This window comes from Archocentrus centrarchus, chromosome 21, assembly GCF_007364275.1.
Source record: "Archocentrus centrarchus isolate MPI-CPG fArcCen1 chromosome 21, fArcCen1, whole genome shotgun sequence".
Classification (NCBI taxonomy): Eukaryota; Metazoa; Chordata; class Actinopteri; order Cichliformes; family Cichlidae; genus Archocentrus; species Archocentrus centrarchus.
The window spans coordinates 34,933,880-35,195,969 of NC_044366.1; the positions used below are offsets into that span (position 1 = coordinate 34,933,880).

Consider the following 262,090-nt stretch of genomic DNA (forward strand, 5'->3'; position numbering starts at 1 on the left):
GTGGACACCCTGTAATGTAATAACAGTTGCTGCTTCTTTAAACAGTGACTGCATGCTGTCTGTTGCCATGTATAGATCCAGTGTGAGCTTGTCCTGGAGAAAGAGTTTTCATTTTCAAAACCATTCTTAAAGACGCTGATGCTCAAATCCCTTCAAATGTTATTCATGAATCTTCAAAGAGTCTTGAGATTTAAGGAAGGTGATCTAGGTTTAAGTTAATGCAGCAGTTCTCTTTTTTTCAGGGCATGCTGATTTTCTTTACAATTTATTTTAAAATCAGGATTATTCCATTTAATTTTTCAGTTAGGTGGCTGTAGCTCAGGAGGTAGCACTTAGGCAAAGAAAAAAGTGCTTGTGTGAATGGGTGAATGAAGACATGTTGTATAAAACACTTTGAGTGCTCAAGTCGAGTAGAAAAGTGCCATATACGAACTAGTCCAGTTATCTTCACTCCATATTTATCCCCTGTTCTTCCACACCTTACCCGACTGGCTCAGTCCCCCCGCAGTTCAAACCTTTAGTTTATTGGGTCTGTCCTAAATGGTAGATCCTGAAATGGTCACAGACTCTTATGTAAACATTTTCAACCTTACGGCATTGAAAATTGTGTTTACGCCTCGATACTAAAAATGGCACAGATAAAAAGTTTCCCCTTTCGTAACAACTGGGCTGATTTTCTTTTAATAACTCTGGAGTTGGGGCTGTGGCTGCTTTGATCAACAGTTAGTTCACACAGCAGCCATCAGCTCAGCCTCACCTACACTGACCAAGGACACTAAACTGCACCTCTAGGCTGTATGTGTGCTGTGGGTGCTTCAAAGCTACACAAATAGCTCACACTATGACCTTTTCCAATAAAAACAAGGCATAATGTTTCTTGACTTTACTGAAACTTCTCATAAGTAATTATCCATAAGTAAATAAAATTTCAAAAAACTTCAAAAAAGTGTAAACCTATTGTGAATGCTAGTATTAATGTCTCAGTTTACTATAAAGTTCAAATACTTTGACGGGAATGTAGAAAGAGCGCTGTCACCATATTTGGAAATGAATCATTCGCTCATCTTCATTTCTCGATGTCGAAGTGTGTTATGCTTGTTTTAACAGCTTATTTTGAGTTAAAGCTGACATTAAAATGTTTTAATCCAGGGAGGATCGTGAGAGCCTTTTCACCGACAACAGGAGGTAAGGGCAGGAACAGCTGGTGATGCATATATAAGGGGTAGACTGTCCAGTTTCACAGCCACTCTTCCGGCCTTCACTGTTTTTGAGGCCGTGTCCTTCAAAGGACCCAGCCCCTGAATTTGGACACAGCTCATGTGCGCTATCACACCAGTCTGCAACTGACTGCACTTTCTTAATGCCAGACGGTGGCACTGTGGTTGACAAAACCTCTATAAACTCTCATACTGAGAGCAGGACAGTGCCTTTTTTAATGGAATAATCTGACAAATAATATATGAGCTACAGCCTGTCCAAGATGTTTGTGTTTCAGTCTTCTGTATTTTCTGTTGATTAACGCTAACTGGGATATATGTGCGTCTGTGTGTTGTATCTGTACAGTTTATGGATACAGTTTGTTAAAAAAGTCAGCTGTTCTTTGACCAAATCAGGAAAACAAGTTTGGTAAATTTTGGCTTGGTAGTTTTTGTGTGTGTGTGTGTGTGTGTGTGTGTGTGTGTGCATGGGCACTCAGCTTGTTGGAGGAATAAGGTCTGACTCAGTTTCACATATTGTACAGTGGGTGGTGGGTTTAATTCGTGTTTTGACTCCAGGTGCAACTTAGGGAATGAGCTACTGTAATAGTTTTTTTTTTTCTTCTTTCTTTCTTTATCAGTCAGTGAATTAATTGTTTTAATCTTAAATTACCTACCATAAGAACAATAAGCATTTTATAGTAACCTGGATTTTTTAGTCATCACCACTTAATGTCTTTCAGGGAAACCAACAGTTAACACGTGGGCCACAAATGAGGGCTATAACTTTGCTTGAATAATGTCAGGTTTTGCCTGATAGCAGTTTGCCCTTTCTTAATGGGAATGCGGCTCGAAACTTTGATTTATCAAGGTGATTGTTTCTTCCGTAGAGCTGTAAGGCATCAATGTTCCCTTGACTTGTTCAAGTAAAAATCCCACAGATGACTTTAATTGTACGGCGGCTCAATGATGAATGCTTGCCAATCCAAACACTGGTTTATGACTGTGTACGGGAGGGTGAGGAGGATTGCAGTGTGTTCAGCACACACTGGATCCTTAGCCATGTATGTACAAACACACACACACACACACACACACACACACACACACACACACACACACACACACACACACACACACACACACACACACACACACACACACACACACACACACACACAGACAGACAGACATTGGCTGATGCTGCCTGTCGCTGGCTCGCTGAGTGTTTACAGTGCCATAAGAGGGGGATCCTGGGAGGCAGCTATTTTTAGCTCTGGTTTCATCATTCTTCCATCTCTGCTCTGTGTGCAGCTGCAGACTGGTGCTGCATTCTAATGAAGAGATGAGCGGATGGCAGTAAAACACCCTCTGTTTGCTTCACACATGCAGAGAAAGAGCTCTCACAATTCAGTGGAAAAACTGATATCAATTTCAGATCTACACCAATACATTTAGTGTCATAGCATTTATTTCTCACAAGTTTTACATTTATCCAGTGTGATTTTTGTTTGCTTCATTATTTGTTAGCACAGAAGGGTTATTAAATGGACTCCCATGTGGAGAAAATGTTACATTTTCATGAGAGGCAAACTGGAGCACACATTTTTAGCCTCAGTCTGCAGTGTAGTAACATTAGTAGGGAATGTTAACCAGCTGTACTCTGCACTCATGAAGCCTGCAACTGTTTCCTTCCTGGGTTGCCACAACAGACTCACCCCTTCACTTTTCAAACCATACAAGCCTAACACCCCATACATACTCCTGCTCTCACCATTTACAATATGATGTGAATGAAACAAACGCATGAAACAAATGAAAACACCACTGTGACGGTGAGGTACCACTGAGAACTGCAGGTGGATTTCATGTAACATAGAGCAGTAGCTTTGAAACTCTAAGACTGTGCATGTTGAGGACATCAAGGTTATGCCCTTGTTATTGGTGATTTATGTATTTTAAACTGTACTAACCATTACGTGTTGAATTATGTATTAATTGGAATATATAAAAGGCTTACTCGAGTGATGAGGAGCCTTGAAAGTGCAACTCGTGCTAATTTACAGATCTCCAGAACAGTCTGGTCTCAGTATGAAGTCTGTTTAGGGGGATTTATGCCACTGAAGAAATGTTCATGTTAAAGTTTGTGAACCTAAAGCTAAAAATATGGAAGCTTGTTTGTGCCATAGGAAAAGAAAATTGCCATCCATAGCTCAAAAATTTGAGTGAGGAGATCTCAAAATTTTGAGTTATGGATAACTTTTTTCAGTGGTGGAAAAAAGCTTCTGTAAAAATGGATAGAAAATATCTGCAAATAAAAATGTTTCACATACTATTTAACAGCTTACTTCATCATCTCTCTGCATGTTAGCTGTTATTGGACTGGAATGCTAACAACACAAGACTGGGTGAAAGTAACCAATACAAAGTTCTTAATAAAAGAGAAACACGCACATCCAAAAACTTAACCTGGGTGCTGGATCCAGGCAAAACTCAACAAAAAACAAAATGCCCTTCTTCAGACTTAAGCCTGAAGAAGGGCATTCTCAAGGAGCTTTTTGGTGTGTGGACCTCCTCCTTTTTCACCAATACAAAGTTCACCATCAGACTTGGTTTTCACCGAAGCCCCCTAAGGCTTCTTATGGTAAATGAACTAGTTCTTATATAGAGCTTTTCTACTCAGTCTTAGCCTCAAACAGCTTATACAGCATGTTTACATTTACCCATGCACACCCATTCATACAAGCACTTCCACGATTAACTAAGCTAAGTGCTTTTATTATCTAAAATTCACACTCCAGTGGTTGCGTCGGAGAGCAACTTGGGATTAAGTATCTTGCCCAAGGATACATTGGCATGCAGCCTGGAGTAGCCAGGAAATGAACCACTGGCCTTCTGATCAGTAGGTGACCTGCTCTACCTCCTGAGCTACAGCCACTCCTGAGGAGATGAGGGGCAGTCCTCAGGAAAGGAGGTTCATATATTATTGGTGCATATATTTTTGGAAATTAGTGTTCTGCAGGGCAATTCTCATGGATACAAAACAGCAAAAAAAAAAAATCTCATAATGGAATCAGAGTTTCCCAAAGCAAGGTCTATTGATAGCCCATTCTATGTGGAAAATGGACTTATCTGGGATGAACTAGTATGTTTTCCTTTCTTCAGCCTTTCATCTCAGACCCCTGTTTGCCTCATGGTTTTATGTAACTCTGCTCTGTGCTTCTCTTAAACATCATCAGATGCAGTTTGCACGGTAGTTACTGAATCTATTTGTGGAAATATAAACTGAATTTTGCTCCTAAGCAGCAACCTGTGGTTTGTTTAGAGAGCTTGGCTGCGTCACAGTAATTGAGATCCCAGAGAGAACATTTTGAGCTGATGAGGCACTAGAAGAGGCAGAGAAATGACTGACTCACAGTTGAAGGTGAAAACTAACAGTACACTGTATCTTTGACACAAGCTTAAGATTTCTAAGAAAAATTCTCTCAACTCTCTTGATGTCTCTGGGCTCAGCAGATGTGTCTATTAACTAATTCAGGACAATATTGTGTTTTTTTAAAAATAGTTTTCTACTTGCCATTAAGGTTGTCTCTCTTGTTTTAAATTTGTAGTACACACAGCCAACCTATTTAAATGACTCAAGACTGACCTTCCTTGCATTGGAAATCAGAAATAAATACATGATTATTACCTGTCACATTAATAATATTGAATTATGAATTTTTTAGTGGTGAAATATAGCAGAGGAAACAAGCATTCCACATTTATATAGCCCAATACAGCAACTTACAAATATGGTTCACGAGGTTTACAGCATATGACATCCTCTGCCCTTGAACTCATGGGGAGAGATTTGCAACCTGAATTTTGAAAAGTGGTACATTAAAAACAATACAAAACAACAACAATAAAACACAGAATACATCAAATGTTTGAACTGTAAAAATGTACAATTTTAAGAAAAATATTAGCTCATGTTCAGTTTGAATGGTGTCCCATTCTTGTCTCATATAGGACTTTACCTGCTCAACAGTCCTGGCCCATCTTTGTCATATTTTTCTTTTCATGATGCACCAAATGTTTTCAGTTGGTGAAACATCTGGACTGCAGGGAAGGCCAATTCAGTGCCTGGGCTCTTTCACTGCGAAAGCATCCTGTTGTAATAGTGGCACTATGTGGTTTAGCACAGTCTTGCTGAAATGTGCAACTTCCATGAAAAAGAAGTTGGGCTATAGAGCATATGTTGCTCTAAAACCTCATGGTGTCTTTCCACATATGCAAGTTGCCAATTCTAATAGGCACTGATACCATCAGAGATGCAGGCTTGTGAACTGAGCACTCCTAACAAGCACTGATGGTCCCTCTCCTCATTAGTTCAGAGGATGTGGCATCTGTTTTTTTCAAAAAAGAAGTTCCAGGACAAGGGTCAGCAGGTATGTGCCTGTCTCTCCACCTGCACCTGCCAATGCTGTGTTTATACGCCACTCTGCATTTAATCATTAGTTATTATTAATCTCTGGCTCTCTTTCACAGCTCTCTTTCACAGGTTGAGCCTGTGTAGGCTACCCCAGTGACTGTCCCTGAACCGGCTAGCCCAGAGACTTTGTTTGCCATTCCTGTGCTGGCTAAGGCTCCAAGTATCCTGAGTCCTCTGAGTATCCTAATCCTGAGCAACCAGAGTTGGCTAGCCCTGAGCAACCTGTGCAGCCCCGGTGGGCCCTATACAGCCCCGGTGCCATAAGTATCCAGAGGGCACTGCGCAGTCCCACCAGCCAGAGCCTGTGGGTCCCAAATTGCCTGAGCCTGAGGGTCAACCTCCCAAGGCACTCCACTTTCTTCACAGCCAGTGTCCTCCTCCTAAGCCCCCGGAGGGTCTCTGTGTCCTCCATTGCCAAACCCCTGCGAAGCCTCCAGAGAGATCCCGTCTGTCAAGCCTCCAGAGGGGTCCAACCTTCTTCATAGGTGTCGAGCTCCTCTACAGCCTCCAGATGGGCTCCATCTGCTGCATCCATGCTGCTGGCCTCCTGTTTGACCTTCAGAGAGGTCCTTCTCCCTGCTCCAGCTCCAGGCCAGCCAGAACAATTTAGTGCAAGTCCAAGATATGACATTTAAGCATATTAATATAATGAAATATTAAATACCAAGTAAAAAGTAATGTTTTAAGTATGTCCTATGAAATGTAAATGTATAAACTGAAATACAAAATTGAAAAAGACAAAAAAGGTACTACAGCACAGTATCAAATATTAAGTAAAATAAACTGTACAAGTGTAAAGTGTAAGAGATGCAAAAAAGGTTTGCATGTACAGTATCACAGAGCCATGGTTCAGTGGCTGAGAGTGCCCGAGTCCCACACGCATGAATGGGAGCCTTAATAATTCTCAACTTGTTTGATGTGTAGGTGCTCACCACAAACTCTTTTCAGAAAATGTCAGGGAACTTGAGTGTTATTAGTTTCTAAAAATAAAATGGCCATTCTTTGTGTTCATATGGTGTGACCCCTCCTTCTTTGCCTCATTGTTTAGCTTCTCTCTGTATCATATACTGATCTTCTCACAGGAGATTTAGGTGTTTTTTTTTTCAGTGTGTTTTTCTCCATATTACCTGTTGATGTCTGTCTTTATTTTGGATTTACGTGAACAACATGGCAGTTATGACCCAAAATGCACTTTTCCTTCATGTAATCCCATCAGCAGTTTCCATCCACCGTTTGCTCTTCTCGTTTTGTGGAGTGCAACTAGTGTTCACTAGTGTTCTGTGTTCATAATTCCATCAATTTCTCAAACACCATTGGTTGAAAAAAACGTGTTGTATAAGTGCTTTGAGTGCTCTGACTGAGTAGAAAAGCGCTATATAAGAACTAGTTCATTTACCATTACCATTTACTAATTTGAACCAAATTTGGATTTGTCACTCTATAAAACCTGTTACCACTAATTTTTCAGTCCAGTTCTTGTTAAGTTGGCATATCTCAGCTTTTTCTCCCTGCTTCCCTTCCTTAAGAATGGCTTCTTGACAGCCATCCTTCCAGTAAGAATATTTATAATGAGGCTTCAGAGAACAGTAGATGGATCAGCTGAAGGGCCGGATGCTTCTCTCAGGTCCTGCGTCAGGTATTTGTTGGATTTTTAAGGACACGTCTTCCAGATGCTGTTTATCTGTTGCTGGTAGTTTTTTTACACCTGTCACTTCTTCTTTCATCCTCCACTTGTCCAGTTTCCTCAAATGTTTTAAGGATGCACTGCACACCATGCTAAGTTTGCCAAGTGTTTGACTAACAACTCTTAACCCTTGTTTATGTTTGTCATATTGTGTCAGCTTTGGTATTTTTGTAGACTGAACTGAATAATTGAGAATCAATGATGTGTTTTTGCAATATGCAGCCAGTAACAAAGTGCCTAAAGATACAATTTAAAATAGGTTCTTTGCTAAGTTTTCTGTTCTCTGGAGACACAACTCTGGCTCATCCCCTGAGTTAGGTGGCTTTTTTATGCTTGAATGATTGATAGGTCATTGTTAAGCGGCTTAAGAAATAAAACCCCCCAAAAAAAAGCATTCCCTTGAAAATGGTCAGGTACAAAGACTGGGCTGAAAATGAATGAAAAATCAGCCAATATCCAAAGAAAGACCTCCAGGTCAAGTTACCGTCAGATGACTGATTGTTGTGATTTGGCACTATATAAATAAAATAGAACTGAATTGCATTATTGGCCTGGTTCCACTGGCAGCCATACTTGCCAGAACACTGCCTCCACCACGTTTGGCAGATGATGTGGTATGCTTCTAGTCAGGAGCTGTTCCTCTTGAGTGTAACCAGTGGTTTGCACCTTGTTACAAAGTATTTACATTCATGAAAGCATTTCTTAACTGTTGATCTTGACATTGATACACAACCTCCTGGAATACTCTTTACTTGGTTAGCTGTTGTGAAGTTATTTTTCTTAACCATGGAAATAATTCTGTCTTGATTTCTATGGTCTCTCATGCCTTTTGGTGTTATAGAGCTGACCAGTGCATTTATTCTTTTTAAATGTACCAGATTGTTGATTTGGCCATTCCTACTGGTTTTCACCATCTCTCTTTTTTTTCAGCCTAATGATGGCCTCCACACAGTAACGTTTCTTTGGGCCTCATATTTAATATTACAGTGAAAAGCTATGAATACAAATACAAAACTCTGAATTAATTTCAAATTATATGTCTGCTTCATTTCTCATGAAATACAGTAACAAGGGAACAAGCCTGACCTTGCCATAAAACCTGCTTATCAGGCAGTTGTCCAATTATTTTTTCAGCCTCTGAAAATGGAGGTCTGTGTAACAACAATGCAATTTCATTATAGTTAATGCAACATTTTCATTAAACCCCTTGAATCAAAGCTCAAAGTCTAAACTTAAATCACACATTGATTGATTTAAAATCCACTGTTTTCTTTGTCCAACATTATGGACCTAAATGTATGCAACTTTGAAATAAATTTAAATTACCCTTTAAAGGTGCTGAACACCGACAGGTCTCTGGCAGCCAAGGCATCGAATCGGGTATAAGATGCATGGACCCATATTGGGTTGTTGCATGCCAAATTCTGGTAATTCTGTCAAATGATGACAACTGGGTAAATTGGCCTTACCTAACAGGTACAACAAGACCAGCAGTAGTGTAAGCATGGTACCAATCATGCACAGTTTGCACACACCAACACAATCCAGATAGGAGATTTTTAATTAGGCAACATTAGTGGAAACGTCTGGGTAGACTGTCTCTTTGCAGAATTTGATCATGTTATAAATGTGAAATATCATGATTTGATTAAACTGCCAGTTTAGATAGAACTTGTTCTCCCTAGAGTTCCTGTTCCTGTAATGGATAATTCTTGCATCCTTTTTGTCATGGTGAAGAGAGGACTTAAGATGCAGAGTGTAAGTGACACTTCCAAGGACTTTATTTATTGGCAAATGGTGGGCAGGTTTCCCCTGGGATGCTCCAACATGAAACAGGATGTCTCTCAAAAGCCGATCCTTGACCTAACTCCTCTTCTGCTCACTCACTCTCTGGCTCACACTCCAGCTTTCCAGGCTCTGGGGAGAAAAAGTAGACAGAGGATCAATAGATGATCACTGGGAAGAAACTACTAAACACGAGAGAGCTGTTTGTCAACTGACTGGGGGTAAGTAACAATCCGGCATCGAGTGTAGGGCCTCCTCCACTTAAATGGGCTGGCTGATGACCAAATTGCCAGCAGCTGCGGAACTGGTCGGGTGACAGGCAACTGTGGATGGGAGAGGGTCCACCTCTAAAACACAAGGACAATAGAAAAGACCAGAATAACAGGCCCAGAGAGAGCAGGGCCAGCGGGATCCATGACACTATTACTTTTGAGTTTACAGTATTTCTGCTGTCAGGACAAAAACTCTATATGGTAATATAGAGCAATGTAATACGAATGATAAAGAATAGACATATGGAGACCTGATAAGTTTATCTTGTTGATTTCATAACTCCATCTCAACAGTGAACTGTTTGGTAGCACTTCATAATACAGCCTGTGCCTTATGTTGTAATTTCTCAACATTTAAAATTTTACTTTTCTAAAGGGTTTAATTTTCAGTGCCTAAAAACAGTTAATGGTTCCTCCTGATTGTTGTAGCTATAGTAGAACAAATGTAAGTTTTAAAGGAAAGAAGACATGTACCTTTGGGGCTAGTGAATGTCTCGCCTTTCTTACATTTTATTGATACAGTATTATTATGGGTATAGGCTATAATATGCAATACCCCAGCTTCCTCTTAATATATTAGAATTACACATTTCTGGGATCTGTTGTTTGGAGCTAGCTCCCGAATGGAGGAACTTTGGCATGCCTCCTCATTTTTAAAGGCCAACGCTGAAGACATATGCTTCAGACCTGAAAAAGCTCTGGCCTAAAAGGTAAAATACAAAAATGGTTGATTTTTTCTAAGTAACTACAATACAAGAAAGGGAGAACAGTGCTTGTGTATTTTTTAATATGTATTTGAAATGTACAATGGATGCTCTAGAATCTACCTCTAAATTCTGGGTAAGTACAGTGGAGGATAGGTTATTCTATAATACATCACACACTACCAACAGTAATGTGTAATTATATTGTAAGAAGGGGAGTTTGGACTACTCTGTAAAACCACCTCTGATGTCGTGACAGCCCTAGTTGTGATGAGCTTTGTTAAGCTATCTGTTGAGCTCAAAGGATGTTGCAGACAGGTTCTACTTTATGCCATTATATATCTTATATATGTGGGGCACTGCATGTAAAATTGATTTACTGGGTGTAATGATGTGGTCTGTCAAGGCAAACCAAAGAGAAGCCTGGTGAGTTTAATGTCTACAGGGAGATGGCTGCGCTGTGTTTTAGGGCTCATCTGTTCAGGTGCTTCCCTACACTGAAGTCTTCAGATTCTGTCAGCAAAATGTTAATGAAAGATCAACAGAGATTCTCCACACTTCAGAGGCTCATTTAAATTTCATTTGCGACAGAAGACACAGAGCCACTATTCAGCACTAATCTCTCTCTCTTTTTCACATATGCAGCTGGGTTACATGAGGGAGATGAATGGTCAGATCCAGCACTCAGTATGGGCATTAGACTGTGTGTAGGTCTGTTTGCCTGCAGGGAAATGACAGCTTGATGGCTGTCTCAGTAATGGATGAGAAATCACAGAGAAGCAGCACCATTGTCTGGTAAATTGTAGCTCACTATTCCAGTATGCAAAGATAATGGATGATGGTGTCAAGCAGTTCTTACCAGTTAGGCCAATTAATGCTTACACATTAAATGTCACATGTTGTTGAACTGTCCTTGATCCAAGGCAGATTCTCTTTTCCTGAAGCAGGAATATTTTCCCATTTTACAGGTTATGTCTGTAAAAAATATGAGAATGAGCTGTTCAAGGTTTAACCTCGTCCTCTCAGCTTAAGGTGGCCTGCAGATTAAAGAGTAGCACTTAATCCTACCAAGCAACTTAGATGCTGCAAGGTACAACAGGATGTAAATAATTAAAAAAGTAATTTCCCCAGCTGGCATTCCTGTTCTCTCAGATAGATTCTGTCACACTGCAAGAGATTAGTCCCGCTTTTGCTGCCAAAGCAGCCCTGACCCATCAAGGCATGGACTACACCAGACCCCTGAAGGTGTGCTGTGGTATCTGCACCAAGATGTTAGCAACAGATCCTTTAAGTCCTGTAAGTTGTGAGGTGGGGCATCCATGGATTGGACTTGTTTGCCCAGCACATCCCACAGAGGCTCCATTGGATTGAGATCTGGGGAAATTGGAGGCCAAGTCAACACCTCAAACTCGTTGCTGTGCTCCTCAAAGCATTCCTGAACCATTTTTGCTTTGTGGCAGGGAGCATTATCCTGCTGAAAGAGGCTACAGCGATCATAGAAATGGTGTGTATGGTGTACAGACCATGTACACCGTGCCCACACTCAGCTGTCCATGTGATAGATGTGTAAAAGAAAATGTGATTCATCAGACTGTTGCTCCATGGTCCAGTTCTGATGCTCACATGCACATTGTGTCATATGCAGGCTGTATGGCAGGCAGAGTCTGGACCCAAGTGCAAGACCTGTGAGACAGGAATGACCTCAGAAAGGCAGCTTTAATGCAGGAATCCAATGCAAACACGAATGCAGTGCAGGAGCAGGGAACCAGGAAACTAGAAGACATGGAGCAAGCTAAGGGAGGACATGACAAAGAACTGAGGAACACTGAGAGCCTAAATACACATATAAGGTAAATAAGGAGAGAGGACATAGCTGGGGGAAACAAGACACAGGTAAACAGAACCTAACAATTGATAGAAAGGGACAAAAAACCCACAAACACAATGCACAGGAGACAAGAGTCTACAAAAATAAAACACGGGACACACATGCAGAATGCAGGAGGGCAGGAAAACAACTTCAGGGAATCACTTGTAACTATATCATCTATCACCTATAATTACAAATTACAAAAGGAAGCAGAACCCAGACTGGGAATCAAATCATGGAGAAAACAGCTAGAATATAAAACTCAACTTCGCTCCCCACTTGCATCATTGAGCCATAACCCTGTGACTGGTTCACAACTCTTCCTTCATTGGACCACTTTTGATAGATACTGGAGTGGTCTGCAGTGGTCAATATCAATAGCTGCAGTTTTGGAGCACACCTAATTCAAATGGCTGAATTACCTCCTCAGTATGCAGTCAAGTTTTCCAGAGCAGAATGACTTCTATATTTGACTCAGGTGTGTTGGATCAGGGACACATCTAAAACCTGCAGGACACCAGAGGTCTGGATTTGAGGATCCCTGCCTTATAACATTATGATTGATCGTCATTTTCTGCATGGCACATATAAACTGTCATTGCACAAGTTTGAATCTCTTAGTACTTAACCTTTTAATATCCACGATGTCACCAGTGATGTGGTTCAGATTAGCTTTACAGCTATCCCTTTAAATAGAACTTGTACCTATTTGGCATAGTTAAATGGAAATCTTACAACATATCATTTGATTTGAAAGGTAACACTTTCTAGTTTCTGATACTATGTTGTTTCACATGTGACTAAAATCCAGCTCACAGTTACTGCATGGCTCATTTGATTTTTACTCTGTGACTGTGCATAACCTGCAGTTGTCATTTTTCATTAAAAGTTTGTAAATGTTTTTTGATCCACATATATTGCAGATCCTTAAGTGTGTTCTTACTAATGAAGAAAGAACTCAAGCATCTCATCATGAAGGATTTTCCACCAACTGGTAACCCAAATGTTGTTATTGTTCCTATCTGTAAAACATTAGTAAATGATTCATCAAGCCTGGATCAAACAGAAATAATGTCTAACTTTATGATTGCTCCAGTATTGTAGAACAATGCAATATATGAGCCACAGTGACAGAAATACTATATGTCTAAAAATAACAGCGTCTCCTCTGAACTGAGCCAGATGGTTGTAACACAGAGCATTCACTTGAGCAAATAACAGCACTTCCTGTCTGCGTGTGAACACAAGCCGCACTGGCGTAATGACAGTTAAACACCAGAAGGTGTGTGCATGTGGGTGCGTGCTTTTGAACATAACAGGGAAATCAAATGTTTTTTAATGTATGTCACACACCAGGCCTTTTATTATTATCAATCCTTTATTTATACAGGAAAATCTCTTGAGACTCATTGTCTCATTTACAAGAGAGACCTGTTACATTTATCAACACCAAAAAATGATTCAACTTCCACATCATCTACCCTCCTCAACAACAAAACAGTACCTTAGCTATATTTATAACTCTTGGCCTCAATTGTCTTCTCTTTATAGCATTTCATCAAGGATTTTAGACAGCAACAGTAAACAAGCTCCCAGATGTTTAAAAAGTGCCATATTAGTTCAAAGGAAATGCTGTGAAACTAGCTAGAGCATGGCCAGCAGGAAATGGAGGATCTTAATTAAAAACTGCTGAGACACAGCGATCCTAGAAGAAAACTTGGCAGCCACTGACAAGTCTTGCCATTCCTATGGCGTGTAGGTAGTGGCACACTATGGTGTGCCGAACTCCGCTGAGAAAAAAACCAAACAATAAATAATAATAGGAAGCCAATTATTGCCTCTACAGGGAGGCCAAAATGTCTCCAATCTTCCTTGCTGTCTGCTGATCTTGGATGGATGACAGCCGTCTCCTGATGGTGCTCCCCTCCAACAGCAATAACAGTTTCAGGTGTGTTGGGTACAACCCCATAGATTACACTTCCAAAGCATTGTGCCATAGTTAATAATTGATTCTGATTTATTTTTCCCTTCCTTTTCCCACCATATAAAGCCAGGTTCAGAATACATGATACTACCATAAAGTAACCTGATGCAAAGTGTTAAAAAATAAGCCAAGAGCACAGCAGCTTACTGTATTATTCCATACACGGTGTCATAAGTCATAAGCATAACTCACAATGTCCTGAGAAAGTTTCACATAGTACTTTACACAAGATGTCCATGAAATCAACCAGTAGGAGTTGAATGCACTCTTCTGTACACAACATGGCCGGAGGTACTACATCAGAATTCCTTGAAAGTCATATCTCATGAACACAATGAGGTGTTTTTTTTCATTCAGATTCAAGGAAAAGCTCATTGGACTTTTGAGCCCAAATGTCAAAGGTCAAGTCAATTGTGACTGTACACAACAAATTTTAGGACTCCACACTTTGGACCCTCAGCATTAGTGCTTTACATGCTTGTGACACTATAAGCAAATTTACCATCTTAATTTTATGTTCAACAGGTTTCTTTTAACTGTTTAATGCAATTCCATGTTCATGTGACATATTATTAATACGGAGAATGCTAAAATGTTACACTTCCACTGCAGTCAGTGAAACTCACGACACCAGTGATGAGAACAGATCCGGTTCACAAACATTCAGCTACATCAGTCTTCTATGTGTTATTTTTTTTTTTTTAAACAAAAATGAGTCATAAGTGCCTTTTCTTTTTTCAATCAGACTGCTGGTGTACCGTACATGAAATGACATTATAATTGGCATGTATTTTATTTTGTCAGTGCCAGTTAGTGGTTGCTTAGTAACTTAATCTCTTACATAGTCTGCTGAAGTCTATAGATATTATCAAAGCCATATTACAGAAAATTGGTGCTAGGTAGAAAAACTGAAGACATGCAATCCCAGATTTTGTTTTTCTGTGACCTACAGCTTTGTCATACATACACACTAGTGAATGTTTACGTATTTCAAAATCAGTGATAAAAATGCTTTTTTGGTTTTCTGTGCTATACTAAAAATGCATTAACCAGAGACTCCAAACCTGTGGTACATAATTTTTTTACAGAATTTTTTGCATTCATATACCCCTACTAATCATTATAAATCAATAAAGAAGGGTTGGGCATTGTTATTGATGGCTGGATCAAGAAAATATTTCCAATCGAGAGCCTTTTTTTAAAAAAAACAAACAAACATTGGCTACACTGTGCCAGTCTCCAGGGTATGAAAGACGTCAGTATTTTGTGCATTTTTTTTGTTGCTAATCTTGGAGAGCTAGGCATTAGACAGGAGACTGTCCTGGTTTTAGCTGTTTTTGTGACACTGAGCATTCTCAGAGTTATCGCACAGTATAAATGAAACAGGAGGAATTTCTATTACTTGAATTCCTCGCACTGGCATTTCAGACTTACTCAAAATCTATTTGATCTGTCTTACCACCAGAAGACAAGCAGGGAGAAATTTTAAGGAAATGAAGAGTTTTTCTGTAAAGCAAATAAATAAATAGCAGTGTTGTCTGTCCTCTATCAACACTTTATCAGCAATCATTTAGAACATGAAAATAAAGGCTCTCTCTGTTTCTTTCAGTGCTGTTTGTGGGAACATTTCTCCAAGGCTTCCCTTCCCTTCTGTGATTTGTTATCTAGACTTCCATAGCGGGGCTGGTGCTAAAGCATGCTAATCACATTATGAGGACAGCATTTGGGCAATGGACAGCAGTACAGTACAGTGCAGGAGATGGAATACATCCATGACCAGCAGCGGAAATGAAAGAAAATGATGCAGGATGATCACAGAAGGCATAAGGACCAAACTAATCAGATGACCATTCAGACCTCACTGCTGTAATTTGCTAATTGCTCATTCATTCTTCATTTTCCTTCCCTTACAAAATAGCTTGTGCATGTCTGATATCAAAATAGGGGGTTTTATTAATGTTTGTGTTTCATAGTTATTCTAATTTTGTTGACCTGGTAAAAGTAATTGTCTCGATTAGAACAAACACTATGTTTGTGTAGAAAGATCATTTCCTAAACCACGGGATATGGTAAAATATGTATATTAATGTAGATTACAGTTATAGTTTAATTTTAGAGGTATCTGCTTATGTCAGGCATTTATTCTGGCATTTCAGTTTATACCAGTATTATGTGTTGCATAATAAAACACGGTGGCGTAGTGGTTAGCACTGCTGCCTCACAGTTAGAATACCATCTGGAAGGCCTGGGTTCGATTCCACCTTGGCCCAGGCCTCTCCCTCTCTCTGTGTGGAGTTTGCATGTTCTCCCCGTGCTTGCGTGGGTTTCCTCCGGGTACTCCGGTTTCCTCCCACATTCCAAAGACATGCACTTACTGGGGTTAGGTTAACTGGCTAATCTAAATTGCCCATAGGTGTGAATGAGAGCATGAATGTGAGTGTGAAAGGTCGTCTGTCCCTCTGTGTTGGCCCTGCAACAGGCTGGCGGCCTGTTCAGGGTGTACCCTGCCTCTCGCCCTATGACAGTTGGGATAGGCTCCAGCCCCCCCGCGACCCTTAACAGGATGTGCGGAAGCGAATGGATGGATGGATGGATGGATAATAAAACATGTATTTAAATGACCATTTATAAGCTCAATTCAGAAAAAGTTGGTAGACAGTGTAAAGTGTAACTAAAAACAGAGTACAATGATTTGCCAATCTCATAACTGCATCACAATGAACAATATTAGCTCATTTTGAATTTGTTGGCAGCAACATGTCTCTAAAACGTTGGAAGAGGGACATTTTTCTCGCTGTGCATCATTCCCTTTTCTGTTAACAGCAGTCTGTGAACATTTGAACTTGGGAGAGGAATTTCCTATTCTTACCTGATACAGGATTCTAGCTGCTTAACAGTCCTGGGTCTTCTTTGTCATATTTTCTGTTTCATGATGGACCAAGTGTTTTCAGTTGGTCGAAGGTCTGGACTGCAGGCAGGGCAGTTCAGCACCTGGACTCTTCTACTCTTCTGTTATAATAGATGCAGTGTGCAGTTTAGCATTGTCTCGCTGAAATATACAAGACTTTCAGTGAAAAACATGTCATGCAGATAGCTGCACATGTTGCTCTAAAACCTGTTTATATACCCTTCAGAATTAATGAATCAATGGTGCCTTTTCAAATGTGCAAGCTGCTTTTTTTCAGATTGGTTAGCCTCTACCCTTCTTTTTTTTTTTTTTTTTAACTCTTGTTACGACCTGATAGAAATTAACCTAATTAAGATTCAAGATTCAAGAAGTTTATTGTCATGTACACCGCAAAACACTGTGGTTATGCTGAGCAATGAAATTCTTACTTGCGACTGCTTTACAAACAATTGAAATAAGCAACTAAGTTAAAATAAAATTTAAGAACTAGTATATTAGGAAAGTAAAAGTAGAAAATAAAAATAAATAAATAATAAAGCAAGTGCAATATATACAGATATATACAGATGAAAGAAAGGCAGGTAATCACAGTTTGGTAATCAGTCAGTGGTTCAGTAGCCTGATGGCCTGTGGATAGAAACTGTTTTTTAGTCTGGTTGTTCTTGCTTTTACACTCCTGTAACGTCTGCCAGACGGCAGGAGTGTGAACAGTGTGTGCTGTGGGTGGGTACGGTCCTTGATGATGTTGTGTGCCCTCTTTATTACCCGGGTATTATAAGTGTCCTGTAGTGATGGGAAGGCAGCTCCACAGATGAATTGTGCTGTTTTGATGACACGCTGGAGAGCCTTCCTGTCCTGACTGGTGCAGTTTCCACACCACACCGTGATGGAGTTTGTCAGGATGCTCTCCACAGTGCATCTGTAAAAGTTGCTGAGGAGCTTGGGGGATAATCCGAATTTCCTCAGTTTCCTTAAGAAGAAGAGTCTCTGCTGAGCTTTCTTGACAGTCTGTGCTGTGTTGTAGGTCCAGGTGAGGTCTTCACTGATGTGGGTGCCAAGGAATTTGAAGGTCTTCACTCTCTCCACCTGAGTCCCGTTGATGAATAATGGAGCATGCTGGTCTCTTCTCTTCCTCGGGTCAATAATCATCTCCTTAGTCTTCTCTGTATTTAAGGAGAGATTATTTTCCTGGCACCAGGACACCAGCTGGGCCACCTCTTCCCTGTAAGCTGCTTCCTCTCCCCCAGTAATCAGCCCAATGACGGTGGTGTCGTCAGCAAACTTGACGATGGAGGTGTTGCTTGACGATGGTGGTTAGTTGCACAATGTCCCTCCAGCAGTTTCTTTTTAGTGCCACTTACAGTACTTTTCCAGCCTTTTGTTCCCCTCATCCCAACTTTTTTGAGATGTGTTTTTTGAGAATGTAGACAGGAGTACTGTCTAAAGATATACAGCAGGTCGAGGTGGACTTTCTAAGGATAGAGATGGAAATGTAATAACGAGTGAAGAGAGTGTGCTAAGAAGGTGGAAGGAATACTTTGTGGAGCTGATGAAAGGGAGGAGGAATGGAAAGCAGTAAGTGAATCGGTGCAGAGGATTAGTCAGGAGGAAGTGAGGGCTGCTATGAAGAGGACGAAGAGTGTAAAGGCAGTTGGTCCAGATGACATACCTCTGGAGGTATGGAGATGTCAAGGAGACAGGGTAGTGGACTTTTTAAACAGGTTGGTTAACAACACAATCTTGGAGAGTGAGATGATCCCTAAGAAGTGGAGAAGTGCACGAGTACAGATTTTCAAAAACAAGGGTGATGTGAAGAACTGTAGAAACTACAGAGGGATAAAGTTAATGAGCCATATTATTAAGACATGTGAAAGAGTTGTTGAAGCTAGGTTAAGAGGAGAGGCGACAATCAGTGAGCAGCAGTATGGCTTCAGGCCAAGAAAAATGCAATGTCTGCTTTGAGAGTGTCGATGGAGAAGTGCAGAGAAAGCATATGATAGGCTGCCAAGAGAGGAACTGTGGCACTGCATGAGCTGGTCAAGAGTGGCAGAGAAGTATGTGTGGGTGGTGCAGGACAATGAGATAGTGATGAGGTGCATTTTAGGAGTTTCAGATGGGTTCCCTCCTACTCTGAGCCCCTTCTTGTTTGCAATGGTGATGGACAGATTGACTGAAGAGGCAGGCAGGAGTCTCTGTGGACTATGACATTCGTCAACGACACTGTGATCTGTAGTGAGAGTAGGGAGCAGGTGGCATAGAGTCTGGGGAGGTAAAGGTGTGCTCAGAGAGAAAAGGAATAAAAGTCAGTAAAAACAAGACAAAATACAGACCTATCTGTCACTCTTACTCCACACCTCATCCCACAGTTCATCTCCTGGCAGCCTATCATATGCTTTTTCTAGATCCACAAAGACCCATGCATCTCTGACCTTCTCTATACTCCAGCAGCATTCTCAAAGCAGGCATCTCTTCTATAGTGCCATGCTGCTGCTCACCAATAATCACCCGTCTTCTTAACCTAGCTTCAACAACTCTTTGCCATAGCTTCATGGTATGGCTCATCAACTTTATTCATCTGTTGTTGCTACAGCTCTGGATGTCTTCTCCATTCCTCAGGCATCCTCCCACTCTCCAAGAGTCTGTTAAACAATCTTGTTAAAAAGTCCACAGCCCTGTCTTCTAGATAGCTCCATACTTCCACAGCTATGTCCTATAAAATTTCTCTATTTTGACTTCTTCTGGGATGTGTGCAAAGTTTTCATGCATGTTTAGCCCTTCAAAAAAGTGATTAATTTGCATAAATAATATTAGGAATAAGAAGAAAATGAACAATTTCAGTAGTGCATTCATATGTTCAGTATTCAAGCTCTGATCCATAAATTGACATTAACTTTTGCTTTTGGGTCCTGCTCAGCAGCTGAATAGGTTTTCTTTCTGTAGTATGTTTGCACACTGGAGATTGCTATTTGGAAAAATGGCAAATCCCTCATTTGAATGTCAAATTGCTGTGGGCACAAAGGACTTTGTGACATTTCCATTTTGGAGCAGTGACCTCTCTTCCATCCTACAGTCTGTCCAGATGTCCACTGCTATTGTCATGGATAAAGCTCCAACTGCTGTTGGTAACTACTTACATCTGCTCATCTCACTTTGTTTTCGCATTCAGGAGACCCTGCTTGCTCGCTTCTGAGTGACCAAGGAGAGGACAGGTGAGGCTTAAAGGTGAAAAATAAAGGAAAAACAGTCCTCATATCAACAGTTTGATTTAATTTTTGAATTCTGCCTGAAATACAAGTTTCAGGCTCAGCTCAATACATTATCATACCCCTAATGAAAGCCCTAAAACCCTTTAAAATCCTACAAAGCATAAATTAAAAAAATACGCAACACAGAACCAGTAACTGAACCACAGCACCATATGAATCCATATTCATCTGGACTGGAACCAAACTGGATACCACAATAGCATGTGTGCAATAAAATACAACATTTTAATTTATATTGTTACTGGATTTCAGAGTCTAATGCTAACTCATGAACAGGACAAAAACTGTTCCTGAAAGTCATTCTCATCAAAGTTTCAAACCAGATGGGAAAAAATAAGATGCTGTGACAAATGAGGAAACAAGAGTTTTACAGTAGCTGAAAATCACAAGAAAGACTGCAGATAGTAATCACCATAGAAGAACAAGGTGAGCAGAAGAAATCACAAGATAAACGGAGGAGTCCATATTTTGTATTTTTGAACCCTTTGACAACATATATGGTCTCAAACAAAGACCTATAATTTGGATCATTATTTCCAAATTGAGCAACCAAAATGTCAATGCTAAAGAAGAGCTATTGCGCTCAAACTGTGATACCTGGCAAGGGTAAGTATTTTAAGCCTTGGCAGAATGTCTTTCAGTGTTTTAGATGAGAAAGTTCTTATATAGTGCTTTTCTACTGTGTCTGAGCAGTCAAAGTGCTTATACAACATGTTTACATTTACCCCATTCACCCCATTTGGCATGCAGCCTGGAGCAGCCAGGAATCGAACCGCTGACCTGCCGATCAGTAGGTGAAATGCTCTACCTCCTGAGCTACAGCCACCTGTGTTTTAGGTACCAAAGTCTGCATAAATCTGAAACACAGTCAATACAGCAAGAACATAGGCTGAAAAACTTGATGGTGACAAAATCTGAAAATGTCTAATGCATCTGAAAAATTTCCATCCGATTCATTCATTTTCAAAGATTAAATAATTGAAGTCAAGCTTTGTATAATTCAGAGGCTGCTCGGGAAGCTGAGTTCAGCAGGATAACGCCACAGATCTGGAATAAGAAGAGTTCTAGTGGAAATCTTATGTATAGCATTTAAACACGCATGGTGGTCCTCCTGCTCTTCACTACAAACAACTAGGATTTATTTTCCCATTTGTTTGTTGCATAATTAAACAATGAGGAATCACATACCTATCTGTAACCCCTGACTTATTAAGTACCTCAGAACTAGGGTTTAATATTTTTCCCGAAAATGACATGAATCAAATCCCGGGAAATGACGAGCCATTTCCCGGGAATCCCGGGAAAAAGTTTATTTATTTTTTTATTTTAATTAGGCCTTCTGTAGCCTGTGTCGGCCTTAACCTATTGTGATATTGTAGAGGTAGCTTTCCAGCTATGTCCTGTTATGCCCAGTAGGGGGTAACGTTGGCTTGATTAACGCAATAAAACCTACATCTCGAGATTTGAGTGCTCGAGCTATGCGGTGTTGTATCGTTCCTCAACACTCCCTTAACAAATATAATTCGAATATTCCTCCATTGTACATGGAATTATAACAAGCTATTTTACAATTGCTGGTGCAAAACAATACGGTTCATCTCCACAGCATTGATAATGGCTCAGCCACGCTGTCGTGGCGACATCTGTTGCACTATATCTCCACCAGTGGAACGCTGTAATAGTCATTGAAAAGTTAACTACCGTACTACACTATAATATGGCATAACACAGGGCCTTGAGTAACGCACTACGACTTGGTCATTGCCATTCTGGCAACAGCAAATTTATAACACCGTGTCTGAGGGTTAAAGTAGGTTCGCTGTGAATCGTCTTTTGAAAAACTGGCCAATCCTTATAGCCTAAAAAATATACATTTTACTCAACTCCATTTTAAAAGCGAAATATGTTAAAGCAATCTATTTCATGATACTTTCTTCACCCATTAGGCCCGTATCCTAATTCATGATTGTTAGTAAGCGGCTGCAAACGAGGAAAAGAAACACTCGAAGTTAAACAGATATTTCTTTATTGTTCAGGGCAGGCGTATTTTATAGGCTATATAATGCAATATAACAATATATAATAATATAAAATTATATAATACAAAATACCTTAGGGTAAACACATTGCCTACGATTTCAACAAATTAAAGAGGAAAAAAGCACAACTGTGTAATACCTCTATTAAAACGCTTGAGATGAAGGCTGAAGCCTTAAACGGAGGCTGAACGTGCCTGAAATGAAGAGTAATGCTTTTCGCATTAAACGAACCCTTCTCTCAATATTTCCTTAAATTTAACATTCTGAAGCTTTCTTTTCTTTCTGAAAGTCAAATCGACGCGCGCGACTTTTTTCCCGGTTTCCCGTCTAACGTTTCCCGGGAAACGGGAAATGGTTCTGATCGCATTTCCCGGGAATCCCGGATCCCGGGATTAAACCCTACTCAGAACAACTCAATTATCTTAGACCAGATGCTAGGTTCGGCAGGAGTACAATGGAATCAAGGTGAGTGCGAAATGAATTGGCTGGAGGCAGGAAATGAGCAAAAGACAGTTATTATTTTGAGCAAAAATGAAATAACAACACAACGTAATCAGAACAATAATAATAACAACAAGCCGGCATATCAAAATCAAAACACAGTCTTACTGAGCTCAGTATTTCAGCTTTGTCCTTTTGGTCGTTAGTCAAGTCAAAATATGTTTGTCTTTCAAGTTCAGCTCCTTTTTTCAGTCAGTGGTTTGTATTGTTACCACGTAGATGTTAACACAGAAGAGAAGAAGGGGACTCCTCGACCAATGTTCAGTTCTGCTCTGGGCATAGGCTCGCCATCTCCGTCCGGAGAGAATCCAAGGATGCGATCCAGCAATCCAATCCAACTTCTTAATCAGCAAATCAAACCTAGCCTACACACAATAATGATATTATTGCATACAGCTAAATAAAACCCAATTTCCTATCTTATTCTTACAGCTATAGCTTAGTCTTTTTTCTTCATTTCCCTTATTACCACAGTAATATTTTACATGCATGTTCTTCTTCAAAATCTTTGTAGTCATGAAATTATCTCCAACAATGCAAACAATAAATGAAATTATTTTTTAATCAATTAAATGATTGATTCTTAAATCATTTTTTAAGCTTTTGCAAACATGAAATGCAACTAATTTCTCACTCCTTGAATGAGCATGTAGTATACCTAACTCCAATATTCTCCTTAAGTCATCCTCTGTATCAGTTAAACCCTCTCTGGGCTACTGGGTTCATCATTACAAATGTTCTGCAACTTTTTCCTTATAACTCATAAAAAGATACATTTGCAATTAACAAACATTATATCCAACTGAAGAAATAAGTGCAAATAAAAGAAAAGAAAACTTAAAGTGCGTATTGTAAACTCAAACCATACTTGGTAAAACCATATCTTAACAGAAACAACATTTCCAGGGCTCTTAAGTAGAAAGGAATCTACCCGCGACTTAGCGTTAGCACAATGCTAATTTTAGCATGACGCTAGCTCCAACAACACAGGGTCTCACTCACCAAGATGAGGTATCAATAAGGACACGGCGACGGTCAGCCACACGGCCTCTCTAGCTCGTGTTCCATCAACTTAACATAACAGATATTTCAGATTAGCTTCTGTAAATGCAATTACTTGTTGAGAATACTTTTCTGCATTAAAACTCACCAAGATGACTGATAAAGTTCAGCACAGCGGGTCTACGGCCTGCCACCTTCAGTTCAAAGTGCCGCATATAGCGAGACCGGAAGTAAGGTTAAGACGAGGGAATCACACTTCCTCTTTTCAAAATAAAGGTTTTTCAAAATAAAACAGTACAAGTGTATTGATATAAATAAAAGAAGAGAAAAGGGGACACTTTCTCTACTGGGTTACACACTCCCCTGCTAAATGTCATGCACGTCCCGTTGCATGTGTACCCAGTACTGTCTTTCGTGACTATTAAGGGACTCGGAGAAGGCTGTACTCAACCCTTGAAACAGAGATTTCACGACCGTCACTAATGGATTTCCTAAATTAGGATACTCAAGTCTTTTAGGAGGTTGTCTGGTTCTTTCCGATCGTCGTACTGGTTGAGTTGTAATGGGATCAATACTATCTGTTTCATCAGGCACCTCAACTGATTGGCTTACTGGATCTTCGACTGAATCTCCAGGAGGTTCATCCAGCATGGTGATCGGTTCATTTTCCACTAGGTCGTCAATTCCAGTATTGGTTCCATCCGGTTGGGTTCCTACAAGTGAGCAATCCGTAGGTTCATCTCCATTTGGATCTTTCTCCATATTTGGTTCTGCATTGGCAGTGGTTTCAGATAAGTCACAATCAGGTGGGTGTGTCACGTCCGGTTTTTGAGAAATTTTTGGATATTCGTGCACAGTAGTAAATCTGGCTATCTCTTCACATGGGGATTCCTCAACCCATCGAAGCAGAGGTTCATCGTCAAGTTCGGTTAACTGTTCATGGTCATTATTTCGTGAAACAGCAGTCCGACGTGTCTTGGAACAGCGAATCGGTTCTGGTTCAGATGTGTCTGCTGCATCGGCAGGAAGACAATTGCAGGGAAGCAAAAGGTCTCTGTGTAAAGTTCGGGAGGGACCTTGCTTTGACTCAGGCTTAACCGTATAGACGGGTAAGTCACCAGCACGTTTGACAACTACATGGATGTCTGCCTCCCATTTATCAGCAAGTTTATTCTTACCACGCAGCCTCACATTTCTAACTAAAACCCTGTCCCCAGGTTCAAGTTCAGAAACAGTGATTTTGTGGTTAAATCTGGTCCTATTCTTGTCCGCCACTTTTTGAGCGTTCTCTGAAGCTAACGCATAGCTTTCCTCTAGCCGTTTCTTGAGACTTTCAACATATTGCGAATGTGTCACTTTTTGATCTTTGTTGAGAGGAAGTCCGAACGCCAGATCAACTGCCAATCTGGGTTTTCTGCCAAACATTAATTCGTAGGGAGTAAACCCTGTCACGTCATTGCGTGTGCAGTTATACGCGTGTACCAGCGGCATAACATACTCTTTCCAGTGGGACTTTTGTTTGGATTCAAGTGTTCCTAACATGCTAAGCAATGTTCTGTTGAACCTTTCAGTGGGATTACCCCGTGGGTGGTATGGGGTAGTTCGTGTTTTCTTAATGCCTGAGATCTCACATAACTCTTTTATTAGTTTTGCCTCAAAATCAGGACCCTGATCACTGTGCAGGCGCTCAGGTATACCGTAGTGAACAATGAATTGGTCCCACAGGCACCTGGCAACCGTTTTTGACTTCTGGTTGGGGGTAGGCAACGCAAGAGCAAATTTAGTAAAATGATCAGTTATTACGAGGATGTTGCTCGTATTGCTGCTGTCTGGTTCCAGACTAAGAAAGTCCATGCAGACTAGTTCTAGAGGTCGTGTGGTGGTTATGTTAACCAGTTTAGCTGCTTTTTCAGGGGGACACTTTCTTCGTATGCAGCGATCACATCTCTTTATTTTCTGCTCAACCTCCATCGCCATACGAGGCCAAAAGAATCGTGCTCTGACCAGGTTAAGTGTTCTGTCATAACCTAAGTGGCCCATGTCATTGTGCAAGCTTTGGAGTACTGGAGCTCTGAGCTCCTCCGGAAGAACGAGTTGGTGCGTCACTTGCTCTCCATCTTGTCTCCTCCTATATAATACCCCATCATGCATCTCCAGTCGATTTAGCTCCCTGAGCAAAATAGGAAGATCCGGGAGTTCTTTCCTAGCAGTTGGTGGAGGAGTTACACCATGTTCGATTTGTTCAATAACTTGCCTGATTGTCGGGTCTGCTCTTTGTTTGTCCATTATTTCTGATTTGGACAAGGCAGGAATAGTTGGTAAACCAGGGTGTTCCTCTGAACCATAGATGTCTGGGATCGCTTCTGCAGAGATGGTAAGTGACTCCACAAGTGTAACACCACTATCATGACTGTCACTCCTGATTTTGACAAGGTGATTCTGACAAATGGCTTGGACAACATCACTATCCACGAGCTCTGTGGTGTCGTTCGCCGCTAGATGGCGCTCTACAAACCGGCTTACACGCTCCTGCTCTTTTTGGGACTGGACATCATTTACAAGCTCTCCTTGAGGACGTCTAGACAACCCATCTGCGTCTAGGTTTTGCTTACCCGCTCTATACTGCAACTTAAAGTTGTAGGTTGACAACGCGGCAAGCCACCTATAGCTGGTGGCATCTAGCTTAGCAGAGGTCAATATGTATGTAAGCGGGTTACTATCGGTAACCACTGTGAACTGTCCACCATACAAATAATCGTGAAACTTTTCAGTTACTGACCATTTGAGTGCTAAAAACTCCAACTTGTGAGCTGGATAACGTGCTTCGCTCCTTGATAACCCGCGGCTGGCAAAAGCTATGGCCCTGAGCTGGCCTCCCTGATCCTGATAAAGTGCCGCCCCTAACCCGGTGGTGCTGGCATCGGTATGGAGTACGTAAGGCAGCTTTGGGTCTGCAAAGCCTAAAACCGGGGCTGAGGTTAGCTTTTCAATGATAGAATCAAAAGCCTTTTGACAGTCTGTGGTCCATCGGCTCTCAAATGGCAGTCTGGGGTCAAAGTAGGTCTGTCTGGTATCTTTGAACTTTGAGTTTTTGCGGAGTGGTGGGTACCCACGCGTGAGGTCATTTAGAGGACGTACTATGGACGAGTAGCCTTTTACGAACCGTCTGTAGTACCCTGAGAATCCTAAAAAAGATTTCAGTTCTTTAAGATTCTTGGGTCGTGGCCAGGTCTTTAGAGCCTGAATCTTTTCGGGATCAGTCTCAACACCGTGTTCAGAGATTATGTGACCGAGGTACCGGACTGTTGTTTGGAAAAACTTACATTTCTCCGGCGATAACTTTAGCCCGTACTCTTTAAGACGGTGGAGCACCCGCATAAGTCGCCGTTCATGTTCCTCCAAACTATCTGAAAAGATGATGAGGTCATCTAAAAAAACCAGAACCTCTTGCAAGTTCATGTCACCAACGCAGCGCTCCATGAGTCGCTGGAACGTGCTTGGGGCGTTGGTTATGCCCTGTGGCATTCGGTTGAATTCCCAGAATCCAAGTGGTGTTACAAATGCGGTCTTTTCTTTGTCGGTTTCTTCTACCTCAATCTGGTAATATCCGGACTTAAGGTCAAGGACCGTAAACCACTTAGATCCTGACAGGGCTGAAAACGTTTCTTCCAGATTTGGAAGAGCGTAAGAGTCTTTTATAGTCTGCAAATTAAGTTTGCGAAAGTCTATGCATAAGCGCACATCATTGTTTCGTTTTCTCACCACAACGATGGGAGACGAGTAGGGTGACTGTGACTCTCTTATCACACCTGCTGCAAGCAGCTCCTGTAGGTGTTTACGCACTGCCTCAAGGTCTTGAGGGTGTATAGGGCGTGCTCGGTGCTTGAAGGGAGTCGGATCGTAAAGCTTGATGGCGTGCTTCACTTGGCTTGTACACCCAAAGTCAAGATCATGGGATGCAAATACTTCTGTGATGTCATTGAGTTGCTTGGTTATCCTCTCTTTCCACTCAGGTGGAATCGGAGAGTCACCAAAGTTGAAACTCATCGGTGTTTTGGTTGTGGTCGACTCACCTCCACTACTGACACTGTGCTGGGACAGAATACAATGGAGAGCTCCAAGTTCTGCGATGACACAAGTGGAAGGAATGGTGATATCCTGTTCTGTTTCATTTGTAATCATTACAGGTACTTTGTGTGGAGCTCGTGAAGGGAGTGTTATCAAGCAAGATTTAACACACAAACCACCAGGCAAGGAAGACTGAGAGGGGTGCTCAACCATGGCACATGTGTCAGTTACAGCACTGTGAATGTTTGCAGATCCTTCCAATATTACTGTTTGGCCTGCTGGAACTACAGCTGCAGACTTATCTGACAGGGTAACTAATCCAATGTTCCCATCTTTGGTTTGTGTACGTCTTAGTTCTAGGGTCTTCAACAGTGCTCTATACCCACAAAGACTAGGTAAGTAACCAATGGTCTTAATGTCCAAAAACTTCTCATAAAGGACATCGAGTGTGTTTGTTCCAACTAGCACCGGTGTCTGACTGTTCGGATGAGCATCCGGAACAACAAGAGCCAAGGTTGGTATGTCAACCTCTACCTCTAGGAAGTCTCTTGGGAAGGTAATACACATCTCTATATAGCCCAAATATGGGACGAGCTGTCCTGCAGCACCCTCCACTTCCAAAAGGTTATGGAGTGGGTTAAGGTTTTGATCTGGGAAGTTTTGTTTGTAGAAGGACTCAGAAACAGTGGTCACTTGTGATCCTGAGTCAAGAAGACAATTCACATGAATGCCAGAAATGTTAACTACAGCTGTGCATTTAGAGCCAATTAATCCTTTGGGCAGATTATACCCCTGTGGCTTGATGACAGACTGTTTAAGGGTGGCTCTTTGCTTGTACTTAGTGGGACATGACTGACTGCCTACAGCCCCCATTTGCCCCGCAATAGGGACTGTTTTTAGTTTAACCGTCCTTTAACGGCTGAGGGATTCTCAACCTCCCACTTCCTCTGCTTCTCTCTAAGCAGTTTGCGCTTTTCAGAAACTAGAACTGGGTTTGGTTCATTTTCACAGTTTGGCTTGATGTGACCATCTTCTCCACATTGGAAACAATACCACGGCTTGGGTGGTGAACTCCAAGTTCTGACTGTTCGTTCTGTGAGTTCCTTGGTCACCTTTCCCGGCTCTCGTTTCTCTTTTGGCTTTGTATTTAGTGTGTTTCTTTCATTCTGTACTTTTGATTTTGCCGTCAGTTTTACTAGTTGGGAGTGGATCTCTGCGACTTGTTTTGAGAGGTCTTGAATTGAGCTTAAGGTAGTTGTGCTATCATTTTGATCTGAGCAGTCTTTGATGGTTTGGAGGTGAGATGTCACTTTTTGCTTGGTACTGCTCAAATGTTGTCTCATTCGCATGTTTTTGGCAGCATTTTGGTCTTCCTCAGTGCGTAGCATGAGAAGCAGATCAGGGAAAGTTGGTGGGGTTTCTCGCTTTTGTTTTAGCTGAAGCGCAGTTAAAAGGGGATCGTCCCAACACCCTCGACAGAACTGGGTGATGAGAAGTCTGTCAAAGTCATGGCTTGAGGCACCGCCCCGCTTCACAGCGTGAGTTAAAGCTATGTGAAGACGTTGCAAGTAAGACGATGGTTTTTCACTTGTATTCTGGAATGTGTCTAGAAACTTGGCGTACAGCTCCCCGCCATCTTGAACTGCCCCATAGGCAGAGTCTAACAACCTAAGGTATTCTGCAGGCGAGCTGCTAGGGTTCAAATGCTTAATTACATCAGCTGCTGGGGGTAAGACCGACTCAAGGATCTTTCGAGATTGTTGCACTTTGGAAACGGAGGAGTCACTCATGAGTAGCTCCACACTGGAATGCCATGTGTCATAATCTGGCTCATATGTTGGCCGGGGGTCTCTGCCAGAAAAAGCTCTAAGTTTTTGTGAAAACTGCTGCGCTGCATAATCTTCTCTCTTTACAATGTGCTCAACTACCATACGCTGCACTTCTGGAGGATTTAAATCATGTGCAGATATGGTGGTCATGCTATGAGCTGGGGTACTAGCAGTGTGATCTGACTGGCTCGATTGTTGTGCACCTTGAACACTGAGGTCAGCTGCTGCAGGCTGAGGCTCGACCCAGGAAGAAGCTGGTGCATTCTCAGGTAAGTTGATTGACTCTGTGTGATCGTGTCCAGTTTCTTTGACTGACTCAGCAATCTGTGACATCATGTCCTTCAAGACATCTGCAAAATCTCTGCCACTCATCTTAGCTAGGTTTTTGATTTCAGTGAGATATGACTTGGTCGTATCATTTCCCACACAGTGCGTGTAAACACTGGCAAGCGATTGTATCCTATAACTATCCCCGCTGTTGGATACATGGGTACATGGCAATGGCTCAAGAGCACTAATGGCAATACCTGAGTTGTACTCAAAAATAACACTTTGGAAGAACTTAGATTTACTATCGTCTATTTTTATGACTCGTGAGATTGACCCAAACTGTTTCAAGAACTCAGCCACTTCCTCAGTTTGCTCATCTCCAGCCATTTCACTCACTATCACCGCATTGGGGACCTTAACAGATTTACGTTCAATAATATCCATTTTTAGTAGGTTAAAGCTTAATGCAACGTCAGGAAAAAAGAGAAAAAGTCTCCTGGCTGGCTCGCCATTTTATATTTGTAACCCCTGACTTATTAAGTACCTCAGAACAACTCAATTATCTTAGACCAGATGCTAGGTTCGGCAGGAGTACAATGGAATCAAGGTGAGTGCGAAATGAATTGGCTGGAGGCAGGAAATGAGCAAAAGACAGTTATTATTTTGAGCAAAAATGAAATAACAACACAACGTAATCAGAACAATAATAATAACAACAAGCCGGCATATCAAAATCAAAACACAGTCTTACTGAGCTCAGTATTTCAGCTTTGTCCTTTTGGTCGTTAGTCAAGTCAAAATATGTTTGTCTTTCAAGTTCAGCTCCTTTTTTCAGTCAGTGGTTTGTATTGTTACCACGTAGATGTTAACACAGAAGAGAAGAAGGGGACTCCTCGACCAATGTTCAGTTCTGCTCTGGGCATAGGCTCGCCATCTCCGTCCGGAGAGAATCCAAGGATGCGATCCAGCAATCCAATCCAACTTCTTAATCAGCAAATCAAACCTAGCCTACACACAATAATGATATTATTGCATACAGCTAAATAAAACCCAATTTCCTATCTTATTCTTACAGCTATAGCTTAGTCTTTTTTCTTCATTTCCCTTATTACCACAGTAATATTTTACATGCATGTTCTTCTTCAAAATCTTTGTAGTCATGAAATTATCTCCAACAACGCAAACAATAAATGAAATTATTTTTTAATCAATTAAATGATTGATTCTTAAATCATTTTTTAAGCTTTTGCAAACATGAAATGCAACTAATTTCTCACTCCTTGAATGAGCATGTAGTATACCTAACTCCAATATTCTCCTTAAGTCATCCTCTGTATCAGTTAAACCCTCTCTGGGCTACTGGGTTCATCATTACAAATGTTCTGCAACTTTTTCCTTATAACTCATAAAAAGATACATTTGCAATTAACAAACATTATATCCAACTGAAGAAATAAGTGCAAATAAAAGAAAAGAAAACTTAAAGTGCGTATTGTAAACTCAAACCATACTTGGTAAAACCATATCTTAACAGAAACAACATTTCCAGGGCTCTTAAGTAGAAAGGAATCTACCCGCGACTTAGCGTTAGCACAATGCTAATTTTAGCATGACGCTAGCTCCAACAACACAGGGTCTCACTCACCAAGATGAGGTATCAATAAGGACACGGCGACGGTCAGCCACACGGCCTCTCTAGCTCGTGTTCCATCAACTTAACATAACAGATATTTCAGATTAGCTTCTGTAAATGCAATTACTTGTTGAGAATACTTTTCTGCATTAAAACTCACCAAGATGACTGATAAAGTTCAGCACAGCGGGTCTACGGCCTGCCACTTTCAGTTCAAAGTGCCGCATATAGCGAGACCGGAAGTAAGGTTAAGACGAGGGAATCACACTTCCTCTTTTCAAAATAAAGGTTTTTCAAAATAAAACAGTACAAGTGTATTGATATAAATAAAAGAAGAGAAAAGGGGACACTTTCTCTACTGGGTTACATATCACAGGGGAGTAAATATATAAATGAATAAATTATAATAAATAAAGTGTATTTAAACCAACAATACTGGAGTCTTAGTCTGATAGTCAGTCTCTTTTAGACTTGTTTTTGTCATGGTCCTGGGCCGGTGGCCCAGTGTTTGTATGTCTGATTCCCTTTGTCAAGTTTTCTGTGTTAGGTCTGCATGTGTTATGTGAGTCACTTCCTGTTTTATTTTGACAGTCTCGTGTTCCCTGTGCTTTGTGTTTAGTTTTGCTTCCCCTGTGTTATTAGGTTCATTTGTTTCACATGTTGTTCCCTGTTGTTTCCACTCTCCCTGTTTTCCCTCTGTGTATTTAAGCCCTCTGTTCTTTGTTCGGGTCCTCGTCATTGTAACGTCTGGGTTGACATCTGCTGTGTGTTTTAGAGTTTTCAAGTTTCGAGTTTAAAGTTTCGAGTGTCTTTGTGTAGCTGGCTCCTAACCAGCCTGTTGTGTTAAGCGTTTACAATAAAACCTAAGCACCAATTCTGCTCTCGCCATGTGTCCTGCGCTGAGGTCCTCCCTGCCTCGCCTTCACCAGCTGTGACAGTAGGACCCGAACCCAGTATGGACCCCACAGACCATGATTTATTCGACCGGGGAGTGTTGATGTGGGAGCCGTGGCTCGCTATCAAAGGCGAGCCGCAGTTTACCAGCACCCGCCTGGCCCTTGGCATCGCCGCTCCCCACCACAGCCTGCAGTTATGGAGATTAGAGTGGGCAGATATGTCTCCTCCCCACTTCAGTGGAGACCGCTGCCCACATCACCTCCATCAGCCTGCTTTTCACCTGCTTTCCTGGCATGGATATGGGATGGGGAGGAGGAGCCTGCCGCCGCTACGCTTCTGGTTCATACGGGCAGATGGAAGCGCAGCTCTCGGTTGCAAAACAGCAACCATCACCTGCTGCCTCTGCGAGTTCTGCACAGCCCCCGTCTGGAGACAGGCTGTGCAGCCACAGTCCACAACCACCGTCAACTCTGTTTGTACATTTCCTGGACTATTTGTGAATGCTATGGCTCCCTCTGAAACTCCTGCTACACATAGCAAGGTAAAACCTGTGCTTAATAATTTGGCCGCTAATGGTAACAAGTTTTCTGAGCCGGCTAAGAACTTGGATCTCACTCTTTCTATTCCTGTGCCAGCCAAAGAAAGAGACAATGCATATGCTGCCCCTAAGATTGATTTTGTGGACATTAAAGTGAAGCAGGTTATCCATGACTATGTTTTTGATTTCTGTGACGAATGGCTAAACCATCCCAACGAGGACAATATGAGAGCCATTTCCTGCAGTCTACGTGAACTGGTGTCTAGTTTTACTTGGCTTTTGGCTTTTGGCTTTGATTAGATTCACTGCCTGAACTAATCAGGGATTTTGTGACTGAGATCATTCATTCAGAGGCACCAGTGACTTGCCATGCACCTGTTTCAGTTTCACAAGCTCCTTCATCTTCCGTCCCTTTGGTCCCTCTGGTCTCTTCAGCTCCCGTAGCTTCAGTCCCTTTGGTTCCTCTGGTCCCTTCAGCTTCCTCAGTTAGCTCTTTAGCCCCTGTGGTCCCCTTAGTCCCCTCAGTTTCAGTCCCCTCAGTATCGGTCCCCTTATTCCCCTCAGTTCCAGCTCCCCCTGTAGCTTCGCTCCCCTCAGCTTCGGTCCTTTTATTGCCCTCAGTACCCTTAGCTTTGGTCACCCCTGTAGCTTTGGTCCCCTCGCTCCCCTCAGTGCCCTCGGCCCCTTTAGTGCCCTTGGCTCCTTCAGTCCCCTCAGTCCCTTAAGTGCCCTCGGCCCCTTCAGTCTGCCCTCGAGCTTTGGTCCCCTCAGTTAGCACTGCATCCTCTTCACCTCGCCGCTGCTGGGAGCGTGGTCGACCCCCCGAATTGTTTTCTTTGTGCCATGGACTCGTTGGCTTTTTGTTTTACTTTGTCCCTGTGTTTTTCATTTTGGACTCTTTTTCCAGCCTTTTTCTGCCGCTTTTGTTTCCTTCCTTGGATTGTCTTTTGGCCCTTTTGTTTTGTTTGTCTCAACTTTGAGCAGTACCGTAATGGCATGGTGGCTCAAATGGGTGGTTCTGTAGTTGGAGCCTTGATGAAATTTCCCTTTCTTTGGAACTGGGATGATGAATGACTGCACTCAATCTGCAGGCCATTTTTTCTTCTCCCAGATCTTCTGACACAGGACTTGGAGCACTTCCAGCAGTGTCCCTCTTCCATGCTTGATCAGTTAAGTAGGAATACTGTTTATTCCTTCTCTGTGTGCTTCTTTGTATTCAGTTTCTCTCACTCTCATGCTTCTTCTTCTTCAGTTCTCTTCTCTTGTCACACAGATCCAGCACTTTGTTGGTAACCCATGGCTTGTTCCTCGTGCATTCTTTCCCAAGCACATCTTTAGCTGTTACAATCAGGGCCTCTTTCTCACTGAGCTTGGAAGGCCTCTGCAATGTTCAGATCTTTCAGTTTCTCCAGGCCAAAACAGATGTGAATTCCTACTGGTTTTCTTTGGCAGCACCGTTTCATTTAGTATGTCATCATAACTAAGTCATGATCACGACAATGCCAGCACCAGGGTAGGCCTTTGTTTTAGCCTTATTGATGCTAGATTTAAAACTCTGTGGGGCCAGTATGGAATCAGTCTGGTTATGACAGTGTGGCAGTCAGAGAGTATCAGGTTGCTGTGCACGATGGTTTATGGGGGTGCAGTGTATTTGCCAGTGTCAAGTGATGGCTGCTCACAAAGTCTAGTAGTCTTCTATCCTTGGTCTCTCCCATGCCAAACCCGAGGACAGGAGTGCAGCTGATGTTGTTAGCAATTTCCTTCTTCACTATGAATGCTACTCCATATTGAAGTTTCTTCTCATCACCAGAGAACAAGATTTTGTGTTCTGCATCTATCCTGGACTCCCCAAATCCCCTCCAGCATACCTCTGCTTGTCCAATGATGTCCCATTGGTAGCACGCTACCTCATCCTCAAGTTCATGGATGCTGCCACAGGCATGGATTTTTCGTACATTCAATGTTCCGATGATGGTGAAGTCTATTATCCTGATGGTTTTTGTAATGGCCGGTTACGGCCATGCATGGAAGGTGGGTGTGTGGAATAGGGGATGGAAGAAGAATAAAAGGTTATCAAGTTGTCTCGCATCCTGGCTGTTGTGTCCTTGAATACAAAAGAGTAGTATAGAGGAACAATACATGGTGTCAGAAGCGTACAGCCCACGACAGAGAGAGTCTAGTGGCGCAGACAACACTTTTGAACCGTTTCGGCGATGTGGAGAAGGAAAAAAGAGTGACCTGTGAAGCCGGAGAAAAAAAAGTGAGTCAGCGAAGGCTAACAACAAGCTCGCGGCAAGCTAACAGCAGGCAACATGGATCACATATCTACCATCACACCGCCAGGACCATTCAGCTTTGAGCCAAGCTCCTGGTCAGTGTGGATTAAGAGATTCGAACGCTTCAGACTTGCTTCCGGACTTAAGGAAAAGGATGGAGCTTACCAGGTGAATTCTCTCATCTACACCATGGGTGATAAAGCCGATGATATCCTGACCTCACTGCAGCTGGATGATGCAAAACTAAATGACTATGATGAGGTAAAAAAGGCATTTGATGGACACTTTATCGGAGTGCATAATGTCATTTACGAACGAGCTAAGTTTAATAAGCTATGTCAGGAAATCGGCGAATCGGCTGAGGACTTTATCACGGCAGTGCACAAGCTAGCTGAACATTGCAAATATGGCATTTTACGTGAAGAAATGATCCGAGACAGAATTGTTGTTGGCATACGTGATGCCAAATTGTCCGAAAAGCCACAGCTCAACCCAAATTTGGATTTGGCTACAGCCATAGCTCAAGTGAGGCAGCACGAAGAAGTAAAGAAGCAACAGGCAGTTCTGCGGTCACCAGGACAAGTAGACGCAGTATCTCGTAATAGCAAGAGACAGACCTACAGGAAAAAGTCAACTCAATACACAAGCCATTCTCAGCCTCAGCCAACTTTAACCAAGCCAAAGCAGTGTGGGAAGTGTGGCAAAACTCCAAAGCATTCATGGACTGAATGTCCAGCAAAAGATGTTGAATGCAGAAAATGTCAAAAGAGGGGACATTTTGCAGCAGTTTGCAGATCAGCCCAAAAGCTGGAATCGATTGAGGATGAGGATGTGGCGGCATACCTGGGAACTGTTAACCAGCCGCAGTCATCTACATGGACAGAAATACTGTGCATAAATGGCAGCCTGCTACGCTTTAAAGTGGACACAGGTGCGTCTGTGACTGCCATCCCAGAATCAGAATACACACAGGAGAAATATGGCCATTACACACCACCAGCCAGACCTCTTTTGGGCCCAGCCGGTCAACCCCTGGATGTCAAAGGCCACATTCATGCTGTATTTCAGAGAGGAGACAGAAAGATAGAGGACGAGGTGTTCATTGTCAAAGATTTAACCCTGCCTTTGTTGGGTCTCCCTGCTATCCGCAGACTTCAGTTGATTTCTCAGCTTCATAGCATCGATGACGCAGAGTCACACTTTCGTTCAACATATCCAGATGTCTTTACAGGGCTAGGTAAGCTGAAAGGTGAATATAAAATCACGCTTAAAGACAATGCAACGCCTTATGCCCTCTCTGCCCCACGACGTGTGGCCATTCCTTTCCGAGCTAAAGTTAAAGAGGAATTAGACCGGATGGAGAAAATGGGGGTCATAGCCCGTGTTGAAGAACCAACAGAATGGTGTGCGGGCATGGTCCCTATAGAGAAAACCTCCGGGAAAATACGCGTTTGCGTTGACCTAACTCATCTGAAAGAGAGTGTCGTCAGAGAAAGACACATCTTACCAGCTGTGGATGAGACACTGGCCAAGCTAGAAGGAGCCAGAGTCTTCACAAAGCTAGATGCTACATCAGGCTTCTGGCAGGTGCCACTCCATCATGACTCAATGCTGCTGACCACATTCATCACACCAGAGGGCCGCTATTACTTCAAGAGGCTCCCTTTTGGTATATCATCTGCCCCCGAACATTTTCAAAAGAGGATTTCTCAGCTGATAGATGGCATTGACGGAGTCCTGTGTCATGCTGATGATGTCCTCGTCACAGGGAAGGACCGGGCAGAGCACGATGACAGGCTGCACAGAGTGCTGCAGAAATTCAGAGAAGCTGGGCTCACTCTTAATGAAAAATGCCAGTTTGCTCTGACTGAGATTCGTTTCCTCGGACATGTCATCAACTCGCAAGGCATCAGAGCAGACCCAGATAAAATAAAGGCAATCCTTGACATGCCAGAGCCAAAGGATGTGGCTGATGTCCGCCGTTTCATGGGCATGGTGAACTTTGTAGGCAAATTTTCACCCCGCCTGCCTGACCTGACAAAGCCCATCCGTGACCTGTTGAAAACAGAGAACAGCTGGACGTGGGGAGCACCCCAACAGAAAGCATTCCTGGAAACAAAGAAAGAACTGGGCTCAGAGACTGTGTTAGCCCAGTACAGCCCATGTCATGAAACTATAGTGTCAGCAGACGCCTCCTCTTATGGTCTGGGAGGGGTCTTGACACAAAAACAGTCAACAGGGGAGTGGAGGCCTGTCGTCTATATCTCAAGAAGTTTGACCAAAGCTGAATCAAGATATGCCCAAATAGAAAAAGAGGCCTTAGCTACGACCTGGGCATGTGAACGTTTGCATGACTATTTGAGTGGCCTGGACTTCACCATAAGAACTGATCACAAGCCACTCATAACACTCCTGAAATCCAGAGCATTGGATGATCTTCCACCGAGGATTGTCAGATTCAGACTCCGACTGCTCAGGTTCAATTTCAACATCATTTACATTCCAGGTAAAAACCTGATAACAGCTGATGCTCTGTCCAGGGCTCCACTTCCAGCCACAGCCACAGAGGCAGAGCAGGACATGGAAAAAGAATGCAAGGCTTACCTGGACAGCATAGTTGCAAGCTTGCCAGCCACCCCGACAAGACTGGAACAGATTAAGAATGCACAAACCTCTGATGATGCCTGTAAACGTCTGAGTCGTTATATTGCAAATGGCTGGCCTGAACACAGAAGAGACGTGCATGAACTGCTGTTACCCTACTGGCCCGAAAGGTCAGTCCTGCATGAAGGAGGAGGGTTGCTCATGAAAGGTGAGAGACTCATCATACCTGAAAACATGAGGCCTGACATCCTGCAGAGACTTCACCAGGGACATCAAGGCATCAACAAATGCCTAGCTAGGGCAAGAGAATCAGTCTGGTGGCCAGGCATCACATGCGCTGTGAGACAGATGGTTGAGAGATGTGATATTTGTGCACGTGAAGCACAAATACCAGTTGAACCACTACTCATAACAGATCTTCCAAGCAGACCATGGCAGAGGGTCGCAGCAGATCTTTTTCAATGGCGAAACGGGAACTATTTAGTCATGATAGACTACTTCTCTTGTTATATTGAAGTGTGTACCCTGCCGGCAGGCACATCTGCAAAACAGACTATTGCCAGATTTAAAGCTGTGTTTGCCAGGCATGGTTGCCCAGAAGTGTTAGTCACGGACAATGGCACACAGTTTTCCTGTCACGAATTCTCTCAGTTTGCACAAGATTATGACTTTACTCATGTGACAAGCAGCCCCTGTTATCCCCGTAGCAATGGAGAGGCTGAAAGGGCTGTCAGGACAGTGAAGTCCCTCTTAGAAAGAGAGGGAGACTTCCACAAAGGTCTGCTGGCATACAGGGCCACTCCATTGGCACATGGGATTTTCCCAGCACAACTCCTCATGGGGAGGAGGATAAGAACACCAGTCCCAGTGTCACCAATGCAGCTTCAACCTCAGTGGCCCAATCTCAAAACATTCAGAGAAAAGGATGCTGCATTGAAACGGCAACAGCAGCAAACATACAACCAGAGACATCGCACTCGGCCAGGTGGTGGTGCATGGAAGGTGGGTGTGTGGAATAGGGGATGGAAGAAGAATAAAAGGTTATCAAGTTGTCTCACATCCTGGCTGTTGTGTCCTTGAATACAAAAGAGTAGTATAGAGGAACAATACAGTTTTGGCATTGGTATTGCTGTTGACTCCAGTAACCAACTTGACACACACACCCTGGAGTGATCCAGTGGGACACACAACTGTTGTTTGTCTGGGCCTTGACCAATACAGAATGTGGGATTGCGTCCTCGTTGTGACCATATCTTCAACATTTTCAACAAGAATAAGATTTACATATTCTTATAGGACATGGTTAGTGTTAGGGTTATCACCAGTCAGTCCCAGATATTCAAGAGATGTAAGAGAAACCAGTAAAATTTTTTATGTTGTTTATGGGAATGTGGGTATACACCAGTTTCACTTAAGATGCAAATGGCCAGCTATGAAGACAAATTTACTTACTTTTATTTTTTAAACACACTGAATCATTTTCTATTTCTCTGCTAGTATTTCTAGCAGTGTGGCTATGAAGAGCACTGAACCCCAAATTAATAAATGTGAGAAACTGTAATGCATGAAAATATACTACTTTTTTCATAGTCAAACATTTCATGTCCCATTATTACTGGGAACTTTGACCTAAGTATACTTAAACTCCCTCCTCCAGTTGTAGCATTGCAGAAACAGCTGATGCTGTTTTATTCCTTGGATTTTGGATTGATTTTGAAACTCTTGTATCCACAATCTCATCTTTCTAGTCACTACCCAGAGCTCGTGAACATAGGTGAAGGTGGGAATGTAGATCGACGAGTAAACTGACAACTTTGCTTTCACACTTAACCACTGCACTTGGGGCAGTTACTCATGGCCCACCAGGTGTAGGCACCCCACCCTTTTCTGACTGATACCCATGGCTTTGGACTTAAAGGAGCTCCACCTCTTGACTGTCCATACAAATTATAAACAGAATTGGTGACAAAGGGCAGCACTTGTCCAATAACTGCCAAGAACGAGTATGACTTACTGCCAGCAATGTGGACTAAGCTCTTGTAAAAATGGGCCTATTACCCCATACTCCCAAAGCACCCTCCCAAAGGATAGGCCGAATACCCTCTACAAGTCCACAAAACACACATAGATTGGTTGAGAAAACTCCCGCACATCTCCAATATCCTTGGGAGGATGAGCTTGTCCAGCATTCCACGACTGCATTGGTTCTCCTGAATCCAAGGTTTGACTAACGGACAGACTCTGTTGTCCAGTAGACATTTTGAGGAGGCTGAAGAGTGTGATCACCCCGACGTTAAAGGAATCAAATACTTTATTAGTCTCAGAGGGAAATTTCAGTTGTTAGAGCTGCAACCATTTATCATATAAAAAAGAATAAACACTCTAATGGTTTAAACCAAAGACTTTTGTAATATGTACACAAGAATTCTTATGAATACAGTAGGCAGTGAAGGCAGTGGCTATGATAATAAACATAAATCTGGAACATACTGTTCCAGTTCAAATTATTGCGCCTCTGAGTTATTGCACACATAATAAATTACCCAGATGAACCAGAAGACACTCTCCAGTCTCACATAGTGTGCAGAGGTCGCCAACTTTCTGCAGTCAATCGCTACAGACTTTCATGTAGCCTCCAGATTAGCTCAAGAACAGTGCATGGAATGGGTTTCCATGTGTGCCAGTATTGACATCTCTTAATGAGCCTGCCATTCTTAGCCACTCACAATGGAGAGAGTGGGTATTAAAAAGAGCGCCTCTCTACCTGTCTCCTCCTCACTCCCAGTTGATTGTCATTTCTGGACTTCCTGGTCCCAGTCTCTGGCAGAAAAGCAGAGTAACATGCTTTTGGCATCCGTATAGGTTGCGTTAAGCTGGTGTCCTGCTGCAGTGAACGCCAGTTAGCTGTTTGCATTGCGTTCCTTTCAGTGGATGCGTGAGCCTGTTTGGAAGTAGATGCAGCATTCTCCAGCTGAGTCATCTGGAGCAACAAAAACGCACACAGCTCCCAGCTGACTGGAGCCACTGCTGTTCTGTCCTGTCCTGTCCTGTCTTTGCCACTGTCTTGTTTTCGCCATTGCCCTGTCTCCATTGGTGAAAGTTTGACTTTTGCTGCTGAATCCTATCGTCGCTGCTGTCTGGATCTGGGTCCCGCTGCTGCTTGGTTTGTGTCCTTGGCTCGTTCGCCGGTGTTGTACCACAAAGTGATCGTCTGCCAAAAAGTGATTTCCGGTATTTGCCAGAAAATGATTGCCTGTTGCCTCTGCGACAAATGACTTGTTGATCTATAATCTGTGAAAATTTGTCAAACATATCTCTCGTGAATGATATCAAGTAATTTTGAGCGAGAAACAGCATTTCTGTCACAAGGTAGAAGTTACAATCAGTTTTTGGCAGTGACTTTTATATATTCTTTATTTATCAGGGTAAAAACTGTGATTGATCTTAAAAATGTCTTTTAAAGAGAAATCTGGCCAAGAGGGCAGCAGAAATCACAACAAATATAACATTACACTCTATAAAGATATTTTAAGTGACCAAAGAGGATTTATTATAATGTAGGTGCAATAATGCAGAGTCACCCCAAGATATCATATACCCATGTGTCAGGAATTTTATTGGCTATACATCTGTGGTTTTAGATTTTGGGTCAGAGTTGACCAATCAGAACGATTTTGGGCATGTCCAGAGAAGTCACATGATGCTGTCTGGTTATTATTGGCTCTGGAAAATCCATTTCATAACATAATTGGCCAAATGAGGTGTCAATCCAATTCGGAGGGTCTACTATGTCATATAAGAGCATCGTAAGGGCGAACTGTGAGTGGGATCACTTGGTGGAAAAGGATGGACTCGTTTACCGTCAAGTGTTCCACCCTGATGGAGCTGAAGCTGTACTTCAGCTGTTGCCACCAAGTGCCTTAATTAGTAAGGTTTTGAGCCAAGTCCACCAAAAGCATGAGCACCAGGGACTCGAGTGCACTCTGGCACTCCTCTGGTCCTGATGCTACTGGCCTGGTATGTCCACTGATGTTGCCCAGTCATGTCAGGCCTGTGAATGGTGCCAGGTTGCTAAAGATGTTCATCCAAAAGCTGCCAGCCATATCGGGCATTTTTTTGGCATCATGCCCTAATGAAATCTTGGCTATTGATTACACCCCTTTAGAGCTGGCCCAGAATGGTGTAGAGAACATCCTGGTGTTGACAGATGTCTTCAGTAAGTATACAGTGGCTGTCCCGACTCGTGACCAATGTGCCTCTACTGTGGCTAGGGTATTTGTGTCGATAATGGTTTTACAAATTTGGTGTCCCTGCTCAGCTGCACTCCAATCAGGGCCTTAACTTTGAAAGCTTTCTGATTCAGCAACTGTGTAACTTGTATGGCATTGAAAAGTTGTGCGCTAGCTAGGGCTGCAACGATTCATCGATTAACTCGATTAATTTGATTCTAAAAAATTATCGACACAAATTTACTGTTTTGATGCTTCGTTTAAACTCTGCAGCGCTCAGTTGTCTCCGTGTAAGCGGCGCTCCTCACTAGCATTAGCAGCATTATAGTGCTCTGTTGTCTTTTTGTTGGTTTATTGGTGGCTGGCAAACCAACATAGAACTGCATTACCGCCACCGACTGGACTGGAGTGTGAATCACGCACACACACGCACACACACACACAGATTCTAAAAAGCTCTCCGTTGCTGCGATGGATTTCCTTTAACACAGAGTGGATCATCGCTAGAGTTGCCATCTGTCTCGTAAAATACAGAACCCTGTATGTTACGGGACTCTGTGGAATACGACTCCATAACATGCGGGGTTCCGTACTTTACGGGACGGGTGGCAACTATCGCTGACATGCATTTCCACGCCTCCACTGCTCTCTGTGTGTCTGTGTGTGCTGTACTCGCTGAGAATTTCAGCTGTTATTTTTGTCTTTACTTAATCTGTAGCTACCAGAACTGGTTTGCTAGCGAGCGCGGGCCATTAGCACTAGCGATGGTTCAGTACCGGAAGTCCCGCCCCCCAGGACCGAGGGGCTCCTTCAAAATATTTTTTATACTTTAATCCCTTATTAGTGACTAAATATAGACCTGCAGTAGAAACGTATTTTCAAGAATGCTTGTGAATACAAAGCATTACAACATTACTCACACATGCGCCATGGCTCAGCCACTAGTTTTTCAAAAACACTCATGGCAGGCAGCGGTTTTAACTGCGCAAGCGTAAAGAGGCAAAGCTGTTATATAGACGGTGAGCTCAAGTAGTGCAAAAGGAAACGTTTTTCCAGCGTCCAAAACAGCAGCCTTTTCTTTTAGTAACCACCATTAAAATCTTTACTGGGAAACTGCTGGAGGTCCTTCATCAACCACCTGATCAGCAAGTGTAAGGTGAAGAAAAGAGAACTTTGTAGCTGCTCCATCCACCACTGTTTGTTAACACGGCGAAAAACTGCAGTATGGAAGTTAAATTTGCATATAAACCGTTAATAAAAAAAGTATTTCTTATCCGATTACTCGATTAATCAATGGAATAATCAATAGAATACTCGATTACTAAAATAATCGATTTATGCAGCCCTAGCGCTAGCCCTTGCCATTCACAGGGTGGTTCAACTAGACGCTCCATAATTTGTTGCGCACCCTGCCAGTGTCTTGGACAAGAGACTGGAACATGTGTTTGCCACAGGTTATTTATTGTTATAACACCACCCCTCATCAGGCTACCGGAGAGTCCCCCTATTTCCTGATGTTTGGCCAGGAACCAGGATTACCAATAGATTTCCTCTTGGGTAGGGTCGGAAGTCCATGTGAGTGGGTCAGTGCATGAGTAGGTTCAGGAGCATCAGGCTCGCCTGAGGTTGGTATGACCAACATGTTTAGAGGTGGCTGTAGCTCAGTAGGTAGAGCAGGTCACCTACTGATCGGAAGGTCAGCGGTTCGAATCCTGGCTACTCCGGGCTACATGCCAATGTATCCTTGGGCAAGATACTTAACCTCAAGTTGCTCTCCGACCGTTCTGTCGGAGTATGAATGTGTGTGAATGTTAGGTAATTAAAAGCACTTAGCTTCATAAAAATGGAAGTGCTTGTATGAATGGGAGTGCATGGATGAATGCAAACAGGTTGTATAAGCGCTTTGAGTGCTCTGACTGAGTAGAAAAGCGCTATATAAGAACTAGTCCATTTACCATTTACCATGTTAAAGATCTGCCATTGACCAAAGGGCAGTTAGTGTTTCTGCGTGATATCAGTGCCCGGGGGACCCATAAGATCTCTGATCGGTGGAGCTCTGTTAGGTACTGAGTGTTGATGGCACCTAAAGAAGGTGGTTCAGTGTACACCATCGAGCTAGTGAATGATCCAACCAGAGTCCGACAGGTGCGTCGTAGCCTGCTGAAAGCTGTGGTTGGGGCAGACTCACCTAGTTGTGCCTCTCCCCATAACTCGCCACCTGTGGAAGAGTTGTTTATTGGATGGATGGATTGGAGGATGAGTGTTTATTGGATTATGATCTGTTGGTTTTTAGGCAACCAACCCCAGTTGCTTATCATGCCAGCCCTTCCCCTGGCTTGACTACAGTGATCCAAACTGTGCCTCAGACACCAGTGGCATCATCAGCCCAAGGGTCCTCCAAGTTTGGCTTGGTATTAGCTCCTCATGCTGAAACACAAACATCTGCTGTGGTTCCCCCAGCTAGTTGTTCTGCTCCTAGCCATGTAGCTCCTAGTCAGACCACCAGGCCCACTCCACTGCTGGCTGCCATTCAAATGTATATCACCTCCCACGATCAGTCAGTGGTGCAGAAGCCCCCTGATCCTCCTGCTCCTGTGTCCAGTGCAGTTTCTGCCTGGTTTAGGCCCTGGAACTAGTTGGCAAGGTTGCTTTTGTTTTGTTGATTGTCGGTGCAATGATGCAAGACGAGGGGGATGACTGTGGCAGTATTGACATCTCTTAATGAGCCTGCCATTCTTAGCCACTCACAGTGGAGAGAGCCAAAACAGCACCTCTCTACCTGTCTTCTCCTCACTCCCAGCTGATTGTCATTTCCGGGCTTCCAGTCCCAGTCTCCAGCAGAATAGCAGAGTAGAACACTTTTGGTATCCGTATAGGCTGCGTTAAGAAAGTGTCCTGCTGCGGTGAACGCCAGTTAGCTGTTTGTATCACGTTCCTCTCAGTGGATGCATGAGTCTGTTTGGAAGTAGATGCAGTGTTCTCCAGCTGAGTCATCTGGAGCAACAAAAACACACACCGTCCCCAGCTGATTGGAGCTGCTGCTGTCCTGTCCTGTCCTGTCCTGTCTTTGCCGCTGTCTTGTTTTTGCCGTTGCCCTGTCTCCAACGATGAAAGTTTGAGCAAGTAAGAGCTGGTCAGGAGCCAGCAACGCTACTTCCACTTAAAACCAAAACAAAGTCAAACATGAACAAAGGCAAAAGCAAGAATCCAGGTTGGGAAGCACACAGCGGGAATGGATGTCAACATTGATGAGAACAATGACAAGGACACAACAACAAGCAGAAACACAGGACTTATATACAAGAAGGCTGATGAGGAGAGTGGAAACATCTGGGAAACACAGGTGAACAAAATAATACTAATGACACAAGGAAGTAAAACAGAACACAACACACGGGGAACAGAAGACTGTCAAAATAAAACAGGAAGCAACTAGAAGGAGATAGGAATGCGGACTTGACCTACAGCACTGGGAAAAACCAAAAACAACAACACATGAGAGCAGGGACATGACAAAGGGACAAGACAGACACTGGAGTACCACACAGGGAACTGGGCTTCAATATAAACAACGATAACTAATAAAATACAGAACACAAACAAACTAAGAACCTTAATGAGCAAACTAAGGATCACAGTAAAACAGAACCACACTGAAAAACACAAAAACACTGGGCCAATGGCCCAGGACCGTGACACAGAGTTTGGCTTACTTGACTGGCCTGCACCGAGTCCTGACCTCAACCTGACAGAACACCTTTGGGATGAATTAGAGTGGAGACTGTGAGCCAGGCCTTTTCATCCAACATCAGTGTCTGACCTCATAAATACACTTCTGGAAGAATGGTCAAAAAATCCCATAAACACACTCCTAAACCCTGTGAAAAGCCTTCCCAGAAGAGCTGAAGCATTCAAAGCTGCAAAGGGTGGGCCGACATCTTATTAAACCCTATGGATTAAGAATGGGATGCCAGTCAAATTCATTTGTGTTTGAAGGCAAATAAGTGAATACGTTTGGGAATATAGTGTGTAAGCTACCATTCTACATGATGATCTGCATATTCAATTGAATAGTATCTGCTTACTCAAGACACATGCACAGTTACAGGAACCAAGTAGCTGCTCATTAGAGAAACTTTCATTACAGAGATGCATATTTCCCCATAACTTGTAATTGGTTTAGAAAATTTCAAATTCTACATACGGTGAAGTTTGATTGTCAGTGATTCATAATTTCTGCTTTTGGCCACAAGAGTCTGTGCATAAGGAAGATGGCCATTCCTGCAAGCAATAGAAACACAGCTTCATCACTCTGCACTGACAGGACCTGTTAGTTAATTAGTGGAATATAACTGTGCTCTGTACTGCATTTTAAATGGGAGTATCTGCTTGCATCTCTTAATGCTGACTTCATTTCACAATGCCCAGGAGGCTGTGGTGTGATTCTGGGAGACATTGCTGCAATTTCTGTAAAAAATATAGAACTATTATGTCACTGGCTTTTTGTTAATCTAGAAACTAGATTTCTTTCTCTGTGTATCAAAAGCCAGATAGTGTAGCGTAGACACTATGAAAACTCTAAATAATTGCTCAGCATTAACACATCCAAATGTCTCTTCTCCCCAGAGGAAGTCCAGGCTACTCAATATTCCAAATATGAGTCCCATTATTGGCTTCCTGTAATGTATCTGGATAGACTGCATAAATTACAGAAGATCATCCACCAGAGAGTGAAAATGCAGAACAGAACTCAGCACAGAAAAACAGATGCACAACTCTCACACCCTCAGAATTTTTAGTTTTTTATTTTCTGCAAAAGAAGAATGCTTAAGATTTTCAGACCCAGGTATATGGACTTATTTTTTCTCAGTAACAGACATTTGGAATTGGTAATTAAAGTGAGCTGTTAGTTCAATGGTCAATCTACCTCCCTGTGTTCCTCTCATCTGTGTTCATGACCTGTGAGTCAGATAAGATCACAGATACAAGTGGCAAAACGAACCTCCTCTGAAGGGTGTCTGTGCGTTCCCTTAGCTACTCAATGAGAAGCTCAGTCATCTGGGGCTCAGAGTAGAGCTGGTGCTCCCCTGCATCAAAAGGAGCCAGCTGAGTTGGTTTAAGGCATCTCATTAGAATGACCTAGAAGCCTTCTAGGTGAGGTGTTCTGATCATGTCTAACTGGAAGGCACTCCAGTTATCTCTTGGTCAGCTTGGGAATGCCTTGAAATCTCCACAGAAAAGGAAGGGGCTGAAAGAGGGAATCTGGCCATCTCTGCTGTTCCTGTGACCCAGAGAAGTGTCAGAAAACAGAGTGATTAATGGATAATTTACATCTCTGTGCAGTAATTTTATTGAATTAAAGGAATGTAAAAGAAAAAAAAATTAGTAAAATCCCCATTTTAAACATAGCCCTTCTTCATACCTTATGTTGCTTTCTTCCTGTGTGGAAAAAATAGTAGGAATTGTTGAAGATTCATATTTAAAAAATATGAATCTTTGATGAACCACATTTTCCATCTTTTCTCATTCCATGGCATTAGTTGATGTTTTGACAAAGCCACTGGCATGGTTCATTTATGCAAGAAACCTTTGCTGCCTGTGTCCTGATGGACAGTGTCATGATATTAGTGATACAGGTTTGATATTAGTGCAACATGTAATTTTTTTTTTTTTAAACTAGCAATGAACATTACAACATTGCTCTTTCCACCAACCAATAATATCCCCAGTCCTGGTTAGCAGTTTTCCTTTCCAAGTGAACATAGCTTGAGGCAAGCCCTTCTTTCCCTTCCTGAGTCACCAGATGGCTTGCCAGAACTTTGAGGCCTGCCGAAGGTCCTCCTCTGTAGCCTCCCCTGAATCCTCCCACACTCAAGTTTTTGATTCTGCAACTGGTGAAGTAGCAGCCCTTTTGGCTTTCTCATACCTGTCTGCTACTCCAGGAGACTCACAGGCCAACCAACCCGGGAAAGCCTTCTTTTTCAGCCTGATGGCCTCCCTCATCACCGGTGTCCACCAGCAGGTTCTCAGGTTGCTACCACAAAGGACACCAATGATCTTATAACCAGAGCTCATGCCAGCTGCCTCAGCTATAGAGGTCTTGAACATGATCCATTCAGACTCTTTGTCCCCAGCCTCCTGTGGAATGCAAGCAAAATCCTTCTGAAGTTCCAGAACATAAAGACCCCATGGACAGGGGCCTTTGCCGGACTTTCAGTACTTGGGTTTTCCATGTCTGTCTGGCATGATCCAACTCACCACTAGGTGATGATCAGTTGACATCTCTGCTCCTCACTTCACCCAAGTGTCCAAGACATATGGCCTCAGAACAGATGAAATAACAACAAAGTTGATCATAGACCTTTGGCCTAAGGTGCTCTGCATGGTGTTTGTCATGTCAACCTATGCCAGAAGTACACAAGTCCAATGACAAAGCACCACTCTGGTTTAAATCAGAGGCTGTTCCTCTCAGTCACCCCTCTCTGGGTGATTCCAGTGTCACCCACGTGAGTACTGAATTAGCAAAAATATGGCTAATTCGTTGACAGGCGCTACAGGTACAGACACTTTAAAGCAGTCAAGATGTTGTCTTATGAGGAGAATGAAGTTTTTATGAAAGGTAAAGGAGAACCCATTTGTCCCAATCAGGATGGCTGGATTTTTTGTGATTGTTGGCTACAGGCTGATGAAAATGAAAAGTCGGGTAGATACAAACATGTCGGTGCACCTGATCCACATGCGCGGATATGATTATGGATATCATAAAAATATCATATCAAAAAAAAATCAAAATATAAAATTTGAATAGATGTATGACTACTAAACATATACTACTAGACATATATATATATATATATATATATATATATATATATATATATATATATATATATATATATATATATATATATATATATATATATATATATATATATATATATAAAAAAAAACAGGGCATTCTGACAATAATTGGGCTACTGGAACTAGAAGGTTACGGCATAAATGGACACAAGATGAGAATCGGGAACTGTTGGAATGCTACTACACATGTAATCCCAGTGAGACTGAGTACCAAGCCCCAATAATAACAACCAGTACACTGAGTACCAGAGACCAGAGCAGCTGACCTGAAAGATAGGATCATGGCTAAGATGGAAACCTGGACCCCTCTACGCCAACTACCAAGACTATGTGAAGTACACTCTGAAAGTCTACTAGAAGATGTGAATGCAGCATTACAGACAATCCCTACCATGACCATCACTGAAAGCAATCAGTTGATGTATTGTTACGTGGAAGAGGGGGTGTTTCATTTAAATCAGGTAGAGAGCAGCAAAAAAAAAAAAAAAAAATTTGGGAGGCAACCAAGGAGTAAGTAAAAAACATGCCATTTATTAAAACCAACAAAATAAAATTAACACAAAGCAAGCTTGGAGTCCAGCAAAACATGTACGCATTTCAGTTTTCCTTATGGCTATTGCAACACACAGTTTATCCTTCACCACGTTATGAAGATCCCTTGTTGTTTTCTCCCATGGCCATCAGTGTATCATCTCTGCTGGTTCTCCTCTTTTGCTTGGGTCAGCTCCATTTCCTCGGTCCATTTTCTGGTTTTCTCTCCATTTCTCTGTGTCCTTTCTGCAGCTCCATCTTGCTGATTCCTCTGCTAGCTTCTGCTTCCTCTGCTTGCTCCTCCCCCTCTGCTGCTCCTTTATCAAGGTGCCCCAGGAGGTGTTGCCCATTCCCTTAATTGATGTGGCAGGAAGTAAAAACCCAACAATAAAAGCATGCAATAAACATGTTTAAAAAACATGCAAATATTAGAAAACCCAAGAAAACCCAAAACATTAAAACTACCTCTGCCACATCACATCATACCACAGCAACAGTGATCCTTGAGATGCTTGGCTATAAGATGAACAGCGATAAAGAGCAGTAACCTCCATGGAGGCTAAGATCAAGGCAGCATGGAGGGAAGTTAGTCAGCTCTCAGAGTTGCAGAAACGTGGGATGAAGAAGAAAGCAGTGCCTATGAAGTGCAACAGGCTGTCCATACCTGAGGCCTTAGAGACTGCCAAGCAAAGACTCACAGCCTTGGCTAACTGCCTGAAGAGGTGTACCAGAGAAATAGAAGCCAGGAGAATAAACCGGATGTTCTCCACCGAACCAACCAAGGTATACTGTCAGTGGCAGGGGAACAATATGAGAACAGCATCCCCACCAAGGCTGGAGCTGGAGCAATACCGGAATAGCATATGGGAGTATGCAATACACAACACCAATGCTCAGTGGCTAGTGGATCTGAGAGCAGACCGGAGCAACCTCCCTGAACAGGCTCCAGTAACCATCACAGTGGCAGACATCCAGGAAAAGTCTTACATATGAAGAGCTGGACAGCATGAGGCCCTGACATGATACATGCCTACTGGCTAAAGAAGCTAACTGCACTCCACGAGCACCTGGCAGCACAAATGAACCAGCTGCTAGAGGCTAAGACACACCCAGAATGGCTGACTGAAGGCCACTTGGTCCTGATCCCAAAGGATCCCCCAGAAGGGACCAGTCCCATCCAACTACCGGCCCATAACCTGCCTCAGTACAACATGGAAACTCCTGTCAGGCATCATAGCAGCTAAGATGAGTAGGCATGTGGCACAATACATGAGTGGGACCCAGAAGGGAATTGGCAGAGAGACCAGGGGAGCAAAACACCAGCTACTGGTAGATAGAGCAGTCACTCGAGACTGTAAGACCAGACTGACCAACCTGTGCACCGCCTGGACTGACTACAAGAAAGCCTATGACTTGATGCTGCACACATGGATCCTGGAATGCCTAGAACTATACAAGATCAACAGGACCCTCAGAACCTTCATCAAGAACTCAGTGGGAATGTGGAGAACAACACCAGAGGCCAACTTCAAGCCCATCACACAAGTCAACATCAAGTGCGGGATTTACCAAGGAGATACTACCCACTACTGTTCTGCATAGGCCTGAATCCCCTCAGCCAGATAATCGACAAGACTGGCTATGGATACTGGCTACGGAATGGAGCAACCATCACCCACCTCCTCTACATGCATGACATAAAGCTGTACGCCAGGAGTGAACGAGATAGCCATTCACTGATCCACACCACCAGGATCTACAGCAATGATATCGGAATGTCATTCAGACTGGAGAAGTGTAGTCAGATGATAACTAAGACAGGAAAAAGTAATCAGAACTGAAGGGATTGCAAGACCAGAAGGCAACATTACAGACACTGAGGACAGCTACAAGTACCTTGGAATCCCACAGGCAAATGGGAACCATGAAGAGGCTACTAGGAAAGCTGTAACCTCCAAGTACCTGGAAAGAGTAAGGCAAGTCCTAAGGGGTCAGCTGAATGGGAAGCACAAGATCCGGGCTATCAGCACCTATGCCCTGCCAGTTGCCAGACACCGTGCTAGGATAATAAGCTGGCCAAAGCAGGAAATAGAAGCCACTGATGTCAAGACAAGAAATCTCCTTACCATGCATGGAGGGTTTCACCCCAAATCCAGCACCCTGAGACTGAATGCTAAACGGAAAGAAGGTGGCCGAGGACTAGTGAGTGTCAGAACCACTATCTTAGACGAAACAATCAAGATCCATGAATACATCAGGAAGATGGCCACAAATGATCATGTGCTTAGTGAGTACCTCAGGCAGCAGAAACCCAAGAAAGAAGAGGAGGAAGAACATGAAGCATCATGTAAGGACAGGCCTCTGCACGGCATGTACCACTGGCAGATAGAAGAAGTGGCTGACATAGAAAAATCCTACCAATGGGTGAACAAAGCTGGACTGACAGACAGCACAGAGGTACTAATCATGGCAGTGCAGGAACAAGCTCTGAGAACAAGATCGATAGAGGCTAGGGTCTACCACACCAGGCAAGACCCAAGGTGCAGGCTGTGCAGAAATGCTCCTGAGACAATCCAGTGCATAACAGCAGGGTGCAAGATGCTAGCAGGCAGGGCATACATGGAACACCATAACCAAGTGGCCGACATAGTATACAGGAACATCTGGAAGTTCTGAGGTCGAAATGGGATACGCCCCCAAGGGTGGTTGAGAACAACAGAGCTAAGATCCTGTGGGATTTCCAGATACAGACAGACAAACTTGTGATGGCTAACCAACCGGACATCGTAGTGGTGGACAAACAAAGGAAGAATGTCATAGTGATAGATGCTGCAATACCAAGTGACAGCAACCTCAAGAAGAAGGAACATGAGAAGCTGGATAAATACCAAGGGCTCAGAGAAGAGCTGGAAAGGATGTGGAAGATGATGGTAACAGTGGTCCCCGTGGTAATCAGAACACTTGGGCCAGTGACCCCCAAACTGGGAGAATGACTCCAGCTGATTCCTGGAATGACATCCGAGATCTCTGTCCAGAAGAGTGCAGTCCTGGGAACAGCTAAGATACTGCGCAGGACCCTCAAGCGCCCAGGCCTCTAGTAGTTGACCCAATCTTGTAGGGCAAAAAGACCGCCCGTAGGGTCTACTCACAGTTAGAATACCATCTGGAAGGCCTGGATTAGATGGGTTTGATGGGCCTGGGTTCGGATATATATATATATATATATATCGAACCCAGGCCCATCAAACCCATCTAATCCAGGCCTTCCAGATGGTACTCTAACTGTGAGGCAGCAGTGCTAACCACCACACCACCTGGGTTTGATTCCACCTTGGTCTGGGCCTCTCTCTCTCTCTCTGTGTGGAGTTTGCATGTTCTCCCTGTGTTTGCGTGGGTTTCCTCTGGTTACTCTGATTTCCTCCCACAGTCCAAAGACATGCACTTACTGGGTTTAGGTTAATTGGCCACTCTAAATTACCCATATGTGTGAATGAGAGCATGAATGTGAGTGTGGATGTTGTCTGTCTCTCTGTGTTGACCCTGCGACAGGCTGGCGACCTGTTCAGGGTGTACCCTGCCTCTCGCCCTATGTCAGCTGGGATAGGCTCCAGCCCCCCCACGGCCCCACGGCCCTGAACAGGATAAGCAGAAGTGAATATATATATATATATATATATATATATATATATATATATATATATATATATATATATATATATATATATATATATATATATATATTCACTTTTCAGGCTATCTTCAACCAAGTCCCATGGACACAGGTCTGGCCACCAGGCACTCACTTCTGAGCTCCCATCCGTGGGCTGGCTCCATGAGAGGCCCACAGTTTCCTGCTTCGGGGCAATGTTAATGACCTCCAAAATCTCTGCTATGTTTGTGGTTCTCCTAAACTTGGAAGTAGCCTCACCAATTACACTGGCAGAGGTCGCTGGGGTAGTTTGGATGAGATTTGCCTGAGATGCTGATGGGTCTAGACATTGTGGGGCTGTCTTGGTTGACACACCTCTTTAATGTCACGTGGAGTCCTGGAAAAGCACCTGTGGAATGGCAGGCTGGGTTGGTAGTTGCAATTTACAAAAAGGGGGGGGGGTGGGGGGGGGGGGGGGGGGGGGGGCGCAAAGGAACAATGCAGAATTTGTCCTTGTCATGTACATCAGTGCATCAGAGGGATCAGAGGAATTGCATCCCTGCTTTTTGTGGATGAAGTGGTTCCACTGACTTCATCAGAGCGTGAGTTTAAGCATGCACTCAAGCAATTAGAAGCCGGGTATGAAACAGCTAGGCTGAGAATCAGCACTACCAAGTCTGACCATTGTTGCCATGTAACGCTGTGAGGCAGGCAGGATCTTGACCCAGAATGCAGGACACAGAAGACAGAATGTGAACTGAAAAAGGCAGCTTTAATGCTGAGGACTTTCCAAAATACAAAAACACAAAAGGGCTGGAACTAGGAATATAAAAATAGGAGTCTAGGGGAGAACACAGCAAGGAAGCACACAGCAATGAAGAAGGACATGACAAAGGATAAGAGGAGACAATAAATACACACCAGGTAATGAGGGGAGAGGAAACAGGTGGGAGCACAGCTAGAACTAATCACATAAGACGAGACCAGGGAAGCAGGACTAACTACAAAGCATGAGAGACAAGAGACCATCAAAGTAAAACAGAAAATAACTAACACTAAGACAGTGATTCAAACATCTGAACTTTACACAGAGACAAAAGACAGAAACAGAGACAAGACTGGAGGAACAGAAGGGAACACAAAATCAAGCCTTTAACCCTATAACATCGGGTGATCGCCACTGAAGCATCTGTTACTAGCCCCTAGTAGTCATGAACAGTTGGTTAAGACCGAGCATATCTGATCAAAGGAACTTTGAATTACCATAACTCCGTGACCGTTTGTCCTATCATAAAAATTCAAACGGTTTCTGAAAGCGGTGAAGTTGTGCTTCACATCAAATATAGGATTATTACGGTAATTGTTGCTGGAAGTCCACGAATGGTGGCACTTTTGAAGTACGCTGTGTCACCAACAACACATGCGACGTTATAGGGTTAACATAAGAACATAAACACTTGAACATAAATACCTTCTCACAACCCAAGGCAAATCATGAACCCACAAAACCCCAAGTCCAAGGTCCAGAGGCTGTGACAATGGCTCTCTGAAAATGGTGGAATGCTCCCACATGTTGAAAGGAGCCAGGTGAGGTGGTTTGGATATATGGTTAGGATGCCTCCTGGACATCTCCCTTTGGAGGTTTTTTGGGGCACCCCCAACAGGAGAGATTATATGAATGTATTATCTCACTGGCTTGGTAATACCTTGGGATTCCCCAGGAGAAATGAGAAAATTTGACTGGGCACAAGAACATCTGTAAAACCCTGCTGCCACTGCTACCTAACTTTGGATAAGTGGGCGAAAATGGATGGATGGATGGGCATTTGTACACATATCGTATTTTGCATATAGTGCTGTGTCTATTTGTAGGTACTTACCTATGTAACCATTGCTGATTGACCTGCTGCCTGATTTTACCAGGACACCCAAAAGTCATATTTTTCTGGCTAATTAAAGTTTAAAAAAATGTATGTATTGAACTCTGAAGGATACTGTTCTGGAACTCTGAAGGAGCTCTTCTGTAGTTATTCTCTTAGAGGTAGATGCTTTCAGATGAACTCACCCTTTCTGAGATATATTAAATGATGTATGCCTTTTTAGAAGCTAGCTGATGGAGGAATCACTGCTTGATGTCAAGGCCACAAAAAAAGATAAGTAATTGAGTCATCAGCCACTTAACAGCCTTGAGTATGTTCTATTATGAAATGTGTGCAAATGTTACCAATGGCTCTTGAGAGCGTCCCTGACCAAGTTTTTCTGGGCCATTTGATTCATACGTTGTGGGGGAGGTGTTGATGCAAATGAATGGAGCTCAGATGAGTAGCGTGGACAGACAGTGAGGTGTATGATTACTGCTGCTATTATTTTCCACGAAAAATAGCCATGTTACCAGATGAAAAATAGCTCAGTGTGGTAGAGAGCTGAAACAGTGGAATGGAAAAGCAAAGTGTTATTGTCTTTTTTTTTTTTAAAGCAATCAAGTCTGGCTTTGATCCATTTATTACTACCACCTACTTCCTGTTTTGCAGCTGTTATGTTTTTTCTCCTTCTTATATTGTGCCAGATCACAACAACAGTTGCCTCAACATGCTCTATATTGTAAGGTAAAGACCCTACAATAATACAGAAAAAAACCCCAACAATCAAACAACCCCCTATGAGCAAGCACTTAGCGACAGTGGGAACGAAAAAATCCTTTTAACAGGTAGAAATATCTGGCAGAACCAGGCTCAGGGAGGGGTAGCCATTTGCCGCAAATGGTAGGGAGACAGGACTAAAGACACACTGTAGAAGACAGCCAGAGATTCTTATGTCCATGGAACTATACTTGTGTGGGTGGTGTGTAGTGAGCAAGATATATAGTGTATACTTCCACTTATGGCCACAACTCAAACTGTAAAAATACTAATGCTGAAAATGTCCTGATATCTGTGATAATGACAAGGAAACAGCTTTAGAGGAAGTGAAACAAGAGACTGTAGTGGAGCCTGGTGTGGAGCCCTTTTAACCACCAGGATGTTCTGGGGTGAAGCAAAGACCTGGAGTTTGTAGCAGTCGGTGAATCGCCTTTTTCTGATTTGTAGCAGGTGTACACATGAAACTGTCTGCCTTGTGACCTTCAAACCTTCAATTTGAGCATCACATCTTTCCTCAGAAAACATGAAACTTTTGATGTTGCCACTGCTGTCTCTCACTGTGATGAAACTAGACTGACATCCTCTCATCTCATCACCAGAACAGTTAGAAGCCACCTGTGTCCGAGCCCACACAATTCAGTTTTGATAAATGGAAAACAAACAGTTTGATGGAGAAACCGTAGAGGAGGTTTCTTGTTTGGATTTACTTTCATTTTCTCATTTCACTAAACATTTATTGGCTTCTTCTGTAAATAATGACTGAATGTGTGCAGAAAGAATGATTGCATGAATTGAAGCGTTCTCATAATAAAGATATATCTACAAAGATAACTGTCTGTCAGATATTATGTACTACAAATTTTAAGCAGAAATATGTTGCAGGAGACGTTCTATTAGTGAGGAAATGTTGCTCATGAAATATTCACTGGCAAGACATTTCTTTCTTTTCCCTGACTGCAGTTTTGTGTTATAGAGCAGAATTAACATTTCTTCAGGCTATGTCTCGGATACACAATTGATCTAAAGATTAAGAACACCTCAAATTTTCAAGTTGTTACATAAATTTGCCTTTTATTGTCTCAAAGTATTTGAAAATCTGTGCGCAGAACAAATAAAGATTTTTTTTTCACACTGCATTCTGAGCTTTTCTATGCATTGATCTAACAGAAGTGAGTGTGAGAAAGCATATCTGATGCTGTTGGACTGAACATTAGCCAGTCTTCAACCTTCCAGCTCCCTAGTACAGTGATTTTGAGGTGAGGCATATCCAGGTGTTGGTTAATGCTAGCATGGTGGCATGAAAGCTAAAGAGGTGCTTTGGAAACCCAGCAAACCTTTGAGACAACCAAAATATACAGAGACATCAAGACTGTTTGTTGGACGGTGCGACGTTCCATCCATCTGGTTCATGGGGGTAGCAGACTAAGCAAAGATACCCAGGCGTCTGCTTAGCTACCTCCTCCAGCACCTCTAGAAGGATAACCAAGTTGTTCACAAGCTAGCATGTCGCAGGGGAGCTGACAGCAGTGCTCACAGACCTGTTTAACATGTCTCTGGAGCAGGCCTCCATCCCCACGTGCCTCAAGTCAGTGACAATCATCCCTGTGCCAAAACAATTAGGCATCAGGTCTCTCAATGACTTTCAGCCAGTGGCCCTGACACCAGTGGTGATGAAGTGCTTCGAGCGACTCATCCTGGGTCACTTGAAGAACAGCACCCCCCCCTCCTTGGACCACCACCAGTTTGCCTACAGGGCGAACAGGTCAACCAAGGATGCTGTGTCACTGGCCCTCCACTCTGCCTCGACCCACCTAGACCAGCGAGATAGCTATGTGCGGATGCTATTCATATATTATAGCTCTGCCTTCAGCACTATCTCCCCCCACCAACTCACAACCAAGCTGGACCTCCTGGGCATCAACACACACCTGAGCAGCAGGGTTCTGGACTTCCTCACCAGCAGTCTCCCGACTGTACGCATGGGGGAGCAGGTCTCCTCCAACATCACCCTGAACACCGGCGCACCACAGGGCAGTGTGTTGAGCCCATTCCTCTTCTCCCTCTACACACAAGACTGCAGGCCTACCCACGAGACCAACACCATCATAGTTTGCAGATGACACCATCATGGTAGGCAGGATTACATTCAGCAAGGAGGCTGCCTATAGAACAGAGGTCAAGAACCTGGAGAGCTGGAGCCAAGAGAACAACTTAATCCTCAACGCAGCAAAGACGAAGGAGCTGATTGTGGACTTCAGGAGACTGAGGACCCTCGTCCATTGCCCGACCACAATCAGCGGCGAGAGAGTGGAGGCTATGCATAAGGGGTCAACATCAGCCATGACATGACCTGGATCGTCAACACCACATCGACTTCCTGAGGTGCTTGAAGAGAGCATAACTCCCACAACAGCTGCTGGTGAGTGTCTGCAGGTCAGCCATTAAGTCCATGCTCACATATTGCATCTCAGTATGGTACTCTGGCTGCACTGTAGACAACAGGAAAGCTCTCCAGCACATCATTAAGACTGCTGAGAGGATCACTGGCACCCAGCTCCCCAGACTAGAGGACATATACAGGACCCACTGCACCAGGTGGGTCACAGCCAGGGACAGCACACATGCCTCTTCACCCCCCTGCCTTCTGGGAGGCGCTACAGGACACTTTATGCCCAGACCATAAGACTGAAAAACAGCTTTTACCATAGAGCTCTCACACTACTGAACACTGACAATATCAAACCCAAGAGACTATAGCTCCACCTTCACATACTCTGCGCCACTTTAGCACACTGCACTCAGTTTTTTGTAAATAAACCTTTTATTGCCATTTTCACTGTAAATACCAGATCCTTATTTATCCTATTTATATATCTTTTTTTATATTTTGTATTTATGTCGGCACCTAAAGGATCGTTCCAACAAAGTTTCATTGTATTGTGCAATGAAAATAAAGATATCTTATCTTATCTAGGCTTGCATAGAGCTTTCAACAAGCCTTTGCCACCTCTCTCTTTGCTGTAGGACTAGCCTTCCAGTACTCCTATCTACTTTCTTCATCTCTCTGACTATCCCACCTTCTGTTTGCTAATCTTTACCTTTGAATAATTTCCTGTACTTCCTCATTTCACCACTAAATCGCCTTGTCTTCTTTTGGCTCTCCACCAAATACACCAAATATCTTCTTAGTGGTTTCCCTCATCCATACAGCTCATCCAGGAGGTCACAGAAGAACCCAGTACTGTAAGCATGAATTACCTCAGTTAAGGTGAGTGTTCATTATTCAACAATAAGGAGTGAGAATCCATGGGAGAGTTCCAAAGTGAAAACCACTTCTGACAAAAAAGAACACAATAGCTTGTTTCACATTTGCCACAAAACATATTGATGATCCCCAAATCTTTTAGGAAAATATAATGTGGACTGACAAGAAAAAAGTTTAACTTTTTGGAAGGTTTGAGTAATACTAACACAGTATTTCATAAAAATAACATCATACCAACAATCAAATCTGATGGTGGTGGTGGTGGGTCTGAGGCTGCTTTGCTACTTCAGGACTTGGAGAACTTGCTGTAATTGGTGGAACCACAAATCCTGAAGGACAATGTTCAGCCATTAGTTCATACCCTGAAGCTCAAATGTACTTGGGTTATCCAAGTAAAGTAAGTCCATCTCTGAATGGCTAAAAACAAACAAAATGGAGGTTTTGGAGTGGCCTATTCAAAGTCCAGAATGAAATCCAATTGAGATGCTTTGGCATGACCTTAAATAGGCAGTTCGTGCTTGAAAACCCTCCAATCTGGCAACAATTCTGGAAAGAATAGTGGGACAAAATTCCTCAACAGTGATGTGAAAGACTCAGTTTGCCAGTTATTGCAAAAGGGTGGCACAACCAGTTATTACATTTAGGGGGCAATTACTTTTTCACACAGAGTCAGCCATGCTTGGATAGCTTTTCCCCCTTCAATCATCATTTACAAACTACATTATATATTAACTCTGGTTATCTTTGTCTAATATTAAAATTTGTTTGATGATCTGAAACATTTAACAAGGCACTAAGCAATCAAGAAGGGTGCAATTTTTCACAGCACTATAGATCGTAACTGATTTCAGAACAGAAAAAGCAGTCAGGGGCATCTTGTCTAGCACACTGATCTCCTGTTTGCAAACACCAGAAGTTTATCCACAATACACACATGCAGAAAAACAGAAAAAGCTCCTGGCCTCTCAGCCTGAGGAGTTTTTATTAATTGGATACCAAAACACTCATGTAAATGACAGAAACCATATATTCTAGTGGCTCAGAGTCATACTTATGGAAGCTTATTTCCACCACAAAAAAAACAAAAAACGCCATCTATCACTTGGTAACTTGAGTTAATAACTCGAAATTTCTAGGTATGGATGGGAATTTTTTTTTCTTTTGTGGCGGAAACAAGCTTCCATACGTACTAGCTTCCAGAGGCAATATCCATTTGCCGCCACAAGATGGTGGTACTTTACTGGATGGATGCAAATGAAAGAGAATGTTTTTACTTTGGTTTATCTCATTTGATGTCTACTTTTAGATTCAACAGGGCAAGCACTAGCTGTGTTGCTTGCCCTGATGGAATACCACTGGATAATATATAACCGAAATCACTGAATCCATTGAAATTGTAACTTTTTGATGAGCTTTTCAGTGATGGCAGGTTCTGTTTTAATGGCAAATGGTTTACGGTTTCACATCAAAATGTGAAAACAATTTAATCAGTCACAGTTATTGCTTCAATCCCCTATGATTATTGGAGCTCGAGCTTAATATTTAGCTGTCTGCCCTCAAACTTTGCTCCTCTGTCACTTTTCAGGTTTCACAGTGTTAAATTTAGACATAGCAGGCACCTTTTAAAAGCCTCCATACACAGTCTGCTTAGTAGAAAAGTAGCACACATACATGGTAAGGAGAGGAGAAGGTGAACCCAGTTGAATATTTAGCAGCTAAATGTGGATGCTGTCAGCTTAGTGTTCAAGGAGTGCTTCTGCTGCTCTGAGGCAGTCAAAGAAAATCAGTTATTTTTCTTTAGCAACCATTGTGACTGAAAGATGAAACCAGTGCAGCAATACTGCATTCTTGCAATTCACTGAATGGCTAGTTTAGGCTTGCTCAATAATTTTTTTGCAAACCAAATTAGTGCATTATTTAATAAGATGTTAAATCATGGATGCAGCTTGCTAACAAAATAGCAAGAGAGTTGATAACTCCAATATGGCCAAGGCCAAACTGCCAAACTTGAGTTTTCATAACAGTAGCCCACAAACCAATGAGTGACGTGTGTAGGACAAAAACACAGAGTAGCACTTACTACCTTGGAAAAAATAAAGTTGCCATTGAAAATAATCCATGCACATGCCCGAGCCTAATTTGTAGGAGACGGGGTTGACGTACTGTAAAATCATTCACAAGATCTTTTTAAGAACTCTACCAGCTGAGCTATTCTGAGCCAGTGTGTAATGGAGATGTCAGTGAACCATTAGACAGACAAAAACAATCTGCCTCTGATCACAGGGGCAATATTCTGCTATTTTTATTTGCCTGCTACTCAAATTAAGCTGAAAATCATTTCTTTTTCTTTTACTTTCCTTTTTTCCCTTTGTTTTCACTTATTGTTGGTGGCTGATAGCCTCCAATTAGCAGAATGTGACTTTATCCACACCATGTGACCATTGGCTGCACAGTTATATCATCATGGGTGACATTCAATAGCCCCTTCATCCCTCCCTCACATCCACCATTGTGCACTTGAAAGTTATCAGTGGATGTCAGACATTCTTTGGGAAGTGGTAGAAACTCGGAACAAGTTTTGTTTTTCTGCCCCAACACAATCACATATCACTGTGCTCCAAAGCACCAAAGCAGCTGGAGAGCCAGTCTCCCTTTTTAGATTAGTTAGTGGCCTGTAGGCTTTTTTGCTGGACCTTACACAGAGTTCCCATCATCAGGATTGCCCCATCTATGACTTTTTCAATCTCCCTCTCTACTGCCACTTTTAACTGCAGCTCTTTTGTCATATAGAGTTAAAAAATAACCAACAATTATAAAAAACTTGGTATAAGTTCCAGGCCAACAGGAAGATGGAAATATGAGAAGGACTGGAGGGGGAGATGAAGAAAAGAAAAAAAAGCATGCTTCTCTTCTTTCCCTGGGGATCAGCCTCTTTTAGCTCACATCTCCAACAGCAGGAAACCATGCAGAATTGTGTGAGATTAGACAACACACCAAACTGTGTTTGTGTAGGTGTGCGTGTGCGTGTGTGTGTGTGTGTGTGTGTGTGTATCAGGCTGTGTGTCTGTGTGTAAAATAAAATCAGCTAAGAGATGGGATATAAGGCGGAATAGACAGATAGACAAAGCTGCCATTATTCAACATTACGCAACAACAGACCAACACATTAACTGTGACACCTTTAGCCTTATATGACAACCTGTGCCGGATGCACATCGAGTACATGCGTGGGTGTGAGACATACAGGAAGATCATGTAATGGTAATGGTGAGAACTGCAGAAGAAAATATAAATGAGGAGGCAGTTTTCAGTGAGTTCAGTATAGTTTCATGTCTTCTTGCATTGCTAGGTTTCCCCAGAGCTTTGACATACTTTTCTATATTTTGCTTCTTGCATAGCATCTTCCCCCCAAAGTAAGTGCTACATTGTGTCTTGGTCAGAGAAATGTCCAAATTCTTGCTTTTTGAGATTTTTTAGTAGAGCTTTGCATCTATATACACATATATACTTTTTGTCCCATTATATTCTGAATCTATAAAATTTTAAATTTTGGAACATGAACTAAAAATACTTCACTTAATTTCTGTCAATCATCAGTGATGACCAACCCCAGCTCCAAACCTTAGCCCCATTCCTGTGTTTTAGAGAAAAGCCAAAAGACTTATTTGGAAAGGTTTTTAGTGCAAGTCTGTTAGATTGCTTTTCTTTGTCCCCTGATTGCCAAGATTTTGGAGGAAAATCAAAAAAATAGCGAAGGATTATCATTAGAATAAGGGTTAGGTTCATCACAGGTGATGACTTAAGGCGTTTTCACACTTGCAGTTTAGCCTGTCTAAACTGAACTCAGGTCTGCTGTTCATTTATTCAGATGTGAACATGGTAATTGCACTAGGGTGCAGACCAAATCAGCCATACTCTTTGGTGGCTTCTGGCCAGTTCCAAATGAACTCCACAGTGATTTGTTTGTGGTGAGATTGTGATCTGACACAAGTACCAGGTGAACACCAAGTCTGAACTAAACACCTTCTCATTTCCAGGTATGCTTTGAATTCTGGGATGAGTACCATAGATGTGCAGCATACACAAAGTGTAGCAACTAACTGTAAAATGAACTGAGAGCTCACTAGTCCAGAGCACAGCACCTTCTGTATTTACCTTTGATGCTCTGACCCCAGAGACATCTGGCCAATAAGCAGACTGAATGTAGCGACACATTTGGTTTGCTTGGAGTTTTCTCCGCTTGAAAATAAACCAAACTACATTATTAGTATTTTATACACTGACAATTCATTAGATTAATAATCAGATTTATAACCAAACAGCCATAATGTGTTAATAAAGTGTTTATAAGATTTACATTATCTACACATTGTCTGCTGCATGGTGAACAAAGCAAAGAACAGAATAATAAAAAAAAAACCAAAACCTTAACTCCATAAAAGAAACAGAAATTATATAATATAATAATTAAAACCAACAACGGAAAAAGAGAAACCATAACCAATAAGACTAGTATAAATAATATTTCATTGTGCATTCTGTCTTATATAGGCAAAATTTTTATGAAAAAGTAGTTTATTATATTTCTTCTCTTTGTATTTTAAAAGACTGATTTAACTGTAGTCACCGGCAGTAGAATAGAAGAGGAAGAGAAGACAAACGCAGCTGTTGATCAGAGAGACAGAAAAGGAAGAGAAGAGAGGAAGCTGAACACGGGGAAGGAGAAACACAGAGAGAGAGAGAGAGAGAGAGGGAGAGAGAGAGAGAGAGAGAGAGAGAGAGAGAGAGGGAGGGAGAGAGAGAGAGAGAGAGAGAGAGAGAGGGAGGGAGGGAGGGAGGGAGGGAGAGAGAGAGAGAGAGCAGCAGAGAGTGAAAAGAAGGCTTAATTAATTCAGGCTGGATGGGAGGGATGTTGCTGCTGTCTCTGCTGAGGCTCCAGTCGGTGCCTCTGCTGTCGTGCTGCATGTAGCTGAGTGTTTGTGTGAACAGAGGACAAGTCGACGGCTGCTGCCTGCTCATTGGGAACCAGACACCAGTCCAGTCTAGCTGCGACTCCACATCCCAGGAGCCTGCTGACTGACTGTCAGTCTGTCTGACTAGCTCGGTCTCCTCTAAATGACTAAACAAGGATGTTACTTGGACTGTAGTGAGAGCAGCAATGGCCAGAGGTAGGACAGACTTTCTTGTGATTACTCTTCGTGCTCCCTCCTCTCTCGTGTCTGTCTGCTTCTCTTGCTTCCATTTTTCTTTTTCTGTGACCAGTGCGTCTCTCTTTGCTGTTTAACCTTTAACCACCCTTAAGTATTTTTTGCATCCACACATCTATCCTTTGCTACTTGAAGAATTTCTTTCCTTGTCTCCTTTTTTGTTTAAAAAACAAACAAACTGAAACAGAGATGCCCATTTGGCTTTTTTTTTGGTAAAGGGTTGTATCATTTTGTAGTTCAGGAGGTTTATCCAACAGTGAGAGTGACATGTGTTTGGGTGGAGATGGATTAAAAACCAAAATGCCTCAGACTCATTGTTCTGTAGGAACCAGCTGACCGCAAAACAGTTCAGCAAAACACAGGATCAATAGTGTAGTTCGATCAGGTAGTATCAGGTAACAGAGTCAGACATCATCGCCAGGTCAGGTCATTCTTTTTCAGAAAGAAAATCATTTAAAAATGTTTTTGACCTTTTAAAATTTTTAGCAACCCTAATAGAGTGACCTTTATCAGGGAGTTACACTGCAAGAGCAAAATCAAGGAAAAACATTCCTCCAAGTGCTGAACTGTTTTGAACCAGGGTGTAAGATTTACTGAACATGTGTGGTGTGTCTTCAGTTCTAACTCTGACATTATTATACTTATATCTATAATTTATAAAGCACTCACTTATGAGTGTATGTTGCACATCTTCAAGTCACTCCCTTTTAATCCCAGGATGCCTCTTTGAGAGTAATGCTTTAGAATGAGACGGCTGACTCCTCGTGATTAATCTCCAATCGGCATGCCTAATTACATCTCATCAAGCAATCACCAAATGCGATGGTTATTTATTCCTTGACAGCATCCACTTGCATGCTGATAAACATTAGTGACTCTCTGCTCCAGCCTTGTCTGCAAGAACACGACAAGCAAGCAGAGAGAGCAGAGCCAATTGGGAGGAGAGGATCAAGAGAGAAAATGAGAGAGAAGCACAAACACAGAAGAAGAGGCTGAGTCCTGGCAGGGAGTGTAAGGACAGAGGCTGAAGGGGAACGTTTAGCAGAGCCCTGAAATGCTGTTCAAGCACCAGGAAAGCATAAGAGCACCTGTGCATGTGTGCACTACATTAAATGGCCATGCTATAGTGTTAGTCATGTTCACAGCACTGTAAGAGGATGGCTGCTGGGTCACTCGAGGTCTGTGAAGATGGTAGTGAAAGCCTCGTGATGATGAGGCTTTCACTACCATCAGACAGTACTTTATCATAAGGATTAAGAGGTGCACGAGCACCTGATTCTTTTAAATTCCACTGCAGCCTTATTAGAAGGTGACATCAGCCATTTGAAAGACCCGTTTCTTGATCAAAATGCATATTTGTCCATGAACATAAAAGCAACATTTAAATGAAATTTGTGTAAATCCTTCAAATTGTGTGACAGGTGCTCACTACATGAATTTTTACAACCAAAACAGTGAGGCTGAAATTAATCGTTACTGGTGTGAACTGAATCAGTGGCTTTTTTTTAAATTTCCCCTTTTAGATAACTGGAAATGCTGTTGTTTACTCAGTCATGATCTGCAGTGTTAAACATTTACAGACACAAAGACAGTCTTCTGATCAGATATTCTGCTAAACTGATTGAACCTCTTCAAAAAGGTAACAGTCTAAACTTTGTGTAAATCTATAGATTATATCTGAAACATGGACACAGCTACCATGAAATTACCCACCGGTTTGCTAATTACCATTCTGAAGCCTCACATTCAGCAGTTTGGCATTTGCTGTCTTGGTTTTCTGAAACTGGATATGATGAGCGAGCTGTGGCTGTAACTGAGCAAACGGTGACTCTGCACGGTCATCCTTTGAATTGCAGGGCAGCCACATGCTAAAGTACAACCAGCTTTATTGTCAGTTTTACTTTGAATGGGCCAATAAATCACAAAGTCAACATCATGATATATTTAATAAGATCTGAAACTGGCATTAAAGACCATAAATTGAAATTTAATTGTTTAGTGAAACCATAAATTAAGTGAAAGTCTTTTAGTTTTTTCTAATGATTATTTATACAATCTGATTCCTTTAATAAACTTCCATCATATCATCCTTTTATTTACAATCTATGTTCAATTGCATCATAGTGGCAACACAAGGTGCACTTTTTGATGCAAAATGTGACCTTGTAAACTGCAGCTGTTAGCAGCTGTCACTTAGCAGCATTATCATTAATATAGAGTCAGTAAATTTAATCACAGCCATCAACAGTCGCCATTCCCATACATTTCCCAAACATTTAACTAATAATCGGCCTTCTCCACCAACTATAGGTCAATTATATGACCTCATTTTCACAGTGGCCACACCACATTACTGAGCAGGAAAATTGAATAGACTGTTTCTACTTTTAAACAGCAATAAAGGGCAACAAAAGCCCACAGAATGACGCTGGAGGGCTGATAGAACATGCACACAACCAACTAGCAGACTTCAGCTCAACACCCATTTTGGGACTTAACCCTCATTTTGATTATCTGTTTCAGTTTAACTGGTTTTGTTCAGCTTTGGCATTGAAATGACTTTTGTTAGAAAACAGATCCTGCTGTGGGACAAAATAGATTCTTTCAGAAGAACTGCTTATTAGAAGTGTAAAATTCACTCTTTTTGCTTGGTTTCTGATTTTCACCAACTCCTAAGGGAAGATCTGGCCCTTTAGCTGCAAACTTGTCCACTACATGTTTACCAGTGTCACTCTGAGCCTGTGGCTGTTTGCTGCTGAGCAAGTAGTGCGCCGAGACCTTTCAGAGGCTTTTCTGTGTAAATAGCTCTCTGCTGTTGCCAAAAAGTGACTCTCTGAGATGTCACAATGTGTAACATTATTAGAAAAATATTGCTTATAGCTATTTTAAAGTAACTAAATTACACTTTATAAAAAAAAAAAAAATCATGTAGTAACATGTCTAATAAATGCTTGCTGGTATTTCTATTTCTATGTTATCATGTTAAAGACATTCACTGGATTCAGCTGTTTATTTCCCAAAGACTCTGCTGAGCACCAGCTCTCTGCTGTCACATTATTAAAGCAATGTTGTGATCATGTGAGGAAGAAGACTGTTTTTATTTGTTTCTCTTTCGGGAAACTAAAAATGATTTCATAACAACACTATTTCTATCAGACAAGAGGCTTAATGCTGTATCAGCAAAACATGTTGCTAACATGAGCTAGCACAATTGTTTCAGCGAGGCAAATAACAACCCACAACACAACCTCAGTTATCTGAACAAAGGGCTTTCACTATTGTCCAGCATGTGGCTTTGACAAGATAAAGGAACATGAACATAGACGTTTTAAAGACATTAATTTGTCATTATCATTGCTGTAAGTAATTCTTTTCATTTTCAAACTGTAAAAAAAAGTGTAACTTAAAAAAAATGCATCAAACACCTGTCACCTGGTGACTTATCTTTCTTTATGTTGCTATTTTGCTCGAGGGCCCCAAGCTATGGAGTGAAAATCCCCCCAAAATAAAGAAAAGACAAAGAGAAAAACAGAGAATTTTTGTTTGCTTTTGCCATTAAGAAGCAAAAAAAAAAAAAAGTGATGCAGAAAGAAATTTCTGAAACACCTTGGATATTATTAATTACATCTCTGAGTGCTGACTGCTGGATGTAGCTAAAGAATAAAGAAGAGGTTCTTCTCATATTGAGCTCAACTTAGGTTTTACAGCTTCTCCAGAGTAAATGAAGGTGGATGCTTCTCACCAGCCTTACTGACAGCTGAGGTAAACACCGGACTGACAGCCACACAAGCTGAAACTTTTGTTTTTATTCTCTCTCTCTTTTTTTTTCAACTGTCAGTATTTTTTAAAGCTTTTGGGGTGCTTATTATTATTTATTTAATTTATTATTATTATTTATTTATTACCAAAGTAAGCTACTTTAAATTTGGTTCATTTGCACATTTGAACAAACAGGTAGGATTCAGAGTGGCCTAGACAGCTTCATCTATCTATGATACCTCATGTGTAGCCTCTTTTTGTTATGATTGATTTTAGCTGTGTTATTTCTTAACCTACTGTTATGTCTTCTGTTAGAAACACAACCAGTGTCTGAGCACCCCCCCTCCCCCCGCTCCGGCTGATCTTAACTCATCATCAGCTATCATCTCTTCACTGATTGCTTCCTAAGTGGAGCATGTTTGTTTAATAGATTCATTAGATTATCCATAAACATATTTAGGGGCCTATTTTCCTGACTTTTCCAATATACTTCTGACCAATTTATACTTAATGTCAGTCAGAAACAGATCCACATTAAAGACCAGGGAGACCTGAAGATACTGAACCAGAGGGTGAAGTCAACTTGTGACCTGGAAAAAGCAGCCACCAGTGGCCAGCTTACTATCAGTAACTTTCATTATTTCATGAAAGTATAAGTGATTAATGCATGATGCAACACTATCATGTATTAATGAAAAGGTTTTTCTCCTAAAAGTAGGGGAACTTAATTAGAAATTTAAAGCGTCCTTCCACTTGTTACTGGACTGTGAGATTCACTGTGCAGACTGGTGTATGTGCAAACTTTGCTGCTAGAAACCAATGACACTGAGTGAAGGGCAAATTTGGACAAGGTGGCTTTGTGACATCACACCTAAGTTTATAAGCTTCATAAGGTTCACTGTGCAACTTTCACACATATCACATAAGAAACGTTGTAAAGTCCTGTGGCTGTAACTATCCAAAGACGTCACACTTGTTTAAACCATGATGCTTAACGTGCAGCATAAACGGAGCGACAGACAGGACCTGGGTCTGCAGAGCAGTATTAACAGAATGTAAGGCCGAGCTGAAGAACACAAAATCAGGACTAAATTGTGTGATGAATGATGTAGCCTGCTATACCTGGTGAACTTTACATCAGCTGAACAGGTCGCATACTTTCCTGCTTCTTTACATTTTAATCTATTTTTACAAGTTGTGGTCAAAATGTTCAAATGCTGTTGGCTCATAAAATCAAAAGCCTTTACCTCATGAAGTAACTTTGTTTGACTTATCTTCCCTCCTGTGCACATCCAGACTGCTCCAAACTGGCATTATAATTTCTTTATGAAGGGGTGACTTCTCAAACAGACCCAAACATCTAAACCTCTTATTCTCATTTACAGCTCTATATTTTTGTCTTTGGATTAGCTTTGCATGACTCGCAGCTCAAAATAATCCTCGTTTACACTGTGTCTTGGTGTGACCCCTAGGTTCATCCATTGTCTCAAACAAGCCAATATTAGCTCCTCTCCATTTAAGGCCACCCTTTCTTTAACCCTATGAGGTTTAAGTTATCACTGGTTATGACCCCAACCCTAGCCCCAAACCATTATCCCAACCTTGTGATTTGGAGTCAATAAAAAAAAGCTTTTTCAGAAAAATGTAAATGGCTCTGTTGGTTAGAAAGAGTATTTCCTTTGTCCCTCGACTGCCAAGCCTTGGGAGAACACAATAACAACAAATTATGAAGGGTTAATGTTTTCACCGGCAAGCCAGCTTTCATCTGATTGTCTGCCCGTGGAAACAAGAGGTTGAAACAGCAGTTCTGTGGTTTCTGCACTCAAAGCCAGCAGCAGCAGTGTATACATGATTAAAATATGGTAAAGCATAACAAGTCCACTTCAAAATTGGCATGAAGTGAGTTTTTAAGGTGGAAGTGTCATTCAAGGTATCACTGTTCTGTGTTCTAGTTAGATCGTTATTTGTTGGTTTTTTTTTTGTGTTTTTGCCCTTAAAGAGTGTTTGGAAAGGAAAGGAGTGTTTCACACATAATCTTGTTTCATATACACAAAACTGAACCATGACGGGTGGACAAGGAGCATGGTAATCTGTTATTTCAAATGGATTGCCATTCCTCTTTAAATACAGTGCAATCAGTACTTGTGTATAGCTTGGCCTTTCCATTCCCCTCTGCGTTTTACACACAATCCCCCAGTTGCCATGACACCCAGGCCTTCCATAAATACTCGTGGTATTTGTGAGGCTACATCCCCAGTAGGTTAGAGAACAGAAAGCCCTATGTGAGCCTCGCCTGCAACAGAGCTCATCGCAGATCAATCTGTTCCCAGATAGTTTGTCACGTACAGTGCCATTTCCAAGTTGAGACTTTGCTCCATGTGCTGTGGGTGTTAGCCACAGTAGATCACAGATCACACGTATATATTGTCTTTTCATTACCCTTGTAACCTTGACAGTGTACACCTGCTGTAGGCAAATAACTGTGTGGCAGAAGTTCAGCAGATGACTAACAGTGTTCATCATGCAGACCTCTGCTGCAAGCTGTGAAAACAGAGGTGAAAGCTGAGATGATTCATTCTCTCAAGATGGAAAGAACTATCATAGAGAAGATCAATCTTCTCGGATAGGACTGAGTGGAAACAGTGAGTTGTAACAACAAGGGCGAGAGGTGAAGATAGTCTGGGACAAAAAACAGGAATAGAGTGTGTGTGTGTGTGTGTGTGTGTGTGTGTGTGTGTGTGTGTGTGTGTGTGTGTGTGTGTGTGATTTTGCGAACAGTATGTGTGGTCAAGTCTCGACAAAGCATCAGCAGCAGTCCTTTTATGGGTAAAGATGAAACACAGTGTACGATCCATAAGGTTACCCATGGCCCCATTCAGTTCATTAAACAATAATAAATTTGTCTTGAAATTTATCTTTGGCCTGTTAGACCTTTGCCCCTGGCCTTTGATGCAGCACATTAACAGCCTCATACAAAAGGAGTCGTTGTCTCGAGCAGACAGGTTTTCCACTCTAAGGAGTGTTTCAGGACTAAGATTGAGCAAAAAGGACATTTGGGCTGTACTGTGGTCATTGTCACTGCTAATTCCCTCTTTTGTTCCAGGAGAGGGTCTAAAGCCATGTGTTGAATTCAGAGCGTCTTTTTCAACAACTTTGTATTCTTATCGAACCATCTTTACCTTGGTGATACGCAACTCGTTGCCACATAAATATGCAGAGATGGGAAGTAACAACATACAAAATCTTTATCACTGTACTTAAGTAAACTTTTCAGATATCTGTACTTTGAGTATTTATTTTTCTGACAAATTTTTACTTTTACTCTGTACATTTTAACACAAATATCTCTACTTTCTACTCCTTACATTTTCAAAACAGGCTCATTACATTAGGTTTAACACATTGTGTGCCTTCAAACATAAAACAGATGATGACATAAAAGATAATCCTATTATCACATACAAGCAAAAACATAATTTATGTATTTTTTCATGAACTCAGGGGATAAGTTGGGCCAGAATGATCTGGAATGGGTTTTTTTTGCTGCAGATGTCCATGTGTTGTGGTCAAGGTACTTTAGAAGAGGAGCAAACATAAAGGAAGTAATTATGTTTTTAAGTGGCAAGTAATTTCTTTCATAGTTTTACATCCTCACTGTGTACGACTTTGGATACTGTGGCTCCTCTGAAAAAAAAGTCTCAAATCAAAAATGTCTGACTCTGTGGTGTAATTCCTAAACGTGCCGCTTAAAGCAGATAACCTGTAAACTGGAGAGGGAATGGCATCTCACTAACTTGCTCTTTCATTCACCGATGCACATTTAGTCTGGAAAAAGAGTTTGTTGCTCTATAAAAAAGCCCTCTGTAAAGCTAGGACATCTTACTACTCATCATTAATTGAAGAAAATAAGAACAACCCCAGGTTTGTTTTCAGCGCTGTAGCCAGGCTGACAAAGAGTCAGAGCTCTGTAGAGCTGAATACTCCTTTCACTTTAACTAGTAGTGACTTCATGGATTTCTTTACAAATAAAATTTTAGACATTAGAGAAAAAATTATTCATAACCATCTCAAAGATTTATTTTCATGTTCAGCTGCTTTCAGCACTGCTGGTATTTATTACTCTGATTGACTTTTCTGAGTTATCTATGATCAGCCTATCTTTATTATTGGGCTATGTACCACAGGCCTTTAAGGTAGCAGTAATCAAACCATCACTTAAAAAGCCATTACTTGACCCAGCTGTCTTTATTATTACATTAATACAGCATGAGCATGACTTTGACTAGAAATAGCAGGCAGAAATGCCCTTCAAAGAGTGACTTTAGTCCAGTGGCGACTATATTTAGTCTCACTGGAAATGCAGTTTAATTGTATAGAATTCATTTCTCAATATTTGCATTGAATTTGTTGTTTTATAACATCAGCTGACATCAGCTTTGGCACTTGTATGTAAATATATGTTCTTTTTAGCACATTTACTGGAACGACTGATGCTGCCATTTTCCTGGGAAGACAGCGATTCTTCTCCCTAGGAAAAATGGTAGGCATTATTTAACACATATTATTTAACAGGCCTGTGGGAGGCATTATTTAACAGGGATTTGTGTACAAAGTACACATTTCTTTTTCTTGAACAAAAACTGATTGATATTGATGTATTTGAAGATGCAAAAGCCACTTAGGGCTTGAATTGATGTACATTTTCTCATATACTACACTTACAAACACAACATGAGATAAGACTCTGAAACAGAGCATCCAGCAGTCTTTACTGCTGTATGTGCATAAAGAAACATGAACAAAATATGGATACATTTGGAAATTTTTTCCATTGAATTAAGACCAACCAAAACAATGTTTTATTTATATAAACAGGGAGCAAAAACATGCATGGCATTAGTGTTATAATTTTCTGTCCAGGATGTTCAGAAGAAGAAAATAGTTTCTAGAAAGAAATGCTGAAACAAAAAGTTATACAGATCTGTGGTCAGCGTGCGTGAATCCAACTGGAGTTGATTTGAATCAGATTTCATAATAAGGAGAAGTTGTTAAAGAGGACCTGTTATGCAAATTTCCTGCTGTATAATTTTATCGTTGGAATCTATGATAAAACTGAATGAGTCACAACCAATTATAATAGTCACAATTCAAAATAATCGTTATTAATTATTATTTATTAACTCGTTCCCCTCTCTTTAACCCAACTTTCTTCTCATTGGCTGCCCCTCCTAAACAACAGCTTAGCTGTGCACATCAAGTGGATAGGATGTTTTTCCTCAGTCAGAGTTGACCATATTAAGAATATCCACTCAATGATCACACAGAGCCAAGAATAGAACTAGAATAGACCTCAGTAGAGCGCATACCTCTCCCACCCCAAATTTTCTACTACTACAATGCAATAGATCCTGCCCAATGCTGTCACACTCCATCATAAATTACTAGATCACAACGACTAGAAATTAATTTTATTGGCTTTTAAAAACATTAAAATCTGATTTTATATTTTTATTTTAAAAAATGAGGTCCACATGAACAGATAATGGCATAGATAGTCTGGATATATGATATTCAGGTTATGGACCCTAAAAGCATCCTCGAAAAAAGAAAACCAAACATTTGCAGAGATATGAAATGTATATGTGTGTGTGATTTTTGTGTAGGGTTTGTAATTCACTTTGCATTTTAATTTAAAATAGAAAAAGACAATTAATTACTAACAATAATTGTTTGCACCTGAGTACCAAATTTCATCATAACAGATGAAAAATTCATTGATATTTTTTAAATTTTAGGAATGTTTTGGTGACCTTTGACATTGATGAAACCTTTCCACAAAGTTTCATAATTTTGGTTAAACGCTCCTGCTAACAGACGAACGGACCAACACGATCAGTGGACGAGGTAAAAAATAACCACAGTGCTCGGAGCAGGCTGAAGGTGAGCTTTTGACTCATAAGGATTACTTGTATGCCGCTGACCTGATCGTGATCTCTGCTGAGCCTATCAACACTAATGCTCAAAACTAAATATTCTAGCAATTCCATATCTACAGTGGGTTAATACAGAAAACATTACTATTACAATGTTTCATCGAAACAAAGAGAAAACAAAGAAACAAAGAGAGTTGACTTTATTCTTTAACTGCTGATAACTTAAGTTTCTAAGTTATCAGCAGAGAAGTTATGGCGAGAATTCTCTTTGCTGATGAAATTTATTCCTTTGCTAAGGCAGAGCTAAGGCAGACGCATGTTTTTGGTGCTGTTTGTCTGATGTTTACACAAAAGCAGCTAAGACAAACCTCATGAAACTTGGTACAGTAGTAAAGGAAAGCAAAATAAGACCCAATTAAAATGTTTCCCAAGTGCTCCTCTATCTAAAAATGTTTAAATATAATTTGCATTTATCAGTCAGTCCTCTTGAAGCCCCTTCTTTAGTGTTCAAGTACTTTGAGCATCTTCCTCAACATCTTAGACCACTTCAAGAAGCCTAATGAGCCATAAGAGACTCTAATTTGTCTGATCAAAGCAGAGGAAACCTGCCATAGGATTCAGGTGACTGAAGAGATTCAAGTGCTTTGGTGACTAATACTGAAGAACTGGCCTCACTTCTCCTCAAGGGTGAAAGAATTAAACCTCAGCCCACGTGCACTTGCTGTTTGAGTCCCTTCTTTTAACTGAAAGCTCTGAATGTGCAGACAGCGCTGATGATGTGCGTTGGAGACACACACAAAACACACCCACACAGGAAAATGCAAATTGAACAGCAAATATGAGCTGCTGCAGGTGTGCAGTGCTATTATGGTCAGGAACCAAGCAGTCACATTCATGCTACAGGCCTGGGCACAGGTTTCATTCAAGCACTGTGGGGGGCACATGAAGTGGGGGGCTAAGAATTTAGTTTTCTCCGTTTTGGTGGCTTTAGGCAATAATTTGGGCTCAGTTTTTTATTTATTTTTTGTCATTGTAAAGTGTAATTTTCTTTTATGTAGAGGGAAACTAAAATCTGGCACCAGATGTTCATTTACAATATAGAAGAGCGCAGTCCTAGGAACAGCTAAGATACTGTGATGGACTCTCAAGCTCCCAAGCCTCTGGTAGAGGACCCAAGCTTGAAGGACAAACAAAGACTGCCCCCGCAGGGCGAGTGGGGAACTTTTTTCTTTCTTTCTTTTTCTTTCCTGTCACTTTGCCTATTTAGCATGTTGCTGGTTGCCTGTGACCTGGTGAATGTTAAAAATAAAATACAACAAAATAAAATTCCAGTTATAGTATTGAGTGACTAAAAAGAAGGGCGTTTTCTTAAAATGGTTAGCTAACTAGCAATGACACATCTAAAGTAGAAACCTGTATATAAGAATATGCACATATAGGACACACCTGACGCTAAGGGGTAAAATGGTCAGCTGACTGTATTAAATTTTGTTTTCTAAAGCCATTCAAAGCACACACTTTGCAGACAGCTCTCCTGTTGCAGTAATTAGGTCTTTTTGTAGTACCCAGGGGAATAGCATCTGGAGCCTTTGAGCCCTTGGAGAGTGGGTTTCATCTGTGTGAGTCAGGCTTGTTAATTCCCATCTGAAAATTAGTTAAATTTCAGGAGACTAGTCTTCAACATCAACTTCCCTTTCTCACTTGCCAGGTGGGGTTGAAAGGCTGTAGTGGGTTTTGTTGTGGGTGTAAATGATACATGCTTCCCCATTAGAAACATTCACAAACAGTATAAGGCTGATGTCACAAGCATGACTGCAGTCTAATGAAGTGTAAGCTGAGCTCTTGTGTCAATTCAGATTTGAGGAATAATCCAAAAATAATAATAACCCAAAAGGGGGGAAATCTAAACTACTTGCACCAAAAAGATGTAATAATTAGTTCAGTGAAACATAGGCATTGCCTGTCTGTGTTTCATTAAAACAGAGGCAGACAATGCAGCATTGCAGTACAAACTACTATGTAATGCAGGTGCAAACTGGGCTTGAATTTGAGGTTTCTAGAGTGTTTTGGTAATCTACCGACCCAGTTATAGCAGTATGTCTATATTTAGAAGTGCTTGGATCATGAAGATTATCTCAGTGCTGTAAGTGACTGATGTTTGACACAGAAAAGCTGCTGTCTCTATCCATTTAATCATATGGTCACACAGTTCTATGGCTTCCTGCAGCAGACAGCAAAAAATGCTTTGGTGGAGAACATCGTTGCAGCTATCAAAACACTCTTCCTGTTGAAGGGGCCGTTCCTAGCCCTCAGTATCCTCATCAACCCTCCACAGGGGGATGTCAGAAGCATCCTGTGTGGCATTTGGCTTCCAGTTTTACACTGAAGTACACTGGCTCACAACATGTTAGTTGGGACTCTGATGACTGGACTCAGCCTTCTGCTTTTGTCCTGCATACTCATATCCATCTAGTCCTCTGTGCACATAATTATTTCTCTGTTTACCTTACCTTCCCTCTTCCATGTTATCACTGCCCTCATCATCAGTATCCTAATTTGGCAGTGCTGCTCTCTCCACATGCTTCATGTCTTGGAACACATCTTGCTGATGAATGTGCAGAGACATCAGACTGGAGTGGTATGTGGTTTTTGATTGAATGGTAATAAAATGGCACATGTTCAGCTTTATTTATTTATCATAGTTTTAGTCACAGGAATTTGTATGACTACATTTCTCATCTATATGTTGTCTTTAAAATAAATTTGCCATGTGCCTAAATGCCTTTAAAAGGAAACAAATTATAAAACTACTGTTTGTTTAAACCATAGATTTCCCAAAATTTTGAAGCCTTGGCATAAGCATTTTGGCCACTGGGGTGTTGCAAACTTGGTTGGTAAGTTGTATCTGTATGTGTGCAATGCAGAGGAACAGACAGGAACAGACAGTGGTGAGGCTCAGAAGACAGCTAGCGGCTACAGCTGCCTATCAAAGTGGCCACACCTCTGAGTTTAACAATTAACCATATTTGTTGTAGTTTCTGATCCCCTCATCATCACAATTTTGGATAGTGAGAGCAAATGTTTGAAAGCACTACAGAGTCCACAAAAGAAGGTAGAAGGCGTGCTGACAGTTTGTTTCGTTTTATTTACTCTCGCTGTTTTTCTTATTTTCACTGACTGTGTGGTCACGCTGAGGCGCTAAAAGTACTCTGTTAGCTTTAGGAAAAGGGCTTGGGTTAATATATGCTCCTTCACAGCATTAATCTTGCGCATTGAAAAAATGAATGAATAAGGGTATCCTCAAATGTGATGCTAAGGGGTCTTGCCCAACAATCTATATGCAGTAGGCTGAGTGTAAATGTAACCCATAGACTGTCAGATTAAAGATGGAGTGCAGCAGGTTAAACAATTTGTCTGATACTGATTTCTGTATTAATAACTCTAAATCAACTGACAAAATAACCTTATTATGGAAGATGTTGCTTGTAGTGTTGAAACAGCGAAAAAAGTTATCACTTAAATCTGCTGCTTCTGTTGGTTTCACTGAGCTTTATAGTGAGTTTCCGTTCATTGTTGAGCTGTCCAGCCCACAACTTCACTGTTTTGGTTCAGTCTCACCACCCACGTATTGTGGTTTGTGCAGTGTTTGCAATCCTCATTGCAGCTTTGACAAGTGGTTCCCGTTTTGTGATAACGTGGCTAATACACTTATATGTCCAAAAATGCAGACAGAGCTACACTATTCTTGACAGTACAGGCATGAGTTTTGGTGGCCCTCTCTAGCACCACAGTGACAGAGGAGCTGCTGTAAGCATAAATAAAGAGAGGACAAATGGTAATTGTGTGCATACAACGCTACAAGCAGCAAATGTCTACATGCATATTTACCTCTTCCAAATTAAAGGGTGGTCACAGCCACCAGTCTGGTAACACTGCCCACTCCTGCAGTGGCATTATTAGTCTGGTTTCTGCAGGGTGTTAGCTAACATGTAGTGCACAAACAAGTCTCCAAACCATATTGGAAACAACATGGCAATTTTGAAAATGAAGCCAGTGCTGCAGAAGCTGAAAATGAACACTTGATCCTCACTAGCCAGAAATTCCTGGAGAACACCTCTGGGTATGTGTGCATTTGTCAGACCCAAAACCCTCCAGGCTGCTTTGGTGACCCTAGATAACCCTAGATAACCTCAAACCATTCGCTGGCCCTCCATCTTGTTTGCATGTCTGCCCTCTCAATTTTCGATGATACTTTGTCACGGTGAGCATGGGTAACAGGTATCAGGGTTTGACTCTGGAGAGGATGCCCTTCCAGATAAACAGTTCCCACAGGCAGCAGGCATGCAAATTACTATACAGTACAAACACACACACGCATCAATATAGGCAAATAGATGCTCAAACAAGTATGGCACTTACATAAACAAAATTGTTTGACAAATGCGTTACATAGTAATTCTTTCAGTTTTGAAGACCTACTGATTTTTTTTTTTTTTTGTTTCATATACAACCCTTTACTCTGCTGTCATGGTCCATGATAACTTCAGTGCTGTGTTGCAATCTGCATTTTATAAGCAGAGATAGAAGTAGTCACATAATGTAAGATAAGTTCTGTATATACCATTTTAAGATGACCTGGTTCTCTGCTCCTGTGTTCACTATCCCTCTTAAACAAAGTCTTACTGTTTTCTGCCACCTAAATGCAAAATAAATACATACATAAAAATAAATAATAATAATAATAAAATAAATAGAAAAAAAAAAAATGTTGCATTTGGTAACCTAAGGTGCTGCTGCTTTTTCAGGCATGCAGAATCAGACAGAGTGCTGTAATGAACAATGTGCACGGAGGTATAAACAACCCCTCTTTTTTCCTTGCTGAGGCTCTGCAAGTCACTGTTGCTTTTTAAAAACCACAGCACTGAGGCAGCAGTTTTACTGAGGAGGCTCATACAACGGACTGTCCTTTGGGTCTGGTCTGTTTTGACTGGCTTATTGAGAATGAGTTAAACACTGGAGGGACTCAGGAATACTTGTTTTAGATTTTGTAAAATCTCTCTCTCTGTCTCTCTGAGTGTACATACCCTTAAAAATTAGCTATAGATCAGTCTTACAATTGCTTACTATTCTGGTACCAATACAGCAGTAACTATTGTCTGCTAATATTTAACAGTATGCAATTGCTAGGTTGACTAAACATTTGTTAAACTTTTCCTTCGAGATTCTGTGGTTGAAGAAAGAAAAGAATCTGTGTGGTTTATATGTACTGAGAACATGAGCAGTATTATGGCATGCCATATAGTTGCATCTTTTCACAGCAGCCATAGCGATCTCTGTTTCCCTCTTTGCTTCTCTTTGTCGTGCACTCCAGTGACGTCATAGTTGCTGGGCAACCTCGTGAGCAAAACAGATTCCCTCTCCGCTCAGAGGGGAGGCCCAGAACCCTTGATCTGCACGTGCTCTGTTTTTAGTCATGCATTCACAGCATGTACATATAGACCTCCCCTTTGTTCCCTTTGCATTAGTAACATCAGTAAACATGTGGAGCCTGTTACTACATGCTGCTGACCGTCTCACATGTAGTCCAGGAGTGAGGAGAGCAGCTGAAAAGGGACAAAGGGAGGATATTACAGGGTGAAGTGTGACACTGTTTTGCTTTCAATCCCTGGTTAATAGTATAAAAACAAAGGAGAAAAAATGGAAGGTCCTATCCATAAAAGCAAAGCAAAACTGAAAAGCTCTTGTACTACTTCTGCAGATAAAGCCTCCTATTATCGCATGAAGTAGTGGAGGAGTTTACAGTATATACTGTGTACCACTGGGGCTGTGGGTCATGTCCACTGGATTTTTTCTGGGAGATTCCTTTAGGGCTTTGTGGCAGGAAGCCTTTCAGAACTCAGGTTAGGTAATATAAAGACCAACAAAGTCAGTGCAAGAAGCAGGTTTTGTGGATCAATTTGTGGTGGAAAATCAGCATTCATATTTTAGTTGACTTTCCTTTCATTTTATTTTTAACCCATTCCCTAAATATTGTATTAGCTTTAAGCTAGTTAGGTTTAGGATGCAAAACTATTTGATTAGATTTAGGCCACAAAACATTTTGGTTAGGTTTAGTAAATGACAATGGTTTGGGTTGAAGTAGAACCTATCATATACATTAAAGGTCCTTTAACAAAACTAAAACTAATAAAACCTAAGAATATAAACATGGCAAAGAAACAAACAGGAGCTACAAAACAAAACACAAAGCACCATGAAATAGCAAACCAACCAAAGGTCACACAGAAATATATTCAACAATAATAATGAAAACTCAGGAGTCCATAAATCAGAACTCTGGGTCCAGGAGCCAGCTGCAGAGTTTAGTAAAAAAATTGCACCCATACGTACATTTGCATGGGTTGAGCTGTTTCAGGTGTGGGCTGCTTTTTAATGTTTTATTATTTATTTTTAGCACCATGAATTTCTTCAAAAGGCAAGATGCAAGATGCTGATTTGTCTGCAAGCACTCACTAGCTAATCACTTTGAGGGTGAATTGCCTCCTTCACATTGAACTTATCACAGTTTTATCACCACTTAACGAGTACTTGGCAAATATTTGCAGTCAAGTCAGCATCTTCTATACTGGTGACTGCGGAAATCTGCTAAAGACCAAAGCAATCACGAAGAGGTTTTGCAGCCCTTTATGAGACCAATTTCACCTAGCGACAACAAGCAACTTCCAGCCACAACCATTTCCCATTTCCACTTGGGGAATGTGCAATTATCCACAGAGAGGGGTGGTCACCACTGGGTCACTGACTGGTCTCTAGGACTGAGTTACCTTGTCTTTAGTTGACAGTTTCACAGCAACTGTGAGCAGCAACCACTTGCAACCTGTTGGAGAATACTTTTTTTTCTCTAGCAACTAATGATTGCCAGATGGTCACCAACCAGTCTCTAGACCTGTGTGACTGGGGCCTTACTGGGCTTTACTCTGGACTTGGGCCTGATTTTTGTGACAATTTTAATTTTAAACAGGTTTTTACTTAGACACTTACTGTATATATGTCTAACACAGCTATGTTTTGACTTTGACTATACAAATATACACTTGTAGAACTTGAACGCTCCAATATAATTTGTGTTTAGCAGCCTAAGCCATGTAAACCATGCAGCCTAAACAATAAAAAGAATCAAATAAAGTCCAAAGGTCTAAATATTATAAGTAGTTCCAAGTAAATGTGCCTTAATAGTTCAGGTTGTCTCCAGCTGGCTCAGATGTGAAGCAACGGCTGGAATCCTAAACGCTTTTATGCTAATCAGAGCTTTGAAGAGTTATAAATTACAACAGTTTTCCAGCCATATTTCTTTCAGTTGAGAATCATTTCTAAAAATAAACTCTTGTTATTCCCTTGGTGAATTAGAGTTAGTCACCCATGCTTTTATCTTTTTTTTTTTTCTTTTGGAACTTCATGTACTCTGGCATCAGTCAAATAAATCCTCTCATTTCTAATTTACACAAAAAGCACAAGCACAGATTCTTCCAGGAGCCAAGGCGGACCACATCTCCTTTGTTTTTTACACCTTTACACTGGAGACCTGCAAGTTTTAGATGGTGCTTTGAGCTGGAGCTCTGGAAGGATTTCAGATGGTCCCATCAGTGAACAGACCTTTTCTCTGCAGACTTCATGAAAGTATGACAGAAAGCAGAGGTGGATGTGCCATTCTAGAGAGCCAGCACATGCTTTGCTAAGTGGAATGCAGCCACCGTTAATGTTACTGAACACCTGTACTTTCTTTATTGCTGTGAAAAAGGCCTTTCATGATAAGGATGACTATGACTGACATAAGTCAAGTCAAGTCAAGTCAAGTCAAGTTTATTTATAAAGCACATTTAAAACAACGACGTTGACCAAAGTGCTGTACAACATCTGTAACCCCAAGGACTATACTAAATAAAAATAAAAATATATAAATAAATAAATAAAATAATAAAATAAAAATAAATAAATAAAAACATTAAGAACAATAAATAACATAAGAAAATTAAAAATTAAAACGTTTAAAACAAGTACCATAAAATACCATAAAACAATCATCTAAAAGGAGGTAGCACTGCAGCCAAATGCCAAGGAAAAGAAATGTGTTTTTAATAGAGATTTAAATGTGTGTATCGTCTGAGCTGTGCGGATATGGACCATCCTGTTCCACCAATTCTTCTTTCCCTCTCAGCTGCAGCCCTCCCTCAAGACAAAATTTACAGGTTTTTCCTTAAAAATTGTGCTTTTGTCTAAACAAGATGTAAATCAGGCTGTAAATCTGAAAATGCCAAGTTGGAGTTGTGGGCATGTAAGCTGTGGGAGTTGTAGACCTTCTGATTCACTTTTATTGTCTAAATAAAAGCTACAATGGTTATGTTGTAGCTAATACTACTATTTACTGCAGATAAACACAAAAATATTAAGAAGCTCAAAAAGGGAATAAACAGTGAGAACTTGTTTGCTTTCCCATTACAGACAAGCAAACATTTTAACACATGAAAAAACTAAACTTATGATTCTAGGTCCAGGGGAGTTCCACAAATACTGCATGAAACAGTTTTGTGGAACCAGCTCCCAGTTTGCATTCAGTAGAAAGACACTCTATATTTTTAAGATTAGGCTTAAAACTTTCCTTTTTGATAAAGCTTATAATTAGGGCTGGATCAGGTGACCCTGAACACTCCCTTAGATACACTACAATAGGCCTAGGCTGCTGGGGGGCTTCAAAGGATGCACTGTGTGTTTATTCTTTACTCACCTCTTTTCACTCTCTCTGTGTTTATACATCACCCTGCATTTAAACATTAATTATTATTAATCTCTGGCTCTCTTCTGCAGTTTGTCTTTCGTCCTTACTCCCTCCCCTCACCCCCAAACGGCAGCTGACTGCCCCTCCCTGAGCCTGGTTCTGCTTGTGGTTTCTTCCTGTTAAAAGGGAGTTTTTCCTTCCCACTGTTGCCAAGTGCTTGCTCTTAGGAGGTGGTCTGAGTGCTGGGGTTTTCTCTATGTTATTGTGGGGACTTTACATTACAATATAAAGCATCTTGAGGTGGTTTGGTGCTTTATAAATAAAACTGAATTGAGTTGAATTTTAAAATTTACAAGTTCAAGGAGTATCATCAGCAGTTTTAGATAGTGGTAGCCTGGGTTAGGTTAGCGTGCTTTATAATAACAGTTTATGGTAAAAGTCATTATGGCTACAGGGAATTTTTGTGTTGCTCTACTATGAGTAGCCACTGTAACAAATTGGCAGCAAGACTTAAATGGTACTGATATATCAGCACTTTTAATACTAAAAAAACTGAAACCATATTTCAAATCCCTAAGTTGGATTACTTGCAATGTTACATAAGTTCAACAAGTTCCAGTCTAAGGTGCCCCGTTTCAGTGTTACATCACTATTTTAAGGCTTATGGAACAATAAAATTGCTTTTAGAATAGCTTCCAAACCTGGGGTTAAACCTGAAGTGACCCCAGTAAGCCTGAAACCCTGCTTGGTACATGCTGCAGACCATTTGGAATGAAAACTGTGTTTTTAGCAGGTCCAGTGCAGAGGTAGCAAACCATACAGAAACACTAGCCAGAAGGAACTGGAACTAGCTGATTGGCAGCAACTGAACCTTCTAATCTGTGAGAAAAACTGGTATCACCGAACCAGCATTCACTAACACATTCACTCAGTCGCTACATTTATTGTAAATATTGAGTTTTATGTGCATGTACATATTGTGCATCTAATACATTTATATCAATAATAATAATATAATAATAATACAGCATTTTTGAGGTTTATTAATTAATGCTGTGTATGAATACATTTAAGTAGAAAAGAATACAGCAAAACATGAAACACTTGGTGTTTCATGTTTCATGACACACAGCTAATTTAATATCTGAAAACATAAACTGTCACAGTAAATAATAAAAATACAATATAATTTTATAATACGCTACATTTCTGCCTGTTTGCTTGCCCTTGAACTCTTCCTGTACCAGGTAAGCAAACAAAATGGAGTCACATGTAAAGACTGTATATCTGAAATTATAACCTTATCAAGTTGCCTAGCAGCCACCTATCAGCAAGCTAAAATCACCCACTTGTAGCATTTAGCCGACTGCAACACCTTATAAAATTATAGTATGAGTGTAATTTCAGACAATAAATCTAATTTATGTCCAAAAAATTTGAATTATACATGATATACATAACAATACTGTCTCATGGACATATAACAGTAAATAAAAACAAATGTAGTGCAAACAAGCTAGTCCAAAAAGAGCTCAGAACACAACCAAGTTGCTGTGACTTACTTTTCTAATGTGTGAGCACCACAAATCAATTTACTGATTTTGCAAGTTCACGATTGGTTTGAGTTTTGCTAAGATAATGTTAACACTGTGACAATTACAGTGAATTCCCCATGGGAGCATGTTCAGAAGACAAAAGGCTCAAAAAATGTATCTGCATTGTTTCAGCTTCGAGGTCAGCTGTAGAAATGAAATACATTTGTCACAAAGACGAAATTGCAACACAAATACAACGCATCAGATATAAAACAAAGTCAGTCTGATGATTCAACTTTGTAGCATTTCTCTCAGCGAGCAGTGAGGATAAATGCTCTTTATCCTCACTTTCTTCTGTAAATCTTTTTTTGTTCATACTCTCTTGTCAGCCGTGCTGTTTTTTCCATCCTCCCATACATTTCTCTGCTAACATGAAGCTATTTATATATTTTATATCTAGTTAGCCTGATGATCACCTCAATTTGTGTTTTTCTCTTTTCCCTCCCTTCTCTCCGTCTCTCTCTCTCCAGGAAAAAGAAGTGACTTTTGTTGTAGACGTGCTGGGAAAACTTCATCTCCCGCTGATCAGGATTAATTAGCAACCTTTGTGGACCTACACTTGACTTCATATTAGTCTCACATCTTCAGGAACTGAACTGCATCTACGAGACTAAAATCAGCATTTTTTTAAACCCTTCGTTTTGTGATTCAAATTGACAAATTAAATATCCAGGGAGTGAAATAAACATCATCTTTCCTCCTCCACTTCTCCTGTGGCCTCAGTTTTTTCAGCTTGCGCTCCCATGGCTCTCATTGTAAAGAGGCAGCAATGACATCCCAAAACCTCTTCACCTCAGTCTTTTTACACAACGTGACCGAAGGATAGCCATCAGTTCCCACTGCAGCACTCGTGGTCTGACACAAAGAGCCCGGCCCCTGGCTTTAGGCAGCATGGGAGACGGTAGCTGGGTGTGTCTGAGCCCAGCTGAGTTTAGCCAGCTGCAGCAGTACAGCGAGTGTGAGTACCCATTTGTCTGACTCTGAGATTTGTTTGTGTCTGATTGCGTGGCAGATTTAGGTGCATATGATGAGTTTCTTTTGTGTGTCTCCATGTGTGTGTATGTGTCTTCATTCATGTATAGTATATGCATGCATGCATTGGATGCTGCTCAAAAGTTTTATTTGCAAATCCAGATCCCAATTTCTTGCTCTAGTTCAGTTTAATTCAGCTGTATTTATATAGTGCCAATTCATTACAACAGTTGCCTCAAGCTACTGTAAAATATTAGAAAGCAACCCAAACAGTCAGACACCCCCATATGAGCAAGCACTTGGTTACAGTGAGAAAGAAATACTCCATTTTAATAGGAAGTAACCTCCGGCAGAACCAGGCTCAGGGAGGGAGGGGCCGCCATCAGCCACAACTGGATGGTGTGAGGGGAAAGAGAAGAGAGCAGAGAGAGACAGGACAAAAAGCAAAATATAGGAGAGAGTCCCAGAGTTTAATAAGTGCTAATGATTAAATGCAGAGTGGTGTATAAACACACAGAGGGTGAAAAATGGTAAGTGAAGAACAAATGCTCTGTGCATTTGTTCTTCACTCTGCAATAGGCCCAGCAGCCTAGGCCTATTGCAGCACAACTAAGGGATGGTTCAGGGTCACCTGATCCAGCCCTAACTATAAGCTTTATCCAAAGGAAAGATGTTATTTATATAGTGTCATTTTATCCAATTAGCTATCCATCTGTATTCATGATCACCACTGTATTTGTGACATTGGAATCGGCCTTTTATAGATAAATAAATAAAGCATTCTGAAGGATCCAAACACTGGCCTTGGTTTGACTCATGTCACTTGACTCTTTCGTGTTATTTTTTATTTTTTTCAGAATGCCACATATTGGCCTGATGGATGAGCCTTGTGGCTATCTCTTTCCTCGCTGTCAACCGCATTTGTTAGTCAAAAGAGCATCTGTCTTCTTGCTCCTTGTGGATTGTGCCTGTCATTGTGTGTGATGAATAGAGTGTGATTCTCTCAAGGAAGCTATTCTGTTCAGGAATTACACAATCGTTTATAAGTCATTGCCTTATAGACCCCCATGAACAGCATGTAAGATTCACTGATTGGAAAGCCATTAATAATAGTGGGCATGGTGATTCAACAAGTATGTCCCCTTTTTGATGAGAGATAAGCCATGATGAGAAATTAGTCATGCGTAAGGCGATTTTACTGTGTATGCTCTGTTTTTACAGCTGTTGCTGATATTGATGTTGGAGTGATATTGGGAGTTTTTGAATCTTTATGCTTTGCAGATACTGTATAATTGAGTGCCCTAAAATAGCAATCTACAATAGTAATACACAGTCTATAAAGTGCAGAACAGAAATATTTACACTAAAAACAATGCATTTGATAATTTGGATGGAAATGTCATTGGTAGCTATAGTTGAAGGACTAGGAAAAGTTTATACTTATTAAGTTAAAAATCGCATGAACACCCAAACACCATTTTTGTATAGTTAAAAGAGTAATTCTTGTTTATTTAAACCTCACATTTTCAATTCACTTCTCCCAGACCTCTGACTTCCATGTACCTCCAACCCTAAGCCATTAGAATACAGTGGGGGAAATAATTCTTTGATCCCCTGCTGAATTATTAAGTTTGTTCACCTACAAAGAAATGAACAGTCTCCAATTTTTTTTATGGTAGTTTAATTTTTATGGAAAGTGAGCAAATATCAACCAAAAATCCAGAAAAAAACACCCACATTACATAAAAGTTATAAATTGATTTGCATATCATTGAGTGAAGTAATTATTTGATCCCTTACAACAAAATGGAATATGCCCCCAAGGGTGGTTGAGAATGACAGAATCAAGATCCTGTGGGAGATACAGCTAAACTGGTGAGGGTTAAGCAGCCGGACATAGTAGTGAGGGAAGAGCAGAAGAAGAAGGTCATAGGGATAAATGAAGCAGGACCAAGTGATAGTATTATCAGGAAGAAGGAACACAGGAAGCTCGAGGAATACCAAAGGCTGAAAGAAGAGCTACAGAGGATGTAGAAGGTGAGAGTAACAGTGGTAATCAGAACACTTGGGGCAGTGACCCCCAAACTGGGAGAATGGCTCCAGCAGGTTCCAGATCTCTGCTCGGGTTCTCTACCAGAGGCCTGGGAGCTTGAGGGTCCTGCGCAGTATCTTAGCTGTTCCCAGTATTGTGCTCTTCTGGACAGAGATCTCGGATGTTGTTCCAGGAATCTGCTGGAGCCACTCTCTCAGTTTGGGGGTCACTGCCCCAAGTGTTCCGACTACCACAGGGACCGCTATTACCCTCACCTTCCACATCCTCTCTAGCTCCTCTCTGAGCCCTTGGTATTTATCCAGCTTCTTGTATTCCTTCTTCTTGATGTTGCCATCACTTGGTATTGCAACGTCTATCACTACAACCTTCTTCCTTTGTTTATTCACCACTAACAATGTTGGTTAGCCATCACAAGTTTGTCTGTCTGTATCTGGAAGTCCCACAGGATCTTAGCTTGGTCATTCTCAACTACCCTCGGGGGGTGTATCCCATGTTGACCTTGGGAATTCCAGGTCATACTCGGCACAGATGTTCCTGTATACTATGCCGGCCACTTGGTTATGACACTCCGTGTATGCCCTGCCGGATAGCATCGTGCGCCCTACTGTTATGTGCTGGATTGTCTCAGGGGCATCTCTGCACAGCCTGGGGTCTTGCCTTGTGTGGTAGAGGTGTGGTAGAGCTAGAGTAGAGCTGCTATTCCTCCACATCAAAATGACCTACTTGAGGTGGATCGGCCAACCTTGATAATTATGTTTTTTATCATGCTGTCCACGTTTATAGCTTTTTTGAAACAACACAGTAGGAATATAGGGAATAAAGTATCTAAAAGCTACTTTTGGCTGCTCCCTTGTTCTCAAGGGATCACAACAGCCAGTAGCTCCAGATATTTTAATTTGGCAGGATTTTGTGCCAGATGCCCTTCCTGATGCAGCCCCAAAGGGACTTGTGTCTCCTCCCAGGATCAAATCAAGGATCATTTGCTTTTTAGGCAAATTTGTAAACTGCTATGCTATGGAGCCATATCTAAGATTTGCTTTTTGTAGTCCATCATTAGGACTTGGTAGTTTCAACATGGAAGGCCAATATCAACACCAGTGTAGCTGAACTATTTTTCTAAATTCTTCTTCACATCATTTTTTTTTAACTCATCATGTTTTCCATGATGGTTAAGTGAAAGTGATTACACACCCTTTATTTTTTTGCACTGTTCAACATCAGCACGTTTCACTGAAATGGTGGACATTGGGCTTCGTTAACCATTTGTTCTCATTTGGTAGGTGTGTCAGAAATTTTAACACACATCTCATCTTTGTGTTGAGACCGGGACTGTCCTTGTTCTCTCTCTTTGTATATTCCTCCTTTCATCATGTTTAATGTCTAATTAAGACAGAAATAGGAAACACTTCTAGACATCCATAGCTGATTATGAGAGCTCTAAGATGATGAAACCAGGTCTGGAGCAGGTGGCTGTGTAAGTGTGTGTTGCAGTAATGGTGGTGGTGTGGTTTTCATGCACACATGTACATTTGTCCTTTGTAATTGTTTGACAGATGGTCGTGGGATGGGGTCATTACGCTGCAGCATTCTGCATTTAGTGTGTGTGTGTGTGTGTGCAATTTGTGTGTCTGTAGAGGATTAGCATCAAAAAGTGAGAAATGCGCAATGTCCCTTTTCACTTTTAACTAACAGGCTGACTCACTGGCTCAGCTGATGTAGAGCATCCTATTACAGATGATTGTTTATCTGGGAATTTATTTATGAGTTGCATCATGTATATTTATTTTTTAAATTCCCACTTTGGTTAAGATATATATAAGTCAAAGCAAAATACATTGCTCTAATGTGAAACATTAATTCAGTTTTTCTCTTACCCCTTCAGACTCCACAAAGAAGCTGAAGGATGTGCTGGAGGAGTTTCATGGTGGAGGAGTCCTTTCCAAATACAATCCAGAGCAGGTGTGTCTGCAGCACAATTCCCTTCCCCATTATTCTTCATGCACTTTGATCTCTTTCTGCTTGATATTCTGACTCTTTATTGCACATTGACACAGACATATGCAGCCTTATTGTTCGGGTGCTTATTAAATTCTCTAATTCAGAGAAATACTGCTATTCAGAAAGCTTAGTCATCTGCCCCAGTTTTACCTGACGTCAACAGATCAGCTCCCAGCTGTATTGTAGACTGTAAAGGTGGAGAAATGTTTTATATTGTCGTCTGGGCTTTGGACAGCACCACTATGTCACATATCTTTGCTCATTTACGTATTACCCTGCAAGCATTTAAGATGAACTTTTGGGCTAAAATGCTGAACACTAAGCTGAATTGATTATACAGTTTGATCCAGTGTGGCACATTCATGGTTGACAAAATAAATCTGTACTGCCCTAGAAGCTAAAACATGCTAACCAAAAATATTCAAAACAGAAATGTGAAATTTTTGTGAAATAATAATAATGCAACATCTACCAATTACAGCTAGCTGTCAGTCTATGCTTTTCCCAAGTGAAAAATTTATGAAGTGGTGTGAGAAGATGTATGGCCAGAATTATTTTTTTCATGTTTCTTACTTTTCCAATTTTTTTTGCCTTTGACCCATAGTTTTTCTTTAAGCTGGCCAAGAAATTTTTCTAATTAGCATTGATAGTATTTTTGAGGGCAGAAATCAAACAAAACATGCAAAAAAAGTAAAGGTTTCATAGGACTCTATGCAGTCCTGTGAAAAACTAAGTACACTGTTAATGCAGCTATAGGAATTAAAAGGGAAAGTAGCAGCCAGGTGCTACTAATCAAATGCACTTGATTAACTGATCATCAGCAAGTATGACCACCTCTATAAAAGCAGATGTTTTGACAGTTTGCTGGTCTGGAGCGTTCTGCTATGTGTTAACAAAATGTCACAATCTTCCCAGGAGAGCTAACCCTAGCCAAGTCACCCAAAGGTCAGACTGTGCAATGCCATCCATTCTCTACCACTTATCCATGTTCAGGTTGTGGGGGCATCAAAAAAGCAGAGAAGCCCAGACTTCCCTCACCCGAGCCACCTCTTCGAACTCATCTGGAGGGACACTGAGTCATTCCCACGCCAAGGAGTTCTGTGTCTGTCCTGGATGCCTGAAACACCTCAACTGGTTCCTTTCGATGTGGAGGAGCAGAGGCTCTACTCTGAGCCCCTCTCAAATGACCAAGCTCTTCACCCTATCTCCAAGGGAGAGCCCAGCCACTCTTTGAAGGAAACTAATTTTCGCGGCTTGTATCTCCGTATCTTTCAGTCACTACCCAAACCCTGTGACAATAGGTGAGGGTAGGAATGTAGATTGACCAGTAAATTGACAGTTTCACTTTTATGCTCAGTTCTCTTTTCCCCATGACAGATTGGTGCAGCATCCGCATCACTGCAGCCACAGCCCAAATCTGTCTGTCAATCTAATGCTCGAACTCCACAGAGATACTCCACATGGGGTAGTAACCCATCCTGGAACTGGATTGGGCAATCCCCCTTTTCTGGCTGCGAATCATGGTCTCGGATTTGGAGGTGCTAATTCTCATTCCCCCTGGTTCACACTCAGCCACGAACCTCTCCAGTGTAAGCTAGAGGTCACCATCTGAAGCCAAAGAACCACATCATCTGCAAAATGCGAAGATGAAATTCTGAGGCCACCAAAGTGGAGACCCTCCACCACCTAGCTATGCCTAGGTATTCTGTCCCTAAAAAGCAACAGAATTGGTGACAAAGGGCAGCCCTGGCGGAGTTCAACACCCACTGGTAACCAGTCCACTTATTGCCAGCAATGCGACCCAAACTCTCACTATGGTTGTACAGGGACTAAATGGGCCAATAGGGATACCCCCCAATAGTTGGAGCACACTCTCTGGCCCCCCTTCTTAAACAGGGGAACCAACACCCCAGTCTGTCAATCCAGTGGCACCGCCCCAGACCTCCACGCAACACTGTAGACATGTCGGCCAGGACAGCACTACAGCATCCAGAGGCTCAAGGAACTCAGGGCAAATCTCATCACCCCAGGGGCCCTGCCAAAAGCAGTTGTTTGATGACATCAGTGACCTCACCCCCAGTAATAGGCTATTGTTCCCCTCATCCCACTGACACACTTTCCATTACAGAAGGTGTGTCACTAGGATTGAGGAAATCCTCAAAGTGTTCCTTCCACTGCCTGAATATATCCTCAGTTGAGGTATATATATATATATACAGTGTAAGTACAACATCGCTTTCCCCTCCTAAGTCATCTGACAGTTTGCCAGAATTGCTTTGAGGTTGACTGAGTCTTATTCCATGGTCTCACTGAACTCCTTGCACACCTGAGTTTTTGAATCAGCCACCAGAGCCGCACTCTACTTGGCCTGCTAGTACCTGCCAGCTGCCTCTAGAGTTCCACAGGCTAACCAAGCCCAATAAAACTCCTTCTTCATCTGGACAGCTCCCTTTACCTCTGGTGTCTAACATCTGGTTCTGGGATTAATGCCACAACAGGCACCAATGACCTTGCAGCCACTGCTCCTTGCAGCCTCCTCAGCAATGAAGGTGCAGAACGTGGTCCATTCAGACTCAATCTCCTTAGCCTCCCTTGGAATCAAATCAAAGCTCTGCCGGAGGTAGGAATTGAAGAACTCGTGGACAGGGGCATCCTCTAGGCGTTCACAGCTGAAATTGGGTAATGCACACCAGAAATCTGTAACAGAATGGTTAGAAAAGAAAAGAATCAAGGTGTTGCAATGTCCCGGTCAAAGTCCAGACCTCAACCTGACTGAAATGCTGTGGTAGGATCTTAAGAGAGCTGTATATAAACGAGTGCCTGCAAACCTCAATGAACTGAAGTAACGTAAAGAAGAGTGGGCCAAAATTCCTCTACAATGATGTGTGAGATAAAATCATACAAAAACAATGCTGCTAAAGGTGTTCTATAAGCTATTGAATCATGAGTTGTAGTTTTCGCATGTCTGCACAGAGTCCTGAGAAAAACATGTGTCGCTACAAGTCTGTATTGCTGTAAGACCTACAAGCCAAAATGGAATGACCAAAATTTTCAAATTATAAATGTACAATTTTTGTGAAATGACATCTTGATATTCACTAGTTACAGCTGGTTTGTGAGCTACCAATAGTCGTCAGGTGTTATCATGACCTCATGACCTGGGAGCGACCAGAGGTGGGAAGTAACGAAGTACAAATACTTCGTTACTGTACTTAAGTAGATTTTTCAGGTATCTGTACTTTACTTAAGTATCTATTTTTCTGACTACTTTTTACTTTTACTCCCTACATTTTTACACAAGTATCTGTACTTTCTACTTCTTACATTTTCAAACAGACTCGTTACTTTTTAACACGTCAGAAGAAGTTTGCATTTCCGGTCAGTGCGCCGTCAGTCATCAAACGATCTGAGCCTAAACGGAGGAATAATAACACACAAGAGACAATCGTACTGGCGTATCCTCCATCACCGGGGCTTATCTCGTACAAAGGGATTAAATACGCAAACCCATATAATTAATGTATCATTTATAGCGCTAAAATCGGGCCGGACCGAGTCCGTAAGTTGCGCTGCGGCACATAAACAGCTTAGCTAGCGCTACTGAAGAGGAGCGAGCATAAAGGGAGTAACGTGTGGCAGGTAAATGCAACGTTTCTAAATGCTCAACAAATATCAGCAAACACACAAAGTGTGTGCAGTTTGTCACACAGTGTGTCTGCTAGCTAAAAGAAGAGCTGCTGTATTTCAGGGAGAGCAAAGAGAGAGAAGTTCACTCAGAGATGGAGAAAGAGGACAGGAGAGGAAGAAGACAGGTTAGATTTAAAGGTAAGGACTGGAAAACAAACTGAAGTATGCTGACTTTGTGTTATTCAAAGATTCTATGAAAATACTGCAGTTTAGTGTGTAATAAATAGGTTAGCTTGTTGTACTGTATTTACAGTAAAGCTCTGTGTTGGACTGGAGCACAGTGTTTGTGTTGATGGTCAGAGTTACAGGTTACATCAGTGCAGCAGAGATAAGTTTGAATCAAAGCTGCTGATGCTGAGATTCATTCACTGAATCCAACATTTCTACAGCCTGTATGCTGTCAGTGTAGGGGATGGAGATCAGCTCAGATAGCTGTGAAATACTGGGTTACATCTTTGTGAATTCAGTTCATCCACACAGAGCAGTAAACCTCAGAGCAGCAGCAGCAGGTCAGCTGATCACAGCCTGCACACCAACATCATTTACTGCAGCTACAATAGAAAGCTGTGATTCTTCTCTCCATGCAGAGCCACTACAGCTGATCTTAGGGTTCCTCCACCTTCTGAATCCCACTGTAACCCCTGAGTATCCTCATGTTGGTGTTTAGGTGGAGGCACAGTCACCCTCTACTATGGAGGACATGGAGAATAGAGCTGTGTTTAAATTCCCTTTAACAGTTTGTGTCCTACATAACAGATTCAAGCTGAGTGCATTCATTAGGATTAAAATTTAGATTGGAATAATGTTTGTATTCTCATGTAATATTATTTTATATTATTACAATAATATATAATGAGGTTCGGTTTGTTTTACACAAAAATAGCAGGTAGAAACGTCCCCCAAAGAACTACTTTTACTTTCTTACTTTGAGTACATTTCAGAGCCTGTACTTTTTTACTTTTACTTAAGTAGAGAAGTTGAACCAGTACTTCGACTTTTACTAAAGTATTTTTTAACATAAGTACTTGTACTTCTACTTAAGTACAGAATGTCAGTACTTTTGCCACCTCTGGGAGCGACTGAGGCACACAGACTGAAGGTCACCTCCACACTGTTTCTTTGAACATCAGAAGGCAGCGCCACGAGATGGTTATAGTTATTAAGGGTCCCAGAATAAAAGTTTGTATCTGATACATACAGAAGATGATAACCAGTTACAGGCAGTTATATTTCAACAGCACATCACCAGGTAAACTGCCTTGAATAATAAACTTTAACTATAAAAAGGAATAAAGTTTTGGCTTTAATTTATCCCCATTAAAACCTCATGATCAGTTGAGCTATATTTGCATGTACACTTACACCTTCCTCATCCACTTACATAAGAATTAAAGTTTAATCCAATCATAGTTATACATTGCAAGTTTACTGATTTATAATCTTAAAGTATCAAATCTTCTTTTGACTGCTCCCTTTAGCAGATCATGTGCCTCCATCTCACCCTATCTCTAGCATCCTCTTATGTCCTTAATTAAGTAGCAAACAACACTGGCTAATTACACTGTATTTTTTCCCATTCATAGCAACATTAAAAAAGGAGTGTGTTGCAAAATCACTCACATTTATATATAAAAAACTGTATTCAGAATAAATTTACATTTACATATATGGTTATAGTAGTTCTGTTTATTGGGACAACTATTATAACCATATCGACTTTAGACTGATATCACAAAATGGTGTATGAATAACATTGCAAATCATTTCATGTTATTTCTACATACTGTATCATTCAGACCGTTAATAATGCCTAGCTCTGACCTTAACACAAACTCTGACCTTTGCAGCGTCACTTGGAGTTTAAAAATGACACACAAAAAGCTTCAAATGTGTTTGTATGACACATGAAATATGCCTTATGCAGCATGCTATTTGGTCCGCCCATTATAAAAATTTCAAACATGTAGCACTTTATCAGAACCAGTTGTTCTTTTTTTAAAACCCTTCGAAAAAGTGACAACACCCTCTCAACACCCCAAAGTAATTGAGACAGGAGTAGTTTTAGAATCACAAATTCAGAGTAGCGAGGATGCCAGGCTGGATGGATAGGCTGACAAAACACTGGACCTTTGTTTTTGACTTCAGACACATCACAGGAGTGTTTTATTTTGGTTGTTTTTTTTTTTTTAGCTCATACGGCTGAAGGACCACTGAGCTTATAGCATGTCGAGGCATCTGCTGTCTGTCCAACCCCGCCCCTCGTACAGCATTTGACAGAATTTTGTGCACAACAATCACGTAATGAGTCTTCACCCAAATTGTGGATAAGCTCAAGGTCACATTTGTCTTTTTACGGGAAACAGCCTGGGAATTGTGACCTGGATGACCTACTGCGTAATTGATGTTCTGTTTATCTTTTTTTTATGACACTTCTTTTACCATAGTAAGTGTGCACTTTTGTATTCACCATAACAAAAAAGCCTCTAACCTTCATAAAGTACTTATTGAAACCACAGCCAGTATATTTAACAAGTTATTTTTGTGCCTATATGTTGAACTAAATCTTAAAACCTACATCATATCATTAAATGGTTAGTTGTTTATTGTAGTCATTAGCTGTTTATCCTCTCGCTGTCATCTTTATGCTCACGTATTAGAGTCTCATATTTCTTTGACTTCCTTTCTCGTCCTCTGTTCATTATCACCTCCACTTGGCTGTAAGATTCTTCTCAGTATTTGCGATGACACAACTAACAGCCTGGCTGGACATTTGGCACCAGAGAACCAAATTTAATGCTCATGTGGGCTTACTAAGACCCCATCATCACCTGGCGCCACAATGACTCTAGCTCTACTTCTGCAATCCATCAATGTGTGTGTGTGTGTGTGTGTGCGCACAGACGCACGCGCATGTAACCTCGAATGAGTCATCAGTCCATCATGCCAGCTATTGTGGAATCTACTCAGGAAGCAGACCTCTCTTTCTTCCCACTCACTCGGTATTTTTTATTGAGCTTTTATTTATAAGTGTTGTCCTGATTTTTTACAGTCGCAATAAGAATGAAAACTGATTGGCACATTGTTGTTGGGTTTTCTTCAATTAAAAAAAACAAACAAACATAAGTCGCTCCATAATTTTCAGTGACTGATGAGTGACTGAAAAGCAAAGACTGAACATCACACCCACAGTTTCTTTGAACAGCAGGTGAAAGCTCTATTAAGCATCAGTCATGACAATTTAATAATGATGTCATTTGCCTTTGCTCCATTTTCCCATGTACTGTACTTTTGTTTTTTTTGCCGAGGTTTAATTAAAGCAGTAAATATGTGTAGAGAGCTGTTGTGAAATGTGAAAATCATTGGTGTGCTTGAAATATGCTTGATGTATTTAAAGCTGGGTGCACACTTAATGACTGTCAGGTTGATTTTAAATGTGATTTGGATGTGCTGGCTGATCAAGCCCAGTCAGACTGGGTCAGTTCCAGTTGGGCTCAGTTGGTGCTGACAGGTGGCAGATAAAATTACATAATGTGTGGCATGTTAAGATTCTCATCTTCTCATATTTTTAGGAACCAGTCATTGCCAGTTGTTCTCATTAAGTTTTTAAAAGTACATTTAATATTTGTGAGTTACAGAGTTTTGTATGTTCTCCCTGTGTCTGTGTGGGTTCTCTCTTGGTATTCCTGCTTCCCTCCCACAGTCCAAAGACATGCATTGGCTAGTTTCATTGGTGATTCCAAATTAGCTGTGAGCGTGATTGGCCGTCTGTCTCACTGTGTCAGCTCTGCATCAAACTTGGACCTATCCAGTATCTGTCCCGGCTAAAACCCATTGACTGCTGGGATAGGCTCCAGTGCTTCCCTGTGAGTGGATTAAAAATATATGGGTGGATGGATAGATGGACTTGTGACTGACATAATGTTGCCAGTGGTGACTGATGTTACCATTGATTCTGAGTGCAAGGTGGTAAGATTTTATTGCAGGCAATCTATTATTTGTACGTCCCTCGTGCCGAAGTATATACTGTAAACAAATCCTTGTTTTGATGTGCTTCTTTTTCCTCTGTTAACGTGACTGCATTATGCTCAAGCAGCAGCATCAGGGTCTAACAAATGAATCCAATCAACGTCTCACTCACTGTTCTTTCTCTAAGATTTTATTTTTGGCATTTTAAGCCTTTGTCTGACAGCACAGTGGAGAGAGTAGACAGCAAAGCAGGGAGAGACTGCGAGACAATAACATGCAGGAAATGATCTGAGGCAAACTTAAAACCAGGCTACTGCAGTAGTCTTTGGCAGATGGGTCTCCTGCTCAACCTTGTGAGCTATACTGGCATCTATTTACTAATTCGCTTCCTCAGTTTCTACTTTGTGAATAATTTTTGGCTTTTTTAGCAGTTTCTTTTAGGACAAAACAACTTTTAACCTTTAAAAGCACACCTTAGCTTTTTTTTTTTTTTTAATTATAAGCTATGTTTAGCACACAAGCCAAGCTCTTCTCCCCTTCAGTTGTTCATGCCTGGCTCAGCAGTCCTATACTCAGGTGGCTGAAGCTGATCAGAAATGACCTTGTGTTTTCAGTGTGACAGCCTTTAGATGAACTGTCTGAGCTGTGGATGAAATGGTAATGCCTCTAATGTCTAAACAAAGACAATCAAATAATTCTACAGCTCTGCCAAAATAAAATAATAAATTAAAAATAATTAAAAAAAGATTAAATGAAGCATGTAAAAGTGTCATAGTGGCCTTTGGGAGATATTTACAGATCAGCAGCCTTGAGCCCACTCACATGGAGAACAATCTGTGGTTACCCTGGGGAAAAGCGTTTCCCACAGGGATGAAAATGTTTGCAAATGCATCTGGGGTACTTACATTCAAGGCACTGTATCAAAATATAAAAAGCAGCTTTTTGTATGTCCTGATTTCATATATAGTATATCTGTTGAGTAGTATGTGAAAAGTGTGTGTATTTTCTGTGGCTTGTGTCCACATGAGCATATTTATCTGAATTTACTGTGCTACAAAATGGACACCAAATTAAAACCTTGTGGTTTGTTTGGCCAAATAAGGAGAAGTGAGTGATATGAATAATGCCTGGCAGGCTATGGGAGCCCTCAGGGTTAGCTTAGCAGTGTTGAGCTGAGGGAGGCTCCTCATCATGATGCATTCTTCTCTGATGGGCATCAGTTACAGCAGTCTCCAAATCTGCAGAATATTAAAGGTGTATTTGTCTTGAAAGTGAAAAGAATCCACTCGACGTTCTGCAGTTTTAGAACATACCAAATACACTCCCTAGGAAAACAAGAGTTTTGTTAGACTGTACAGTTTTGACATAGTTGGTCATGTTACTTGCATTTATTGTTCTGATTTTGTTTTGTTTTTCATTGGACAGGAACTCTTAAACACAGCAACCCACCAAGAACGGCTACGCCAAACACTTTGGGTACTGATAGGAGCTTTTCCTCTGGGAGCACATATATGAGAGGTTATAAAAACAGTTTTCAGTGCAGCTGCTATTTTTAGATCCCTATACACAAGTCCTGTTATGGCCCCCTTTGTACTTGTGCTTCTGTGAGGAGTGCTGGATCTCCTCTAGTATGCCAAAATGGTGATCCTTCAACTTGATTTCCAGTTTCAGGAAGTGGGTGAAGTTGCCTGGAGGCAAATCTGGTGAACAGGGCGGGTGTGCTTGTGTGGCCAATCACTGCGTTTTCATTGCACTCTGTGCTGGTACACACCAGCCCACATGCAGTTCAGGTTGTTTCCATTTAATGTCCTCTGTAAGACACCTCCGGACAGTATAGTAGAACTCCACACTGACAGTCTCACTCTGGGGACCAATTTGTCATGCAGGTCCTTGCAGGTTGGGAAAAAAAAGAGACAAGCTTCCTACTGGACTCGCGCGTCACCTGACTTCTCCTCTGACAGCTACGGAAAACTGCTGAGGCTTTGCTGGAAAACCAACTCATCACCAGTGATGATTCTGGACACAAAATCTGTGTCCGTTTGAAACAAACTAATGTTTGCTCTCTGCACAATTTTGAGGTCTGTGGTGAAATTGCAGAGCACAGCCTTCTGCCTCCATAAACATGCATTAGGAGACGTGGTGGCCCCTTTTCAATAAAGTGGCCCTGAAATCTGAAATGAAAGATTCAACTGTGAGGTAATGGAGCAATCAAAATGTAATTTGGTTATAGCCATAAATACGTACAAACAATGTTTTACACATGCTTTGTTTTACCTTTGTAAGGTAAACTAGTTAAAGAATAGTAACAAACTTTTCTTGGAATGGCTTTACTACTATATGATAAGTTTTATCACTATTTTATGTTATATTCTGTTATTGGAAACATTTTTATCCAGATTTTAAGATTTTAACTGGATGAAAGGCTTTTGGACTTTTGGATGTTGATTTTTAAGTTGTATTATCTGTTGCTAATTGATAGCTGTGTGTGAGTCTTGCCATCTTACCTCGTCCGAGAATGACATCCATCGCCTGGAGACTGAACTTAAACAGAAAGAGAAACTTGTAATGGAGTTTTTGGCTGTTGCTACTGTCCAGGCTAAACATCTTTTTTGCAATGGGTTCCTCCCTCTGTGACGTTCAGGACAGGACCAACACGATCTTCTCCCCTCACAATCACTCAGCTCCTGTACCAATGGAAAATGACACGTCCAGTTTCATTACCACCGGAATCCCAGACACTACCCCAGGTCTGGCTTATGATCCCTGGATCACCCTAAGAGCAAAACCCAAGGCCCCAGCCAGCTCTACACCATGCACTGGGCCAGTTGATGGTTGGAGTGTCATCAGGAGAACGGTGGGAGGTAGTCACGTCACTCCAAACATCAACTGAGGATCCAGCTCAAAAATAAATTTGCATGAATTCCCCCCCGCTGATCCAAGACATCAGTCTCCAGAGCCGGTAACAAGCTCCTCTCCATTGTCTCCATGCCTGGTCTTGGCTCTGAAGCAATACGCTGCAAGAAGGATGTTATCCCACGTCCTGCCCCGCACTATCAAAAGTGACATGTTGATGCAGCTCACTCCGGGTCAAGGCTTTACAGCTCTAATGCAAGCTTTGGGAGAGTGGTCATCGGCAACCCTCAAACAGCTGTACAGATGGTTGCTGTTTATTACACTGTGCTAACCATCTCCAGGGTGTCCAGTTTCTCCAATGATGTTAAAAATCAGGGATTCAATATTAAGGAATACTATTATTCATTAAGAACCTACTGTTTTCCAGGAACAGCAGTTACTGACCTAATTAACAAGATCCCAAGTCTGCTAGATAAAATCCCACAGCCATAAAGTGTTTGCTAGATGTCAGCATGAGCCACATTAAGAGCCAACAGAACTACTGAAACCAGATTTTACCCTTCTTTTTGACATACTCAAAAATTATAAAATCTTTTTTTATCCCAGGTCTGATTCCAACATGGTTTTGGTTGGGTCTCCAGACTCCTTAATTTGCACACAGGGCTTCAGGAGCATTCTTCCACACACTTCAATTTCATAGATAATTTTAATCTTTTTGGGGAACATACCGCATTTCTCTGAGTGGATGGACTACACCCAAATTGTTGAGGCTCTGAAATGTTGGCAAACATTCTCCATGCAGTCTCAGTTGCTTCACAGGCATCACTGTTTTCACCAACATGTTCTCCAATCAGTTGTTTGTTCATAGCATACATGCATTTCCAGAATGATAGTTTTAGCTTTTCTGGTTGTATCTGATGTCATTTAGTCCTCATAGACATTTCAGAAATCTGAGAAAATCAATATTTACGTATTTCTTCAGGATTTCAGGAAAGCGAAGATGTTGTTCACACACCGTTTGTGTATGACTGCCAAAGGTCAATTAATTTTATTTTAAAACGTAGGTATTGGCCATAAAAAGTGCCAGAAAAAAGGACCTATGAGATTGTTGTTTAAAGGAAGACAGGCTTGTTTTCACCTGTGTTAGATTAGAGCTCAGTATGATTACAGTTACCCCGACATCAGCTACTACTTCAACTAATAGAAACAGGGACAACTCTTCAAAACATAGGTTAGTTTTTCTCTCTAATATATATTTTCTTAGCAGTGCTCAGTATATCAACACACATACATTATACAGATGTAAAAAAAAATAACTTATGAACAAACCATTTGCTTGGTTGCTTCATCCAAATTCTAGACCAAATTGTTCTGTTTTAAATAATCATGGAAAAATCAACACACAGCCTCCTGAAAACAGCGTTCCAAAGCTTGGTTCTCCTCAACCATTTTCAGAGCTCTCAATGCTAGGGACCCTGCCTGGAGGCTGGGAAAAGCCAGAATTCTTTCATATGACTGACAAATTTTAGACAAATACAAAATTACTGTAGTAGACTCAAATGATTTGAAAACTAATCCACTTTCATCACTCTTCCTTAAAAAAAAATCTGTTTTCATCATCAGTACATGACTAATAACTCAGATATTTGCAACACATCACTTCATTTGGACTCAGATTCTATTTTATAAGCACTTGTTGTCTAACTGAAATAGTATCTCTGCTTCCATACGTTCTCCACCAAATATTCAAAACTGTGAAAAGACTTCTCTTTCACCGTGATAAGCCATAGGGTAGTCTACAGTAAACTGGCCACCTGAAACCTGAAGAAATCTAAGAGTGAGGACAGTTATGCCCTTAGTTATGTTGCTATAGGCCTAGGCTGCTGTGGGGTTCCCATGATGCACTGTTTCTTTGCATTCACCTTATTTACTCTGTTTATACTTCACTCTGTATTTAATCATTAGTCGTTATTAATCTCTGGCTCTCTTCCACAGCATGTTTTTTTGTGTTGTCCCTCTCCCCTCAGCCCCAAACGGTCATGTAGGTGACCCCCCCTCCCTGAGCCTGGTTCTGCTGGAGGTTTCTTCCTGTTAAAAGGGAGTTTTTCCTTCCCACTGTCCCCAAATGCTGCTCATAGTGAGTCGTTTTGACTGTTGGGTTTTCTCTGTATTAATTGTAGGGTCTTTACCTACAATACAAATTGCATTGGCATGACTGTTTGCTGTGATTTGGCGCTATATAAATAAAATTGAACTGAATTGAATTGAATGTCATAACACAGCAACAGCAGTGCAGTATTTGTACTTACTGTAATATTACCAAAAACTGCTGATAATCTTCAGTATTGAGCTGCAATTTTCATTGATCTATCAAAAGCATTCTATTCAGTAGATCGTGGCATTTCATATGAAAAATCATTCTCATTTGTTTGGATGAACAGTCCCTCAAATGGTTTCATGATTACTGTTCAGACAATAGTTTCCAAAGGTTTCAGGTCAATGCCACTTGCCATTTGTGCACGTGTTCCACAGGGATCTATTTTTGGACCTCTTCTATTCACTCTGTATGCGAACAATATTGTCAGTATGGCCCCAAACTGTAATGTACATTTTTATAAAAATTACATTATTTTTAGTGTGGCATGATGGGTGGTGGTTAGCACTGCTGCCTCACAGCTAGAAGGACAGCTAGAAGCTCTGGATTCAAATCCACCTTGGCCCGGGCCTTTCTGAGTGGAGTTTGCATGTTCTCCCTGTGTCTGCATGGGTTTCCTCCCACAGTCCAAAGACATGCAGTTAGTGGGGTTAGGTTAATTGGTGATTCTAAATTGCCCATAGGTGTGAATGGTTGTCTGTCTCTGCATTAGCGACAGGCTGGTGACCTGTACAGGGTGTACCCTGCCTCTTGCCCTATGACAGCTGGGATAGGCTCCAGCCCCCCTGCGACCCTGAACAGGATAAGTGGATGGATGGATGGATGACATTATTTTATATGCCACTCTTATGCTTTATGCTCTTCACTTGATTTTTCATTTCCAGTCTGCCTGTGATCAATTTCAGAAATCTCTTATCACACATAAACTTGTTTTAACTTCTGATAAAAGTGTATGATATTTACAGGGTCACCTAAAAGTAGCCTACCATCTATGTTCAGTCTCTTCATGGTCATAAAATTGAAACTATTGATTGTTATAAATACTGAGGACTCAGGCTTGAAGCTAGACTGACTCAAAAAAAATGTGAAAGACCTTTTAAAGAAAATTAAAGACAAACTCTGGACTTTTATATAGAAACAAATCTTGTTTGTCATTCACATATTGCAGGGGTGTCAAACTCAATCATTTGAAGGGCCAAAATTGAAGCCACAGTCTGAGTCGCAATATGTCAGCAATATGATTTGAATGGTCAGAATACAGCAACTTTTCCCTCAACACATTAAATAACATAAAATTATATTTTCCTTCAAAAATGACATCAGGAAAAATGAGAATATTTCAAGCTTATGAAAATTTGATAACTTTTCAGGTAAAAACTGTGATGTGAATTTTGCACTTCATATGCAGAAAAACGCTGCATAAACTGCGCCGTGCGTCCAGTTTATCAGCAAAAAGCGCAGCTGCAAACACAGCAGTGGAGACCTGCTCTGATTTCCATCCCTGAAGCTGCAGGCAGGGTTAGATTATAGTATATTAGATTACATTATAGTTTAGTTTTTACTTTTTTCTTTAACTCAGTTAGTTTTAGTTAGCTTTCAGAGTGGTTTTTCTCTTTTTTTTATTAGTTTTTATTTTTGGTTTCGTGCTTAGTTTGAGTTACTTTCAGTATTAGTTTTAGTATTTTCATACTTTGTCAGGTGCAAGATTCAAGGCACAAGAGTGACTACTGTGTAATAAAAACTCAACAAAACATACCCTTTAAAGAAATATATTCAACAACCAACTGTTCACAGACAGCAGCACTACATGCTAAATGTGTGTAAAATTAAGGACACACATGAACATCAACAGGAAGAAAGAAAGAAAAATATGAACTCCAAAACTCAATAAATTCTACAATAAATTCCCAAAAAAGTTCAGCTTCAATGCAGCAGATTAACAACACCTACATGTGGTGTTTGACAACAACAAACTCTTTGAAGGAGTCAAATCCAGCTGCATCCTGATGTTCTCACCACCTGATGCTGTTTCTGTTTTGGAGCTACTTGGTTAGATGTTCGCTAATTAGACTTGCAGGGTCTTTGGGGCCTCTGTACACAATGAAGTGGCCGACCTCATGTCTGCATTTATGCTTGTGTAGCTGGATTTTGTGTGTGTTATTTATCTTGTGGTCGCGTACTGGTGTTTTATATGCGGTGCAGGCTGGGACTTCTTTTTTGGTCCTCGCTCTTTGTGCTCAGTTTTTTGGCTGCAAACATATTTGTCCCTGTTTTTTCACTTTCTTCATTCCCTCACATCCATTCCGATAGTTTCAGTCTCCCTCCAGGAATTTGCTGACATTTGTGAGTCCTTATATTGATGCTTTGATTATTATTCCTGATTGTTATTATCTGACTGATAAAGTAGCCGGAAACTCACAAGAACGGAACAGGTCAATCACAGCGTTGTGGGCTGCGTGGACTCGACGAGTAGTCACTTTTCTCCAGAGGTGCGCCAGGTTTCTGTAGCTGCCTTGTGTGCGCTTCTCAGGTGGACTTTGATGTTGGTGGTTTTTCCTGACTGAGAAGTGTTCCGCACATTTTTCATCATCCACAACAAGATTCTTGATTCTATCTGTGCTGTCATACTCAAAAAACTCCATATGGGAGTCTGCCGCTTTCTCTGCAGACCGCTGCCATTATTTTAAGGACCACCGCGGTGAGCACGCAAGCACTAAGTTGCCCGATGGCGCTCCCAGCTTAAACTCGGGGAGCGGAAAAAATGATTTCATATCTTTTTTTTTTTAAATGACAAACAAGAAAATGAAAATAAGTTTATCTATAATTTCAGTTAGTTTTAGTTACCGGTTTGTTATCGTTTTTTCTTTTAATTATAGTTTTTATTCATTTCAGTTAACTACAATATTTTTTCAGTTTCAGTTTTCATTATTTCGTTCATTTTCGTTAACTATAATAACCCTGGCTGCAGGGTCAAAGGTGCTGCCATTTGCAAACTTTTACTGTAATAAACCCTATGTTGGATGTGAAATGCAATTTCTCAGCTTTCAGAAACTGTTTGAATTTTGATTATGATGATATTGTTTATATGCTTCTAGATCTACATCAAGACATAGAATGGGCTATGTAAGAACCAGTCCATTCTATATCTTGATTCTGTGCATTATGATTTACAGGTGATTCCTCCTTTTGTACTTTCTTCTAGTCACCATTACATGTTATGTGAAAAAGTGGGGTGGTACTCCCTAGCACAGTGGTTACCAAAGTTATGAGTGCTCCAGCCCACTTAAAAAGCAGAAAATCCCACGGGGCCCCCCCTATCCCTGGGTCACCAATAGCGCCGGTCTGTGAAATTTTCCTGGCTAGAAGCCTGTCTTCACTCTCATCAAAATACAAGAGAAAGTGATGTATTTCCTAGTGTTTGATTAAAAAAAAAACATAAAATAAACACGGGGGTTGGCTATAAATTGCTAATACTACCCAGTCATATGTAAAGTGCTAATGCCAGTATGTTACCCACCTGCCACTTGGACACAAACGTCAATATGAGAGCAGGAAATTTAGGTCAGAGTAATGAGCAGTATCCCAAACTGACCACCTCCTATTACCAGTTTCAATTCACTTTTTATATAAATAAATATGTTTATATAAATATGCAACTGTGCATAATTTCAAACTGAATTTCTGTTGTTACCCCCTGCAGTGGGCTGCAGCCCACGCTTTGGGAACCAGTGCCCAAGCAAATCAAAGAGAGCAGCATTGTATGATGTTTATTTACAGGGCTCTACCTCTCTGCCTTGATTGAATTTAAGCACAGTAATATCAGATCTGAGGACACTTTAACATTAACTGTACCTCTTGTTCACACTGAATGTGGAAAAAATAGATTTAAATACTTTGCTGTGTAAAGTGGAATGAGCTACAAAAAACTATGAAGTTAGAATTTCTAATTTCACTGGAACATTTTAAAGGGTTGTATTTGTTCGCCTGTAACTTCTTTTGTTTTTCTGAATTTGTCATCATGTATAAAGTGCAGTTTTATTATACGTACTCTTCTCTCTTGAAAAAGAAATCTTGATCTCAATGCGACTACCTGTTTGAATAAAGGGTTTAATAATAACAATATATGGACACTTAAAGATATATTGTTTTCATTCTATAATCAGCACACAAGCTGATTATATAGTCATTTTTACAATGACCTGAAACAGTGTTTTTTCTAAAAAAAAAAAGAGGGGGGGGGGTTCTCTCTCGCTCTCACAATTTCTGCATGTTTGCCACCGTCCTTTCCACTACACCTTACCTCCAAGTGTACTGCCTTAGTTTCACCCTGTCTTCTTATCTGATGGTGCACAATTGTTGCCATTGGGACAAAGCCAGCCTAGTCAGACACCGTCACTACCATCTCCACTGAAGATTCACATGAAATAGCTAACTCCTTTTCTTCTTCTACCCACTCCTCCCTCACTCTTTCCTCCTTCCTCCCTACCTTCCTCCCCCTTTCCTCCTTATTGTTCCAACTGTTAAACAGAAGCAAGACGTTCTCAACCAAGTAAGCTTCAGCCCAGTGGGCTCTGCATGCTGTGTGGTGTCTGTGTCGGCAGACTGCATGCACATTCTGTCCACTAACATAACATAACCACGCCCTTACCGCTGCAGATGGTCTGTCACACAGCCAAGGGAAAAGGCCAGAGTTCATGGGGCTGCTGGGTTCAGTGCTACTACGCACCCACCATATTGCTGTGTGGGAGGAAGCTGAGTGTGTGTGTGGACATTAACAACATAACATTTCTGTATTCAGTGTTAAGGCTTAGTAATGTGAATATTACATGTCTTACTGTGAACATTTTTTTTCTTCACATCATTTCATTTTCTTTTAATGCCATCAGGTCTCCAAACACCAAGATTTTTTCCTCCATTTAGCCATTGCTAAGCTTAAAGAGATGTCCTGTGGTGGTCAATTGACAGGTCTGACCCTCACTATAGCAAACATTTTCACTTAAATGATTGATACCATTTTTTCATTGACCTGTTTAAGAAAATACTGGCATGCCACTCCAAATCAAGACCGTGGACCCTCATTTCAGGGCAGATCAACTTATGGTGGAAAGATCATCACATTTTTTTCTATCCATGGGGTGTACTGATGCATACACGTGCCTTTGTAATTCGGTTAACCTCTCTTTCCTTTCCTTTCCCACGCAGCCCATTGACTATGAGGGCTTCCAGCTCTTCATGGTGACGTATTTGGAGAATGACATTCCAGAAGAGCTGTGTCAACATCTCTTTACTTCCTTCAAGAGCAAGACGGGAGGCTGTTCTCCAGACCAGTCTCGAGCAGGAACAAGCTTATTGGGTAGGGTGCTTGTGTTTTTCTACTTTTCATCTTTAAACACTTCCTATCATGTAAATAATGTTCACCCAGCACATCTAGTGGGAGTGCATGTAAGAAGGTAATATTGTTACATTATTAGAGGTAACATGGGGCAACAAAGTGTGCAGATATAGGACATCAAGACTGAGGATAAATTGGCAAAAAATCCACATACAGTCATTGAGATTTCAACCCTTACTTTAACTGAGAATGCTCCATTATATAATACAGTAAGTGTTTATGATTGCAACCATGATTAAAAAAAGATACCATATTTTAACCAAAATGTTGATCTGTTCCCAAACATTGTCAAACTGCCATTTCCCTAAACCTAACCAAATAGAGCAAATAATATAACTAGTGTTCCTCTTCAGGATGGAGGACTTGTCAGATCCAACACAGCGTTCCAATGGTGTGTAGCTCATTGGCTAGCTACCTACATACCCACATATAAGTTACTTTTCTGCCTCATAAACTGCTTGTGCTTTAAGCTTTCTAGCTTTAACATTAGCATGAACTTCTGCTAATTTTTAAGTTTGCCCTATAAACATGCAATACCTTGGTGAAAAACCCTGCATTGGCTCCCATATCCCTCAGGATATCAGTTAGGACAGCTAGGACAAAAGCAGTACTATTTTTCATGTGTATGCATGTGCTTAAAATCTTTTAGTTTGGCTCATATCCCACTTGCTAACAGGGGCGGAGTTTGTGACTTATACTGTAAACTGAAACCAGAGTGCAATCAAGATATTTTAGCTTTACTGTATGGGAGCTTCCATGCTTTCTGTCTTCATATTCACAGTCTATGGTTTGGACACTTTCTTTATCCATCCATCTATCCATCCATCCATCCATCCATCCATCCTCTGCCACTTATCCTAGTCAGGGTTGTGGAGGAGCTGGATATTTGCAACCACAGATCAACTAGAATGGACCCAAATGGTTCATATCACAGGATCTATCATTTATCCAACTGAAATTGGTTCTAGTAATGTCTTTTTTGTTTCCAGTGACAGGGTGTCAAGTTGCTTTCTCTTGATCTGCATGAAGTTAAGGTCTAGGCTGCTTTATGCAATCAGGGGGTACTGCATAACTGACCGTCCTCTGGAAACTCCCAAATGCTTTTAAGCTAGCCACTGTCAGTCTAAAGCAGAGATAGATTCACCACTTCCATGGCTTTCTTTTTCACCTTGCACAATATAAGAGAAAGTCAGGCGGCCATGTTGGTCCAGTTTGAAATACAGGAACAGATAGCCCATGAGAATGTGTTTGTCCAATCAGTAACTGGATTCCTGCATGCTGATGGGAAGCTTTAGGACAAGGACAACACATATCAGTCATCTCTTGCGACCTGTCCTAGTGGCACACCCATTCTGTATCCATTGCTGGAAAGCAGCATATGAATCTCTTGCATCAAAAAGCACCCCTGTGGACACAGTGAGCAGAAACCTTGCAGCTGTAACTGAACATTATTAGTGGGGTTTGGTGTTTCTTGTACTGGCACTGTTTGACTTTTAAGGTGTCTTAAAGTTTACTGAGCATGTGAATCAGCTATGAGGGCAAGCAACAGGAGTTCACTGGCTGGCTGGCTGTTCTGTCAGGCTATTTAGCATTTTTACTGAGACCACAGGCTCACGGGTTTACAGCAAAGCTTACTGCATGTGCTGCCAATGTTCTAGTGGTTAATACATTTGTTCAGTAACCGAGAGGTGACTAGTATGATTCCAGCCAAAGGCACAAATCCCCTTTGGGGTTGCTTCAGGAAGGTCATCTGGTGTGAAACTCTATCAAAGTCGAACATGTGCTGTGGTGGCCCCTTATGGCAAGGGAGGAACTGAAAGTAGCTCTCTACAGCAAAGATTACTGTATAGACTTAATCTAAAGCAAGTGACGAGTGGTTTCACAGTGGCTGTGTTTGCTGAAACACTTGATCATTTAATCTTTTGAGATTCTTTGATTATTATATTACTTATAGTACCAGCCACTCTCTGTAACTGGTAATTCATCTCTGAGAAACATCACAACAGCTGCTCTGTTAACACCAAAGACGTCAGCAACAGAAAAATATTACAAAGTCAGACAGGCAGGTCACATTGTCCATTTGCAAATTAGCCTATATTTAAAACTTCTTAGTGAGCAAAGACGCACACATGAACACTGACGCAAAACTAGCTTCACACTGACAAGGGGAAAAGCACACATGAGCACAGACATCTACAGGACACCCCGGGTCACTTTCTCTGTCCTCTGCACAGTATGTAAACAGTTTCTGCCTTGGTGCCGCTCTGTAAGTGCTGCGTGGGCCTAGGCACCAAGATCTGCCTGTCTGCTCCTCACTGCAGAGCAGCTGAGGAGACAGATGGACTGTTGAATTAGGAGTCTATTTATGTGCTATAAAGCTTGTAAAAGTAAAAGGCAACAAGTGCAGAGAGGCAAAATGTGAGTTGAGAGAATGTCACTTTGGGGAGCAGCACTGGAGCTGTGAGTCCCACAGACCTAGGTTTCCTGCCATCTCGCTGTCTCTGTGTCGTCCTTTAAGTCTGACATAATTCTCTGACAAATGCAGAAATGGCAGTACAACAAATCTTGCTGTCATTCTTATTTGTTTTCCCCATGGCCCCTAAAGCCTTGGATATACTTGTTTCCAGGTAACGTTCCTGTTGAGCTCCTTGAAGATGAGTCCTACAAGAATGTCCCTGAGATACAATTAGGACAGTTACTCTTTAATTATTTGTATGTGAAACAGCAGGAAATCCCCATCCTAATTTTCAATTGTCCAATGTAGCATATTTTCACAGTTGACAGGAAAGTTCCAGATCATTGCTACTCACTAGGATAAAATCTCATATTCAGCTAATCTCAGTGTGTTGTTGCAAATTTAAAAATTGATTTTCATTTAGTTTGTCAGGATACATGTGTTGTGCTGTGCTTTACAGAGACGTGGCAGTAATACCAACAAAATCCAGATTATGAAAAATAATGAAAGTTCTAAAAAATGAAGATCAAGAAACCAAACACACATAAAAAGATACAAGAGAAAACCACTAAAATCAGAAGAAAAAACCCACTAAGGACCTGTAGACCACGGAACAAATATTCTGTGTGAGGCTGGAATTAATTTTGCCATCCTCGCAGATATTCTTACTCGTCCTCTTTTAGGGGTGTAAAGTACACAGGCAGGTACATGAACAGGCAGCGTGTGCAGAAGCAAATCCATTATGAGCCCATCTCAGGAAGCCTGACAGTAACAACAGTAAGAGAGCTCATCCAGCTCACTTTAACTTCTTCATATTTCCTAAAATGAGTGAACAACATTAACCTGAGGCTGATCGTGGAGTTCAGTGGGTACAGAGTCTGTGGCTGCTTCTGTGTTCCTCAGCTGTTTGAGCCTGCACTGCCACCTGGTGGTCATCTTGAGTAACACAGAGCAACTTAAAGTACTGATTAAATCCTTCAATATCATCCAGTTATGCAAAAGGAATAACCTCATATTGGTACGTATTTTTTTATAGCATACTTCATCTTCACAATTTATGTCAGAAGAAAGAAAAAATCATGTTGCCCCAGGTTTATGCTGCTTTATAAACTTTATAAAGAATGTTTCACTACATGTGATATGATGCTTTCTGTTTTCTCATTTGACATATTCCTCTGCCTGAACATATAATATAATCCTTTATTTCTTAATTGAAGTGGAAACATTAGTTTTCTGTGCTCAACAAAGGCTCCAGAAATTGGACTTTTATTTTGATAAGGTTTCTGGGAGCATTCTTTGTTCTTAGATACCACATATGTAAGGCATTAGGAGCACTCCATCGTCACTGATGTTCACTCATTGTTGCTGCATCTACCACTGTCTTTTTCCCCTCAAATCAATGATGGACCATAGAAGCCTGCTCCATTGATGCAGGCATCTCTATTCAGACTGAAGTGGCCTGTGCCCCCATTACAGGTACCAGAACAAGCTTGTATCATCACAGTGATGTCATCTTAATGGGACATGAGTCCTGTGGGCTGTAGCCTCTTGCTCCCTTGGTGGTTGCTTGCTCATGTTGTGCTGATGTGAGTTCATGGTCTTTTGCCTGTGGACTGGTGGATAACAGTGATGCTTTTTTGAGTGTATGGTTTTAATGCAGCATCTTACCTGCTTCCTTTACCTCTGTGCAGCTTCAGTTTTTTGTATTTGGGTTGTTGTTGTGAAGTTATCAGCTGTGCTTATGTTACTCCTTGCATTTTACTACCATTCTCTTCTAGCACCATTGCTGTGTAGCTAAACACCTTTTTAAAAATCCCTCTCTTCTGTTTCATTCCCCTCTGTCCTCTTGTGTATCTGCACCAACAGGGATAAACGGGAAAAGCATCCTGTCTGCAATAAGCCGACACACACCGGAGCACTCCAGCGTGATGAGCACAGCGGGTTCAGGAGCAACCACCTCCCCTTGTTCATCTCGTTCCTCCTCACAGCGTTCAGGGACAGGAGCCCACACACCTGGGGGGCCCCACCTATCACCCTGCACCCGGGTCAAAAACTCAGAGGGCAGCAGCAATGCCCTGACCCCTAACGCTGGCCCTGCCAAGTCACCAGTCTCCCCTAAACTTTCACCAGGTAAGATCAGGCTCAGGCTCAGGAGAGAAAACTGTTATAAACTTGGCTCTCAGTGTGATCAAAACATGACAGATGTGCCAAAAAATGTGCTGTTATGAGTGATAGTTGTGAGTTTGAGTGCTAAACCATATTATGTCCTGGAAGGATGCTAAAACTTATCAAGAAGTGAACACATCCACTGCAGGGGTGTGATACAAATGTGAATTAAAGCAAATCCTGGTAGTAAGAAGGAAAATGTTTGCCAAGTAGAAAATGTGCAAGTTTTACCATTCAAAAATCTGTGAAAGGTTTTTCTCCCTTAGACTTCCTGTTTTGCACTCCACATATGCAGTTTAATAAGAAAGCTGCTTGCATTTTTAAAAATGTCAGTTAAATCTTCAGGCTCATGGTCAAACAGTCCTTCCAAATGACCCAGGAGTGTCTTAGGTAGCAGTGACATACAGAGATGGAAATCATCTCTGAATGTCATGAAAGGAAATGATAATACTCCTCACAATCAACATCAACAGCATCTGCCTCTAAAACATCCAAATGATGCAGTCTGTATCATAAAACAGTGCTGTGACAATCGAAATCTAAACAGCATACTTTTATGGTAAAATAAATACTCCCAATAAATACTTCAAATCAGTTAGTGTGGTGGTGGTTAATTAAGCAATTTTCACCTTCAGGATTGTTGCTATGCTGTTGGCTCTGCCGACATTCCTCTGACATCTTGTCATAACTCAAGAAAGACAAGAGGCTGAAGAAGAGGACATGGTTATATTTCACACTAACAGACTTCTGTAATAAGTAAGAATGCTGAATAATGTGCAGTGGCCAGTAGATGACCCTTTTATACAGTAAATCTTATATTCTAAACACAGGGGGTTAAAGTGAAATTCAGCAGGTGTTGTGGTGCAGCATGAGAAAAAAAGTCACATAATAATTTGTACCGTGAGCTCTGGTGGATATTACAGGCTGTGGTCCTGTAATATCTGACCTGTGCTGTTGCTGCTCTGGGATTCTCTGCATTTTCTGGCTTTAGACAACTGAATTCAGCAAGATGCATGTATCCAATATCTGTTTTAAAAAACTCTAAAATTAATTTGGACATTACAGGTAAGCAAAGTTTCCAGTTTTTCAAATGTCAGAGCAGTCTTTACCTTTGAAAATGACTCATCTTCCTCTCTTTCTAACATTAAGTCTGTTTTCTCCCTGGGAAAGCTACCAGGATCCAATGTGTTACAAACTGCACAGAAAAAACTTTATGTTTGCTGATATTTGTTGAGGTTTTTGAAAAATACTTGTGAAATGATATGCCATGTGAAAAATGCCACTGTGTTTATTCTCACTCCTCTTCAGTATCTCTGACTAGATGATGAACTTTGACAACTGCACCATGAATACATCACAGGGATGAAAAGGAAATAGGAATGCAAAGAGGGTGTAAGTGGGAACGTGGCATGTCATTATTTTCTTATGACTGAGTGTCTCCATGCCATCAGCTGGAAGCAACACCACACTGCAGCACACAAAAATGAACTCACCTGCCAATCAGATTTAATTACTCATTTACTGAAGGTACTAGGACACTGTTTAAGCCCTGTCTCAACAGCGCAGTGCTGTAAACCTTTATGGTGTGAAGCCGTGTTGTTGTTGTTATAGGTTAGTGTATGTACACTGTAAAATAATAGTGTAATGCTTGGAAATTACATTTTTTAATTATCACAGTCTCCATCAGTGAGATGCATGGCTCAGCTGACACAGAGATGGTTCAGTGGTTGTCTTGTGACCGTGTATTAGAAATTGCTAATTATTTATAACTGTATTTTGTTTCGGATTCATCTTGTTATTGGCAGTGTCGCAATGTGTAGGTGCTCACCTTGCAGGGTTGCCGGTTCGAGCCCCTGTCCCTGCACTGCATTGTGTCCTTGGGCAAGACACTTAAACCACATTGCCTATCGGTAGCGCCGGTCTCTGGCTGCATGACTGCAGATGCTCGTCTCTGGATGAGTGATCTGGAACGATCATTTCGTTGTGTGCCTTGTGTGCACAATGACACTGAGTTGGATCTAATCCAATTCAGCTTGATCTTTGTTACTGTCAAAGTTTCTTATTTATTCTTAATATGCATTTAAGATTCTGTATCTTTTTTAACTGCGGTACACAAAACTAAACACCACAGAAATTAAAAAGCTTTTGAGAAAAATACCCATCAGCACCAAGGTGTTGTGATCCTGGGTCGGAGTTTTGGTTTTGGAACTTTGACCTCTGTTATGTAAAGTCACTGTTTCATTTCCACTTTACTGTAGTTTTGTAATTTTGAGTATTGTTTGCCTTCAGAGTGTCTTTTATTGTAATATTCTGGGGTTTTGCTGTTTTCTTGGTTGTGTTCGTAGTTATGGTTTGTTTGTATCCTCTGGCCTTCTTAGTTTAGTTATCTGAGTTTTGTTCCTGGTTTATGTTTAATGAGTAATAAATGAAATCTGTTAAAAGAACTGTTTGCAAAGCGATCTGTGTTTTACATGAGCTAAGGCAGAATGAGCAGCGTGTTTTGAGTGTACTGCAATGTGGTATTTATTTAACTTGACTCATTCCATCTAGATGCTGCTGATCCAGGAACATCCCATCACATGATGCCATATTGTTTTGGTCTGTTTTTTTAACCTTTATTTCTACAGGTAGTCCCAAGAGAGGCCTGTTTCCAAAACATAATAAATTTACAACAATAAAATGAGAACAATAAATAGTGAGTAAAATGCCAAATGTTTACACAGTCCTATTAAAAACAAGAACATGTGCCCGGCGGTGATTTCACAAAATTCTTTATACCTCTTTTAAAGTCAACGGGTGAAATCTTGCAAATGTTTAGTCCACCTGTTCTCCACTGCTCTGTTTCTTTTCTGCCTGCTGCACAGGGATGATAGATGTTTGATTTACAAGTGCTTTCACTGTGTATGCTTAATTTCACCAGAAGAACCAAAGAGGAGTGGAAAGAGTGATGGGCGCTATGAGTATCTTTGAATGTTTGTGTTGTACATCAACAGAGAGGACCCACTCTGAGAAGCATTTGTCACTGCGGAGGAGCCCATCACCCCAGAGAGGCTCCCCACTGCCGTCGCCCCAGGTGGTCTTTCTCAAAGACATCGTCTGCTACCTTTCCCTGCTTGAGAGGGGGACGCCCGAAGACAAGCTGGAGTGTGAGTGTCAGGGATGGAGGTGCGCGCGTGCGCGCGCGTGTGTGTGTGTGTGTGTGTGTGTGTGTGTGTGGTAGTGAGTGGGGAGGGGGGTGGGGGGGCACTGAGCAGCTGACATGTGCAGTGTGTGTGTGGTCAGGCCTCTAAAGCTACCCTGCTAGTTCAGGTTGACAGCAAGATTAATAAGGCTCTTCCTTCCATCTGGCTGTGTCTCCAGGGCCTTAGATACGCCACTAACACCTCCCACACAGGACAGGTCAGTAACATACTTAAGCCCCGCTGTGCCCAATTGACTTCTTTACTGTCTGTGGCTATATTGGCACCGACTAACAAGGCTAATCTTCTATTTGGTCCCATTGCTGCAGTAGAGAAGAAGCACTTCTTTAACCCACTGGCCATCTGGAGAATGGCCAAGAATGAACATTACAGCTTCCGAGAGCCACTAATTATCTGAGTCATCATGGGATCTCTGTTCTCTCGTTTCCTTCTAGTCATGTTCCGGCTGTACGACACAGACGGCAACGGGGTCCTGGACAGCTCAGTAAGTGGACTCCTTTTGCTTTTGTATCCTCCTCGCCTTTCTCTGTCTCACCCAGTCTTTCTGTGTCTGTGTATTTTCTCTTCTCTTTACCCTTTGCGCACAGCAGCTCCAAGAATAGTAACCTGAACACTCAGTGACAACCTTGTGTTTACATAAGATCAGCTGTAATGGATCTCCTAAGTTTAATATTAGCCATGTGTCACAAAGATCACATAAACAGAGGCACAGTTTATACAAAGAGAGGAATACATAATACATTCAGACTTTTTTCTACTTTGTATTTCACTTTCTGCGCAATTCCTTTAACAGTGAATAACATACAAGATTGTTCATGTCTCAAGCAGGAAAAGATAGGCACTTCCTCCATGCTTGAAATGAGGAGTTATTCTAAAAGCTAAAATGATAGTTTCGTTGTCCCCTATGGTCTGTCCTTACATAGGAGCTGGATCGCATCATTAATCAAATGGTGCATGTGGCAGAGTATCTGGAGTGGGACTCAACAGAACTGCGACCGGTGAGCAAATACACTCTCAGCTGCACTGAAGTCTGATGGAGAGCAGAAGGAGAAACATATATAGGCCTCTCTGCAAATGTTTACACACCCTTAATGTCAGCCAAGACCTCAGCTGACACCCATGAAATTGATTTTAGTTCTAAAAATAGTACAAGAACAACAACTTGGAGAAAGAATTTTAAACATATTTTCACAAATCGATCTATTTCTAAGTGTATTAACTTGACTTTGTATTTAGCATTCATTTGTTGCATCAGTAATAGCATGTACACAATTCACTGTTCTATACAGAACGTACAGGAACCGCTTTGTGCCACTTTACGCTGGGGTTCTTCTAAAGTGTAGAAGGGATTATTGCACTAAGTGGTGTGTAGAAGCAAAATGACAAAAATATGTATCATCATCCAAATGCTTACAGACCATGCCTCTGCCTCTTTAGATACTGAAAGAGATGATGGAAGAGATCGACTACGACCGAGACGGGACAGTCACCCTAGAGGAGTGGATCAGAGGAGGCCTCACTACCATCCCCTTGCTGGTCCTGTTGGGCATGGATACGGTGTGTGTGTGTGTGTGTGTGTGCGCTGCCTGATTTTTAAAGATTTTAGACTGAATCTTTTCTCTGGGTGCTGGAGCTTATCTCAGCTGTAATAGGGGGAGAGGCAGGGGACACCCTGGACAGATCTCCAGTCTAACATAGACATCCACTATGGGCAGTTCAGAACACCCAGTTAATCTAACTCCACATGGCTTTGTGGGAGGAAGCCAGAATACCCAGAGAGAACAGACACAGGAACAGGTAAACACCACACAGAAAGGCCCTAGCCAGGTGGTGGAGCTGAACCCGGGACCTTCTTGCTGTGAGGTAGCAGTGCTAAGCACTGCACCACCGTGCTGTTCTTTATTTTCCATAGAGAACAAAACCATCTTTTGTACCAGGCAGTAAACATGTTTTAAATGATGATTTAGAGTTTTTCAGACCTGGAATTTTTCTTTCCCGCTCTTCCTTGCAGAAATTCTGTATGAATTTCACCAGTTATTCTGCTTTTACGTGTAAACAGAGAAAACATGGCAAAAAACTGAATTTATATCTTTCAGATTGTTTCTTTCACTGAAATGGAGAATAACTCATGTCCCATATTAAATGTCCCTCTTGTTGTCTTGTCCTAGAACGTGCAGGAAGATGGGCAGCATGTTTGGCGTCTCAAGCACTTCAACAAACCGGCCTACTGTAACTACTGCCACACCATGCTTCTCGGAGTGCGCAAACAGGGCCTCTGCTGCTCCTGTAAGTCTCCCGCTGTCTGCCTGTCTGCTTGCATCGCTTGGTGTCCTTTTTCTCCTACTCTGACTTCCTCCTTTCAGCATCACTGTTTCAATCTCTTGGTCTGCTTTTCCCGTCGCTCCCTACAGCACACTGAAATTTAGGCAGTTTGTCATGCCTGAGTGTGTCTGAGTTAGTGTTGTTTTCAATTAAAAGTCCTCACAGCCAGCATTAAAAGAACATTAACAATGCCATTATGTGTAATTTCATAATTGATTGAATTTTCCCATGCAGGAACCACTTATCATGGGCTGATGTTATTGTCACTGTTGATTGGAAGTACTTATACATTGTCTGAAATTATTTTCAATGTAGTTAACTTCTTATTAAATTCCCTGCCAAACATGTTTTTAGTTGGCATTACTGCACAAGACAAAAACATTTGAGAAGGTCAGAGAAATATTTGAAAATTCTGAAGCTTGTTTATGATATATAGCAACTTCACTCAAACTGTTGTCTCTTGTTTTCCTTTAGTATGCAAGTACACAGTACATGAACGCTGTGTGTCCAAAGACATCGCTGCCTGCATCAGCACCTACGCCAAGTCACGTAGACACACCAACGTAAGTACAATCACATCTCATGAAAGGGTTCATTCTGCACACACTGATGCTGCTGGCTAATGAGACAGGATCACCAACTCTCTGCTGAGTAGATTCCCGCTGGCTTGTGGTCTCTTTTAAAAGAAATGCAAGGATCATGGGATGTGGGGGGATGTGGGGATGTAAGGTTATCTGTGTTTTAGCACAGACGTGCAGAGGAATGATTACTCTGACTCATGTCAGGGTTGTAGAGCACATTTCTTTCCTTTTGGACTGACTAAAGCTTAGTGATGGCCTCTGGCGAAAGCTTCCTCTAATTATGAACTTAATATATTAGATTACTTATTAGCAATAAAATAAAATAAAAAACAGATTACCAAAACAGTTAATCTGTTTTTTATTTAACCCATTTATCAAGCTGTTTTCAGTCGCATAAAAAAGCTATGTTTTTTTCTCCATTGCAAAACCTTTTAACTGGAACGGCCTTTTTGAACATGAAATATGAATGAATTTTTTTATGTTATATTATTTAGGGCAATAGGATACTTCTGGTTTATTTCAACCAAGGTATTATCTTGTGGACACAAGATAATACCTTGGTTCCTCAAGATGATTGCTCTGTTGCATGTGCACAAGATACTCAATTAAGGGGTTACTCAAAAAAAGTAATTTATTTACACATCACTATTTTTTTTAAGTATTGGATTACATTATTGGAGAAGGTCATTCATAACACTATTTGTTACATTACTTTCAAGTTACTAACACATCCTGATGTGTATTGTCACATAATTGGGGATGGGGTGGCTGTGGCTCAGGAGGTAGAGCAGGTCACCTACTAATTGGAAGGTTGGTGATTCCTGGCTGGGGCAAGATACTGCACCCCAAGTTGCTCTCTGACACCTTCATACACATGTGAACTTGAGTAACATCCCGTGCTTAATCCATAGGCTTTAATATGATGTCGGCTCACCCTTTGCAGCTATAACAGCTTCACCTCTTCTGGGGAGGCTTTTCACAAGGTTTAGGAGTGTTTATGGGAAGTTTTAACCATTCTTCCAGAAGCACATTTGTGAGGTCAGACACTGATGTTGGATGAGAAGGCCTGGCTCACAGTCTCCGCTCTAATTCATCCCAAAGGTGTTCTATCAGGTTGGGGTCAGGACTCTGTGCAGGCCAGTCAAGTTCTTCCACACCAAACTCTCTCATCCATGTCTTTATGGAGCTGCTTTGTGCACTGGTGTGCAGCCATGTTGGAACAGGAAGGGGACATCCCCAAACTGTTCCCACAAAGCTGGGAGTGTGAAATTGTTCCAAATGTCTTGGTATGTTGAAGCATTAAGAGTTCCTTTCCCTGGAACTAAGGGGCCGAGCCCAACTCCTGAAAAACACCCCCACACCATAACCCCCCCTCCACCAAACTTTACACTTGGCACAATGCAGTCAGACAGGTACCGTTCTCCTGGTAACCGCCAAACCCAGACTATCCATCAGATTGCCAGATGGAGAAGTGTGATTCATCACTCCAGAGAACACGTCTCCACTGCTGTAGACCGCTACACCTTACACCTTACACCCCCGCATCCAATGGTTTGCATTGACCTTGGTGATGTAAGGCTTGGATGCAGTTGCTCTGCCATGGAAACCCATTCCATGAAGCTCTCTACACACTGTTCTTGAACTGATCTGAAGGCCACATGAAGTTTGGAGGTCTGTAGTGACTGACTGGCAACCTCTGTGCCCTACGCATCCACTGACCCTGCTTTATGATTTTATGTGGCCTATCACTTTATGACTGAGTTGCTGTCATTCCCAATTGCTTCCACTTCATTATTATCCCACTAACAGTTGACCGTGGAATATGTAATAGTGAGGAAATTTCATGATTGGACTTGTTGCACAGGTATCATCCTATCACGGTATCACGCTGGAATTCTCTGAGCTCCTGAGAGCGACCCATTTCACTAATGTTTGTAGAAGCAGTCTGCATGCCTAGGTGCTTGGTTTATACACCTGTGGCCATGGAAGTGACTGGAACACCTGAATTCAATGATTTTGATGGGTGAGTGAATACTTTTGGAAATATAGTGTACATATGATAATTCTTTTAGAGTTTAGGATTGAACAGAAAGCCGATGACACAAAGCAAAATTAAAGGCCTTCACTACTGCGATTCTACTGTACAAACATGTACAGGACAGAATGGAGTGCACAAGGTTACAAATCAGACTGCTTACTGAGGTCTTTGTTACCTGTTGATGATCAGGCTCTGGCTGCTGAGCTGCGGTGCTAGCTTTGTTTGACTTTGCAAACATCTAATGTTGTGTTTTGTTAGCAGTTCTTTCTGTCCTGAATGCAATCTGCACTTTACCATCTCACTCTGGTCCTTTCATACAATTAAAATAAAAGTAATGTCCATATCGCCACTCCTCAAAAACTGGAGACCCCTCTGCTATTGTCCTCCTACCTCCTATAAACTAAAAAGATCTGATTAAAGTATGCTGGAAGAAAAAGGCATTTTTTTCTTTCTATCTACGTATACCGTAGATGGTTGAAGAGCTTTGTAACACAAATAACGACACAGTTGTAAGAGTAATGGCATTTCTAAATGTAGTAAATAAATTAAAAGTAGTAAATAAAATCAATCACTGTGACAGACTGTCAAAGTAAGGTCGGGATTGTATATAGGGTCACTGGGGTTAAGATCAAGGTCACTGTTACGTAAACTCGGTGTTCGCTCAATAACTGGGTCGATCCTCTTGTTGTAGATTGTGAACCTTTATCCATCCTGACTTCTGAGAAACTCGGCATCTCTAAGATGCTCTTTTTATACCCAATCATGTTATTGACATGTTGCTAATTAACCCGATTAGTTGTAAAATATTCCTCCCAGTGTTTCTTTTTAGTACAACTTTTCCAGGATTTTTGACCCCATCCCAATTTTTCTGAGACGTGTTGCTGCCATCAAATTCAAAATGAGTTCATATTTTTCTTAAAATGGTCCATTTTCTTGGTTTAAACACTTGATATGTTTTCTGTGTTCTATTGTGAATAAAATATGTGTTTATGAGATTTTGTAGTTTATTTACATTTTACACAGATTCTGGAATTGTGTATATACTTCATTTCGCCCAAAATAATCCCTTGTTCCCAAAAGTCAGTAATTTTTGTTTCCTGTCTCATCCACACAAGTGAAGACCTCATATTATATATAGATATTTGACCTCATATCACATTCACCTTATGGGACTTCATCACTCTGTATTTTTGTGTAACTTATTTCCTTCATCTCTACAACACAGATGACTGAGAGAACAGCAATAAACACATGAATGTGGAACACAGCAGGTTGACGTGAACCACAATTGTCCTTTGAAAAAATCTACAGCTAAACGAATAAATAGCAAAAGTGACCATTATTGGCAGCTGTAAAACCTGTTATCACCACCCAGGCACGGATCACAGTATGTGCATGAACCTGCTTTGCTGAAGTAATGATAGAGGTTTGGAATAAGAGCAACAGGGTTCCAGGCAAAAGTCTGAGGCCAAAAAAAGGGAGGCTTTGCCTTTCATTCTTAAAAGGCGTTCAGGAGCACCAGCATTTTATAGCTGCTTGTCATTCAGTAGATTTTAAGTTGGAACCAGAACTGCAATTTTTTTCATAATATGTGAAGTAAAATATTGAAATATATTTGAATATTTGAAAATGTAACTACACAAAATTTAAAAAGCATTAAATGCTTGAATAACAAATATCCTGCTCTTCTTGTCTTCTTCCAGGCTATGCAGCATGTATGGATGGAAGGAAACTCTCCTACCAAGTGTGACCGCTGTCACAGAAGCATCAAGTGTTACCAGGGCCTCACTGGGATGCACTGTGTCTGGTGTCAGATCACTGTGAGTCGCTCTCTTGTGTAAACTCAATTGAACTATTACCAGGCTGCATCAACAATGTAAGCTCGAAGCCTCAATCGGGTGGATGGCTGTTCTTCAAATAGAGAAAACTATGAAGAACATAACTAAGTTGATGAACTAAATTAAAACTAAATTTAATCTTGGCTAGTTGTTAGCACTCATCTGTGTTACATTTCTCTATTCACAGTCCAGTTTTTACTGCTGTATTTATGAGCTCGTATAAATTCAGCGTCTGAGATGATGGAAGCTCAAAATTCAGCGTTCACGTCCAGAAACAAGTCAGAGAAAGATGCCTTTTAACTCCTGCCAAGCCTTTCATAGCGTGGAAAGTTGTGGTTTTGTTATGGTAACTGTGTGTTATGTAACACACAGTTACCATAACTATAAGCACAACAACAAATTACATTCATTTATGTAGAAAAACTTTCCAGTTTCACAAATAATCTAAAATATTTTAAATGAAAAACTGTTAAACCAAATCAAATTTTAGCCTTCAGAACTAGAATAAATCATGTAACTCCTGCCATAGTTTTACCCTTCATTTAGTGCATTTTGCATCAAACGTGTTATGGACGTTTTCGATTTATTAGGTATACCTACCAGATGAATAGAACAGTCCTACAATGAGTCCTGCAAAGATAAACATTATAATAAACGGGGGTTTTGATTCTACCACATGGTAGAATAGTGACAGGAAATCAGAATATTTGATAAATACAGCATAAAATATTTCTGTAGGAAACACTGATTTTCATGCTCCTGTGCAAATTTCATCGCTTAACTTTTTTGCAAAGTGATGAAGCAAAGTTTGCAACAGTTCTGGTATCAAAATATACTTAAAGTAAAAAGTCATTATGCAGAATCATGTACTTTATATTACTGGATCATAATTATTTATTTGTTAATGTATAAATCACTCTAACGTTAAACCTGGAGATGATTTCAGTTACATATATACTTCTGGTAGCTTCATCCATAATAACATGGAACCATATATTGTTACATGCATATTAAAAGCACTGATTAGTAGTAAAAATAATTACTTGAGTATAAAAAAGTATCTGAAGTACAGCTTGTACTGAGTGAACAACTGAGGTCTTTGAATAGAAGCTATAATAGAAAACAAACCTCTTTTATTTTGTGGAAGCGGAGATGTTGTCTCATCAAGTAAAGGAAGGAATGAGATGCATCTTTATTTTAAATCATTTTTATGATTTAGTTTTTACATGACATTACATCACAAACTACATCCTCCAAAATGATCACAAAGTTCAGTCAACACCTCTTTCTATCAAAAACTGGACATTGTGGTAGGTGGGTGTGCCTAATAAACTGGTAATACATTAATTCCCTTAGTACATACCTAATCCTTACAGCAACTACTATTAAAAAAAAAGTAAAAATTCAACAAAACTGTAACATCCCCACAGTGGATACATGAACTCACACACTTTCATATATTTTACTTGTCATTACACTTCAGATCCACTAGATGTCAGTGCTGACTTTGAATTTGCTCATCATTAAAGCCCTGCAGCCAAAGTTCTCATAAATCTCACAATCTCTCAAATGCTCTTGTATCAGCATTAAAACTATCTTGCTCAGAAATACAAAGTGATACTTTATTGATTTGTGCTGGCCTGTCAAACAATCAGTACAGCCTGTCAGTATGAATGCCCTCAGAAGAATAGCTTTTGGTGCTGGTGGTGTTTGACAGACTCAGTCTCACAGATGGATGACGCCCACAGTTCTTATGCTTCTGCTTCTGCCTCTCCTCTCTGTTGCAGCTCCATAATAAGTGTGCATCTAATGTTAAGCCAGAGTGTGATGGAGGAGCCTTGAGGGACCACACTCTGTTGCCCTCATACATCTGCCCTGTCGTCTTGGTGAGAATGCATTCCTCTGCACAAGAGTGCACACACAGCAAAAGTAAAGTGATGGAAACTCAAATAGTTTTTATTCATCGGTTTAACATTTAACAGATTCTTTTGAAAAAAAAAATCAATATGTGGTCTGAATGCTTCATGTTGGCAGGCAGGTTGTTTAGAAGCTTGGAAAAGTTGCTACAGTTCTTTAGGTAAAACCAGACTGACTCCATGAGGGTGAGCTCAAGTATTTGGCATGTAGCTGCAGAATGAATTTTAGGACAACTGTGTTCTGTGATGCATTTGTTTACTTCAGTTAGTCAGGTATTTGTGGAGGTGTACTGTAGAAGCCCCCCCACACACACACACACAACCCTAAGCTGTATAAGCAACCAAGAAAATGGATTAATGGAGGGATGGATACATGTTCTGAAGGGAGTTAACTGATTGTGGGGGTGTGAGCAGAGAATGCCTCATTCTGAAGGTGCAAAACTAGTGTGTTGTTGGGGGACCACAAGGTGGGACATGGTTTTTGTAGCTTTACTGTATATGTTGGGGTGTGAGCTGTAATCCAACCGCAAAAAGTAAACAACAGGTTCTGGGCTCTCCTTTTAGGCTTTAGAAAATGAAGGTAAGTACCAGAGACTTGGATCATTTATAGGTATAGACTGTATGGTTCATTTGGTGGGAGGGGCTTAGAACAAAGCAGAGAACCGCAGGAGGAAACTCTAAACATGGAAATTCTGATGCTTTTTAAAAAATCTGGTTCCTGTAGATTTTTGCCTACTGCAGCTTTAATTTCTGATTATCTTACCTTTTATATTTGTTTTGTGAAGCAGCGATCCCATTTTGCAGTTTTTAAAATGGGTTTTAGTTTTCAAAACTTACTATAAACCATTCAGGCATGACATTATGACCACCTGCTTAATTTTGTGTCGTTCCCCCTTTTGCTGTCCATGCCTGACCCGTCGAGGCATGGACTCCACTAGACTGAAGGTGTGCTGTGGTATCTGCACCAATAACTTAGCAACAGATCCTTTAAGTCCTGTAAGTTGTGCTGTCAGGCCTCCATGGATCAGACTTGTTTGTTCAGCACATCCCACAGATGCTCAATTGCATTGAGATCTTTGTAAGTATTATTGTTGAGAGTACACCCTGGATGGGTCTTTAGAGAACAAACCATTTATTCTTTGGACCTCTGCTTCTGCCGTGTATCTTTTCAGCCTAGCTGAGCCGTGAGCTCAAAAGTACGGACATCTTGTTGTTCCTCTTATTCATCCAGGATCCATCTCTTATCGTGCCCTGCTGCACCTCTGTTAACCGACTAACATCCTTTTAGGCCTCCAACCTTTTTATCCACATCTATTCTAGATCTAATACCCAGGTAGTATATGTATAAGCTCATTGGTTTCAGTGATACTGGTAGTGGGGTGTTTGGGTAACACTGGGGGTTTAGCCCAGGAACCTTTACTGGATGCACACCTTGATTTATTGTTCCAAAGACCATCACACTATCCAGCTACCTTTTTTTAAAAAAGAAAAAATCATATGTAATGCTTTTTAGAGGTCATACAGGCTAGGTTAGATATATATGTAATTTTACAAATAAAAATTTTGATTGTACATTTTGTGCCTACTGTGGAATTTGATGAATGTGACCCGCGTGCAGTCCATCACTTCTCCTTCTCTCTCAGGACCGTCATTCTGTAGTGAAGCGTGGGGAGGGGGAATCACCTCCCAGCACCAGCCCTGATGACACCAATCAGACTTTTAAATTCTCCCCTGGAGACGGACAAGCACTGCAGGTATGCTGGTTGCTCACTCTGCACCTGTCATTTCTGCATGGTGTACACAAAGCCAAGTAGCAGCTACCTGAGTCTTTTTATCCTTACTCTATCCAGATCACCCCACTTCCAGGCACTCACCCACTCCTGGTTTTAGTCAATCCCAAGAGTGGAGGGAGGCAGGGGGAACGGTAAGTTACGCTCACCCACAGGTCTACTCTCACTTGCGTCTTAGAGTTATTGCTATATCCTGTACAATAGTATGCAAAAGTTTGGGCACCCCAATAATTTTCATGATTTTCCTTTATAAGTCATTGGTTGTTTAGATCAGCAATTTCAGTTAAATATATCATATATCAGACGAATTCAGTGATATTTGAGAAGTGAAACAAAGTTTATGGGATTTATAGTGTGCAATAATTATTTAAACAAAATTATGCGAGCGCATAAGTTTGGACACCCCAACAGAAAAATTACATCAATATTTAGTAGATCCTCCTTTTGCAGAAATAACAGCCTCTAAAAGCTTCCTATAGTTTCCAATGAGAGTCTGGATTCTGGTTGAAGGTATTTTGGATGATTCTTCTTTCCAAAACATCTCCAGTTCGGTCAGGTTTGATGGTTTCTGAGCATGAGCAGCCCCGCTTTGAATCACACCACAGATTTTCAATAATATTCAGGTCTGGGGACTGAGATGGCCGTTCCAGAACGTTGTACTTGTTCCTCTACATGAATGCCTCAGTAGAGTTTGAGCAGTGTTTAGGGTAAATGGACTAGTTCTTATATAGCGCTTTTCTACTCAGATATGAGCACTCAAAGCGCTTACACAACACGTTCACATTTACCCCATGCACACGCATTCATACAAGCACTTCCATGATTAATTAATTAAGCTAAGTGCTTTAATCGTCTAACATTCACACGCATTCATACTCCGACGGAACGGTCGGAGAGCAACTTGGGGTTAAGTATCTTGCCCAAGGATACATTGGCACGCAGCCTGCAGTAGCCAGGAATTGAACCACTGACCTTCCAATCAGTAGGTGACCTGCTCTACCTACTGAGCTACAGCCACCCCAGGGTCACTGTCTTGTTGAAGTATCCAGCCTCAGTGCAACTTCAACTTTGTCGCTGATTCTTGAACATTGTTCTCAAGAATCTGCTGATATTGACTGGAATCCATGCGACCCTCAACTTTAACAAGATTCCCAGTACCTGCACTGGCCACACAGCCCCACAGCATGATGGAACCACCACCAAATGTTACTGTGGGCATCAAGTGTTTGTCTTGGAATGCTGTGTTCTTTTTCCACCATGCATACCGCCCCTTGTTATGTCCAAATAACTCAATTTTAGTTTCATCAGTCCACAGCACCTTATTCCAAAATGAAGATGGTTTGTCCAGATGTGCTTTAGCAGACCTCAAGAAACTCTGTGGCGCGTGCACAGAAAAGGCTTCTTCTGCATTACTCTCCCAAACAGCCTCTCCTTGTGCAAAGTGACAATGACACCATCCGCAGCAAGATGATGTTGTAGGTCTTTGAAGCTAGAACAGTGCCTGTGCTCTTCCATTTCCTCACTATGTTCCTCACAGTGGAAACTGACAGCTGAAATCTCTGAGAGAGCTTTTTGGGTCCTTCCCCTAAACCATGATGTTGAACAATCTTTGTTTTCAGGTCATTTGGAAGTTGTTTTGAGGCTCCCATATTGCCACTCTTCAGAGAAGATGCAGAGAGGAGGAACACTTGCAATTGGCCACCTTAACCCTTTCTCATAATTGGATTCACCTGTGTATGTAGATCAAGGGTCAATGAGCTTACAAAACAAATTTTGTCTTCCAATAATTTGTGCTAAAGGTATTCAAATCAATAAAACGACAAGGATGCCCAAACTTATGCACCTGCCTAATTTTGTTTAAATAATTATTGCACACTTTCTGTAAATCCTATAAACTTCATTTCACTTCTCAAATATCACTGTGTTCGTCTGCTATAGGATATATTTAACTGAAATTGCTGATCCGAACAACCAATGATTTATAAGGGAAAATCATGAAAATTATCAGGGGTGCTCATGCAAACTTTTGCATACTGCTGTATAATGACCATGCACAGACAAATAATAATTAATATTTTGCTAATCAAAGATATGCAGCATATTGCATATGCACCATAGGCAATAAAGCAAAGCAAAGTAATTGAAAGCTAACTTTTAATAAGGTCAAAAGTCCATGAACAAAAAATAGCAAAATCCACAGTGACACAAAACAGCAAAATCCAAACATTTAAACAGAAGCATGAATCACACAAGGGAACAAATGCAATGATGACAACAGACGCTCTGAAAAAGGACTGAAGGGAGACTGAGGCTATACACACACACACACACACACACACACACACACACACACACACACACACACACACACACACACACACACACACACACACACACAGGGTCATTAGAGAAAGTGGAAACACCTGGGGAACCAGACACATTAGAAAACAATCAGGATGACAAGACATGGGAAGTAAAACTAAAGGCAAAGCACAAAAGGCAACAAAGTATCAAAAGAAAACTGGAAGTAACAAACGGGGGACAGAGATGAAGACTTAACAAGGACACTTGGGAGGCTAGACTGAAACACAAAGAAGTAAATACAGACAAATGTTCAAAATGGAAACAGAACCCAGAGCTCAAAAATAAACTGAACTGAAGACTAAAAGGCCAAAAGATTAAAACAAGAATACAAAAGTCTGCATCCAAGACCCAGGACGATGACAGAATCATTCAGAAATGTGGATAATTTTAAATGAAAGCAATAATGTGCATATCACCATATGCTTTGATTCTGGTTGTGAGACTTATTCTGCTTTTCCTTATGTCACATATGTTATTACAGTGGTCCATGTTCAAATTAAACATGCCCAGAGTTTCACGTAATCAAAGAATCAGGATGAAGCTGTTTCAAAGGGAAGATGAAAGAAGTTAAAAGTGTTTATTTCAGACAGTTCATGAATTGAAAGGGTGCACCAAGGCCCAGTATAAATACGGAGTATTTTGAACTATTCTAGCAGTGTTCAAGAATAAAACCATAGAGCTGGAATGAGCATAACACGTCCCCTTTAAGTGTCATTTGTACCCTAAATACAGCATCCATCTGGTGGCCTCACATGTATGGACAAATCGGTTACAGAGACATTATAAGCACTCCAAGAATCCTGAGCTGAAATGTATGGGTGGATTCCTCAACAGCATAGATGGTGGAAAAACATAGAACTTCTAGGAGGAAAAAACTTTTTAAAACCTTATTTTGGGGCAAAGTCAGCAAACATTATCAGGAGGGTGAGACTTGCTTGTGGAAGATCTTTATGAGAAAATCACCGTAATTTTACTTCTGCCAGAGGGCGCCAGTATTTCTTCACCTTCCTGCTGACCCTCTGAATGCTGTCATTTAAAAACGAAGAGAACTGTTCCAGTTGTAACTTCATGTTTCCATTGTTGCATTGCACCCCACCTAACTCGCAAAAGCTTGTTGCTCTCCCTCAGCTTGGCACATTACCATAGCAACACACTCTTATTACCATTAGAAAGGAAATGATTCTCTATTATTAGAACAAATAAACAGTTTAAACAGGAAACCAGAGACTGAGATTGCTATTTTTGTCATGTAAGCCTGAGTTCAGTTGCAGGCTTACATGTGAAGGCTTTAATGAGCATTTTATGGAACTCTCACAAGGTTAGAGGAAACTGCCTTGTCAGTGTGCAGCTCACTGAGAACCCTTGAGAAAACAAAGAGGTGACTGGGCAAGTGAAGGACATGCAAACAAAAAAACTCCTCTCTTTCACACTACGCCCCAGAAATGAATATTACTGTACATTTCAAGCAGAAGCTGAAGCACCGCTTCAGAGCAGCTGATTTCACCTGAAGAAGTCATCTGACATGCTTAGATTAAGTTAAATATTAATGATTTTTATATCAACTTCATTGTGCACCATTGCGTACACATTTCTCTGCAAAAGTAATGATAGAATATAATATAATGCGTATGTAAATTAAGCTGTCCCAATAGATTTTATACTCAGCTAAGTTGCTCTAAGGCAAAAAGTTGACAATCCTGAGGGAAATGTGGGGATTCTGTTGTAGCAACATGCAGTTCTCTTTAGTTGTATTTAAATAGCACCAGATCACAACAGTCATCAAATGGTGCTTTATATAGTAAAGACCCTAAACTTTAGAGAAAGATCCCAGGGAATTAAAAGATTCTCTACAAAAGCAAGTACTTGGCAACTGTTGGAAAGAAGAACATTCTTTTAAATAGGAAAAGACCTATGACAGAACCAGGCACAAGGAGGGGCAGCTATCTGCAGCAAGCAGTTGGAAAAGAAAAGAAAAGAAAAGAAAAGAAAAGAAAAGAAAAGAAAAGAAAAGAAAAGAAAAGAAAAGAAAAGAAAAGAAAAGAAAAGAAAGGAAAAGAAAAGAAAAGAAAGGAAAAGAAAAGAAAGGAAAAGAAAGGAAAAGAAAAGAAAGGAAAAGAAAAGAAAAGAAAAGAAAAGAAGGGCACAGTGATACCACAAACAACAAATAGGACAAAATACAAACTACAGGAGAGTGAAGACAGAAGTTAATGACATGCTGCAATGCACATGAAGACATGGGGAATGAAAAGAAGTGAAGGAGATGTACTTAGTGCATTATTGGAAGTCTAAGCTTAAGCCTATAGCAACATAATGCAAAGATGGTTCAAGGGCATCTGAACTTCAATTTAGAGAAAAACACAGTGAAAATGGCCTTTCCAATCACTGATCATCTTCTTGCATTTTTCAGAGGAAAGTCCAACTCCCAGACATTATTGATTCATTGGCAATTAGTGGCAGGCAGGTCTTTGTTATCCTGTTAATTTCTAATCTTGACATTTGCATAAAGAACTGTTCTACTTAACAGTTTAAGCTTTACCAACTTGTTAAACACACTTTCTTCCAATAGACTGTCTATACTTTCTCTAGGTTTATAATTTAATTGGCAAATTTACAAAATGGTCAAACAAATTTATAATCATGTTACATTTTCAAAATCTCTTTCATCCAATATTTTAAAAACAATAATTCTGTACACATTTAAAAAAAAAAAAAGCTTGGTGCTGGCTTCAGCACGCAGGCCATGTGCTCAATTTGCCTATGTGGTAATCGGTCTGTAGGCCTGATCATTCAGGACTTTATACGAGAGATGAAGGATTTTAAACTGAATTCTGGGATTTTACAGAGGACATGAGAGTTCATGCAGATGCAATTCAATGTCTTCAGGTAGTCTTTGTGTTTATTTAGGATAAAAAAGTTTATCTCAAAATGAATGTTGGACACAAATTACAGCCAGGATTTTGATAGACCCGTCCAACAATGTGTCACACGCTGCAGATCTGCACACTTCTCTTATTTCACAATTCATTTCATTTGAGCACATCTTCATAACCTGGAACCCATATAAGCCTGATGTGATAATTAGCATAATGTGTATGAGGACTATCATCTATAAATTGTTCTCATCTTGCCTTTTCAGGGTACTGAGGAAGTTCAGGTACCTGCTAAACCCAAGGCAGGTGTACAGTTTGGAGCAAGGAGGCCCGATGGTAGGGTAAGTCTGCTGTGTTCACCTCTGTTTCCTCTGCAATGTTAGTGGAAGGAGAAGATTTAAGAACCCTTGATGACTTAAAACATGATCCAACACCAGGTCTAAGATAATGAAATCAAATCAAAAAAAATATTGGACTGTTAGTTTATTAAGGGATATACTGTACATAATTGTGAGTGAAAACTATGTGAACCTTTGCATGACCCATCTTTGTTCATAGACAGACATTCTGATATTTTCCTCTAATATAAGTCAGAATTAATTGCTCAGTATGTGCAGACAAGCCGGCCTGGCACAGATGCAGCACACCCAAATTATGATACGATCACCGCCATGTTTCACAGATGGAATAAGGTTCTGATACTAGAATATAGCTTTTTGCTTTCTCTAGCAGAACACTTTTAATTGAAACCAGAAACTGTAGTTTATTTTGGCTTTATTCATGAATGTCGTGGTTGGCTGGGACTCTACTATGTGCAGTTTGCGTGTTCTCCCTGTGCTTGTGTGGATTTCAGGCATGTCAGATTAATTGGGGACTCTAAACTATGAGAGAGTGTGAGGCTGTCTGTCTCACAGTGTTAGCCCTGTAATGGACTGCCAACCTTTTGCCCCATGCCAGCCAGGATATGCTTCAGTGCCTAAAGCTAGCACCAGCCCATTAGAGCGTACTAATAAAAGAGAAACAATTCAGACTCCTTACCAAATTTCAACTGATATGATAAAAAGAAATAAAGCTATATGGCTGTGCTGGTATCTTCTGTTTCTTAGGCTGAGCCAGGAGTTTGCATTTCAGCATAAAAAGAGCAGTTTGAATATGAAATAGAAACATGAATTGTTCAGTCAGCGAGCTGTGCAGGGAGACCACCTCCTCCTGTCATGTTAGACTAACCTGCTGGAGGTCGGAGAAGGGGAATGGGAACACCACATTACTGCTACACTGTGCATTTGACCTCTTGACACACGCGCATGCACTCATGCATACGTCAGAGCTGAGCACAGCTTGTGCTTTGAAAGGAATTCTGTTGAGCCTGCTTGTCCTCCGGCAGATGAAAAAATGCCCTCACACAGCAGCACAAGGGCCATGAATGCTTTACCTTGAAGGTGAAGTGACTTCATCATCCTTTCACTTCCATTTGTATAAGGCTCTCTGTTCCCTTTTCTGTTCCTGTGTCTGCCTCTCTCAGTCACGACAAGCAGAGTTGCTGCCCTCGAGAGCCCATTGTAAGAAAAGAGACCCGATGACGCACACAGGTCTTAGGGGAGAACGCTGCATCAAGCACAAACACTGTGATACACTGATGTGATATAGAAATTGTGATCTCAGTCTTATTTTTTTAGTATCTGTACTGTCTGAACTATCTGAACTATTCACTGTAAAATGGGTCTTTTCCTGTTTAGTTAATAGGCATCACATGGGTTTGCTTCACCACTGCATTTTCAAGATAAAATATGGAAAAGACATGGTGCATACATAATTGCCATATATGAAACAAAAATATATATGCTGTTGTTTTTTGTTTTAGTTTTTTTAATCCAGAAGTGACTGTATTTGGAAGTAAGTGGACTGCTAGGTTATTAGTTAAGCACAAATATAGTTAAGAGGTCTAGTCCAGTGGTAAACAGTTAAAGTGACCACACCCCTAACTTCAATATCCAGAATAAGTACAGTATTCCCAAATGAGTTATAAAAAACTTTCACCTACTTTACAATCATTATGACGGCAGGAACTATGCATCCATCCATTTTCTGCCTCTCATCCTGTCACAGCTGGGAAACTTTCCATAGAGCCTAAAAGCTTTTTACTATCAGGCTGTAAACATTTTAATTTTTGCTTTATAATTTGGTGTTTTATCATTGGATTCTACACAGAGTAGCTCAATTTGGAGCCTGCCTCTCAGGAACTGCACTTTTTTTTGGCACTTCCATGTTGGCTTCATTTTTCAGCAACTCAAGTTGCTGCTTCAGAATAATGCTGCGACAAACTTGGTCACAAACTCTGTGTAGTCTGCACCTCACAGAATTCCATATTATTTATGAGATAATGCCATAACAGTGCTCCAAAAGGCACCAACGCAACATGTTCAAGAGCACCAGTTTAGTGACTGAAATTAGTGGTGGTGCACCCGACAGCTGCCTGTGCCAGCAGAATTAATACAGTTTAAACAGGTGAGCTGTAAAATGTCCCAATACAGTTGTTATGAGGATGAGCAGGATAAAATTAGTTATAGATGTAAATTATCTGTATTTCTTTGTACCAGACTCTAAACATGCTTTTAATGCTATTACATTTTATATATAATTTTATATATATATATATATATATATATATTTTTTTTTTTTTTTTTTTTTTTTTGCCAGGTTATTAAAAAAACAAAAAAAAAAAACAGGCCAAAAGGCACTAAACCCATGAGCACAGTAGAAAGGCCCCATTAAGTAACTTGAATTAACAGTGGTGAGGACTAGCAGACAGTTATTAGATGCATGTCCCAGTTTTGAAACAACCATCAATCAAAGTAGCCACACTTGGCCACACTTCAAATTTAAGCCTTGACAAATTTCAAATAGGTAAATTATAAAAAGATGCACCCACTGTACAGTTGGTTGTGAAGGACAAAAGAAGTTGTAAAAAACAAGACATTTTTTTTCTACCAGACTGTTACCATGTTTTTTTAAGGAGCATTTTAACATGGGAGTTCTGGAGACTGACTCACTTTTGGAGCCACCCTAAAGTGGCCATTAGAGGAAATGCAGTTTTTGGCACTTCTGTGTTGGCATAATTTTGCAGCCCTTGAGGTTGCTACATGTGTGCACCTGATAACGAAAAGCTCTTTGCTACTGTAACATTTTTGTGGAGATCGGGACTAAGCAGAAACTGGTTGGTTTGGGTCTATAATTCTATCAGAAAGTAACATCATACACAGAAACATGCCCATGAGGGCCCACAGTGGGTAGCTGTGGGTAAATTGTGGGGCTGTGTGGTCAGGACAAACTCACACATATCCCATGTGGGTCTCTGCAAGGTGTACCCACAGAGGGTCAACAGTAGTTTTGCCCCTATATGAGTTTTCTATGGGCAAACCCACAATGGGTTGTGTGTGGTCTCATACAGCATTTTAAGAATTAATATAGAATAGAAAAGCATACAAGAATGAGTCCATTTACCATTACCATTAATCCACATGGCTAGCCCACATGGGGCCCATAGCAGTTTTGCCCTTTTGGGCAGTTTTACCCTTTTGGGTCCCCAAGAAGGAATTCTGTGGGGACCCCACATTGGGCTTACCTAAAAAAAAAATCCATATGTGGACCATGTTAGCTAGCCCATATAGGGCCCATAGCAGTGTTGCCTTTTTGAGCCCTTGAGAGGGAATTCTGTGGGCAATCCATAGTGAGTTTGTCCACAGAAAACCCTTATTGGCCCCCCTGAGGGTTAGTCCATGCAGGTCCACAGTAGTTTTACCCACCCATACCTACCCACTGTGGGCCCTCACGGGCATGTCTGCTGGCACAATGTTTATAATAAGGAAACACCATACAGGGAAATGTGGCTTTGTGGAGATGAACATAGAACATGTTTTATTACACTGTCAGAAATATGAGTCTGAGGGAAGGCAATTGGATGAGACATTGCCTGGTGAGTTCTACTCACAATAATTATGTACCTTTCAAAAGTTCTTTTGATTGCTCAGTCTTATTTCCTCAGTGCAAGGACCTGTCTTAAATGAGATCATATAACTATTATTGCTGTGCAGCAAGAGCTGTGCTGATGCTGCTAAGAGGGCAAAAGACGCTGTACATTGAATATATACACATGCATACAAATAAACACACAGGACTCAGTGAGGGTCTGTTGTCACACAGAGGGTTAACTCACTGCCAGCTGAACTCCACAACTGTTACCATGGGCTGCTTAGCAACAGGCACAGCAGGCTTCGAAATGAGGGGTAGATTTCTCTGAGTGATGTGTTTAGGGAATGCAATTAGCTTGCTGTACTTCCATTTCATGTCATTACACATAGTATGTCAGCCTTGATATGGTATTTGTTGACACACCAGCTTTGTTTAAGACATACATAAACCACAGTCAGGATAAGGAGGCTGATTTAAAATGGGTTTTGGTTGGATGTAAATGAATGTTGGTGTTGTTTCACTGCATGGCCATTAGAGAGTGCTGTTTGCCTTGTGGCCTCTGTGCTTTATGACAAGGTCTAGAAATAACCTACCACCTACTTTGATTCTGGGAAAGCAGTAACATCAGAGTAAGGCTGGCAGTTTTGTTGTTTCAGGTACCAGAGAGGCATGAAATCTAATCCAGGAGGAACAGTTGGATTATAGATCCATTAGTAGGAAGAGCTGCCAGGTGCCAAAACACAACAGAGCACAGCAGCTTATATATTCTGAAAGTTATCTCTATGTTGGTGCCTGTTGGTACCCCTGCTGTGTTGCCAGGCTCCTTCCATTCTCATGAACGAGCCTGGCAACACAATATTCATTTTCCACATAGATCAAAAGTCAGCCCAATTTTCCGACCCTCTGTGTAGGATTCAGCCCCAAGCCTATTTATTCTTACTGAAATATAAAAACACAAACTGTGTGCAAAAGATGGACAGAGCCACTTTAACGTCACAGTTGATGGGATCCTGTTGTGAAGCTTTAAGCTTAGTGGATCATAATTTCCAAAACAAACATGTTGATTGTAAGACTTCTAGTGATCTGTCATGGAGTGGGTACCTGCCCAGGGTGTACCCCACTGTTTACCAGCTATGATAGGCTCTATCTTTAAAATATCATGCACAAAATATACTTAGTTTTTCAATTATGTTATAAAACTGCATACTTTGCTGAAACAGTTGGGTGCTAGGTTTGGGTTTTTTTGCAGACATTACTTGAAGAGGTTTCTTCTTTTCGTCCCATGCTAAGGAGTGTATTGGTCAACAAGGGCTCTCCATTGCTCACAGTCAGCGGTGAGGTCCTTAGTTTCATTCCAAAAGATGGTGAGGGCTTTGAAGTCATTGATAAAGGTCCAACACCAGGTCAGTCCTCCGCCACGTTGGCCTCCAGATTGAACCCACCAAAGCACATTTGGAATTTGGCTGTTGTCCATGTGGATGATGTGTCCAGCAAGTTTCAGGTGGCAGTGTGCAATAATGGTGACTAGGACTGGGCAGTTTGCTTTGCCATAGGACTTCCTCATGGGTAATTTGGTCAAAGTATCAAATCTTCAGTGTCCTTCTGAGGCAATGTTGTTGAAAAACGTCCATCTTTTGGGAAATGCTGGTTGATGCTTTCCATGTTTCCAAGGCATAAATAGCCACAAGGAGGATGATTGAAGTGTACAGCTGAAGTTTGATGTTCAACAAAATGGATGCAGATGACCAGATATTTTGCATTTGTTGAAGTATTGCCAAGGCTTGGCCAATGCAGTATGTGGCATCAGTCTCTGCATCTCCATCCCATTCAGTGATGCTGCTGAGGTGCATAAATTTCTCCACTAGTTCCCATTCACTGACCTTGATCTTAGGCATGGCAGCCTGGTCACTGATATGCATGACATTGACTTCTAAGTGCTGATTTGGAGTCCAACTTCCCTGTCCTGGTTTGACACAGCAGTTGGGATGGTGATACAGGAAACTGAAGCTCAAAATGAACTTTTGTGGGACGCTGTACAAGTGGAGTATGCAGAATGACTCCCTCTGGATGCTTTGAAGACCTTTTTGAAGTTGATGGAAAGAGGGCGCTTGTATTCCACGCACTGGTTGATGATGTTCCTAAAGGCAAATATTCGGTCAGTGCATGATTGTCCTCTCTGAAAACTTGCCTGTTCTTTGCATAGGTGCTGGTCACCAGCAGCTTGTAGTGATTGTAGAAGAACAGCACATAAGATTGAGAACAGGGTGATTTCGTGCAGTCCATGGTGTTGCCATTTCTTTTTGTCTTTCTTTTTGGCAATGATGCCTTTCTACCAGTCTATGGAGATGGCTTCTGTTCATCAGCATCCATTAAATAGCCTTGTCATCATGCTTACATTGATTGGGCCTCCATGCTTCAAAAACTCTGACTGGATTTCATCCATGCCACCCACCTTGTTTGCCTTTTGCGCTTTAAATGCCAGGTGGATTTCTTGCTCTGAGATATCACCTTCCTTCACCTGCAATAGTTCTTGTGCCTAGTCTTGCTTATCTTTGGTCAGCAGGAGCTTTCCATTCTTGTCCTTAATTGGGGTAGATGATGGCTTCCACACGCCCTTTTCAGAGTCCAGTAGCTTCTTTGGTGCATGTTGCTATTGTCTCCTTGAAGCTTATCCATTGGACTTCTATATCCTTCACTTTATTCAGAGCTTCAAATCGATTTTGAAGCTGAAGCATGAAGGAGCTTGCCATATTCAGGTCTTTGAGCGTCTTAGTAGGATATGGTCCCACAGTCTTTGATTTCTTTCTGGTTTTTCAACTTGAGCTTGAGTTTCATGTGGATGAGGTAGTGATCAGACCCCACATCGGTACTTCAGTAGACCCTAGTATCTTGCAGGGCTGTCTTTTTTTGCCAATTAATGCACACGTGATTGATGTCATGGATTGAGGAATATTCTTCTTGTTGAATATAATGAATGAACTTGTCATTCAGACTTGAGGCTAATTGGCATGTTTGTAGGTGTTGTTAAGGACAACAATGGAGTATAGTTATTCTGGGCATTTGATATACTGACACCAGTGAAAATCAAGAGAAGTGAAAATCTTCTTCTGTGACACTGTCTATCAAAAAAGAATGGTGTTCATCCCTCCAGCAGAGTTTGAGAGACTTGAAAAATCAATGCCAAGGTGCACTGAAGCTGTTGTTGCAGCACGTGGTGACCTTACGACACTATGTGTTGGTTTTTCTTTTAATTTAATACCTGCCTGTATTATATTCGGTTGAAAATGTACACATAGTTTAAAGGATCTATGGGCAATCACTGTGCAGGACCAGGTGGTCACTCTGCAGCTGTCTCATGACAGAGAGAGATGAAAGCTTCTGTCGACACCTTTGTTCCAACACACATTAAAGGTCCCTTTGAAGGGCATGCATTCTGTGACCACTGTGTGACTGTGGTTTCTAGGGAAAGGAGTGAAGTAAGCACAGCTGGAGAGGGCACACACTGATTAAACTCTTTCTCCCTCTACCTTCCTCTGTGTCCTCTCTGCCCTGTAGCCTCCCTATTCATTAAATCATTCAGAGCTTAGAAATCCCTGTCAGCTGTTAAGAAATGCAACTAATAGATTTGTATAAACAGCATTCCTAATACACTCTGACATTAGGAGGAACTCTGTGTACAACCTTGTTCTACAAATAAAACACTTGTTTCCTGCATATGTTAAGATGTTTTCCCACATGTACTGAAGCCCTGAGCATTTATGACTTACTGGACAGAGGTGCTGGTGAGAACATAAATGTCTTTGATCAAACATTTACTGCTCTGCTGTACAAAGTCTGTGATTTCTGATTGCTTTGAGATGTGAACAGCACAGCCAGTGGTCCAGTGCTTGCCCACTGGCTTGTGGGTGCCATGGTTGCTGCCCCCTGAAATCTCTACCCAGGCAGCTGATCCACCTTTACCACATAACATTTTCAGTAGTGCAAAAACTTCTATAGCGGATTATTTTTTATGTGAAAATGGACAGCTGATCCCAGCCTGATTCACCTGAAAATTTTCTGATGTTTTTGTATATAAACAGCTTGTGTTAAATCTCCTGGATCTACTGTCTTTGTAGGCTCAACTTTTTCCATGATGTCCCTGATTTTCGGGTTCTTGCTTGTGGAGGTGATGGCACCGTGGGCTGGATCCTAGACTGTATAGGTAATAAGATTCTAACTGCTGAACTATTGACAAAATGCTCTGTTTTGACAGGAGACTAACTGCAGTATTAACCAGATGAAAGACTTCTTTTTAAAGGCAGCTGCGGGTCAGGAGGTAGAGCAGGTTGTCCACTAGTTGGTTGGTGGATCAATCCCTCACTTTTCCAAACCACATGCCGAAGCATCCTTGGGCAAGATACTGAATCCGAATTTGCCCCTGGTGCATCCATTGGAGTGTGATTGTGAATGTTAGAAAATGCTTAGGCACTTAGGCATAGATAAAAGCACTGTATGAACGCGTGTGTGAATAAGTGTATGAGACTTGTAGCAGAAAACAATTCTGAGTACTTAATTGAGTAGAAAGGCACTATATAACTACATTATATATATATATATATATATATATACAGCGCCTTGCGAAAGTATTCGGCCCCCTTGAACTTTTCAACCTTTTGCCACATTTCAGGCTTCAAACATAAAGATATAAAATTTTAATTTTTTTGTGAAGAATCAACAACAAGTGGGACACAATCGTGAAGTGGAATGAAATTTATTGGATGTGTCAAACTTTTTTAACAAATCAAAAACTGAAAAGTGGGGCATGCAATATTATTCGGCCCCCTTGCGATAATACTTTGTAGCGCCACCTTTTGCTGCAATTACAGCTGCAAGTCGCTTGGGGTATGTCTCTATCAGTTTTGCACATCGAGAGACTGAAATTCTTGCCCATTCTTCCTTGCAAAACAGCTCGAGCTCAGTGAGGTTGGATGGAGAACATTTGTGAACAGCAGTCTTCAGCTCTTTCCACAGATTCTCGATTGGATTCAGGTCTGGACTTTGACTTGGCCATTCCAACACCTGGATACGTTTATTTGTGAACCTTTCATTGTAGATTTGGCTTTATGTTTTGGATCATTGTCTTGTTGGAAGATAAATCTCCGTCCCAGTCTCAGGTCTCTTGCAGACTCCAACAGATTTTCTTCCAGAATGGTCCTGTATTTGGCCCCATCCATCTTCCCATCCATTTTGACCATCTTCCCTGTCCCTGCTGACGAAAAGCAGGCCCAAACCATGATGCTGCCACCACCATGTTTGACAGTGGGGATGGTGTGTTCAGGGTGATGAGCTGTGTTGCTTTTACGCCAAACATATCGTTTTGCATTTTGGCCAAACAGTTCGACTTTGGTTTCATCTGACCAGAGCACCTTCTTCCACATGTCTCCCAGGTGGCTTGTGGCAAACTTTAAACAAGACTTTTTATGGATATCTTTGAGAAATGGCTTTCTTCTTGCCACTCTTTCATAAAGGCCAGATTTGTGCAGTGTACGACTGATTGTTGTCCTATGGACAGACTCTCCCACCTCAGCTGTAGATCTCTGCAGTTCATCCAGAGTGATCATGGGCCTCTTGGCTGCATCTCTGATTAGTCTTCTTCTTGTTTGAGATGAAAGTTTAGAGGGACGGCCGGGTCTTGGTAGATTTGCAGTGGTCTGATACTCCTTCCATTTCAATATGATTGCTTGCACAGTGCTCCTTGAGATGTTTAAAGCTTGGGAAATCTTTTTGTACCCAATTCCGTCTTTGAACTTCTCCACAACAGTATCTCGGACCTGCCTGGTGTGTTCCTTGGTCTTCATGATGCTCTCTGCGCTTTGAACAGAACCCTGAGACTCTCACAGAGCAGGTGCATTTATACGGAGACTTGATTACACACAGGTGGATTCTATTTATCATCATCAGTCATTTGGGACAACATTGGATCATTCAGAGATCCTCACTAAACTTCTGGAGTGAGTTTGCTGCACTGAAAGTAAAGGGGCCGAATAATATTGCACGCCCCACTTTTCAGTTTTTTATTTGTTAAAAAAGTTTGACACATCCAGTAAATTTCATTCCACTTCAGGATTGTGTCCCACTTGTTGTTGATTCTTCACAAAAACTTAAAATTTTATATCTTTATGTTTGAAGCCTGAAATGTGGCAAAAGGTTGAAAAGTTCAAGGGGGCCGAATACTTTCGCAAGGCACTGTATATATATATATATATATATATATATATATATATATATATATATATATACAGTACCAGTCAAAAGTTTGGACACACTCACCCATTTGGGAGTGTCCAAACTTTTGACTGGTACTGTAAGTCCATTTATTTTCTAAACATATTTTCTATGTAAGTTCAGTTTTGCAGTTTTCTTGTACTGTGAGAGATTATTAGTCTCTGTTTTAAATCTAACTAAAACTTTACTATTATTATCATTCTTGTTTTTCTTGTTCCCAGATTTTATCATTTGATTTCCTGAGTACACATTTATGTTCAGCATCACCAGTAGAATCAGTGGCTTTATTAATAAAAGATAAAGTTGTATTCAATCAGAGCTCTCCTTTAGTTCATCCACTGACATAAAAGCCTGGTTCAAGGACTTTTCAACCTTCATGGTATAAGACTGATTTCCTGTCCGTGCCCTTGCAGATAAAGCCAACTTTGCCAGGCACCCTCCGGTGGCCATCCTCCCTTTGGGTACAGGAAATGACCTGGCACGCTGCTTACGCTGGGGAGGAGGTGAGGAGCTCATTCCAACATCTTTGTGTATTTTCTTTACATAACTGCATAGATATTTATAAAACCTGCAATAACTGATCTTTTTGGGGACTTTAGTGAGCAGAAGAAACAAGTTTTAAACATCGATAAGATTTTGTGAAACTGTTAGCAAATATTTATTCATTTATGCAGCGGTTTATTAAGAAGCAGTTATTCATAGTCATTTGCATTCGTGTTCACCAATATTCAGTTTTCATTGGCTCTGTTTTTGGCCTCCACCAATTCTTGAGAGAAATATCTGTTTTTCCTTTTAATAAAGCTGCCTTCTACAGTCATAAATGCTTCAACCAGCTGGACAATAAGCAATAAGCAGAAATTGGCTATAAAGAGGGAGCCACAGAGAACAGCTTTCACATTTTCATATATTTTTAACATTGTCCTTTGATTCATTTTAAATATTGTCTATGTGGCACATAAGTACATGTGTTGTGCCCACTGAGAAAGCTCCAAGATTTCCACATACTAATTTAAGGAAAGTTAACAAGAAGACTTGACCGTGTTGGCATCTGGTGGTCACTAGGATATGGATATAAGAAGCTTTTTCAAAAAGAACCAGGAGGGTGAAGACAATGAGAAGCAGGGAGCAGCAGATGAGTCAGCTAAGCTATGAGCTCAGTTTGATAAAGAAGAGCACTATTTAGCTAACTAGACAGAGAATCATCCATCTCTCTCTCTCTAGAGTGTTTATTTGCAAGCCAGCTTAGAAGCCTTCACTGGTTCTCTTGAGCCTATAAGTCTTTTCCATGTGCTTTTTGAATTATTGCAGAATAAATAAATAAAGATACTTATATGCTTTGTTCAGTGATGTAATCTACATAGATTGATGCCACTTTATGACTTTTTAAAAGTAAGGAATCACTGGAAATAAAATACTGTAAATGAACTACAGCACACTTGCATTACTTTAGAGTCACCAGCACTAAACTCCTGTGTTTGGTTTGATGATGTTGACTGTCCCAAGCCACTTTAGTATTGTAATGTAACCACTTGTTAGCAAATAACAACTCTGGGACATGCAATAGCATCAAAATGAATGAATGAGGAATTTACTTACATTATTTGTTGTAGAACAAGAGAGAGTGAGAATAGGGGTACCCCCTTTCTGTCATCAAGACTTTTGATGCTAACCTGCTAAACAAGCTATTAAAAGTCATAACATTACACATGTTGGCCAAGGTATTTAGTAAGGGAAAAACTTATCTGTTAAGATGATAAAATCACAGAAGCTTGTTTACTTGCCAGTGCTAGCCTTTTTCCTACAGACGTCCAGATTATAACACATCTCAGAGCGTTAAAAGCAGAACAGCACAGCTTGTCAAGCATGCTAGTCTTCTATGAATTTCCTGTCAGAGACCACAAGTCTGTCCACAATACGTGTGTGTAAAAAAACAGAAAAGGTTGCTGGCCTCTCAGTTTGACAAGCTCAAGCTAGCAGGACAGAAAAAAGCCTATGAAACTGACAGGCGCTACAGATTTCAATGGAATTAGAGTCAAGCAGCGTTAAGCCTGCTTCCAGAAAAAATAGCTGCCACAAGTTGGAAGTTTATGGGCTAGAATGTTATTTGATATGCAAAGACAGAAATTGCTTTCACTTTGGTTTTAATTTATGTCTGTTTTCAGGCCCCACTGTTTAAATGTGATTATTGACACCTGTGTTTACCTACTATTTCATTTTGAAATGGCTGCTGTAAAAAAAAAAAAAAAAACTAATTAAAACATAATAAAACGCCATTTAATACTGCCTTTTAACACAACAGTACAGCCCAGTAAATGATAATGTCATTTATCAGGTAATCATATAGATTCACTGAGAAAGTGACAAAAAGGTTGATAGAATAGAATAGAAGAATAGAATAGAACTTTATTGTCATTATACATACAACGAAATTAATCATTATACAACGAATTATATAATGACATTCCGTCATAATACAACGAAATTTCATTCAGAACAACCATCCAGAGAAGAACAGACAAGACTAACAAAGGGATGCAGAATGGATGAATATTCAGGCTGTGTGGAATAAGATGCATCTGTAAATCTAATATCTATTGGAGGCATGAGGGGTAAAGTGAAAATTACAAAAAGTGGGACACCTTTCTTATGATGACAAATACACAAAGATTTTTGGTTTCCTCTTGCATTTCTTCTTGCATTTACAGGTTCAGGATGTTCATTGTGTTTCTCTCTACTTTTATTTTGTTAATCACTTTCCTTGTGTCATATTTTTAAACTTCCTGTCTTTATGAGTCTCTGCCCTGCCCCAATTGTTTTCACATTTTGTTCATAGTAAGTCCACTGTGTATTTAAAGCCCATTACCTCCTATTGCTATGCATCAGCCTGCCTGCTTTTCAGTGTTCTTTGCTAAAATGCATGTTTGTATCACTCACAGTTATTTCACTTTGAGTTAACATGGGTGCTGAGTTATCGTCTCTTGGACAGTCGTGCCTGGTCCCTTTTGTTCTTCTGACATCAGCTTCATTAATCACCTCTGTCTACTTTACATGCCTCCTGTCTTCTGTATTTAGATCCTCATATTTAAATTAAAGATAACATAGCAAGCTTGAAATAGACCATATAAACAGTGAAGAATGGCTAGTTTCAGAAGCATTCTCAACTATCAAAAAAGGCAGGCATGTGTCTCTGCACATTTCTGGGAAATGAAAGATGGAAAGAGAAAGGAGGGGGGTTATGTGCCAAATTAAAATTATTATGCAGATCATTTGCAAACACTGTAAATCCTTTGCCAACCATTGATTTCTTGTAGTACTTGGGACCAGTAATTAGAATGGCTGGTTATAATTGCTCAATTGTTGCTGTGTGGAGGACCAGCAGAGCACTTGAATATTTTGTCAATAAGCTGAGTGGCTCTGGGCTGTTTGTTAAATTGATCATCTTTCCCAGAAATAAGCACTGAAATATTAGCAGTGGTCATTTAGCTTGATGAACATTTACCTGAGAGGGCAAATGAATCTAGTCTGATTTGTATGCGAAGGTGAGCAGCTAGTCATGGCTCTACAATGTGTTTCAGTCAGATCCACTTTGGTCCAGATTGAAATATTTAACAAAAATATCTATATCATAACAGATTTCATATGTATCCCCCACTCAACCTTGACTTAGGGATTCTTGACCTTTAGTGCCACTACGGGTTGAAATATTTGGCTTCTTGTGAAATATCCTGACAAGAATTTCATGGACTGTCATGAAATTTGATAGCGATATTTCCAGAGGATGAATACCAAATGACTGACTTTACCATTTACCATTTGCTTATTTATTTATTTTTTAATATTTTGAGTAAAATCTCTCAATGGCTATCAAATGGATTGGTGTGACATGTAGTAACACGGTGGAACACTGGTAAACAAGTACCTAGTATTGGGGTAAGAAAATTTTTTTTTTAAATGCATAAGCCACTAATTTGTTCTTATGCTGTCTGGATTTGCCAGAGTCAGTGCTAATAATAATAATGATAATGCTAATGTGAAATGAACTTAAGTGAATTGCAGTGAAGACAAAACTCACAGGGAGAAAGTAGCAAAACTGAGGGAAGCTAAATAAAATTAAACTTTAAAAATATTATATACAACACAATGCAGTGAATAATACACAATTCATTCCTTTTGTCACATTGTTTTTATTGGAACATATTGTACATGATTGTTTTTCAATGTATCAGGTATTGCAAAACTGACATATCATAATATCAAGTGTCTTGGAATAGTATCGTGAGTTACTCCCACCCCCAGGATGGACTGTAATAACATTATTGGGTGAAAAATTCAATTCATCCAATACAGTTACTTGATTTTAATAGATACCTGCAAAATTCTTCCATGAATCTTGGTTGCACTTTGTGCTTAAGGTTAATTAGCAATTCAAATACTAAAACAAATGTTAACATATATGCTAACACTCTAAATTAAGATGGTCAAACTCATGCTCAGAGTGTAAATCACTCATATTTCAGACACATGATGCTCTCAGTGTGATGTACTCGTTAAAGCCTTGTGACACCTTTGGAACAAACATCTGCTTCTTATTACTGCGCCTGGCTGTTAAAGCAGGCTATCAGCAATGGAGCAAATCCAAAGGGGTTCCCGGAGGGCTGTCAGGTCTGGGACACATTCTGGTTTGAAGCAAGGAAGGAGGACAGATTCTTTGGCCATGCCGCTAGGATCAGTTTCATCGTGTTTTATATTTGAACTTGTGTAACGTAATTCACCATTAAATATGAATATGATTTGAATTTTGGAATGGTACATTAGGGAACCCCTGTTCTCTGCCAGTATATACTCACACTAGGCTTGATTTTGTGTGCTTGATTATTTTTGTACCACCATAAATCTCCATGTGACTCCTGATTGGTTCCAAACTTCTAGCTTTATACTGTTTAACAATATAAATTTGACCCTGGAATGATTATATGGTGTGGTGGTGTTGGACTGATTATAATCTTGTGCATTCAGGAGTCTGTGAGGGATTTGTTCCTCTCCAAAGGAATAAGATGTGATTTTTATCATCTCAAAGGGGATGAACTGGTCTGTCAAGGGTCTGTGCTGGACAGTCAGCTGGCAGTCAGAATCATATTGTCAAAAATATATCATTATAATCATTATCATGTAATCTTCTTTTTCCCCTCATCCCCAACCCGGTCACGGCAGATAGCTGCCCGTCCCTGAGCCTGGTTCTGCTGCAGGTTTCTTCTTGTTAAAAGGAGTATTTCCTTCCCACTATTGCCAAGGGCTTGCTCATAGTGGGTTGTGTAATAGTTGGGGTTTCTTTCTAATATTGTAGGGTCTTTACCTTACACTATAAAGGCCCTTGAGGCGACTGTTGTAGTAAATTGGTGTTATATAAATAAAATTGAATTGAATTACTCTCTGGTTGTTCTCGGCAGGTTATGAGGGTGGCAGCTTGCTAAAGGTCCTTCGGGACATTGAGCACAGCACAGAGGTGGTGTTGGATCGCTGGAACATAGACATCATCCCTGATGACAAGGAGGAGAAGGGAGATCCTGTCCCCTACAGCATTGTCAACAACTACTTCTCTATTGGAGTGGTAAGGAAACTGATAGAGTAGCATATGTTTTGAAGGGCCCATGATCCTTCTTTCTTCCTTTTTCTGTTGTATGTGTCATGTTACAATATCAGGTGCTGACCAAAATTTCAAATAATGAGTTCAATTTAATCCCTGTGAGCCAAGAGCTCACAGAAGTTTCAGACTGCTCTAAATACTTTGTTTCAAATATTTTTTTTTATTTGTATGCTCAGATGATGTCAACACAGCATGGATTTATTTAAATGGTCATTTGCTCAAAGATTCACAGATTCTAAAGAGTGAGAAAAAATATTAAGAAAAGAAACATGGCAATGGCAAGGTATTTTCTGAGTGGTGACACCTATGGTTCAGGAGAATGCTGCAGCGGCTACGTGCGCCGTAACGGCGAGCATAAATAGAAGTACGATGATGTTATTGTCTCCTGGCAGCTTAACAAGAAAAGATTGTTAGAAGAAAATACTGAACGTCAGCTCATGCATCGTTCACACGACAATTAAGATATTATCGTAGACGATATATATCACACACCCCTACTGGCTGAAGTAGGGCATGGTGTTCACAACCACTGGGTCTGCTTACAGAAACTAGCAAGGGGCAGCCAATCAGGAGAAAGTAGACTTTTCTCTAGGCAGGTCTCAAGCATAGGCTACAATGTCACCCACTGGTTTCTGGACACCCCAATCTTACCCCACTCCACCCCACCCCCATTAGCACTTTGGCCTGCCACTATGTTGGTTTTTGGAGTGACCAGAAATAACCATATTTGCATATGTGGACAAGTTAGTGTAGTACTAATCAGCTGTCAGTAGATAACTTGGTAAAGCTACAGTCACCCAGAGACCATGTGGAGACCATGGCATGACCAAAATATTGCAACTTTATTCAATAAACTTGCAGTCTTGTCTTTGCTTCATGATGGGGACCAGGTCTGCAACTACTTGCAGTCAGTTGCCATCTTCAAAGCGACCCGGCTGCATCAAGATAGCAATGAAATGGCAGTAAGACATCTGCTATCACTTTGTGATTAAATTAAGATAGCAGATAAATGCAGATAATCTGGTTATTAACTGTGATAAATTGGCAAAACACAAACTGTAGCCATCCATTGCAAATCTGATGCTGTCCGTTGCAAATATACATACACAGAAATCCACATTAACTATTTACATGTGCGTTTGCCTTGTGATTGAAAGTGGTCGTCCAGAGGTTGAGAGTGTTGCATGCTCAACCTCTGGGTGACCAGTTGGTCACTCCAGCTACTTGCAATCTGTCACCAACTGTTAAAAAGTTGAATGCAATCACTGGGCAATCACCAATTTTTCCTCGTTGTGAAAAGGTTGGCATTCTATTTTTAGTCTAGTATACCATTAGCAAAGTGCATGTGTTGCAAGAAATGTATGTATCTGCTAGTTAATGCAAAGTGACAGATTAAAAAATATTAAGTAAAAATAATACCAAATATTACAACTGAAAAACAAACATGCGTTTTAAAGTTGTGCAGTCTGTGGGGACTTTAGGTTCATGTTTTAACCCCAGGGTCGTTTTTTTGGTGGTTTTCTTAAAGATACATAACAAAAGTGGCATTTTTCAAAAAGAAACGTAAGAAAGGAGGGAGAGAAACAGTTTAAGAAAAAAACATTTCCGATTTAAAACTGTTAATTATTCAAAACTAATTTATTTTATGCCCAGAATAAATGTATGGAGCTGGAAATTAGCATTATGGCATCGTTTATATTCCTTAATCTAATTCCTGTGTGGACTGACAATCTAAGACTATATACACATGCAGATGGGTTGGTTATATCAAATAAAAAAGTCCTCCAAATTTTATGAAATACAAAGTATTTGATACAATAACAACATGGTGAAAGAGATTATCTGATCTCTGAGGATATAAGCAATTAGGAGATTCATCAGTGATTTTCTGCGTCCTCTTGGGCAATTTTTTAATAGGAGGAAAGAAACATGCTGCCAGGTACCAGTTGCTTAGCAACTTTTTTAATCTTGTCTACATGGAGATGGTATGTGGGCCTCAGGGACATTTATGCAGAGGTGACAAACAAGGCCTTCATAAAGTTATCACGGTGCTGCTTTACTGGTTTAGCCTCAGTGTATTAAAATAATTGATGTGTCACTGCCTGTGAATCTCTGTTCACTAAATCCGACTACTACTACTTAGTAGTCCCCACTGGGGCTTGGACCAAAAAAATTAATATGAGGCTACAATATATAATCATTAACTCCATTCTTCTCAGCTAAAAGTCATTAGATTAGCTGTGCAGTATATATCACTATAAATAACTGAAGTGACATAAGTGTAAAGAGGGCATATGTGCACAGGTAGACGTTTGAAGGGGGCATTGGCAGGCAGCAGATATACCACAGTGACGTTACACAACTGAAATTCTGCTGATATCTACATATGTGTCAGTGTGAACGTGTAAGTCTAATACTGCACATAGTGAGTGACACACTAATCTATGTGTCCGTGGTTAGAATTTGTACAACTTGCCACTTTCTTCAAGCAGTGACTGTGTCTTTTCAAACATGGGACAAGAGGCAGTGACAGGATGAAGCCATTCTCTTTGTGGCCTGGGTGGCACCGCCAGCGTGTCAGACAGTGGTAGACAATAGTATCTGACAGGCTTGTCTTGGTTTGATGATGCTTTTTGGTGCACTCTCTCATTTCTTGTATTGAGTAGTTTGTGCATCACTGTTTCAAGATCAGAGTTTTCAGAACTCTTTCATATTATTCACATTAATTTATATTAAAGATTATACTTCATCCTGCACTTGGCTGTAGTTACCTATAGCTTTTATACACAAAACACTAGATCAAGCTGCAGCTGCTTTTTTTTTTGTTTGTTTTTCTTGACCTCCCATTGTTTAACCCCTCATGGACTCTGCAGGACCCTACAGCCTCATTGCTGGTTGTGACAGGTACAACACCGACCCTTCTGACTGCCTCATCATAGGTCAGAGCGTTCTCATGCCAGAGGTGTAAAATAATGTTGATTTGCCAAAGTTGTCTCAGTTACTTATAAGGCGTCCCTTAGTGGCAATGTGTGAGAGAGAGCAGCAACACTGTTGCAGTAAAGTTCTGTCAGTAAATCTCTTCACCTTTTGACTTAGTCACAGTATAGACTGTATATAGATTATGAACACTGCTAACAAGTAACTGACTAATAAAATGTTACAGTTTCATTCACCAAAACCAAAGGATAAACCTTCTTGGATGGTCTGTACTTCACAACAGTGGGCTGTATATTCATTACAATGCTGTGAAAGATGCCACCAGCACAAACACAGGCAAGAGTGAGTCCAGAGTCCAGTTTAGTGAGTCAAATTAGTGGAGGTGAGGCGTAGAAGACAGTAGTTGGCTATATCTATTCGTCAAAGTGGCCATGCTCCTGACTTTAAGCTTCATCAGTATCAGTTATAAAATAACCACCGATAGTTGTTGTGATAGGGAATTTATCCGTAAAGACAAAACCAAAGTTTCACCAGGCGATAAACATCCATCCATCCATCCATCCATTTTCTTCTGCTTATCCGGGGCCGGGTCGCGGGGGCAGAAGCCTAAGCAGAGAAGCCCAGGCTTCCCTCTCTCCAGCCACCTCCTCCAGCTCATCCGGAGGGACCCCAAGGCGTTCCCAGGCCAGCCGAGATACATAATCTCTCCAGCGTGTCCTGGGTCTACCACGGGGCCTCTTCCCGGTGGGACATGCCCGGAACACCTCACCCAGGAGGCGGCCAGGAGGCATCCTAATCAGATGCCCGAGCCACCTCAACTGGCTCCTTTCGATGTGGAGGAGCAGCGGCTCTACTCTGAGCCCCTCCTGGATGGCCGCACTCCTCACCTTATCTCTAAGGGAGAGGCCAGCCACCCTTCGAAGGAAACTCATTTCTGCCGCTTGTATTCGCGATCTTGTTCTTTCGGTCACTACCCAAAGCTCGTGACCATAGGTGAGGGTAGGAACGTAGATCAACCGGTAAATCGAGAGCTTTTACGCTAAGCTCCCTCTTCACCACGACGGACCGGTGCAGCGTCCGCATCACTGCAGAAGCAGCCCCGATCCGCCTGTCGATCTCCCGTTCCCTTCTCCCATCACTCGTGAACAAGACCCCGAGATACTTAAACGATAAACAGGCGATAAACATACTTTTTAATATCATTAATTTGGGCATTTTAACATGAGAATCTATGGGGATTGATTTACTTATTCACTTTAATCCAGGAACTGCAGCTTGTGGCTTTTCGGCATTGGCTTTGGTTTTCAGTAGGCTTCAGTTGGCTCCTGTTGGCTGCTGCTTGGTGATTTCACTTGTTTGTTTTTCTTTAAATTTCTGTTCTCTTTAATAATATAGACAATTTAGCCCAAAAAAAAAAAAAAGAATCTATAAATTTGTGACCAATTTTTAAAGACCTATAAGAGGACTGAATATTCTGCAGGCTGAGAGTGAAATGGTGAGAAAAAAAACAACTCTTTTGTGGGACATGTTTAAAGTAATAAAGCGACAGAATAACTCCAGCTTTATCCTGCCAAGGAAAGGTTATCTGTGAGAGGCTCTGACAACACTCCGGCATGGTACGGCCATTAAAATAAAGCAACAGATCGCTGTTCCTCCAGGAGCCACAGTGACAGATGGCTGAGTATCTGGGTGCACACGACACCTGAGCAAACCGAATCTCTGACTCACACCAATGATGCAGCCATTAGTAAGACCTTAAATCTGCTTTAACAACCATACAAGGTTTGCATTTCCTGCCATCCTATCGCAGACCTTGCTACTCAGGGTTGGGTTGCCATGGAGATGGGAGGCTGGCAAGGCCGAATCTGAAAGCTTCCACAGTCATCTGTCCTTTATCTCACTGACTTAATTGTGGATGACATAGTGTGGAGCATGTGGCTCGGCCAAGGCACTTGGAGCTGTTGAGCAGAAGGTATAAAATGTGATTTCTGTAAATGACATAACATTTAATTTTTTATTGGCAGGGAAATATTTCAAGTGGTATAATACCAGAGAAAATAATTTTATAACTGAGAAAAAACATTAAACACACATAAAGTTGTATGTATCTTGAAGATTAAGCAAATTCAATCACGGTAGTTTTGACAGCAGCAACTTGCTGTTGCCGCATTGAGCAGTGAGCTCACTGTGGGGGCTGACAGTATTACATTAAGCAGAGAGGATAACAGCAAGAACATCAGTAAGAACAACAGCAGCACCATGTATTTCTGCACTATTGCATTTTATAGCCTCATCTCTTACAATACCTCTGTTTTCCTGCACATTTTTAAATGTGTATATATAATACTATTATATTAAAATAACATAATACTATTTGTCATCTATTTCTCCACCTGGTGAAAATGAAAACCTGTTGACAACTTTGGCAGATGTCAAAACAAAATTGGGTTAAAGTGAGAGGAAGATGTTGCTTTAAAGTTGGTTGAAAACAGAAAAGACACTTTTCTTTTTCAGTGCTCCTCAGACAGATTTGAACCCATACCCTTCATGCTGTCAGGTGACCTTGCTGCACCACCACCACTGTCATCCTGCCATCCAAAAGCTCTTGGGGGGACTCTTAGCCTACACCATGGGCCTGCACTCTGCCAGTAATTAAAAAACAAAAAACAGAACAGACACTGTGGCAAAAATGGTTGGGCCTGCTGGGTGGGCTCGGGGCTGTGCACGTGTCATGGAGGGGGGCTGGCCCTTCCTGGGGTTGAGGGGAGACTAACCGTGGTTTCCTTTGCCCAGCACAAGCTGGCCTCCATGCACTCGTATGCACGGCTGTATATCTGATGGGCTTGGTCCCACCCCCTACCCCGTTCCTTTGTTCCTCCATCTCCCTGTGGTCTCTTGCTTCCACCTCACCCTGGACCTGTTGTTGGACGTATCGGTGCCCTGTCCCCTCCCCATGGTTTCTACCACTTTCTGGGAGGTTCCTCTGGGCCTGTCTTTGCCCCATGCTTGGCTATGGTGGGCTCAGGCCCCCTCTGGGTGCTAGGGGTGGGTTTGCAGAGGGTGGGGGGTTGGGTTGGTTGAGGGTGGGGGTTTGTTGGCTCTTCCTTTGCCCCCTTGTCTCCCGCCAGGTCAGATTGGCTTCACTTGCCTTGCTTCTTTTAATGCACACCACTAGCCTAGCACACACTCTCACATAAAATTCATGATAACTATATTTGCGTAGAGTACTATAGGTCTCACTATAGGTGCTGGGGACAGGCTGGAATGGTAGTGGGAGGTCACATCACGGGATAGGTCACCTACAGTAATGTACACTGTCCTCTCCCTCGGTCTCCCCTACCCAACCTGCCTTCCATTTTAATGCATCTCACTAATCCCTTTACACAGTTAGGTGGAGCTCACACTAAATAAAAAAAGACAATTGGGTTGAATTTAGGTTGAATTTAAGTTTCTGTAATTGCACTGTCTTTATAACGGTCATAACTGGTCATTAAAGCTTTTTTCATGAATAAATCAAGAGAATGTAACCATCTATCTACACAGCCAGCTTGGATTCACTTCCTAAAAGTGCCTTTACTTGACCTGCAGCCTGGAAAGAATCTTGTGAAAAGAATTTGAGAGAAGGAAATCACACCATGTCAGCAGTCATTAAAGATGCCACCTCATGTTTCAATAAGGAAGCTGATCCCTCTGCAGTGTGTCCCTGTGTAGAAGTTTCTTTAGATAGGTGCACTAGTGTAGATGTGTATTCATGTGTGTGCGCTTGAATGCACATAGCTGAGTGGTGTGCAGTGCAAGCTGATCCCAATAACAGTGTCACTGGCCAGTTCCTACTGCACGGGTGTAGAATATCATGTGCCTCTTTGGATGGAAATATAAGTCGCTGGCTGCTTTTTAACAGGGCAGTGAGGAATTACATTAAGGCAAACTACAGATACCACTGCTGCTTTCTTCAATCCCTGGGCATATAATCTTACCTAAAACAGATTTTTGCTCTAGAAAAAGCTTTTCCTCTATAAAAATCACGGTTGCATCTCAAAATTAAGTTTCCTTTAGGTGGAGTTTGTCCAGTTAAACTATTTTTTTGATAGAAAGTTCAAGCTTGAGGTTGGAAACAGCTGACTCTTGGACAACAAGAATAGTGAGTGTTTTATTGTCTCAAAATACTCAGAACAACTACTCAGTGGATCCTGTTGTGAGAATGCTTATCGAAGACACTTTTTATTTGTTGTGCATCTCTTTGTGATAGATTGATATCTCTATATGGTGATTTTGGAGGTTTGTGGTAGTTTTGTGTCTTTTTTGTGGTTATTTTGTGTGTCTTTTATTTTTGTTTGCATTTGTTTTTTGTGTCTTATAACAGTCATTCCAAATAAAATTCTATCTAAGGGATCTCTGATGCCTTGGGCTCCTGGAGCCATGCCCAGTGGGTCCATAAGTAAAAAAGATTTTTTCAATTTTGAACTTTAAATGTCTTTTTATTTTTCCAGAAAGGATTCTAGAGAATTTTAGACCAATAGTAGGCATTTTTTTAAAGCACTCAATACTGTAGCTTTAAAAGCCTCTTGCAGTCTTATGTTTTTTGTTTTAATTTCATAGATTTTTTTTCATCAAAGCTCCTGCGAGGATTAAGATGCCATGCAATGAAATAAAGTTGTACTTAAAAATATTCTTGTAGAGATGACAGCCCTCCCTTCACGCTGCTGTACTGTTTAGCCTTTCATGTAAGATGCCAAATATCACATCCATGCACATCTCCTAATGAAAACTAAACTGAAACCAAAATAAAAAGCAGGGAGCAGGAGAGTCCAAAAAGCAGGGATGGAAGTTTAGGAGGTCTGCCCAGCTACGGGGCAAAGCAGAGGAGCAGATCTAGGGGGTCAACACGAACGCAGGTCTGAGCAAGTCTCAGTTCAGGCTGTCGACCAGAAGGTAGAACAGGACAAAGGAATTCTTCAAGGGGGTGCTGTGGTGGCCAACAGTGGAGACAGTGCTAGTCAGGTGATCAAACAGGGGGCTGCTGACAATGGCAAAGACCCTTCAGAGGCTCAACAGGAGGCCAACAACAGAGATAGAGACCCTTGGCAGTCAGACAGTAACAGAGGTGGCGGAGTCCCTCTGAGGGTTTGGCAGGGAGCTGGTGGAAAAAGCGAAGTTTCTCAGGAGGCTTGGCAGGAGGCCAGCGATGGCAAAGAAGGCAGAGTCCCTCCAGAGGCTTGGCAGGAAGTTGGTGGCAACAAAGGAGGCAAGAACCCTCCCTAGGCTGGACACAAAGATGGAGCCCCTCTGGAGGTCGGAATGGAGGTTGGATTGGATGTTGGACTGGAGGATAGACTGGAGGCCAGTGACAGGCAGGACAGGATTCCTCTGGAGACTTGGATGGGGGTCAGCAGTGAAAGAGTCCTTCAGGAGGCCAGACAGGAGGTTGGTGGCAAAGGACACGGACCTCTCAAGAGGCCTGGTAGGAGGCTGGCTGCGACAAAGCAGGGCAGGAGACCAGCAGCTGAGGCGGAACCCATGTGATGACCGAGCACGCGGCTGCCTATGACAAAAGAGGAAGGCTCAGGTGAAACAGGACCTTCTGGCTCAGGCAACATGGGTGTAAGTTCCACTGGCCTGTGAAACACAGGAACAGGTGGCTCAGATTCAAGATGTGCAGATTTTGGGTTGTGCAGTACTGCCTATGGCACAGGAGGTCCAGGATCAGGATCAGGCAGCACCAGCAGTGTAGGATTATCTGGCTGTGCAGCTGCACAGGACGCTCAGGACCCTGTGCGCAGGACACACTGGCTGGGGTTGTGCCGGACCCTCTGGATGCTATGGAGGCTAGGGTATTGGATCTGGCAGTTCAGACACAGCATACTCAGGAGACTCAGACGGCTGATAATGAAAGAATATAGTCTCTGAGTTGGTCAGCAGACACAAGTGAAGACGCAGACAGAGGCTGGGAATGCCAAGCCCTCTGCTTTTTCCTTGCAGACTGGGAAGCAAGTGTGGAGTTGCAGTGGTGGTGAAGCAGATGGGCTGAGCTGCAGCAGTGAAGAAAAGGCGCATTCTTCAACAGGGCTGCCAGTGTTAAACAGTTCATACTAAGATCTTATCTTTGCTGGGTGACTGTGTGTCAGAGTAGCTTTGTCGGGAAATGTCAGGAGCCAAGGCTTTGACAAAATGAATTCATCCAAAAAAGGATAGTTGAATTGGCTTCTTCTAAGGGCTTTGGACTTCCTTCACATGCATGGTGCATTTATTAGGCATGGGATACTCAATAGTGACGTTTAAACGCTGTGTCAAGCTTACGAAGCACAGAGATTTTGAAACACTGCTCTGGAATGTGGTTCAAATGACCACATCATGTGACCACAGCTAATTGAGTCTTGATGCGTTTCACCCTAGTTTTGTCAGATGGCTTACCCTCTGCTTTGAGGTTTGATTAACAGGTGTAGAACAAACCTGATGACACTGCAAACTCCCAGAAATTTCAAAAGTCATCAGCAGCAGAAGTGGCAGCAGCAACCACAGCAAAAGAGTCAGCAGAGTTTATTGGAACTTTTTCACAACCAGGTTAGTGAGACCCACAGAGCAACGGTTGATGGCACTATAGAGGTCAAAAGATACTTCAGTGATGCATTTTTTCCAAGGACACATGATCCTCTAGTTTATTGGCAGGGATGATGTGTTGTATATCCACATCTTTAAAAAGCTATGTATACCCACAACAAATGTGTTGTGTGAACAGATTTTTTCCAAGGCTGGGGAGGTAAATTGGAAAAAGAAAGAAAGAAAGTGGCTTAGCCCCCATGTACCTAAAAAATGGAAAAATATTTTTTGATTTTCTCTTGCTCTTTTTTTTCTACATGTATAATTAGCTATATTCATTCACACTTTATTCCCCATAGACAATACATCTTACACCAAGACCATTAGGCTACACTTAGCCTACCTACAAAATAGGTGACAATCAAATCCTATACGGTTATCACAATAAACATAGGAGCTGTTTTTCACTATATTTTATTTTAAAAATCGGTTTGTTGTGTATTGCATTGAATTACTAAGCAACTGACTCAGGTATGTTTACACAACAGGGAGGAAATAGTATTTGCTGAAACACACTTCATTACAGTCACAACTTGCTGTCAATCTCAGTTTTTCATGCTTTCTTGTATGGAGATTTCTCCAAAACATGTGGCTCATAATTATTGACAGTCTGGTATAATGTCTAGGTTTGTTTAGGACTGTGCAGCGCCTGTTTGTGTTGTTTCACAGAATGACAATAACAAAAGTGGCCAGTCACTGTAGAGATGGGTGTCATATTGTTTTGAAACCTCGATACAATTCAGCCACAACTGCTTCAAATGTTTCCGTGTTTTACAAAGCCTCATTTTGCCCATTACTAATATGTATGAAGCTCAGCTATGGCTTCCTTTTAACTCCTAATCTTTATTAAGGTCAAATGCAAAGAACCAAAATCCAAAAGATCACGAGGCAAAAAGCAAGAATACACAAGAACAAGAAACCAGAGGAAGACAGACAAACACTCAATTTCAATTTCAATTCAATTTAATTTATATAGCGCTAAATCACATCAAGCAAGCCTCATTGTCACCTCGAGGTGACAATGAGAAATAATCATAGGGGTGGAAACACCTGGGAAACGAGAACAGCTGAATCTAATCAGGGATTGCAAGACAAAGTAAAACTACATACAAGGCACAAGAGACAACAGACTATCAAAATAAAACAGGAAGTCACTGATTTAAACATAAAGATGGAGACTTGACAAGAGGACACAAGATGACAAAGTAGGCAGGACTAAAACATGAGTGAACCCAAAATAGAATAACCAATCTAACTCAGGACTAGAATAATCATAGAAAAAAATGATACGAAAACTCAGTCCACAAAATGAATCAAAACTAAAGCTCAGAAGTAACAGTGAAAGACTCAAGAATAATCAGAAAACTCAAAATCACAACAAAGCCCTGACAGCCGGTATATACACTGACCTCATTATTTAAAACTTTAATGATGTAATATGAACATCCACCATTGTAACAGTATATATGATAGGAACAAAGGAACAGTATAACAGGCACACCATGTCTGAATGACACAAAGATGTGACTTGAACACTGTGACTAAATATTGTGAATTCATTGACTGAAAAAGCTTGGGTTAGTTCAGAAAACTTACACGGCCAAGGGTGCATATAAAATTGTGTATGCATGAGTGAGTGTATGTGTGTGTGTGTGTGTGTGTGTGTGTGTGTGTGTGTGTGTGTGTGAGAGAGAGAGAGAGAGAGAGAGAGAGAGAGAGAGAGTTATTCTGGCTCAGACTGAAGGTCAGGGGAAGTATCAGTCACAGGAAGTCAGCGTCTGCCAGGTTCAGGCCAGGTTACCACAGTAATGAATGACCGTGCTGAGTGACACCTGGCCGGTCTTAAAGACAGGAGGAACAGTGCTCAGGGATGGTCCAACATGTGGACTCAAAAACACACATGTAGACAGTCTTTAAAGTCTTAACTATGTCTTTACAGCATAGCCGAATATATTTATTGACTTTTTAGAGTATGATCAGTATCTCTAATAAGCTGTTTTTAGTCTGGATGGATTCTTAAACTCTATGTAAACATACAAATCTAACAATTGTACAGGTACTTAAAATATTACTATATGTGTATCACGTACATAAATTCAGTACTTAATTTTAAATTTTAAATTCAGTACTTAGTGACTGCCCTGTCACTACTGTCCTCACTGAAACCAGTTAGCTAGCTAATATCTCCTAACCATTGTCATATCAGCCTGTTCTCATCGGGGCCTCAGCAGATACATGTTTGTCAAATGCAATAAGTGTCCTTTGGTCTGTGTTGTGACACACTGAGTGTGCTCAGTCACTCCCAATACAACATTTGTCAATCACCAGGATTACTGTTGCGATGGTGCATGCTATACTCCAAACTACAATCTTTATCTAACCCTTAGCAAAGGAGTTAATAAAGGAAAGACATGGCCGGATTGCACTAGTCCCTCCTTCGCCAGCAGGTTGCCACTGGCATTCAAACTGATGCTAGAAATCAGGTTTGATTAATTTCATGTCCAGTTAAAAATGTATCTGCTTAAGGCAGTTAGCCAACGTCAGTTAGAATTGCTTTGTTGAACCCGTTGGTATGGCTCAGTCCCAGTTAGCTAATGTTAGCTAGTTTATGATAATGAAGTAGTTTTAACCGTTGCTTTGACAGTGAAGAATTTCTTGTCCTTCAAATAAACAATGGCAACATTATTAACACACCCAGATTAAAATGAATTGAACTGTTAGGACTTTTTTATACTCTAATTTTGGCAATAGTGGCGAATAATTTTGCTCAGGCTGATGAGTGAATATCACCAAACGTGGAGCTCTGGTAGGAACTGTTTCCAGTAACTGAAATGTTGCAGTGGTGATTTAAATATATTTTGGGTTAAACAGATGGAAAACTGACAGACTTTTGCTGTAAATGGCTCCACATTGGTCACACTGGTGACTAATAATTATAATTGTACTATAGTTTATTAAATAATAAGTGACAGAGAGAGGTTTATCTTTCTCTGTATCACGCGTGCTAACCTGAGCGTCCCAGTTTGAGTGTATCATGGTATTTCTCTTTGACATTAAATTAAGCAAGCCTCTTACCAGAGGCCAACAAAACACAATAGGAATGCACTGACAATTTATTCCTCTGCTGGGGGCTGTGGGCCCCACTGATGTGACATTTTTGATCCAGTGTTTTTGTTGTTGTTTGTCACTCTCTTTTCCCTTCCTCCTTTTCACATCACCCATCCCCTAGAACCTCCTCTTTTCACCACACACACCATGAGCAGAGCTTCAAACGGCAAGATCAAAACAACCTTCATCACGTAGGCAACTACAGGCGATGGCAAATGTCACATATTGTTACTGCCAGATTTATGAGGAGGACAGAATGCAGAAAACTGGGGCTGGTCAGTGATTGCCTGCAGAAGGGGACTCGGGGCAGATTTAGTGACATGAACAGCCTGTCATGGTTTGGAAAGCTCTGCAGCTATTTTGTGTCGTTGTCTGACCCTGATCCACGTGCTGCACTAGACACTCTGCTCATAATAAACCAAAATAAAAACAAAACAAAACAAAAAAAAAACAACTCCATGATTTGTTCACATGTGACAAAAGGCTCCTCAGGCATAATTAAAAAACAAAAACAAAACAAAACAAAAAGCTTTGGCCATGTTTTGACTGTGTTTTTGTTGTGATGCGTAACCTTGCCTTTAGAATCAAAAGAAGAAGGTTTTTAGTTTGAGCTTATCAATTCTTGCCTGTGATGTCTTATTACTCCCCAGGTTCCAGTATCAAATACTCACCCGGTTAAAGCAGCAGATGCAGATCTATTTTAAGATCTGAGATTTGCTGATGCAGTGAGATCTGAGCACATTGCCCTAGTGTCTGATTGAGGAGGTCCGGTAACATCCATTCATGATTTTCAAGCTGACAAGTGAGGATGCATATAATTGCACCTGTCCACTTGTTTCGTCACAGCCTTCCATGCTCCTTGTTGCACAGCACTAAAACACCTGGGCAGGCAGGCAGGGTGCCAGCCTGTCATCACGGATGCTTTTGCCTGTCAAAGTTACAGGATGCACTTTGGTCTAAATATGTGCCCCCTTTATTATCCAAGCGTCTAAAATTGGTCACAAGTTTATTAGGCAAAGAATTAGTGAATACCTAAATCCCTGCTTGGTGTCAAAAGGCCTAATGCTTTTTATGTAAAAATACTGTGAAAAGTACAGCTTGACTTTCTGTCTTATTTATCACGTCCATTTCTAAAGCCGGCAATTTTGCCAGATTACAAGATGTGCACTATTTCTCTCAGCGCTTATCTAAGTGAAGTCAGTGGATAAGAAGAGGGAAGGAAATTACTAAATGACATCCTTAGAAGATTCTGTGGGGTTAGCTTTTATATAATTAACATGTAATTGTCAAATGATGCATGAAATACACAGCAGTGTTAAAAGCTTTCCAAAAGATACCTGATATCTCAGAAGTTAATTGTTAATCATAACGTGACTGGGTAAACAAAGAGATGACAGAGTGCAGCTAACTTTAATTAATGATATAAGTAAACAAAAAAGTAGCGTTTGTTGATGTTATCATGTTGACCCTTATTTCACTGAAATTCAACATATAGTCAGGTCCATTAGTATTTGGACAATGACAATTTTTAGCTCATCTAGCCCTGACACCAATAATCTTCTGCCATGGCAAGGCATCAGTCATCCATCCACATGAATCACTACTGTTGGTAAATAGACTAGTTCTTACATCGTGCTTTTCTTCTCAACTTGAGCTCTCTATGCAGCGTGTCTCATTCACCCAAACACTTTTTCCACTACATCTAAGTGCTTTCTGTCTAACATTCACACACTCCAACGAATGCGGGTATTCGGTATCTTTGCCATGCAGACTGGAGCAGCCAGGGATCGAACCACCAACTTTCCGATTAGAAGCTGACTTGCTCTTGAGCCGCAGCCATGATATGTTTCTAACATCTAACTGGGTGAGCAGTCTAAAGCCCATCTCCAAAGGTCTTCCACTGCACACCAGCTTCACATAATCAAAGGCATAAACACAGACCATGTAGACGTGTACTACAACTATACTCAGAAGAAGGCAACAAGTTAAGCATACCTGCTTGTTACAACACACTCACAGACACACACGCGCGCACACACACATACACAAACACACTACTCATGTAGATGCCTCTGTATGATATCTTTATTCTTACCAGCTTTTGTGTTTTCTCTCTCTCCTTTGGTTAAGCTCATACATCTTTACTGCCGTGTTTTGGTCGGTAAAAACGGTCATTACTTCTGTTAAACCTGTCACAGATTTTTTTCCCCCATTTGCATCTTCTCTATCTAGCTGCAGGGCATTGAGAGTATTAACTTTTCAACTAAATGTGTGTTGTGCTGAATTGTTATTTATAATATTCCCGTGGAAGGACTGCTTTAAATGAGCAGCCTGGCAACATGGAAATAGCATGTAAATAAGCTCTAAAGGGATTATATTTGCATGTGAACTAGAGGATGAGACATTGTGTTTGAGTTTAATATTGCAGAATATTTTCATCTTGCTTTTAATTTAACTGCAACAGTATTAAACAGTAACAGTGCCAAAGATGCCTCCAAGGATGATTTCTACGATTAGCTCCAAGATGTCTTCAACGACATCCCAAACTACGATCTGAAGATCCTCGTAGGAGAATTCAATGCCCAACTGGCCGGCGATCGAGTGGGGCTGGAGACCATGATGGGAGCGCACGCATCCTCGACACGCCTCAGCGACAACGGCGAGCATTTGCTGTCGTTCTGCAAGCACAATGGGCTGTGTATCAGGAATACGTACTTCCAGCACCGCGAGATCCACAAGAAGACGTGGCGATCACCTGATGGGCGGACATTCAACGAAATCGATTTTGTCTGCATCAGCAAAAAGAGGAGGTTGGCTTTACGCGACGCGAGGGCCTACTGAAAGGCGGACGTTGGATCTGACCATTATCTAGTCAGAGCGGAAGCCAAGCTCAAGCTTCGAAACCAAAGGCAGCCCTCACCAAAGAGACCGTTCGCACTCAAGAAGCTCAAGGACCTGACCACCGTCAACGCCTTCACTTTGGAACTGCAAAATCGTTTTGCCCTCCTTGGAGAAACGGAGGACGTGGAGGACATGGAGGACCTCTGGACTGGCCTCAGGGATGCCATCACGGAGTCCGCCCAAAACACCATCGGAAGATGCTGAGGAAAGAGAAGCGAGCAGTGGATCCAAGCAAGATCATGAAAGCTGATCGATGAGAGAAAAATCGCCAAGCTCAAATGAGACCAGGTCAAAACCAAGCAAGCCAGAGAAGAAGAGAGCCGAAGATACACCGAGTTGGATCGGCTAGTGAAGAAAAGCTGCCGGAAGGACAAGAAAGAATGGCTGGAAAGGAAACGTGCCGAAGCAAAGGAAGCAGCCGATCAGAATGACTCCAAGACCTTGTACCGCATTGTGAACAAGCTCACTGGAGCAAGGTCCAATGCAAACGTCCCGGTCAAGGACAAGAACGGAAAACTCTTGATCGCCCAAGAAGAGCAAAACAGAAGGTGGGTCGAGAACTTCCAGGAGACCCTCAACCAGCCAAAGCCCGCCACGACATACAACTTCGAAGCGGTGGATGCCCAAGACGAGCTCGGGGTCAACAATGGTAAAATCACCATCGAGGAAGTGAAGATCGCGATCAAAAGCCTTAAGAACAACAAGCCGGCCGGCCTAGATGAAATACCAGCGAAGCTTCTGAAACACGGCGGCCAAGCCATGGAGGAAGAGCTGACGATCCTGTTCAACAAGTGCTGGCGAAGCGGCGCGGTGCCAGAGGACTGGCGTAAAGGCGCGATAGTTAAGATACCAAAAAAGGGCAATAACTCCGAGTGCACCAACTGGAGGGGCATCACCCTGCTCTCTGTGCCTGGCAAGGATTTCTGCATCATCCTTCTTCGACAATTGAAGAATGCCCTTGACCAACGGCTGCGAGAGGAACAAGCCGGGTTCCGAAGTGGGCGATTGCGCATGGAGCAGATCTTCGCCTTAAGAAACATCATTGAGCAGTGCGTCGAGTACTGGCAACAACTCGTTGTCAACTTTGTCAACTTCAAGAAAGCATTCGACAGCATCCACCGTGACTCTCTTTGGCAGATCCTGCAAAAGCAGTCATCTTAGAGATGCCAGAATCTGAACAGGGACTCAAACCAGCAACTGTTTTGTTCTTTTTAACATTAGTGTCACATCCTCAGGACTGAAGACACCTGATTATCAAACACTATATGTAGTACTTTACATCTGTGAAGGCACCTTTTGTGCAAAATATGGTGTCATCTAGAGAGGGCCTTTTTCATGGAAGGCCTCGTTTATTTAAGCAACACAATGCTACAGCAATGCTACAGCAATGCTATGTCAGTACTACATCAATGCTACATGAAGGCTCTGCAGTACAAGATTTTGGGTGCTAAATTGTCCTACGTGCAGTCATGACAAGTTACCCATTTCAAACATTTGGTGAATTTTAAAGTACCACAAAGCTGAAACATATCATATATAAGACCCGTGTCTTGTCTCTGTTCAGCACTTTAAGCAGAATCAGATGACATATATTATTATTAGGGGTAGGACTCGATTAAAAAAATTAATCGAATTAATTACAAGCTTTGTAATTAATTAATCGAAATTAATCGCATTTTAATCGCATTTCAATATTTGACATGAGAAATATTAATTTAAGTTTAGTTGATGAATAAATCAATATACATAAGCTTAAACTTTAAAATGTTGTTTATTTTCCCACCAGTCTACTACACAGACCAATGAAGGGTGGAAGTGCTCCTGTGATAAGCAAACATCTGAAATTAAAGTTAAGCATCATAACTGGATAGTTTTATTCAACATTAATGTCTCACTTGTTATAGTTGGAAATTAATCATTAGCTCAGCTGTATTCCTTGATGTTGAAATGTGTTATGCTTGTTTTAACAGCTTATTTTGAATTAAAGAATTAAAATTAAACCACAAAAAGGAGAAAAAGTTCGTTCTCCGTTTAACAGCTGTTTTTACACAGCTGTGCTTCACACTCACGGTTGCTAGGTGACATGAGCTACGCAGAGGTGACGGCAGCTGATATGAAGGCTAGCCGCTCACTTCCGGCCTTTGTGGTCTTCGTAGGCTGCGAAAGACGTGGGCCGGGTCCTTCGCAGGATGCGGCCCCTAATTTGGACATCGTGCGTCGATATAATCTGTATGCCTGGAACTCGCGCACTGAGAAACGTTCCACGGTGCAAAGTGCGTTAACATTTTTAACGCGTTAATTTCCCCGTAATTAATTAATCGAAATTAACGCGTTAAAGTCCCAGCCCTAATTATTATAAATTATTAATCATCATTGTGCACTCTGACAGAGCAAAAGGATGAGCCCTTAAGTCCGAGTCTTCATACACTATCATTACTGACTCCACTATCAGCAATACTTTACACCCACAATGCTCTCATTGTCACGTTCTGCTACCGCAGGCAAGGCAGAGGACCTCAATGCAGGACTCAGAGGCAAGAGCTTACTTTAGCTTGGATTTTATTTAACACAGTCTGGGCGGGTGCCAGCAGTACCTATTACTAAACATAAACATAAATAAACTTGAACCTGAACCTAAACATAAGCATGAGCATAACTATGGACATAAGAACATGGCATGAAACATGAAGCACACAGCACGGCAGTGAAGACACCACTGACCATGAGACGAGGACACGACAAAGAACAAAGCAAACCCAAGGGCTTAAATACATACAGGAGGTAATGGTGGGTAACAAGAAACAGCTGGGGAACACTGGGCACAGGTGAACAGAATCTACCTAATAAACAAGGGAAGCAAAACTAGACAGGACACAGGGAGTACTAAACTATCAAACTAAAACAGGAAGTAAACAAAGACACAAATGCAGACTAAACTCAAAACCATAACCAACTGAAGACCCACATGACAGAAACCAAATAAACATAATCAGAGATAACAAAACATAACCAAAAGAACAGAAAGCACTGGGCCACCGGCCCAGGATCATGACACGCATGCTATGTACCAGCTCAAATGTACATTAGCCATATTGCTTCCTTTGACATGTAGTCAATCTTTAACTTATTTTATATGTACAGTTAGTGTTTATCTGTAAAAACATATTACATCCTTGGGCCTTAGTGGAGCAGAAGCAGCTCTGGTCAGGCTCAGTTCAGATTAGGACTGCTCTGTGTCATTGATCTGAAATCTGTTTGTGTGTTCTGTGCATGCGTGTTTATGATATCTTTGTACTGCTGCAGATACTAGTGTATCTGAGGTGTTGCAAACATATTTACATAATGTTATCTGAGTCTTCAGATTCTTATCTGTCTTGTGGAAGTTAGTATTATGGAAGTATTTTTATCTTGAAAGGCAAACAAAAGCAAAACTATGATTTAACAGAAAGCACTGTCAAGGGTTCTTGTGACTGTCAAGCATGTCTGTGATAAATGAATCAAGAAGAGCAGAGTACAATATCATTTCAGATGTCAAACATTGATAATGTCGCTGTGGCTGCTGCTGGTGTTTGTTTGCCTATTTTAAGAGGTCACACTGAGGCTGCTCTTGTGACTGATCAGGGGTACATTCACCTTTGGCCCAGAGGTCAGGGGTTAAATACACAGGGGAGGAAGGCAGAGTCTGGTCTGAGACCTGCTTCAGTCAACTTGTAACCTTCAGTTCAGTGCTGTAATGTGTCATTAGCCATAGCTTTATTCTCCTCAATATTTTTGTGCTCTTTAGACTGAATTACTGCAGGAGGTGGTGGTGGTGGTGGGGGGGGGGGGGGGGGGGGAGTGTAGTAGACTGGCCCAAAATACTGTTTGATCGAAAATTACTGTGCTCCTGTTCAGCAATGTCCAGTGGGAGGACACTGGTATGTAAATGGCTCTAAATAACTATTATTTCTATTACTGATTAAAGTAGTGAGCTTTCTGTCAAATGTCAAAATAAGACACTAACAAAGGATAACTTTTTAAATTTCTAAAACAACAAATTTCATGAATGGATTAAGAGATTTTTTTATAGGGAACCTTTACCACTTTTCTTTACTTTCTGTCATATATGTACAGTATATACGTTGGTGGACACTCATTTTAAACAAAGCCAGAGTTTCAAATAATGACCTTCTGTTTGTGAATGGCAGCCAATCAAAAGAAAGTTGGATTAAAGGAAAAGGGGAGCTGAAATGGCTTGTTTCAAATGAGGGGCTGTACCCTCAGGTCATCATCCTCTTATAATAGAGAAATAAGAGTCCAGGAATAAAAATATGAAGTGAGCACAGCAGGTCCTCTGTAATGCTCACTGAAGACAAGGAAAGCCCCATTAAACACATGTTAATATTATGCAAAGATGCTCCAAGTAAATCCAAAATACAGTTTTTAAATGATGATTTATTAAAGGAAAAAAGCAATCCAAACCTACCAGGCCCATATGAATGGTCCCCTCTTATTAAATCATGAATTAACTGTTATTATAACTGTTATGTTTGATGATCTGAAACATTTAACTGTGACAAATATGCAAAACCTAAGAAATCTGGAAGGGGTGAATACTTTTTCACAGCACTGTGTCTCAGAACTCTGCAGCCCTCTTGAAACATCTTCAGCCATTTGTTTGGGGAAGGTATTTGACTATAATACAGGAAATGTCTCACTGTACCTCCTAGACTATCAGGAGTTGAGCAACCAAATATGGTACATGGGTCCATCTGTGTGAAAAGTTTCCTATCTATATATGACATCATCGTGCTGGATAGCAACCATCTACCAATAGCCTTAAATGAGTAAATGTATTGCATCATTTTAATTTCACGATAACATCTCATTTGTATCCACAAAACAAACTTACTCACCTTACCGCAAATTGATAAACAGTATTCGCGGATTCACGAGTGCTTCTTGTGCTTTTCTTGTGTTTTTACTGTTTTGTAATTCAGCGTTGTGTGCACCAGCAATCCAACCTCATCGTCAGTCCACACAAAACCTCTCACACTGGCCGTTTTGTAAGTAAAGAACAATTTGCCGCGCTTCTTACTGTGTCACTCCACGCATGCGCATCTTGCGTAAACAAACTTTGCAAAGAGAAAACCAATGCCAATTTGTGGCCTGGCATGGGAACTACATCGTTTTCATCGTTTTACGTGTCATCGTGTAAACACAGATCGTTTCTGAAAGGCTATCGTGTAAACAGAAGGCTGAAACGCATCAAAACGACACCGTTTCCAGTGGAAACAGCATTGCGGAAACAGGGCCTTTATTTGGGGATCATATCAAATGTTTAACGTTGTGGCTCCAGAGTGTAATGGGTAAAACATTTGCTTGGCAAACAAAAGGTTACTTGTTTGATTCCAGTGAGAGAGCCAGTTCCCTTTGTGTTTGCTTCATGAAGGGCATCTATTGTAAACCTGCCAAATCAAACATCCAGAGCTCCCTGCTGTGGTGACCCCTTATGACAAAGTGTCAGCCAGAAGCAGCTTTATCAAAAGAGTAATGTTGGATAAATAACTGCATAAATGTAGTTAAGGACTGAAGCCACATGAATTAGCCCAGCCTACAAAATCAACTTCTTTTCAAGCACGTCATTGTATGTATTTTTGTCAGGTGCATGTTATTGACATATAGTAACCTATCAGGCATGCAAATATGCAATAATGAAAGTTTAGTTGTGAAATTCCCTTTTACAATATGGTTGCATATATATAACATAAATGGGGATGGACAGTGTGTGGATGATAATGGTGCACTTATGGTGACAATGAACGGTGGACATGGTTCATTAATTGTGCATAGATGTAAATTCATTTTGCTGTATATAAGCATACAGTGGGTCCTGTATTTATTTTCTGTTTATTTATATCCACAAGGTCATATGTTTATTTTTCTCAATATGACTAAGGAAATCAATTTACCAATAACACAAACAGGCCATACAATATTGTAGCCTGGGCATGTGCTAGACATCTAAGTGAACTTTATTTCCAGTTATCACTGGGTAATAAAAACTGCATTGTAAAAGCATCAGTCAGATCTGATAAAAATCCCTTAAAAGTTTCTGACTTTTCCATAATATAAGATTTTATAAAGGTTCCATTTGGTTTCTTTGAGTACTGTTATGTATTATATTGTAATATGAATTTATTTTTATTCATGTAGTCTATTTAGCTGAGGCTATGTGTCCATTTTTGTATCAGAAACAGTTAAAAGTTCAGTTTCAGCTTTAGTCCCCTCATGGCTACTAATGATGCACACACTGACCCCCATGCTAAGCAAATGCTCAAACTACAAACCAGCTTTGGGACAAAATTCTGTCAAATGACTGAACAAATATGGTTTCTGTTCTAATGCCTGCTCTAAAAATGAGGGATGATCAAATGTTACTGATGGGTAACATCTTTTTTATGCTGGCACAAAGCTGACTTCACATGTGACCTATAGCAAGCTGCAATAATGTGTAAGATTGATGCCGTGTTGTCTTTTCTGTTTTCCCCTCCAGGACGCCTCCATCGCCCATCGCTTTCATCTGATGCGTGAGAAGCACCCGGAGAAGTTTAACAGCAGGTTAGTGAATGAGATATTTTCAGTGCAGCTACATGGAGTGACTGACTCTGGTACTTACAGGGATAGTGGGTTTCACATACATATTTTGCTGCTCCAAAAGTAAGCTAACCTTCACCCAGCTATAAAGAAACTCATAACCAACAACTGATCTAGCACTTTAATCTAGAAACCCAGTTTCACACCCCACAGTTATCCACAATCAATAACAGGGCAAACCCTGCCACAGAGAGGGGTCGATATATTGGCAGTGTTGGCCTTGTTTGAGTTAAACGTGAACTGAGCTAGAAGAGTATATGCAGCTCTTCTAGCTCAGTCCAGCTGGCCTGGAGCTATGCTTTTTGTTTTGTTGTTGTTCTTTACTTTTTGAAGTCCTCAACTAATCATGAAATTACTAGTTAATGTTCTAGACATACAGCAGGATGACTGAGGGCAGATGGGGACTGTCAAAATGTAAATAGAAGTTGCGTCATTCTCGTAGTGGAGGCCAGGACAGCAAGAGCACAACTAATTAATAGTTACATCATGTGGGTGGTCGCCTCAGACTGATGAAAGAGGGCGAGGTCAGCGGAGAGGGTCACAGTGACCCAGAGTCAATGAAATGCCGCCGCCTGGTTCAGACAGATGAATTCAGTCTCTGTACACCAAGAATACATGTAACAGAGAGACGTTACATTTCTCTGTCAGCTAAAGTTCAGTTTGAAGTCTTAAATGTAGGTTGAGGTTACCTTCAGGATTTTTATATCAAACGCACTCTATATATATATATATATATATATATATATATCCCAGCAGGGTATCTGCTGGGATATATAGATGAAACAATGAAGATCCATGAATACATCAGGAAGATGGCCACAAAGGATCATGTGCTTAGTGAGTACCTCAGGCAGTAGAAACCTGAGAAAGAAGAGGACGAAGAACAGGAACCATCGTGGAAGGACAGGCCTCTGCACGGCATGTACCACCGGCAGATAGAAGAAGTGGCTGACATGGAGAAATCCTACCAATGGCTGGACAAGACTGGACTGACAGACAGCACAGAGGCACTAATCATGGCAGCACAAGAGCAAGCTCTAAGTACAAGATCAGTAGAGGCTGGGGTGTACCACACCAGGCAGGACCCCAGGTGCAGGCTGTGCAGAGATGCTCCGGAGACAATCCAGCACATAACAGCAGGGTGCAAGATGCTAGCAGGCATGGCATACATGGAACGCCATAACCAAGTGGCTGGCATAGTATACAGGAACATCTGTGCCGAGTATGACCTGGAAGTCCCGAGGTCAAAATGGGACACGCCCCCAAGGGTGGTTGAGAACAACAGAGCTAAGATCCTGTGGGACTTCCAGATACAGACAGACAAACTTGTGGTGGCTAACCAACCGGACATCACAGTGGTGGACAAACAAAGGAAGAAAGTCGTGGTGATAGATGTAGCAATACCAAGTGACGGGAACATCAAGAAGAGGGAACACGAGAAGCTCGACAAATACCAAGGGCTGGAAAGGATGTGGAAGATGATGGTAACATGGGTCCCCGTGGTAATCGGAACACGCGGGGCAGTGACCCCCAAACTGGGAGAGTGGCTCCAGCAGATTCCTGGAACAACATGGAAACGGGGCCTTGGAGCCAGCCCCAACTGGCCGTTACAGGATCTATAGCTTTTGGCACTTTGCATTGGCTTTATTTATGAACCCTGGAGGTTGCTGCTCATTCTCAATGTGATATCATGGCTTCAATGTAAATTGAATGTCACTTTAGGCACATTTTCATGGCAATTTAAATGACATGCAAAAAAGTTAGGATTAGGGCTGGGGAGCATGATGTGAAATGACTCATGAAAAGCAAAAATGTGTAGTACAACACTTGAAAGGACTTTGAAGGAAATGGGGGTGTTATTTGCGCCTTGAGGTGACTGTTTTTTGTGATTTGGTGCTATATAAATAAAATTGAATTGAATTAAATTGAATGCTCACTTAATGTTTAAAAAGCTGCTTCCTTTGAATTCCAGCAAACTTTACCACACTTCTGAAGCAGTTGTTCAGGAGAACAATCAAACAGCAGCAGTACGCACGCAGCCTCTGTAGACACATACTGTTGCCCTGAGGGGAATGACTGTTGATGAGATGCTGCTTTGCTTGCTGTCTTTATTGTAGCCTGAGGGCAAGTGCGATAAACAATCAGTGTGTGTGAATGTGAGAATGTTCTCAAGTTTCTCATAGTGAGCTATGCAAAGTGTCCCCAGTGTGGCCGCATGCAGATCTGCACCTATCATTTGCTTAAAAACCATACTTTGTTTACTGTAGGCCATGTGTGATTGCGCTTAAGGATGCAGAGAAGCACAATCCCTGAATGCGTGGCTCTGAAGGTTTGAAATCACAAGTTAATTAGACAGTAAAAGTGGCCTGCCTTTGTTGCAGTGTGTACTTGTGCTTTGAATACTCAGTACAGTGTAGGAGCTTGTTTTGAATGCCGCTCACTCACTTGGGAACGAGGCTCTGTGTGTTTCATGTTGTTTGCATGATGACAACAACATGTGTGCCACTGCTTCACTCCACAGCTAATTAGTCAACATACTGTGGAAAATGAAAAAGAAAAAAATAAAAGAGGAGCGGGGCGAGTATGAAGGGAGACAAGATGGCTTGTTTACCATTTGAAATTCAGTAATTAATGCTGTAGTTTTCATCCTTAGTCTCATATCTGTATCCAGCATCATGGGCAGATAAAAGAAAGATACTTCTCTTCTCAGAGGACCCCCTCATTGATCCATTAGACAGACTTAAAAGATGTAAAGCATTTATGTGGACAGCAGGACATATTTAGCCTACATAAATCCAGAGGTTAAACACAACAACCTTTAAAGCGCTTTCCTTTTCTACAAAATGTTCTTGGATGTTGCTTTGTGGGACTGTCTCTGTTGCTTTGAGAGCCACTTGTGACACAGATCAAACTGCAGCTCCAAGCAAGAGTGTGTTGACACCCCGACTACCAACAGCCTACTGTACAATATTTACAGTAAGCCACTGCTGGAGGTTATTGTTCTTCTGTGAAGTTCCTTTTTTGTACTGCAGCAGAGCAGAAGACAGTTGACGGACAACTGCAACTGTTCTATTGTTGTGTGACTGAAGTTTTGGCAGGGTAAACACCCCTCCATTTTTACAGCAGTTTAAATTGAAAGGAGTCAATGTTGAGACCAAGCCGTTTTTTTCCTCTGTGGGTGAGCATATGATAAATCACCTTTGACCTGGTGAGAGAGGCCCATGGCCACATGTAGGACTTAGTTCAGTGCTTTATTGTCCTTCCTGTCAGTTACAATCCCGCATTGTCTGCGTGTTTCTCTCACACACTTGCACCACAAACCATCCCCCACTATCACATACTCTCCCTTCACCCTCCCATCTCAGGCCTACTGGGACAGAGGGGATGTGTGATTCTTGACAGCTCAGCTTGTGGAGCTCCATCAGCATCTGATGATCACAGTAGCCAGACCTCCAGGAGCCTGAAGCCCAGGTGCTAATGATTTCTCACAGTGTGGACAATGCGGTCTTTCTGTGTGTCAGAGAACGTGTGTCATTCGTTCTGGAAGCGATTCAAAGCGAGAGAGAGAGAGATGGGTTTCAAAGTTTGGAGCTGAATTAAAGAAATTAGAAGAAAGCTTGCATCAGAGAGTTCAGGCTGTGTTGAAGAATAAATGTGGTCATACCAAATATTGACTTTCAAGCTCATTAGACAAGCTCATTGTACAAATTCTGTTATTGCCTTACATACTATATTTTCGCGTTTGCACATGCTACAATAAATCCCAGCAAAACATAAATAAATGAAAGATTGTTCAGAACTTTTGTACAGTACTGTATAGCTGACCATGAAAAAGCAATGAGTGGGACTGGACTGTTATTAATGTCCCATTGTACTGAATGTTAAACCTTTTGTTTGACATTCATTTACGCCTTCCCACAGCTAGCATCAGTAAATATTGGAAATGTTTTGCCCCAGTCACACCTCTTAGGGAGAAACAGACCAATTTGATGTGACATGGCTAATCTCCCTTCAGTGACTGCTAGTGTATTACGTTGATTTTAAGCCAAAGAGAAAATAACGAGATCTCAGAAGGCAGTGAAAGATGTCTATTTAATCTTCATCTTGTGCATGCTAAACGGTGTGCTGCTACAGCCTTTGTGCTCATCTGGCAGCATGCAGTGCAGACTTGTCCCAATACTAAACGGGATTCAGAGACGTTAGCAAGTCTGGCCTAACGAGCCTGCATCTTAAACTCATTCAAACATGAGTTCAACACTACAGCTGTGTTATGGCATAGCTCCACTGAGGGCACTTTTTCGTGAGAGTTCGTATAAGATGGAGAACCTACAGTATCTGTGCATATATGCACATTCCAATGATGAGAAGATCACAGAGGTTGTATTTGAACAGTGTGAACATCTCGCCAGTGCAGAGGAAATCTCAGAGATTAATTTAAATCATCTTCTTTTCCAAAGAACTGTTTATGTGGTATTAGCTGATTGTCATTATGACCTCATTGAATAATACTGGCTCAGTTAATGCTGTGCTTTATTCTTACTGAGAGGTCAAAGAAGAAAAAAATGCCTCTGTCACGACTGCTGCAGCAGGCAGGGCAGAGAGGACCTCAATGCGGGACTCAGAGGCAAGAGATGACTTATACTGCAGTTTATTGAAAACACTTAACACGACTAGGCTGGTCAGGGGCCAGCTACACGAGGAAACTTGAAAACTTGAAACTCGAAATACAAAACACTAAGCAGGCAAGCCAACATGGAAGGCTACACTGACGAGGAGGACAAAGACAAAAGCAGACAATAAATACACCAGGGCTAATGACAGCAGGTGAGGGGCACAGGTGAACATAATTACGCAGGTGAAGCAAAACTAAACACAAAGCACAAGAAACACCAGACTGTCAAAATAAAACAGGAAGTGACCAACCATAACACACACGCAGACTTAACACACAGAAACTTGACACAGAGGGAATCTAAACATATGACTAAACAGACAACTACTAGAATACAGGCTGACAACACGGGGAAGACAGACACAAGACAAGGGAGGGACACTAAGGGAAAACACAGGGAGAACTAAACTCTAGAGCTGAGGGAGAGGGAACCTGAACACCACACAAGGAAACAACAGGAAGGGAACTAAACACAGAAGGGCCAAGACAGGGGAACAAAACAGACACAGGAACACAAATGAAGGGAACCTGAATAACATACAAATAACTAAATAATAGAACACCCAAACAACACACTGAGAAACTAAACTGGAAGAAGAACTAAGAAACACAACCCAAAAAAGTAAAACAAAAACAAAACTACACAAAAAGGAACTAAACACACTGGCCCAGAACCATCACAGCCTTTGCCTCACCATTTGAGATGATACAATAGTACATAAAAAAACAAACAAACAAATAAACAAGCAAATAAATGTTAAGAGTAAGCTTTCCAACTTTTCCGTGTAAACAAACCAGTTACAATGGAACATTTTATTCACATGCCTGTATCAACTACCAGTTGGTGATTTAGTTGAAAGCTGTGCTGCAATCACAGTGCTTCACTGTATTTCAACTATGAAGTGATGTGCAGGTTAAACCTGCAGTAACTGATTGGGACCTTCTGAGATGATATCGTGATCTTGTCAGCAAACACTGCTCATTCATCCTTCCACTTGTTACAGATTAATTTGGTCTCTATCACCCCATAAAGAAAATATCTTTTATTACTTTTAACCACTGGATGTTCCACAGCAGTTAGTCTCTAACTGTTTCCTTCTGGGGTTTTTGATGCTGAGCAGTTGGTGCACAGTTGATTTTAAAGATTTTTGTCTAAAAATATCTTTTCAGAAAATTCCACTGTGAGAGTCGTACGTCTAACCACTGAGAGGAACCTGATTCAGATTCTGTAGGGTCATCACTCCGAGGGATATAATACTTGTATATGTACATAATACATGATTATTACAATCTGTGTATTATAACCATGTTAAATGCTTAAACATTATGTCCATCTTTGGAAAAACTCTCTTCAATTAATGATAAAGTCTAGACAAGATTTTACTTTGTTTTGGTGAGGCCGCCCAATAAATGATCAAATTAAGTATATTTAACATATGCAGATGTGTTGGCCAATAAATATCAGGAAACTGGAATACAGAAATCTTAAATATATTTTTGATATGGTTAAAAAAGACCATCATTATTATAGAAATGCTTCTTTCCTCACATATCAGCCTCACTGGTTGATTTGTGCATCACACTGCAGTTAAAACAAGGATTCTCTTTCACCTATTTGCTAATTTTCACCTAAATTTTATTATTCTTGGAAGGTTTGCATGATTCACAGTTCAAAATATATCACAGGAATTAAGGGAAAGCAACATCGATCCCTTTTAGCTGCTGTTGAGCACTATTTTAATTTATCCCTTCAATTCAGAGTGATGCCATCTTTAATAAGCTCCCATCTGCCCCATTTCTACCAAATTGCCAAGCTTTTTTGTACCCCTTGTGAATTTTTAATTATTTTGAGTTATTGCCCCCCCCCCCCCCCCCTTCCCCCCCCATTCCCCCTTCTTTTTCTCCTGGTTCAGAGGTAAAATCCACTTACTTCCTGTTATTCAGGCAAATGTTCACACCACACTGGGGAAGTTATTCTCTTTTTAGAATCCATGTAGATACAATGTTCAGTGACATTTTACTTGTTTTATCCTTTACCACCTTCTCCTTTCACTATGTTAAATTGACTTCAGTGGTATTCAGTAATAATGTGTCCTGCAATTTAATACATAATTAAGAAGAAGTATCCGTGCAGGCGCAAATATATACATACACTCACTTAAATCTCTTAAACGGTGAAGGTTCTAAAATGTCTTTTAGCTTTACAAGCCCATAGCCTATTAACTTCTCTTGATCATGATCATGATTGACTACAGCTGGTAGTTTCTCTTTGCCAGCATAAAAAGGAGCACTCACTGGACTAACCAATGCTCAGAACAATGGGAAAGTCCAGTCCACTCAGTGAAGCTATAAGAAGGAGAACTGTAGAATTACAGAAATTGGGAGGGTCTCTTGGAGCCATTTTGAAACAACTGCAGATTCCAAGATCATCAGTTCAAATAACTGATTATTCAGATGTGTCATCAAAGTCTGGAAGAAAACCCAAACTGTCATCTCAGATGAGAGGAAATTGGTTAGGATATTTAGGAACAACCCAGGAACTGCCAAGGCTCAAGCCTGCCATGAATGGGAAACTGCTGAAAACTGTTACAGTCAGACAAGACAAAGATTGATAATTAATGCGCCAGTTTGAAGGAGTAAAGGTGAAACTTGGACACAACTGGGTGTTTGGGACAATGAACCCAAACACACATCAAAACTGGTTTTTGGAATGGACAAAAGAGACTAGCATTAAGCTTCTGGAACAGCCTTCCCAGAGCCAAATGTTAGTGGAGGGGTATGTTTATTTGTGTGAATTAGAGAAAATCCAGAATAAATTAAGACTTGTGCACTCAATGCTTGTTTTTAAAGGTCATTAAAAATGTATGCTCATTCCACCTGGCAAAAGAACAGTTCAAATAAGTCATTAAAAGCCCCAAATTATGCCCACAATGAATGCATGTAAACTTTTGACCACAATTGTACCTTGAACAAACATATCTATTTTCTTACCTGGTGTTTGTAAATATAGCTACCATTAGCTCTCTATCTAAGCTGCTTTGTCAAGGTTAAAGAGTGGGTCATTGAAGCTTTAGGTCACTGATCACCTGATTGGATTAGCAGAGATCAGATATCAGCACCTTCTTAACAGCTGTTTCAAAACACTGCAGCCAGTATTGTGTTAGCCTTCAGCGCTTTATTTTATCAAGCTCGAGGTGCCACTTCTCTCTGTTCGGGCTCAGTATCTGTTTCATTCATCACACTGTTCAGGACAAACATGATGATATTTCTGCTTCCATAAAACTAAAGGGCAATATTCTTTCTGGAAACACTCACTCGATGTACAAAATCGATTTTCAATGTCAGGATACATTCTCTGCAAATTGATTCTACCCCCTGACCCTGTATTCTCCTGATTTCACAACAGGTATGAGAGAGGAGGAGGAAGGGCTGAACAGAGTTGGTGGGGTCATAAAGTCATTGTTCAGATGGGTGATTTAGGGAGATGCTTATCTGAAGGGAAGGGCAAGAGATCCTCAGGTACAGTATACTGGTGAGGGTTTTGGAGCCGTGAGATGTACTAAGGCAGTAAAGCACCTGAACCATGTTTTCATAACAGCACAGCTTCACCCTCCACCTTATTACATCACCAATCTCTATGCTTCACCTGCTCTTTGAATTACTTTACTAATTTTACTTGGAAAAAGATATTTCATCTTAAAACCCAAACAGTATTTATTAAAGTTGAATAGAATTAATCAGTACTTCTCTTTGTGAGCACATTGTGAAAGCCAACCTAAGGCTTTAGCAGATGCTGAACAGGAGACTAATAATGAGAGATTAGTGTGAGACTTTTTAGCTTATTTACGATCCCTTTTGTTGTAGTTTTGCATTAGGTTTAGTGCAGAAACATGGGAATAACGGTGGAAAGGCTTAAGGAAGTAGTCTGCCTCCCTGTTGCACTCGCTGTTCATAAGAGAGGAGGCGAAAACATGAGTTAATTGCATTTTTTTACAGGCTGTCTCAAGTGGAAGCAGCTTAATGAGGTTAGGCAGCTCGCCTCGTTGAGAATCACAACTGTTCCTAATTGTGATCTCAAATATGCTCATAATCCCCTGATTTGACAGCAGCGGAGGTTTCTGGGGAGGAATTAAGGTGAAAGAGAGCGAGCGAGACACAGAAAGACAATTAGCAGCAAGAAAAACATGTGAACAAGTGTATCAGCTTAAGACAATTGTGGTACCTTTTAAAGAACGTGAAGCGTAATTACAGATTTTAATGCTGTCTCTGACGTCTTTTCAGCAGTGGTCTGTCTCCACACCTTTTTTATTCTGTCAAATGTTGAATGTTTGAGACTTTTGTAAAGAGCTTCTGTCTGTCATGTTTGCTTTAAATGTCATATTTTCTTAGCATACTTCCTATATCCATACTTCCTAGCACCTAACCTTGGTACTGAAACACCCACATTATACAAAGCTGTTGTGTCAATACCTATGTTGTTAGTATAAGCAATATTTCCACATACCAGTGTACCTACTGTGATTTCACTAAACATGCTTCACTTTTAGTCATTACATAAATATGCAGGGTCATTCTTTGTCTTCAACAATTCAAAAAGAACAAAAATGGCAAATTCTTATAGCACATGTTTAGGATCAGGGTTGATTTAGACTCGTGCCATGAATCTCAGTAGAGCCTACAATATAACCTATGCAATGGTCAGCACCACATGCTTGTGTGTGGTGCATTATGTCTTAATTATTTTCTGGTCGTGTCCCAGTGTTTTATACGAAGTCCCAGCCATGATAATAAAATTGTCTCCCCACTGTTTGGTGCTGTAAAAACGTTTCAGAGGCAAACATTTGTCCCTCAAGTTCTTACAACTTTTCATGCATTCCCTCAGGTCTAGTCTGATCATTTTGGTAAGAAGCTGACATCTGTGAATCCTTATATTAAGGCACTGATTATTATTCTGTCACTAATCTGTTTAAAAACAAATCTCCAGAAATGCACAGGAGGAATCAACAGTACTGAACAGGCCAGTGATAATAGGTGTGGGCTGTGTCAACGCAACATATAGTTACATTTCTAGGGAAGTGCACGTCAGATTACAGCGTAGGTTATGTCATAGGGTTTCAGAGGGGTTTGCAGTTATGGCATACTTAGGGCATAGACTTAACACAGGAGTATAAATCCCCTGATAGCCCTCACAGGGTTGAAAGCTACTTCAGATATTTATCAAGAAGGCAGCTAGCTACTTGCAACTGTGAATTTCACAGTCTGTTATGCAAAGTGAACCAGACTAACCTACACAGCACACCTTGTAACTGAGCCAGATTGATGTCAGGTCTGATTAAGCCCACAAAGGAAATTCAGTGGTGATTGAGAACCATTATGGTCCTTCCCTGACAATAGCTGTTCTTGTTTCCATGAGGGGAAATGCACCAGTATTTGCTTAACCCAAAACCACCCAAAGCAAACTGTCATAGTCCGGTTCAAAGGCCATGACAAATGATAGGAGGGACACATGTTAAGTTCAAAACACCAGTTTATTTTGCCATAAAATAAATGGTTTCCCCACAAGGGAAACCAAACCATCAGAGACAGAAGATAAAAAAGACTCTAAGCTGGGGACAGGCTGGGGACAAACCTGACGCGGGACAGTGACCCTACGGACCGCGATTTAGCCTGAAGAGCATAGCAATCAACTTTCCAATGCCCTTTCTTATGACAAAAATTACAAACCTTCCCAAGGTTGTGTGAACTGCTGTGAACCTTGCCCTCAGACCTACCTGATGGACCAGAAGGTCCAACATTATCAATATCTGCACCAACCACACTACCATGGGCCCCAAAACCCCCCAGAGGCATGCTTATGTGTCAGCAAATAATCATCTGCTAACGCAGCAGCCTCAGCAGCAGTTTTCACCTTCTGATTGTTGACATGTGTAACAATAGTCTCAGGGATGCTCTAAAATGATCAGGTCACACAGCTTCTCAAAACTGTCAGCCTGCATGGCCAAACACCAACACATAAAATGTTCAGACAAATCACAGACAAATTCAAGGCTTTTCACCCTTTCTCCACGTCAGAAACCGTTGTCTGTAAGCCTCAGGAACCAGCTCATAAGCCTTCAAAACGGCTGCTTTCACAACAGAGCACCTCAGAGTCTAAAAGATTATTGGGTTAACTACCATGGAATGTGGTGCATGTCCCACCCATGATGAAATTTAATACACAGAAGGTATTTGATTTTCCTTAACCAATCAACAAGTCTAGCATAGTTTAAAGCCATCAATGATGCATAGTGATACCAAAAATACTGATTTTGCTGAGCATTTCAGAGGGAAGCAGAGCAAGGTAAAAACAGCATGTTCCTCCATTTGAATTGGATTTCAGTAGCCAGACGTTAACGTTGGCTATGTAGAATATTCCTGTGGCATTGCTGACCATGACAAATGATGACAACATATTTAATCTGATCAGTGGCAGTCTCTTAACTTTTTCTTTTAAATTGTCTGATCATTGTTTCTCAAATAAACTGCAAACAGTCATCTCAGCGGGGTGCAGGTATTCAAAGTTATTGATCCCAGCTGTTGGTAATTAACACAAGTGTGCTAAAATGATAAAATAGTAATAAGATATTATAAGGCCTTAAAGCACAACTGACAGGCTAACAATGTAGGTACGTGGCACAATACAGGCAATAAAATTACAAGATAGCCACATTTTTTATGGGGGCACTGTATGGACACAAGTTGTAATCCTGGTAATCTACCAAAAAAGAAAATTGATTAGTGCTTTAATTTTAAATTAGTGTTTTAATTGTGAAATTACTACATTTTCACTGTGAACCAGTGAAGCGCACTTGAGGTTTATTGTTAATCTTTCGAGACCGATCAGAGATTTCACCTTGACTGAAAACTGTATCATTCATCCACTGTTCAGCTGTGGAACAGGAACGAATGACATGAGAATATAAACAAAAATGCCTCCATCGGGTCACCTCTGACAAATCTGTCTGCAGGGCAGAAATGAACCTCAGTCAGACCCATGGTTTGCTTTGAATGTTGTGAATCACAGTAATGTTTACCCTGATCTTATAATCTCTACCAGCAATGTTTCACCCTATGTCCCCTCCAGAGGCAATGCTCACGTTGCAGCTCACAGGACAGTTTTGATGAGAGCAGCAGAACGCCTGTTTGACAGATGGTGGGGGTCAACTTTCTGCACTTTCAATGCTGCGAGTGCTGGTGTCCCCATTTTAAAGCTTCAGGGTGCATTGATGGAGTTTTGAGCTCTTAGGTCACATGACCGTAAGCTGTCCTGAACTGTCAGAAAATGTGAGATGACTCAAGGCACCAGACAGCTTCAATATGTGTCCACTACACCCAAAACAAATCATGCCGCAGGCTCATAACACAGTACGTATGAAGTGGGAGTATTTTCTGATGTGTTTGTAAAAAAATAAAGAAGTTTGTCCTCCGTGTCCCCTCTCTCTCCTCAGAATGAAGAACAAGCTCTGGTACTTTGAGTTTGGCACCACTGAGACAATTTCTGCCACCTGCAAGAAACTAAACGAATGCATAGAAGTCGAGGTGAGTCACAGTCTTATTAAAGCTGTTGTCACTGATGCTGAATGGATGAGTAATGGCAGAAAGTGAATGATTGGTTAGCTGACAGAAACATGGGAATCTGATTAAATCCTCAAGACATGTTGTAGTTAATTTTAAAAAAAGATGAAAATATGAAACATCTTATGTACAATACATGCCAACAAGTTTGGGTTTTCACTGGAAGGCTACTCAATGTGTTTTTCCAAAAAAAAAAGTGCATCACAAGTTTACAACAGTAGTTTGCTTGTGTTAATGAGGCAGGCTATTCATAGCACATCATCAGATTAATACACCATAAAGTCACTGATTGCCTCATTCTGTCATACAGCGCTGCATAATCTGTCACCTGGGTGCTTAAAGCACAGCAAGACGCCAGGAAAACACATGAGAAACATACCTTTTCAGAAGGCACTGCAGATAAATAGAAACAAGCTCTGTAACCCACAAGGTTCACGCTCCAGCGCCTCCCTCCACAATTCAAAAACACCATCATGTTTAGATGTTAGAGGTGTTCAGATCACCTCATGGATACAGCTGAAACAGTCTTTGTGGACCATTTTGACTACCTACAATATTGTCCAAAGGTTTTGAGTCACCCCTCATTTCTTTATAATTAGCTTCCAAGGAGCCAGAATTTATCATAATTTCTTTAAAGTGCTCTTGAGCATCAGTCCTCCAGGCTTTTGGATCATCTTTCTGAAAGGCTAAAGTGTTTCTTTGCCTGCTTTTTAACTCTTTTTCAGTTTATTCTTGTACCTGATCATTTTCATAGGAGTGTTTTTTGTTGTTGTTTGTTTGTTAAGCCACTTAACACTGACCTATTCAATGTTAAGACTATTCAAGCATAAAAAGATGCCTAACTCAAGGGACGAACCAGTGTTGTTATTAAACATGACAGAAAACATAGTAAAAAATTTGTTAAGTTGTTGAAAGAATTTGTTCCAAATTGTTTCATTAAATCTAAGAAAAATATCAAAGATAACACACTTTAACAGGCATGAAATAGTATTTTGGCATCAAGAAGTTGATTCCTAAAGAACTATTTGAAAATGTGAGATATCTTGGCATGATGTTCAGTGTTTCCTTGAGGAAACTGGACAAGTGGATGACAAAAGAAGAAGTGGCAGGCCTAAAAACTATCTACAGCAGATGAACAATCTCTTAAAGTCATAAGCAATAGAAAAAAAATCCAGCAAAGACCTGACACGGGACCTCAGAGATCAGGTGATTCATCTGCTGTTCACTGAAGCCTCATCAGAAATGGTCTCAGTGGAAGGGCAGCTTTCAGGAATCCATTCTTAAGGAAGGGAAACAGGGAGAAAAGGCTGAGATATGCCAAATTACACATGAACTGGACTGAAAATCAGTGGCAACAGGTCTGATGGAGTGAAGATCATCAGCATGTAAGGAGAATAGTACAGCAGTGAGTGTCTACAGCCATCTGTAAAACACAGTGAAGTCTCTGTCATGGTTTGGGGCTGCATTTTAGGCCAGTGGCGTTGGGGCTTGTCAAAATTGATGGAATTATGAATCCAAAAAAGTACCGTCTGACTTTGATCCACTCTGCAGTACGATCTGGAAAGCATCGGATTGGCAGTGCCATCATTTTTCAGCATGACAATGATCCAAAACACACTGCCAATGCAGTACAATCATACCTGGATAGAAAAATACAATAGAACACTCTCAGTTATGGACTGGCCTCCCCAGAGTCCAGATCGCATCATTATTGGGATCAATTCGACAGAGAATGGAACCAAAGGCAGCCAACATAAAGAAGAGCTTTGAATGTCCTGCAAGAAGCCTGGAAAACTATTCCTGGAGACTATTTAATGACATTACTAGAAAGCTTGTAATGTCATTACAATTAAGCTTATACATTACTGTATAAATATTGGTCCATTGTAGACAGTTGGAGAGCTACTTCCCTTTAAAGTACAACCATTAGCTGGAATTAAGTAACATTTCTGCTTGTTGGTTGCTACAAGGGAGAATTTCAGCTGATAGTGTTATACCACACAGTGTCAAACTCATTTTTAGCCAATTTTGAAATATTTTCAGCTCACTGAGGCACGTAATTGTCTCCATTCATGTCACCCAGCATGTAAATTGCATTAGGTCCTATCTTTGCATAGACTTTACATATAATCACACCTGACAAAAAACTTGGTCTGGTTTAAACAGCACTTGGACTGTTGCTTTTTTGACTTTTGGTGTGCACCAAACAGCAACCCAAATTTGAAGGCACACCTGTAATCCTATCTATGCAAAATAACTTTGTGTCAACTGACACGTTGCCAGTTAACACTAGCATATCATATACACTCATGTGAGAAAGAGTTTTCACAGGACTCTATGCATTTCTGTGAAAAAATAAGTACACCCTTACTGCTTTCACAGGAATCATCAGCAAAAGTGAGCACCTCTGTGTACAGAGAGGTTTTGGCAGTTTGCTGGTCTGGAGCATTCAGCACATTGTCATAATCTTCCCAGCAAATTCACTCCAATACAGTGCTCACAGAAATTGCAAGAAACCCAAGAGCTACATATCAGATCTACAGGCCTTGGTTGGCATGTTAAATGTTATTTAAGCTCATGACAGTAGAATTAGAAAAAGACTGAACAAGTATAGCTTGTTTGGAAAGGTTGCCAGAAGAAAGCCTCTTCTCTCTAAAAAAACAGAACAGCACGGCTTCATTTTGCAAAGTTGCAGCTGAACACACCACAAGACTTCAGGAGTGATGTTCTTTGGACATAGGACACCAAAGTCGAGATGTTTGGCCATAATGCACAGTGGAACGTTTGGTGGAACCCGAACACATCAAATCAGCACAAACACCTCATTCCAACTAAAATCTAATCTCCGAGTGTTTGTTAGAATTTCCTATAGGTGTAATCTTTGCTGGATGTCAAGGTGTTTTATTAAAACATACAATCCACCCAAGAAACAAATAACTCTGAGTTGTTGGAGGTCTAGTTTAGATGTCGTGACGTTTTTCACGTAAGCTTAATATGACTTTTCGTACACCCCCAGCTCCTGTATTAAAGTAGAATTATTCAGCACAGTTGCACGTCAAGGATTTCAAATCATAATCAGCAACTCTGTGGGTACATTGTTAAAAAACAATAGATTTGTTTAAGAAATTGAAAGCTTGTTCTTGTATCATAACCTCCTAGAAATTATTTCTTGTTGGCCTTCAACAGCCTGCACTCAAAGTGTTTTTCTGAGACTGTGCAGCAAGTTGCAGAACAACTCTTTCATCTAAACATACACGGAGTATTGCCTTTGGTATTTTTTGGTTTGTCTTTTTGTTTGTTAACAATATTACAGTGACACTACCTGTCCAATTCATACCAAATTTGCACAAAAGATGGCCAGTGACTCGTAGATCACCCTAGTACATTTTTTGCCGTAACTTAGTCAAGGTCAGAGGTCAAATTTTCTGAATATCTTGTGAACGGATTACTCAAGAATGATGTGACCTAGCATGTTCAGTCTCATACCATAGATGGATCTACTAAACATCTCAGACGACACTGTCGTAAGGATATTGTCACAGCATCCTCAGTGGTCTGTATTTATTCTGATTTTAGCATTTCTTATTCTTGGTTTTTACTCAGTCATTTGCAAATCACTGGGGCTCATATGCACCCCATTAAGATCTACTGAGACCTGTAATTATGTCTTCTAGATCTTGTGCTTCCAGGAGATTCTTCTGCCAGGAGGCTGAGGGGTAGTATTTTTTGTTCAGTCATTGAAAGCATATTCATGCTTAAATTTGGTTTAAAAGTGAAACCGATCCAGTCAAGATTCTGGATTTGCAGGCTACTTGAATTTAACATTGGAAACCCCATTTACATTCATAAAATGAAAGGTATTTTTGTTGCTGTGCCCGGCACCGCTTGTTTTCTATAATTGTTGAGCTTACAATAAAATAATCTTAAAGGCTCTGAAAGCATTTTCTCAGCCACCTTCTTCAAGTGATGAGTTTGTTCATGAACACTTTTTGATCTGCTAAAGTTTGAACTGCAACTACTAGAATATAGTATTCAACTCATTTTTCATTTCATTTTATTTATGTGATACCAGTTCACAACCGCAGTTATCGATAAGCACTTTCTATGGTAAAGACTCTGCAGGTAGAACTCCCTTTTAACAGGAACAGACCTACAGACCTTCAAGCTCATCTTCTCATGCACCACAACTGCTATTTTTAGGCTGCACTATTGAACTCCTCACTTCCACTCTTGCAGGACTTCCAGAGAGCAGTGTAAATATAGCAGCTGCGCAGGTAATCGTCCAGGTCTCCAAGGAGACAACCTTAAATTGGTCCATGTTTTTGATCAAACCACATGTACTGTACTACATTTACTTTGTACTGTGAGAATATGCTGTGCACTTGGAAACTAAACTAAATTAGGCACTCACTGCTAATGATCTGCAATGCACGGTGTTTTGAAAAGGACCCTTGTGTAGCTCTACAGCTGTCTGTGATGACCAATTTCAGGAATAGCCCAAGATTTGATCGGGATAAGAGTTGCTGTGTTGCTTGGTCATTGTCATTGACACTGACTCAGAAATGTAGAAAACTAGAAGCATATCCTGTAATAGAAATACCTGTATATGATTCTTAACTGAGCACTTCAATAGATGTACTTAGTTTGCCTCTGAATCACGCAAAAGCAAAGCTACTTTATTAGAGTCCAGGAATAAAAATATAGAGCTTGAAATGAACAGAGCAGCTCATCTTTAAAGAGGTGCACTCACACTTTGTGGTGAAGCCATTCAGTGCGATTATATCTTCTAAAGATTTTAAACACCTGTGAATATTATTCATAATAAGTGAAGTGATTTACAGTTGGTTATGTTGTTTCTGCGCGCATCGGTGTGTTTGTCACTGTGCATGTACACACATGTCATGTTCCACATGTACGCCACAGTTTTTCACACACACGCTAGGTGATAGCTCATTTATGTTTCGTTTGGATGCCATAGGCTCGCAGTGAAGTCCGGCATGTGTGGCTGCTTTGACTCAGCACTAATCAGCTGTGCTTGCTGAGTCACAGCAATGTGTTGTTGACATGGGGTGAATTATTTACTGAATCCAGATGATGTTAGATACAATATAAATCAGAGTGAGGCTCCAGAGTGCCAAATGGAATTGCTTTCTATCTGTTAATGGCTCTCAGTGTGTATAGACAGTAGGCCAACTTATTGTGTTTTATTGCTGCTTCACACAACTGTACACTTGGCTATTGTCCATGTGATGCATCAAGACAGAATAAATCTCGTAGTCATAACAACCCAATATGTGGCTCACTCTCTTGTTCTTTTACACACTGAGGCCTGTACGTTAAAGCATCTGTTACCTATTCAGTCACTGTGCTTCACATGCTAATTGTGTGCACTCATCTAAAGCTGCTTCAAATAAAACACTTTATTTATTCGGTTCAGTTCATTTTATTTATATATAATACCAATTCACAACAACAGTCACTTCAAAGTGCTTTATACTGAAGGGTAAAGACCATAAAATAATACAGAGAAAACCCAACAATCAAACGACCCCCTATAAACAAGCACTTGGCGACTGTGAGAAGGAAAAACTCCCTTTTACCATGAAGAAACCTTCAGCAGAACCAGGCTCAGGGAGGGGCAGCCATCTGCAGTTGGATTGAGGAGAAAAAGAAGACAAAAGGCAAACTAAAGGAGAAAGAGCAGAGTTTAATAATTCCTAATGATTAAATGCAGATGTGATGGACAAACACAGAGAGTGAAAAGAGATGAGTGAAGAAGACATGCTTAGTGCATGATGGGAAGCCCCCCGTGCAGTCTAAGCCTATTGCAGTATAAATAATGAATGGTTCAACTATAAGCTTTATCAAAAAGGAAAGTTTTAAGTCTAATCTTAAAAGTAGAGAGGGTGTGTGTCTCCCGAATCCAAACTGGGAGCTGGTTCTATAGTAGACGGGCCTGAAAGCTGAAGTCTCTGCCTCCCATTCTACTTTTAAAATCTCTCTGAACCAAAAATAATCCTGCAGTCTGAGAGCAAAGTGCTCTGTTAAGATAATAAAGTACTATGATATCTTTAAGATATGATTTTATCCTGATGGCTACTATGTAACTTGTTAAGGTGTTGAGAAATCTCTCCCTCAAGAGATTAATTACCATTTGACAGTGAAACACATGAAACACAAGATATATTTCCAGGTGTAGCATCATTAGTATATCTCTGCATAGATATACGCAATGCATTATGGATGGTTGTTGGTATAGGGCTGCATTGCATATTAATAGATACCATTGTGTCAGTCATTCTACAGTTTAATTACAGGTGTAAATACAGGGGACTAAAGCTGAATAATTACACTTCTGCATCCAAGAGTCATAAGCAGAGCATTACATAAAATCTTTTCAGCTTTTTTTTAAATTCATTGTGTCCTTTGTTGCATCCTCAGTGCGATGGGATCATCTTGGACCTCAGCAACACATCCTTAGAAGGCATCGCTGTGCTCAACATTCCCAGTATGCATGGTGGCTCCAACCTGTGGGGTGAGACCAAGAAGAGAAGGAACTACAACCGCATGAGCAAGAAGGTTCCTGACAGGATGCCGGCCAGTACCGTCACAGACGCCAAGGAGCTCAAGTTTTGCATGCAAGGTGAGTCAGAGGATGTGAAGGAGGATGCAGCTTCTAAAGGAGGTGATGAAAGAAGAAAAGAGCTCAAATTCAGGAATACTACTCCCAGAAGCTGTTGAAAGCAAGTGGTGATATGCTTCTCTACAGTCAGAAGGAAAATCATTTAAAAGATTCTAGTTTCATAAACTTGAGCATAAAGGTAGGCACTATCATACAAAAAAAGACAAAAACCTGTGACAGAATGTTTAGCCAGCTTCCTCTTGCTGCCCTGACCTCTTGCTGCGTGTGATTCACCTGCGAAATATCTTCAGATTCTCTCACTAATATCACCACAACTGTGAAGGCAAACTAAACAACCTTTGGCTCCAAGGCTGACTCTTGGAGAGAGAACATGACATATTCAGTGAAGAGGCAGCTTGACAGTACTAACAGGTTACAAATTGTATTCTGTTGCATACAATTTGTTTGAGTTACCCTTTTTTCAGACAGATTAAATAATATCAGTATCACTGACTCACTGCTCTGAGGTTGTTGTTTACTGTCAGGTGAAAGTTAAAAAGGTCAATTTTTGCTGCTTTAAAAAAAAAAAAAATACTCCTTTATAACTCACATTACTGATTGAAACAAGGAAATTTGTTGTATATCAAAGGTTTATATTTTGAATGTCTCAAAATTGTCAGTTGTGGAGCTGCTATGGACTTAATTTGGGATGTTTTTTTTTTTCCAGGTACAAATTTAAAAATAAATGGGGCCTTAAATAGACAACTCACTCCAAACACATGTGTGCCAGTGAAGTCTAAAGAGGGCTGTTATTTCCATCTGCAGTAAATTATATCTTTGACAGCTACATCAATGCATTGGAAAAAGGAGAGGGGGGGGGGGGGGGGGGTCTGCAGACAGAATAAAGCAGGACATCAGAGACAAGAGATAGGACACTGATTAAGTCAGACACAGCATGAAAAGAGGAACTGGGGCGATGCAGGGTTGCAAAGCAGCTTGCAGAGGGGTTAAAGCAGCTTAAGCTACACACAGTATGATAAGTTTGCTTTTTAATAGGTAGATTATCAGCCAAGGCACTACCTGGGGTGTGCTGGCATACAGATCAGCTGCTCTGCTGGGAACAGCTGATCAGAGCTATTTTCCTTTCTACTAAACTGCACCCACCAACCAAAACAAGGGTGAAGCTTTTTCTTGGGTTACTGAATCATAGTTAGACATGGCATAGGTTTTGTTCAGTGCTCTTGTGGGATGAGCAGAGATGCTGCTCATGTCAGCATGCTGGATTGACCCTTTAAGGAAGATGTAATGTTATGAAACTGCGCACACGCACACACAAATGATAACTTCCAGAAAAGTTTTAAAACCTGTTTTGGGGCAAGGTAATCAAACTTTAAACACTGGTATTAAATACTTCAAAATAGTTGCCCGGATTCGTTCTAAATGTCAGTCAAGTTTCAGGATTTGCTTCTAGAAGGACTTTTTTAATGCTTTTTAATCAGCTCTATTCTCTGAGTCCTCCATAGTAGAGGGTGACTGTGCCTCCAGCTAAACACAAACATGAGGATACTCAGGGGTTACAGTGGGATTCAGAAGGTGGAGGAACCCTAAGATCAGCTGTAGTGGCTCTGCATGGGGAGAAGAATCATAACTTTCTACTGTGAGCTCCAGTAAATGAGGTTGGTGTGCAGGCTGTGATCAGCTGCCCTGCTGCTGCTGCTCTGAGGTTTACTGCTCTCTGTGGATGAACTGAATTCACAAAGCTTTCACAGCTATTTCACAGCTGTCTTAGCTGATTTCCATCCCCTGCACTGACAGCATACTGTTTATACTGTCTTTATACTGACAGCATACAGGTTGTATAAATGTTGAACTCAGTGACTGACTCTCAGCATGATCGGCTTAAATTAAAACTCATCTCTGCTCCACTTCATGTAACCTGTAACCCTGACCATGAGCAGACACACTGTGTGACAAACTGCACACCTTTTGTGTGTTTGCTGATATTTGTTGAGCATTTAGAAACTATGCATTTAAAATTACCTTCCACACTCCCTTTATGCTCGCTCCTCTTGAGTAGCGCTAGCTAAGACACTGCACAACTTATGGACATCTGCACTTGATCCAGCCCACTGTAACCCCTGAGTATAGCTTTATAAATGATACATAAATTATATGGGTTTCCCTCTTTAAGCTCTTTGTATGTGATAAGCCCCGGTGATGGAGGATACACCAGTACAATTGTCTCTTATGTGTTGTTGTTCCTCCATTTAGGTTCAGATCGTTTGATGCTTGCAGGTGCAGTGACCAGAAATAAAAACTTCTCTCAGACATTAAACCTAAAGTATTGAGTCTGTCTGGAAAATGTAAGGAGTAGGAAGTACAGATATTTGTGTAAAAATGTAGGGAGTAAAAGTAAAAAGATGTCAGAAAAATAAATACTCAAATAAAGTACAAATACCTGAAAAATCTACTAAAGTACTTCGCACCTCTGGAGACAGATCTGCTGTGTGTAGATACTGGCACATAATTACTGGCATTTCACTTTGCAGATAATGCTACTGTCATAATACTGTCACTGACAGACTGCGGCACTGTGTAGTTGTGTAGTTGCCAGGAAATAAAGATGCTGTAATGCATTTATCAGGATCGTAGACATAAAACAGATTCATTCTATTTATTCAGTGGCTCCTGGCATTTCAGGACAATGACAACCATCAAACATCTGTTATACACGACTGCTCCAGAGTGACCGCCAACACCGCGTTTGAGAGAAGAAAGCTGTATAGAGGGAGTATGTACAGACAAGATATTATTATTATTATTATTATTATTATTATTATTATGGGTGACACTATGATTAAGGGATTTTCCCTCAGGAAAACCAGAGAGAGACAATTTGAGAGTCAGAAGCTTTTTTGTCTTTCATCCTGGTGAATTTTTCTGAACCAATTTGTACCATTATTCTTGGTTGAAATGTCTTTATTAATGCAAAGGAAACACACAAAACTCAGCCACCAGGTAACAATTCAGCATGTATTGGAACATATTGCAGTGAGACTCTCATTCATTCTGCACTGCTTTCAGGGAATTGTTCTTAATGTTTCTCATCACTAATATCATCACTGTTGAGTCAGCACACATAAAGGCACGATTTACTCTTCTGTCGTCTTTTGTGTTTGCCGAGTTCAAGATGTGAGTGTGGAATATTGATGAAGCTGACAATGATCATTAATGAACAGGTACAGGCAGTATTATCTGCAGATTAGTTACCAAAATAGCAACATCTCTTCTAAATGCAGAAATCACTGGCTCCCAGCTTACTTTACTTTTTTGAGAAAACAAATGTCCTGATGTTGAACTTCCACTTTCTCCTTCTGGCTTATTCAAGATTATAAAGTGACCAAGACAAGATGGACGTAGAGATCACCAAACGGAAGCACTTCTTTGACAGTCTGGACAGCAAACTAAATGATTCGTCAGATAATTCCTTTAAAAATGCTCCAAAAGACACCAACAGCACACATGATGAAGAGACTGGTCAGAACCAATCATGACTTAGATTTTCCGATTGTTGATTAAAGCAGCCCCTCCTCTAACTTTAAGCCGTAGCAGCATGAGGTTTTTTTATTTTGTTTGTTTGTTTTTTCACCTTCTCTGAAGATGGAAACTATCCTCAGAGGCCAAAAATGTGTGTGTGTGTGTGTGTGTGTGTTGGGGTAATTGTTCACTGTAGACTTTTGTACTCTTACTGTGATTGCGACCGAGCTCCTTAATGCACATAAGTGGGTATAACGATGTGTGAGATTAGTGACCCTGCTTGATGTGCAGCAGCAGCTGATTCATAATTCATACTAAAATTGTATGTTGACATTACATGTGTTTTAAAATATAATCTTAAGTGCCTGAGCCGGTATTTTGAATTGTATGATGTTTTGTTTTGTTTTTGAATTCACACTGCTGTTCACGTGCCTGCACATCATCTGCTTCCTAAGAAAGACCAGTTCATTCATTAATGCTTCCATGTTTGAAGCTGTGGCTATTAGAGAATCTGGATAATGACATTTCAGCTTGCATGGAGTGTTTCCTGAGAAGAGTTTTTTGCTGCTGCGCCAAGGTCAGTTTCATCATCAGTACAACAAAGCCTTCAAAACTGTGTAACCACTGCTTTGGGTCTGGCACAGGTTTACCTATTCTTCAGTGCAGCCATGATGATTTTGAGCTTGGGGACTTACAAGCTGGAGGTTAAACAAAGCCCATTCAGCTCCACACAAATTTAGGCATGCTCATTGTTAAATGTTTAATTAAAGACATATAAATACACTGAAATTGTACAGAAATGTCTTTTATTTCAAATTTCTTGAAATAAGTATGTATGATTTACAAGCAGCAACCTCTGCAGTTAAATAAGAGAAGCCAACATGATGTGCCAAAAACTGCAGTTCCTCTAACGGCCACATGATGCTGGCTTAAAAAAGAGACAATCCCCATAAACGGCATTATTAAATGCCCAGCTTCACTGCAGTAAAAATCATATTTTTGGTGCTGTACAAAATAATATTTTGAATCAGAGTAACTGAATCGGACCTCTCCACCATATTTTTGCTCTTGGTGCCATATGGATCACTGCTGTGTTACACAGAGCTTCCAGGACATTTGTGCTCCACTTTTGTTGAATGAAATTCTATTATTTTATTAATCTGTTACTCAGAACTAATTAGCAGAAACGTGCATCAGTGTATTGCACCCGTACAGTTTATGGATGCAGATTGCTAACCAAGCTTGCTAATGTAAGCTGGCAACTTAGCATTCCAGCCGTTTGCCTAAATATGGTCATTTCTGGCTTCCAAAAACCAAAACAATGGCCACATGGTGACAGAGATTATCAAAGGAGGAGACACTCAGTAGTCGCTCATTAGTTCATGATTACCTGACCATAACCCAAGATTTATGTTGCCAAATGTAAAGTGAGGCAGCTTACTGTGTACAATAATTGCTAAGTAACTACAAATAATTTTCACAATTTTTTCCTTAACAGGCAATCACAGACAGCATAATACCAACAAATGTTTTACTCATCATGTTCAGACCACATTAATATTCACATCATGTCATTAGGGATGTGTACACCCACGCACAGCTGTGGAGCTGCTACTGACTGAATTTGATGTTACTGTTCGGGTAGAAAAAAATGCCTCAGGCTTAATGGCCAATACATAAAGTTATACTTTAAATGTGGTAATCTGTCTGTTAATCAGGCTGAGATTGATTTAACTGTTCTCTTCTTTCTGGATAACTTTGTATATGGCCAGTCTCCAGGAGGACAGTAGCAGTTAGAGCCTCCTCTCGATGACCACAAACAATAGAAAATAACCCACTCTATGCTTTCACCAAGGTTTTCTGCATCCATCCCACTTCTGTCTCTTTCACATAAGTCTCCACATCTCTGCTGACTGAACTAAACCTTGTTTCCATGGAGATCTCAGTGCTACACTGAAGGATAGAGTTCAAAAAACAAGAGAAAAGCTAGAAACTGAAGGAGGAAGAAATTATGAAGAGTGAATTTTATGCATTCATAGCTGAAACTAAAGCAGTTTGTTAATGCAGTCTTTGCTCTCATCTCACTTTTAAGTAAATCCTAAATACGTGTGTGTGTGTGTGTGTGTGTGTGTGTGTGTGTGTGTGTGTGTGTGTGTGTGTGTGTGTGTGTGTGTGTGTGTGTGTGTGTGAGGGTTCTGCACAGTATCTTAGCTGTTCCCAGTATTGCCCTTTTCTGGACAGAGATCTTGGATATCGTTCCTGGAATCTGTTGGAGCCATTCTCCCAGTTTGGGGGTCACTGTTCCAATTACCACGGGGACTAATGTTACCTTCACCTTCCACATCCTCTCTGGTTCTTCTCTTCTCTATTTTTCGCTCTGTCATTCTTGACCACCTGTGGGGCAAAACCCATTTTGACCTCAGGACTTCCAGGTCATACTCAGCACAGATGTTCCTGTATACTATGCCAGCAACTTGGTTATGTATGCCCTGCCTACTAGCATCTTGCACCCTGCTGTTATGTGCTGGATCATCTCAGGGGGATCTCTGCACAGCATACAGCTGGGGTCTTGCCTTGTGTGGTAGACCCCAGCCTCTATCAAGCTTGTGCTTAGAGCTTGTTCCTGTGCTGCCATGATTAGTGCCTCTGCCACTTCTTCTATCTGCTGGTGGTACATGCCATGCAGAAACCTGTCCTTCCATGATGGTTGCTGTTCTTTCTCCTCTTCTTTCTAGGGTTTTGCTGCCTGAGGTACTCACTACTCGGGGTAGCTGTAGCTCAGGAGTTAGAGCAGGTCACCCACTGATCGGAAGGTCGACAATTCGATTCCTGGCTGCTCCGAGCTGCATGCCAAAGTATCCTTGGGCAAGATACTGAACCTTAAGTTGCTCTCTGACGCAAGCGTTGGAGTGTGAATGCGTGTGACTGTTAGACAGTAAAAGCACTTAGCTTACTTAATCATGGAAGTGCTCGTATGAATGGGTGTGAATGGGTGAATCTGATCACCACCAACAAAAGCCGGCTCCTCAGTGAGCACAGTGTTGTAAAATACGTGAAGTTACACGGTCCGATCTTGCACTCTGATTGGTTCTACGGACATGGAGGCTTTTGTGGGCAGTGGGAAGTGGCATTTGAGGCTTTTGATAATTCAGACTAGTCAGGGACAGGTATTTAACGGGTTATGATGCGACACGATTGATTGGCGTATAGTACGTGTGAAAAGGATTCCATAATATCCTTATCTTATTTTTGACAGAGGTTGCATTTAGTGGCTTTTGTGTCTGAACTCTTAATATATTTACCTCCTCACTAGGCTAGTCTTGATTTCAGTAATAGTCGGGAGGCCGGATGGAAATCTCTGGCAAGCCGAATGTGGCCCACGGGCCGCCAGTTGACTGCTGTAGATCATTTGAATAAGGTTAAACCAGTCATTTAATAACTCTTCCATCTGTGCACTGGATTTGGAGGCATTCCTACTTTGATCTGAAGAAAGGCAGCTGTAGCTGATAGCAGGTAACAGTCTGCTAGCCCTTACCTCTGCTAATTTGAGTCACTGAACTGGAGCTCTCCATTGTGTTTCTGTGTGTGTGTGTGTGTGTGTGTGTGTGTGTGTGTGTGTGTGTTGGTTCATTTTGGAGCATTTTAATGGAATTATCTAACAAATAAGATGGCTTGCAGCGCTTTTTAAAAAAATATGCTGCTTGCCAGTGCTGTAACAATGTCTAAATGAATCACTATACATTTATGTCACTGAGTTTCCTCTTGTGCTGGTAAATAGAAGCTGGAGGTAAAAAGGATGAAAACAAGATTTGAAGACCTATGATAAGGTTCCTGCAGCCTAAAGGTGCTTAATACCAGGGACTGAGGGCTTGTTTTTATGACAACAGGTTTGTGATGTAATTGCATTTTTTTAATGATTAACTAATTGTAGTTTTCAGGTAACCTGCCCTCTCTCAGTTCAGCCCAAACACATGGGCTCCACAGGACTGCTCAGTCCATATGTCCGGGTAATTCTAGACCCAGGGCACTGAAGACTTTTACACTCTACAACCATTCAGACCACTGTAAGTGCAAGAGCACTCAACTTGTGTGGTAAATCCTCAACTTGGTTTTAACTCTTGACCTAAATCCATGCCACAATCCTCTTACCAAAGAGGTAACTGTCCTCACTTTTTTTTCTTATCTCATTACACAGAGCGACCAGGAAAAAAACAAATAAGAAACAGTTCATTTTAATTGTTGCTGGAGTCAGAAGGGAGGTCTAATTTGATGTTGAGTTGGAATGCAGGATTAATATTTATAATGAATTCATTAAGGGCAACTCAGTGATTGCTAACTTTAACCCTTTCTAACATGACACTTTGGTTTCCTTAATTCCATACAGCTGTAGATGATCTATTTCAACCACAAGCTAATACAATAAATATAAAAGTGAGCTGAGTCAGCACTTCTGTAACACAGTAATAACATGTAGACATGTCCTGTTACCAAGATCACATACAGTATAACTTTGTTTGTTTGTTTGTTTTTTCTGCATTACAGTACACATGGATTGCTCTTTTGTTTAAGACCTGAAGTCAGATAAATGTGCCCATAGGTGCATGCATTTGCATTTGAGTGTTGAATGGAAAGTTTGTGTCACTCACTAGCTTCACCTACCATTGCAGCTTTTAGCAAAACATGTTTATTTCTTTGTGATTTCATTCACATTGAGCATGTTGGCACCTTTCTAATGGAATCTCTGCTTTCCAGAGCTGTCCCAAGGGATTTAACCCTTATTAAGTTAGACCCTCCTGCTAATGCTGTTTGGATGCAGGAGTGCTCTAGTTCCAGAGAGAAACTCTGTGCTGGGTCTGCAGTTTCTGTTTCTCTGTGCCTATAAATCACGCGCGTGTGTGTGTGTGTGTGTGTGTGTGTGTGTGTGTGTGTGTGTGTGTGTGTGTGTGTGTGTGTGTGTGTGTGTGTGTGCGTGTGTGTGTGTGCGCTGCAGTATGCCTCCTCTGTCGCTGTCTATACTTGCCTGCTTGTTTATCATACTATTAAATGTTTATGGCAGTTGTTTTCTGTGGCACAATAAACTAAAGCTTTTAAACCCATTTGCTGTAGATAATGCAATCAGCCGGGGTTATCCAGAGAGAATGAAAGAAGCCCTGGGCACTTCTGACCTCAGTGATGAAACTTCAGTCCTCTGATTCACTGTTTTTGTTGCTCTGGTCTTTGTTCTACAGGGACAGAAATGACAACAGAGCCAGACACACAGACCCAGTCTCTCTGGTTATATGTATAATACACCAATAATAAATAATACTCATTTGAGTTGCTTAATAAGTTCAATGTATGTGCAAGAGTTCCCTGTGAGCCAAAGGTCAGACTTCAAGTTGCTTTAAACACTGTGTGCCAGACACGTTTAGATCTTAGATCGCTATGATGTCAGTTAAAGTGGATATTTGTAATATGGTCATCTCAGGCACTTAGGTCTGTATTAATCACCACGTTATCAGACTGAGCTCTGCAGACTGTGGTGGTAGTTTGAGGACCCAAATGCAGGATGCGGTAGATGGAGGTTGAACATAAAAATGAGCATTTATAGCTTGAAATGAACAAGTAACAGTGACAGTAACAAAATCCAAAGGCATGAGGAAGCCCAGAGAAAAACACTAGGAACAGCAGCACTAAGTGGGATGACTCGACAGAGGTCAAGGGAAAGAAAGAAAAAAATTAGCATGTGATATGCTGTTTTTAAATATTGAAGTCACTGTGTACAAGCCAAAACGCTCAGGCTTCAGAATGCTCTTCATTTTAGAAAGTGTTTTGTGCTCTTGTGTGATGGCTGTGAGCGCAGAAGTGTAATCTGCCTACTGCTTAAAAGTAAGCTTAACTGGAGGGAGAAGGCAGGCAAAACAGCTTATTTCAGACAGTGGATGAACTGAGGGCCAAGGCCCAGTACAAGAGAAAAGGGAGTATTCTGAACCACAAACCATTCAAAGCTATTCTAGCAGAGTGCAAGAATAAAAATATGGAGTTAGAATGATGCACAATAGGTCCCATTTAAGCATTGCTAGACAGTTGTTAATGTTGAAAAAGGTCTACTATGGAATATTAAAATGTATTTTTCTGATTGCAAAAATTTGACTCCTGAAGTGTGTATTCCATATTTATTCACACCAAGTTACTTCTTGGACCACTTATTCAAAGCAGACATAAATAAGTTTTAGCTAGCTCGTGTCTGTGATGGGCCTTTTCTTCTTTGCTTGTGATTTGGAATTTTAAAGCCTTAAGAGCAAAACATTTTTCCCTGAGATAAATTTTTGTTCAGACTTCCCAGCATAAATTTCGCCCTTTTGTCTCGGCTCACAGCTCTGTAGTGACTTTTCTTAAACGTGTGAGAACTGTTAAAACGTGTTTTACAGTTAAGGCATCAACTGTGAGCCCTGCAGCCTCTGCCTCACACTCAGTTGAGACCATTTCAGTTTCTTTCTCCCTTTGTTTCTGACAATCTCTTTACTGTAAAGTAATAAAAAAAAAAAAAAGCACTTCACACTTAGATTCAATATACCACAAAAATTCAGCCCCAGGTCAGGTACCCATTTACAAACTCAGTTGAGATAGATTATACTTTTGTAAGGACCACATCACCACCCACAAGCAACACGACTAACCCAAATAAAATAAGCACCAAGTGTAATTAGGGGATTACAGCTGTAATCTTATAATGTGCCTCTTTCTGTCCCTAGCTCAACTTTGAGTGTAGCTGCTGTTTTGACATCAAGGTATAAATTTCTCTCCTTTAAAGAGGACATAAAATATTAGAGTAGACGTCCAGCTTAAGTTTTCTGTTGTAGTGGAGAGTAAAATTCAGCCTGTCTGAGATTCATTCCTGTCAGCTGAGTGAAGATGGATAAATCAGAGAAGCAGAGGAGAACACGGTGAGGAGGAGGAGGAGGAGGAGCTGCTGACAGAAACAAGATTCATGTAGGAAGGACATCACCACGCTCCTCCTCAACTTTTATCTCTGCACCATCTCCACCCTCCCCTGTTTATTTCCTTTGTGCTGCTGGATCAAATTTCCTCAGCTTCCTGCTGCCAATTGCACTGAAAAGGATGCATAAAAATAAAGTGCATGTGGCACGCAATCTTCTCATGACAGGAACTGAAACTGTGCGAACAGTGAATGCACTATATTTTAACATTAAAAGTAAAGCCACTCAGATAAAATAATCCTTATAGAATGTATAGTTGACTGAGAAAGTAACTAAACTATTTTACTGATTACTCAGGAGCTGCAGTATCTATCACATGCCCACTTTGCTCCACTCAGTGTAATAGCCAGAGGATGTCCCATGTCATCAACTAATGTTGTAAATGTGACATCTAGTAAAATGATTACCCAGTAATTAAAAAATAACAAATAAATAAGGTTTATTAGGTTTTATTGCTTTAGTAGACCAGAATAATACAGGAAGGCAGGAAATAAAGGACGGTCTGACGTACAGGAAAGGTCTGAAAGTCTGTGAGTCAAACTATAAATGGCCGCTTGATGTCATTGAGCACATGTAAGAATTCCCACTATCGGGTTGCCTGGTTTCCATTATGTGACAATTTCTAATTGTTGGAGCGTAGAGGGGAGGGTACATAACCGTGGTACTAGATGCCATTAATTGTTTATATTTTGTTTCTGGTAGTCCCTGAGTTCACCACTTCTATAGCATCACACGGATTGTGAATGAGCTATGATTTATTAATGGCCAACATGTATAATTGGTGCTATAATCCAATATGATATTATAGGTTTGAACTTGGTTTAGCAGCACTCATGGCGAGCTGTGGCAGGCAGGTAAAGGTGGACCCCAAAAAAGGCAACGTAAACTTAAATGTGATTTTATTTAGCAAATGAAACAGGAAACAATAAGCGCACTAAACTGGGGCTGGACAGGTGCCAGAAACAAAACTAAGGGAAACATGAAATGGGGAGACACACACAGCAGAGGGATCATCAACAACGACATGACAAGGAACAGACACAGACTTAAATACACACACTAGGTAATCAGGGAGCAGGTCACGGCTGAGGGGTACAGCTGAATGTAATTAAACAAATGAGACAAGGGGACGCAAAACTAAACACAAAGCACAAGGGACTGTCAAAGTAAAACAGGAAACATCTAGACAGAGACAGAAATGCAGACTTCACACCGCACAGGAAAGACAACAAAACACATGAGAGCAGAGACATGACAGAGGGACAGGACAGCCACTAGAACACAGAGACACAGGGGAGACGGGAACAAAGGGAACAAGGAATCAGTGTGTAAATAGCAATAACTAATAACAGGACAGGAACTAAGATGAATAAACAAAACCGAAACAAACTGGGAACATAACGGAGCACTCAGTGAAAACAGAACCTAAGCAGAGCTAAACACAAAATGCTGGGCGCACGGCCCAGGACCATGACGACTTCAGGCACATTTTTGTGTATCCTTACAAACCACATTTTGTTCTTTTCTTTGTTCTTTTCATGATTTACAAAATAATTGTATATTGGGCCTTAATGGAACAAACTGTCACCCCAGGAACAACCGAGGTTCAAGCCTGCCATGAGCTGGAAACTGCTGGAACACTTGGATCACTGGGACCAGAATTAAAAAAACAAAATACAGCAAAAAACAGGGACCCCTCTGTAGTCTTGGGAGGAGACCCCTGACAGTTACAAATGAAGCAGGACCCATCAGGTGGCCTGGCTGGTGGTCAATGATCGATGAGGAGAGAGGAGTTCATCTGGTGACTGAACTAAGGGGCAAAAGGATAGGTTGGCCTCTGTGTCCTCTGGCTCAGGATCTAGTGGCTCCAGGCATTGGGTTCATAAGCGTGATCACTCGGCCTCTGGCTGCACTAGGACCTGCTTAGGCAACCTGGGACACACAGGCTCAGGCAGCACAGAACCCTCTGGTTCAGTTTCTGGCTGCTCATTTTCAAGTTGCACAAGCCCCTCAGGTTCTGGCTCTGGAGACTAGGGCTGTGCAGGAGCCACTGGATGCACTGGATTCTTAGGCTGGGGCTGTGAAGGGCACAGAGTCTCCTTGGGCTGAGGCTGCACAGGCCACACAGGATTAGCAGGCTTAGTAGCCACAATCTTTGGGTTTGCCAACTCAGGGGACTCAGAGCTGGCCAGCTCTAGTCACTCTGATTACCCAGGGTTGGCTGGTTCGTGTTACTGAGAGTTAGCCAGCTCAGGAACAGCAAACAGAACCTCTTGGCTAGCCAGTTCTGAAACAGCAAACAGAGTCTCTTAGCTAGCCTGCTCAGGTAGAGCTTACTCATGGCAGAGGTAGGCACAGGGGGCACAGCAAGTGCAGACGTGGGCAGAGAGGCGGGCTCTGGCAGGGGCCTGGTGTCAGTGCAAGGTCCAGGCGGGGAAGCAGGACTGAGCTGTGGTGTGAAGCCCTGCTTCCTTTTAGAAGAGGGAGCTGGCAGAAGCAAGGTGGCATATTCCTTTAAATCAGGGGTGCCCAATACGTCGAATGCGATCTACTGGTCGATCGCAAGAGGAGTGCAGGTAGATCGCACGGAACTCCCAATGAAGTTGGGGAAAAAAATGTAGATCGCACGGCATTAAAAGAAGTAGAAAATGGATTATAAACTATCATCCATCCATTTCGTTACTACCCTACGCATGCGCTAGCTTTGCTAGTAGCTCGCAAGCTGAAAAAGTGTGGGCACCCCTGCTCTAAAGGGCCAGACAGTGGATCCTCAGATGGGCCAGGCAGCAGCTTCTCTTAAGGCCAGACAGCAGTGATGGTGAGGGAGGAAGGCTGGGCAGTGACACCAGATGATGCTTTGGTTCTGGTAGTCTCAGGACCAGGTCCAGCAAAAATGATGTCAGCTGGTCAGAGGTGATTAAAGTGACCAGCTGATGATCCTGATTGTGGCCTTGCCTCTCCTCTTAACATTGGGAGGCCTGCTGCAGCAGAGGTGAGGAGCTGGCTGGCTACAGGGCAGCAAAGAATGAGCTTCATTGCCAGGTCATGGAATCCCAATAACCTTGAGTAAAAACTCCTCGTAATTACTGAACACTCCGTGTGCTAGTATGATGGAGTGTGATGAACTGAGTACTGAAATGCAGAAATGGAGAGAGATGGAATACAAGCAAACTAAATCTTTGTGGGGATGTATGTTATATTTGAGCTTGCATGTACACTTTTGACCCTGTGTGGATTAAAGAAACTCAAAAATAAATGTAAACTTGTGCATACGAATCTTGTTTGTAAGTCATTAAAGATGTATGCGATGCAACCATTCCACCCTGGGAAAAGAACAGTTCAAAGAAATCATTAAAAGTCCCAAATGACCATAACATTCATGATTTATGGGCCTCTGTTTAAAACAGAACTGTTTGCTCTCGGCATCTAATATTGCAGCAGCGGGTGGATCAACTCTGTACCTAAGGACACCTTGTGCATATCTGCGTGACTCCAGCAGCTTCTCACAAAAAAATTATTATTTGAACAGGTTAATAAAAAAGTCTCAAATTGCAGTTCTTCACTCAGATTATTGAATGAGATAGTCAAACTCTTTATGCCTAGTCACCACAGGGGCTAAACTAGCTGTTGGCACCCTGTATTTACCTTGAAACAATAGACTGTCAAGGTTGAAACTCACACCTCACAGAAAATGTGCCTTGTGGGTGTAATAGTTTTAGTGTTGGAAAGCACCTTGCCCGATGAGTCATTGGTAATGTAATGTAAATCCTTATTCAATGACAAAGTTTTAGCAGTTTTCATATAATTAGCTCAACAGTGACAGGATGTTGCTGCTGCTGCTGCTGGTGTTTTAGAAACCTGCTAGTTCAGGTATGTTCTGCCTTCCGTTCATGAATCATTTGTTTTCTTTCCCCATTTGTCTGACGTTGTGTCCATCCTCTCTTCATCCACCCTTCACACCAGGGTACTCTCCCTCCCCTCACCTTGGCTTCTCTCGCTCTTCTTTCCCTGCTTCCCATGGCCCACAGTCCCACCGCCCCATCTCCCACCCCACCCACGCTGCACAACAGGAATCCAGCTGTGACACACCACAAAGGAGGCTATTTTAGGACGATCACATGTACACTGCGTATTGTTGTGTTCTCACATAACAGAAACAGCAGAGTGTAATTACTTTGATACACCCCCACCAGTCTGTGTGGCTGGAAATAGGTCCTGTATGAAGCTGCAGAGCTGCTCCGTGTATGGGGGGAGAGTGGATGACCTCTCAGTGATAGATTCACTCAAAGTTAATAAACGACAACTTCTAAATAAGGCCAATCGCTTTCATTCTTCTGGGAATGGAAAACATGGCACATTTCTATAAGCGTATTAAAAATGAAGAGGAATATAATGTGTTCTTTCCCACGCTTGTTTCTCTCCCATCTGGAAAATATTCTCATGATTGTTTGTATCTGGACAAAACTGAGACTGAAATGTGAACTTTCACCATCTGGGTGCTCACATGTCCAGGCAGGGATTCAGTAGCAGGCTGTGTGTATGTATTTTTGTACTGGCCCATAGTAACATAGTGTTCTTTGTCAGATGGCCAAGTGCTCTCCCCTGCACCTTTACCTCTGCTGGGTCTGGCAAGGTGAGCTGCAGTTCCTCTTGACCATCTGCCATGACTCTGACCACCCTGAGACAATAACAGGTCGGCGGGTGAGGGAAGGAGAGAAGGAGAGCAAGTGGGCGGAGGAAGGATACACAAATATGCCTGCCTGTAATTATAGCTCAACACCTCTAGCTGATGCAAAATGAAAGCTGCAGCTATTTCAGAAAGGAAGCTGTAAATCATCTCTCAGTTTCTAATTGAAGGGTTCTGATAAATAGCTCATCATTCAAATGAAAACAAAGATGATGAGTTTCTTAATGTTAACAAAAATAAAAAGTCAAAACTATTTAGGAGAGTCGGTATTTACATGTATTATTTATTCCTGTTTAAATGATGATCGGGTCATCTTATATTCAGGGCCAAATGTATGATAGCAAATGTTCACATGAGGTCTGGCTGAAAATTTCACTCAGACATTTTATGTCCAGTGATGAGAGGCTGCTCAGTCCCTGCTGGCATTTCTTTTCAAAACATAGTACTGTTATATCACATTTGTAGCACCCTCACTTTTCCAGCATTACATTTATCAAGGAGGTTATGTAATGGGCCGCTTGGTTGGTTGGTTGGTTGGTTGCAGTAATATGCAAAAGCTAATGATTGTAATGATTTGCATCAGAATTTTACCAGCAGTAAGGCTTGCTGATATTTTATTTCATGCCTTTATTTTCGCACTGCATATCAAACTGAAATAAATAAATTGTGAAGCATCATCTAGATATTAATAAAAATATTACAGATTAGTCCAGATATCAGGTGGACTCAACCAGGTACTCAATTCATGCATGGAGGGGAGATCATTTTAAGTCTTGATGGAGTTATGCAACCTTGGACTGCTCTATTTTCCTCTTTGCCGTGAAGTAATTTTCCAAGAAAACAAAAGAAGAACTGTTTTATTTTTTTTTAATTGTGGTTTTATTAAATCTTTGAGTCCCTTGAGGTTTTTGCTGAAAAGATGCTAAGAGGCCCTGTGGACTCATTTTTACTCATCAAGATTTGTAAGCCACTGTGGCAGCAAGAGAGATGAGCCATCAGGAATCATGGAGTTTTTGTAGATTTCTTAAACACTTTAAGGTCTGATTGACTCTGAAAGGAACCATCAAAATGACTCATTTGAAGGAACTTTCAAGCCTCCAGCAGTACCCAAACACTCTCTTCATTCAGCTATCTGATGCTGTGATTACATGAAAGTCTGGTTCAGTGTAACAGCAGCCCTTACTTTTTTAATAGTAAGTTCTTGGAAGTTATTTGGGCAAACAGTTTTTTTTTATAGATTTGATGACTCAACCTCTCGCCTATATTTTTAAAATCCTACCTAGAAAACATTGCAGATTCATTAAGTAACAGCTCTACAACTGAACAACCTTAGGCTGCATGGTTAAGAAACACTTCGGAGAATTCTGAAAAGCAAGTCTCCTTGTCCTCTTCAACAGGCTGGAGGGAGATCTAAAAAATTCCAGAAAAAATTCTCCCTAATCAAGTGACTCACAACAAAGCTACATCCTGATTCAGAGAAGCACTGCAACCCTGAGCTTTCATAGGTCTTACCTGACATCATGTGGATGTGACATGGTGTCATATGCTGGTGGATCATTAGCCAGCCTTCATGATGTGCCTGAAGTGGGCTGTTTACTGCTAAATATGAGAAAATATCCTGAGCTGATCCTCACAAAAATGCCAATAGTGACATTTGTTTGCAAAATGTGGAATACAGCTAGCTTCACATTTCAGTTTGTATCGCCATCTTTCTAATTTTGTTTCATATAAATGTATCTTAGGCTTCAATTAAAGGCTATTTTATATTTATTTTATTACATATTGAGTTATAATAGTGGATGCTGATATTAAACATGCTCACATTTTCAAACTGGTCACCGTAGGTACCTGTGAAAGCTCAGGCTTTGGACTGCTTTAAATGCTCTACATCAGACAGGTTTTTTTTTCCTGATGTTGGATTTATATGATGTCCATGAGAGTGGTTATTATTATATGGCCCTATATTAGACCCCACCCCCTTGCTGTGTAGACCTGCTTTTGAGAGCAGCCAATCACAAGAAAGCTGTCATAAAGTAAGGGGGAAGGGAGCCAAAAACAGCTATTTTCAAACGGTGATTGAGGGACTGCATCAAGATATCAGTGAATTTTGCAAAGCTACTTTAGACATGATCTCATCAGAAGAAAAATTAGGTTTTCTTAAAATTTCTCAGAGTCAGCATTTAAAGTGTAGTTGTTTAAAATAAAACTACATTTACAGTGACTTCATGATGTCTGCACAGCAGAGAAAATAGTGCAGCACAGCATTAACAATTCTCACTGCCCGCTTCTTGGCAAAGCAATGCCACCCCATCCCAGAATGCACTGTAGCTACGTTATGTAAGAGGCTGTTCTAGTCTATTCTTAGCTCTACCTCACTGAGAAAGTAACAGTGCTGGTTGCCTGAGAGTCAAAAGCGCATAGAGATCTGATGAGGCGGGAATCATCAGTGAGGTGAGAACCAGCACAGTTGGCTATTTTGCCATCAGGCTCTCACACTGGGACACGGGCAGGACAGCATGCCCATTTTTGGTATTTGGAGGAAGTAGAGGTGTATAGGTGGGCATGCGAGGGAGCGGGATTTATTTTTAATAGTAGAACAGGAAAGGGATATATAAATAGTGTAGTTTTAAAAATAGGACGTGTCACATTCACAATTTTTAACTCTTCTTTCTTCAGATGTAGCAGGAGACATCGAGGTTACAGTTTTCCTCACATGCCAAAAACACGCTCCACTGTGTCCATGTTTACATCCAGCCTTCTAGTTAATTCCCATCTGCTGTGTGTCCACTGTCTCACTATCCCCTGCTTCTTGATCCCTTAGTCTCCAACTGTGCCATTTTTTTCTCAGTGGATGTCCAATCCTATTATAATGATTTCCAGGAAAGCTTTGCAGAAGCACAGAGATGTATGCAGTAAGTATGTATCTGGGCCTGTGCAGCAGCTTGTAGTCACAGGATGATGTGGGAACATCAACATGTGGTCTGCCATTCAGGACACGGAGATTTTGTATGTTTTCTGGGAAGCTAGGGGTTTTTACTGGTCTGGTGTGGGGCACTTCCAGGAGCTTCCGTGGTGGTGGTGGTGGGGGGGCAAGAATTAGTTGGGGTTAAAGCCACTTGAAAAGTGGTTGAAAATTCAGATAACTTTGGTGATTCATTGTGGACAGACCTCATGCATCCATACATGTGCACTAGGAGTAACTGCCTTGTAAAAATGTAGTGGGACTGACAGATTCAGCGGTAGAAGTAAAAAAACAATGTGTTTCACATCCTTTGTGTGATACCATTAGATCCATGATTGCATTAGGGACGGTCCAGAATTTTAATGTCCATTAATTCCAATAGTTAATAATGCATTTTATAGGCATATTTGGGGTGTGGCATTAAGTCGGTGTTGATGATGATTTATTAAATAAAAATTTGATATCATGTTAATAATACACAAAGGGCGGTATTGTAGATAATCCAGCACCAGTGTCTGTCTGGTTGATACTCCAGCAAAGAAGTCAGTGGAATTGTTCTTTAATGCCAATTGCCATAAAACAGAAAATAGAAGACATAGTAAGTAGCTAGCTACTACAAAATTACATGACTATGATGGAGGAGATGAATGCAAACATACATCCTTCCAAAAAAAAGAATAATATTGCAAGTTCATTTCATATGGTCACAGTTATTTTGGTTGCGTGGTGGTCTCCAATTACTGCTTTCTATCATGTGTCTGCCTCCTATCTTGCCACTGTTACTTGCAACCAGAAGTGACCATATTTCAAATAAAAACTGTCCTGCTAAGTTATCAGCTAACATTAGCAAGTTTAGTTTGCGAGCTGCATTCTTAAATATATAGATGCAGCAAGCAGATGTTTGCTAATTAGTCCCAGATAAAATACTAGAATTTTACTCACCAAAACTGAAGCAGAACATTCTGCTTTGCGGTCTCTACTGTACAGCGAGACATAATATTGTCTAAAATGCACCAACAGTACACTGTCAAGAAGAAATGTGACTCACTGAATTAGTGTGTCAGCACACAAGGTAAGCCCCAAACTGTAATTGTGGGTGTAACTTATCAGTATAATGTTAAAATATGTTACAGCCTCAGTTGTAATATATTATAATGTTGGGGGAAATCCATAGATTCAAATTAGAGGCAAAAATATTTTTTTTACCAGACTGCAAAAATGCTTTTTAATGCTTTAAAGTTTTATATTTCATCCTGGGAGTCTGTGGGGACTCACTCACTGTTGGAACCAGGCTCAAGTAGTCATTAGAGGAAGTACAGTTATGGCACTTTGGCACTTCATTGGCTTCAGTCCCAGAGGCAGGTGCTTGTTAATAATGCTGCAATATTTCTCCAGCTTTGTGGGTTTCATATTCTATTTAATAATCTTTTTTTTTTTTTTAAATAAGTAACTCCTAAAACCATTTTGTTGTCCTAATTTTGATATAAAATATTTTGTAAACATTTATATCAACACACGTTTGCACATAATGAAGTCAAAGATCCACTTTTCCTCACAAGCACTTTACAAATGAATTTGCTCCAGGCTTTTGGTTCTTAAGGGGGCTGACAAAACTGAAGTACAATCTTTGAGTGATTTTTAAATATGTGCTCCTTACTCTGTTCTGACATTTTCTTTCAAATTGTCATCTGAAATATTAAAGAGTACCAGTGAGTCAGCAGCAAACGTTTTCCCATATAAACTCTGATTCTTATCATCATCATCTTTGCAGCACTTTGTAAATGTCACACATTCAGGTCCACAAGCAGCCTTTTCTACACATGTACCAGCACATCCAATACACGGGAGTGCTTAGATTACTTAGCAGCTATTCTAATTTCACCTGTAACTATTCATTTTTTTAAAGTAGATTTAATAAGCAAGATGAGACATGTTCCAGAGCACATGATATTTATCTTCAAGCCATCAAAAGACCCAGAGGGGTCATTTATGACCCCTTTATACTTTATACAGGAATATTTTTTAATGGTTCTGTTTATCTTTATCAGACCTGTACTGTCTCCTTCATCTGTGGCATGCACATATAGTTTAAAATGATCTATTGTTATTAATTATGAGTTTCTATCATTTTTATACAAAACAGGAGGTAAAAACTGAAATTTTACAAAGAAAATTACATTAGGCTGCCAGGAGAAAGCCTTTTCTCTCTGAGAAAAACATGACAGCATGGCTTTTCTTTGCAAAGTTGCATCTAAACAAACTGCAACACTTCTGGAACAATGTCTTTTGGACACAGGAGTCCAAAGTGGAGCTGTTTGGCCATAACACACAGAGCCACATTTGCCTAAAACCAAACAGCACATAACCAACACCTCCACCACCTAGGACATAGGCACCTTGCAGTCACTGAGTCAACTATGTATGCATGTAGTCTGCAGTCAGATGTGAGGCCATCAGTCTGACAACTAAAACTTGGTCTAAATGGGGTCATCCACAAGGACAATGATCCCAAGCACACCAGCAAATCTACAACAGAACAGCTGAAAAAGAAAAAGTGAAATACTGTTTCATGGATGGATGGATGGATGGATGGATGGATGGATATAGGATTACAATTATCTGATATCCTTCCCAAACCAATAGGCCAAGCCCTGTAAAAACTCAAAAGCTGTAGGAGAATTACACTGAAATTCATGGATAAATCAAAGGAAAAGCAAGTTAAACAGTGTGGTCACACACGCCACTGCCTTCTTTCTTAAAATCTTGCACACATGAAATTTCATGACTCAGACTTGCTCTGAGTCCTGTGGTGCATCAGCCTTTTGCCAAGCCCATTTCCTCTTCAGAGCAAAGAAAAAACACGAGTGCTTCCTGTTTGTAGTTTGAAACAAAGCCAGCAGGGTCTTACGAAATCTGGAAATTATTAAACATTGTTTACACTGTAACAGACAGACAGAGGCATGCCAGTTGCAGCTTTTCTGAGCTGGATACAGGAGTGAGACCCTCAGGGAAAGGTTCAACCAGTTCTGTGGGTGCTGCTGGCAAACATTTGTTCTTTACTCCTGCACAGACGCAAACTCTGCTGGAGTCATCAAGTCAAGCATCATTTATCTACTCTCTCTGTACTTTCTTCTTCTTTCTTTCTACTTTTTCACTGCCATTAACATTTGGAATATTCACTCTTTGGAGACATTTAACGGAGTCTTAACACAGTCTTTGGTTGACATTTTAAGCTGTTGTTGAGTCAGTGCAACGGTAAAAAGGCAGTCAGGAGAAACCCAGTGCCCTCAGTATGCATGAGCAATGACTGCAGCATATTCAGGTGTTCAGCTGGGACCTGCCTGCCTGCCTGAATAAAGTTAATCAACTCTCAGTGCATCACACTAACCTGCATGATTAGACATGGAGAATTGGTTACAGAGGCTGAGATATGACTCAATTTAGAGTCTATTTTTGTGTCTCGCACCAAACCACACAGTCCACTCTTCACATTAATAACAATAGTAATACTAATGATGATGTTAAAAATAAGCAAACCGAGGAGAAACGCAAAATAAATAAAACCCAAAGTTCTTCAGCTTGGTTCTTGTTTCTGTGTGATCTGTAAGCCACCAACAGTTGATTAGTGCAGACAAATTGCCACCAACACAGATTCTGCTGTAGCACCTCACAAATTATCACACTGACTGTGAACACAAATCATTCATTTCACAACAATTTATAAAACATGTGAAGTTGCTGCCGGGCTGCTTGGACACATAATTCCCTAATCATGGTGGGTCCTGTAAAAGCTAAAGCGTATTGAAAGTGAAATGTCAAATGACATCATCGATGGCCTTTAAGATCATGTCTGTAAATATTGACTGTAAGGCCTCACACCTGCCAAACAGAGTGAGAACATAAAAGGGAAATGCAGGGGGTATAATGAAGAGGCCTGGTCTGTTAGAGGGAACCACGAGGTGGAAACACGACAGCTAACTCACTGATTGGACAGTATCAGGGACAGCTACACAGCCTGATCACATCACCTCATCTTTCCCCAATAAACTTTACAAAAGAGTTCTCTGTAAGCAATTACAGCACTACATATTTAGTGCCAAACCTACCTGTAAAAATAAAATCACATGAAAACAGTTTATGAAAATTAGTCCAATCCCACAACCCTGCCATGCTATTGCACTGAACGTGTATCGGTTCCATGCAAGTTACAATGTGAGGCTGAAGCTGTAAATTGAAGCTAATGCAGTTCCTCTCAGGACCATTGGAGGTTGGCTCCAAATGTGAGTCAATCCTCAGACTTCCATGTTTGTGTTTATTTTTATGTTATGTAAAGGGAACAATGCACATTAATTAACACAAGCGCTTAACGTATGCCCGATTTAGCCATACAGGCTCATTTTAATCTGCAGCAGGTAGCAGACGTGCATTTTCTAAAACTGGGGTGACTTTAGACATAAAAATAATGAATACACAAGACAAACATAATAACGCTTAACAACCACATAGGCACAGAACACAAATAACATAATTAGAAATATGGCTAAATAATTAGTTTGCTCCCGTTAAAATAAGATTACATGTTAATGCAGATTTGAATTCCAAAAGCGAAGCAGAAAAGTGTCTATGTTTGTCCTGGTACAGAAAATTCCTTTTGTATTTATGGCAAAGACATATCATCAAGAACAGTGTAAATCCAGTGCTGGACACCAGTTCCTGCTGTCCATAATGCTTTTAATGTGTATTTATGTTTTCTGGTATCATTAAAAGCTTACAAAGACATAAACGATTACAAGGATTAGACTGCAACTTCACTGGATGTTCTGAATAATGACAAACAGGCAGCATCCTGTACAGCATTATAGCAGAATTACTGTGGAATCTAACCGTTCGGTGCATCCACACACTGATAACTACTCTTGGCTGTGTGACTGATCCTGCCCTCTCAAATGCTAATGCACATGTATTACTGTGGTTACCAGAGTTCATTTTTTTCTGGGGGGCTGGGAAGCAGCATCTTTCACAGCAGCCTAATGAACCACACCAACTGAGTAGCAAGTGTTCTAATTTAATCCGTTTTTTTTTACCACCTCTGGACCATCAAAAGAAATAAACAACAAAAAGCAACATAATTTTAACTTTTCAGTCAGTGTTTCGATTCACAGGCATTCACAGGTGGTAAACTTTTTTTTCTTAGAGCCCCAGGTTGATAATTTTGGCCTGACATTTATGTGCTATTGATTAAATTTGGGGACTTTATTTTCCTCGGGTGGAAGTCATTTTTGTATTCAATAATCAACAGTGTCAAAATTAGAATGAAGACATTCTTGCTGTCACAGGAATGTGTAACTTTACTAGTGCTGCCTTTTTTTTTTAATTAGAATAAATAACTTCAGCTTTAAAGGCCAGGGTAAGCTTGGAGAATGCCATTTGGTGACATAGCTGTGTACTGGTATAGCTTCCAGGTCTGAAAAGTGAAGCAGATGCAGAACCTTAAAATGGTTAGCAGGAGGAGACTCCTCTGGCATCAAAAAGTCCAGTTCTCTAGATGTCTGTGGCAAAACGACCCTCAGCTCACTTGATCTGTGGCTTCTGTAGCCAGCGCTCAAAACACCAAGATGGCGGCTGTGGAAACAGCCAGCTCAGGGCTTCATGTAGAATCTGTAGCTTGCAGGCAGGATTGTTCTGCCATGTTTAAAAATTTGCGAGAGAAAGCCAGCCATCACAGCCATCACAGGCACTGCAATGAGATCACACGTCTGAACAGCTTCTTCTGAATTAGTGTTCACGCACTAATGTTCATAGTGTGGTAATCATTTCAGAAGTAGCTTCATGAAGAATGAAGGTGGAGAGCTTGGTTGGTCGCAGCCAACTCAAGTGTTTCAACTGTGGACAAACAATGGGATAGGAAAGCTGGTGGAGCAGATTAGGGAGATGATACCCAACTCTCTGTCTTCTGTCTTTCTGTTTTTAGATATGTTCAAATTCCCACCTGGAGATCGAGCAGTTTTGAGGTGATACTCACTGTTAAATTAGAAAACATAGTTAAACAAAGTTTACCAATCTGACACCTCCAACTCTAGGTAGTCCCAGAATATTATACATACTACCTCGAGTCCTAGGTGTAATTTTAAGATTAGCTGGAAGCAATCGTCTTCATTCAGTCACAGTAGGCGGAAAAAGTAATTCCAAAACAGCCTGCTGAAGGACAGAAGGAAATACGGAAAGAAGGGTTCAAAAAATCAAATTTCACATTTATAAAAAAAAGTGTATGAAAAGTACAAAATATATCTGACCCTACCATTTGTGTTTGATGGGGCCAAGTTGGAAGCACCACTGCTGCAGATTGAATCCAGAACAATTCCTTTTTCCCTCTCACCACCAAGGCACCCCGAGCAGTTACCTGAAGTCACAAGAAATTTGGCTTTAGGCTTAAATGGAACACATTTGTATTCTAAACCAGCAAAAAATGTGTTTTCCGAAATTGCAAACTCATGCCTCAAGTCTGTATGTCTCACTCTCTCTGTAACATTCAGATTTCAGTGACCAGCTGTTGGAGGTGGTTGGCCTGGAAGGGGCTATAGAGATGGGACAGATTTACACTGGGCTGAAGAGCGCAGGACGCAGGCTGGCTCAGTGCTCCAACGTCACCATCAGGTCAGCATCTCCTGTCTCCCTGCTGCTCCTCACATTTTTTCCCCCACTTTGAACCATCCTCTTCCCTCCTGTCACCTCCTGTACTCCATTTTCCATCCTGCCTTTGTCTCGTGTCAGTACCCTTGCCTGCCTTCATCTTCCTTCTGATCAGCCAACTGGAAGCTGTGTTTGGTGCACAAAATGCATCCGTCTCCTATACATGCAGGATAAAAAATGTATTCCTTGCGAGTGTTTTTTGTGCATTTGAAAATCCCTGCAGTATCCAAACAATAACATGCCTGTACTTAATAAATAATGTATTCCAAATGCATGTCCTACTAAGTGAGTTGTTGGAGCTTAGACTGACTCACAGGCTGAGAAATAGGCTGTAGTTTGGAGTTCTGATAGCTAGATTTGGATGTGATTGCAGGTTTTCTTAATATACAGAGAAGCAAAGATGCTACACTACTGAATCTCTTATGCTTCTTTGTGTATTTATGAAGATATTATCTTGAACTAATGAATGTTAGTTGTGGTTTTGAACATTATGCTTTCAGAATAAGTCATTTTTGGGGTTGTCCCTGATGATAACTTAGACCTTACAGGTTTAAAGTGCCAATGGAGAGCAACCCATATTTGACAATTGTGTTACTTACTATAAAATATATTGCCAGTTGAATGTTTCTTTTAGACCAGAAAAGTGTCCGTCCATTTACTCAAATTGAGTTGTGCATTGCTTTTTAGTTTTACACTTCATTTTATCCAAAGAACAATCTTGTTGCTCTTGCAAGGCTTGGCCCATTTAACATTCATAGTGTGCCAGTTACTACACCAAAGAACTGACATTACAAGTTGTTCTCTCACTTGTTCAGCAAACCACCACTAATATTTTCCTAGACTGGAATTCAAGGAGCATTCATCCCAGTCATTCTCCCATACTGTGTTTCTCCAGCCACAGAGGCATGCATGAAAGTCTTAAACCAACTGTGTGTGTGTGTGTGTGTGTGTGTGTGTGTGTGTGTGTGTGTGTGTGTGTGTGTGTGTGTGTGTGTGTGTGTGTGTGTGTGTGTGTGTGTTTGTGTGTGTGTAGGTGTGTGTGTGCGTGTGTGTGTGTACAGTAGCTGTGTGAGTTTAAAGAGTGGGACTCTGTCTGGGAAAGGGTCTCATGGGAACAGAGGGTGCAGTGTCTCGCCCTGTCCTAGGACAGTGTTAATAAAAGGCCTCAGAGGTGTGTGTGATCTGACCTTCACAACCTCCAACCCCACCCTGTCCTCTCCTCTTCCCATTCTTACTCTCTCTGCTCTCTCTCCGCATCTCTTCATCCCTCTGCTGTCTCTTCACAGGACGTCCCGACGGCTGCCTATGCAGATTGATGGAGAGCCATGGATGCAGCCCCCCTGCACGGTGAGAGTGAACACCACTAATTTAGCAATTTAAATCATACTGGTGTTAGGATAAGGGTTTCTTAAGTAGTTATGATGGTTAAACGTTAATAGGCCTGCGTGTGTATGTGCATCCCTACCCATCAGTTATTCTGGTAACAACGAAAAACTTTTTAGCCATAATCTGAGACCCAGCAGTGCTGTGCCAAACATAAAAAAAAAAACAAGTGATGGAAGAAGTGAGCTTGCCAATGTTGGAAGGAACCAGATGTCGAGGAATCACAGTCAGGATCAGTCCAAGAGGTTACCACCATCAGTATGTGGGTCCATGGTCTTTGCTGTGAAAGCCTTACCTTTACCTCTCCAAATGTCATTGTAGCCAAATGGCTAAATATTTGTCTCATCTGATGTAAAACGTGCTTCACTGTGGAAGGTGATACTGGTGTTCCAGCAGTTTCCAGTTCCTGGCAGACTTGAGCCTTGATGGAGAGAGAAATGCAGCCCAGCCCCCAGTGACTGAGTTTGTACCTGGCAGGCACAGTCAGGATCAGTCGAAGAGAGTACATACCACCAACATTATGTGGGTCTGTGAGTGTTCTGGTCTGGTTTGTTGCCAGTCAGGTGGCATGCTAAGACACAAGGCATGGCTGTAATGTAACTGCTCTGGTGGGGATGAAGCGAGACCAAGTGTTGTTGGTGAACCAGCCTGTTCTCATTCTACCCAACTGATACCATTTTTTCCCCAAACCACAGACTTTTCATGAACTTGGAGATTTTTAGTTCCAAAGTCAAACCAAGTAGTCTTTAGGACCTAAACCTAACCACTCAATTGTGTTTCAACCATCTAGCTGTTGAATTTAGGTGAAAATGAAGAATTTGGAATAATTTTTCATTACTTTATGCAATGTACCAGTACCACTGGCAGCAAAACAGACCTAGAGCATCATGCTATCATCACCATGCTGGTACAGAGTACTTAGGTTTGAAAGCCTCGCCTACCTGTACCTCACCTACCTCTCCAAATATACCTCCGCATTGTTGCCAGATGGCTGAATCTTTGTCTCATTTGACATAAAACTCTATATTCTAATGATTTTCCTCTGATGACAGTTTGGATCTTTTTCCACACCTTGGCAAAGTGGTGACACATTCATAAAACTTGTACTTGTGTACAATTGTTTGAACTGATTATCTTGGAATCTGCAGTTGTTTAGAAATGGTTTCAGGAGACATTCGTGTGCAAATCTACAATTCTTCTTATATCTTCCCTGAGGTCCTTGGACTTTCTCACTGTTCTGAGCATTGGTCAATCCAATGAGTGCTGTCAAGCAAATCCATTTTTATGTTGCCAGTTGTAAGGAGTTAATAGGCCTTGGAGTTGTCAATTTAAAAGACATTGTACACCCAACTGGGTCATTCCACATGAACTCAACCAAAAAGCCAAAATCTTTCCCAGGTCACCGACTCAGATTTGAGTGAAAATTATTATGAAAGTACCTCTATGTGTATAATGAACGTATGCAAAATTATAGGCCTCAGCTCCAAAGGGTTTCTGAGATATGGCCCTCCAAACCCTTTTCTGAGTTAATTCCAATTTTATGCTTTCTACAGAGCTAATCTTCCCCAAACACACACACACCTGTCCTGGAATAATAGGAATATGGCATTAAGTGGTCTCTGAGAGAGATTGAAATCTGAATTTTGTATTTTCGCCTGTAAAAATATTGGTTTTTAAGGGGTTAATAACTTGAGAAAGAGAGAAGATACAACATTTATGATGCCAGATTCTCAAAGTACGGGCCAAAGTTACCCAGGACACCAATTTTCGGGCTAAGCATTTTTTTTGTGTGGAAGATATTGACTGTTGAAATATTAGAAAATTGAAAATCATGATTCACAAGGTCAAATATAGGGCACAGCACCCAGTGTTTGGAGGGCCATATCTCAGAAACCCTTTAGAGCTGAGGCCTATAATTTTGCATGTGTTCATTATACGCATAGAGGTACTTTCATAATAATTTTCACTCAAATCTGAGATGGTCACCTGGGGACCCATTAGTTGACTTCATATGGAATGACCCAATTCTTGTTTTTTAAAGTCATTAAAGATACAATCATTCCACCCTGGAAAAAAGAATGGTTCAAAGAAATCATTAAAAGCCCAAATGTGGTCTTCTCAGCATGCTCTGGATGTGAGTGGATTGGCATTTATCCTTAAAACTGATAAAGTAAGCTTGCTGTGTCATGGTTCTGTTCGTTTGTCCGCTTCCTCCTCTGCATTCCCCCAAGCTCCCACACTGTCGTGCCATCAAACATTACAGCCAGAGGAAGTCAATGATTGTCAGTTCATTCTCTTAGCATTTCAACCATTTTCATTTTATTTCTTAGCAGACCTTCAGAGAAGTGGAAAATAAGAGAGCGCTGTTGCATTACATGAGTTATTTGCAAGGTTACGGTGATTTGTCTGTTGTGAAAAGTCAGGAAATGACTGTACCTGGTAAATCTATCAAACAAACCAAAGACATTTAATTGCATTTACCTCTATGCAGATTCTAATTTCTTTCTCTGTGATTCTTACAGGTCAGGATCACACACAAGAACCAGGTGCCCATTTTACTGGGCCCGCCTCAGAAGACGCCTTTCTTCTTCTTCAAGAAACGCAACCGGAGCCGCGATTAGAACACACACTTTTACACAGATTAAAAAAACAAACCACACACACACACACACACACACATGTATACAGTACATATATGTACACACACACGCCTCTCCCTGTACAGGCAGCGAAATGGGACAACTGGTACGCTGCACACAGGTTGGACACTTTGAACACAGGAAACTCATTAACAGGATCATGTGGACAAGTGGAACATTCCTAATATTGGGCTGCCCACTGACAATCAGTTCCCAAGGTAACCTGTACTGATAGCAAACAAAATGAAAAGACTGAGTATACAGTACCGACCTATTCCTGTGTGACCATCATCCTCCAAGTCGTGTCTCAAACATGGATTTAGTCTCAGCCACTTTTAAATGCTAACTCTCTCAGTCTAAGCCACCCCCTGCCCAAGAAACTCAGCCATGTACCAGTACTGCACTGCCTCCTAAACACAACTTTGGCTGCTGGGATTTCTGCATAGCTCATAAAAGAAAGTCATAGTGTGGGGATGGCAGGTATAAAAGATACATGAGAAAAACACAATAGTGAGAAAAAGGGTTAAAGTAAGAGTGGTGTGGCAGTAATTGTGGCTGTTTACAAGGTCACTGAGTAAATAGAGTAAGATCCACCTCTTTGTTATGAATAATGAAACAGCGGTTGCTTGTAAGAGCTCGCACTCCATCACAGTACAACCAAGGAAACGAGGGAGTGGAAAAGCCTCATTCATTATTGACTGACTTTGTTTGTAGGCTGTTTGCACTGAGGTGTAACAGTGGTCTGGAATGAGTTTAAACATGTAGGGAGTTCAGCATCTTAGCATGACTGGCCTATAAAAAAATAAGAGCCTATAGAAGACCATATTCACAGACTGTGCTGATGATCTGGACGAAGACTCCAGGCTGTGTCCAGCTGGCCACATTTCTTACTATATGAGCAAACTAGAGTCTAGACTAAAAGTAGAGATTAGAGACACTCTGGTTCAACTTTGCTTTCTTCAGACGCTAATTTGTCCTCTGTGGTTGCACTCTAACACTAACATATAGATCAAATCAACAGCAGCCACTGTGCACAGTGCAGCATAGCATGCTTCCAGAGGATTGGACTAAATCCCCTCAAGGGCATAAGAGCAGGGCCCCTGAGGTTTTTATTTACCAGAACATTGACAAGGGGACTAAATTTATCCCTCTACTTCAGGGAGGGTGCATCGCTCCTTCACTGAAACCTTACCCTTAATAACCATGTCAAACATCAATTCACAATGTCAAGTGCACATGTCCCAGAGCCAGTAGGGTGCTGCTGCAGGGTGCCAGGTGGCTTTATTCATCATTTGTTAAAGCAGATGGCTCTGTGTTTTGACCTGAGATGATGGAGATCAGTTCATTGTTTGAGGAATGTACCCATATTACTGTTCCAACAAATATGACAAAATATATTATTATTTATGTGCAGACAGACTATATGTATATTTCTGGAAAGTAGGTGTAGCTCATGTATATTGTACACACAAATGTGTTTTTAATATATCATTGTTAATAATGTGGAATTTTTAGCTTAGAGGGGCTCAGATCAGTGTTCTTCACCATGCAGAGCTGCTGCAGTTGCTCTCTGAAGACAGTTTTCTACACTGATTCAGATGATTATATTTGAATCTACTGTGGCATCATCTTCTCTTCATAGCTGGGTCTCGTACACAGCTGAGGAAGGAAAAGGAAACATGAACACACCAATTTTGCACCATTCATGACAAAATAATGTCATGGTTCAAATATCAACTTTAAACACCCTCCTGTGTCAGCAGTCAAGAAATAAAAATAATGGCATATCTGAGTAAATCTAAATGAATATATTAACTTATTGCAGATACTGATCGATGCATTTCAGCAAATAATACGAAAGAAACTGTAATACAGAGCCTGTAAATAAAAGGCAACCATCACTTCGGGGTCTGAAAAGTGAAGCCAATGCCAAAGTGCCTTAAACCTGCATTTATTATAGAGTCCAGCAGGGGGCTACTCCTCTGGTTCCACAAAGACATCTGGTTATATTGAACCCTATGGGAAAACCTCCCTCAGTCCCTTTGACTCCTAACAACAGTAAATACTTTCCTGATGACTTTATGGTCTCAGTTGATAGTTAAAAATCTTATTAAATCCAACATGATGTTCATTTAGTAAATTATCCTTATTAGAGCCAAAAAACACAAGAATAACAGGTTGCAGTGTAACTTGGTCAGACCCACCCCTTTCTCTTAGCTTCCTGTTTCAAAACCACAAGATGGCCATGGTGAAAAAGCTCAGCTCAAGGCTTCACAACAGGACTTCAGTAACCAACAGCTGGCATCCTGGTGGCTATATCCATCTTTTATAGACACCCTATGCTACAGAAATATCTATAGTCATGCTAACGGACACATCTTAGCTGTCGGTACTGCAGGAGCTCAGAGCAATAAGCAGGTGGTGTGAATGCTTACCTGAACAGCCAACTCCACTAACAGCCAGTCTGTTTCCATCACAGTAGAGGATGACCACACTCAAAAGTGAGTGAATCATTTTGCAACAAGCTTTGACTGCAGTGTTTGTTGTGTTGACCTATATGGAAAATTCTGATTGGCGCAACCTATCAACACTGAGCCCCAACCAGCAGTTTTTTGGGGACTCGCAGAAGTAACTACAACATTTCACACAAAAGCCTAAATGAGAACCATCCCACCCAGCAAATACTCATTAACAAGACACTGAAAAGAAGTCTTTGCCATCTTTAAACAATGTTGAGATTTGGTTGAAAAATGAAAGCATTCTGTTCCCCCCCAACACCTCTGCAAACTTCCAGACAACCAGCAAACACACAACCTTCTTGTCGTGAGGTGGACAGCCTAGCATGTGGGAACAGTGATGTTAGGTTTTCTGGAATCTCATACAAATAAGCTCACAATGCAATCCAACCCTGGTTGCCACTCAGTAATAAGAGTCGGTGTACCTGATGTGATTATAACAATTTCACACTAAATGTATTAAAAAAGAAATCAGATTTCTTTGGATTTTTAATTGAGACTTTTGATGCTCAGCCTGCTTGGTGACTTCCCATGATGCCATGACCACTTCTCCTTCACTCCATCTTTTCAGTGTCTGTGTTTATTTGTCACTATGGCATGTCTTTAGCTTTTTGTCTTCCCTCTGAGGTTTGTGTTTTGTCCTGCATGTTATCAGTGCTGTCTCTATGCTCGTCTTTTCCCTCTTCTCTTTCCTCTCTCCACCCAACCAAGTGAGGCAAATAGCTGCCTACCCCCCAACCCCACCCCATGCCCACGCCCACGCCCACCCCCACCCACGCTGTGCCTGGCTCTGCTGGAGGTCTCATCCTGTTAAATGTCACCAAGTGCTTGCTCTTAGGGGAGCATTGTTGGGGTTCTCTCTCTAATATTGTAGGGTCTTGACCTTACAATATAAGGTCAAGACCCTACAATATGAGACCTTGAGATGACTGTTATTGCAAACTGGTGCTATATAAATAAAATTCAATTGAACTAAAATTGAACTGAAATGAATTTACCCTGTTTTGGGATATTTTTCCAACATCTTCAAAAGACTTCTCACCTTTCACTTTTCAACCAAATTTAAAAATAAAGGGACATTTTTTGAAAGCCCATCCCTGATCAAATGTACCCCACAAAGCAATGCCCATGCTTGTTGAGTCATTGCTGGCAATATAGGAAAAAAGAGAAACATCAGAGTGTGCAGGGTTCATGCTTTGGCAGTCGTTAACGTCTAATGTAAGGGCAGTGCACCGAGTACACCGGCACACTGACCGATACCAAATTAGTGAATGTGTCCCGATTGACTCATACTGGATCTTAATTGAAAACTTTTTTAAAAGGGTATCAACGGCAGAAATCCAGTATCTAACAGTAACATGTGGCCCCTGGACGAGATTATTCTGTTTAAAACACTGATCTAAATCTCAACAAATATATTTCATAAAGCTTACTGAAAATTGAATCCCAAACAAGCAAACTAATGTACACGGACATCTCAGAGAGTGTAAATGTGAATGTGTTAAAACTCAAAGGATCTAAATGTGATGTGAGTCAGATGTGGAAAACTGTCCTGCTGACATGACTGCAGTGTTCTGATGGTGCAAACTGAGCTCCACTATAGGGTCAGGCATCCATGCCTTTGTACTCTGGTTCCCTTTAAAAGCACACTGAGTCTTTAGTCTCACACCCAGGCCCCATGAAAACACACAGGATGTCCAGCGCATCCTCATAACTGTATATATCCACCCCACCCAAAAGAGATCAGCATCATTCAGGACATTGGGTGGAGTTCAGGTTCATCATGTCATCCAAATGTAAAGCCATTTAGCCTAACTGGTATAACCTAAATAGTACAACACTGTGGAGATGTCACAACAGCATATTGTAATCCTTTAATCTGAGTGAATGGAGCCTGGGTGCAGAGAGAACTCAGTGATAAAAGAGTGCATGTTTACAGTAACTTTACATTTATTGAAAGAATGGTTTTAGATAGCTATATTACCGTGTGTATATATTTGTTTACAATATTTTATCTGAAGTTAACTTACATCACCGCATGCCTGCTGAAACAAATGAAGAGTGAACAAAAAGGAGAGTGTGGATCAGATTAATCAAACTTATTTCTCTGCATAAAAAAAGCATTACACAAATTTGCTTCTTGTGGTTTTCAATTTTTGTGGTAGCGTGTTTATGAAAGGACGGGAGGGAGGCGGGCTGGTTACATTCAAACTCAAGAAAAAAGCAGAAGCCCCACATGAACTTTAAACACCCATTTGTGATTTATCATGAGAGCAAAGGGCAGACAACATGAGCGCCCTCACAGAGAGCCTGAGTGATTTTTCAGTCCGTGTCACAGCTCATATCTATTCCTGTTCCTCGAAGAAATCAATCGCCTTAATAAATAAATGGACCCACTCTTTACTCATGGCTTTACACAAGCCTCACAGGAGACAGAAAATCACTGCAGCACACACACAGAATAAATGTTTCTTTCAGTAGGATGTTGCTCTAAAACAGACAGTTTGCTTTAGCCAGCAACCAGCAACAGCTGATTCAGATTTTACAGTCCAGCAAATTCATTTTGAGGATGTTATTGTACTCTGATGTTATTTCACTGAACTGACCTTTACTGTCAAACAGGGGACACGATATCTAATTTTAGCTGCAGCTTGAATTTCTTCAAACAAGTAACAGTTAGAGATATGTATGCAAATCCACAGAAAAACATCTAAACTTCTACTGCTATCATGTCTGTTGTAGTCAGCCCCATGTAGGTTTGTTCTCACTGAACTGACACACAGTTTTACATTTTTAAAGGGTCGGTATTTTCCTTACCAAAAGCAACATAAAAAGCTGTATTTCAGTTTAGGCATTCCCTTGCAAATTTACAAGTAAAATGTGAATTTTTTTCTTGTTAATTTACCAATTCAAAGTTTTTCAGACAATTTACGCCATTAAAGGGACCTATTCTTCTCTTTTCCTAGCCTTGGTGCAGCCACTCAGTTTATCCACTGTCTGAAATAAGCTGTTTTAGCTGTGCCATGTGTTTAAGCTGATTTCATCTGATTGGCTGCCTCTTATAAACAGAAGCTTTGAACAGCCAGAGTGTGCAGTTTCTCACAAGCAGAGCTACGAAATGACCATATTAGGGGTATCTGCACTCACTGGCAAGTGAATTTTCATGGTAGTTTCATTTTAATGGAAAGAGACAGAATATCAACCAAAAACCCAGAAAAATCTCATTCCATAAAAGGGATAAATTGATTTGCATGCCATCAAGTGAAATAAGGATTTGATGCCCAAGCAAAACACAACTTAGTACTTGGTGGAGAAACCCTTGTTGGCAAGCACAGCGGTAAAAGGTTTCTTGCAGGTTTGCACACGTCTCAGGAGGGATTCCTCTTTACAGAAACTCTCACATCCTTTAGGCTTCTTGGCTGCTGCTTGGCAACTTGAAGCTTCAGCTCCCTCCACAGATTTTCTACAGGACTGAGATCTGGAGACTGAATAAAACTTAAAACACTAACTTGGCCATGAGTATGATTTCTTTGAGTTATACTGGACAGATCTTGGTTGGCAGTGGTAGTAAAAACTACTCCCCTCATCCCACGCTGCTGCAGCATCATTAAATCCTGTATTTCTGTTGTTGATTGAGAGTCAGGCAATGTCAGAAAATCCATACTGTGCGATTAAGCTAGATTTTAATTGATTGCTGGACTCCATTTGGTATTTTTTTGTGTGTGTAATGTTCTTAATAACTGGCAACTACTGATCAGGTTGTACCAGTGAAAGGCAACTGCAAAATCACCAACCTTGGGCTCTGTGGATAAGACCATAAGAACTTTGAAATACAAGAAGTCTGCTCATCATCATTAATGTAGAGTGTAACTCCAGCAAATATTGATCATTTTATATCCACCTGTTTAAAACTGCTAATAAAGAGTAAAAAGCAGTGAGTCAGCGACACTGGTGTCATTAAACCTGTTCAAATGCATCCAAGTTTGATGCAACAGAAATGGAGCACAGCAATTCTACATACAAGTGAAAAAAGAGTTACAAGTTGGTCATTGTTGCTTGGACTCAGTACAGGACGCCCCAGGATGCAGGTGGTAGCACTGTCCAATCAGCTGCCATTTTTAAACAGGAAGTTCATCTTCAAAGAACTTCTCCAGGAGGCCAAATGATGTATAACATTTAGCAACTAATCTGTGTAAACATGGAAATGGTTTTATTTATGTGCTGCATGCATTGTAGTTTATTACTATGAACAATACTGGGCAAAACTATGACACACATAACAGTGGCAGGTAGGTTTTCCTAGGAGCTGGTTTTTAGAGATCCAGGAGACAGATGCAGGTTTTCAGGTGAGTGTGGTTCCAAGGACAAGTCTGGCTGATGTATGGCAGGGATATGGAACACAAGAAGACCCAAAGTGAGCTCAATAGCAGTGAATCCAAGCATGCTGCTGCTTGTACTACTGTAAAAACCTGACAAAGGGCAAATAGATGAACCTCTCTTTAAGTGCTGCAGGTGAGTGATTGCTGAGGAGACGCGGGTGTGTCAGCCAAAGATCCAGCTGGAACTGGTAATAGTGCATACCTCTCATATGTCCTCATAACTTCAGAGAAACCTGCTTATAGACACACACACACACACACACACACACACACACACACACACACACACACACTCAGAGTTGAGTTAAGACTTTAAAAAGGGAGAGAAAACAGGCTGGCACTGAAGGCAAGTGGAGACAATGGCATTTGTTTCATTAAGCTAATACAACTTACATTGTTTTGTCAATTTTGCTATGTCAAATCTGTCTCCATTGTATATAACTTAGTGGAACCACAACTAGAACATGTTGCTAATTAGCATATTTGGCAAGCTGGACACACATTGTTACTGAACTTAGTAAAATATTAAGTGAAAGCATGCTTTTCTGCCAAAGAGCTGATCTTGCAGCACCAATCCAGACTCCAGCATCAGCATTATTGCATTTTTATGATTATTTTAGGCACTGTCAGCACTTAGTTATGGGTAAGAAGACACTGAGTCATTTTACACAGAAAAAGTTCTGAAAAATTTGACACGCGACTGACATTTACTGTACGGTACAGTGCAAAAGTCTTGAGTGGCCCCTCATTTCTTTACTGTGAAAATGGGAACTAGGTGCAGCGATTTACTGAAACATGCAAACATACGTGGGAATACAAAAACAGTTTGTATAATTCTAATGAGCTTAAAAGTCAATATTTGGTGTGACTGCCTTCATTCTTCAGCAAAGTGTGAACTCTCTGAGGCAGCTTTGTGTCATTTCTTTAAGTAGTCTTCAGGAATAGTTCTCCAGGCTTCTTGAAGTACATTTAAAGCTCTTGTTTGGATGTTGGCTGCTTTTTGTTCCATTCTCTGTCAAGATGATCCCACACTGCTTCATAATGTTCTGGGGAGGCTAGTATCTGACTGACTGTGTTCCAGTTTGGACTTTTCAATCTAGGTATCCCTGTACCACATTGGCAGTGTGTGTCAAGCTGAAAAATAAAGCCAGATGATATTGCGTGGTGGATCAAATTCTGACAGTGCTTTTCTGGGTTCATAATTTCATCAACTTTGACAAGAACCCCAACATCATTAGTTGAAATGCTGTTAAGGTCCGTGCTGGACTGTTGCCTGCTGCTGTGATTCCAGGTGTGGATGGACTGGTTTTCCACCACACTCCTAGTCAGAGTTTGGGTTCTTGCTCTACGAATGAGCTCACCTGTTTTCCATCAGGCAGCTGTATTTAAGGATCAGCAGATAGTCGGGTCTAACTAAGGCTAAGGATGTTCTCCTGCATTCTTCTTACTCCCTGTCTTAATGTCTCTGTCTCCCCCTTTCCAGCAACTTCCTTCCGAGCCTGTGAACAGAGGCTCAACCCAAAATCTCTTTCCAAGGCTCCGGTTTCTCTCCTTCACCTGGATCGCCAGTCTTTGTCACCCACCTCCCTCCCTGCACTCCTGGAAAGCACTAGCCCAGCCACCCTCCTCCTCTAAGGACTCATCGACTCTCCCAAGTAAGCCAGAACAGCCATATGCTCTCACTACATAGGTCATTTTCACCAGCTCTATTCCACTAATCCTACCTTCTTCTCTCCTAGTGGACCAGCCTTCTGACTGCTGCCAAGAACACCCTCCTCCCCTCAGTGAACTAGTCCAGCCTTGCTTTTCCATTGATTCATTTTCCACTGCTTATCCAGGTTCAGGTCACAGGGGCAGCAGTCTGAGAAGAGAAACCCAGTCATTTAAATGGCTTAACAAATAAGAAAAAAAAATCCTCTGAAAATGGTCGGGTACAAGGACTGAACTAAAAAATTTAAAAGTTAAAAATAACACCAGTGTCAGCATTTTTTTAAAAAGTTGTTACTTTCCTCTAATTTACAGTTTTGATGTAATTTATGAAAAAATAAAGATTTGCACCATTTTCCTGGAGAATTTCCAGATCGCTGAGCCTGGCCACAGAGACTGTATCTCGTGAATTGTCTCCAGAGTCTCTAATCCACGGAGATTAAGGTTGTTTCATTTTGGATCTGCAGTTGTGGAATTAAATTAGCCGGACAGGATTCAGGCAGAAATTTCAAAAAAGGGTTTAAGAGCTTCATGCTTTAAGCTAATCGGATTAAATTGATACCAAAATTATTCCGGCTACAGAGACACATCGGTTGTTTTTTTCTGCCATTGGAAACAATAAATGAGAGTGTTTTAAGTAGATTAGAATAAAAACACATGACTTTCCACCAGGACACTGGGGTTCAAGTCACACTGGTGTTATGTCCAGATGGTGTCTGTTAGGGAGGACTGACAAAGACAGAGAGCTGATTGTTTTTAATCTTCATGGATGATTTGAAATATCTCCAACACCACCTGTGAGTCAGTGATGACATTAAACAGAGCAGATTCAGAATGCAGGGAAAACTGAATAAGGTTGATCGAACAAACAACAGGGACGTGCTCTCTGACTGGTCTTAAGTTTTTAACAAATGGCCACACCAGATTTGCTGAAACTTGGTGGAGAAGTGGAGCATGGGCAAAGGGAGAACCTGTTACATTTTGGTACAGATCACTTTTCTGAAAATTGTAAAATAGGGGATCCGTCCCTGTAGTGGACAAAAGAGGAGAAGCTGGAACTGAAATTCATGTTCATGTTCCCTTGGTGACAAATCTTCTGACTTTGGGCATTAACTTACGTTCCCCCAGCAGCTTTATAATTTGGGTTTTTAGGTAAACTACCTTGAAAACCGTATGATGGAATGCTGCAATATTTCATGCATACATCAAACATCAGCGTTTCATCTAAAGTTACAAGCAAGTTGACATTTTATTTTTAACCAGCAGTTGTTTTTTACAGTGTTTTATGTTTGGCGCAAATTTACCAAATATGTTGACCCTAAGTGATGGTACCAGGTACACTCTCAGAAACTAAAAATAATAAATAAAAATATGCTACTTTTAATGGTGCAATAGTTTATCACTAGAGCAGTACCCTCTTACTGCTGTTGCACCCTTGATAGGGGTACTATTTGCATCTTGTTTGTACCTTATAGAGACCATTTTTGAACCCCTAGTAACAATCATTACAAAATGCAGTTCTTTAAAAGAACACACGTTAAATGTTTTCATATATACATTTGAAAATAGGTTGGTTTTTGTGTAGTTTTTCTAGTGAACTTACTCTACCTCACATCTGCAGCTATGGCCAACTTAGAATCAACAGCTAATCTAAAATGAATGTTTTGGGACTGTGTGTGTGTGTGTGTATTGGGGGGGGCAGGCAGAGGGAACCAGGTACAGAGAGAACAGGGGCCCCAGGAATGCTGGAACCTAGAACTCGCTGTGAGGTGACAGTGCTAACTTTGGTTTCTTTTCGTATTTTTTTTCCTCATTTTCCACCTCAATTCTTTCCCCCTTGGACGCCTACTAGGGGTAACCCTTGTTCTTCTTTTCTGAACTGAGTGATTTCTGTCACATTTCAGGCCTGCTTCCAGAACAAAGTGACTGTGTGTGCATCAGAAGTTAGTGACGGTGATCTCTGCCTGTGCAGCGTGCTCGAGCAACCTTTGGAAAAACCTGGAACATGTTGTAATGGTCATCAAACCACGTCTTGAATGGTGTATTGTGAGGTGCCAAAATTCATCGTTACGGGTACGGGGGAGGACGTCAAATGTTGTATTTATGGGGGAAAGAGTTCTATTATTGTTTAAGAATATATGTTTACCTTTTCACATAGTTGTATTAAGATCCAATATTTAACATTCATATTGATTTATCTACAGTTACATAAGTAGATTTTAAAGTACTCTTATTTCTGAGATAATGATAAGCTAATTACATTGGAACAAAGGTAACTGTAGTGCCTCGTCATTGTTAGTGGTTTAATCATGTTGCCCTTTTGGCCCTGATTTGTGGCCCGGTAGCTTCTGGCTAATGCAGAGAGAGTGAACAGGGAAGCATTGAATTTAGACTGAGACAATAAAAGCATGGTTATACAACTCACAGCCTCAGAAGAGTCTGCCTTCAGCGAGGCTTCTTGAGTACGGCTGCAGAGATAACGAGTCAGGAATTATCTCCCAAAGTGCTATTAATAGAAGGCAAGTCACATCTTGTCCCTCAGTGAGAGAGCATCCAGCGCCCAGAGGCACACTTTCCCATTTTAACTCTTTTTGAAATGTGCATTTTGACAGACTTTTGCAAGCTGGGACAGACTGCTAAGACTCTCATTTATAAGGCTCTCAGCCACTTGTGCTTCATCATTATGGCTGTTATTGTACCGCTAATGGGAGCAAAGGTCAGGTTCACAGACCGAATAAAGACGACAAGACAGACAGTTCTAAATTGTATGTGCTGTTTGTTTATCCTGGACTGGTTCAAATGAGTTGTTTTGGAGGGTTTTTTTTCACAGTTTCATTGACTTTTTTGACATTCATGTCTTCAAAGCTGTGGTTCAGAGGTCATTCTTGACCTCCACCACAAGTTTACTTTAGGAGAGTCATCAATCTTACACATTGATTTTACACTGCTGGTGCTGGCGATTTCTGCAAATGTGAAAAATAATATGTAAAACATTATTGTGGCTTCAGAGAACGTAGCAGCACAAAATCTATTAAAGTGCCTGAAGTGATCTTCCTTGAGACAAAATCAGTTGAGTATAAATGAAAGTGAGATCGCAGACCTTTGTAACTGAAGCATGGCCTATATATATAAAACCCAGATGCAGCTTCCAAGTTTTAATGCAGAAGCACCTTAAACCTACATGCAGGGAGCAAATCCTGTGCTTCTCTAAAGAACTGCAACAGAAGTTTATTGGACAATTACCTTTATCTCCCTTGACTTGAATAAAGACTTTTTTTTCTGAAGAGTTTTGTGCTGATCAGTAGCTTCAGGTCTTGTTTATTAGAACATGATGATCATTTTGTAGTCCCAGCAAGGTTTGCTTTAGGGCACTCCTACCTTGTGACTGCCAAGCAGCTAGCTACCATATGAGCAGTTTTCTTGGTTTTTCAGTCACATCATCCCCATCTGCTTTCAAAACACCAAGATTTTTTTTTAACTATACTAACAAATGGGTGATGTCAGGGTGACTATGTCCATCTTTTATATAAAGTCTATTAACTGGGGGTTGGGCCTGATGATGGGTACAGAGAGAGTTACTGTATTTCAGAATCCTGCAAAGTGTTGCTCATTTTGGCTTCACAGCTGTGAAGCTATTACTGAGTAAAGTTGAGGATGCTTTTCTTGTGAAAATCTCAAGAAAAATAAGTTATGTGGGGGTTACACCAACACGAGGAAAACTCGTTTAAAGTGCTCCAGACACGCTCATTCTAGTAAGTCCAATTCAACGACAACACAACAAATTCTAAAGCTGATGAAGATTATGTAACATAATAAAAGCTCCACGGCAACCAAATGGACCCATTATAAAGGCTGCTTTCTGCACTGCTGTTTCCCAGGTCAGAAATCAGCTTTGAATCTAAAAACTGATTGATTTTCTGACCAGCAATGCGACCATATATAGATCAGAGGTTCCAGGCACAGTGTTCCTGCACTGTCTTCACCTGGCTCGGTAAGGATCGGATTAGCACCCAGGCAGAGCTGCTGACCTGGCTATTATGTCAGTGTCCCACTAACCCACAGTAGAATTCTTCAAGGGAATGGAAAGCAGGGACGCTGAATCTTTCCCCGTTTTCCTGACACCCACTTTCACACTGGCAGTCATCCAGAGAGAGACGTATGTGCACAAGCAGTGTGTCACTCTTTTACATATGGCACATTTATTTAAGGAAAGGGTAAGAACAGCAACACAATGTGCTCGCTCTCCACACGCCTCCAAGTGACCACCCACCACATCCGCACCAGCAGAGACGTGCACCATACAGTGGACCTGCAGGCTACTGCCTTTGGAACAGGCTGCCTGAGATATGTCCTCTGCTATTTAATGCTTCACACACATGTACAATTGAGTTTGACAGCAGATATTTTTAAACCCTCTCACCCCCCACATTATTCAGTGCTAGAGCTCCAAAATGAGCCCATGTGATGAAAGACAGCCTATTTGCCTTTGGCGTCGGACCTCTGGACTGACCAGTGAAGATAGCACTCTGTCCTATGTGACAACTATATGTGTGTTTGTCTTCTTACTATTATTGCCCATGCAGCAGTCTCTTAATCTCTCTTTCATGGCTGCAGGGATTTGCAGGGGATTAGTTTTCATACCAGCTGCTGGAATTTGTTTTAAACACTGAGTGACGTTCACATTGAGGTAGTTTATTTGAGGGATTCCTAATTTGGTGACGGAAATGATGGTGACAAAGGTGTTTTATTTATGACCCTTGGGTTTAAATAGCCTTCGTACAGATATTTCAAAAATAATTTATGATGCTTTGAATTTGGAAATGCTTTATTTATTGAAATCTTCCTGTAAGAAGGTGCAGTTTTGAATCAGAAGCCTAAATAGATTTCTTTTTAGAAATAATCCCCACCTCCCAAATATTAAAATCACCCTATTCTGTTTGTCCTTATTTTCTATTATATACTGTGACATTTGTGGACGCTCATGTTAAATGTGGCCAAAATTTCAAATAATGAAGTCAGTATAGGTTCAAGTAATCCCTGAATCAAAGGCTCAGTCAAGGCTTCAGAGTGCTCTAGGCTCTCAGTTCCAGAGCATTCTTTTTTCTACTTTTGGATCTATATGATGTCAATAATAATAATAATAATGAAGCTTAGACATAAGTTCAGTAAGAAAGATCTGTTTTCACTCCTCTCTCTGCTTTCCTGGGTATTTGGCTGCTAGTTTATTCTTCACAACACTTCTGCTTTTCCATGCTGTCAAACTCAAAGATGACATTATTGCTCTGCTCCAATCATCCTTCTGCCCGCGTACTTCAAGCCAGTCTCCACTACATACTTTAAATCTCACTGCTTACCTGTCATTCTTCCTTGCAGACTCATTCGTACAGCCCACCTCCTCCCCATCTCCACTTCATCCAAACTGCTCAGTGCGCCATCCAAGCCTCAATCTTTATCTTCACCAATTCAATTGAATTCAGTTCTATATTATTTATATAGTACCAAATCACAACAGTCACCTGAAGGCCCTTTATATTGTGGGTAAAGCCTACAGTAATTACAGAGAAAACCCAACAGTCAAAACGACCCCTTATGAGCAGCACTTGGCAACAGTGGGAAGGAAAAACTCACTTTTAACAGGAAGAAACCTCCAGCAGAACCAGGCTCAGGGAGGGGGGGTCATCTGCCGTGACCAGTTGGGGCTGAGAGACAGGAAAAAAGACATACTGTGGAAGAGAGCCAGATATTAATAATAACAAATAATTAAATGGAGAGTGGGGTATAACCAGAGTAAAAAGAGGTGAATGAAAAGAAACACTCATTGCATCATGGGAACCCCCCAGCAGCCTATTGCAGCATAACTAAGGGATGTTCAGAGTCACCTGATCCAGCCCTAACTATAAGCTTGATCATAAAGGAAAGTTTTAAGCCTAATCTTAAAAATAGAGAGGGTGTCTGTCTCCTGAATCCAAGCTGGAAGCTGGTTCCACAGAAGAGGCGCCTGAAAGCTGAAGGCTCTGCCTCCCATTCTACTCTTAAGTATCCTAGGAACCACAAGTAAGCCAGCAGTCTGAGAGCAAAGTGCTCTATTGGGGTGATATGGTACTATGAGGTCTTTAAGATAAGTTGGAGCCTGATTATTCAAGTCCTTGTATGTGAGGAGAAGATTTATTAATTCAAATCTGGATTTAACAGGGAGCCAATGAAGAGAAGCCAATATGGGAGAAATCTGCTCTCTCTTTCTAGTCCCTGTCAGGACTCTAGCTGCAGCATTTTGGATCAGCTGAAGGCTTTTCAGAAAGCTTTTAGGACATCCTGATAATAATGAATTACAATAGTCTAGCCTAGAAGTAATAAATATACAAATTAGCTTTTCAGTATCAGTCTGAGACAAGATGTTTCTAATTTTAGAAATATTGCAAAAATTCAAAAAAGCAGACCTACATAATTTGTTTAATATGTGCATTGAAGGACATATCCTGGTCAAAAATGACTCCATAATTCCTCACAGTGTTACTGGAGGCCAAAGTAATGTCATCCAGAGTGAGTATCTGGTCTGACATCATTTTTCTAAGATTTTTGGGGCCAAGTAAAAGAATTTCAGTTTTATCTGAATTTAGAAGCAGGAAATTAAGTCAAGTCAAGTCAAGTCGAATTTATTTAAATAGCACATTTAAAACAACGACGTTGACCAAAGTGCTGTACAAGATCTATAAACCCAAGGACTATACTCAAATAAAAAAAATAAATAAATAAATAAAATAATAATTAGAGGTCATCCATAGTGTATAGTGTAAATAGAATTAGTCCTAGCACAGAACCCTGTGGAACTCCATAATTAACCCTAGTGCGTAATGAAGACTCCTCCATTTACATGAACAAATTGGAGTCTATGAGATAAATATGATTCAAACCACTGCAGTGCAGTACCTTTAAAACCTATAGCAAGCTCTAATCTCTGTAATAAAATGTTATGGTCAACAGTATCAAAGCTGCACTGAGGTCCAACAGGACAAGAACAGAGATGAGTCCACTGTCAGAGGCTGTAAGAAGATCATTTGTAACCTTCACTAATGCTGTTTCTGTACTGTGATGAATTGTGAAACCTGACTGAAGCTCTTCAAATAAACCGTTCCTCTGCAGATGATCAGTTAGCTGTTTTACAACTACTCTTTCAAGAATCTGTGAGAGAAAAGGAAGGTTGGAGATTGGCCTATAATTAGCTAAGACAGCTGGGTCAAGTGTTGGCTTTTTAAGTAGAGGTTTAATTACAGCCACCTTGAAGGTCTGTGGTACATAGCCAACTAACAAAGACAGATTGATCATATTTAAGACTGAAGCTTCAATAATTGGAAAGACTTCTTTGAGCAGTCTACCACCAGTGTCCTGCCCTGATTCCTATCATCGCTGGGATTCTGTTCTGCTTTGATGAGCCATCAAAGTCTAACCACCAAATGGATTAATTGAATTCTGTATATCAATAATTAATGTTCAACTTTTTCAGATGATCTCTCCTTATTGAAATAATATGGTCAACCTCGGGCACACAGCTGTTGCTGTGAGCACAGAAGCCCCATCTACCTGCTCTTCAAACTGTTCAAAGCTGCAACCAATTACAAGAAATTTGAAGTTAGTTTAAAGGGAAGGGGAAGGGAGAACTGCATGCTTCAGACAGAGGATGAACAGAGGAGCTATAGAGGAGTACCATAGTGCATGAAAAGGAAGGGTTTATTTGCTACAGAGAAACTTTCAAGGACATGCCCCATGAAAAACAAAAATAAATAAATAAAGCTAAACATTTGAATGGAGAAAAGAGGCAAAGGTCAGGGCACCACCAGACACATTTATCTCATACATATACATAATAATACATGTAGTAAACCTAAACATATTTTAGATTCTTCAAAGTAGGCACCTCAGCTTCACGAGGTAATCACTTGACGCAACACTCATCACCCTCTGTCTTGGTCAAATAGTCCTTACATAGCCTGGAGGTGTGTTTGGGGTCATTGTGCTGTTGAAAAACAAATGATGGTCCCACTAAGCGCAGATCAGCTAGGATGGCATGTCACTGCAGAATGCTGTTAAGTGTGCCTTGGATTTTGAATAAATCCTCACACTTCCTCCTCCACACTTCATGGTGAGACCTACACATGTAGGAACCATCCACTCACCTTTCTTGCATCTTACAAAGACATGGCGTTTGGAACCAAAAATCTCAAATTTGGACTCATCAGACCAAAGGACATATTTCCACTGGTCTAATGTCCATTCCTTGTGTTCCTTGAACCAAGCCATTCTCTTCCTCTTGATGTTTTTCCTTAGAAGTGGCCTCTTGCAGCAATTTGACCAAAAAGTCCAGATTCATGCGGTCTTCGCTGAACAGCTGATGTTGAGATGTGTGTGCTACTTGAACTCTGTGAAGCATTTAGGTGGGCTTTTATCTGGGATGCTGTTAACTTGCAGTTTCTGAGGCTGGTAACCCTGATGAACTTATCCTGTGCAACAGAGGTAACTCTTGGCCTTCTTTTCCTGGGGCGGTCCTGATGAGAGCCGGTTTCATCATAATGTTTGATGATCTTTGTAACTGTACATGAGAACACTTTCAAAGTTCTTGAAATTTTTCAGATTGGCTGACCTTCATTCTTAAAGTAATGATAGACTTGTTTTTCTTTACTTAGTTGAGTAGTTCTTGCCATAATATGGATTACAACATTACTCAAATAGGGCTATTCACTCTATACCAACTCTATCTCTTCACAACACAACTAATGTCTCAAACACATGAAGAGGGCAAGAAATGAACTCTTCACAAACCACAGCTGTTAACTGAAAGCCATTTCCAGGTGACTACTTCATAAAGCTGACTGAGAAAATACCAAGATGTGCAAAACTGTCATTTAAGCAAGAGGTGCCTACTTTGAAAAATCTAAAATATAAAACATATTCTGGTTTGTTTAACACTTTTTTTTTGTTTACTAAATGATTCCATATGTATTTCTTCATAGTTTGGATGACGTTAGTATTGCTCTACTATGCAGACAGTTTTTAAATAATGAAAAACCATTGAATAGGTGTGTCCAGACTTTTGACTGGTACTGTATATAATAAGCTGTTTCATTAAAACAGCAAGTTTTAGGACAGACACTTTTAGGAAATAACAAGGACCAGAGTGGTTGTGAGAGTAAACTTTGTAAGATTAGATCAGATCCTGTCATCAGAAAGAAAGGCCTTGTAACCACAGAAATATTACATTGTAATAAAGAATTAAGCAAGTAAATAAATGATACAGGGTGCATCAGTGTTACAAACTAAATGCAGATAAACTCTCTCTTTATAAATGCTACTTGCTAAAAGGTCCTCTGTTCATCAGACCGTCTTGCACCAGTTAAATTCTATACATCCATGTTTTGCCTGTTTCATCAGCAGTTAACCTGGAAGCTCTGACGGTGTTGGACATGGTGGTGCATTGCAAACAGGTTCTTCAGATGATCATTATATAATATGTAAATAATGTTGCTGATGCAATTTTGTTATGTTTTTGAGACATAATTCTGTAAAATAGGTATACTTGACACAGATTACTGTATAGAAATAACCCCACCCCACACACACACTCTGGAGAGAAAAAAAAAAACAGAAACAAGGGCAGTGATGGGGCAACAGCATTTCATTTTTATAATTCATTCACTGCCATGATTACATTTTCTTCTTCATTATTCATATTAATCCTCTGTCATTTGCGTCACTCTCCTGAAAGACTAATCTGTTACATTACTACGCTGTTAAATTTAACTTTAAATGCTCAGTTAATATCCAATTTGCTCTGACAGTATAATGATCTATCATTATATTGTGCAGGGAAAAGTCAGCGTGACGCTGACGTCGCTCCAGCAGCCCTCTGTATGTTTCGATCTTTAGTATATTTCCACTGCAGCTGGCCCTTTAACGCCTCTTGGCATTGATGGTTGAAAAAAATGTGAATGAAATCCAGCCATTCATAAAAATAGGCCAGTGCTGCGCTGTGATTGGCCAAGCCGAGCTTTATGCATAAGTCATGACTCCGGAGAAACAATTGGCTCCTCACTTAACGGACAGGCTAGATTCACCAATCAGCGCGCGTCTCTGCCTGCCGCTCGAGCCCAGGGGAAAATCGACCGGGTCATTAAAGAAAAAAGCTCAGTCAAGTTTTGTGAGTCGAAGGAGAGACATCAGCGTATCAGTGCGCAGGCAACTACAGTATTCTCGACACGTTGTTTTCTATTTGTGGATATTTTATCAAATTGTTTCGATAAAGAGGACATATATACACTGACAAGGTAGGCTGCAATATTTATTTTGGCGAAAGCCTGGCTTTAGCAAATCAGTCGTATCGTACATGTTTTTCTAATGCTCTTTTTTAGACTACGAACGAACGCAACGCCATCTTAATTAAAGATATTTACTTTGGCAACCATTTTATATCGACTTACATCTGCGTGAAGCAGTCCGTGTGTGGTATTTTAACCCAGACTGTGTTGTATTTGACCCTCGGATTATCTACGTGGATATCAGCTTTTGCTTATCAACACGCTCAGGCGACTGTTTGTGATTTTTTTTTTTTTTTTTATGAATGGACTGGCCGCTTTTTTTCCACACGGATCGAGTTTCACTCCATTGAGAAAAACAAGGGAGGGCTTGGTGGGTGGGGGGAAGGGCGGGTAGGAGGCGGCGGCAGGGGGTGTCGGGTGATCTCAGCCTCTTACCCCCAATCCTCGGCTGAAGCGCAGAAGTTTTCTAAAGTCTGTTTTTTTCTGTTGGGAAAGTTCAACTGCGCACTGCCAAAGTCTGACTTTTAAATCTGTTTTGGTTCCGCTGTGGTCGAAAGCAGGTTAACTTTGGTTTTGTTCCGTTTACGCAGCATGTCGCACGCTGGATTTTACATTTCTGTGTTTTCAGCCTTACGCCACTGTAGTTATAATAATGGTAATAAACGTTATGGGACACGCTATGTATTAAACGCAACAGTGTGTGTTTACTATAGACGCAAAGAGGTAAATTAGAATATAGTCGGATAAAATAAAGCTAAAGCGGGATGGTCGTTGCAAGTTTTTGCTTCATGCATACAGCTGGATTCTCACGTAATCTAACAAATCTGTGTGACTGTCATGGCAAAATAGAGCCAAAAAAGTTAATAACTTCAACTTAAAGTTGAACAAATGTCCCACATGACATGCAGTACAGTGAGCTCTAATGTTAAAAGTAGTATCTGTGCTGGGCGCCTGTAATTATTGCCTAGCAGCTATCCTTTTATTCGTCATCCATTAACGGGAGATAAGAGGAGTGAGTCATGTCTGTGTGCTGAGGGAGAACAGAGGGCTGCGCTCATGCCTTGTTATTGTTTAAAGGGAACTAGTGTCACTAACTTCATAATACTGGCTGCAGGGAAGCAGGGAGCTCTGGTTCTGCCAATTGGAACAGCAGCACTGTCACCCAACAATAGCTCCAAGCCTCTATAAGACACTAATCAGCTCTTTGACTGGCCCATTTTCCTATCTCATTCAGGAGGCTTTGAGCTTTAAAGCATGCCGCAGACTCTGAGTGGGATGCGTCTTTCCAAGTCTTTTACTCAAGATCTCCAAGCTGATTATAGTGGAAAGTAGTGCCCACAGATGGCCAGTGAGTGTGGCTTATATAACCGCGTTACATGTGCTCCTTAATGACTGTGTTTACATTGTGCTTCTTTGGTTCAAAGAGCTGTTTGTAGGTTAGATAAAGGACTGAAAGAAGATGGTGGCCTTGTTAGAGCATCCGAATATGTATACATTCCTGTATGATGAAGTCAGAGCTCAGAAATGACAACAAGGTTTGTTGGATTGTGAGTTTGCTGTAACAGGCGGTGCTTCTGAGGAAAAGGCTAGCCAAGCAGGTTTGTGACACTTGCTGTTTGTTTTCCAGTGACCCACAGAGCAGTCTCAGTGCTGTCGCTTTAAAGCGAACACCTCCCCCTCCCCTTCATCTTGGAGCCCCCCCACCCACCCAATCACGGAGATAACATGGACAGATTCTATGACCAGCAAGTCCCATTTATGATCCCACCCAGTGTAAGTGGACACACGCAGCCTCCTCAAACATTACACTTTCATTGTCTTTACATCATGATTGCCCTGCACACACATCCATAGTACATCATCTGTATTGTCCATCAGCTATCTTCTGGTACTGTGTGACATTTCATATTTTTTTTGTCTTTTTCTTCCCCAACAGCACAAATCCCATGTGGAGGAAGTGGCGCACAACAGGCCTCTGAACGATAGGAAAAGGAAATTTATTGACACGGAACTCGCCCAGGACACGGAAGGTAACGTCCCCGATATCCATCAGCACTTCAAAATAGAAGCAACTGTACTTCATGGCTAATATTGTTTTTGTTTTTTTGATTATCAGAACTCTTCCAAGACCTAAGTCAGCTCCAAGAGATCTGGATCGCAGAAGGTGCGTTCTCCATTTATTTAAGTTTGGCTTCACATTTAAAGGACATGCTGAATCAGAGAACCGCTCAGTTCTTCAGTGAAAAGTTACATCAGTGGAGTCATCGTGCTGTCTCTAAATGGTTAACAGGATGAAACTTGGAAAAGTTTTAACATCAAAGATTAACTCAATGAAAACGTGCTATTTTTGAGTTAACATTTAGAGCAAAGTCCTACTCATGCAAATTGCTGACTAAGACCTTTGTTCATAATTTTTGGCACGGCACATACACATCAGTGTTGTGTATTTATCTAAAATATGCTGCATTTGTCCTGTACTTTTACAGCCCAGGTGCCTGATGACGAACAGTTTGTCCCAGATTTCCAGTCAGATAACTGTGAGTACCTGATATCTGTTATTTCTAACAATTGTGAGTCCTACTGTATCAACACATTCTTTCATTTATTCTGGCTGTGACTAGTGAACCTGGGCAAACCTGTGCAGAGTCCACAATAGCAGTGGCTAAAAAAACAACTGCATCAGAAATGTTCACTGTTCAATGTTCATTGGGCTTGTTCCTCCGTCAGCCCTTTTTTTTTTTTTCTTCCTTGCCCGTCCTTGTGTCTGTCTTTTGTCAGAATGTCTTCACTAACATCGTTCTTTGTCTTCAAAAACACGGTTCTGGGAAATGCTGCTCTCTCTCCTCCCTCCCTTTCTCTCCTCCATTTTGAGTTTAATCAGCCGATTGGCATGGGGCATCACATGAGCCAAGCTCCTAATCTGATTTCACACTTTCCCGCACTCAGGCCCTGCTGCTGAAGTGGGCTAGATTCCAGTGGACAGGGCTGCCTGTTACAGTCCTGCTCTCCACAAATCACATCTTTCAAACTGTCTTCATGACATCCCTCCAAAATGCTTCACATGTCACTTTAGAGCTGGAGAGGATGGATACAGTATATATAATATGCCCAAATGGAGCATTTTGTGACACCCCCGCCCCACTTCTCCTCTCCTATCTTTGTGAGTTTATATTTTGGTCCAGTGCGTAGGAGGTGTAGACAGGGTGTGGTTGCTGTCTGTCTTTGCACGGCTGCCTTTCTAAATTTTGGCCTGTGTGGTCCTCCAGCCTGCAGAGGTGGAGAAAGTGGCAGTCGATGCATCGACAAGTTTTTGTTTTTTAAATAGAGGGCTCCATCCAGTGCTGTAAGCACGGTAAAATGGCACTGTGGCGTATTCTTTGACCTTGATGCTGTCAGTGTGTGTGTGTGTGTGAGAGAGGGTGTGTGTGAGAGAGAGCGCGAGAGCTGGGTAGTCAGTGCTGTTGCCAGGCTGCAGGTTATTCTCTCACAAGTTCAGCAAAACCAGCTTTTCAAAAGTTGTCAGGACATCGCACGGTGAGCTGCTCCTTCACTTCTCCAAGCCTGACCTACTTCTGCTTTGGTCTGGACTGAGAAAAGATGCATAATCTCCCCATTAGTTACTTTTCTCTGCATGAGGAATCTAACTTGAGCCATTAGGTTTCAGAGTGCACTCAGGGGAGCTCACGTGCCCATTGTTATCTCCACACAGGTCCATCAGCATGCTGGGTGATTTATTTGGCTTGTGTTCCCCTGTGCCCGGGGATCTAGTTTCTGCCTGGCTATTATGTGGCGCCCCGGAAACTGCGGCAGAAAGCTGCAGCTAGTGTCTAATGGTTACAGCATGGGAGAATGAAAATCATTCACAGCCATTAGATTACAGCTCCACTGAATTATGAATATTGGTATTGACAGCCCTAATGGGAATCAGACGAGAGATTTAATAGCTTTTGTGTGTACAGCACAGTTAGTATCATGCTACCTAGTGGTGGAGGATAGATGGTTGTTTTCAGTCGACCATCATTAGCACAGATGATAAATAGCTGCTAAGTGGCTCTGTCAGTTGGGGGAATACAGACATCGTCCATGCATCCATTTATCCATCACTTCTAAATCTGGTTAAGAGAACTGCAGCACTTCTGTTTATGGCTTCAATTAGGTCATATCTGGAGTTTATCTAATGCACTCAATTGAGTTGCTTGTCTCTGTGTCTCCTTCTGTCTAGTGATGTTTCATGGCCCGCCACCAGCCAAGATCAAACGAGAGCTGACTCCTTCCAAAGAGCTTTCTCCTTGCCACCTAGACAGAAGTCCCATGCCCTACGGAGAGAAGTGCCTTTACAGCTACAGGTATGTCGTGTGATTACATTCCAGCAGCAGCATGTTCAGCATCCCTCTCTAAAAGGGAAAAAAAAAAAAAAAGATTTCTAGCCATTTTTAAGTTGACCTCTGTCTCCTCTCTTCATCCCCAGTGCCTGCGACAGGAAGCCCACTCCTGGATTCAAGCCATTAACTCCCCCCTCCACACCAGTCTCTCCTTGTGGCCCCACCAGCACAGCAGTAACCCACCCACTGAGTGAGCAGACCCCCTCTCCCCACTCCCATGTAGCCAACCCAACCCCAGGGGGACGTCCAGTGCACATCCAACAGTCTATAGCAGCCAGCACAGGCCCTCCCAACCAGCAGGCCCTTCCAGTCAACAGCCACAGCCCACCCTTCGCTGTGCCCTGTGCTCCCATCAGCCAGGATGCCAACAGCTTCACACCTGAGCACAGGTGAGTACCCACAGACAAACTTCAGTCATGTTGTGACATATTTTTTTATTTTTTATTTTGGCTTCCACCAATCATATCGTCTGCCCACTTCTTCCTCCGTCTGTAGATTTCAGAGGCAGATGTCAGAACCATGTTTACTTTTCCCCCCATCTGAGAGTCAAGGCCGCCCCCAGTTCTTGCCCCAGCCTCCCAGCAGCAGCAGCAGCACCAATAGCCTGCCACGTGATGGCCGGCCACCATACCACAGGCAGATGTCAGAGCCATTGGTGGCTGTGCCTCCCCAGGGTTTCAAGCAAGAGCTCATCGACCCACGATACACCGAGCAGGGTGTCCCCGCCATGGGACCCCCAGGTCCACCCCCAGGCCCTCCACGTCAGGCAGCTTTCCACCCCATGGCCATCAAGCAGGAGCCTAGAGACTTCTGCTTTGATTCTGGTGAGTAGAAGGGCAGCAGTTTATAAAATACGTTAAGGGTTTATCACCCCTCCCTGTGGAGTTCTCTCGGTATTTTTCTATGCACGTCATTTGCAAGCTGTGTGAAAGCAGTTATTCAGAGGGGCCAGCTGAAAGTGAGGAATGTGTCTGGGTACTAGCACATGCCTGTGAGTTTTAGTATGCAGCATAGGTCTGGACATGGCTGCTCATTTTATACACACACTCACACACACTCAAAGCCTAATCTTTCCTGTGGATGTGGATAAAAGTGGATCTTTTAGCTAAACGTGAGCTTCCAAGGGAGAAGGAAAAAATAAGTGGGTCATTCAGCCGGGTGCAGAGAACCTCATCTTCACTGAGCCTACCTGGAATGGATCTGGGCCAGTGCCCGCAGAGGACTTGGTGACCTGCAGCACAGCAAGTTGGTTCTAAAAGCCTGGAAATCGTCGGCTTGGGGCCAAATGGTGCCATTCCTCTTTTAAAAAGCTTCGGTTAAGAGCGAGGGCATAGAGCCTCCTTGCTCACATGGTTTAATTCAAACAAGCCAGAGTGACGGTCAGTGCATTGTTTGATCCCAACGCCCACACAGCCAGCTGTTATCCCTGCTTTGATGCATTAACATCCCCTTTTCCTTAAATTCTGCAACTTCTTTTTTCATTTTTATCTTTATCCTGTCACTCACTGTGTATTCCTTTTCTGTCTGCTGTGTTACGGGCTGAGTAGTGATGTAATAACAAATCCTCTTACGTTCTTATAGCCTTTAAATGCCTACGTCACAGTGCCCTCGCATCTCTAGATTGTGGGAAGATGTGTGTGTTGGGCATATCGGCGTGTAACTTATTCTTTCCTGAATATCTGCAGATCATATAAAACATTTTGAGAGCAGAGTCTTAAATGTGCATTAGTTTTTTTTTGTTTGTTTGTTTGTTTGTTTTTTTAATTTTAGATTTCATGTATTAAATGCTTTTTGTAAATGTGCAGCTTGCAATATAAACAGACCTTTTGCTCTTTTGGTTTCCTCTAACAGCCTTTGGAGTTGCTTCTAAGTTGAAGACAAGTTTTCCTCAGATGTAAAGGATGCGCTCACTCCTGAGTGCCTTATAATGCGTCTCCTTCTCCCAGCATCACATTAGCTAAATGGGAGTCCACTAAACACTTGTCAACAAACATCTGACTCCAACACAAACTCCACATAAGGACGACAACACAAAAGCTAATGTTGCTTCAGATAGTATTTGGCTAGCAACAGTGTTTGTGAGAAAGCAAGCTAAGCCAGCTAGCTGGTACATTTGTCTGCATTAGCACTTAAGCTAATGTTTATCCACAAGAAATCCAGTTTTATCTAATGAAGCCCATCAGACCAAAGAAGAATCTGACCATTTTGAATGCCAGGGGACAACTACAGTCAGTGCACATTGAGTTATCATTAGTAGTAGTCTGCCTTCTGAAAAATGTTAGCTAAATCTGGCTTGCCTGTTAACACAGACAAATTACAGATTATCTAAGATAAGATAAATACTTTGTTTATCCCACATTTGGGAATCTCAAACAGCAAAATACAATATTGATTGGATGCAGTCAGTTAATTAATCCAAACTCCCAGGGCTCATTTGGAAGCTTAACTGGCTATTTTCAAATGATTTTATCAGCCACATTTACCAACTAACCATCACCAGATTCGTGCAGCCTAGCTGTTACAACTAGCTGGCTATAGGTATCTTGCTCACTAATGTTACTGCAAATAACATCTGAGTAGATATACTAGCTGACTAGGTTGCAAACCTGCTTCACAAGCTAAGTAATTCTTGATACCTGTTTATGTAGAAAATCATGTAATAGTGCAAAGCAAAGATATACAACTACAGGTATACAGATAATAGTTGGCTCGTCATGTCCAGGCCAGTTATACTGATACTCAGGTATACGGTGCAAATGCTGGTCTCCCACTTTTGGACACTGCTAGCTCGCACACGTTACAAGCAAACCTTTGGTTTGCTTAACGACCATGCCTGTCATTACTAAGGTTATACAGAGCTCCTGCAAGAAACACTTAAGATTGATTTCTGGTTTTCTTATCAGCAGACAGGAGACAGAAGAATGGGGGTTGGGGTGTGGAGGAGTAGTACACTCTGCAGAGATGCTGAGAACGGAAGACAGGCTTTGACCCCTCAGGGGGAGGAACTGGTGTAACTTGATTGTCATTGAGATTTAATACAGCCACCATGGTGCTAATCCTATTTAAAGGCTCGGAGGACACGCAGGGGATGTTGAGTGCTGTGCAGTGTACTCTGATCCAGGCTTTAGTCCACTCCAATGTGTAAGCAGACCATGCATTTTTCAGCCCAGCTGTTGAAGCTCTAAATGAACATAGGCCCGTAGAGTTATCGGGGTGACTTAACACATTAATTTCGCTTGGACTGAATGTCTCCTCGAGAACCACAATCCGTCTGAAGTGCAGATACGTTATTAGGGCTGTGTATCTTTGTGCACAGTGGCCCAAATATATCCATCAGTTGTGAGGTGGATTTTGATGTTTGATATGAGAGTGAGGATGTTTCTAGTCTAAATTTATTCTCCTATCTTTTTTGTCTACAGAAGTGCCTAACTGTCAGTCATCATTTGGGAGAGCAGGGAGCTTCTACCAAAATAACCATGACAGTAAGTTCAGATTCTTCTCTGCTTTTGAATAATTTCATGTGTAAAGACCCTTATGACTTATTGAGCCACTGAAAGCTCAGCATAAGGTGAAAGGATAGCGATCAGCAGCACTCAAGGTGAAGTGAAACTCTCAATGAATTCAGATGCACATGCATAGTTCAGTTAGCACAGCATAGTGCAGCATATCAGAAGGGGGGTTGAGCACAGTGCATACTTGTGGGAAGCAGCTCAGTTCTGCTGCTTTGCATTCATTTCAGATGTTTGGACTGAACATGGTCACCGACCTTCATGTCAGATCAAAAACGCTCACTTTCATCTGCTGGATTTCTTCCTTTCTTTTCTGTTCCAGGTTTCTCCTTTGACAGAGATGCTCAGCTATACTTTGATGATACATGCGTGGTTCCTGAAAGATTCGAAGGTAAAGAGAAAAAATAAATAATATTTTTTGCCCTTAAACTGATGAGCATTTTATGACTACACAGTGCCTAAAGAACACTCCAGTCACCATCTGGCAGAAATGTCTCACACACTGGCTCTGCTGGAGAACATTACTGACTGACCTTTGTTTGTGCCTCTTTCTGTGGCACCCTCTCCTACTCCGTCCCTCTTCTCCTGCAGGTAAAGTAAAGCAGGAACCATCAGTTTATCGTGATGGACCTCCTTACCAGCGCCGTGGCTCCCTGCAGCTCTGGCAGTTCCTGGTCACTTTATTGGACGATCCAGCCAACGGACACTTCATAGCCTGGACTGGCCGTGGGATGGAATTCAAGCTCATTGAGCCCGAGGAGGTCAGTCCCCAACTTTGTGCAGCACTGCTAACATCCTCTGACATGACGTTTGTAAGCTACAGTCTCTTTGTCTCGTGTGGCCTTTAGGTGGCTCGTCGCTGGGGCATCCAAAAGAACAGGCCTGCCATGAACTATGACAAGCTGAGTCGCTCACTGCGTTATTACTACGAGAAGGGCATCATGCAGAAGGTAAAGGCACGTTCAGTTTTCTTTTTCTTTCCTCAGCAACTGCTTCCTGAATGAGGCTAAATGGTGATGGTGATAAATACAGATGAGGTATCCTCTGGTATTAACTACAGTTAAATAGTTTGGGCCTAACCTGCAGGCCCCCCATCTCTTCTGCTAAATATACCCTTAAGTTTATGTTTGAGGTTATCTGATACAGATTTCAGATAGTGCACTAAAATCAACAACTGATTTACATTTAATCTGAAAAAATAGAATATAGGGGAATTAGTTATTTAAATCAGTATTTCTGCTGTAAGCGAGTATTCTTCTGCCACTCAGGTGTGCAGAGGTCTGTGATTAAAATAACATTTATTTGATTTAAATGTGTGTTTTGTGTCATTGCTCAGGTGGCTGGTGAGCGGTATGTGTACAAGTTCGTGTGTGACCCCGAGGCTCTGTTTTCCATGGCTTTCCCCGACAACCAGAGGCCCAGCCTGAAGGCCGACCCAGACAGCCTGCCGGGGCTAGACGATGACACCATGCCCCTTACCCACTACGACGAAACTGCTCCCTACCTGCTGGATGGCGGGGAGCAGTGTGTGGCAGGCCTGCCCTTTTCAGATGGCTATGGCTACTAAACGAGCAGCACTGGGGGGGCAAGTCCCCCAACACACAACACACATGTACATGCAAACACTCCCAATAAGTCTCTCTGTGCCCACTCTTTAGAATCCAGAGCTGGAACTGCCAAGCTACTTGGATCAACAACCTGGCACTCTGCTCATTCTTGGTTTCCTCTCCTGCTCCCTGGAAAATAGAACTCTGTTGGCTCCCCGGCTGAGAATGGAGGGGCTGGGGGGGGGGCCTGTGAGGCTCCCCTACTGCACCATAAGAGAGAGAGAGAAGAGACGGTTGTAAAACCAATGAGGGTGAACTGGACCGGGTCACTCCGCAGGGGGGGCTGCTGTTGCTGTGGAGACCAAATTAAGCACAGCCACAACCAGCCAATTTTAAGTGGACTGATAGACCCCACCCCCTACCCCTCCTTTTGTAAGAGACTGGGCGGAGAAAAAAGTTACACTTCTGATTTTGTGACAATCTGCTTTTCTTAAAAAATCACATAAACACCAGAGTGAAAACATGACAAATCTAATGAGATATTCTAAATGCACCACTACTTAATAGTTGCCTTTATGGTCCCCCAACTATTCATGTCACTACATTTGCCCCATGAGATCCGTGAAAGGGCTTCAATTTGCATAAAAACGGATTGACAAAAAAGACAAAGAGCATTATGTTAAACACATCTCTGTAGATAAGACAACCTCGTTTGTTTGGGTTTTGGTTGTTGTTTTTTTTTATTTTTATGTGCCAGCTGTTTTATGATTCTATCCAGACTTCAGAGACCCAGAGCTCTCAGGTTGTTTCTGGGGCGTTGCTGTATTTCAGGCTAGTTGGTTGGGCTGCTCTCTCGTGTAAATGTTCTTTAACTGTTCTGCCCGTGTAAGAGATTGTATCTGCTTCCCTTTAAAGACTGCACCCCACAGTAAGAGCCTACAGTCTATACAGTACACTCCTCATGTCCTTTCATCACTGCTGGGTCTGTATTGCTCAAACTTTAGCATAACACTCCCATCTCTTGTTTTTTTTTTTTTTTTTTTTTCTTCAGTTTTTTTAAATGGACACATACACTAGTATCTTTTTTTTTTTTTTTTTTTTTCCCAGAAGGCGTTTATAAACCGGTAAAAGCCTAAGACGTTGTATGATAAATGATCACAATGCTCCTTGTTTTTGTATTTCTGTCTGGGTGCTTAATGTTTCCTTGGCAGTGTACCAGTTCCTCTGATGCACCAGTATGGCAGGAGCATCAGGATGCTGCATGCAAACAAAAGAAAAGAAAGGGGTGATACTTGGACATTTGACACCTCTCTGCCAATCACAAGCTGTCAACAGGAGACCACTGCTTCTCTTTGCATGGTGTAATCCGTTCAAGACTGTGTGTCCACTAACGTATTGCTTTACCGTCTTTGGACAAAGAAGATATTTGTGATATTCTCTGCAGTTTTTTTGTGTTTATCTGTTTCTGAATGGGGCAAAGACAAAATGATATAAAGTATATATTTTTGCTATAAGGCTGTGTTTGTTTTGATTTTAATGTATAAGCTGTATAGTTTTGGCTCTAATAGAAATGTACCCTTTTTTTAAAAAAAACAAAAAACAAAAAAATCTGTCCTTGTGATGCAACTACTGCAGACTGTTTTTCTTTGTGTTGGGTTGGGGAAAGGATGAGATGTTGTGTGCGTGCGTGCGTGTGTGTGTGCGTGTGTGTGTGTGTGTGTGTGTGTGTGTAAAGGCCAGAGCTCCAGCAAAGGCCAAAGTGAACACACGTGTTGTTATATCACACAATGCAACTGAGGCACAGGGTTTGTCTGTACTTGTATAGGCTTCAGCTTCCCCTCCTCACAATGTGTTTCTTACACTGCTGACTTTCTGATAATCTGTACTGGGTACAATAAACAGTCCTTAATGCTTCACTGCCTGGACTTGTGGTGTGTTTTGTGGTTTTTTTTATTTATTTTTTGTTTTTCTTCCATCCATCCACCCACTCCTCCTCCTCCTGCTTGCAATCAGCCAGTCAGCTGACTGGCTGCTGTGGTCTGGCAGTCACTGCTTGACCTGGCTGATTTGTGAGTCACATGCCTCTCCTGACTCTATCGGTTACATTTCTGGGTAAATGCTTACTCGTTTAATCCAAATGTGCTTTGAGCAGTGTCTGGTTAGATATGTATAAGAAAAATATATTTATGGATGCATGAATGCAAATTTTTTTTTAAGTGCTGTAACATAGGTTTCAACTCCTTAAGCATATCTGATGATCGTTTATTAAATACTCTAAACATTTAGGCCTGGGCACAAAAACATCCAACTTGAGAACAGTCAGACAGGTCTGTGCACAGTCTGAGAACTGCTAAATGTATGCTGACACATGCAAGTTCATTCTTCAGTGGCTGCCTGAATGATGTTCAGACTGTCTATATAAACATACACACACACCATGGCTTGTATTAGATATATTTCTTATATACAATAGGGTATAATAATCTAAAACAAGGAAGAAATATTATGAATTTTGATCTAAGTCAGCAGCCAAACTGAAGCCCTGTGGAGGCGCTCACCGTGTTAGCTCATTTGTACAGACGGTCAGAGGTTTTCTTAGTCATCTGTTCTCAATGAAAGAGCGTTAAAATCAATTAAAGCAGACATTGTTCACCTGAAATGTGGCTTTACCTTGTGTTTTGAGCCTTTGAGTGGGAAATGTTGCATTGAAAGTTAGAAAAAAGTATTAGAAGTCAGTGGCAAGGGGCCACGTCATGGAGCTCTTAACACTTTTTAAGGGACTGAGTTTGGTTGTTCCCAAAGCACATTAAGGCAGACTGAAGGTGAGCACACCAACAGAAGATCAATACACCAAGCTCGGTCTGCTAATGAAAGGTGACTTCCTCACAGTGACAGTGTTGACACTGAAGAATGAAGGCTGAATAGTATTGAACAAATTGCATCACTAAACCATGAAGGAATTAAACTTATTAATTTCACCGGGTGATGAAATCACACAAGAGGGAAGCTAAAGAAAGCAAAGCAACCGCCATTACCAGAATGAAACATAATGTGTGAACAAGAGACAATAAGGAAACTAACACAGAGACAAAACAGAAGGCAACAAAGACAAGAAAACACAAGATTGTAGAAAACATAAGAGCACTTTGAAATATGATAATATTAATTCAATTAAAACCAAGACAAACATTTAAATAGTACTTCTCTGTGATTCCCTGACTTATGAATTATCGTGTCACAGGAGGCCAAAGTAGTACAAAACATCTAATGAGCCCAGTTTGTGAGTCGTTTCACAACCATTGTGTGAGTTTTGTTTTTACTTTCAAGATTTCCCAACTCCTGGGTCCTACTGCAGCCAACCCAGGCTAACAGTGGTGATCAGGATAAACAGTCACACCAAGGTGCTTATCAACTCACTAAGTTAACTCAACATTTCCCTCTCACGTTCACATGGGGGGTAGTTTTCTTCCACAGAAAATGGTTCAGAGTGCCACCTACTCCAGAGATGTTATCAAGTGGTGATAAATGTATATATATCACACTGTTGTAAAAAGGATGAGATGAATGAAGCAGCAAATCATTAATCTGGTGATTTAGTGCACAGAGTGGTAAAATAAACATTTTAATTCCAGTTAATTATTTTTATCACTGAGTGCACTCTCAGTGCTGTGGTTTAGTTCTACGGTGATGGCTGCACATTAGAGCTCTGAAGCTTTAAACTGGATCCATTTAAACAATAAAGCTCACTGTCCCACAGCCTGATGAAGGAAGCGTGGAAATCACTTTAGTTTCTCAGCAGATCAAAGTGAAATTCATTTGATTGATTGAACAGATATTCTTGGTGTGAGTTCTGTGTTCTAGTAGCTGCGATACCACCAGAGTAAGAGAGACGTGACAGCAGATTAGAATCAAGAATAGCAACATTTTATGAATTTTCTAAATCACCAAATTAATACATGCACATTCCCATGACAACAAAGAACAAAGACAAGGGCAGACCTTAATATACACAAACACACTGAGGGCTAATCGGGGGATTGTGACACAGCTGGGAAAAGGTGAAACTCATCAATGATGGGACAGGAGGAAGTAAAATTACCACAAGACGCTGGACATAAATGACTATTAACATCAAACAGGATGAGAACTATAACTAAATGGGGAAACACAGATACATAAATGAACTTAACCTAAGGGAATTAACACAAGAGGACAACATAGGAAACTCTACAATACAAACTGGAACTAAGAGCTTAAGACTGAAAGACCAAGGAAATGCACAAAGATGAAAATGTGAACAATAAGCAAACTAAGAATCAAATCGAAGACATTTAATAGCAAATAGAACTTGAAAGTCCATAAAGTCAGCGTTCCCAACAAAAGCAAGTCCAACTTGACATGAGTGGGAAGAGGGGGTCAAAATCAAAAAACAGAAAGTACAAGAGTCTAGAAAACAGGGACGACAGCTCAGAAGGTCAACCTGGCCATGTGAGATTGTTCTAGGGGTCTGCCTGGGGGCTAGGCAGAGCTGAAGAATAGTTTAGAAGACTGACCCAGAAGAGGTCAAGAAATCCTTCAGGGGGCCGGTCTGGAAGCAGAGCAGGGCAGACAGATATCTCTGGAGGTCGGCAACGGAGGTCACAAAAATCTTCCGGTTGTTGGACTGGAGACCAAAGTGGTAACAGAGTTCCTCCATAAGCTTGGGTCAGCAATGAGGAAGCAGGGCTTGAAGGCCAGCAGCAGAAATGGGGCTCCTCGGGAGGCCAAACAGGAGCAATGGAAGAGGTGAGACCCCTCTGGAGGCTTGGCAGGAGGCTGGCAATGGTGAGATGGTCAGCAGTGAAGGCAGTGCCCCTCTGGAAGGCAGGCTGGAGACCGAGATGAACCAAGGCAAACTCGGGTAAAATGAAGACCACTGGCTCTGGACACTCTGGAGACTTGGTGGGCTGGAGCCTAACAGTGCACACAGACTCAGCTGTCTTGGACTCTCTGGACAGGACTCAGGATACTCAGAAGACTCAACTGGCACATGCACAGCAAGCAAAGTCTCTGAGTTATCCAGCTCAGAAGAAGGCTCAGGGTTAGCCAGCACAGGTTCCTTGGGATATTTGATAAGAAAATATTTAATAATAAACAGAACTTGAAATTCCATAAACTCAAAACTCTGAGTCAACAACCCGGGAACATGACAGAACTGCTACCCCAAGGCACATCTTTCTACAGTGTCTGGCTTGTAACATGGCTCGTGGGTTAAACCAGTCCCAAATTGAAGTACGTAGCATGATAGTATCTGGTGAAACTGTAGCGCTCTGGACTCAGACTTTGTTTTGATGGCCAGCAGCACTCTGCATGGTGATGAGTCAGAGCCTTATCAAACCACAGAGTGTAAAAGCCAAGCTCTGGGCTCCACTCACACAGCCTGGTGCTACTTTTCATTGATTGAGAGAGCAGAGTGCCTTTGAATGCTATGAGAGGCCTTTTAGTGTGCTCCTGGGAGGTGCCCTTCCCTGATATTGTGTGTATGTATGAGTATAGTTTCTGCCAGCACTAATAATACATTTTTTTATTAACCTAACTCTGCTCTTTCTGTTTTCCTCTGTCTTAGGAAAGTAGTAGATGGAAGGTTTTGGTTGACCTAGAATATAGCAAGTTTTCACCTTAAAGAACCGCTCTCCTCTCCTCTTATGATTATTTTTTGAGCAGTGATGAATGAACAAAGTAAGTGTTCACATTATTTTTTTTTTAATTTCAAATACCACTATTCAAGTTCTTAGCTGTGAATTTTCAAAAGGCATTCACAGTCCTTCTCCCTTTCCTAGCACCCAGGCTCCCCGTCTGTTGAGCCTGATGTCTTGTTTGACCCTGACCTGCCTTCAGGCACCCCCTCCTCCAGTGTGGGTGGCACATTCACATGGGAGGTTAAAAATGATGTGAGACAGGCACTGGAAGGAGTTTAGATGCCTGAGGGTTATCCATCTGGCCAGCTTTTTGTTATTCCCCTGCTCTGTTACTGCGTTTTCCAATGGGGTCACACATCAACACTCACCTGTCATCCAGGCATAGGACAGACTCTGACTCTTCCTTCATTACCATTTCTAGAGACATCTCATCTATTCTTAGAATAAGCCTTACCCTAATTGCCCTACTGGTTTGTCCTGTCCTTCCTCCACCCCTCAGCGGCCTTGGTCCCATATCTCTATGGATTTTACAGTTGGACTCCACATCACAGAAGGTAACTCTATAATTTTCTTTGTCAATCATTGTTTCTCAAAGTTGGCTCACTTTGTTGCTTTGCCTAAGTTACCCTCCACCAAAGAAATGGCAAAGGTCATGTTATCTAATGTGTTTTTGCTTAATGGTCTTCCTCAGGATGTTGTCTCTGACTGGGGCCCACAGCTGACATCTTGGTTTTGGAAAGAGTTTTGCTGTCTCATTGGGTCCATAGTCAGCTGTCTTCTGGATTTCACCCTCAGTCCAGCAGGCAGAAAGAAAGATACAACCAGGAGCTGGAGACTGGACTGCACTGTTTGGCTTATCAGAGGTCATCCAGCTGTGGCTTGAATATTCCCTTAAATCATTGCCAGTTTCTTCCTCTAGTCTCTCATCCTTCCAACATATTTATGGCTACCAGATGCTGCTTTTTCCTGAGTTGGAGGGATACGTTTTGGTGTCCTCAGATGAAGCCTCATCTGCTATTGCTACCTCACCTGAAGGAAGGCTCGAGGGTCCCTGTTTCAATCCTCCAAATAGAACCAACAATTACTGGACCTGAGTGTCTCCGTACCAAATACACCTGAGGGAATCTGCCACTCTGGGTAGAGTCCCACAACTGGCTCCTAGACTGATTGGCCCCTTTCCCATTTCCAAGGTGGTTAATCCTAATGTTGTCCACTTTGAGGATCTACCTAACATTCCACACACCCAGAGTCAGGCCTTGAGGTCAGTACACTGGTTTCCTCCTCCAGACCAGGACTTTCCTGTGTTTTAGTTCACTTGTGTCTGACCACTTGCCATTTCTCTGACTGTGTTTTTGCCGTCTCTCTGTGAGTTTTGCTTTTAGGGAGTTTTGGATGTTTTTATACTGTTTTTGGACTACCTCTGCCTGCTTCTATTATTATTGACCTGCTGTCTACCCCAGCTTTAACATTAAAAGTTTAATCCTGCTCGTGAGTCGAGTTTGGTCCAACCATTACACTTTCCTTGACTTTTCCTTTTGAATAACCATTAAGGATATGAGGTTTTGAGTATCTTTAAATAGATTACTATGAAATTAGATCCAATGCAAGAAGTCAGAGTGTTGCAAATGCTCCCAAAATGGTGGGGGAAATTGCAACACAGGAAACAAGCCATATTAACCCATTATATTTTAAAGTTTAAATGTAATTACAATAGTGCTGTCCAATCATGTGACTTTCATTGGTTGTTTTGCATAGCATTTAATTGGACTGTTGTTCAGTGGTCCAAAGTTCCGTTTTCAGAAGTATTTCATATCGCAATCAAGGTCTTAGAGTCTGGAAGAGTGGAGAGGCACAGAATCCATTTATGGTATGGTAATTTATGGTATATGTCATGAGGAAAATGAGAAACCGATTTTAAGAAAACAGACAAACTGAAGGCTGTTATGAAAGTAACCTGTGCTTTAATAACACTTCATCAGTGCCACCAACTAACCGCCTCCCTGCCATGCTGCATTGATGCAGTAATTCATTCAAGGAGCCTCTCTCAAATAATTAGACTATTGTCTCTTAAGAAATATTCTAATTATTTGAAATACTGTATTATTGATTTTCAAGAACTCTAAACTCTAAAAATTAAAACAAAAACGGCTTGAAATATTTCACTTTACATGTAATGAATATAGAATATACATATACACTATATTACCAAATTTATTCACTCACCCATCCAAATAATTGAATTCAGGTGTTCCAGTCACTTCCATGGCCACAGGTATATAAACCAAGCACCTAGGCATGCAGACTGCTTCTACAAACGTTAGTGAAATAATGGGTTGCGCTCAGGAGCTCAGTGAATACCAGCATGGTACCATGATAGGTTGCTGAGGCACATAGTGTGCAGAGGTTACCAACTTGCAGTCAGTTGCTACAGACCTCAAACTTCATGTGGCCTTCAGATTAGCTCAAGAACAGTGTGCAGAGATCTTCATGGAATGGGTTTCCATGGCTGAGCAGCTGCATCCAAGCCTTACATCACCAAGCTCAATGCAAATTGCCGGATGTAGTGGTGTAAAGTACGCCAACACTGGACTCTAGAGCAGTGTTCCCTGGAGTGACGAATCACGAATCACATCTGGCGATCGGATGGACGAGTCTGGGTTTGGTGGTTGCCAGGAGAACGGTACTTGTCTGACTGCATTGTGCCGAGTGTAAAGTTTGTTGGAGGGGGGGATTATGGTGTGGGGGTGTTTTTCAGGAGTTGGGCTCAGCCCCTTAGTTCCAGTGAAAGGAACTCTTAATGCTTCAACATACCAAGACATTTTGGACAGTTTCGTTTGGGGTTGGCCCCTTCTTGTTCCAACGGGACTGCACACCAGTGCACAAAGCAGCTCCATAAAGACATGGATGAGTGAGTTTGGTGTGGATGAACTTGACTGACCTGCACAGAGTCCTGACCTCAACCTGATAGAACACCTTTGGGATGAATTAGGGCGGAGACTGTGAGCCAGGCCTTCTCATCCAACATCAGTGTCTGACCTCACAAATGTGCTTCTGGAAGAATGGTAAAACATTCCCATAAAATCTCCTAAACCTTGTGGAAAGCTGGATATTTGGAAATATAGTATATGAATATTTATCTTTTAAAATTAAATTACCAAAAAAAAGAACTTTTTCACAATATACATTTTTTGAGATGCACTAGTGCACACACACACACACACACACACACACACATATATGTGTGTGTGTGTGTGTGTGTGTGTGTGTGTGATATTTGACAGCATTTTGGTGTGTTCATGAACGCCCCTTGGGTGTTATCTCTCCCTCTTCACCGTCTTTTGTTTTCTGGTCTTCCATTTTGACTTGTACCTGTAGAGAAGCAGGTTCATTTAGCCCGCTTTGCTGAGAAAAACTAGGAGAGAGAAAGACAAACACTGCATGCAAGTATATGTGTGCATCCTTGGCATGTGCACCCATGCCCAATGGAGACTGGAGCAACAGGATACAGTCTATGGGAGAGAGAGTCATGCTTCATTTATGGATTCTGGGTCAGTAAATTCATTCCTGATACAATGTTGTTGGTCTAGTTGACTGTTAATGGCGGGTCAAAATGAGTTTTAAAAAGTTTTAAATAATGAGGTCAGTATATGTACTAGTAACCCCTGAGAGCCACAGGCTCAGGCTTCAGACTGCTCTGAATGTTCTATTTCAGACAATTTGTTTTCTCTTGGATCTGTATGATGTCAGTGAGAGGGGATATCTTTAATACGGTCATCTCAGCTCTGTACACATTTGAACTGTGAGTCATAGCTGCTCTAGCCAAGTGCAAGAATAAAAGAGAGCTGGACATGAGAAAAATAGCTCCACTTTAAGTTGTTTTCCTAGATCTTTTTGTCAGCAGCAGTCTGTTAATTGGTCTGAAAATGACCACCTCGTTCTGTGGCTCTGTATACTTTTCCTTCTCCCACTTATAAACCTGTTGTACATTATTAAAAGTAAACCAATCAAATGATTGTAATTCATTTCACAGGAGCAAGTGAGGCATTGAAAATGTCCTGTCACTTTAGAAACACCTCCTCTTGTCCAGAACCATTTAACTGACTTGGCAAAGGTGAACAGTTAGTTATGAGCAGGGTGTCTGTATGTTTGAAAAAGATTTAAGGCAGCATTATAAATATCACTCAAAATCAATACACAAACAGAATGCTTGATACATTGCCTTTGGCTCCAACTGGGAGAAAAGTGAGCAAACACAACCGGCAGTCCTTCAACGTACATTACAGTACACGACTTTGAGCTGCTGCATGGAAGGTACTGAACCAAGGCAGTTCATTGTAATGTGCTTTCTGCTGTGAACCTTCAGATGTACCCATGCACACAGACACACAAAGCCTCCTTATACTGTAGTTTGAGAGAATCACTTGCACTATTCTGGCTTCAGTTACTGAGAAATATGGGTCACGCTACCAGGGAACAGCTCAAATCTTTCACAGAATTTGGCTAACATGCTGTGTTTCACACAATGCTCATTACCATGGTGAGACTTTAGTACCAAAACTCTGTTGCATAACTGATTTCTCACAAACACACACACCACCCACATGACATTTATTTCTGATTTTTATGAGACTCATATTTACTTTACTTTGACCATGTCTGCCCTCTAGTGGACAAATTTTAAAGAAAATGTACTGAGCGGTCCACAGCTTTACCTTCACATTTGTAATTAACAGTCTTGGCCAAAAGTTTTGAGAATGACACAAATATTGATTTTCACAAAGTTTGCTGTGCTTTTAGATTATTTCTTTTTGTCAAATGTTTCTATGGTATCCTGAAATATGATGACAAGCATTTCATAAGTTTCAAATGCTTTTATTTACAATTACATTAAGTTTATGAGTTTAAGAGTTAGTATTTGCAGTGTTGGCCCTTCCTTTTCAAGACCTCTGCAATTCACCTTGGAATGCTGTCAATAAACTTCAGTGCCAAATCCTGAGTGACAGCAACCCATTCTTGCATAATCAATTATTGGAGTGTCAGAATTTGTGGGGTTTTGTATGTCAGTCGGCCTCTAGAGGACTGACAAAGATTCTGGATGGGATTAAAGTCTGTGGAGTTTTCTGGCCATGGACCCAAATTTTCAGTGTTTTGTTCCCAGAGCCACTTCATCATTTTTTTTGCCTTATGGCATGATGCTCCTTCATGCTGGAAAAGGTATTGCTCTACACCAAACTGTTCTTGGATGGTTGGGAGAAGTTGCTCTCAGAGGATGTACCATTCTTTATTCATGGCTGCATTCTTGTGAATGAGCCCACTCTCTTAGATGAGAAACATCTAAGAGATTTTTAGGATGGTTTACTGTTGGCATGACATAGGACTGATGGTAGCGCTCACCTTTTCTTCTCTAGAAAATAATTTTTCCAGATCCCCCAAACAATTGGAAAGGGGCTTCATCAGAGAAAATGACTTTACTCCATTCCAATCCCTGTACTTCTTGCTGAATACCAGTCTGTCCTTGATGTTTTTCCTCGAGAGAGGTGGCTTCCGCAGCTGAATCACCTTTAAGAGATGGTCCTGGTGCTTTCTCGACTTTCTTGAGCAATTTCTTAAGTGAACCTCTCTCCTTGAAGTTCTTGGTGATCTTATATGTGAGTGGTTTGGGTGTAATCTTACTAGCAGCAATATCCATGCCTGTAAAGCCCTTTTAATGCAAACCAGTGATGACTGCACACTTTCTTGCAGGTAACCATGGTATAAAGAGGAAAAACAATGTTTCCAAGATTCAATCTCCTTGAAGCAGCAAACTTTGTAAAAACCAATACCTATGTCTAAGTGCTCTCTAGCTAACATTCACACACACAATCACACTCTGATGAACGCATCCTGATCTTACCCCAGGGATCAAACCACCAACCTTCTGATTAGTAGATTACCTGCTCTACCTCCTGAGCCCCAGTCACCCCATAAACAACTTACACTTCATGATGTGAGGTTGGAGGGCTCAAAGGACTATACCATTCATTTGGGGTTGGAAACCAGAATTCAGACAGACTTGGGAGATGAATTGAGGTTCTCTGTCGGACACTATTTCAACTAAATTCCATGTAGTCTAGACACACTGTTTATCAAAAGGTTTGGTGAGAGAGATGAAATGGGTTGACTTGGAAAATCCCTCTACTACTGAGAGTAATTTGTCTACTACTCTAGAGCAATGTAAGACCAGGGTCTGTGAGGAACTGACAGAGGCTGGAGGAGACTTGATGGACATTGGTAACTGCTTTTATTTCATGCACAAACAGAACAGGCCACCACATACTCTCTCACATTGCTCTCTTAGGAAGGCCACCAGAAATTGCATCTCAAGGAAGTAAGAGTCCTACTCACTCATACATGCCCAGTGGGTCACTGGAGAATGGGCCAAAAAGGGGAAATAGCAATGGTTTGAGGGACCGTTGCTGGAATCAGGTTCTGACTGAGAAGCTTATTGGATGGTATTTTCAAGCTCCCAGGTTAACGCTCCCACAGTACAGGTGAATGGGAGAATGTTTTCAGGTTCAGCATCATCACTCTCAGCAGAGAACTGATGAGGCAGGGCACTGGGCTTGATATTTCTGGAACCATGGCAATAAGAGATGGCATGTTTAAAATGACTTAACAAATGCCTGAGATGAGCTTAACCTTTATTAATTTTGCATGCAAGTTTTTATGATTGGTCTAAATTACAAATGGACCCTCTCCAACCAATGACATCACTCTTCCAGTGCTATCTTAACCACTAGCAATTCACAGTTCCTGACATCATAATTCCATTCTGCAGGAGTTAGACGTCAGGAAAAGAAGGCACAAGGCTGGACCTTACATTCAGGCCTGGACCACTGGGACAGCACCACACTAAGTCAGAAGCATCAACCCCTATTATGAATTGGAGTTTGGGGTCTGGTTGAACCAGGATTGGTGCAGAGATAAATCTCTCCTGGATAAAAGCTGCATCTACCTCAGAGAAACAAACAAAAGGAATCTTGGTGGAAGTTAATCATGTGAAGGATGAATCTACCTGACTGCAGTTTTGAATGAAACGTCTGTAGAAGTTGGGAAAGGTGAGCTGCTTTCTGGTGGCAGGGCTCTGCCATTCCACTATCGCCTTTTCTGGATCTATCTTCACCTGTCCTCCTTCAAAAACATAGTGCAAGATTGTCAAAGAGGAAGAATAAAATTTGCATTTTTTTTGCTTTAATATACAATCAGGTTTCCAGCAGGCACCGTAGGACACTGTACACATGCACTTGATGCTCTTTGAGTTTCCCAGAGAAAATAAATGCTGTCAAAGTAAAAAAACACAGAAATATTCAGAAAGTCCCTGAGCACATCATTAAACAGTGCCTGAAAGACTGCGCGGGGCATTGGTGAGGCCAAAGGGGATGACCAGGTATTCAAAATGGCCTAGCAGTGTATTGAAAGCAGTCTTCCACTCGTCTCCCTCCCAGATACAAACCAGTTGGTATGCATTGTGTGAAGGTCCAGTTTGGTAAAGATGACGGCTCCCTGAAGTGATTCAAATGTAGAACAGCTTAAAGGTAATGGATACTTACTCTTGACAATAATCTGATTAAATCCTCAAATATCAATGCATGGCCTTAGTGTGTTGTCTTTCTTAGCCACAAAAAAAAAAGGCCTGCACCCACCAGAGACGAAGGTTGAATTATTCTAGCCACTAAGGATTCCCAGATGTATTTCTCCATGGACTCCTGCAGGGTCGAGAGAGATTGTACAGTCAGCTGTCCAGGAAGAGCACAGTGGACCAGAATGGTGAAGTGGATGAAGCAGAACCAGAACCTGAGCCCCAGGTGATTGATGGAATTTGTAGTTCTTTTCTCAGTTCCTATCCCTGAGTCTGTTGTCACATTTAAGGGATAAGGAAACCAGTGCTTTAAAGGTGAGAGGTTTATCTCAAGAAATCATCCTTTATCTGTTTAAAGAATTAAAAGAACTGAAAAACGCACCATGTAGAGCATTCTCCAGCCATCCTTTCTCAGCGGCAACAGTGTGAAACTCTGCCACACTCTTATTTCATTGTCTCAAATGTAATAATCTTTTTGCAGCACTTTGCTCAGACAGTGGGTGAACAAAGATCTTCTTAACTCAATCAAGAAATCATTATATGGACAGGTCTCAATAGAGTTAAACAGGAAAAATGCTTCTGCCCATGCCGAGGCTCACCACGTGATGCTTCATAGCATCATCGGGGAAGGAGTGGGCTGAGTAAGCAACGGCCAGGGATCACTGCAACAGGAACCCTCCGCAACCTCCCAGTTCACCTGTCCTGTGAAAAAGTATTTGTCCCTTTCCTGATTTCTCTTTTTTTCCATATTTTTCACACTTACAAGATAACCTGAGTAAATACAAAATGCAGTTTTTATAAATGATGATTTCATCCCTCCCCCACCTTGTTAAATCATGAATTAACTGTGATGAAACACATTTTTAAAAACTAAGTTCAATTTCTCTAGCCTGATTACTTTCAGACCTTTTGAATCAAAGAATCACTTAAATAAAACATTTCTGACAAAGTGAAGTAGGCTATAAGATCTCAAAAAGCAACACATCCTGCCACAATCAAAAGAAACAGATGAGAAACAAAGTCATTGACATCTGTCAGTCTGGAAATGGATACAAAGTTATTTCTAAGGCTCTGTGACTCCAGTGAACCACAGTAAGAACTACTATTCACAAATGGAAAAAACTTGGAACAGTGGTGAACCTTCCCATGAGTGGCTGACCTATCAAGAGTGCATTGATGACTCATCCAGGAGTTCACAAAAGAACCCAGAACAGCATCTAAAGAACTGCATACCACACATGCCTCAGTTAAGGTCAGATTTCATGATTCAACAATAAGGCTGAGTTTACACAAGAATGTTTTCAGCGGAAACAATGTTGTTGTACTGTTTTCGTTTTTGAAAAGTAATGTGTTCAGATGGAAACATTTCAGAAACAATCTCCATTTACACAGAAATGCAAGACGTTGAAAGACGCTGTAGTTCCCATTGGCAGGTCACAAGTTAGCGGTGCGGATATAGGAGTCACAACCATAGTGAGCATGTGCCAGTACCCCCATTTTCAAAAAGTAGCATTTTCGCCAATTTACATGGAGATGGAGATGGAGCGTTTTGAAAACGCTCCACTCTGGCACCCATTTTCAAATAGTATAATTTTTCACGCCATTCTTATATAAAAAGGGAGGCCGAAAGGCATCAAAACTGGACTGTTTTCATCTGAATGGGCAAAATGGCATCCATGGGAGAGCTCCAAACCACGGCTGACAAAAAGAACACAAATGCTTGTCTCACATTTGCCAAAAACATGTTGGAAATATTTTTATCACCCTAATGCTGATATTTAAAGTTATTATTCCTACTTCTGTTTATTTGCAACTAAACTGCTTTCTACACTGTAATAAATGCATATTGTGTGTCTAAAAGTAGTAGGAAGATTTGAGGCCTGTTTGAATTGCTCTTATTTGTGTTCAGGGCACCAGAAGCTCTGCTACCCCCCCCTAGCAGTCTGCTGTGGCCAAGCAGGCCCTCTCAGATCATCCCCAAAGCATACTCATCTTCTGCTCTAGCCCAGTGTTGAACCTGTTGCTCATTCAAATTCATACTTAGGGGGTCTCAGCTCATAAAACTGCCCATTTTGGGTTCATGTATAGGACATCAGTCATCCTGTTTGCCCATTTTTCAATTTATACCATTTATAGGGATAAATCTGTCCTGTAGACCTAGCCATAGGCTACCTTGCCTATGTAGCACAGCCAAAGATTTTGGAAATGCAAATCAAGAAAGTGTAAATCTGTCTAAGAAACAAGTAGGGGCAAACTGGGCCCCCCTTTCTCCCTCATGTAAGTGGGGGCAGTTGTAAATCCTTCTCCAGGAGTACCATAGGATGGCCACAAGGAGGTTGTTCCTGACAGTTATTGTGATTAATTTTTCTTACTGTCTTGTTGATGTATTGAAGATGCTCCGGGATGTTTGTGCCTCTATAATGTCAGTAGAATTAATGACAGTTTCTAATGTATGCTTACAAAATGCAGACTCAGCACAAATCTTAGACAAAGAACGGGAAAGTGTATAAATACCACGGTTAGAAGAGGAGAGAGGAGAGAAGATGTAGCCACAGTCTTTGTCCGTGTTGTCCGTTTTTCCAGCAACTACTAAGGCACAACCTCCCGGGAGGGCTTTTTCTTTCACTTTTTGTCCTCTGTTTTTTTGTTTGTATATTTCTAAGTACTAGTAAATTTTGCAACAGAGCTTGCTCATCACCATGGATCATTTGGACAGTTTGATTTTATTTAGACTCATACTTAATCTCAGCACGGGCTCTCCTCAGTCGAAGGGTGCGATGAGGAAGCCGGGGCATGATCAACAGGTTCTTTCTTCTTTTCTGTTACTCTGTGTGTGTATATCTCAGTCTTCACTATGCTACTGTCTGTGTCTTTTTAACTATTTGTGTACTACTAAGATGTCTAATAAACAGCCTGCATTGGAACCAGCTCAACCCTGTGATTTGCTGGTAACTATGGTTTTAATTGGGTTTTAATTTGCAGTCAAAAAGGAACATGGAGACCCCTAAAATGTATACTACAAACATCTTAATGATCCCCTTACTTTGGGGAAAATATTCTGTGGACTGACAGAACAAAAGTTGAACTTCTTTGGAGGGTCTGAGTCCTGTTACATCTGGCATAAAACTAACAAAGCATTTCATAACAAACAACACCATACCAACAGTTGAACGTGGTGGTGGTAGTGCGATAGTCTCGGGCTGCTTTGCTGCTTCAGGACCTGGGCCACTTACCAAATTCTGCTCTCTATCAGAAAATGCTGATGGAGGATGTTGGACATCAGTTTGTGTCCCTAAGCTCAAGCTCACTTGCATTATGCAGCAGGACAATGACCTGAAACACACTATTAAGTTTTCAGAATTGCTCAAAAAACAAAACAAAAACAAAATAAAGGTTCTGGACTGGTGTCATCAAAGTTCTGACTTAAATATTATTGAGATGCTTTGGCATGACCTTAACTGCCAGTCACCACAAGAATTTGATTGCAGTTCTTGCTGCCAAAGGTGGCACAATCAGTTATTATGGTTGTCTAATATTAAAATTTGTTTGATGATCTGAAACATTTAAGTGTGACAAATATGCAAAACAATAAGAATTCAACAAGGGGGCAAATACTTTTTCTTAGCACTGTAAATGGTTCCCTGTGAACTACTGTAAAATCTAATGTACTGACTAAATTATATTAAAAATATGCTGTGTTTGTGCCACAAATGTACTTTTCCCCCCTGTCTTTGTTTTTACAAAT

At 41.2% G+C, this 262,090-nt stretch overlaps 2 protein-coding genes and 1 long non-coding RNA gene across 6 annotated transcripts; 2 read left to right on the forward strand and 1 right to left on the reverse strand.

The window, feature by feature from the left end:
- Positions 1–30,496: 30,496 nt before the first annotated feature.
- Positions 30,497–31,694, reverse strand: LOC115800946 (uncharacterized). The gene is made up of 3 exons (XR_004021705.1): positions 31,649–31,694; positions 31,501–31,569; positions 30,497–30,863 (listed from the first exon to the last, which is right to left on the reverse strand). It is a non-coding gene; the product is annotated as an uncharacterized LOC115800946 (long non-coding RNA).
- A 32,308-nt stretch (positions 31,695–64,002) lies between these two features.
- On the forward strand, positions 64,003–221,306 carry dgkg (diacylglycerol kinase, gamma). 3 transcript variants are annotated; one of them, XM_030757799.1, is made up of 26 exons: positions 64,003–64,145; positions 84,715–85,202; positions 89,152–89,228; positions 107,131–107,281; positions 111,189–111,251; positions 111,642–111,905; positions 114,935–115,087; positions 115,576–115,625; positions 116,065–116,139; positions 116,579–116,698; positions 117,310–117,427; positions 117,938–118,026; positions 121,786–121,902; positions 123,708–123,806; positions 125,480–125,590; positions 125,687–125,760; positions 131,127–131,201; positions 138,945–139,030; positions 141,507–141,596; positions 146,541–146,701; positions 168,816–168,880; positions 181,076–181,166; positions 187,644–187,845; positions 212,524–212,644; positions 213,967–214,027; positions 216,586–221,306. In XM_030757799.1, exons 2-26 carry the CDS (start codon positions 85,136–85,138, stop codon positions 216,682–216,684), a joined length of 2,679 nt encoding a protein of 892 aa, XP_030613659.1. In that variant the 5' UTR covers positions 64,003–64,145; positions 84,715–85,135; the 3' UTR covers positions 216,685–221,306. The 3 variants fall into 3 exon arrangements, with proteins under 3 accessions (XP_030613659.1, XP_030613657.1, XP_030613658.1); XM_030757797.1 differs by lacking the exon at positions 111,189–111,251; XM_030757798.1 differs by lacking the exons at positions 64,003–64,145; positions 84,715–85,202; positions 89,152–89,228; positions 111,189–111,251 and adding an exon at positions 93,081–93,092 and having other exon boundaries at positions 216,586–216,684.
- A 14,183-nt stretch (positions 221,307–235,489) lies between these two features.
- On the forward strand, positions 235,490–246,120 carry etv5a (ETS variant transcription factor 5a). Of its 2 annotated transcripts, none has more exons than XM_030757826.1 (13): positions 235,490–235,620; positions 237,239–237,384; positions 237,548–237,641; positions 237,728–237,775; positions 238,098–238,148; positions 239,834–239,957; positions 240,080–240,382; positions 240,489–240,817; positions 243,413–243,475; positions 243,825–243,893; positions 244,094–244,263; positions 244,351–244,458; positions 244,839–246,120. In XM_030757826.1, the coding sequence occupies exons 2-13, from the start codon at positions 237,337–237,339 to the stop codon at positions 245,067–245,069; spliced, it is 1,638 nt and encodes a 545-aa protein (XP_030613686.1). In that variant the 5' UTR covers positions 235,490–235,620; positions 237,239–237,336; the 3' UTR covers positions 245,070–246,120. The 2 variants fall into 2 exon arrangements, with proteins under 2 accessions (XP_030613686.1, XP_030613687.1); XM_030757827.1 differs by having other exon boundaries at positions 244,351–244,452.
- Positions 246,121–262,090: the final 15,970 nt, after the last annotated feature.

What these genes read in the sequence shown, in the direction of transcription:
- dgkg (XM_030757799.1), top strand. Translation starts at nt 85,136, where the DNA reads ATGGGAGACGGTAGCTGGGTGTGTCTGAGCCCAGCTGAGTTTAGCCAG. An exon ending in AGTCACGTAGACACACCAAC is followed by an intron (nt 118,027 to 121,785) that starts GTAAGTACAATC and finishes GTCTTCTTCCAG; the next exon opens with GCTATGCAGCATGTATGGAT. An exon ending in GAGACGGACAAGCACTGCAG is followed by an intron (nt 125,591 to 125,686) that starts GTATGCTGGTTG and finishes TACTCTATCCAG; the next exon opens with ATCACCCCACTTCCAGGCAC.
- etv5a (XM_030757826.1), top strand. Translation starts at nt 237,337, where the DNA reads ATGGACAGATTCTATGACCAGCAAGTCCCATTTATGATCCCACCCAGT. An exon ending in AGATTTCCAGTCAGATAACT is followed by an intron (nt 238,149 to 239,833) that starts GTGAGTACCTGA and finishes CCTTCTGTCTAG; the next exon opens with TGATGTTTCATGGCCCGCCA. An exon ending in CTACCAAAATAACCATGACA is followed by an intron (nt 243,476 to 243,824) that starts GTAAGTTCAGAT and finishes TTTCTGTTCCAG; the next exon opens with GTTTCTCCTTTGACAGAGAT.